Source organism: Camelus dromedarius, chromosome 7 (assembly GCF_036321535.1).
Source record: "Camelus dromedarius isolate mCamDro1 chromosome 7, mCamDro1.pat, whole genome shotgun sequence".
Taxonomy (NCBI): Eukaryota; Metazoa; Chordata; class Mammalia; order Artiodactyla; family Camelidae; genus Camelus; species Camelus dromedarius.
The window spans coordinates 28,536,345-28,824,702 of NC_087442.1; the positions used below are offsets into that span (position 1 = coordinate 28,536,345).

A 288,358-nucleotide genomic window follows, 5' to 3' on the forward strand; every position below is an offset into this window, starting at 1 on the left:
GAGACTGGATATAATTTTGCATTTTATTTAGTATGAAAAAAAGTTGCCTTTAAAGTATTTTCTTGAGAATACAAATTACTGGTTTGAATTTTTTTTTACTTCTGTCTTTATTGAGGTATAACTTACCTATGGTAAAAAGCACAGATCTCATGTTTGTTCAATGCGTTTTGACAGATGTATGTGCCGGACTGAAATAATCCCAAATCAAAATATAGGACACTTCCTACACCCCCCAAAATTTCTTCATGGTCTTTTCCAAGCAGTCCCCCATCCATATCCCTGTCCAGAGACAACCATGGTTCAGATTTCTAGTTAAGTGTCATAAATTAATTGTGCCTCTTAAACTTCAGTTAAATGGAACCATAGAGTATGAATTCTTTTTCTCAACATAATGTCTAGGAGATTCAACAATCTTACTGTTTGTATCATTAATTCCTTTTTAATGCTGAGTCATGTTCTATCATATGAATATATTCCTAATATCCATTCTCCTGTTGATGGGCATTTGAGTTGTTTCCAATTTGGAGCTGTTATGAATAAGGCAGACATGAACATTCTCATCATACAAGTCTTTTTGTAGAATTTATGTTTCCATTTCTTTTGGATATGCACCCTGGGAATAGAATTGCTGGGTCAAATGTGGTTTAAATAAAGGTATTGCTGATAATATTATCATACAGCTAGCTCTCAATTAGCTGTGTTAATACGCTTATATATACCAAAGAGTACTACAGATAGTCCAAAGCAGCCCCCCAAAATTCTAGATTTAAATATGGAATTTTCTCATTGTATTTGTGTTCTCTAACCACACCCATGACTGGATATCATTTTGCATTTTATTTAGTATGAAAAAAAGTTGGCCCAAGATCAAAATTTGTCAAGATGAATGTATATAGATGCATGAGAGTTGGCCACCATTTCATTTATCCCAAATAGCAAATAGCTATCCACTACGTTACCTAAATTTTGTGTTTGTGCACTAGAAAAGAGAAGTTACCAGATTTTAATTTAGCTAAAGTGGAAAGCTTTATCCCAATCACTTGTAACAGAGGGTACCCATCATTTTTCCCTCCCAAGGAGAGAAACAGTGTTTTTCGCTTGAAATATTTATCTACTTGTTTCTATCCTTTTCTATATTTTATCTGTAGACAAATCCTGTGTTTTCCAATGCAAATTAATCCTTTCATCCTTTAGTCAGCAAACAATTTTTGAGAATTTACTATGAGTACTGTAGAACATCCTGAATAAAGCATTGAGAAAAGATGGGTCAAGTCTCTTCCATCATGTAGCTTGCAGTTTAATAGAAATAGATAGTAAATAGCTAATTACACAATCACTTATCAAAATAAAGTTGTAATGGGCTGTATAAAGTATGGGGTATAAAAGAGCATGTAATAAGGCTGTGAAATAAGACCTGAGAGGTGGGTGGGAGTCACCTTTCATGTCTTCATCCTCACGTGATGATGAGAACTCTCTGGAGTCATTGGAGGAATGGTGTAACTGGAGTTGGATTTTAAAAGTTTACTTTGACTGAAGAGCAAAAAACTATGAAGTAGAGGGTGACTCTCAATCCCTTTCTGGGCATCACCTTTTCATTGCCACATTCCACCACACCCAAGACCAGGCACCATTACCTTCATGCTGCCCCAGCCCCCTACCTGGGCTTGCCCTTCCAGACCTGCCCTGATCCTTCTGCATTAGAGCCCATCCAGAAGGGACCGAAAGTCATAAGCAGCTTTCAGCTAAGGCTCCAATGGCAGAGAGTGTACTGAAGTGCTACCACTATCCTCCCTCTTTCCTCTGCCCCAGATATAATAGGAACCTTTTTGTCTAAGTACAAAGGAGAAGAAATAGGAAGTTTTAGTCATCCAACTTATCCCAGGTGGAAAGATACTTTGAATACAGGTGGTTAGGATGTTCATCATGCCATATTCTATCAAAATAAGCAGATAGGTTATTTAATCTGCATACTATGGTCCTGGAATAGGTTTCGTTATCATTTCAGGAAGGTTCTAGTGGCAGGATCAGTTTCCACAGTGGATTCTCATCATAACAGCTGGCCACCCACTCTTTTCACCATGTCCAAGGCACATGGGATGTTTCAGAGCATGTCCAAATTCCATTTGTCATGCAGCATGAGGGTCTGTTTTCCCTGATTCTGCAGTGGGGTGAGCAGAGCCCATGAGTTTATTTGTGATCTCATTTTCTGTCTGGGTCTTTTTTTCCTTCAAGAATTTTGCAATGATTTATCTATTAGCTAAACTAATCCTCAGTAATCTTGGAAAGGTGAAGACCAAGTAAGCAGAGAGGGAGATGATCAGGAAGGAATCTACCCAGGGAGTGCCGTACTCCTGTGTTTTAAAGGAATGACAGTGGCTGAGAATTTCAGCCACGAAGGACCAGGAGGGAGAGGGGAGGGCATCTTTGTTGAGTAAGTCCTTGTGCCGCCCTTCAAAGCTGCTGCTGCCGCCCCTACAGGAAAGCCATTGAAAATACACACCAATTAGGCCCCTGTGATCTGGGAGGAAAGCTCTCCAGGGCACCCCTGCAGGAGAGGATATTGCAGGCATAGCCCTTTAGGCCAACATACAGCAGTAGCATTATTTCCCCCCGGGGTGTGGGAGAGTGATGCATTATAGAGAATAATGCCAGAAACAAGCCTGAGCCACAGAATTAGCATCCACCTCCAGCAGCAGCTTTTGGCTTATTTGTTAGAGATGCTATCCGAGGGGAGGTATAATTCACTTCTGAGCAGCTTGAACTAATATCATTGTTTCTCTCTAGCTTATATATCAACTTCACACTAGAATGAGAGTAGATAATCTTCTCCCCTTTCTCTAGCAAGCCAATTGCAACAGTCCTGCCTGTGCCTGGGCATTCTCAGCATGATAAAATGTCTAAGAACAGAGAGGATGCACCTTGCATCCTGAGAATGTTGAGGTGTCCAGATGGTGCTGGGGAGGAGGTGCAGATAATCGCAGTGCTGGGTTTCTAGCGGAAGAGTGTTCACATGCAACACGAGAAAGCTCCTCCTGGAAAATGCAGGCATCCCCTAATTGGATTGGGCAGGCCATTAGTGACCCACTCACTGGGAAATTAAAGGAAAATAAATGTGTGTGCTAATCTGTTACCAATGAAATCTAATAAATAGCCTCTCCACTTTACCACCTTTGACTTAGAGGTGAAAGTCAGAGAAGTGAAAATAGCACATTTGTCAAAACACCCAATGCTTTAGCGTTCGGAGTAATATAAATGAGGCTGAGAAAGGAAATTGCTAGGGCAGCAGTTCAGAAAAATCACGCTTTTTGCTGCTCTTCTATCTCTGACATAACATACTTTCTTAGCGAGGGATAGGAGAATAAATTTATCCTTAGGTCTTAGTAGAGAGAAGTATGTTGGCATCAAATCACCTGCATACAATTATGCAAGAGAAAGTCATTCATATATAATTTATTACATAATTTATTCACTTATTGATTATTCATTTGTTGATTTAAGTATCTATTATGCCTACTAGGCCAAAGACACTATGCAGTACATCTGAATACAAGAAATAACCCTCAGGGCCTTTGTTCTTTTTAGCAGTTCTTAAGCTTTAACATGCATCAGACTCTCTTGGAGAAATTCTAACTCGATAGGCCTGGGGTGGGGCCTGAGAGGATCTGCATTTCTAACAGGTTCACAAGTGATGCTTATGCTGTTGCTTGGGAATCACACTTTGAGAAGCACTAGTCTAGAGTCCTTGGCTGCCCATTAAAATTGCCCAGGGAGCTATTAAAAATCTTGATACTCAGTTTTCACCCCAGATTACACAAACCAAAACATCTCGAGTGGGACCGAGGCATCCAACTATAAAAGCTCCATTAACCAATAGCCTTGTGGGAAAAACAAACAAACCAGAAAACCAACCATAAGTTATAGAGGAATCAAAGAGAAGGCAGTGGTAGAGAATGGAATGGGCACCCCAGTGACTGGGAAAGACCATTCTAATGACCTGACGAAAAGACAAAAGTGCAATGAACCATGGGAATGAATATTTCAGGTGACAGAACCAGCCTGTGCAGAGGCCCTACGTCTGGAGAAAATTTGTACATTTAAGGAATTAAGAAAGGGCTAGCATGAGGATGAGTTATAGTGAATGAATGGCAGAGTTGTCAAGTTGTAGTTGTAAAAGTAAGCAGTAGTGTGGAGACTTGTAGGCCAAGACCAAGCTTTGAGGAAGAGTAAGAAGCCATTGTTCAATCAGATTTGCATTTGAAAGTTCACTCTAGCTACTGAAAATAGATTGAAAGGGGATGAGAGGGAAGAGGGGGACTAGTTAGGGACTTTATGAGAGCTCACCAGGCCCAACATGGTGCTGGCCTGGATGGGGTGGCAGCAGAGATGGAGGATGGGTGGATTTTAATTATGTTAGAGGTAGAATTGATAGAACTTGCTAAGGGGCAGAATGTGGAGAAGGGAAGACAAAATCATCAGGAATGATTCACAGATTTCTTGCTTTGGCAGCTGAAAAAATGTTGATAGCATTTGCTTGTACTGGGATGGAATAGATTTTTAGAGGGAAAAAAATCAAAATTTCTGCTTTGAACATATGAAATATGTTTCCTGAGAGAAAACCAACTGGAAGTGTTAAATAAGCATTCTTCTATTTGAGCCTGGAGCAGAAAGGGGAGTTTGAAAATGGAAAATAATAATTTGGGAGCCTTCTGTATAGCCACGAGATTGGGTGATATTACATAGGAAGAGAATAGAGAAGGTGGGTGAAGCTAAACTCTGTGGCATCCATTTCATTAGTGGTCAAACAGAGTAAAAGGAGCCAGTCAAGGAGACTGAAAAAGAGAAGCTTGAAGGCTAAGAGGTAAGCCAGGCAAACACGGAGTCAGAAACCAAGATGAGACATGAGTCCAGAAAGAAGAAAATGATCAGCTTGTCAGATGCTGGTAGGTAGTCAGGGAAAAGGAGGAGAGACACGTGTCCATTGGATTTTACAACACGGAGAGCACTGGTACTTTTGATAAATTTTTTCAGTGGAAGGATGAAGGGAAAAGGTGGATTGTAATGGGTTGAAACGTTACTTGAAGGTGGGGAAATGGAGACAGCATAAACAGACCTTAAAAAAATTCTGTCTGTAAAGGATTGGGATAGAAGCTAGGGAGGAACAAAAGTTAATTTACAATTCTGCTTAAGATGGGCGATAGAAGAAAATTTATATATTGATGAGGAAGATCCAGTTGACCAGAAAAAATTAGTGATGCTGGAGAGAGGAATAACTGAATAAAAAGTTTCAGAAAGTAAAAGAGGGAAGACCCAGAGAACATGATGAACTTTTAGCTTTTGTGAGGAAGGAGAAACTTTTTCGTCTTTTTCATAATAGGAAAAAAGAGGGCAAAGATCAATGCCAATGCGGGTAAGTGTATAAAACTGGTTGTGGAAGACAAGGGAACTTCCTTGTGATGGCTTCTGTTTTCCTTAATGGAAGTATGCGAAAAGTGAGATGTTAGAGAAAGATATGAAATAATAAACTCTGAGTATGGGAAAGAAACTTGAGGGTGAACAAAATTCCTACTGTAAGGAGAAAAACATTATCAGCAAATTCTTCTTAGAATACTGTATTTGGTAAAAAACAAAAACAAAAACAAAAACAAACCTTAGGGAACAGAGTGAGTTCTTCAAAAACTGAATGCTACAATGCTGCACATTAGACAAAGGGAGAATTTTATGCGGTTCCAGAGAAGCAAATGAGAGAAGGGGAAAAATGGAAGGAGAGGATGCAGGCACACTGAGGGCAGGAGGCAGTTCTCTGTGCTGTATGAGCTGTTCCTGTGATTTCTATTCCCCTGCCCTACCCTAAATCTCTAGTAAAGACTGTTGAGCTGACAAAATCCTTCCTGTGTGTGGGTACCTCCTGGAGACAGAGGAGCCTGGGTGGTCAACTTCTTAAAAAAAAAATATGGGTCCCCAGGGATGAACATAAATTGTGAAGAGAATTTGGACATCTATGGGACTAGAAGAGGGTTAAGGCAATCTTTTCTAGATCTCTATTTTGATACCCAGATGATCGTTGCATTTCAAACCAAAGATGCAAGAAGGAAAGATAAGTGAAAGTCATACCTCAGATGGAGGAAAGTAAAGTTCATCTCCCACACCTGGTCTTGGGAGTACTTCCAACCTTCTCTCCTACCTCTGAGCTCTGAAGTCCGCAGTGGAGTGCCTCTTCTGCCTTCACCTTTAATGTGGGGAGATTTCTGCCAAGTTCTGAAGGAAGCATTATGACCTAAAAAACTTCTTTTCATTTTGTGGGATTCTGAACCTCTCATACTAAATTTATTGAAGAAGACTCAAAGAATAGAAAAGATAGTTATTAGGATGAGAAACTTATAAGGAGAAAACCAAAGGAATGCAAACTTTCAACCACCAGAAAGTCACACCCAAATCAATGGTGTGAATGGGTCCCATTCCACGTTTCCTCTTGGACAGCCAAGCAAAACCAGTGTATATACATCCTAAGTGAAATGGGTCAAATGAGTTATTCAGTATGAGTGCTTGCCTGTTTACTTGCCCTTTGCTGGCAATGTAATACCTAGAATTTTCTACCGCTGTGAACACTCCCATTTTTTTTTCCCCATCTGAGCTTTGTACTACTCCACTCTGCTGGTGTGATAAATATTCCTTTCAGATTTGCAGTTAAGACCTAAATTTGATCCCAGCTCTTTGTTGTATTCAGTTGCTTGACCCATGAGGAATAAAGCTCTGCAAATGACTCCAGTAATCACACAGCTTTATCCACATCCTCACGCAAGCCCCATATTCCAGCCATACTGAAACACTGGCTGTTGCCTAAACATAAAGGGAGGGGGCCATGAAAGGGATTCCTCCTCCTCTCCCCCTGCCACCTTCCAGGATCACTCTTATTTGTCCCTTAGACGTGGTTCATGGCTCCGATTCTCCTGGTAGCCTTCCTTTGCACCGTTATACCCCTTCCAGTTAGATAGCTTACTTCTCAGAGTCTCCTTGCATTTCTATAATATCTTATAATATTTTTGATAGCATTTCTTCCACTTTTATTGTGTTATTTTCCATATCTCCTGCTAAACAATGTACTCTTTGAAAGTAGATACTATGGATTGTTCTTTTTTTTTTTTTTAATCTACTCCCTGGTATATACTATGTATTGTAAGCATCACAATAAATAAATAAGAAGAATCATGAATTGGCTAGGGTAGTAAATAATGGAAACTGATTTGTATATTATTAGAACATGCTATATAAAATTTCACAATAGGTTTATCATGGAAGGCAAACTTTTTCAGTATGTTCTTAATCTAGAATTAAATGCACCAATACTATAAGTAATTTTGGTATTGTTCTTCAAGAGAAGAAGGGGCATAGTTACTTTCATGGGAAAATATTCCTGGTATATAAACGTAACAGATGTCCTCTACAAACAGACCCTCATGGTCCTCCAGGTAAAGATTCTCAGTGGGGCAGTCAATGACACCTGAAATCTGGTTCTTACTTGTTTCTCTATTTTCTTATTACTCTTTTATTTTCTCTGCCTGAACAGCTCTTCCTTCACTCTCCAACTAACTGCTGCTTGTCCTTCAAGACAGCTCAGGCATCGCCTCCCCAGGAAATCTTCCTGGAGAGCCTGAGCTTGGTGACCCCTGGTCTGTGCTCCGCGTGAGCTACGAGTGGACCTCTGCCATAACACTTATGACACTCACTTAGGGGTAATATTAAACCCAACGATAATTCTCAGAGCCAATTTCAGTACTTGTGCTGAAGGCAACATGTAAACTCGATCTCCTGAGCAAAACAGAGTATTAGCTATTTTTCTAAGCCTTGTTTCCATGGAAATAACCATCAACATGGCAGGAGGGATTCATTAAGACTGTATTTGATATAGTTCAACAAACTGGTATTTCTCCCCTATTCTTTCTCTAAAAAGATTCAGGAGTCATTTAGCAAATTGGCTCCTTAATGATAACTGATAGAATTATTACCTGACCTTGATGGAACTGGAAACTAATGTGGCCCTTGGATACAATAGCTTTCATTTTCTGCCATGACCCATAGACACAATTGCTATTTACTTCAGAATATAATTTAACAACAACAACAACAACAACAACAAAACATTCTAATGTTAATATTAAGGTGCTAATTAGATATTATGTCAGTCAGCTCTGCTTACAACAGGAGACTATCTTAGGTCAGAAAAGGGATGTTTCAGGTCTTGTTCCTATTTCCTAATATAAATTGATCTGCTTCATGTCAATAAATCCTCCTGACAGTTTACAGTCATGGCAGTAAATCACGAAAGCATCCATGTCAAATGAAAAAGCTGCTGAAAGTAATACCATTAAATGATGATTTTTAGGTCCTGTCACTAACTTTAAAATGTGTTCTTGATAAGGCATTGGATTTATATGCTAATGGCTGTATTGCAGCAGTCCCACCTAATATATCTGCTACAGTCTATAGCAGAAAGTTATTAAACCTCCAAGGACCCTCTGACTGAGAGAAGTTCTGAAATAAATCAGTGACAATGTGCACAGCCCATTTTCTGAGCGTGGCCCGTCACGGCCAGCTGACAGAATGAGCACAGTGTTTGCTTGTTTTTAATCCAATAATATCCCTTAATTTTTTGCAAGTTGTGGAAAGCAGTTTGATAGACTGCAGGAAATCTACCTCGTTATTTCCTGCACAGAATTAGGCATGGAGAGCTAAAACGGGTCGAGGAGCATCTTCAGGAGTCAGTTGCCCTCCTTTTTCAAAAATGAGGCTTTCCTTTTTCCCCTTTTACCATCAAATCTAGATTTCTCTAAGGAGTGTTACATAACACCAGTGCCAGTGAGTCTGATGTGCTGTCCTTGTGTATATTTGTTCCATATTATTATTATTATTTAACTCGTGAATCAAAAAAAAAGTTTAAAATTCAAGGTTGTGAATGAATAAGGAGCTATATTTTATCCTGCTAGTTCTGAAATTCTTCTAAAAAGCACAAGTAATTCTTTAGAAAGTTACTCACTGCTGGGACCTAGAAGAGCTTAAGACTATTCCCCTTCGATTACGGTGCCCTGCCTTTTCTCCCGCTCCCGAGCTGGGCCTCCATGCTCTGCTCAGCTACTGCACCTCTCTGCCCTGTACTGCTGCTTCCAGAGAGAACAGCTTGACCTGGGCTGTGGTACAACTTCTTCAGCCTCTTGATAAGGATTGTGATGTGGAAACGCTTTATAAAGTCAAAAAGGAAGGGTTTCACAAGGGTTTTTTTCTGTGCCGATTTCAGTGCAAAGTGAAAAAAACGATTACCCCATGGGACCGTTTGTGTGGTTCCTTGCCTGAGGAAGGAGGGACTGAAACACAGATGCATACATTTTATTTTTGCAATTTCTGACACTTCTAGTGGTACATGGATACAAACTTTGTAACACTTGCTTATTTAATCCAGAGAAATCCTGCTAGAAACTCACACTCTCACCATTATTTATAAATTGTCTCAAAATGCATAGCAACGTTCCATTTGATGTCAAGAAGGAACTCTTCCCCAGGTAAGGGGATTAGTTTAGATTCAGGGTCAGGGTATTCTCACAAGCAGTAACCCCATTAAATTCATTATTCTTATTCCTCATAACATGATAGAAAATATACTTAATTCTTGGTATAGAGTTTACATGTCTGAGTTCAGAGACTTTCAATGCCTTATGTAGATTTTTATTTCAAAAGTAGTTTACGCCATGGTCAGTTTTCCTGAGGTTACAACACAGACACTATTAAAAATGAAGGAAACCAATTTGGCAAAAGCATGAGCATTGTTTGAGGCATAGTTTATGAAAGCAGCTTTGCTGGAGAGTTCTGCCTGGTGTGGGTAGAAGCTAGACACCTGTAAACATGTGGCTGGAAGTCTCTATGGATGATCTACATGACCCAGGAGGGATCACAGTGGGGAGGCTAGTCTGGAAAGGGAGACAAGCAGCTCAGAAAGGACTGGACTTGGCTAGGGAGCTCCAAGTCAAGGTAGGACTCAGAAAGCTGTAGGAGAGGTTATCTTAGGAGCAAACAAGACTCAGTTATTTGGAAACAGGCAGAGTCTCCTCCAACTGAAAGGGCCACGCTTGAGACATCCATTGCTGCCCTCAGTGGCATAGCTGTAACCTCCTCCCAGGACTCTTTGCCCCCCAAAAGGGTGGGGACTTCCAGGGGCCATGGCAGGTTACAGTTTATTCAGTTCCACCCACCTGGAGTTCCATAGTCCTTAAGCTCTGGGTTTAAATACAGAAACTCTAGTTCAGGCGGAGAGTGAAGTATGAATAAAGCTCTGGTAGCCGGTATGACCTGGGAGTCCTGGAGATGTCTGGGAAGTCAGGATCCAGGGGCCATGATGCGAGGAGAGCCTAGAGACAGAGATGGGGGTCATGCCCTGTAGGTAGGGTTGACAGAGAAAATACAGGACACCCAGTTAAATTTGAATTTTAGAGAAATAATGAATAATTGTAAAGTATAAGTATGTTCCAAATACTAGACACAACATACTTATATCTTGAAAAAGTCCATTGTTTCAAGTTAACATTTAATTGAGAGTCCTGTACATATTTTTATTTGCTAAATCTGGTAACCCTACCCCCATGCCCTGCTAAGGGAAGGGACTTCTCCTGCAGGTTGTGAAGCACTAGTGGATTTTAAACATGGGGATATTGTGATCAAATCCATGTCATATCCAGAGCTTTCTGTCACCAGGGTGGACGGTGGACTCATGTTAATGTGGAGGGTCTTGGAGTGGGGCAGAAGGAGGGAAGAAGGACCCTGTCCCAAAGACATAAACCCCAAAAATATGCCATTTTGGATTGGACATGTTCTCTATTCAGTGCAACATTCTGTCTGTCAGTAGCACCAAGCAATGGTTTGTAGATAAAGAATGACATGGTAAGAAAAACATTGGTCTCCAGTCTGGAGAACCAGCTCTCACCCTTTACAGAGGTCACTCGAACTTGTACAAATCACTTAACCTCCAAGCTTATGAGCAGCCTCAATAAACACAGGCTTCCATACGCAAGTTTCTATTCTGTTCTCAAATATTAGGGACATTTCCCCACAGCCCCTCGTACATTAAGGTTTCATGATCTAACCGTACAAATGAGATAAGGCTAGAAGAAAGTTAGTTATCTTCACCCTCAGAATCCTCTTAGTCTTCCAAATCAAATGTCTTCACTTTTGTTCTGACTCTGCAGCAGGTGTCTGTCTCCCCTCTCTGCTTCATAATTGATTCCTTCCTCTTTGCACCTGGCTAGTAAGTCCATTTGCCCTTTACTTCATGGAACTTTAAGATTCTGCATATGCTTTTCCCTACCTGGAAATCTCATTTTACTTCCCCCTCTCCACTTAAGTTGGTTCATCTTTTTGTTCTGTTTAAAACTCCCTTTTTGCATGGAGTGTTTCCCAACCATGCTCACCTGGTTATAATACTGGTCTATTCGCATACTTATCTCAGGATGTGATGCCTCACACAGCATTTAAGTGTGAATCCCTCTATGTGACTGTGTTCTCTTCAACAGCCATTACTCGTGTCTTGCTGTATCTCTGTCCCTCATAAGCCAACTGTTCCTCCTCTCCCCAGTCACCAGGTAGAGGCTCATGCGTTCCTTTGTGTTTTCCTTCCCATAATATGTATTGCAGAGCTGTAGACCATGAGCACCAAATAGACACGGCTAAGCTGCTAAGAGGGATGTTTCATTTATTGAATAGAAAGTGTACTTGCTCGAATGAGTTAACCAAAGCCTAACGTAGTCCGGAGCACTGTTTTTCTTCAAGACTGACTTGGGGAAAGAGGGCATATTAGCAAAACGAGAAGGGGAAGCTTAGGCCAAAGATGAGATGGCCATGAATAAAAGCATGACAATAAGGGAAAACTTTGGAAAACTACAGTGGCAATTTTTATACCTCCTAAAGAGTAGTAAAAAAGCTAACATAAAATTTCAATGTTGTGGACACAGTGAGAGACAGCTATACCAGAAACATTAAACCATAGATGGAAAAGTGGAAATGTTTTGAGGTAATTTTTATTTCAAATTCAAGAGATTAAACAAACAAATGATTTTGGTATTTTTTTAAACTGGTACACTTAGAATTTTTTTTTCCTCTGTGCATAAGTAATATATCTGGAAGAAACAGAAGAAGTCTTTGCATTATTTGGGTTTTTCTGAATATCCAGAATGTCTACTATGAGCCAACCAGGAAGAGAGAAAGCACTTTGAATATTTAGAAAAGATGAAATTAAATACAGGGAACTGGTCACACTGAGGATAAGATTGAAAGGGACCTGTGAGGCAACACAGGGGTTAACACCCTCAGGAAGCCTCCAGGCTGAAGGGACAAAGGGAAGCCCAGGTGTTAGCAGAGCCCAGGGGCTGGGACCATCCAGAGAATGCTAGGACATGGGGGCCTGTCCAGTGGGAACCAGAGCCATAAATGAAAGTGGCATCTGTCCAACCTGTATTCCCAACAGAGTGGGGAGGGCAGAGAAATGCTCTGGCTTCTTCCTTCCTCTTGCCTTCCAACCTCCTGCCGGGGTCTCCCATTGCCCTAACCCATCCACAAGCCACAGACACAGAAGCCTAGCTAACGTTTCCATAGCTGCAACACAGCTGAGCCGGAAATGGTGGAAAACTGATCTGAGCACAAACAGCCCTCCAACTGCATACAGATTTTTATGTAGATAATCTCTCTTAATCCGTAACTACTTATTTTTTTGTTTATTTACTTACCTAATTTCTTATTTCTCAGAGGATTAGAGATAGAATCAACTAATGTTTTTTCCCTTATTTTCATATGGCATCAGAGGCATAACTTAAAATCATAAAATAACAAACAAAAAAGCAGTCATTTATAGGTAAAGTTCACTGACCTTGAAAGTAATGCTTCTTTGCATAAATATGTGAGGTTGAGTATAGGCAGTTACTTCCATTTAAAAATGTATCTGTAGCTCTTTTATCCTCTAGTGGTTTCTATACAGGATGTTTAGAATGTTTCATTTCTCTGACTTTGTGTGTATGCACATTTGTCAGGAGAGGGGCTTTGATGGGGTAGAAATGCATCTAGCTTTTAAAAACAAGGGAAAAAAAGAATTTCTAGGGCAATATAAGCAATTCGATGTAAGTGTGCCTTTGTTGAAGATAAGATTTTTAAATTCTGTTTTCATCAAGGATCAATAAAACATGAAGTTCTGAAAAGAAAACCTTTTGGTTAAGTACTTTTACATTTTATGCTGGAGAAAAGAGAGCCTGTCATGTGTGAGACTTGAGACTTCACATATGACAGGAGACCTCTGTAATCAGGACACACAACAGCCTGTTCACATCATGTCATGGTTTATAATGGTGCCTTCAACCACTCTGCACACATTATTACAGAAAGTCACATTTCCAAATGAGGGTGTGCTGTTGAGCAGGAAAGCCTCCCTAAGTGCCACAGAACTCAGTTCCCGTGTACAGAGTAGCACACAGCGGGAAGCAAAAAGAAACAGAGCAGAAGCTAAAGCCACATTATAAGCACTTGTTGGACCCATTTTCTTGAGGAATCCCACACTAAAAATGTACACTTATTCCTAAGATGGTGAAAAGTTGATACTATTGGGGAAAAATATTCTGCAAATTTTCATTAAACTAGGACATTGTTTAATGCACAATAGCTGCTTAATCAATGGTGGTGATTAATACTGCGGAGAGATACCAAGAATAATGGAAACTAACAGTATATCATTAAATGTATTGATGAGGACGCCAAACACTTCACCCGTGTAGGTAGGGAGGAGGAACAGGCCACAGTCTAAGATTTCAAGGAGGGAATAGATGGTAAGAAATGCTAGACAGCTGCTGGAGGCCATGTGTTCTCAAAGTTTATTTACGTAAGGAAGGAAAAACCAGAACAGTAGTCAAGTGCCTGCAGCAGAATCAAGAGATGTTTTCATTTTCCCTTAAGCCTGAGAAACCAGCACATATTTGAAGGCAGAGTTGAAAGATCCCACAGGAAAAAGGGAGAATGACAGAGTGAATAATTGAGAGATTCAAACCCTGGGTAAATTAAAGAGGTAGGATCAGAGAGGATTAAAGACACAGCCTTCAGGTTTTCTAAGAGCTGGCCTTGGAAAGATGTGAAAGTACTTTTTTTCTTTTTTTCTTTTTGGATTGTGATGAAAAGGAAAAAGAATGAGCTTATAGCAAATCATGTTTCAGAACAGAGCTCATCACCTTGGTGAGACTTGGGCTCATCAAGAGATTAGATATTGGACACAGTGATCAAGGTATGGCAGGACTGTGAACTGGAACCAGAAACAGATAGAGGAACAAAGTGGACACAGGACAGTAGAGCATGGTACCCAACTTATGGTGACGAGAAGGTGATGGTCTAGCACATGGCTACTATCAGGAATCCAGCAAGGGAGAGAAGACTGGAGTTCAGGTATAGGGGGAACCCTAGAGGAGGGTCTGGGGGCAGGTGCACACAGCATTGTACTTGCCAGCCTGGGGGCATCTAGATGAGGTTTTAGCAGTGGGATGGTGGTTTAGACAGAACTTTAATTATGAAGGCTAATAGAGAGGAGAAGTGGTTGCCCAGTAAGACAATGTCCACCATGGATCAAAAGAACAAAGCAGAACCTCAATTAGTAAAACTAGCCACAAAGTCAGAGTGAGATCAACAGCACATTCTTTTACTTTGGTGCACTGTTGCTTGAGCTACAGCCTCTGACTTGAAGTAGGATCTATTCCAGAGCCTCAGGTAGGGCTGAGCTGGGATCACATGACCCTTCATGATCACAGAGGGGAAGACAGACAAAGTCAGAAGCAGCAGGAGTAGAAGGCTTATATCTGGTCAGAAAAGCAAGAGGAGATGCCAGTTGTCAAGACCTGGAGAGGTAGGTGGCATTCAGGTTTGAGACCAGGAAAGATCTAAAAGAGCTCTTTCGGCCAGAGAGCACAGGAATTCTCTGAGTGGCCTGGAAGGACTGTCAAACAGCAGAGACAGCCCAGTTGACACAAGATGGGTGAATTTGTAGTGAGCCAAATTCACCATCCTTCCACAGAATAAAATGAGTCATTTTATCCTCATAAAGCCTCCCCTCATAATCTTTTTAAGAATTTATTGGCTTCAGTTGAAGCCCTTTAGTTAGCTTTGCATCTACTTTGACTCAGTATTAAGAAATATTTCAGTCCTTAAACGATTCTTCTAATATTCTTAGTACAATGAGTCATCACTGAACAACAAAAACCAAACTGTTTAGATTTACATTTTGTTGACAAATGAATGTATCCTTATTTCCTTATATACAGGTTCCCAGCCTAACTTTTTTTTTTTTTTTCTTTTGAAAACTAAATTCCGTTTGGGAAAGGGCAAGAGCGTGATGCCTAAAAACAAAGCTTAGAGAGTAACATGCGAACATGGAAATAGAGTAGAAAGAAATTAGTGAAAAAGAAATCAGATGTTAAATAAGAGAAGAACGCTAAGTGCTCCCAGCCTCACAGTTTGAGAAATAGCTGGCTAGATTATGTCTTCTAACTGATTGATTTGAATGTCACAGGAATGGAATTAAATTATTTGTAGTCTCAATGGCTCATCACTCGGTTGTAGCAAGAAATAAAATTAGTTGGGTATGAATTCTTCACCAGGTTGTGCCAATTATTACACAGGACATGATCTTATGGTCATTTCCTTTCCTGCAAATGATGGAATGGTGCTCAGCCAGTTTGGTCCTCACGAAAATCAAGCAATGTAATTTGATCTTATTATTTTAGTTAATTGATGACAAAAACTAGTGACTGCTGTGTCACTAATGGGCTAATATTTATTAAAAACAAAACCAAAGCTGACAGGAAAATAGCTAACTCAGTCATGTTGAATGTTACATACATCCATCCTACATCTTAATTTCCTTGTCATTAAATAAGTGAATTGACACTTTGTCAAAACAGCAGTGAAGTCTTTTGAAATCTTTTTGTAAAAAGCATATGTAAAAATGCCAGAAGTTGTGATTAGAAGAAACTCACAATTTTGACTCTCCTTCAAAGTTTTCAGTAACAACACTTTGTACTTAGGTCAAAATGTTCTTCTAGGGAATTGAAGAGCTAATGAGTAGCAATTTGCCTATTTCACAAAGAGGAATCTGCATATAAAATTACTTCTAATTTCTTATATTAACCTAATTAAATTTATTGTTTGAGGAAAAAACCCAAGGGAATATTAAGAATAAAGATGAGTGTTAAATTGAATTTAAGCTATCATTCTGTGGTAGATGTCAGGTATTCCCTTTCAAGGGATATCAACCTACAGATAACCAAAATTAGTATGTCACCAAAGGTCGTTTTTGTCCCTCTTGCTAAATGCTCTAAAAGTATTTTCCAGACTGCAAGTTTTAGTGATATGTTTACATTAAAAACAGGTCTATTTCAATGCAGAAGTGATATATACATCATAGAAAGACTGAACATGTAAGCAAGAAACATAAACGAATATACTTCTGACAATTTCAAATTGTTTTTGGAATTGCTCCTATCTCTGACTTCTCTGAAAGGTGGTTGTAGTTTATTTTTTTCATATGACATAAACGTTCTGTTCCATGGCTTAAACACCTCCATGGTTTCCTCTTACCTATCAGACAAAGGCTAAAATACTTAACATTAGATTCTTCATGATCTGTTCACAATCTACATATCCGGCATGCATTCATGCCACTACCCTCCGCAGAGGCTGTGGTTGTTTCCAATAGCCATCCTCCCCTTCTCCATTAGTAATATAATCTTCAGTTCTAGCTGGTACCACTCAGCGGTCTTCCAATCATCGCAGCTAAACCTGTGTCTTAACTAATACAGATGGCACATTTTTAAGACAAAGAAAGAAGTGTACATAGGGAAAAGAGCCCTGAGTTTTTAACCCAAAGCTTACCTGAATTCAGCACCCTTGCTACATTGCCCCAGGATCAGATCATGGTCTTCTTTCTTTCCCATCAAAACCCAAGAAGCTCTCAGACTTCTTCTTGCTGTAACAATACATGGGTGGTATTTCAAATAGAGTGATTCATGAGTGTGAGGCAGCTGCCAGTTAGTTCCCCTCAAGCCCATGCACAGTACGTGAAGTAACAGAAGCAACAGAATAGCTCGAGCTTTGGCCTACCGTCAGTGGAGACTAAAACTGGATCCACCGCAGACCTAAAGACTGCAGGTCCTTAGACTGAAATATCCACTAGTGTGGATCAGCTCTATTAAAAGGGAAAAATCAGTGGGCACAATTCTTACCCCAGCACTGAGTGCACACATGCTGCAGGGTCAAGTCGGTGGCCTGAGAGATAGAGCAGAGACCCAGGAAGGACTATATCCTCCAGAAAAGTGTGACGTAGGCATGAGAAGTCCTGCCCATGAGGACTTGTCAGCCTTGGCCTTTAGAGGAAGGGAAAATAAATCTCCCCTAAGAATTCATATCCAGGGTCCAGCACTTTTGGGGCTTAGGGCCTGATATTTCACTGTTTGTCCTCTAAAACCTGAATCCAACTATCATAACAAAGTGCACCAGAGTTTGCAGTACCTCCATATGCCTAGTAGAAGCAAGGAAATTCTTTCTAGAAGACTGCCTCCTCCATCCAGACCTTAAAGTATTCCCATGTATAAATTCCAATAAATAGAACTCAGAGTGAAAAAGAAAGTTCTAAAACACACCAGATCATGATTAAACATCATGATTAAGAATCAGCAAAAATGACCATCAGAACTAGACATTTTTAGACTTCAGATACTGAAGTTATTGGACGAAGCACATAAAATGAGTGTATTTAATATGCTTGTAACATAGAATAGAGAATTGAAACTATAAGGAGCAAGAATTATTTTTTTAAAAACAGTCATTTGAAAAACATAGAACTTTTCAAAATGAAATATAAAACCATTGAAATTGTAAAGCTTGATGGACAATTATGGTAAGTCAGACTTAGCTAAACTACAAAGGAGAAGTTGAAACATGGAGGATAAATGCCTAAAATATCTCCCACTGGAGCTCCCATAGGAAAGAATAAAAAAGGAGGGAGACAAAATATTTTTAAAAGATGATGATTGAGCACTTTCTGGAATGGAAAATACATCTATCTTCAGATTGAGTAAACCTAGTGAATTCAAAACAGGACAAATGAAAAGAAATCCCAATTCAAAACATAGCACAGTGAAATCCAAAGAGAAAATAAAAGAGCTGAAGAGCAGTCAGAGAGAAAATATAGGATAGCTAAAAAGGAGAAATAATTAGTCTACCGCCTGCCTTCTCAGTAGCAAAATGGAAGGTAGATGACAAGGGAATTAGTAGCATCAATCTTCTGAGAGAAAATAACTCTCAGTTTAGAATTGTATACTCCAACACTCAAAAAGGAGAGTAAAAGAAAGACATTTTTAGAAAAACAAAAACTGAGCATTTACTACCAATAGAGTTTCAGCAAAGGAAAACCTAACAGATGGATTTTATAAAAATAAAAATATTTTCCCAGAAAGAAGATCTCAGATACAGGGACCAGTGAATAAAGAAAATGTTAAATATGAGAATAAATCTAAACAAATATTGAACAAAGAAAAATAATTATGTTCAATTTGGGGAATAAAAATAATTAAAAGTTTCAGAGAACTATAACGATCAAAATATCATGAATCCTAAAAGGTAGTGTATGTAGTGTAAGCCTTATTGTGTAAGCATGTTAATATTTTAAGGGTTTTGGCTAAGAATAAAAATAGAACAAAAAAAAATCCAAACAAGTAGAGGGGGGAAGAGCTGAATGATAATAAAAGTATGTCAGCTTAAAAAAGACAAGAAGGGAGAAAAAGGAAGAAATAAAAAGCAGGGCAAAGAGAAAGCCCAACCTATTTGTAGAGATTAACCAAAATATATGTAAGTGAACTAATTCCTCTCCTGTTAAAATACAGAGATTGTCAGATTGGATTAAAAAAAAATTCTAGCTTTAATTGTGTATAAGAGCTATATCTAAAACATAAAGGCACAGAAAGGTTGGAAAGGAAGGAAAGAAGATATATCTGAAAAGTGCCAATTAAAAGAAAGCTGATTAAGTTAATTTGTAATACACAGATAAAATTTAAGACAAAAAGCATTACTTGAAATAAAGTTCACCACATAATGATCAAACTTCTAGTTTACCAGAAAGATATAATAATTCTAAGCTTTTAGGAACTAATAATAATATAACTTGAATTGTATTATGCAACAAATAAAATAATTATATTACTACCACCAATAAAATAAAATTAAAATAACTTGTCACTCAAATATGAGTGGACTTTTTTGCACCTAAGTGCCTTTTCACAGATTATCCTTATCTGCTTTGGTTCTCAAAGTTATTTAGCCTCATGAGATGAGTTGTAGAATGTTCTCTCTTTTTTTACGCCAGGATTAGATTAGAATGATCTGCCTCAACTGTTTAGTAGAATTTATCTCTAAAATCTTCTGTGCAAAGCATCTTCCTTCCATGAACATTTTTTAAACTACTTATTTAATGGTTTTAATAGTTACAGAGCTACTCACAATTTGTATTTTGTCTTGAGTCAATTTTGATGGATTGTATTATTATATGAAAATATCCATTTCTTCAGAGTTTTCAAAATTTGGAGAATCAGAACATTTTTTGAAAAATCTCTGCAGTATTTGCAGTTTTCATTCTTTAAAGTGTTTCTTTGAACTTTGCCACTGGTTTTCTTGATCAGACTGCCTGGAGATTTGTCAACTCTTTTTTATCTCTTAGAAAAACAATTTTTAGCTTTCATGTCTTTTTCTAGTTCATTATTTTCTGCGTTTACTCTTTTCTTCTACTTTCTTTGAGTTTATTCTTTCTTTACCAGCTTTTTAAGATAGTTACCTAGTTCATCAATCTTCAGACTTTGCTCTTTTCTCATAAAACATCTCAATCTAAAAATTTCCCACTACGTATCACTCAACAACATTTCCAGACTTTTGAGTTATAGTATTTTCTTTACTGTATAATTCTAAGTATTTTTTAATTTCCAATTTGTTTTTTCCCTTTAAACCATGAGTTACTAAAAATGTATTTTTAAATTTCCAAAAGTATCTTTGTTCTTCATGTGTATACAAGTGTGAAATTTATTTTTACTTTTTATTTCAATTTAATTGTGATCAGAGATGGAATTCCATGTGAAACCAATTCTTTGTAATTTATTCTAACTTCCAATATGGCCAAAGCATTGTCGTATTTTGGTAAATGTTCCTTGCAACTTGAGAATAACTGGGTACAGGACTTTCTCTGCATTCACTAGGTGAGTGTTTACTAAACTTCTTATATGACAAGAATCATCTGAGGTTCTTTTTTTAAAATACAGCTTTCTGAGTCTCTCTTCTGGAAATTCTCATTCAGTAGGTCAGATACTGGGGCATCGGGGAGGTTTTGGAAATCCTGCAGTAAACTAAGCAATTTTGTCACTCCATTCAAATTGTTCTTATTTGTACTGATGATCTATGTCAATTTGATTTTTCATGATCTATCACTTATTGAGAGAGTTGTGTTCAAATGTTCCAGTATGATGGTGGATTTTTTATTTTTCCTTTTAATTTTGTCAATTTAAAATATATATGTTACACATGCAGAGACACCCCTTTGGCAGGTCTATTAAATTCTCTTCAGTTTCTATGTTCTTATTTTCTAAAATACAGAAGAGGAAATGGTAATTATTTAAAAGAATCTTAGGACAAATAAATGGAAATGCATGTAAATAAAGTGCCTGGTCCATAGTAACTGCATAATAGGTCATGGCTATTACTTTCTATCAGGTCACTTTCAACACTAGAATTATCTGCAGGTATGTTCATGCAGTCCATCTACTTAACTACGGGCATAGTATGTTTTATCCTGAGATCAAACCATCCATCAAAAGTCCATGTGCATGGATTATATTACCTTCCCTCTGCATGGGCATGTCACGGAGAACTGTTTTCCCTGAGTTGAAAGGAGAGATTATGCTGTTGGCTTTCCTGAGGGCACACTACCAGGCATGGCTTCATGGTATTTGTTCCTGAGATTGTTGTCCATGTCTTCCGTCAGTGCCCCTGATCCTAAGATCCATGAGAGAATACTTTAGGAGTTGACTGCTAAGCAGAAGCTGTGATCCTCCTGAAGACCTTTGGTGCCTTTTTCTTGACCTTCATATATAATGAAGACAATTTAACTCTGTTTAGATTATTATTTTGTCATTCCTAGAGCTCAGAACTAAGTTCATGGCTCAGGGATAGCAACAAAGTAGAAATGTATAGCCTGCTTAAGCTTAATACATTCTTCCTTGCACTTCCCCTGGTCCCTTTACATCTCTTAGTCTGATTGAGATTTTCCGTGTGTTACTGTCTTATTTTTTTAATTTTTGCTTTGCAAATGTATTGCATGTATTTACCGTTAGCACCTAAAGTCTTCAAGGAGTAAGTTGAGATATAAGCATGTACATAGGTACATAAATGATAAATATAGATGATATATAAGTAGATGTACAACTGCCTACGTATGAATGAATTTAATTTATTGACCAAATGGAGAAGATGGCTGAACCGGAGGCTTTCATGCCAATATCAGAACTCTCTATTGGAAAGACAAACCATAGAGCTATTGCATAAAATATCTGTATTATTCAAAGTGATAGAAAAGAAGTGCCTCCCTTAATCCAGTGATGTATTAATAGAACTATAGTTTGTACAACAAGGTTAAACATTTACAGGATTTATGGGTTTTCTGCTTCTATAGGTATTGCTTCTAGAATCAAAGGAGGGTTATGTCACTCTTTGTATTGAAGACTTACTTATGGGTCTGTGTTTAGCCAAAATGTCATTTAAAGAAAAAAAAACGGACTGATTTTCAGAATAGTATCTTGTTTGCATAAGTTCACCTACTGGGAAAAAGAGGAAACCTTGTGTGCTTCGCTAGAGTCTGCATTTTTCTGTCAGTTTCTCTAAATGCATTGTGGGAGGACCGTGCAGCCTGCTTCTCTTGTTCCACGTCTAAGGTCCTCTCCTCTGAAACGTCCTATTGGTGATTATGTAGGCCCAGCTGTTTAGAGTGGTTTACTGGATATGTTTGTAAAACAATTAAAACTTTCATCATGCTTCCTAACCTCCTGTCTTCTTAACATTAAAACCACCCTTTGTAATTTCTTTGTTTTTCTCACATTGACTGGATCTGAAGGGAACATTTATTTATGCCACAGCAAACACAGCTTAACTGGTATTTTGGCTGACAGAACAGCTTTGTTTCTGTGCTTGTCTAACCTCCTCTTTTGACAGCAGAAGAAGTTAGGGAGTTAGTCTTCTTAGCAAACTGCCTTCACAATGCCTGGGGAGGACAGAACCATCCTGTTATTATAGGTATACAATTGGTTGAGGGTTACTTCATTTTTCATGTCTTGACTTAAGAGAAAAGAGCCCAATGTTGAAACCTGAATATTCAGAAATCAATAGAGATCACACTGTAGTCAGCTTTCAAAATTAAAAATTTTAAAATAACAATTCTTTTGTCTGGTAGTGGTGGCTTTAGCACATTATAAATTGTCTTCCAGGATCTTCATATTGTCCACAAAGATTGAGAAGGCTAATGAAGTCTGTTTGCCAGAGGGAGGCTAGCTAAACATGGTTTAAGATTAAATTGTTTCCTAGCAAAACAAGAGTTATTAGATCACCACTTACAAAATCAATCATTTTTATAAAAACATATACAAAACAAACAAAGTGTTGGATATTCTTCTTCCATGGGAAACAGTGTGGTTTCCAATTTCTCTTGAAAAAGGTCTTGTTTTTAAAATAAATGAAAAATAAAAACCCTAACAACCAAATGAAAACTGTGAAGGCTCTTCTTCAATTAGATAAATCTGTTTCAGATACTTCCAGAATATTTATGGGAAACAGTATTCTGTTTTGAAAGGCCATCGTCAGGCTATTTTTCATCTTGTTTATAACTCCCTCGTGGCATTGTTCAGATTACTGTCCCCAGAACAAAAGGGAAGATGTAACACCACTTTTAAAATGACAATATCTCCCTAATTCCCTGTTGTGCCCTGAACAATACACATCATTCTCTGTTTTCTATATTTTGAGCAGAAAATTATTAAAAAGGAGTTAATAGTCTTTGTAGCACCTGATGAATTTAAGTCTTAGGTGGCCCTTGTAGCCAGTTAAGCCCCCTTTGGTAGCAGTCTTCTTTGTAAGCTGTACTGTCCTGGCAAAATGTAGGGGGGAGGGGAATAGGAGGATGCCCCTGGGTCCTTCTAGAGAGTATATGAATTAAACTTACAGCCAGAGAGCAGAGCTAAGGGTCCATTTAGTCCCTCTGGTTTTCCATAACTACACTGCAAGCTTGTTATCGCATTTGTAGTGTGGCTGATGAGTGTCTGTCTTTATACCAGAGGCACTTAATAGGTTTCCATAGGAAGACAAATGACTCAGGAGATGAACTACATTAATTTAAGAGTTTGCAAGCTTGGTACTGTCCTGACTCTATCACCATGTCATCTTGAGCCTCAAATTCTCCAAAGATAGGGAAAGTAATCCTTACCAGCTGCTTACAAGGAGGAGATCAAATGTACAAAGTAGTTTGAGCTCCTTGTGAACAAAAATCATCTATCAATGCATGTTACTGATTATGAAAAAGAATTAGCCTATCCACAATTTTCTTTCATTTTGCTTTTGGTTAATTGTATCATGTATTGTCAACGAGGGCTCCACAAGGAAGTGCAATTAGCATTATCGATGTTAATGATGACTGAGGGTTGAGAGGGAGCCAGATGTCTATACAGAATTTAGAAAAAAACCTCACCAACTCTCATAAATGTATGATCTAATTTCAAGAAAGTAACAATGGCTCAATTTCAATGAAATTTTAAACTTTAAAGAGCTGACTTATAAAGCAATCAACAACAAGAAGTAAAGATAATAAAGGAGTAAAAGATGTATGAAGCTAAAGAAATAAAATATCTGACAGGAAAAGTGAAGACTTGAGACCAACCTAGTAATAATGGTTTGCAGGCTTACAATGAGTCCATGTTTTGGGGCCAAGTTAAGGGATTCTGCGCTTGTTTTCTCTTGGTTACTCTTTTCCTGTGCTCACTCTTTTGAAAAGGCCCAAACACTGCTTTCATTTATTCATTTATGTACCTGTTTCATATTTTTTTATTTCATACTGTATATAAAAACTCTGCTAAATGTGTGGGTGATAGAAAAATACACATGACATAGTCCCTGTTCTCAAAGAATAACAGTGTCTCAGTAGGAAAAAGCAAGACATAAACACGAATCACTGCTATGTAAGGAAGTATGATAAAGACTAACACAAGGGAGAAGGCAAACAAAAAAAGAAGTTCATTTCCAGCTACTATGATCAGGGAAGCCTTTTGAAGAAAGTTGTTTCCATCTGACTCATGCTCATATTTCCCATCACCACTGAAAAACTCATTACCTCTTATACAGATAAATTGAGTAATGCCAAAATTGAGATAAACTGGTATGACAACACCAAGTGTCAGATTATCTCTGCTTCTTCCAAGCAGCAAAAACATTCTGTCCTCTTGGCTGGTCTCTCTTTTGTGAAGTCACTCTTCAGTTCCCCTAGACATGCCCTAGTAAACAAAAGTCACTCTGGCACACTGGCCTGGGTTGCTGTCCTCATAGACCTGGATACTTCAATGACTTCTTGATCCCTACTGGATCTTGTTTGAAAATTAACATAAAAGTTAACATAAAATGTTACTTGCCATCTGCGTTCACCATTACTCAAGGTTGCATTGGAAGCCTGAATGACTGAATCATATTATGCCTCTGATGGTCTGAGGGATGAAGGAAATTATTTAGCCAATAAGCCTCTGGATGAAAGCAAAATTGATCCAATGAAGACCCCCAAAGGATGACGACAGACTGCATATCAAGCATCTAGTGATTACAATGCTTTTCCTTTAAAAAAAAAAGTCTTTCTTACTCCTTTTTAACAGGAAGAAATGGCAAGAGAAATAAACCAGTGCAATGATTTTTCCAGAATAACCATAACATGGTTTCTTTGAACCCTGTTCATGACCTCACTGAACAGTCATGTCAATAAACTGAGAGACAAAGCCTTCTCATAGAAAAATATTCAGAGTGCCCAGAAATAAACCCACGCATATGTAGTCAACGAATCTTTGACAAGTGTGCCAAGAGTACACAATGAAGAAAGTATAGTTTCCTCAATAAATGGTGTTGGGAAACCTGGATATCGTCATGGCAAAAGAATGGAATTGGACCTTTACCTTACATTATACACAATAATCAACTCCAAATGAATTAAACCTTAAGTGTAAGACCTGAAACCATGAAACTATTAGAAGAAAACATAAGTTTCCTTGATAATGATTGTCTTGGCTATGATTTTTTTGGATATACAGAAGTGCAGACAACATAAGCAAAAATAAACAAATGGGACTACATCAAACTAAAAAGCTTCTGTACAGCAAAGGAAACAATCAGCAAAATGAAAAGGCAATCTATGAAATAGGAGAAAACATTTATACACCATGTATCTGATAGAGGGTTAATATCTGAAACATTAAAAATACATACAGTTCAATAGCAAAAAACAAAAACAAAATCTGATTTAAAAATGGGAAAAGAACTTAAATAGACATTTTTTCCAAAGAAGATATACAAATAGCCAACAGATATATGAAAAGATGCTCAACATTGCTAATCATGAGGGAAATATAAATCTAAACCACAAAGAGATATCACCTTACACCTGTTAAGATGGCTGTTATCGTAAGACAAAAGATGAATGTTTGTTGGTGGTGATGTGGACAAGAGAAGTAACTTGTACATTGTTGGTGAGAATGTAAGTTGGTAGAGTCCTTATGAAAAACACTGTGGAAACTCCTCACAAAATTAAAAATAGTACTATCATATGATCCAGAAATTTCACTTCTGGGTATATATCTGAAGAAAATGATATCACTATCTCAAAGAGATATCTACACTCCTGTGTTCATTGCAGGATTATTTGTAATAGCCAAGACATGGACACAACCTAAGTGAGTCAACAGATGAAAGGATAAAGAAAATATACATGTAATGGAATATTACTCAACCATTAAAAAGGCGAGAATCCTGCCATTTGTGATAACATGTATGAACTTGGAGGGCATTCAGTTAAAAGAAATGGACCAGACACAAAAGGACAAATACTATATGATCTCACTTATATGTAGAATCTAAAAAAGTTGAACTCATGGAACTAGGGCGTAAAATGTTGGCTACCAAGGCCAGGGGTGGGAAAAACAGGGAAATGTTGGTCAAAGGGTACAAACTTTCAGTTATAAGATGAATAAGTTCTGAAGATCTAATGTATAATATGGTGACTATAGTTAATAAGACTATATTCTAGACTTGAAGTTTGCTGAGAATAAATCTTGTATTCTCACCACACAAAAAATCTTAAATGACAGCCATGTGAGGTGATGGATGAGTTTATTAACTTGACCGTAGTAATCATTTCACAATGTATATGCATATTAAATAATCTTGTTGTATGCCTTAAAATAAAGAACATTGTACAACCTAAATTTATATAATTTTTATTTGCCAATCATACCTCAGTAGAGCTGGAAACAAAAAGAAAAAACATACATTGTGATGTAAAAGGTGCCACCAAAAAAAAAAAAAAATGACAGAAAGGCAGAGAAAAACATGAAACAAGGCAAATCACTCCATTCAAACAAGGTTTTTTTCCATGGTAGAGTCATTCCTCCTTTCTGAAGTTGGTATTCCTTCTCTTTGAGGAAAATAAGAAACTTTTGGTGTATTGACACTAAAGAGTTACTATTTAGTGAGTGCCGACTTCATACTAAGCACTTTATACACTTCATTTAATCCTTACACCTACTGTGCAATATTATCCTCCTTTTACAGGAGAAGAAATAGAGGCTTGGGGAATGAATGTCTTGATTCAAGGTATTTGATTAGTAAATGCTAGAAGCACGATTCACACCCAGGACTATCTCACCTGAAATTTGTACGTGTTCCTGTACGTCACAATGCCACAGAATCCCTTCAGGATAATGGCTGTATCTTAATACTCAGGAGTTAGATGTGATCACAGAAGATAAATTTGAAAGTCAAAGAAAATCATACAGTTCTCCAAAAGAGAAAACCAGGAGAATGGCTTGCTAGCATACAATTAAAATCTGGTGCTTATTAATATATTGGACATCATTTTCCTAAACGCTGCTGAAAATGTTGAAGTGTTGAGTTCACGTCCTCCTCTGCTTTTTTGTGGCCTTATGTATTTATTCTGGAGTCCTTCCAGGAACAGCCACAAAAAGAGCTCTGATGTTTGTGATGTTTCTGAGGAGTTTGCCAAGGCTAGACTTCATGAGCTGCCTGTGTTTTAGCTGTCCTTGCTCTGCTGATCTGTTCTCACTGGCTTTCCACATTCCTGCCTTGAGTTCCATCTTTTCCATGACATATCCTTGACTTTATACAAATCACTCAGCCTTTTACCATTTCTGCTTCAAAATTGTGAGAGTGGAAATCCTCTTTAAAGTTTCTGCTTCTCTAACATTTGGTAAATTGTAGCTTAAAGTTCTCTTTATATTTTTATAGAACAATATTTGTGTATTAATTTTGCTTGCATAACTAGATATTTTGAAAATTATTAGAGAAATTCCAGCAACCATGGAGCAATTATAAACATTCTCAAATTGGTTATTCATCTATTGTGGAAAAAAATGGCTATTCAATGGCTGAAAACTCGGTTTATTATTTAAAAACTAACTCACATAACTATGAAATATTTAATATTGGGTTAAGGTCAAGCCACTGTCTTTTAAGTCCATAGAGATTTAACTGAACACAAATCTATTTTTTTTTTTTGAGGATTAAAGACAACACACTCTAAACTACAATATTATATAATCTAAATATAAAATCAAGCAGTTAAGAAAAATAATATGGGAAAATCTTTATGTAAGGTTTCTGTTAGTTTTTCTTCCTTTTTTTTAATTTCAATTGTCCTCAATGAAAAAATATTAATAACATCTTATACCTGTATGGTCTTTATGATTTGCAAAACACTTCCATATTGCAGTGGAGTTACATCTTATGTGAGGATTACATTCTGAAATCATTTCATAAAGTGAAAGTCACATATGGATAAAATTACCCGTGAAAATCTCTTAACCCATAAAGAATAGCATGCTCAATTTTATACACTTAAAATAAACATATGTATGAAGGTAATATCTATGGTGCAAAGTATACAATAAAGAATAGTACATACAATTCATTTCTCAAAGTATTAATTGCATATAAGAGGCACATAGTTATGTATTTTAATTTCTTGGGAGAATGTACATTACTTGTAAAACATAAATGCAAACCTGATACTCAATCCACTATATGAATTTCACAACATCCCTTGTGAGCTACAGATTATTATATACCTGTATAGTGAAAAATAAGACTTGGAGTAGTTTTAAAGCTTGTCTGAAACTTCAAAGCTAATAAATGGCAAAGCTACAAGTCAAATCTATGAAGTTTCAGGTCCAGTTCTGTTTCTACCATCTCATAACTGGCTCTGCATTAATTTTACTGAATTTTTACTGAATTTGCTGAAATATATAAACTTGTTTTTTCAACTTCACTGAGTTTTGAAGTTTTTTTCTCACTACAATGTATTTTCTCAGACATAATTCTCTTCTTGCAAAATCATCTATTTCACTGATAATTCAGAATGAGAAAAGGTCAAAAAATGCTGTTATGATTGATATGAAAAGCCTGTTAATTGGCTTTAATCTGACTCACTCATGAAAGAGCATTCTAAATTTGCTACCAGGCTACTTTAAATGTGTGAGACTTTATTAGGGAAAAACTTTGATCAGTTATATCCCTACTTCTGATGCAAGAGTGGGTAAAGCAGATATTTAATTGCAAATAAAGAGGTCACTGTTTTCTCTCCTTGGGTCTGGACCAAAAATGAATTTTAAAATTTCCAAGAGAATGTAGATCTGCTGATATATGTATATAAAATGGTGATGAACATCTTGATGCTTATCTGTTGATGCATGAAGCCTCTTTTCAAGAGAAACTTTGTGTTTATGCTCTATACTGAATCCTGTGTAATGCATTTGCTTTCTTAGTTATTTGCTTACTTCCACTGCTCTTTTCTTGGAAATAACAGCAGTTTGTATGCTTCGGAGGTGCACATTGTACTTAAAGAGATGGTTCAACCAGCTTTGGACAACCAGCTTTGGTCTGTCCAAAGACCAAGACATAGCGTTGTACACTTTGACCTCAATTCCTACCCAATTAATAGTCTGGATTCACAGCTAGATAAAGTCACAGCCTGACCTCTCTAGCCATACCTCTCCCATAGGAAATAGCATAGTGGCAGATTCGAAATGGAGACTAAATAAATAATGCAGTTGTGAATTTATTAATGTAGAAGTTATAAATACATATTATTAATTGACCACGCATTGGAAATCAAGAAATTGTGTTTGTAGAATTTTTCCTGCTCCAACAGCTTATATGTTGCTTTTCCAAAGCAGAGAAAACACTTGCTGGAAGTAAGCCCTTGCCGTCCTTTCAGCCCTTCCTCTTTTCAAGTGTATCTTCCTACACATGGAACCACGCAGACGTTTTCAGACCTGATAATTATCTCAACCTATTATTCTTCAGAGGAGGAGCTGAGTCCTCTCAATGTTAAGTTACTTCCCTAGGAACATTCAGAATTGGGACTACAATGAAGTTGTTACTAATTTATTGACTCATGAAGAGATCATGAGAACCTACCGCGTGCCAGGAATTTCTGCCCTTTATACCACACTGCTCCTATGGCCATTAGGTAGGATTGCAGTTTTATTGGAAATGTGAAATAATAACTGAGTGGTGTAACTTGAATCTAGTATAAAAGAGATTTCAGGTCATGGTCAATGTGGAGACGTACTAACAGGTAATTCCCAAGCCTAATTCTCTTTGCAGGATCTGTCCTGCCTCACTCCTGCACATCTCTGATTTCCCTCACCCTCTCTTGCCCTCTTTGCGTGTGGGCGCCACTGCCAGGACGTGCTTCTTGTACCCAAACTCATCCTTACTGGGGATCAGGCTTGCCTAATAAGTTCTCCCTCTAGAGTTCAACTTCAAGTAGACTGATGTGGAAAAATGGAATGCTGTTATGCAGCTTGCTTTTTCTATTTAATAGTATTTTGAGGACCAGTAAATATGTCTGCCCTGTTCTTTTTTTATACCAGTAAAATCTGTATGTAACCCAGATGCTATGCCCATTGGGGGCTCCCCAACCCCTAGAGTTCTGGTTAAATTTAGTCCACACCCCAGTTCTACAGTTTTGTGAGAGAAAACCCATGGGTTCTCCTAGGTCCTGTGCACACTTCTTCAGGATCCTCATCTGCATGTCTTTGTGCTGTGTTAGTCCTGGATGAGGGCCCAGCTGCTTCCCCAGTTTCACGGCATGTCTGATAATGTACATTTTGTGATTTGTATGTGCATTTCACTAAAGACTTGAGGAGACTGGGGTTGAGGGGCAAAGTTCTTGGAATAACCAGTTGTCTGCCATCTAGCTGATCTTTGTTCTCTTTCTCTCTCATCTTCCTTCTTTCTGAAGTATGTCCAAAGTAACAGGAACACTTTTGCTCTTGTTTTACATAAAAATATTCATCAGTGTCATTATTCTACTTGAAACACCTTCCCAATCAAACACAGTTCCCATCCTAAGTGAAACACTGGTTGAAAACATTTTATAACAACAGTTTAAATTGTTAGCAGTAGTTCTTCCAGAAAGGTGGAAATACAGAGACTTTTTCTAATGATTTACATTTTATGATTTTAGGAATTTTTATACAAAACTGGCATCAAAATGGCCTACATTTTTCAAACCAGGCATGAATATGTATTCTAGATATTATTGCCTCATTCTGAAGTCCTTTGTTTTCTTTTTTTTTTCCATTTCTTCTATAAAAATATGTGTTAGTTATGAAAGAAGCTTCATTTTTCTGGGTCACAGAGAAACTTTCCCTTAAAAGTATAAATGAATTTCTGCATTTTTCAATACTAGAAGCTTGCTGGGAAAATATATTACAGTTCAAAACAATATTAGAAAACCCTTAGCCCATCAGTTCTCATCATAACCTGTATTTGTGAAATATTTTTCATAAATACTGTATTTTGGAGAGATGCTTTCATGAGCTGACAACGTATTTTCAATTCATTGATCACCTCTGCAGTGATTTATGTATACCTCATTGATGCATGCTACTTAATTACAAATATGCATTTGATAGTGTATGGGTTTGATCTCATTATGCAAATAACTTTCCCAGTGCAGTTATTTATGAGAGTCAGTCTGTTGAGAGTCAGGAAGAATGATTTACATACTGCTCTGCACTAATCAGTACTTCACGCATGGCCAGTCATTTCCTTCTCTTAATTGGAAACCAGCCAGTTAGCCTATATATAATTAATTTGCACATCAAGCAAATGAGCTATTGAATAAAAATATCATATAATGTAATACCAATTAAGGGTCAATCTACTGGAGTAAACAAGCTCATAACCAGGCCCCTCAGCATCAAAGGAAAAAGAGAAATAAAAATTCTTCTTAATATAGTTAAAATACATAGTAACTTTACACCATATCTAAAAACTAACCTAAAATAAATCATAGACTTAAAATTACAAAAATTACAAAGCTTTTTAAAAAACAAGAGAAAATCTTTGCAAACATGGGCTAGGAAAAGATTTTGTAGCTACAATACCAGAAAACACAGTCCACAAAAGAAAAATTTATGAATTGGACTATGTCAAATATTTTTATGTTCTGCTCTTTGAGAGACATTATTAGACAGTGAAAGATAAGCCATTGGTTAAGTGAAAATATTTGCAAATCATATCATTGATAATAGACCAGCATCTAGAATGTATAAAGAACTTTAAAACCCTAACAATAAGAAAACAACCCAAATTTTAAATAATGGACAGAAGATTGGAGCAGATACTTTACCAAAAAAAAAAAAGAAAATACACAGAATGCAAATAAGCACGTGAAAAGATGCTCATCATCATTAGTCATTAGGAAATGCAAATTAAAACCACAATGAGTTACTACTACACAGTTATAGAATGGCTAATATTAAAATGCATCTCCTATCTATGACCTAAGCAAAAACTTTCAAGATAATTGTAACTAGTGCTCTACTGCGAGAATGCTAACCACATAGAATTTTTCTACCCACATGAAACAGAAACTCCTAAAGTTTAATCCATGTTCTTAACCATAGATCTAAATATCCCTACAGGATGAATGACTGGACTTTGAGGAGCCTATAAACTTCCTGAAGATATAGTACGTGCATACCTGTCTATGCATTTGGAGCAGAAAGGAAATAGAGATATCACCAAGTTGTCAATGAGGTTGTTTTAATAAAAACAGCAACAACCATCAAAAGCTTAAGAACTCACCCTTACCAATAGCCTAATTGAGCCAAATAACACAGAGAGCTGAATGAGGCAACCATGAAACCCCTGAAGAGGGATAGTAGCAATAAAAATAAGTTCCCATGGAAGATAAACTCACAATTGAAAATTATAAAGCACACAAGGAAACCCCTGCCATGTCAACTAGTCAAAAGATGCATACACTGAAAGAATTCACAAGTAATAAAATATAAATAAGGTAGCATTCTGCATTTAATATAAGTATGTTCAAATTTCCGAAAGAGATACAGGAATGAATAGCATCCTGGAAACAAGAACATAAAGTTATCAAACAAAAGTAGGAATATATGAAAAAAAAAAAAAGACCAACTGTAGATAATAGAAATGAAAAAAAAAATGTTACTGAAAGTAAAACAGGGTCTTAGATAAAATAAACCAGACATAGAAAAGTAAAAGTAGTCATTAGAAAGATGGAATAGGAGGAATCACCCAGAATACAGCACAGGAAGAGAAGGTGAAGAAAAATGTGAAAGAAACATTAAAGAATATGGAGAATAGATTGAGAAGTTCCAAAATATAAGGAAGAATACAAGAGTAGAAATAATGGAGTAAGAAAATATTTGCAAAAATACTATCCAAAAATTTTTCAAGAATTGAGGAAAGGCATGATTTTAAAAATCCTACCAAATATTGAACAAGGTAAATAATTTTTTAAAAAATACACTGCTAGACATATTAGATGAAGTTTCAGACAATCAAGTATAAAATACAAATATGAAATATAAATATGAAAATCTGCTAGAGAAACTATAGATTACCTACAATCCAATGACACTAGACTGAACACAGGGCTTCTTGTTAGCAGAAATAAATAAATGCCCCAAAATAATGAAATAATAATATATGGTCAAAGTGCTAAGAGACAGGGCAAAAGAAATACATTTTCACGCACATAGGACTAAGACTTCTCACTGGAAGAATTAGTAACAAAAATAACAACAACAACAAAATGAATTCAAAAAGAAGATGCAAGGAGCAACAGTGAACAAAGAAATTATTTCAAGATGTAAAGTCAAATAAGTACTGACTAGAAAAAAATAAGCTAACAATAATTTATGAAGGGTGAAAATGGGCCTTAACTACAATTCCAGGTTATTCTTATGTGAGTTGTGAGAAAGCAGTTTTGTAGGACTCTGGAATTCCTTGTCTTGTTTCAGAGAAGGCTAGAGATAGTTACTAACTTTAGGCTTTTTATAAAACAAGAGAGTAGCTCACGTCACACTCATCTAATTTGTGAATGATTGATTTGAAGAAGAATTTTTTGTACACTCATTTCTAAAAAATGCCTTTATTTTTTTCCTTTAGAAAATAGTCTTCTGTTTCCAAATGAAAGAAACAGTTGATTTGTGGAAAGTGAGGTTTCAGTTGAGGTGCACACACAGAGTATGTCATTTCAATTATCTTCTGGATTTTCCAGATTCGTAAGTTGGTATTAATGTTTTAAGTATTAAATGAGCTGCCTCCTAACATTGCATAGAAATTAATCAATCAGAATATGTATAGATTAAGCACCAAATTGCTATTAAAAATCATTTCCAAATACAAAAACTAGTTGTGATGGCTTGTTTACATAAACAGGAAACAATAATTCTGCATGAAAGTTCTGCACTATAAATTATTGCAGTACTCTATGGTCAGTGTTTCTAGGTATAGAAAGAATGCTATGGCAGCAGAGCCCCAGGGGGCAGGAGTGGGAAGCTTCCAGGATATGAAGACATTTGAACCTGATGTTGAACCATATAGGAAAGCAGAAGCCAGGCCTGGGGAGATGGGAGTTGTTCTGGGAGAGAGGAAAAGCATATTGAAATAGACTGAAGTGTGAATTCCCATGGCATTACTGGGGAGAGGGAGCAATTGTCTTCCACCATTTTACTCTTAACAGAAGGGAAGTGGACCCTTTCTGGAACTTGTTTGTGTCCCAGGGAAGTATTACTACTAATTTTTTTTTTTATAACTTTAGTCTCTTGTATTCCTTTGTCATGATTTTGTAGGTAAGAGGATGTCTTGAAATAAGAAATTTAACTTTTGTGCCTATTTTTTAGATTGATACAATCCAGACACCATAAAATTCACCCTTTTAAATGGTACACTTCAGTGGCTTTTAGTATATTCACTGTGTAGTACAACCAGCACCAATACCTAATTCCAGAATACTTTTCATCATCCCCCAAAAGAAACCCGTATCCATTAGCAGTCACTCACCATCTCCCTTCTCCCCTCAGCCCTTGGCAACTGCTAATCTACTATCTGTCTCAATGAATTTGCCTGTTCTGCATATTTCATATACATGGAATTATACAACACGTGACCTTTTGTGTATGGCTTCTTTCATTTAGTACGATGTTTTCCAGGTTCATCCTGTTGTAACAGGTATCAGAACTTCCCTTCTCTTCATGCCTGAGTACTAATCTTTTACTTTTAACCCTACTTTGCTCCAAATGGTTTCCTGTTTTCCTATCCTTATCCCCACCTAAAACAACTTAACCAACTTTTGATTTATAACTTACATTCCACAACTTATCTGCTATGTGTAAACCACTGAACTAATTAATTGGATAGGAAGAAGAAAGGAAAAAATAAAAATACAACTGTGATTCCTAGTAATGTTAGGTAGTTAGATAAGTGGAAGCACCAGGCAGATAGGTGGAGGAGAGGGAGCATGGTCCAGAAGATGGTATTATACCCACTTCCTGTATAAAGGGACTTCTTCTAAATGAGTGCCAGCAAGGAACTGGTTAGAACCTGACAGGCATGACTGCATGGTAGCAGAAAGGACTTAACCAGTGGACTTAACTGGACATGACCCAATGTTTATTTTATTGTAATTAACATTGCAATTTAGGCTCCCACTTTGGGTTTTTCTTTGTACACCACGGGTCAGGACTTACACAAAGGGATTAAACATGACTAAGCATTCCAATGACAAGGGCCATCGATCAGTCAAAAGACCACCTCTAAGCCAGGGTGTAAGAGAAAGAGGAGACAAAGAACATGCGATTTCTCCTTGAATCAGCCCGTCTTCTGCTCCTGGAGGCATACTCTTATTTTCCTAAATAAATCTTTAAAAATCTTTTTGCTACACACAACACTTTCCATCCCCCATCTGTAAATCTTATCTTTCGGGTAAGACAAGAATCAGGTTTTGTTTTGTTTTTTTTTTCCATTTCACTTTTGGGTAACAGTATAACTACCAGGAAAAATATCTATCTGTCTTTGTCTTGGATTGATTATCTATCAAAGAGAGCTATGCCTGACCAGAGTCTAAAACTGTCTGTCTATGAGAACCTCCTTAACTTTTATACCACATGTTCTACCCCTTGAATTCATTGGTTGGAGTGAAAAATGCAAATAGCCACTACTCTCTTTTAACCTTTATCGGATAGAATGGATACCAGATATAAAAAAGGATAAATTTTTAATAAACCAGGATGACTTTAGCAATTAAAAAATGGAAAATCAAATCTTTATCCATGTGAATTAAAAAGCATGATGATAAACTTCCCTGTTCTATTTTGGAATCCAATAAGAAATTTAGCACTTTTTTCATGTGCCCACAATAGAGGATAAGTCATTAAGCTGATAGTTGTTTGCCACTGGAAATGAATTTTGGTCTCTGTGATGTCGACTGGAAAAAATGCACAACCTAAAAGTTGAGAATTATACGTTATTTGGTGGACTTTCTGAGGATTTTAAGCCCAGGAGACAGCCTCTCAAAAAGTTCTAAAGGACTGCTCTGAAGAGGTAAGAGAGGAGCCAGGATATATAGGAATTTTTGCAACAAAGGCCAGATAGTCAGAGCAGCAAAAGATCACTGTTAAAGAAAACCAGACATTTCAGGTTAAGGAATTTAGCACTTTTCTATGTATGGGAAAATGCAAGAGTCTGGGCTCATTGAAATCATTCCTTTGATATGTCCCTTAGCTATCTAGGGCCAGTGTCCTGTTCTTTCACATCCCGAGTTCCCTCTGGGTGTACCACTGGGTGTGGCTGCAGTGGCTGATTGCTTGATGGCGGGCATCCTGTTTCCATCCTGAGTCCCCTCAGGGCTCACCACCAGGGTTGGTTGCATTGTGATGGCTTAAAGGCCACAACATCCTTTGTTCACTGATATGGCAGGCAATGTTACTCATTCACAGTGAATTGACAATAATACTGGCATCCAGGGAAGTGTTGTTATCTGTTTACAAATCCATAGTCTAATACGGTGAAGCCCGAGGATCCGGATGTGTTTTGGAGTGTGGAGTCAACATTAGAAAGGTGAAATGGGCAGAGAGCAGACACTGTTACTGAATAGTACTTGGGCCTGCTTGCCCACCATGCAACAGAGCCAATCTACTGACACCACGTTGTGGTAAAGGAAAGTACGGCGTTTATTTACAGGGTGTCAAGCAAGGAGAGTGGACAGCTCATGCTCAAAAGACTCAAATTCCTCAGTGTTTTTTTGTGTGAGGGTAGGTTTTAGGGGCAACATTTGTGTTGAAGGTTGCAGCACGTGGACTTTCTTCTGATTGATTGGTCGTAGGTAACAGTGTGACATTTGGAGAATCTAAACCATCAACCTTCTGGTTCCAGCCAGTCTGAGGTCTACCTACTAGTGGTCAGCCTGAAGTCACCATCCTCCTCCTGGGTGGTAGGTTTTAGTCACTACAGAACAACTCAAAGATATGTGTCAGATTGTTATGTGTATCCCTTGAGGAGGAAACTAGGGCTCTGCGTTATCACTGAACTATTGTTTAAGGTATCATTATTTTTATTGCTTAACTACTTTCCCTTTGTTTCTGCATTCCCTTACTTCCCTAATTAATAACTGCTTGAGTCTACTCTTTGGAACTCAGGAAAGGTGTAGGAGACTAAAGTCTTTTTCTACAAACAAGAAAAGGGGGCTATGGAGGGGCTTTTATACCCAAGCCCAGGGGTTCCTCACAGGGTCTTGCTCAGCTTCAATCCCCCTTTTCTTTGATACTTCTCAATCCTGAGGAGGACAAGGGTGGGACAAGAAAGGGAATAAAGTTTTGGATAAAGAGGTTAATCATAAACTCAACAGAGGAACTCAATTTTAGGGGGACTCATTTGCAATATCTTCTTCCAAATCTGGGGAAGCTCCCCCACATTACGCACATTCTTATTTCTGCTAAGAAATATATACATAATGCACACTGAGTGGGATAAGTTAAGAATATAAACAATTTAGTATCCATTCAGATCTGATTTTGCTGCCAAGAGAGTTCAGATCATATATTGCCACCAAATGAGTTACAAAAAAATGGTTTTCAAAATTGTGGATAAAGAATTGTGAACCTATACTGCCTTCAAGGAAGCAGGGACGTGAGTAGCGTTTACACATTCTTCAATTTCAGAAAAGTCAGTCATTGAATTTCCTATCATGGAGTATTCGCTTCTTATCCTAAAATAGTCCCCTCAGTGTAATTTGGGTGGAATTTAGTGGAAGTCTAAAAGTCAACCAATAGTTTAATGATGATATTTTTTGTCTACTTTATTATTATTATTATTTAGCCATGAATCATATGTTCTATTCTTACTGGTTTTTAATAAAATAAAACAAAATTAAATTAAATGTTGGTATCAATCTGCATTTTTCACTAGGCTACAGATTCAATTGTCCACATTGTTTGCGTGTGCTCTTCTGGCCTGCTCTCCGTGTTGGTTTTCCTCTAATAGGTGAGGGGGAGAACATCAAGGAGCATGTCCCTTCCCAGCCAGATTCCACTGGACCTTCATCCCATACTTCTCTGGGCACAACGAAATGTCAGATAAACATGGCTGTAGCATACAATGTTCAGGTCTCTGCTCTCAGTTTTCAGTGCAAGTACTCCAGCCAGACCTCCCTCCACCCGGTCCTACCTGAGTGGAGGGATATTCCGTAGAACAAGCTTTTCTCTTGAGAAGAGCATGAGGGCAAGTGGGTCCTTTTCACGGGGCAAGTTTTGAGTCATCTCCCGGTGGCCCTCCCTTAGATCCTAGATAAGCTTATGCCACCTTGTACCGTGAACACCCTTAAATTCCAAAGCTCTTATAGCAGGCAACATACATCTCTTCTAGCTAAGCACTGTACTTACAGAAGGGAATGACCATGAGGTACTTGACAGTTTGTGACAAGTCACATTGGGCTACACACAATAACATAAGGTTATTTTTATCGTGAAATTTTTTTGTTGTATCGCCTTTATATATATTTTTTTCCTTTCTGGTTGATTGACGGTCTTAGAGTAAAAAAGAGGATTAAGAGTCGTCAGGTCAGGACAACCTTCCCCTAAAAAGAATTATGAATGTTTTAAATACCAGATACACTTCCAACGTTTTCCTCACATACCAGTTTTTCTTGGTAAAATATTTATAATGTAACTGAATGTCTTTATTGTATTAAGTCTTATAGGACATGACACATAGAAGAATAAAACATTGTTATATTCCTTGGGGACAGTTTAATCTAGAAGGGGCAAAGGATACATTAGTAAGTTATTAGAATGTTCCCACTGAAGGGCTAGAATGGTAGGGTTAGTAGGATAGGATGCATTACCCAGGTACAAGAGAGAAGGAAGGGCATTACAGGCAGTGGAAGAGTGTGGGCAAAGCACAGAGGCAGGAAAGTGTAGCAGGACCTCGGGTGTGGCTGGGACGTGGAGTGTTGGAAGGCCAAAGATGAGCTTGAAGCTGCAGATGAAGAATACATGAGTCAATAAAATGGGCACACAAGTAACCCCCAGCAGTCCAACGTGAAGGAGTTATTAGGACCAGCAACTTCACTGCAAATGTCTTTCAGACTTGGAAATGATCTAAAAGCTGATAAAGGTGCTTTGGGTTGAGCCAAGCATTTTTAGTGATCTTCACAGACAAATAAGCATGTGGTTAACCAAGACTGGCAAGTGGGACATATGTGCAGTTTATGACTTTAACTGATAACTGAATACATTGCGGTTAGATGTGAGGACTCGAGCCAGGCTGCTTGAGTTTAAGCCCTAGCCCCCAAAAGGACTTACTGTGAAAAGTTATTTATTTTACTTTTTTTTTTTTTTGCATATGCCTGTTCATCTATAAAATGAAGATAGCAAATATACCATTCTCAGGGTTGTTAAGAGGATTAATTTAGTTAAAATATGTAAAGTACTCAGACTGTGCCTGGTACATACTAAGTATGAGAAGGGGAGGAGTGGAAGAGGGAAAGGGGGGAAGGAAAAACCAATGACTTAGTTAAGAGAAAAATTGAATATTCCCTCTGAGTGATCAGGTCATTGGGCCTAAGGGATAACTTCTTTCTTTTTTTAAGTACTACCTGAATTACGACTATGCTATAAAACAGCATCCAGGCTCCTCATAGGCTATGCATCCAGCCGGCAGCCAGCGTAAACCACTTAATCTCACCCACAGCAGGGAGAGAGCTCAGGGTGCTGACTGTGACCTGCTCCCATTGCCTGGAGCAGCTGCACTGCCTGTGTTTGCACCAGTCAGCATTTCAGTGAGTCTGCCCCCTCCCCACTGGTGTTCCTATTTTTGGAAGTTTTATAGATTTGCATTCAAAAGAAAAAGAAAAGAACTGTGCAGGTCTGTAGTGGTTGTTTTTGTTTGCTTGCTTGTTTTGTTTTTAGAGCTAGAAGGAACCTTGAAGACCCAGGAGTAGAATGCCGTCATTTTACCCTGGGGGATCCTGGGGTGGGAGGACTATGATGCTTCTGACCCAGGGGGTGAGGAGATTCAGAAATGTGTCCTTCCTGAAGGTTTCTTCTCCTATTCATGTCAATGTTGTATTGATTCTAAAAGAAAGTTAAGCTTTTATGAACTTGGGGCAAGCCATTGTTCTATAATCTTTGATGTCTTCAACTCACTTACCATAAAAAGGAAGTGGAAACAGCATATTAACATGAAAATACGATTTCATTGTTCTTGGCTTAGGTCATCTTTAACTGCTTCACTTCTGGAGTCAGTGCGATGCTGTTGTAGGAGTGTGATATTGAGGGTCAGAAATCAGGGTTTGATTCCAGGAGCTACTGTATTAATCTGGCCTCGTACAGGCTGCAGAACTTCTTAATTAATAGATGTAATGATGTCTACCTCCTAGGCTTTTGTGAAGATGAATCAGTTAATTAGAGGAAATAATAAGTGTGAAATCTATGGAGCATAATAGGAATTCAGTAAAGGTAAGTCTCCACCCGAGCCGGTTCCTTCCTAAGAGACAAAGTTTTAATGAGGACACCACTTAATTTGAACACAAGTACAATCACTTTGTTAATCATTTTCTCCTAAATCAAAAGCTGACACAGAGCTCATTTTCTTCCACTAGATCTGCTTCCTGATTTGCAAAGCAAGGTGGTTGGATTAGGTTTTGCCCCCAGTGTCCTTCACTATCTGGACTTGTAGGGCTTCTTCATGGCTTTCCTCTGGCCTGGGAGAATCCACTGAGCTCAGCCATCAGATTCTCTCGTTTGCTGTAAGAGAGAGTAAGTTGAAATGCTGTGGGTGACCAGAGAGAAAATGGCTCACACTTTCTCCTCTGTGAAAGCATATTTTTCCATTTTTGTTAGCTATAAAGCACTATCCAATCACACAATTTATTATTATTAATATACTACTGTTAGTATTATTTTGGCTACTCTCACTATTCTGCTTTCTTCCATTCCCACAATAAGATGAGAGAAGTAAACACTTCATAATAAACATATAACTCGGTCCATATATGTGTGTATTTACATCCCCACCAATGGGACTGATCACAGTTTGTGTTCCATCACACTTCCATTCAGCTCTGTCTGCTCAGTTCCTTGCTCTCCCTCCTGGCTGGAGTGACACTATTGATGGCTCAAGACATGCCTGTGGTCAGAAATCCTAGCTGCTGTTGCTACCACCACTACAAATTTGGGAGACCCCTGTGAACTGACAAGGAGAACTCTGCCCCTAGGCATGGGCTGGATTAAACAGGAGAAGGATCTAGATTCCCCAGTAGTCACCTGGAGTGGCTAAGTGAGTCAACTTAGAAGTATGGAGGGAGCCAGGGGATACAGTGCTCTGACTTCCTCGCCTCACCCCATGGACAGTTCTGGGAGGGATTCCCTTCATATAGTCTTCCTGGAGATGTCCTATGAAAGTTGAGCAACCAGAAGTGTTTGGTGATTGATGTAGTTGCCTTGGTAACTTACCCCCTTGTACTTACTCTCTGTCATACTTTGGTTTTCCTGAGAAGCAGACTATAGGACAAAGTTTGGTGAGCTGCAGTAAGGAATACTCTTGAGATAGATGTCTGTAGAAAGGAAGGAAGAAGCAGAGAAAGAAGTTGAGTTGTGATGCAGACATCAGCTACACCAAAAGATAGCTTTGAAGCTTTGAAGCTTTGATGACCCTCCAGAATTATCTCAAATTGGTGCAAGGGGACTGGGCACTTTGACTCCTACATCAAGCAGTCATTGGATGTGGGCTATCCTGGGAAAACAGTGTGACCTTGAGAGAGGCAAATGCTGACAAGGGTGGGGAGTTGAGGTCTCTCTGCTGATAGCAGTCCCAGCAGCTAAGGGGTTGAGTCCACCATTCCTGAAGGAGGATCTGGGGACACATCTCAGTATCTGCTTCAATGTACCCTGCACTGCTTAGATCCAGTTCTTTGTGTAAGTACTGGGAACAGCTCCTTTAGTACTCTGGGAGCCTCTTTTCCTGGTACAAACTTACAAGAGGAAGTTAATGGGGTCAACTATGAGCCACTACTGCTGCAGGGTCTCAAATGATACTGATCATCTCCCTCATCTGTCATCCATCCTGGGTTCCCATCAGCCTCCGCGCACGCCTCTGCTGGTCCCAGTGGCTAACTCAAGTGGCATGATTCAGTCTCTCATCCCTGGGGATTCTGAGTCCCTTGAGCACCGTGCCCTTTGCAGACTGTGGTTACTATCCAGGGAGACATCCACGTGAATCACCTGGAAGCCAAGCATTCCTTCCTGTCCTCCTTGTGTAGCACTGGCCTGACCTCAGTTCCATCCTCCTAACAGGATGGTGACTCCACAGTGCCCAGGCAGCAACCATCACTTAAAGTTCAGTGTGGTTCTTGACGTGTCTTCTGGTAGAAGTATTTCTTCTTTGGAACTCAAGGCACATGAAGTTCAGAGCTGTGCGGATGGGAAACACAAAATTCCTCCAGTGGGTCCTTGGGCGTGAATGATAAACAAACCACTCCTGCTTCCACCCCTTGGATCTTGGAGCCATGTGTTCTACCTACTGGGGACATGACAGCATAAACAGTTGTTGATTTAGAGTGTGTGCTGTATCCTGGAGGAAAGTTTTCCATCCCGGCAAGATATCATCTCTTAGCTGGTGCTTCCCCTGGGCCTTTGTCAGGACGAGCCATTGCTCTACCAGGTCAGCACCTTCTGAGTGGTGAAGGACATGAGTCATAATCTTTTTGCAGTCATAACAACACAGATCACTGATCACAGATCAACAAGACAAATACAATAATAATGGAAATTTTTAAAGTATTGAGAAGATTACCAAAATGTGAGAAAGTGCTCTTGGAAAAATGGCACCGATAGACTTTCTGGATGCGGGGTTGCCACAAACCCCCAATTTGTAAGAAAAGCAGTTATCTGCAAAGTGCAATAAAGCAAAGTACAATAAAATGAGGTATGCCTGTGATGTATGTTAGAGCACTTTGCAGATGTCACGAGATCTCTGATAGTGAAGTCTCATCCTTCCCCATCATGTTCTCTAGAAAATGTGCTGAGCAGTACACCAGTGATGCCATCCTTCAGGGTCCATCGCCAGGGCCATATGGTGCACAGTCCCTTACCAATGCGGTGATACTAGAATACTAGGAAGCTACCAGTTCAAATGTCTCCCTTGTCCACTGCCAGGGTTCTTCATGCTCCAGCACCAGAAGGTGAGGTTCTTTTGCCTTAAGGCTTTTAGATCTTCCAGTGAAAGCACCAGGGCCATGGTATTGCCCAACCCCAGTCACCATTGCCAGTTGAACCTGTAAATGGGGCCTCCTGGGGTTATGCTCTGTCATGGCTTTGTTGATAGGGACCTGAGAGCAAGAAAGCCCCCTCTCGGTGGAGAGAAGAGAATGGAAGGGAAGACACTGGGAGTCAGGACAATGAAAGGAGGAACTGAAATATAAAGTCAAGGAGAGAAGATTCTCCTACTTCTTTATTTCAGTAAGGTCTAGCCTGGGTTGAATATGTGGCCTAGGTCTCCACCAAGGACTGCAGGAGGTAACACACCACATGCCACAGGATAGCTCATACCTGAGCTGTGTCACTCCTGCCATGACCTCTTGCCATTCCACTTGCCTTTCCAACTTCTTCCCTCTGAAATCATCAGTGGCTTCCCTTGGTGGGATTTGTACAAGTTTCTCTTCTGACCTATGTGTGAGAGGGTGACGTTCATAATCATTAGAATAAATATTTTAGTCCCTTAACTTAAGCCTCACAATTAAAAAAAGGCGTTCATTCTGACTGAGAATGGGAAATTAGAACATGACCCACTCTTACTTAATTAGCCCCCTCTTTTTCTGCCAAGATTCGATTCTCCAAGTCTTTTGAAATGCAACGTGTTAGAAGTGAAATAACAGAATCCTCAATCACTCTCAGGGGAGGGATGGGTAAAAGTCTTTTAAAAAAAAAAAAAGCCAAAAGTAATGGGAAAATAATTAAAGGAAACATCTCTGACATATTAAAACTAAAACAAACCATATGCTGTGGCAGAAAATTATTTCCTGTAGCCCTGCTGAAGGCTGAATGGAGCGATCTTCCTTTCCCTTTTGAAGACTGCGCTCTGGCCAGCCCCTCTCCAAATCACAAGGCCTCCTCCCCGCTGACCCCAGGGCTCTGGGTCACTGTCCCGCCCCTCAGTGTCTGCTGCCGAGCCTGCTGCAGGGCCAGCACCAATTACTGGAATGTCAGGGATGACCTACTTTCCAGTTTTGTGAACCAGTAAAACTCATTTCGTGCTCTCTTTTCCAAAGCACAGACTTCATTGATTTTTTTTTTATCAGATCAATGCCAGCCACCCTAGATGGAGGCAGTGCTGAACAGTCCCTAAGCAGCTCTCCTACAGTGAGCTGAATTGCATAGACAATGAAATATGTACATCTACGGTGTTTTCTTTATTGGATCTATACAATCAGTCTGAAATAAAATACCTGTAGGTAAATCAACAGAGTGGGCCATTTTTAATTCATCAATTGAAAGGAAATGGCAGGTTGCCAAGGAGCCAGCCTGGGGATTGTCATTGCTGGCCGAATAGGTGGCTGCAGATTTGAGGTAAATTGAAGAACACCCAAATATTTTAGTTCTACATGAAATAGAGAATCATAAACTGTCCTAGATGGAAGGAGCCATAGAAATGATCTAGTTCGGTGATCTTCAGCTGGTGGGGAGGCTGCAGAGTTGGGGGTGGGGAGGCTATTCATTGGAATCAGTGGGGAGATTTTTCAAAATATATACGCAAGTTACGTAGAAACTTCCAACTCAGTGTGAGAGTCTGTCGGACCTGGGGGCGTTGTGAGATGGTCTCACAAATATTTTAGAACTCTGATAAACGACTCCCTGTCTCCCTAAAAAACCCACTGTTTTACAGAAAAAGAAACCAAGTCCCAGAGAGGTATCATCATTTAGCAGAAACCACAGGCTAATAAAATGTAGAACTGAGGCTACCAACCCAGATGTTCTGTTTCCAAATTCAGAACACTATACTTTACTTCATTCTTCTTAGAATATAATCAGTCTCTTGTGAGGTTTAGAGACTACATGCTGTGGTCCTTGGTATCCCTTCGTGTCAGCGCCTAGGTGAGCTCCTCACAGGTGGCATGCCTTGACCAACTATTCATTTGAAAACACAGATTATGAAGTTTCTTCACATGTTCAGATTTTATATGCACAAATCATCAGTGGATTTCCTCAGTGGATTTGTACAAGTATCTCTTTTGACCTATGATGAGAGGGTTGCCTATGTATGAGGGGAGTTTCTTGAAACAGCATATAGCTGGATATTTTTAAGGCAGTCTGACAATGTTTACCTTGTAATTGGAATGGTTAGAGTATTTACATTTTATGTCATAATCAGTGTGGTTGGGCTGCGGCTTTCTATTTGCCCTACCTATTTTGTTTTTTGTTTTTCCTTTTCTCCCTACCTTTTTGGGGGAACAAGTTGATGAATGAAGTAACTTATGTTTAATTCTGTTTTTCTCTCCATTATTATTTCACCAGGTAGGAAAAGATCGAACCCTTCATCCCACAAACATGTGTTGAATACCTACCATGTGCCAGGCACTGGACTAGGGGCTGGGACAGTGCATGGGGTGGACAGGGTCCTAGACCTCCCAGAGCTAATCTAACCATTAAGAGAATGGGAACAGTTGATCATTTTAGCAGCTAAGGTTTAGGCTCGCGATTGCTTACGACTGGAGCTAACTGCTTCATCCGTCACATTCTGCCTTCTGCTGTGATTTTCTTCTTAAGAGTCTCTCCCCTAGCTGGTTATAATTCCTAGAGGGCAAAGATCACATATTTCTATAACCACTGTGTCACAGCTCAAGGGAGGGAAAGGGAGGACCATGTGTGAAAAATTCCAGGGATACCTCTCTGCAAAGGGAGTTGATGGCCCATCAGTTACATTGTTAGTTTTGGCCTCCCTAAGTCACTCCATCAGGCCCCACTAGGGTCATATGTTTGCTTTCCATAAAAAGATTTACCCACAAAAATGTTGGGAGGTGGGCATTCAAAATGTGTTTTGGGTCTCTGGAAATTGCTTGAACAAAATATTTGTGTTACTCGTCCTGTGTGGGCAAAACCACAGACACCTGGCAGCTACTATCATCTAAAGATATCTGTATGCTGCCCTGTGGCCACACATGGTATAAACACCTGCAGGTGCAGGGCGACTTTCCTTTCTCTGGAAGCAGGTGAGAGCATTCAGCCTCCAGGTGCACAATTGTGAGGCAGGGCTCGCTCGCCTTCTGCGTCTTTTTCGTCCTATGATGAAACAGAAAGTAATTTGATAGGCATATTTTACACTTCAGTGTTTAAATTCAGCAAACATTTATGCGTATCTCCTGTGTGCCAGCAGACATGGTACTAATCATGTTTCATAAAGAGCTTCTAATCTGTGAGAGATAAGAGACCTCCACAGAAAGGTGCAGTTTCTAAGTGACTGGCAAAGTGGCAGACATGCATATAGGAAACAGATAAAAAAGATATTAGAGGCAAGTAAATTGAGTAATCAATAGATCATTGATTAGTTTGTTTGTTCAACCAATATATATTTATCCTATGTTTCAGAAACTTTGGTAGTTACTGGAGAAACAGAAGGAAATAAAACAAGTTAAATCCTTGCCCTGGTGCAATTTAAATTCCCGTGGGAGAAATAGGCAATAATAAATAAATAATGGAGTGATGTCATAATATACTGTATTTCCCAACCAACCTCATGTGTTCTCCATGTTGCATCCTTCCCGAACACCAGCTCTTCTATATTTGAGCCATCTTCTTTCATTTCACTCATGTTGTTTCCTTACTTACAAAAATTTCCTCCACTTTCTGATCTGGTTAATAAGATTCTCTCTCATCTTTCAAGGCTCAGTTTAAAATTTAGCTCTCTCTCTAAACCTTCCCTGCTAATCCCAGGAATAGTAACATTCTCCTCTCTGGGTCACCATAACACTCTATACATTGGCCTCAATTTCTGCACATATAACAATGAAGTGCAGTTAAATGTTTCTATGCCTTTTCCCCCGTTAGACAAGGAGTTTCTCAAGAGAAGGGATGATGGCTGATTTATTCTTACCATACCCTGTGCCTAGGAGATCACCCATCCATGGAGCTATAATAATATTATCAACCACAGTGATAACAATGACACAAGTTCAAAGTACCAACAATGTAGCAGGCACTCTGCTAAGTGAGTTAATTTCACACAATCCTTTGAGTTATATATTTTATTATTATCTTCATTTTATAAATGAGAAAACTGAGACCCAGAGAGTTTGCATGATTTACCCAAAGTCAGAAAGCTAGTAAAGGATAAATATCTGATCAACAGATAAATAAGTTGATTTTAATTTATTGTAACAAAGAACTCTGTGTACACAGACTCATCCTTAAAAATCGGATACTCATAGGGCATAAGCATCTGCTCCAACTTTTTTGAAAATTAATGAATATTGATCATTAGCATCATCATAAATCATAGCAGCAAAATCTGGCTGCATATCAAGTTTCATGGTTCTGAATGATGTTCTGTATATGGTTTTAAAACTAAAGAAGAAATGATCTGCATGAAGGAACTCATGCATACAGTTCCCAGAGGAACATCTGAAAGCCTTGGCCTTTATTTTCTCTTGGACACACACTTTCTCCAATTTAAAAGACAGCTGTTAGAAGGAAATGAGGTGAGGGATTTAGGGGCAATCATGAGACTTAAAAATAGAAAGTGGCATTTTTTTCCACCACGCAGTGTCTCCTTTCCTTTGTCAACACAGTATACCACATCTGTGACTGCGTAGTTGATACCCACTCTCTTGGAAATCATAATAGACACAGTAGCTCATTTTTAGAGTGAAGACATAAAAGTTGGATCAGGAGTATTCACTTTTGGATGACTTAACCCATTTGTCTGTATCACAAAATCTCAGGATTCATCAGCTTATTGTGCACTCTTTTCTTGTTGAGCTTGAGTAGGGAAACACAAAATGTGAACGTGTTCATTCCTATTGGTCTGAAGTACATTGATGCTAAATGTGTCCCAAACAGTAAAGATATCATGAAAAGTAAGAATCCTGCCACGTTTCTGTTTAGTAAAGTCTTTGTAGTAGCCATTTCTTTGCGATAAAATTATCTTTCTTGATATCAAGTTAGGAAATAAAGCAGATTCTGGCCATTCTCTCTAAGGTCATTTTCATCAGCCTACTGCCTTAGCATTCATGATATCAACAGTATTCATTCTGAAAAGTTCTTTTGGTCATTCCAAATAAATGAACCGTTAGAAATCCAATCAGTGATGATGAGCTTGGGTATTATAAACAGTCATGCTTTGAATCTTGATATTTTTTAAAATATTCATGTTATCAGACTAGATATAACATTACTTATTAGCAGTATTAAGGTAGTTATAATTTAAAATCCATATAATTTTGCCTGTCAGCTAAAGATATGAGAGATAGTTAGGGATTCAGTCATCTCTCAGCAGAGAAGGGGGCTGGCCATCCAAGACAAAAAGGAGTCTGCTTCTCTACCTCTGGTCAACCTTAAAATTAGTAAGAAAGGCCTTAGAGGAAAATGAAAAGATTAAAAGAAGGTGTGTTTAGTGAGCCCCTCCCTCAGATAAATAAAAACCTTGAAGAATCCTATTTCTTGTTTCAGAAAGAGCTAAGAATTGTAAGTCAAGGACCGTGATGGCTAAGATTCTGCAGCCTCTGAAATGTTTGTAAAATCTCTATGTTGGGTACACTTGTATCCTCTGTTCATTTTTTATTCTGAATTGTACTAAAACTCCTAAAACTAGGTTAGAGGCATAGGGGAAGGTGGAGGGTTATAGAAGAGCTTCAAAGAGAGAGCAAGTGGGGGCAGCTACTTTGATGTTGAGTGGGGAACATAAACCAAAATCCATAAGGCTGGCTATTGCAAACTCCGAAGTAGGGGTGGATGCTGCTTATGGAGGCAGGATTTCTTCTACCTCTGGGAAGCTTCACTTCTGCTCTTGAGGCAACTGACTGGGTCAGGCCCAACCCAAATGTCTATCAATAGGCGACTTTTTGAAACCGTTGTATAAGCAGAAGCACGGCCAGCTTGGACTGAAAGTGGGAGATTGGACAAGTGAGAGAGGGCTGTTAAACTTCCAAAATTCTGTACATAGGAAATGAGTTGATAAAGCTATTCAGCTGCAAGCATGTGCTTCCCTTCAAGAAAAATGAGAAGTGACTCTGAGGATAACAGCATGGGCTCAGAGACAGGAGCCAGAGGCTGAGTAAGGGGCAGGAGCTGCAGACACAGAGGTGCCCAGAGCTGCCTTGAACCACAGAAACTGAATGGAATTTGCTCTGCTGGATTTTGAACTTGTTGGAAGCTGGCTATTCTTTTATTCCTTCCCTTTTCTCTCTTTTGAAATGGGAATGTCTCTCGTATGCCTATCCCACCATTGTATTTTAGAAGCAGAACACTTGTGTTCTAGTTTCTTAGGTCTGTAGATAAAGGGGTATTTTGCCTCAAGGTCAATAATACCTAGAGTCTCACCCATATCAGATTGGGTTGATTTAGATCATGAGATTTGGAACCTTATGAACTCATGATAACTAGATGACAAATTTTAACTTAGACTTAATGCTGTAATTGGTTGAGGTGTTTGGGGGTGTTGGGATGGGGTGAACGTATTTTGCACATAGGACAGATGTGAATTTCAGGAGGCCAGAGAGTGGACTATAGTGGATTGAATGGCTGCACCCCCCAAATATGCTCATATCCTAACACCTGGAACCTGTGAGTGTTACCTTGTTTAGAAAAGGGGTCTTTGTCGATATAATTAAGGATTTTGAGATAAGTTCATTCTGGATTATCCACAGAGGCCCTAAATTCATTGACAAGCATCCTTATAAAACAAAGATGTAGGAGAGACACCCAGAAAAGAGGAGAAGGGCATGTGAAAATAGAGACAGAATGATATAGTCACAAGACCAGAAGTGTTAGTAGCCACCAGAACCATGAAAAGGCAAGAAATGGAATTTCCCGTAGAGCCTCCAGAGGGATCACAGCCCTGCTGACACTTTGATTTTAGAATTCTACAACTGTAAGAGAATATATTTCTGTTGTCTTTGGTAATTTGCTACAGCAGCCTTAGGAAATTAACATAGTCTGCATGCAGTATAAAATGTGTTTGGGGTTCTCTGATGGAATTTTTCAATAATGTGCCAGAGTGTGCACAAAAGAGTGATGTCCTCTTTTTAAAAGTCACCTTGGAAACCTCAAAAACACTATGCAAAGTAAAAGAATCCAGGCTCACTCATGACATACGATATAATTCCATTCATATAACATCATACACTTACCCTGGAGAAATCTGGCAAATTCTAATGCCAGAAAACAGATCAGTGGTTGTCAGGGGCTTGGGGAGAGGATGGAGGATTCTCCAGTGGGGCACAGGGAACTACTGAGGGTGATGAGTGTAATCAGTGTCTTGATTACTGTGGTAGTCACACAACTGTAAAAGTTTCTCAAAACTTAAGCTCCACACCTAAAAAGGGGATGTTGTACTGGATGTAAATTACATCTCAATAACCTTGACTTTAAAAGTTGTACTTCTGGTGCTATAGGTTTAATAACTCTGCTTTAAAATGTTTGGGGCAAATGTTTTGAAACGATGTGAATATCAGCCTCACATTGATATTTATCTACAACTGACTTGGTTTTCCTTGAATGTTTTACTGCTTTCTGATATCAATTCATTCTCAAAGGACAGTTATTTTTCCACCATTGAAGATACACATAAACAAACAAACAAACCACTATAATTCTGCCTTTAGTTCCTAAAGAAGAGTTGAAAAGGTATTTTGCTTATTGAAATAAGTAGATAATATCCAAAAGTGACTGCTTTGTTTAGTTTAACTTAATGAGTACTTTGTATCTTATGTGGAAGACATATGCTAAGCACAGGGCTGGACCTAGGAGTGGTTACAGAGAAGATTAAGAAACAATTCTTCTATGGTTAGAAGTATAAAATAGGAAGCAAGTGACTCTAATACAAAACAGATTCAAACCAAATGCTTAGGGATCTTAGAAGAGAAAGTAGTCACACCCAAAGGGGAGGATCTCTTTCAAGTAGATGAGCTGGAACTGAAAAGAGAAAATGGATGATTGTGGGTTTCAGCAAAAAGGGGAATTCCAGGTGAAAGAAACTAGATGGGCAAAGGTGCATATTGTGGACTAAATGTTTGTGTCCCAGCCCCCGTGCCCCAATTTGAATGTTGAAACCTACTCCTCAACGTGATGATATTTGGAGATGAGGCCTTTGGAAGGTAATTAAGTCAAGAGGGTGGAGCCATCATGAATGGGATTAGTGCCCTTATAAAAAGAGAAGGGCAGGATCTCCCTCTCTGCTCTCCACCATATGAGGCTACAATGAGAGGACCACCGTCTGCAAACCAGAAAGTTATCTCACCAGACAGCTGGGTCTACCTGTCTCTTGATCTTAGACTTCCCAGCCTTTGAAACTGTGAGAAATTAATGTTTTGTTGTGTAAGCCACCAATCTATGAGAATTTGCTGAAGATGCCAGAACTGACGAAGACAGTGCAGAAATAGGAACAAACTTAGGGAACAGTCAGTAGTCTCTTTGACTAGTTAGAGTACATGCAGAGGAGTGGGAAAAAAACTAGAAGTAGAATTTAGAGTAGTTTTCTATATGCCTTAAATGCCAAGTTGAGGGATTTGTACTTAATTTAGTGGTCAATGGGGAGCTATTAATGCAGTGCTTGAGAATTTTGGCAATCTGGCAAAAACTATAGATGCATTTCTCCAGAAAAGTGCACATGTGTACAAAATGCTTCATACCATCTCAAGAGCTTCATAGACACCTGCAGCTCCTCCAGGACCTCCCTACCCTGGGTACCCCTAGACTAAAGAAGTTTTGAGAAGGATAATTATAGGAAGGGAATTACTATTTCATATTATTTTACTTAATTCCTCCATATATGATTAGAATGGAGAATTCATTGGTATAACTTATGAAATACAGTACTTTTTCTTAAAGTATGATCTATATTAGAATCACCTGCAGGGCTTATAAAACATCCATAATCCTAAATCCTACCCAGATATACTCAGAGTCTCTATTGATGGGGCCAGGTGACATATATTTTTAACCGGCACCTAGTGGATGGGGTTGCACACTTCGCTTAGAGAACAGCTTATCTGGTGATGAAGAGGGTAAGTCATTCCTCCAGTATCAAGCAATGGGGGATTGATTCCTGGGCCCCTGCAGATACTGAAATCCACTGATACTCAAGTCACTTGTATAAAATGGCACAGTACAGTCAGCTCTCCATATCCACAGGTTCTGCATACTTCGATCTGGAGAGCCGGAGAGCTGTGTTGTAGTGAACATTCTTTGCTTTTGACTTCCCAACAGAGCATGAAAGAGACAGAAAGAACTCAAGGGAAAAAAATATGAAGGATGTTTTTTCCAACTCCACAAATTCTCAAGACATTCTGTGTAGTCAGTACCAATTTAAACTAAGCATAAGAACATCTTCAGCTACAGTGGGTTAGGCAGGACAGCATTTACCCTAGAGAAAGCTGGCTCCTTTATATTAGTCAGAACACTTAAGGGGAACATTAGCATCGCATAGTCATAGTGTTGGAAGTGACTGACAGGTCCCAGTGGATGAAAATAAACAGTCATCATCTGTAACCTTAAAACAATCACCTCCCACAGCAGCCAGAGTGGTTTCTGTTCTGTGTCTTGATCCAAGGTTTCACTATGTCTCAGCCAGTCCTTTCAGGAAGGAGTTTTCAAAATGACAGTTATTGGCAAGTTTCTGGAATCAGTGAGGTCTGTTGCTTATCAGAATTTTATGGTTTACTGATATCTTTTTCTTTTTCTGTTAAACAATCTCCATGACTGTATTAAAAAAATGCTATTGATCTCAAATTTATTTAATTTTTTTGATTCAGACATTCCACACATTCATTTCTAGTTGGGTAGAGAACATTTTAGGATTTAATATTAAACTACTGAATTAATGTATTACACTTCCTGATTATTTTTTAGTAAAAATAAAAAAGGAGAGAGAATAATAGGTTTGAAGAGTTAGCTGTTAAATGAAGCTATTATTTTCAGTTTCCTGACATACCAAGCCTGTTCATGGAATAGTTACATAGCAAGCACACATACTACTATCTTCACTCAAGTGTTCAGCTCATCCAAGAATAAAGACTCATACCACTTGCATAAACAGCCACTTTTATTCTTCCTTAGGCATAGCAGTATGTGTTTATTGTTTTTGACTTCCCAGCACCTCTTTTCCTCTTCATCCAGTTATAGCAACCCCTTCTCTTTTGGACAGCTCTTCCTTCCCTGCTCTAGTCATAAGGTTTTATTGGAAGCTGTCAATCTCAGAACTCCACCCCCATCCTAAGCTGGACCAATCACATTACCTAACCTCAGTGAGGGGCCAGCTGATTGTCCTGGGAATGGGCACAGTCAGAGTTCTTCCCAAAGATTTTTTGAACTAGAGCTGGAGTAAAGAGAATAGCAATAGGGAAGTAAAAAGGAGCTCTCTCCTCTCTGCTGGTGAGGCTATGAGTGTATGAAACCAGAGAGGCTGATAGCCATGGTCCCAGGCACACTGAGAAAGCCTATCAGAAGCAGACAAAAATGAAGCCGTCATCCAAAGGAGAGGTGGCTTTAAGCAACTCTTTCAACTCTTAACAGCCACATTAAATTGCTTCAATGCTGTGCTATCTAACGTGATAGCCACTGTACTAAGCAACAGAACAGGCTAGTTCAAATTGAATCATTCTATTGGAACAATAGAACTGAATTTTGAAGACTGGCATGAAAACAAATGTAAAATATCTCATTAATGACTTTTTATAATGGATATATGTGAAATTATAATATATTGGATATGTAAGTTTAAATAAATTAGATTTTTTAATTAAATTTTTTATTTTTATTTTTTAATGTGGCTTCTAGAAACTTTTGTAATGCATATGAGACTCAAATGATCTCTCTGTTGAAACAGCACTGCTCTCTAGTGAATCTGCTTTTTTGATTTGTTTAGCTACTTTGGGTGGGGTTTGTTCCACTGGCAACAAATAGAGCCCTAACTGATACTGAAATCCGTAACTGGAAGAGAGGCATTGAGAGGGACAGATCCAGAATGTGGAACTGGCAACATTCAGGTGCAGAGAGGGCAAGGAGGTTAGGAAAGGCCACAGCAAAGCAGTTAGTTCATCATTACAGGTTAATTTATTGTTGTTCAGATCACATTCCTGTCCTCACTGAGTTAGTGCATTACTGGACCAACTCCTGAATTGCACATGAGAAAGGCAGACCCAAACAGTCTACAAAAGTCCTTGACAACTGAACCGATATTAGAATCACCACACACAGTTGTCAAGACACAGCTTTCAATCTGGACCTTTGCTGGTTTGATTGCCTTTCAAAACAAAACAAAACAAAACAAAACAAAACAAAATCAGTATTCTCCAGAGGATTTTAATAAGGCCCAGAGTGTTGCAGCATAGCATTCAAAATGTCTAGGACACAATAAAAAAAAAAAATTTGCTCAAAAATTCCCCAAACAGGAAAACCCAATCACTTCTTTGGGGAAAACACAATCAACAGATGTTAATCTGGAGATGACCCAGATACTGGAATTGTAAGAAAAGGACTTTAAAATAGCAATCATAACCATGTTCCATTAGGTAAAAGTGAGTGATCTTGAAACAAATGGAAAGATATAAATTCTAAGAAGAGAAAAAGGAACTATAAAAAAGAACCAAATGAAATCTGAGACCTGAAAATTAGAATATCTGAAATGAAAAATTCACTTGGGCTCAACAGCAGAATGAAGATGACAGAGGAAAGAGTAAGGAAACTCAAAGATAATATTAATAAAAAGTCAACAATCTGAAGAAGATAGATGAAAAATATTGTTGCACCCCCTTGATATATGTATACCAAGGATAATACATATGTCCTTAATATATGTATTGTACCAGTCCCTGTGGATCAGATAATTTTATTTCAGCAATATGAGTGGAATCCCTGGGGAAAGAGATTATTGCAGAAGACCATTCAAAGAAAAATGACTAAAAACTTCTCAAATTTGGTGAAAGCCATAATTTTACAGATTCAAGAAGTTGAACAAGCTCAAAGCAAGTTAAAGTCAATAAAGGCATACTCAAATGCACCATGAAGTAACTATTGAAAACCAAAGATAAAAGAAGAAAATCTCTAAAACAGCCAGAGAAAATAGACACATGACATTTAGAACAACAATTTAAATGCCTGAAGATTGCTCTTTATAGACACTTGGCTAAAAGACAGAGGAACAATGTCTTTAAACTGTAAAATGAAAAATAACTCTCAACCAAGCATTTGATAACCAGCAAAAATATCCTTCAGGAAGGAAGGCTAAATAAAGACTTCTCAGATGAAATTAAGAGAATCTAGTGCAAGCAGATCTGTACTAAAAGAATTGTTAAAGTCCTACAAGATGAGGGTAAAATAATGAAGGAAACCTGAGCCTTCAGGAGTAAGGGAAGAGTAACAGAAATAGTAAATAGAATAGACTATGTTTCTTGTCTTAGTTTCTTTAAAATATTTAAGACTGTTGAAAGTAGAAATTACAATATTACCTAGAGAGGTTTCAGTATGTGTAAATGTAACATATATGGCAATTATAACTTAGAGCAGGATAAACAGATCTATATGATGGCAAATCTTCTGTATTTTATTTAGAATGAAAAAATATTAATTATATCATTAACAGTTTTTTGTTAACAAAGTATTAACTCTGTGTAGACAATGAAAATTAAAATTTCTAGAGGAATCACTAAATGAATGCACGTAAAAATAGCCAAAAAACAAAAAAGTTACTAGAACACTAAAAATATAAATAAATAAATACACAATCCAAAAGGAGGTAGGTAATGGAAAACAAGGAAGAATGTTTAAATGTTATACAAAAATTTTTTTTTAAATAGTAGACCTAAGTTTAGCCTTGTCAATAATTACATTAATTGTTAATGCCATTTATATGCTAAAGGACAAAGTATGTCAGATGGATTAAAAAAAAAAAACAAGTATATGCTATCTATAAAAAATCTGCTTTAAATATAATAATATAAATAAGTTAAAAGTAAAATGATGGGGAAAACATACCACATAAACAGTAATCAAAAGACATCAGGAGTCAGACAAACCAGGCTTCAGTATAAGAAAAATTACAAGAAACTAGAGGGCATGATGATACATAATGATAAAAGGGTTAATTCACCAAGATACTACAACCATCCTACATATATGTGTACTTAGCAATAGGTTACAAGATATAAAAAGCAAATATTGATTGTACTGAAAGGAGAAATAGATCATTCCAAAAATTGCACTTGGAAACTTGAACACTCATCGCTAAGTAACTGGTAAAACAAATAGACAGAAAATTGGAAAGGATATGGATAACCTGAACACTATCATCAACCAACTTGACTTAATCAACAATGAATATCACTTGGGCCAACAATAGCATAATGTGCATTATTTTCAAGTACATATGAACTATTTAATAACAAAGACCATATTTGGACCATAATACAAACCATAAAAAATTTAAAATAATTGAAATCATACAAAGTATGAAACTAGAAATCAATTACAGTGAGATACCTGGAAAATCTCAAAATATTCAGAAACTAAACAACATACTTATAAATAACCCGTGGGTTAAAGAGAAACTCTCAAGATAAATTTTAAAACATTTTGAACTGAATTAAAATAAAATAAAAATACAACCCATCAAAATCTTTGGGTTTTAGATACTTAAAGGAAATTTTATGGCAATAAAAGCTTGTATTAAAAAACAGAAAAGATGCAAATCAATAATCTAAGCTTTCATCTTAGAAGACCCCAAACACAAAGTAAACAAAATGAAGGAAATAATAAAAATAAAAGCAGAAATCAATGAAATTGAAAAAATAAAAACTACAGAGAAATGTGAATTAAACCAAAAGCTGTTTCTTTGACAAGATATAATCGATAGACCTCTAGCCAAACTGACCAAGAAAAGAGAGAAGACACGAATTACTAGTAACAGGAATAAATGAGAGGCAATCACTATAAACCTTGAAAACATTCTAAAGAATAATAAGGGAATACAAGAACAACCCTATGTGCCTTAAATTTGACAACTTAGATGAAATGTACCATTTCCTTGAAAGACAAATTACCAAAGCTCACTCAAGAAGAATCTCTTCCAGAAAACAGAAAGAGGAAACACTTTCCAGATCATTTTATAGAACCAATATTCCCTTTTCTATACAACCCAGACATCTCACTCTTGGCTATTTACCCAAGTGAGGTAAAAACCAGTGTCCACTTAAAAACCTGTACATGAATGTTTATAGCAGCTTCTTTTGTGATTGCCAAAATTAGAGACAACACAAATGTTCCTCAACCCGGGAATAGATAAATAAACTGTTACATTCATACAATGGAATTCTACTGAACAATTAAAAGAAAGGGAATATTGATACATGAAATCATGTGGATGAGTCACAAATGCAATATGTGAAGCAAAACAAGCCAGACTCAAAAAGGCTAGTTACTGTATGATTTCATTTATATGACACTTTGGAAAAGTAGGGGACAGAGTACAGATCAGTGGTTTCCCCTGGATAAGGATGAGATTGGAGATGACTATAAAGGGTTACCACAAGAGAAATCGGGGATGAGGGGTGGGTGGGATGTGTAATTGTTCTGTGCCTTAATTGCGATAGTTATACAATTCTAGGCATTTGTCAAAACTAATACACAGAAAAAAAAAAAATCTTACTATCTGTAAATTGCATAATTCACACCAAAAGTGTGAAATTTGCTATATGCAAATTTAAAATACATGTAAATGAAAATCTAAAAAGATCAATCAATGTAATTCACCACATATAGCTTAGAGAAGACAAACCATATGGTCATGCAGAAAAAAATTATTAAAATTCAAATTCAGTAAACTTTGCAAACTGGAAATAGAATAGGAACTCTCTAAGAAATGACATTTACAAACACCATAGCACAAAAATCTCACTTAATGATGAAGTCAAAATAGTTCCTTTTAACATCAGGAAAAATACAGAGATGCTCACTAGCACTTAGTTAACATTGCAGCAGAGGTCTTGGCCAGTATAGACAGAGAAAAATGAAAATTTATAAGAAACAAAAGGTGTATGACAATAAAAATCCAAAGAGAATCACAAGTATATTATTAAAATTAGTATAGTTAAGCAAAATTTGCTACATAAATAAAAATGAATGTGTGACAATCAAATGCATTTCTTTCTTTCTTTCCTTCTTTTTTAATGGAAGTAATGGAGATTGAACCCAGGACCTCATGCATGCTAAGTACATACCCTTCCCACCCAGACACATTTCTATACATTAGCAGCAATCAGTAAGGAAACATAATTTAAAAACCACACCCTTTAAAAAAAGGTACTTAGGAAAAAAATGTAGTAAGAACTGCAAAAGAAGGAGAACCCTTCTTTGGAGAAATTATAAAACTCTATTGAAAATGTAAAATAGCTTAAATAGATGGGGAAATGAATACTATTCACTTAGGAAAACTCAACATAATAAAAATATCAGTTGTTGTTAAATTTAGATCCAATGCAATTCTAATCCAAAACTGAATAGGATTTTTCATAGAAATTGATAAGCCTTATTTTAACATGGATTTGAAAGGGCGAAGAATGAAGAATGCCTAAACATTCTTTAAGGAGAAAAAAAAGAGCAAAATGAGAAGCCTTACCCTATCAAATATAAAGACTTAGTATAAAGCTTTACTAGTTTTTAATGTTTTAGTAGTTCTTAATGTGATACTGCAACATGGTTGGAAAAGAATAGAATGGCCATTTGACACAACATTGTAAAATGACTATAACTCAGTAAAAAAAAGTTAAAAAAAAAAAAAAAAAGGAATGGCCAGAAACAAACCAGAAATACATAAACCATTGATTTGTGACAGATGAGGCTTTGCAGGTTAGTGGGAAGAACTGATTATTTAATATGATAGCAATGGAACAACTAATTATCCAAATGAAAAAATGAGATTGGATCCTCACCTTATACTATACTCAAAAATTAATTTAGAGTGTACTAAAAACTTACATACAAATAAAAAGGAAAAAACTTTTAGGAAATCACTTAAAAATAATTTTTGACCTTAAAGTAGAAGAAAATTTCTCAAATAAGACCCAAAAAAGTGCAAATCAATATGAAAAATGAGTGACAAATTTGACTACCTCATAATTAACAACTCAGTTCATCAAAGAACACCAAAAAGAATGAAAAGACAAATCACAAACCACAAAAGATATTTTAATACCTATAATCTGAAAAGGATTGCGATCTGTAATATATTAAAAAAAAAAAAAAAAAAAAAAACCTCTCACAGAACAATGAGTAAAACACTAAAAGGCAAGTAATCCACTGGAAAAAAAATGAGCAAAATACTTCCCCAGGTCTCAACAGAAGGAATACAACTGTCTTACAATATATAAGATGTCTGTATTATGTTATATATAAGACATTTGTATTATATTTGTGTATAATGCAGAAGACACATAGACCTCATTAGGGAATTAGGGGAAAGCAAATTAAAACTACAATGAGAATCCATTTTAACCCCACTAGATAGGAAAAAAATTTTTTAATTTAATAATTTCAAATGTTAGTAAGGATGGAGAGCCAGAAAAATTCTCATCCACTGCTAATGGTATACAACTCATTGAAAATAGTATGCCATTACCTAGTGAATTTGTGCACAAGTCCTGTATACTTTTACCAAAAGTAATATTGTAAATGTGCACCTGAAATATATACATAAATACAACATTTGTTCATATTAAAGGAAAACAACAAACTACACAAAAGTTTATCAAAAGTAAAAGGAACATACTATGATTTTTTAAATAAAAAAAAGAATAAAATGATGCCATTTGCAGCAACATGGATGGACCTGGAGTGTGTCATACTACGTGAAGTAAGTCAGAAAGAAAGAAGAACACCGTATGATATCACTTATATGTAGAACCTGAAAAAGGGGGAAAAAAGGGCACAAATGAACTTATTTACAAAACAGAAGCAGACTCACAGACATAGAAAACAAACTTATGGTTACTAGGAGGAAAGGGGGTGGGTAGGGATAAATTAGGAGTTCAGGATTTGTAGACGTTGATACTGTATACAAAACAGATAAACAACACGGTTCTACTGTATAGCACAGGGAACTATATTCAGTACCTTGTAATGACCTATAAAGAAAAAGTATGAAAAGGAACATATATATATATATATATGAATCACTATGCTGTACACCAGAAATTAATACATTGTAAATCGACTATACTTCAATAAATAAATACATCAAAATTTTTTTAAAGAAGTAGAAGGAATACATAATCTGAGATATATTCATATGTGTAACAAGGTCTTAGAGTCTGGGAAGGCATCAAACTTCGCATTAACTATCCTGCCCGAAACTTTGAGAGCTTCCCCAGTCCACGGGCGTTGTCCACGCCTGCCCAGTGGGAGAATGAGTGCTCCAGTCTGTTGGAGATGATTGCACCTTGCAGGCATTGATTTCACAGCCTTTCTCATTGTTTTTCCCTTAGTCATCTAAATATCCATCTAGTTTGAGGAGAGCATCTTCTAACTGCTCAGATCTCATTCTTCTACACTGTATAATTGAAACCTCATCCTTCTAGGCAACACTTTAACATCTCTGCCTGTACTCCTTCCTACAATGTGCTGTTTATCTCTAGGAGAAATGGGAGACATTGTAGCAGCCCTGGTTAGTGCCAGCTAAAGTCTCGTTTTGCCGTCTGGTTGTCTAATTACCTGAGAAGGTCAGATTTCTACCTTCTTTTTATAGAAGTATTTTGATGAGAATTATATTTAAGTTTTAAGAAACAATCCTGAAAACGGCTTCTATTATTTAAAGTGTTGCCTTTGCATAATTTTTCTATAGACTGGGATTTCTGTTTTTTGCAATGATGCCCATATATGGAAGGGTCTAATTTTATATTAGGAATGTTGGGGGGTAGGGGGTGGAACATTCACTGTAAATAAGTTCCATGGGCTACACATGAAAATACTATAGTGTTTAAAGTTTTATGTCTATATGTATAGCTATCTATATATCTATGTTATGTGCATAGTCTATGTACATGTAGGCATGCACTTAAATGTACGTACACTCACATAGAAATATAAATTGTCATAGACTGAAGGTCTTACAATTATGGATTCTGGGACCCACATTTGAATGGGAATGATTGCATTGGAAAAAATGAAAAATGTGATTTCTTTGTTCACTGCAGCTTCTCTTTCTGATGTTATTGTATGAAGAGTTAACTCTTAGAACATTATTCACATCAGAATTAGTTTATACAGAGTACTGTTCAGATTGGTTGATGATGTAGAAAATGGGACCTCATTGCTTTCTGATAAGGACAGATCTGTGTGGACTTCAGTGTTTTAGAACATGATTTAGTCTCTAAAATAAACATGACATTAGAAGAATTGATGGGGAGAAAAGTTTGAAACAATTGAATGCAGCAAAATAATCTAAAGAGTGGGGATACAGAATGAAATTCCAAATATTTTGCCCATATTAGGCCTCCTTCAAAATATTCCTTATATCAGTCAAGAACATAGCAGAAAACAGAATTTACTTCCAAATAGTTCAAATGAAGAGACTTTACAGAAAGGGCTCCTTCTAGAAGTGGGAGCAAGATTAAAGGAACAGGTGTGATTTAGTGAAGTACCCAAAGCTGCCCTTCCCGCCTTTCCGAGGAGGATGGGGAGGAAAGTGTTCCCTGAGCCCCATGAGAACTGGGGCTGTGGGGAGGGGCTGCCTGCTGGAAACTGCAGGGATGCACACAGTCTCAGGGCCAAAGCAGGAAGAATTGGGGAATAAAATACCCTCTTTCTTCCCACCCTCCCATTTTCTGCCGGTGCCTCCCATTGACTGAACCCAACCCAAAACCAGACAGCAAGAGAAAGGCAGAGATTGGATTCGGGTTGGGGTGGCAAACAGAGTAACAGATATGTTCCCTATCATATCAGCCTATTTCTGAACAGCTCTTTTATGACGTTTTTAGTTTTGGTTGTCTTTTGTGCATTATTCTTCTCTCCCTCAATCCTATAGAATTTAGACATGGGATATAAAGGTTTGGAAACTTCTGCCCCCAGTCCTAAGACAGAGGTAAAGTAAACAAGATGTGCACAGGTTTCTGCTGTGCATCGGTATTTCCTGCTCCTGAAGTATTGGTAAAGTGGGCAAATTTTAGCTTGCTCTTCCCCATCCCTGCTTCTGCACTGTATACATTACCCAGGGGAAGCACATTAGCCAAGTACACTGAAGGTCAACATGTGTCCTTTATTCAGAATATTAAATGCATACAACAGGTTTACATTACAAATTATTTTTTAATGATACTGAAAAGCCACAAGAAGACAATTTCATTTTCTATCACTGAAAAGCTGAGGGAGAAGACTAACTGGTAATGAGTGACTGTAAAGCTGTTTGTAGACTAGGATCAGTCATTTAAAATAGTTGCAAGCCTTTCACCTTAGTGTTCGAGCCAGTGTTAGAATTCAACATCTAGATTCAGTTTTCCCTTTTATTTCTAGTGAAACAGAGATCCTCACCTTGAGGCAGGAGAAATCAAGGAGAAGAGACAGAGCATCATTTTTTGCGAACAGTTGTTGAGAAGCTAGCGTGTGCCAGGTGTGTGCTATGTGTGTGCTTTATGCACAGGCTCAGAAAGCTTTAAGAACTGTGCACACAGCTAAGAAGTGACAAAGTGGAACTCCCAACTCATTCTGCGCTCATAGACTTACCTGCCATTCCACATCCATCTGAAAATAACAATAACAACGACATTAAAGTAGGCTTGCCATTTCAAAAATAAAGCAGAACTTTAAAAGAGCCATAAAACTGAAATTTGTATACAGGGCTCTGACTTTCCTTGTTTCTAGTGTTTTGGGAGGAAAAAACTTGCCATTTATCTGTTTGGATAATGAAACTTCTGTGTGCAGCTTTGCTTGACAATTTCAATGCAAGGATTTATAGCACCTTTTTGCATTATCTATATTTGAGTCTGGATTTCAATCCTCCCAGCTAAGAGTGCAATTCCAAATTGTACAAACGCAGTTCCATAGCTGTCAAAAGCTTTTCTGAGCCTTCACAGTTTGATGCCACAAATTGCCAGACAGCCTGCTACTAGAGTTTAAATAGATCACCTCCCTTTGAACTCTTATCACATACAGTTAAACAGTGGGGCTATAGCTAAGCGGTACAAAAATAATCTTGATAGGACTAAAATGCTATCAGTCTCCATCACTTACCTACATTCTAATCATCTAGGTATTTCCAAATATCTGGTTTGAAAACAGAAGGTAAGAAATATATCTGGACACTTTGAAACAGAGGTCAACAAACTATGGTCAGTGGACCATTTTCTGACCCACCACTTGTTTCTGTAAAATAAAATTTTATTAGAACACAGCCACACCCTTTCATTTATGTCTTGCCTGTGGCTGCTCTCACATTATAACAGCAGAGTCAAATAATCGTGACAGAGACTGAAAAGCTTCTGCAACATCCAAAATATTTACCATCTTGTCCTCTGAAAAAAAAGTTTGCCAGTGCCGCTTTACCTGAAATTTCTCCATTTTCTTGAGTTTGGTTTGGTTTTGTTGTTTCTCAGTAATGTGACCAGGAAGTAGAAAAGTTCCCTCCTAACTCCCTTTATTTTCTTTGGAGAATATGCTTTTAATTGAAGTATAGTTGATTTACAGTGTTATGTTACTTTCTGATGTACAGCAGAGTGATTCAGTTATGCATACATTGATTCTTTTTCATATTCTTTTTCATTTTAGATTATTACAAGTTACTGAATCTAGTTCCCTGTGCTTCTATAGTAGGATCTTGTTGTTTATCTATTCTGTGTTTGCAGTTTATATCTCCTAATCCTAGACTCTTTGGAGCATTTAACTGAGCCAGTTCCTACATCTCACAAATCAGAATCAGCACGACTAACTGTAAACCTGCGTATTTTATAAAGTACACATTGTCATGTGATAATAAGAGAATGTGTTCAATTCCTGGTGAGCAGAGTGAGAGGAGGTTGAAGAGGAGGTGGAATAATTTTCCATCTCACAAGTTTTAACCATGCTTTGGATGAGGTGGGCCACAAACGGTTACATGCCATGTTTTGGAATCAGACCTGGATTCCAGCCCTGGTTTTACAGGCTGTGTGACTTTCTTCTGCCTGGGTCAGTTCCCCTCTCTGTTACATGGAGATGATAATAGTATCCATCTCCTTGGGCTTTTAAAAGGATTAAATATTGTTAAAATGACTATTTAGTCTAGTGCGAGCATGTAGTAAATTCGCACATCCTGCTGTTGGTGGCTCAAGAAAGGAATTGAAGAGATTAAGGAGGGCATGAATGAAAAAGGAAAGAAAAAAAAATTAAAACCACCAAAAGAATGAGGGCATTTTTCTGCTTTTTTTTTTTTTTTTTTTTTGCTTTATACTTCAGTTTCTAGAATTAAATAGTTCTCTCTTTAGAGACAAGAGCAAATGCTTCTAATGAGAGATACCCTCATAACTCAAATTATCTGGAAACTTAAGGGTTTGCTTGTTAACTTGAACAAACAGAATTTGTGGAACCTACAGATGTCGTGCTTATACTCAGGGCTTATTTCAAACCTCATGGACCCTGAATGAGAAGTGAATTCATCCTCAATGCATGTGTGCACATAAGCAATAGCTGATTTCATAAGCTTGAGAAGCATATTTACTTTCAACAAGAAATGAGCTCTTGCTTGGAAAATTGGCCTGAAAACCCATTACTGCAGTGGATTCATTTTCATTTATTTCCCAACAGGTAATGGAGTTTATCTGGTGTATTGAGAGTGCTTTTCAGAGGCCGGGTATTGTCTCATTTACATGCAAATATTTTTATCTTCATCTTAGATAGCGATAGAAATATAATCCTGTTCTATAAGGCTTGCCATGCACCTAGAATTTAATTAATGATGTGTCTGCACAGAGTCAAGATAAAAAGTTGAAATGGAAAAAGATGTGGCATCACATAACTTCAAAACCCCTGACTGTTTTAGTAATTTCGCTCATTTATTCATTCAGTTATTCATTGATTTAACACATTTATTGGGTTCCTACTCTGTGTTGGACACTTGTATGTACAAATATGTAGATGGAAACATATAACCTTGCCTCCAGGAAGGTTACAATCTAATAGAGAGACAGAAGCAAACAGAAAGGATCCTTGCAGTTATAATGAAATAAGGCCAAAGTACATGGAGATATGTGATTCCAAAGGGGAAAAAATATAAACTTTACAGGAGGGCAGTGTCTAACTTAGCCTTGAAAAATGGGCAGAGTAATGTGGAGGGCATGCCAGGCAAGAAACAGCATGCCCAAGTGTCAGCAAAAACCAAAAATGGCTCAGGATTCCCAGAATGTAAAGTGTTAGGTGAGCAGAGTGGGTGAATTTCAGGACAGGTAGGAGCGGAGGTTGGATAGGGTCCTAATCATGTAAGACTTTACTGAGCCAAACACTGCAGGTTTTATCTGCAGGTCACCAGACGCCACGGCAGAATTTTGAGCTGTGGAGGCAGGGATCAGATTTTCACACTAGAAATGTCACCTCAGCAGCTTTGTGAAGGATAGTGAGGTACAACTGTAAGTGGGGCAATCAGAAAATGACCTATAAAGACAAATGGGCAAGTGATGCCAAGGTCATGGACTATACAGGTAAGCACAGTAATAGAGATGGAGCCTAACATGAAAATTATTTTGGAGGCAGGATCAGCAGAATATAGAGCCTGACAAAATGTGGGCTTTAAAGAAGAAATAGTGATCTGAGATGATACCCTGATCTCTGGCTTGGCAGCTAAGTTAAGAAAGTGTCATTTATGAGATAAATCCAAAAGAGGAGTCATGGGGGCAAAGTGTAGGATCGATATAGAAGTTGATGAATTCTCTTTGGGACACCATCGCTGTGGCATGTCTAAACAGAGATGTCTGACGGGCAAATGCAAATGAAATCTGGGGACTCAAAAAAGAGATCTGGACCAAAGCAATGAATCTGGGAGTCACAGCCATTTAGATGATATTTGATCATTAAGTTTATGTCACCTTAACTGGGCTCAGGGATCCCAGCTGGCTGGTAATACATTATTTCCAGGTTTGTCTGTGAGGGCATTTCTGGAAGAGGTTAGCATTTGAATCTGCAGTCTGAGTAAAGTAGGTCTAGGAAGATGGCTCTCACCAATGTGAAAGGGCATCATCCGATCGTTGAGAGCCTGAGGAGGATCAGGCGGCAGAAGAAGAGTGGATTCTCTCTGATTGAGCTGAGACACGCATTCCCTCCTCCTCTTGGACCCTGGCGCTCCTGGTTAGGGGATTTTGGGACTCAGACTGGGACTTACACCATTGCCACTCCCCATCCACAGAACCAGTTCTCAGGTCTTCAGACTCAGACGGGATTAATTACACACCACCTTTCCCGCTCCCCAGCTTGCGTTTGGCAGATCGCGGGCCTTCTTGGCCTCCATAGCCATGTGATCTAATTCCTATAGTAGATCTTCTTATATTATCTCTGTCTATCTATCTACCTACCTACCCTGTCAGTTTTGTTTCTCTGGAGAACCCTGACTGATTACAGATGTGGGTCTGAATAAAAACACACAAGGAAATGTAGCCTAAGGACAGTAGAGGAACGAAAATGGAACCTGAGATGCTTCAGAAGAAAAAAAAATAAGGGGATTGAAAGTCACACAAAGGATAGCATCTGGGAGACCATTCGGTTTGTTTTTTGTTTTTTGTTTTTTCCAGAGGAAGGTTTTAATGGGAGGTTAAGTCAGAACGCCATTGGTGGGGTGTGGTTGCTGGATGGAGCTGTGAGAGCAAGGAGCCTGACTGTAATGAGAAGATCAAAGGATGAGCAGAGGGCTGTTTTGGATGGGAGAGAAAAGGCCAGTGAAGAGGGAGAGGTCGAAAGCTTAGAAAAAGTAAATAGCCATTTATTAGGTCAAGAAGTATGCATTTTATTTAATGTTTTAGAGAAATAAGTAAGTCCAGTTTTAAAATGAACAATTTCATGGGAAGAATGGTGGGTGATTCTGTTGACCTTAAGTAGTCACACTGGTTATATTCTCACTTTTAACTGGAAGGTTTTCCTCATATAGGCAGGCTCTTGAAGTTAATTTTGGTGTGATGAGAATGAGAGTGGGTTTGCAGAACATAAGGAGCATCTGAATAGTGGAGTCCCTCTGAGTTGAGACAGAAGCAGATGTGTTCTTTCTGGAGCTTGTAAACACTTTTTATGTCACAGATCCATCATGACCTTGCCAGTGCATGAAGAAGTTTTTGAGTAACGAGTTGCCCTTTCATGAAGCGTGTTGTAGAGTAGGCGGTGGGATGCTCAGCTAACGCTGGAGGCAGGGTCTTCAATGAGCAGCTCTACAAGCCTCAGAACTATGAGAAAAGATGCTCGGGGAACCTGGTTTCTCAGATCTGCTGCTAATGCTGCTGCTTCACCCAGCTCAGCACTGATCTCAGAGCAGAAGTGCTGATGGGTCCACGGCAGGACGGAGAGGCATGGCTGGGGCCTCCCCTCGCTCAGGGGAGTTTCAAGTCCCTGAGGCAAGTTTGAGCCAGCACTGACTGGTCTGTGGTAGGTGCTAGAAGAAGAGGGACAGCAGAGAGAGGAAAATCTCTCCTAGGATTCCTCGGAATCGGGAAGAGGACGGAGTAGGAGGCTGTAGCTGAAAGACAGGGGAGGAAGAAAGATCAAGTGGAGCCCATTTCACTGTCCAGCAGTTATCAGAACCCTACTGAGTGAGGTATTTTGCCTGGTACCAAACAAATACAAACACCCAAGACACAGTTTCTAGCCTAGAAGATATAAACAATCTATGCTAGAAAAATGAGGTTATCTAAAATTTTAAGTACTTACCCATTTGTTGATCAATATGTGAAATATAATTTTGATCAACCCAACGAAAACAGACTTTTCCTAATAAAGGACTATGTGTATTTTAAAATGGTCTTTATGAACCTAATATTTCTGTCAACACTTGTCTGCATTACCTAATGCCTTCTATTAGTCATTTCAAAAAACATTTACCTTAAATAATGAAATCTACTTTTGTTTTAAACCAGAGCGAATAAACATTTTCTACTAAAATTCATTTATATGTATGTTATTTATGGTAAATTCAAAAAAGATTAAAAAGTATCCCCAAATTGCAACCAGTTGATATTATACTTCATGGCAGGCAAAAAAGGATTTTTTTTTTAATTGCAGCAGCACAAAGTAAAATATCAACCAAAGTGAAAATTCTACTCTGTTTCTTTTCAAGGCTGATGAATTCAATCTGTTTTTTTAAATTGAATTCAAGGATATGATAAGAATATGAAAAATCCTTAGATATTAAGGCTGGGTCCCAAACAATATAAGAACCAAATTTATACTCCAGTTCTGTATTTTGGGCATGTATTATTTCAGGGATAGAAATGAAGAAGCCACTAAAATGGCAACTGAGGTTTCCTGGTCCTAGGATGTGAATTGTTCACAACTAATTTTTCTGACAACTTGGTTATGAAAACAGAAAAAAGCATAAAAGGTCTTTACTATCTACCTCTGAACATCCTGTGCTGCTGTAATAAATCATATCATTAAGACATTTTCTCTTATTCATACTCTGACAATTTGAGCATGTGGAGAAAATAACTCTAATTAATGAGAAAACTCAGAAAATCACAATAATATTAGGGGCAAATATGTAGGTTACATATGTTTCTGTCTTCTCACAGATTTATCAGACTAAGAAGACAAAATGAAAAATAATCCATTAGAGCTATGTGTAGCATTTTAATTCTCATCAAAGGTCACTCAACCAATTTATAATGCCAGCACATTTTGTTTGCTAGATAACCTGGGCGTATTTCTAGTGTGTCAAACAGCCTTCCTGTCCTTCCCTGATTAATTCAGAGTGTGTTGAATGGATAACCACACTTGCCACATTTTTTCTTAGCATGGATGGCTGCTTTTTTTCCAAACACACCTGCATGTACCTCTCCCTCTACAGCAGTGGCCTAATAGTGTATTCCACATCTGTCATCAGAGAATCTCCCTTATTGGAGATTGGGATTTCAAAAGCAAGGAATTCAGCCAAAGTTTGATCTGATACCTGACAAAAGCAGTCTATCTGATTGAATGTGACCAATTGTAAGTTTTTCTTGGTTTTGGAAAGACAAAGAGCTGAATAGAAAAAAAAAGGAAGAGAGGGGAAAATAGCAAGCAGAAGAAAAAGAATGGGAACAAGAGAATGGATAAATGAGGCCAAGAGGAAGGTCATGATCACAGAACCGCAGTGCCTGAAAATACTGAAAGTAAGTTTATAGCATGCATACCTGCAGGTATCATTATGCAACACAAAATGCTTTAGGGTATTACTCATGCCGTGCACCGTATCTTATGCTACCTTTAAAAATAATGTCTAGCGAAGAATTACATGGTTGTCATAGTCTAAGAGAAATTAGCTTCCATGTGAAGAAAACAGCCCTTTTACAGGCAGAAATACCTAACTCTGATTATGACGAGAAGATACTAGCTCAACTTCAGCCAATCTTCCTCCTTGGTCAGCTGCCCAAAATAGTCCCATGGTTTTTAAACCTTATAACTATTTCAAGTAGGTTCTTTTTTTTTTTTTATTATACCTAATGCAATTCTGCATGATTACATTATTATCAGTCAGTTAAAAATAATATTGACAAGTTGATTTCTAATGATGCCAATAATTGACAAAATATCTGAACCTCATTTGCAAAGAGGTTACATTTAAACAGTACAAAAAAACTGGATGGGTGCAAAGCCAGTGCATTGATTTTTTTTTCTCATTATCAATACTGATTGATTACATTTGTGTAGCGTTTTTCAGCTTACAAAGTAATTTCCTATGCATGACCTTACTTGTGCCTCACAGCCACCCAGTAAGAGAAATGTTATTATGCCCGTTTTCCTTATGTGGAGGTTCAGAAAGGAATGCAAACTGCCCAAGTTCATGGAGTTAGTAAGTGGGAAAACGTAAGCACACATCTGCTGCTTCCCAGTTCTCTTCTCAGTCCTTCCTCCCTCCTGGCAGGGCAGGCTCCGCTGAAGGCTGAAGCCAGGTAACCAGATGAGGTGTGGACCAACGTTACAGGAGTCCTTGAAGTCACAGGAGCATGTGCTGCGTACTTCAGGGACCCTCAGTGTCTAAAAGTTGAGATGTTGTACTTACAGTAACTGCATCATTTAGTATCTTTAAATGTGGGAAGTCCACACCTAGATATCTTTCCACTTTCACAAAAGGCCATTTTCCTCTGGGTCCTTCATTGTGGTGTTTTCCTGCCCCACTGAGCAATGTCACAACAGAGGCTGTGAGGCAAAATTTTCCCTGTGGGACCCTTCTCAGGCCCCCTGTGGACTCGTCCTGGCTGTTCAGGGCTGTTCTTTAGTGGCGGCGGTACAGCTCCAAGAACACTCACCAGGGGTGGGTTGGCGTTGGAGCAAGAGAGACGAGACGTGAGAGGCAGGAATCATGATGGGGTGATGTGGGCTTCCATCCCCGCAGAGCTACCATAGGTGTAAAGAAAAAAGGGGTGGCGGGGGTGGCAGGAGTGCGGGGGAAGCACTGCAGGGCAGAGTAGGAGGCGGTGATATGGCTCACATTAAGGGGGATCTTGACGATTTCTGACACTGTACCGTGTATTGTTTCTGCACGGCTGCATGAACAACACAGGGCCCTCTAGGATCCCTGACTCCCGATGTGATGACAAAACGTTAACAGTCACGGGGGCCCATTGTTTTCTTAATGTATATCATTTAAGTTTCGCAGTTTGACTACCGTAAGTAGATACCATAAAGGCATTTTCAAAGATGTGAGTGGGAGCTGTGAATGCTGGAAACGAAAAGAATCAGTTCACCTGCTTAACAATTCTATTCTAAACAACCAAGGAGGTGTTTGGAAAGGGAGCACACAGCTCTGCTTTGAAATTGCCCCATTTTCTATAAACATGTAATTTTAATAATAGTCCACATGGCTGGACTGTTCTAGCAGCAATGCCAGCCACACTGGGCCTTTCTCCCCGAAGTGTGCTGCATTCACTGGGCACGCGACTCCAGGAAGAAGAAAAAACGACTTCTCTTGACTAAGAAGTCTCCAGAAACCTTTTATGCTTTCCATGAGCCCTATAGGGACACACCTGCAAAATCATCCCAAGACGCCTTGTCTTTTACCAGGGAGTGGGGCAAAACCTCTGAGCTACAGGGAAAGAACTAATATATGTAATGCAAAATAAAGGCACTTCCAGTAATCAGTGCCTCTCTATAAGAAGCTGTCAATCAAATATCAGAAAATTCATGTGCACGCGCATGTGTGTGTGTGTGTCTGTGTGTATATACGCACATGCACACGTGTATCAAAATAGCTCACTATTATGGAGAGGCTTTAGGTAATCTTTTGTTAATACAGTGTCTTCTGATGATCCAATGCATGAAGGGTACTTAAATGAGGTGCAAAATGTTAATCTGTTGGCAACCTTCTAGCCAAGGCAGATTATTCTCGTGCTCATTTGAGGGTAATACAGAGTGTGTGGAATCACTGGCAAAGAGCACCATGGTGAATGAGCAGTGGGCTTAAGGTTGACCAAAGAATAGATATTTATTGAGCACTACTGTGTGCATGGCTATAAGCTTGGCAGCTAGAAACTGAAAACAGGAGACTTTCTCCTATTGATTATCTCTAGCTGGAATAGACTCATACCCCTGGTTAGCTCTATCTGTGCTTCAGAATCCAAGACAGATAACATCTCTTCCATACGCCCTTCTCTGAGCAAGCCTCCCCAACTAAAAAGACTTGTTGCTCCCACATGTATGCTGCATTCCAGGCACCTACTCACTTGCAGTTTTGTTCTTACCACCATGAATGATAACTATTTGGGTACATGTCTCCTGGCAGCGAGAGGCTATGTCTTGTTCCTCTGGATCATCTATGCCTTACCGAGTTTTTCCCAAAGTTCCTTGACGATAATGAGAATTACCTGGGGGCCCTTGTCAAAGTAGCTAGGTTGCCTGGCCTCTCCCTGGAAAATCTGATTCGGTGGTTCTGGGTTCGGGCCTAGGAATCTGGTGGTTGAATAAGCATCCCAGGTGATCCTTATCATCAGGCAAGACTGGGAAATACTGGCCCAGCTGGTAGTGACACTAAGAAAATGTAATCGAGTGAATTAATAACTGCAGATGAACAGAACCTTTTTTAGGTGAGATATTCATCAAACAAATACAGTATTCCAAAAATGTTTGTCCAGTTTGGCTCCTAATTTTGATGAAATTGGGAAAAGACAAATATGATGAATTATTCCACCTCCCTGATATGAGTAAATTAAGTAATTAACAAACTGACAGTTGCTGCTGATAATGTAGCTATGTATCAGTAATCCATTCGTAACTTTATACATGAAGCAGTGCTTCTCAACCAGGTGATCTTGCCCCCCACTCCCACCCCCGGGACTATTTGGCAGTGTCTGGAGACATTTAGTTGTCACAGCTGGAGAGGTGCTACTAACATCTAAAGGGTATAGGCCAGGGACGCTGCTAAACATCCTACAATGCCCAGGACAGCCCTCCTCACCAGTAATTATCCTCAAATGTCAATAACATTGAGGTTGAGAAATCCTGCATTAGACGCGGTTGGAAGCTTTAAAAATCCCTATAGCCAGGCCACTCCCTAGACCAGTTACCTGTGAATGTCTGAGGGTGGGACCTGAGCATCAGCATGGCCAAAGTTTGCCATCTATTAGCTGGGAAATTAGGCCCAGAACCTCCCAGTTTCTGTTTCTTCATCTGTAAAATAAGACTAACACCTACCTCAGAGGGTTATTATCAGGATTAAAGAGATAATGCATGTGGCAGTGCCCTGCAACTAAATACACAAAAGCAAGGTGTCATTACTGCTCCCTGTTTGGGCATCAGTCCAAGTGGCAGAACTGGGTAAGTTACAAGCTGTTAACACCACAAATACATTCTTGCATGCAAATTCAGCCTTGTATTTTGGCCTAAAATATGTTCTACATGTGCCAAAGAAGTCAGAAAACTTATATACTTAGGTGAATTTTTTTTTAACATTATGAACTGTCTTCTCCTACTTTCTCTACTTGTTCTATTTGTATGTTTGAATTTCTTTAAGATTTTAATAAAGCAGTCCCTATGTTGTTTGAAAATAATGCAAATGATCCCATGTTATGTATATGGCTACCTACCTATATCTAATGACAGTACACCTCTGGGAAGGCCACCACCAGTCTTGTAGAGCTAAGGCTGGGGCTGAGGGTAAGAGAGGCTATAGAAATGCAGAGAACACCCTCCCCCCAACATGACTAATGTGAGGGAATGAAGGTTCCAGCATTGCTTTGGAGCATGGGTTAAGGCTGATGAGTTAAGGCTTAGAGTCCTCTAGCACCACGTTGCTTCACAGCTGTTTCACAATGTGGTCCACAGAGCAACAGCAGCCACGTAAACTGGGTGATGGCTGGACATGCAGGGTCCCAGGACTCATCCAGATGCAGTGAATCAACATCGGTAGTTTAATAAGCTCCCAGGTGATTTGTGGGCACACTAAGGTGGTAGAAGCATTACTCTATAAAATCGTACATGAGAAATTAAACAACTCAGTTCTCCCAAACATCCATCATATGATAGCATTCTGTGAATCTAGGTCTATTCTGTTTCCTTTCATGTTTTGAATGGATTCAGACTGCTGCTGACTGCAAGCACAGGAATGTTCCAGTCTGTTAATTCTCACATCCCTTGCCACCTCTGGGTTTTTAGCAACCATTCTAGGATGTTAGGTAATGAGCTTAAATCTTATTTAATAAATCTATTTAATAAACTTAGCATAAGTTTAGCTAGAAGATAATCACCATGTATTTTTGCCGGCCTATCCTTTGAAACATGTTATTTCGTTGTTTTCATTATCCTGAAAAATAGTTTACCTGGCAATTGAAGGGTTAATTCATGAGCTGCAAAACTGGTTTCTTTTGTGCTAAGTGAACTAGCTGGCTCATCCTTCTTGCTGAGAGAGGCAGTTAATCAGTATATAAAGACCTGTGATTGAAGTCGCATAACTTCAAAAGGTGCATGGTTTCTTTCTCAGTGCAAGGGCCTACTCCCTGAGAAGCAGGCCAAGACTGGGGCCAGCCACATCCTCAAATCTCTTCCTGTGGCCTGCCTGCTTCTTTTACTGTCAAATTATCTGAACTCTAAGAGCGTGTTTGTGTTGATGGGGGCCTTGATCTAAAATGACATGGTTACCCAATACTTCAGTTCACTTTAAATCAGCTATGAATTCCCTCCACTAATTCCTGTTTTCATCTTTTTTTCAAAAGTGTCCGTACATTTGCAATCACCTGCAGATTATGTTTTTTATAATTATATGCAGCCATTCAAATCTCCACCCAGGAGAGTAAAACAATTTCCAGGTTATTTGGTAGTTTGGAGAAAGAATTATTCCGATGTGAGGAAAAAGCATGTATTTCACAGGGCAATGCAAATCTAAAAACACTTAATTCAGAAAGGAAAACACAAAGCGCTAAAGAAGAGTGGGGGAATAAACAAGATTTACCTTATAGGGAATGAAGTGCTAAAAAACAGACTAGAGCTTTTTAAAAGTTGCTTAGGGGGCCCAGAGAAGAGGTATTTTTTTGTTTTAAGTTTTAAGTTACTTAAAAACCCAAACACTTGCTTAAATTCCTGGCTATTTCACATTTTTAGAAAGTTATCAGTAAGGTGGCCTCATATGTAGTGTACATGAATAGAATTCTCACAGTCCCGTAAGCAAGTAATCAGTCTCCAGATAGTCAAAATAATTTTAATGATGTAAAAAATGCATTGCATTTTAAAGTTGGTATCTTTGTCTTATTAACCATGTTAAATGTATCAATATGTATAAGATGTAACCTTAAAGTCACGTTTGTATTGATTTAAGGGCTCAGTCTTATTATTGTAAAGTCAAAATTCATGTAATAGTTAAAAAAAAACACAATCATTAATAAACTCCTTGAGGTCTTTTGAAACATAATCTCGCAGTTAAATAAAAAGGATATATATTTTATAGACTATCTGATTTTACCTGAAAGAGACTGACTTTTGTGGAAGTTACTGAAGACAGTCTTGCCATCAAGAACTAAGTATCCTATCAGGACAATGATGAATGAGTGTGACATACATAGAGCATACTTTGGTTTTTAAAAACAGATTTTTTAATGTGTCTGTGTGGAAAATGTGTTCAGAGAAAGGAGAGATCGTAGAGGTTACAAGTTTCAGAATATACCTAATGAAGGAGATGAAGTGTTAAGCTGGACATTGAAAAGAAAAGAAAAAAACGAGTTGAGTTTGGATTAAGGAGAGATCGAGGGAGTATTGTATGTAGGGGAGGAATATGTGCCACAACATGAAGGAAGCAATGACAGTATATACATGGCAGACTCTGTTGGAAGGCTTCCCCAACATACTTTTCTAGCCCCTTTGTCCTTTCCTGCCTCCACTCAGAATCCAGAAAAGCTACATATTCTCCCAGCCTCCTTTGCAGCCAGGGGTGGTCATGTGACCCTGAGACTTAGTCCTGGATGTTAAGTCACGTGAATAGAATTCTGCTTGGGAGTTTCTGGCAAAGTTGTTGCTTTCTTGATAAGAGGGACAACTATAGTTTACACTAACCTTTCCCCTTTCTCTTTTCTTTCTGGCTTGAATATGAATTTGATGACTGTGCTTCAGTAGCCGTTTTGTGACCATGAGAAAAAAGCCCAAGGAATTCAAGAAATACAAGCCCCAAATTGTTGAATTGCTTAGTTAACACCAGCAGCCTCTCACCTCCCAGTTTCTTATTATATGGGAGGAAAACATTAACCCTTATTTAAGCCAGTGTAATCATGCTTTCTTGTCACTTACAGGCAAATGCAGTTTTCTCTGATATGGTATATGGAAAGGAATGAAAATTTTTTATCTGAATGACACAGAAAGAACTTCATGGAGTGAAATAAAATAAGATTGTGGGGAGCAGAAAAGTCTGTTTGATACCATGGACATTAGGAAGCCACTGAATATTAATTATCAAAGGAGAGGAAATAAAGAAGAGCTATTTATTGGACATCTTACCAGTAATTAGATTATTCTGATAGAAATGTGCAAGATAATTTGGAGGAAGAATTAAAAGCAACCCAGTAATATATTGAAGATGAACCTTATATATGGTAAACTTTAAAATACCTTTTACTCTCATCCAGAATTTGAGATAAACAGACCAGGTGTTGTGATTTCCCATCCTATGACATGTCTTAGTTCAAGCTGCTAGAACAAAGTACCATAGACTGGGTGACTGATGAAGAACAGAAATGTACTTCTCACAGTTCTGGAGGATGGAAGCTGAAGATCAGAGAGTGATCATGGTCGGGTTCTTGGAGAGTGCCCTCTTTCCGATTTATGGATGCCTGTTTTATCTCTGTGTGCTTACAAGGCAGAGAGTTAACTAGCTCCCCAACCTCTTCTCACAATTGTATGAGCAGTAATATCATTCATGAGGGCTCCACCCTCATGACCCAATTCCCTCCCAAAGGCCCCACCTCCAAATACCATCCTACTGGGCCAAGGGTTTCAACATCTGAATCTGAGGGGAACGCAAATATTCCGTCCATCATAGGTATAGGTTCTGAAGTCAGTGTTGAGGTGAAAATGGCATATAATTAAAAATGCCATGGAGAATCCCCTAGAACACAAAGGACCAAATTTTGTGTTTGTTCTTGCATTTTTGCTGTGGTTTTCCTTTCTTTAGTGTAGTGATCAGCAAACTTTTTCTATAAAGGGCCAGAGAGTGAAGATTTCAGGCTTTGCAGACTGCACAGCCTCCATGCCACTGCTCGGTTCAGCCGTAGCAGAGTGAAAGCGGCCAGAGACAGAACAACATGAGTTACTGTGGCTGTGTTCCTCTAAAAGTTTGTTATAAAAACAGGCAGCAGGCTAGATTTAGGCTGCAGGTCATAGTTTGACAACCCGTGACCTACAGCATTGGAAACTAGTCATCTTTAAAGTGGAGAAAGGCCATGATGGGCAGAGGCAAGTTAGTCCAATTTGTATAATACAAATGTATATGAAAATCAACTCTGCTGTTTGCAGCAAAAGTGGTTTTATGTATTTTCTGTAATTTTTAGAGTCTTACTGATGAATAAAATTAATTTTACCTAGGATCAGTAACTTTTTAAATCAAAAGGCCTTAAACAGTAATGATTCATTAAGTTCACCCTCATGTTCTCCAAATTTATTGTTTGTATAATTTTCATGCAGTCTAGGATGGTCATTTTCCTCATTAACATAGTTCATTATCCACAGGTAATAAGCATCACAGAATGTTGCAGAACTGTATTTCTTTTAAAATATTTTCTTTCTGCTTTTTTAATTGAAGTATAACTGGTTTATAATGTTGCATCAATTTCTGGTGTACAGCATAATGTTTCAGTCATACATATACATACATATATTCCTTTTCATATTCTTTTTCATTATAGGTTACTACAAGATATTAATATAGTTCCCTGTGCTACACAGTATAAACTAGTTTATCTATTTTACATATAGTGTTAGTATCTGCAATAATTAACTTTTTTTGAAGGGGGAGGTTTATTTTTTAAATGGAGATACTGGGGATTGATAAAATATTTTCCAATTCAAACTTTTAATTGTATTTTATTTTTATATTTTCCCCAGTAATTTAAATATCAAATTAATTACTTTCTTTTTTTTTTTCTCAATTTCCTTATTCGTCAGGATAGGCTTAGGTGACGCTGTGGTAAAACATGAGTTTCCACATCTCAGGGCTATAACACAATGAGCATTTTTCTCCCTCCCAGCAGGTCTCTGAGGCAGCCCTCATCCAAGCCACCCAAGTGGTAACGCAAGAACGTAACTTGTAGCTACGCCAGGTGGAACTGCTGACTTCTAGATCCCTGAGTAACAGTAAGAGATCATAGCTGTTCTCTATACTTTGGTTTGAAAGTTATATGTGCCAGTTCTGTTTATGGCTGAGTTATCAGAACTAGTCACTTGACCCAGTGGAACTACCTGGCAGGCTGGGAAATGCCATCTTCCTGTGGGACTGAGTGGGATTTAGAGAACACGTAGCATTGCCTCTGCCACACTGTGGTTCTGTTGGATAAAAGGCCATACCAGAACCAATGCATACTGATTTGGTTGCGGTTTAAAAAATACAAAGTAGGCTAAATAACCAACATAACGTATAACAGCACGTGGAGACATAATATAAACCCTGTAAAAGGTCGAAGGTTCTTACCCAGTTTTATTCCCCAGTTTAGATACTTAAGTTAAAACACCTTGATGAATTATTAAAAGGATTAGTTGAGAATTAGGGAACTCGTACTGTCGAAGGAGAAATTCTATTCCGATGTCACATTACTTGACAAACATAAATGATATGTGGTGGGACATTGATATTTATTCCGTTTCATTCCCTCTGAGTATTTATTGACCATCCTTAGCCAGGCAGAGTTAAATGAATACCCTTTGTTCTAGGCCATCCTTTTGTTTTACCCCTTCATCCATTATTGTTTCCACTAATCTGCACTGTGGTGCAGTTTCTTGAGATCAGAGCCCTTACAGCTATTTGCTGGATATATTAAGTCTTTGATTATGCACATGCCCTGAGATCACGTTAAGCATCAAATCTTTGTCAGTAGGGGTGCTAAGGATGCTTTACTTCCCGCTAATGAACTGTGTAAAATTGGCTGCTTGCTTTGCTTATGCCTCCAAAAGTAGCAGGATGTTACCATAATCTGTTCTCTCAAATCTGAGCCTTGTTGCTCCGTACATTTACCCTGTATTTTCTGCCAGGGTTGGAGCTGTAGCCATTTCCTTTAGGCACAGTGATTCTCACCAGGAAAGCATGGATTTCTGGGTTTGGACTTGGAAATTGAATCTCTGGAGATACAAGCCATGTGTGTAGTAAGAAAAGGCATATTTAGCAAAACAGTGCAATTTCATATTTTGAAAAACAATTGTGTTTATGATTTAAACTCCTGAAACTGAAATTTAACCATCTTTTGGGCTGCTGGAAATATACAGATGTTGGTGACTTTCAGCTGTGTTGGGAGGATGCACTTCTGAATCAGCAGGGAATTGGATTTTTACATTTATTAAAAGGTGCATTAGGTTAAAAATGTGAAGTTTTTTTATGATGGAAAACTCTAAAAATAGGTCCTTCACTGTGCAGAAAAAAGAACCATGGCATGATTGGAAGATCTGAGGGCAAGAGGGTCAAAAAGTAAGAATTCAAAGCAGCCAGTAAGGGAAGAGCATCACAGGGACTGAAAACCCCTCTAGGAAAGCCTTAGCAGTATCAAGGAGGGCACAATATGCACCTGGTTTGTGTGGGGTAAGAGCTTACTTTATTTCATTCGGATGATGAAAGAAGGCTGTAATCATTAGAATTGCATTTATGCTGGAAGCATAACATGTAACCTACTCTAGGGCTAAAATCACACATCCATCTGGGCCTTGGTTCCATCCATAAAGTAAGAGGACGGATAACAGCCAAGGTCTTTTCCATTAAAAAAAGGCCATCGTTTTCTGAGACTCTCCCCACCCCCAACACACAGAAATCAAACAATAAGCCAATAGTCAATGACTGAACATTGATCAAGCCCATTTAATGATCCAAACACTGTAGGCCAAAGTCCTACAGGTGTTGCAAAACAGGATATAGACTTTCCTGCCTGCAGGGAACTTATAATCTATTTAGGAAGACAAGATATAATTGTAAATAATGCAAAAAGTACCTAATTTTCTATTAGAATGGGGTAAGCAAAATAGGGCTTGCAGGACAACTCTGGCCCAACAGCAGTGGCTGCTCTCCCATGGCATGGGGCAGAGTTGAGCTGTTGCTCCAATGTATGGCTCACAAGCCTAAAATACTTACTACCTAACACTTTATAGAAAAGTTTGCCAACACTTACAGTAATCAAATAATCTCCCAAGGCAAAACGAGATAGATTCCATGTGGTAATAGAGAGGATGGAGCTATTGGAGATGAGATAAGGCCCTGCCTGTGAAAGCTTCAAGGGGTCTCAGCAGTCAGAGAGAACAGGGAGACTCCAGTTTCTGTAGAAAATAGAAGGTGGGGAACAGAGAGCCTTATAATTAGTAAGAAAATGATGAACGTAGCTGCATATTGTTTTTATTCTATATTTTTCTTATTGTTTTTACTACATTGGCCTTCAAAATAATTAATTTGGAAAAATCTAAGCCTTTGAGATATTCTTCACAGTGTTGTTCCAAAATGAACATTGGTTAGAAACTTCCCAACCCCTCTCCTGAGAAGCAGGACATATTCCTGCATAGCTATTTTTAATATGTGAAAATTTGTGATTTACTCTAATTAGAGACATATCCAAATGAATTTCAAGGGATATTAAGATAGGAAAATCCAGAGTTTGAAATAAAGTATCAATATTTATAGTATTTTGATTGAGATATTTCTATTACTATCTGTCCTTAATTTATAGATGTATTTTATTAGCCACCATAATTTTGACAAATGAAGACACCTGAAAAGAAGTGGTAACTGCTAGAGATTCAGTGTCTAGTTACTTTCCAGTGTGTCAAACTTTGCTATCATGGTAAAACAGAAAAATTTACTTTGGTGCCTTTAAATATTTCTCAGTGCCTCTGAGTTATTTAGATGCTAAGGGGACACATACTGAAGGCCACTCCCCCAGGCTTGCCCAACCCAGAAAATGCCTCCATTCCGGAATTTTCCTTACTTTTCTTCCCTGCCCCAATCCAAATTTATTTCCCTGAATTCGCTCAGTATCTTGTGTCTGGGCCTGGCCAGCTACTTGAAGACTGCTGGATGAACATGAATCAGTACCGCTTTTAGTGAACACCTGCTAGTGTTACGGTACAGCACTAAGAGGTGGAGGAATTCATTCATTCCTGAAACTTCCAGTGCTCAGCAATGTGTAGGCCCAGGGGACACAAAACTGGTGTTAGCTTGTGAGTAGCTTCCTGGCTTCCCGTCTTCAGCAGTGTCTTCCAAAAAGCAGTCCCTGAGTGATCGCCACGTGAATCCCTGGTCTGCTGCTTAAACTATAAAGCTGTTAAACCTCCAAAGGGGGCTTATTCAGTGGGGATACCTGGGGAGGCCACTCACAATGCACGTGGGTAGCATGCTTCCGTGTTTCTGTACTTTAAGGCTCAGGGAGATGATTCCTGAATTCAGGGCACCCATCAATCAGAACACTGGCCGCCATGGCCAGACTTGACTTGCAAGTATGTTTTTAAAATTGGGAAATATCACATAAACATTTTATTTCTTCCTTCTCTTGAAAAATTAGAAGCTGTGACAGCACTGGGCTTGTGTTTCTTGACTCAACTCAAGGAAGGTTTTCCGCTTTATAGGTGGACAGAGCCTGTGTGTTCCTGCTGGCCCAAATCCCTTCAGTTCTCTATTGTCCGACCTACCTGGCCATTTTTATTCAGATGTCCTACATACCTGGCCCTTGTAATCATTTGATTTAATGACCATTGATCTAGATTCAAGTGGATAATTATATATTTTTAAAAATTTAAAAAGACAACTCGATAAATGTTATCCGAGTTTATCTATGTCCCAGGTAAGGCTGGGACTTAATTTTATGCACAAACTCTGAAAGGCCGTGGGAAGTGGGAGTTTTAGGTTGTAGGGCAGAGAATGGTCAAGATATTTGGGGCAGGTGGCCACTTTCAGTCATCTGACCAGCAAGAGGTTGGTTTAGGCTGTTGAACATGGGTAAGAGGCAAGAGAATTGAAATCACCTTGTTTCTTTCTAAATTTAGCATTTCTATAGCAATTGTCACCATGGTATCTTGATGTGTTCTGACAGGGGAAATTTCACTTATTAAAAAAATGTGGTAATGAGGGAAAGAGAATGCTTTAACCCCAGAGGCATTTCCTCAATGAAGAGCTCAAAATATGTGTGTACACAGGACAGAAGTTCCACCAGGGTCTGACCTAACCAGGGGCTGGTTATGTTTCTTCATGATGAGGCTGCAGATGTCCCACTGAAAGAATCTTTGAACCTGAGAGCTGAAGGCTAACTCAAGGTCCTAATATCCTTGTGTAGCTCTATTCAGCATTTGAGGCACTGGTACATTTTAATCTCATTTAATCCTCATAATAAGCTGGTAAAATAAGTATCGAAATGCTTATTCCCATTTTATAGCATCAAAAAGAGAGTCCCTGAAGATGAGTCACTTGCTTCAAGTCAAACAGGTCTTCTAATACCAATTCCCCGGAATTTTAAATTACAACCAATGTTTTAAGATCTTATTCAGCCTTCACAGCTTCTGTGGAGCATGGGGCTTCCATTTACATAGACCACCGGATGAGTGGAGCCCCCTGGAGTTGTGCAGTGTGGACAGTTTTGAGCCCTGGTACATTGATGGGAAAGGTTTGGGTATAGGATGCACTGCAGGCATAAATAAGACATCTGACAAGCTTGGTGAAATTCTTAGTGGGTTAGTCAGTCTCATTAATGCATACTCAAAAATCAAGTGAATGAGATGATACAGAAATAACCTTGAATCTGATCTCATTTTTATTACCAAAAAGAAAGAAAGCAAGAGCAAGCAAGCAAGCAAACTTAAGGACTGTGCCTATTATTAGGGACAAATTGCTTGTGACAAACTTTGGGATTGCAGGTAACAAGCCTGTGTTGGAACACTTGGACTGAGAAGCACCGAGGCACCCACACTGCTTCAAGTCCATCCATAACTTCTTCCCATGGAGATGCGCGCTTACCCTGGAGATGTGAGCTTACCCTAGAGATGAGCTGGTTGATATAAAAGTCACTTGTAGGAGACCAGAGGAAGAATGGTTTCATTCAGAAGAGATGCTGTGTTCGTTTGTTAGGGCTGCCGTAACAAAGTGCCACAGACTGGGTGGCTTAAACAACAGAAATTTGTTTTCTCACAGTTTAGAAGGCTGGACGTCCAAGATCAAGGTGTTGGCAGGGTTAGTGTCTCCTGAGGCCTTTCTCTGTTGTTTGTAGGTGACTTCTCCTTGGTTTGCAGATTGATCTCTTTGAAGGCCTCTTCTCCTCTTACAGACAGTCTTCCCTCTGTGTTTTTGTCGTAATCTCTTCTCATAAGGACACGAGTCGTATTGGATTAGAGCCCACCCTGTTGACCTCGTTTTACCTTAATTACCTCTATAAAGACTTTTCCCAAATAGTCACTGAGATACTAGGGGGTTGGTTAGGACTTTAAGAAATGGATTTTGAGGAGGACATAATTCAGCCCATAACAGATGCTCATACTGGCCTTTTTCAGAGGATTTATGAATTGCTAGCGTGCATTTTCATGGTGGATGCCAAGATACTTGCATCACCAGGTCTTAAAGATGCTTTTAAGTCCAAGTTTCCTTCACCCTTTTCATTGAAATAAATAAAATGCATAAAATCTTATTGGAATCCGTAAAGTACAGTATCTTGCATGAAAGACTATGAAGTTAAAACTCTATAGAAGACAAACAGGTAATGTAAAGGAAGTAGTACAAAGCAAGTAAAGGAAAATAAGAGAGGGTAGGAAGTGATTCTAGACAGCTGGAGAGGGTACGCCTCAGGCTCAAAGGAATTCAGTGCGAGCCCAGCAGTGTCATAGCCTCTGATTTTTTGAGTTTGGAAAGCTGAATTTTTAAATAAAATTCCCTAATTTTTTTCTTGTTTTTTCCTGTCTTTTTTAAATTGATGTATAGTCAGTTTACAATGTTGTGTCAATTCTATAGCTTAATGTTTCAATCACACATATATGAACATACATTCCTTTTCATATTCTTTTTCATTATAGGTTACTATAAAATATTGAATATAGTCCCCTGTGCTATACAGTATAAACTTGTTTATCATCCCTCTGTGCTTCCCTCTTTCTCTTTCCACTTGAAGAAGATCTTTCTTTGGTAAATTCCAGTCTTTTTTTTAATCAATGGTTGTTTAGCAGTCAGTTGTAGTTTTGTTGTGATCATGAGAGGAGGCGAGCTTATGGTCCTACTACTCCACTATCTTGACCAGTATTCCCAGGAAGCACCTAAAATACCCCAATTTTTAAGTGTTGGCATTTATTCCTTTTTTAAAAAAGAAAACATTGTATGCATCAAACAAAACATGTCTGCTTACTGGATTTAGCTCATTGGCTTGGATTTGGCTGGTTTGGGTCTAATGGCCTGTACTTGATCAGTTTTTTCAACCCCTGCTCTACGTAACCCCTTAGGATTATTCTTGAACCATTACTATGTAGTATTTGATTAAAATATTTCTTCATTGGACAAGAGAGGCATGCTGTAATTGTAGCAATAATCAATTTGGCCAAAACTGACTTACAAGACCCATCCACAATTACCTATTATGACTTTTGCAAGCACTTATGGAGAATTTTTACTATTTAACCTAAAATCTTAGAATATTTGGTTTAAAAGTAAAACTTTATACAGACTCGCAGACATAGAAAACAATCTTATAGTTACCAGGGGGAAAGGGGACAGGAAGGGATAAATTGGGAGTTCGAGATTTGTAAGTATTAACTACTATATATAAAAATAGATTAAAGCAAATTTCTTCTGTATGGCACAGAGAACTATATTCAATATCTTGTAGTAACCTTTAATGAAAAAATATGAAAACAAATATATGGATGTATATGCATGACTGAAACAATATGCTGTACATCAGAAATAGACACCTTGTAACTGACTGTATTTCAAAAAGAAAAAAGAAAAAAATTTATACAAATAGCCTTGTTAGGACTGTTGTGTAGTTACAGAATCATTTTATTAAATTCAATAATTTATTTCTTTCTGAAATTCTGTGTGTATTAGGATGACTCTTCATCCTGTGATGGTTATATGCAGAACATGAAAACAGTAATGAGTAGAAACTTACTAGGAGTTTACTGGGGGCCGGACACTGTTTTAAGTGCTTTAAATGAATTAATCAATCGATTTAGTCTTCTCAGTCACCCTGTAGAGGCAAGATCCATTATGACTGCCACTTAACTGGTGAGATGACTGAGGGAAGCCTTTGCCCAAGGTCATACAGCTACAAAGAGGTTCTTAATCATGTAACCCTGCCCTTAACCACTACTCTACAGTATGTGACCTGAGTTGTTTTGTTTGTTTTGGGCAGTGGGGACATTTGGGAATCTTTAATTTCTCTCTTTAGAATACCCTACTTGGCTTATCATGTCTAAATTTTAATCTCCCCATCCCAAATATCATTAAATGTCTCAAATTGGGCAGAAATTTTCATTTTAGGACATATGAACTCTGCCTAATATCTGTAAAGTGAGCTTATTAAACCATAGTGTTCATGGGTAGAATTCCACAGGAAGTCCATAAAAATAAAAATTTGTATTTTCACGTTCACTAATCTCTCACTGATAGTATTTACTTCAGTTATGAATTTAGGCAACAGGCCACAAGAGACCTGGCCATGCCTTTGACTTTGTCACAACAGAAATCACCGATACTTTAAAAGCTCAGTATGTAAAATTGTTGCAGAGTTTTCAAAGTGTTATTTACATTCATGGAATCTTCAAAATTGCATTAATTATGGGCCCGCTACTATGTCATCTTATTTGCTATGGAAGAAAGAAGCTTATCTATTACTTACTGAATTCCAAATTTGTTTTTTTATATGCAGAATTTTGATCACTGAATTTGGATATAACGGATTTTTCTTTATGATCTTATGTTTTGTTTTATGCATTTAAAAGTTTTTTCTGAGAAGGAATCTGTAAGTTTCACCACAACACCAAAGGGGCCAAGGACATGAAAAAGTAAGGAAGCAATAATATTTACTTCACCCATTTATTCATCATCTGTCTTTCCATCTACCCACCCAATGGTTCCATTGAATTAATTTGATTAAATACCACTGACTGCTTGTCATGTGTTGGACTCAGTGTTAGGTACTACAGACTTGGAGTTATTGTTCTTACAGACTCACCAAACTTCATTTGAACTTGATCCCTAGAAACTCTGCCAGAGGTTCTTAGAAAGTACCAGAACTTTCACATTTGAGATGCCTGTGTTCTTTGAAAGACATCCACTTGCTATCAGTCTTCCTAACTGATGGAAACTGAAGCCCCACCCCCCACTTAATTCTTCCTCTCTTCCTTTCAATCTCTAATTTTTCTCTTATTTTCTGAAATTCATGCAGGCATGCTACTCCTTAGAAATAAAAGGAGCATTGCTCCATTTTTAAGAGTAGCAATAGAGTTTATACGGCATGGTATTAGTACTGCTGCAGCGTCATCCTTTGTTGCCAACGTGGTTTTCACGTCTGACTGTAGATGAGGTAGCAGATCAGTGCCTGGATTCTGCTTGTCAGTGGTGACTGGAGAGTCTAAGCAGTGTTCACCCCCGTTCCTAGAATGAGAAAACAAATAATACAGTCCTGGATCGATCTAATTAGACAAGGGAATATTAGGAAGTTTTGTTAATTATGAACACTCCCTCTGAAAGTATGTACATGTGGTTTTCAGTTCGAGTCACGACAGAGTACTAGCATTCAGTACCTCCTACTGAAAGTTAAAAAAAGTAAAACAACATATATAAAACAACGGTTAGAAGGCATTGGCAAGTAGTGACTGCAGGCAGAACTTGAGAAGCAATGATTCTTGAGTGAAGGGCTAGGAATGGGGTGGGGGTCAGATGGGGAATAAGGATGAGTATTATTGGGCTAAGGATGCAGAGGTCAAGTTTGTGAGTTGCCAAAGTGTCTGGGATTTGAAGGACAAAGCCCCAGAGAGGAATAAACCTAAGAGAAAGAGTCCAAAATATCTGTATATAATTTCCTTTCACATTTTAGGCTGAATTCTAAGTGGGGCATGTGCAGGATGAGACTCCAGGAGGAAACAGCATCTGGGAGGGGAAGGAGCTGAGCAAAGATTTAATAAACAGGACACAAAGCACTAAACCATAGGAAAAAAAGACTGATACATTGGATTGCATTAAAAGTAAGGACTTACGTTCTGTTTCACAAGTTCACAAAAATATTTTCCTTTTAGCAGCTTTATTGCTTTACCTCTGATGTTTGAATCTATGATTCCATTTTTGTTGGCTTCTATGGCTCTAAAAATGATTCCTTAGAGGAAATAGAACCATACAATGTGGTATTTGTAATAGGGGGTCTTTACCCACCACTCAAGCTTTTGAGCAGATTCAGTTCAACACTTCCCTGCTACCACCTCATATTTTAAATTCTTGGAACTGGGTTCCCCACCACTGTTCTGATGGGTATCTATGGCTGTGCTGGGTGAGGGTGGAGGGCTGATCCCATCAGAAAGTGTCAAGCAAACGTGTCTTGTGACCCGATGGCAACATGCCTTTTGGAGAATCAATGGTCAAGAGTTAGAGGCTGAAAGCTGAAAAAGTGAGGTCCTTACTATAGTGATTCTGAGGGGAGGATGAATAGTAATAAAACATACCTCGAATGAATTGATTCTTAACAAAGATGATATTAATGCTCAAAGCGATAAATCATGAGAATTAAGTGATGACGTAAGGATGAGGGAATGTTGACTCTGATAGGAATAGTCAGTAGGTGGCTGTTTCTGTTTTACATAAGGAAAAAATATTGTATTGCTAGCATAAAACTGCTTCCATGCTTAAATGTTTCTTTAATTGTCAGAATAAAATTTCAGACTACTTAAACCTTAATAGTGATTTGTCAGAAGTATTTTTCTTTATTATTCCACAAGGGATTTCACCTTCCCTAGAATGAGAATAGCAATACCAATGCTTTTTTTTCATTCAATTCTTGAATCATAAATATAACTAAGCCTTCCAGTCTAGCCATGACATTGTTTTATTCATGTTATGAATTAACTTTTACTTTGTATTTATTGGTTAATTGAATAACTTCTGCTCTATATATTTATAGTATTTCTTTACAAATAATGACATCACATTTCTAGACAATTTCAAATAAGCCTAAATGATTTTCATCAATCAAAAAATGTAGACCAAAAAATTACTGTCTTCAAGTGAGATTTCAGGCAGTATAAGGTAGAATTTATGTCTCAAAAGTTTCAAAGGTATTTGAAACTCCATTAACTTGGTGTATGGCTAATGATTATAGTTGTCTGGGAAATGTGGATGTATCAGTTTATTCTAACTTTACATTGGGGTACTATACTTTTATGGCTTTTTTCCTGCATTTTGTATCATAAGTAAATCATCACTGAGTCAGTCAAAAATGCCATCTGCCTAGTTATTAAAATTTAAGGGCATCATCTTTAGTTTCCTTATTAATTCTTCAAATACTACATTTCCTTTTGAATTGAACAATACATACCCCATAGTGAAAAGAAAATCTCTTCTTTGATTTTATAACTAGCTCCACACTCCTCATCAGAGGAGAAAAGGGTTTGATCTCACAACCTATTTATATAGTTTTTAAACTTTCTAAGAAAAAGAAAGCTCTCTATAATTAATGCCTAATGTTATAAACACCCCTGCTTTAGTGGTTGCCTAGTAACTACGTACTGCAGGCTTGTGGGGTTGTTAAAGAGGCTGAAGAAACGGAAATATTCAGATCCATTTCCAATTCAGGTGGATGAGGGGCAGCAATGGACTAGATTCCTGTGTTAAAATTGTTTTTCCATAATGGTTTTGCACTAAAACATCCTTCTGCACTAAAACTTACTCTTGTAAATGACTTCTGCAGATAAGAGTCCAACCAACAAGTAACAGTTTAAGATTTTAAAAACATTAAGGAGGACTGAACCCTCACTGCTTCATTGTTCTGTATTAGCCCCAGGTTCTGTTCTTAGAGTGACCAAACTGGGGAAAAATGTTCTTACTGAACCTTTAATTCTTCAACAAAATTTTATATTTGCACATTCCTTTAGCACTGAATGACCAAATGTAGTTCCCAGCTAGAGGTGATGTTAAAAAGGGCTGGGAGTGAGTATGATGATATATTTATGTTTAGCTTTGGCTTGCTTTCTACCTAGCAGATTTAATTTCCTAATTATGTTTTGCTTTAGTTTGGTAAAATTAGCTTGCATTCCCTTGGCACACACCAACTGCAGTTGGTGAAGCAGACCTACCAAAACCATAGGTTGTTGACAAGAGTGGCTAACTAGATTAGGATTAAATTTACTGAGTGAAATCCACAAAGAGCCTAAGCACATGTAGATAATGACAAGTTGACTATGAGGGAATGTTGTTAGGTCATATGAAAACTCATTTCTGGCAATGTCTTGGTTTCAAAAACTTGATAGATCCAGGGCACTCAAAGTCTATCTGTGCTCTTTTGTTAGAGTTCCTGATGTCAAGATTTGGGGCTTCCCAGGTCGGTCACTGCGGTGTAGACAGGGATAAGCATGGTCTGGAGTATATAAATTGTATAACTATAGCCTTGTGGATGGAGTCAGAAATGGTTTGCTCCTCAGTAATTTTGTCATTTGGCAATACTAAGACATGACAACATATGGTTTGCTCTTTGGAGTTAACATAAATGTTGTCATTGACAGAAATAAAGAATTCTCTTATTCCACGAGGGAAGCTGTTTTAGGATATCTTTTCACATGGAAGGAAGCATCCCATTGCATCATTATGTATAACTCTCTGGGTTTTTGGTTTAGTGGGTTGGAGGATGTGGCCGGTGAGGTCAAGATCATGGTTTAAGCAGAAAACCACTGGGCTCCCCAAGCAGTCTGCATTCCTAGCTGCAAAAACCCATTTCATTGGTCTCAAAAGAGAATCTTGAAGAGTGTGCTATGGCTCAGCAAAAACACGTCTCTTCCAAGATTCAAAAAACAATTTGTCTAAATTCATTTGTCAGTGGGTCATCCCTTATGTTCAAAGGAGAAGACAATGTAGCCAGTGGTTTTCTGTTTGTAAAATATTGTCTCTCTCCTTCCATTTTAATGCTGAAAGAAATTTACTGCTTAAAAATCATGATTGATTTTGTTTTATATATATATACACACACACATACACATATACTCATTTCTTCCTGTTTATACTTCCATCCCTCTTCTTTTCCCCTGCCTTCCAGAAATTTTCACTCTAGCCCTAGGGTGTCTGTCTGTCTATCTGTCTGTCTGAGTTTCTGTCTTTATTTATTTATTTATTTATTTACTTACTTACTTACTGTTTAATGGAGCTTTAAAAGATTTAATTTCTAGGGCCATCAAGTCACTACCCTTTCAGATCTATTTGGCTTGACTCTAATAGAGCCTGTCTTTGTGCAAAGAAAGTCTTTCAGAAAGAGTTAATCTGCAATCTCAACAGAGGCAGGAGAGAGTTTAAACCAGCAAGTGTCCATCTGGTAGAGAAGCAGCCCAGGTCCAGGCAACTGCTGAGGGAGTAGACTCTTGGTGTGCGACTTCTATAGGTGGGACATTCCTTCAGCTCTCAGTAGTGGTCAGTGGCAGCTTTAAGGTAGAGGCAAAATGCTGTTAATTTTCGTTCTGAAGCCCTGGATTTTGGCAGTTAGAAAAATGTGCTGTCCTGTGATTTTTTTTTTAATCTTTTTTTTTCATTAAAAATAAAAAAAAGTGAAAGGGAAGAAACCACTCAGAGACTGATTCCTTTGTGATGTGATTCTGCTTTAATTTTGTTTAGACCAATAGAAGCTATTTCTTCCCAATAATGATTTTTTAAAAAAATTGAACTGCATGTAAAAAGTAAATGGGATTTTCTTTCTAGAGATATTATCATGTCATATTCCTAGTTCTTAACTCCCAAGTGAAGTTTCTTATTTTATTCTTTTATTTTTTTCTGGCCAATTTCTTGGGTAGTAATTCAACATCAGTATCAAGTACATTTTGTCAGTATCAGTACATTTTTGTATTATCTTGTGATGTGAAAATGCATTTTGAAAAGAACAAGGAATGCTTTTGGTTCCAACTTAAAATTTTTACCATCAGCTCAGCATCTAAGTTTTACTGTCAAATGCTTTTCTTTTATCTTATGAGTCTAGTTATTTCAATATTGAGCAGTTTCAGAGAGAATATTTGGTAAAAGAAAGTGGTATGACTAACAGGGATGGAAACCAAAGGGCTAAGAGAGGGAGTAGCTATCAGAGTAAAGTCAAAGAAAATAAATAAATGAGCACTGTTGCTTACAGGATACCCTGGAGGTGATTTCTGAACCTTTGACCCTTAACCCAAGGGTTCCAGGTGTAAGTCCTTTCTTGATGTAGACCTCTTCTGGGAGGGAACATTTTGCAACTTATCAATCACACCTTTTCAGGTCCTTTGCAGAAAAGATTTTTCTCTGTCCTGTTTGGTGTCATATTTAGATTCAATTTGGAAAGTGAAGCAGTTAAATTACCAAAAACCTTTCATTAGGAGTCTGCCATTGTTTAAAATGAACTTTGATCTGTAACCCTTGGACTGAACATTTCATATTACAGAATTTCAAGTCCAGGATTTGGTTGTGGTTTGTTTTACTTCTTTGAGACACAGTTTGAATGCTTCCATTTGATTTTGTGCTTTCAACACATTTTTGGGATCTGATGATTTGGGGGGGCCTATACCATATGGGCTTGATAAGGTGATAGATTTTCACGTCCTAGGAATTGGCAGGAAAGGGTAGGAAATGAATCAGATTTGGGACGGGAAAAGTAAGAGCTTGGGCCTAACTCACTCATCTCATGAAATATCTTCAGAGGCCTATAATTCCCATATATTTTTTAGGAAAGTTTTAGTTTTGTTTGTGTGTGTGTCCCCATCACATGGGAGTAATTCTTACAAATTCTCTTAAAAGTAGAGCACTTTCTTTTACAAATAATAACACCTAATATTTCTTGGTTAGCCCTTCACAAAATCACTCGTGTTTGGGGTAAAGAACAAAAAAAGGGGCCCTGCTTCACCTTTATTGAAAAAGAGATTGTGTAGAAAAGGTATGGCCGAGGGGCTGGGTGTCAACATAATAAAGGGTAGCAGTACACATTTTGATCTGGAAGTTGATGGTTTTTGGAGGAGAATCAAACGCAGGCACATACACCAGGAGAGTAAAAATGCACTGGCGGCAGTCATGCAAAAAAAAGAAGAAGAAAAAGGAGAAAAAGAAAAGAAAAAAGAAAGAAAGAAAAAGAAAAAAAGAAAAGGATGCCTTATATGATTTCTAGCGGTGGGCTCGAGGCGGCTGAAGTGAAGGACTTCCCTTGATGTAACAGAGGATTGGGATTCAGGCGGCCTGACATTTAATTCGGTCCGTCTGTGCGCCGCCGGCTTGGTGGGGGCCATGCTGGGCGCATCAGCTCTTGGACTCTTTCTTTCCTTCTCCTCGCCTGAAGACTTTGATTTCTCCATCTGCGCGCCGCGTCTCCACCTGGCCTGGGCACGTGCCCATTTCTCGTACCTCGAGGAGCCGGATGAGAGCTGGCAGCCGGGCGCGGGGCGCGCGGCGGGGCGGGGAACAGGAGGCGGCGGGCGGCGCGCCGGCGCGCAGCGGGTTAAGGCGGCGGGGGCGGCGGCGAGGGGCGGAGGGAGCGCGGCGGCGGCTGCGGCGGCGGCGGCCGGGCTGCGAGAGCCCGCGTCTCCGGACCGCCGCGGGTTAAGCGCCGCCCGCGCCGAAAGGGCTGAACCGGGAGCCACCGCTCCGAGCTCGCATTCGGATCCGCTAGAGCAGGAAGATGGCGACGGACGGCGCGAGCTGCGAGCCCGACTTCTCCCGCGCCCCGGAGGACGCGGCGGGGGCCCCGGCGGAGGCGGCGGTAACTGAGGTCCAAGGGTGGGCGCGGGGCGCGGGGCCCGGGGGTGGGCGTCCCTGGGACGCTCCGCAAGCCCGGGCTCTTCCGGGTGTCCTCTCCTTGGGGTGCCCCCTCCTCGGGGTACCTCATCCCGGGAGGCCAGGGGGAGTGGGGCGAGGCGGCCGCCGGGGCTGGGGAATCCCTCTGTCCTTTCCGAGCCCCGCGAGAGGCAGTCTTGATCCGTCGGTCCCTTGCGTGCCTTGCACTCACTCCCTCGGCTGCGGTGGGGTTTGGCCAGGGCTGGGTGTATTTTCTGGCGAACTTGACCCCCTATTGTTCGCCTCTCGCTGTGCGGAAGGTTGTGGGCGCGTGTCTCAGGGGTGCCTGGCATCTCTCAGTGGACCCGGAAAGCAGCGTGGGTTGGCGATTCAGTGCCGAGCAGGTGTGGGGATGCCCATTTTGTTTGTGTGTGTGTGCGCGTGTGCCTAACGTCCCTTGGGAGAGGCCCCTAGACCAGCTGTGGGCGCTGCTGCCGCTGAGCACCGGCGCTTTGGGTCCTAGCAGCCTGCTGCCCCATCACCTGGCGATGGGGGTTGCTGTTGGGGCGGGGGAGATGTCCTCCTTCTTCCCGAAACGGTGCCCGGGTTAGGTGGAGGTTCAGCAGCAGGTATCAACACATTGTTCTCCTTCGCTGGGGTCTAGAAGCCAAATGAGCTTCCATCAATCGCTGGTCTCTACTTTCACCCCCAGAATATCCCCGAGCACAGAGGCTCAATGGTGGTTTCCAGCCCCTGCCTTGAAGGAAGACTGGACCCACATTTCCTGGGTGGAAACGTTCTTGGGGTTTGGGAAGCAGCTTGGCAGGAGCTGCAAGGATCTGCAAAGAAAGGCAGCTCTGGGAGCGCCTCCCACCCTTGGCGCGATCTGGCTGCTGCTGCTGGAGGTTCGGAGTGGGATGGAGTGAGCCGAGCGTAGACGCCCCTCGGTTCTTCCCACCCATGATCTCAGCAGAGTCGGTGAAGCAGCAGCTGAAGGCAGGGCCAGGTGTGAGTAGTCAGGGCAGTTTTAACTTCCTCCCTCGCTGCTTAAAGGTAGGGCTTTCTGAAGAGGGAGAGGAGAGATGTGGAGGAAAGCAACTTGGGCGGGAGAGGAGCTGAGCCTGGGAAGGAAAAGAGAACCAGGAAGAGAAGGATACGCGGAGGTGGAGGGCTGCTGATTTCCACTTGTGAAATTGGCAAGTTTTGATTAGAAACTTTTAGGAAAATTGATGTTTTACTCTTTATGTAAAAAATGTGATCTTAAGATTTAAAATAAAACTAGCCTACTTGTAATGCAGTAAATCAGATCCCCTGTGTAAGGTACAGTAAGGAAGCTAGCTATTAAGACAACAAACCTCTCGAGAAGTTGTTATGATTGGGTACATTCATCCCCAAGAGATGGTAAGGGGAGGGGGGTGAGAAGAAAAAGAGGGATGTGTTTCTTGTTCCCCAGGAAGGTTGAATTTGTTTGCTTAATTGACTGGAAATGGGTTTCTTTCTACTACCCTCAGTATTTTAATCACCTGACAATTACCCAAACACACATCTGAGTTACAGCCTGTAGCTGGTCTGTAGTTTTATTTGATTGAATTATAAACAGAGCCTTAGATGCTAGGTAGATTTTTGTGTTAATAAGGTCAGTGTTCCCTTTCTGCTGTTTAAAATTTTCAGGAGTCTGATTTTCACTGCTTCTAGGTAGAGGTTTGATCATTTCACCCAGCTGATTCGAATAGCCATGGAAAATCTCTGAAAGTGAAACTCCTTTGTTATTTCCGTGGACTCTTAGGATTCTGAGGAGATGCAGTAAGAATCTTAATCTAATATTTTTTCAAAATGTTTGACATTTTAGTAAAATTTTAATGATGGCTTTTTACACAGTAAGCTGAGCATTTTACTTTTCACTTAATAAAATATGGTCCGCCCATATCAGCCAATTGGCCTGTAGGCTGATTTTTTTAATTAAAGGAAAGCTAGGTTGAAGAATATGTCATTGTAACTGCCTCAAATCTAATAATTAAAATTCAAAAACATGTTTATGAGTTTTGGGTTTATGGCAACTGAGGACTTAATTTTTTTAGTGGATGATTCTTATTTGAATTTTAGAGATGTATCTCATTTCAAGTTGGTTTACATATTATGCATTTTTATATGTATATTTGGTAGTAATGAGCCAGTGGAGACCTGAAGTGGTAGGCTATTTTTGAAAGTGAGTGTTTTCACAAAGTTTTGACTATTTATATTGTTGCTTAGAGACAGTTTTAATTTACAGTTTTCAGCTTAATATGATTTTCAGTGGAGTGTTTTAAAATTAGTTTGTGATTCTTGTTCTTAGCTGTTTAAATCCTGAAAGCATCCAAGTGTAAGGCTAGGTAACAGCTACTTTGTTTAAGTAGGATCATATTAATAGTCTTTGCTGTGAACCATGCCCGAGACCTGGGTTATTTTCAACACCTTAGCCAAATGTGATGATTCTTATAGACTATATTGCTATTTCTACTCTGAAATAACTCCTAATAGATAAAGCAGTATGGAAAACAGAAATCTTTTTATTGTCACCAAAGAATTAAGAGTGAAAGGAAAATGTAGATCTTTTTAGAGCTATGTTTGGGAAGTTGACCAACATTCTTGTCATTCTGGGCTTTTCTGGAGCAGCTAATATGTAAAAAGTAGATATAAATTTTGTTGCCATGGTGATAGTGACGCGAAAAAACTTGGACAGTGACTTTGTTTAAAATGGACAACGGTAATGTTAAACAAATGACTAGCTGGCATCTTAAATTTGTTTCCAGGTGACTAGTATTGAACATAAATGCAATAAAAAGAAACTTCTTAGCCAATTTTGCCGAGCTTTCTTTTTAAAAATTAGTTACATGGCAGCTATAGAATATTGAAAGTTTCACAGAATTATTTAGGTAAGAAATATTTGAGATCTAACACACGTTATCAGACACAAACTGAGATGGAGGTGTCATGAGAAACATCTTTGCTGTCCTAAAGTAACATGCTCCAGTGGTGGAAACTCACATACACCAGGAAATCAAATCAAAGACCATGGTGTTATGAGAGGCACAAAAATTTTGCATGAGGAGTAGGGGGAAGAAGAGTCATGGGGAAGGTTCCTAGTGGAAAGATCTAGAAACATTCCACAGAAGGATGGAGGACTTGGGCAGGGAGACTGCTGGTAGCTGTGTGCAAAAGTGGCTGTTTCCTAGGAATCCTGGAGAGGTGGCCTGGGGCACATGTGAGGGGCTTTCAGAGATGAGCATTGAGGTTTCCAACTCAACTCTGTGCCCCTAGCAAAATAGCTTAGAAGTTGAGGAAATAGACTAAAATATTCTCAAGATTAGAATATAACTGATTTCTACATGATGCTTTTCCCTGTTTCCTTTTTTTAAAATCTTAAATAGGTTATATATTTCTGTCTGCACCTATTTTTGGACTTTATTGTTGTTGCTATCATTGTTACTATGCTACTCACAGGAACAATTTGTTTGTCCTCTTCTGTGATTGAATCCATGCCTAGGCTAGATTGCCAGTTGGTTTTATCCTCTTGTGTTTCACATAACTTTATGAGGTGAGAAAATGTTTCACAGGCTTCGTACTTAGCCATTTACAGATTATCTGCCATTGATTGTATGGACAGCAAAGTTCTGGCTGGAGGGAGCAGCCTCCTCTTTCAAGAAGAGCAGTGTGGTTTTTGTTTGTTAAAGGAAAAGTTTCTTAGCACAGTTCCAGGCACATAGTGAATGTTCCACCAATATTTACTAAATGAAGAAAATGAACACTCAACAAGAAGCTGTGTTATAATCCTTAAGTTAATTGGCTAATTGGAACTTTTACTTCATTTGATACCCAGTTGTGATAAACTATTGGCCTATGATTTGTAGTAATTAACATTATAGATGTTATAGATCTTTTCTTGTTTCAGAAAGATGACCCTGATTCTTATCTTTTTTGGTTTTCAATGTAATATATTCCCTTTCTAAGCTGCTTTGCTCAATGACATTTCAGATACTTTACAGATTTTTTAAAAAATGAGTTTCCAACATGGTGGTTTTCCCTTCAGATTTTCCCTTTTAAATAATGATTGAAGCTGGGGATGTGGAGGTGGTGGGATGGAAATTGCACCCCTCCCATCCTAAATTCTTCCAATAATAAGAGTCAAGGCTAAATCACCCACTGGGGTGTAGGAGAGGGGATCAAGAGAGAAATGCAGGGAGGTTTGGAAATGGGAAAAGGGAATAAAAGGAAAAATTGGGCAGGAGAGTGTGAAATAGTCTGCAGGTGTCAAAAAATGTTGGACTAGAATTCAACTTTGAGTGTGCCCAGGCAGGATGGAGCCAGTGTCTCTCCCTTCTGCCCGCACATAGTTTACCACCTAAGCATGTCTGAGTATTGCTTTAGAAGACTTTATTTGGATGCACCTGATTATATTCTTCTCTGTTGGTGCTCCTTTGCAAGACTTATATAATGTGGAAAAGGAAACTTGTCTTTGACTGTTAGGTAAAGAAATGGAGAACAGTTATAAGAGAGATGACATTGATGGCAAAGGGTTTTTTTTTTTTTAATCTGTTAAAAATAACTTGTACAAAAGTAACAAGATCATATTAGTAGTGCCGTGCACAATGTGATGCCATTCATGTAGAAATCCTGATTTTAGAAAAAACTACTGCTGACTTGGAATAAATTGTTAGTAAATGACCAAGTAGGTTGAAGATGGATTTAAAAGGTTAGTATAGTAAGTATGGTGTGGCCAAGTTAACATTGCTGCGTGAAACGGACACTTGTTTGCAGATGATTTGGTTTTGATATTTTTAAATATCATTGAAAGGGGGACAAGATGATTCCAAAGGCCTGAGTTCTCCAGAAGGGCTTTGTAACTGTAGGAAGATTGTTTAGCTGCCCAGGTCTCAGCCCTTTACTTGAAAATCAGCATGCTGACATTTGCCACCTGCAGATCATCGAGGGGCTATTCTTCAATGTTATTAAAGGACAATTAGTGGATCTGGGTGTCAGCTCACATGTGAAATTGATCCATGTCCCACGTAGGGCTCTTGTAACATGGACAGGCTGAGTTAGGATGGGAATAGACATTTGTTTTATCTGAGATGTGGTCCTTTTTCCCTCCCCAAGGTGAAAATGGAGATTGAGAGGAGATCTGAAAGAGGAAAAGGGAAGTAGCTGTGCTGAATTAGCAGAGGCTGCCGCCCCTGACTCAGCCACTTTTGTGGTTTTCATTCCAGTTTTCTCATACCTAAAATTAATTACATCCAGGACCAGGTTGCCTTCCTGACATTCTATTTACTTCCTTCTAATACACTGAGCTGCTCATCCTCCATGAAAGGCCTCAGGCAGTGTGGGTGCTCTGAGGTGCACGACCATGGGGTGTTGACCCCAAGTTCTCAGTATTTTTCCTTAGTCGCCCTACTTGAGGTTACTAGAAATGGTTTCTTGAAAAATGAGTGGAAATGATCGATCAGTTACTTCGTTGCCCCTACAGTGGGCTGTGACATTGTATCTTACACTGGGATATCTGCTTACACATCATTTACATACTTCTTGATTTTATACTGAATGAAATAGGCATTTTTATACTGCAAATGGGAGGCATATATGTTAGGTAAAACCATGTAAAATGTGTAATACTCTTTCTGTCCTGACATATGTAGCAGAGATGAGAAAATAGTTAATATGGATAAATAAGTTAATAGAATGAGGAAATACACAAGGCAGGGCATAATTAATTGCAAATAAATGAACAGAACAGTCTCTAAGACAGAATTGAGAGAACGAGGGATTTCTGAGTCTGGCAAGACATAGGGAAGTGGGATTTGAGCTATGTTCTAAAGAAAATGGGGTCCAGGGGAATTAGAGGAGAAAGAAGGATTAGGAAGAACGAAATCAGAGGCATGCAAACCCAGTCAGAAACCCTCTTCCCTCCCCTTAGAGAGACGTTAGGAGGAGTAATCTCAAAGCAAGACATAACTGCAGAGATTTGAAATAGTTTTAGAGCATGAAAACACACACTTTTCATCATGAAAATCCTTATAATTGGCTAAATTCACATTTTCTTAATACTGTTCTGTGTACCTGGAAAGTTAGATTTAGTTTTTTCATGTTAATGGTAGTCTTCAAATTTTTATTTTTATTTTTGAAATCTCAAGATGAGTTTCATTGCTTTCTTTTATTTATAGCCTTTTTTGAACATTTTTTATTGATTTATAATCATTTTACAATGTTGTATCAAATTCCAGTGTAGAGCACAATTTTTCAGTTATACATGGACATATATATATTCATTGTCACATTTTTTCTCTGAGCTACCATGAGATCTTGTGTATATTTCCCTGTGCTATACAGTATACTCTTGCTTATCTATTCTGCAATTTTGAAATCCCGTCTATCCCTTCCCCCCCTCCACCCCATTGGCAACCACAAGTTTGTATTCTATGTCTATGAGTCTGTTTCTGTTTTGTATTTATGCTTTGTTTGTTTTTGTGGTTTTTTTTTTTTTTTAGATTCCACATACAAGTGATCTCATATGGTATTTTTCTTTCTCTTTCTGGCTTACTTCACTTAGAATGACATTCTCCAGGAGCATCCATGTTGCTGCAAATGGTGTTATGTTGTCGGCTTTTATGGCTGAGTAGTATTCCATTGTATAAATATACCACATCTTCTTTATCGAGTCATCTGTTGATGGACATTTAGGCTGTCTCCATGTCTTGGCTATTGTAAATAGTGCTGCTATGAACATTGGGGTGCAGGTGTCATCCTGAAGTAGGGTTCCTTATGGATATATGCCCAGGAGCAGGATTCCTGGGTCATATGGTAAGTCTATTCCTAGTCTTTTGAGGAATCTCCATACTGTTTTCCACAGCAGCTGCACCAAACTGCATTCCCACTAGCAGTGTAGGAGGGTTCCCTTTTCTCCACAACCTCTCCAGCATTTGTCATTTGTGGACTTTTGAATGATGGCCATTCTGACTGGTGTGAGGTGATACCTCATTGTAGTTTTGATTTGCATTTCTCTGATAATTAGCAATATTGAGCGTTTTTTCATTTGCCTATTGATCATTTATTTGTATGTCTTCCTTGGAGAATTGCTTGTTTAGATCTTTTGCCCATTTTTGGATTGGGTTGTTTGGTTGTTTCTTAATAAGTTATATGAGCTGCTTATGTATTCTGGAGATCAAGCCTTTGTCGGTTTCATTTGCAAAAATTTTCTCCCATTCTGTAGGTTGTCTTTTTGTTTTACTTATGGTTTCCTTTGCTGTGCAGAAGCTTGTAAGTTTCATTAGGTCCCATTTGTTTATTGTTGCTTTTATTTCTATTGCTTGAGTAGACTGTTCTAGGAGAACATTTTTGAGATGTAAGTCAGATAATGTTTTGCCTGTATTTTCTTCAAGGAGGTTTATTGTATCTTGTCTTATGTTGAAGTCTTTGATCCATTTTGAGTATAGCCTTTTTTGATTCATTCCCAAAGCATAAATCCTGTTTACCCAGAAAGTTCTAAGTGCATTATTAATTATTGGTACCCACTATTAAACTGGGGCGAAAATACATTTCTGTGCCTTCTGAGCAGAGGCAAAATCAATTTTCCTCAAATGTTTCTCAGAGGCTTTAGGGAATGACCTAAATTTCCTGAGTCCAGTAATCCGGTTACCCTGATGGTATGTGAAATCAGGACACTTGGGGCTGGAAGAGAATTTAGAGATGACTTAGTACAACATTCTCATCTTACTGCTGAGAAACCTGAGATCTAAGGAGGTGAAATCACTTATTTTCCCTTTCAGTCCATCAGCTTTCTCCCCTGTAAATTCATCTATCAAAGGTAGACACAACCCACTAAATTTGAAACTGGAGGAGATGCTCTTGGTGTCTGCAAAGAGTGAGAGAACACGCTTGGCTCTATCTGGTCCCTAGATTATCACCTTAGCTGATGTGTTTGGGCAAAGATCTGAGGGCGCTGTGGCTCATAATAGGTCTTAGAGGCTTTTTCGGTACCCAGCAATGTGCCGACCCCATTAATTCCTAAAGGGTATAGGTAAGGGTCTTCTGACCTTTTTTGGCTGTGACTGTTGAATTCCCTACAGAAACCAAATATTGTAGTTTGTTGGGTTTTGTTTTTTTTTTTGTTTTTTTTTTCCTCAGGAAGACTTGGGGGAGAGTGGTAGTGGAGGAAACTTCGTACTGGCCTATGTTTAGTTCTGGCAATTTCAGATGACAGTTCAGCCAGGTTCTATTTTGTTGTCCTCCCCTCTCTCCCAGCCTCCCTCTCTAGCCTGCATGAGAATATCTGGAAGAATGCCCTCCCCACACCTACACCTAAATAATTCAGAGCTTTTGCAAACTGCTGTGTTGAATAATAAGAGTCTGAGGTAGTGTCTTCTCTTTCGTGTGTATGTTTGTGTCCCGGAGAAGGCTTTCTGTTTGATGACCAGACTCTGGATTAGTTTAAGTCGCCTGTACCAGATTTTTACAACTAGGTGTTAAGGAGTGCTTTTCCTAGAGTACTTTTCCTGGCAAACACCAAACACGACAGGCAGAGGAGTGGCTTGTAGAGCTGAAATCTACCAGTTTTTCTTTCTTTCCTTTTTAAATGCCTTACCGTCGCTAAAAAGTGAGGTCTGGTTTTTCGTTGTTAATTAGGAAAAGCTATTGCAGTAGTAATAAAGGTTAGTCTTTGAACATGTCGATTCTGGGTTTTGTTTTTTTTTTTTTTTTTTTTGGTGGGGGAGTGCATGAGTATCATGTTTCCTTGGGTGCCTTTATGGAGATCCTAATTTTTTATGTGAATATGGCATTTAGATCTGTCTTATATCTTCTTTTGAAAATGAGGTTATCAAGTTAATGTTTTAAAATATTATCAGATCTATCACAAAATAAGAGGATGGGAGGAAGCTAGCTGGTGGTGGATTTGTTTCTGGCATAGATTATGCTGAAGTTTTCATGGGTGTATACTTAATCTTCAAACTCATCAAATTGTGTACTTTAAAAATGTACAGCATTTTTATGTCACTCATACATCAGAAAAATTATACAATTTAGAACAGTTATTTTGCTCTTAAAGCAAGAAGGTTTAATAATTGCTTTTTCTGTATCTCAATACTTTTGTACCATAATTGTGTCAAGTCAGATAAATGACACTTAGTATGAAAATAATACAGTTTTTTAGTGGGACTTCTGCTTCTAAGGGCTTCTTTATTTTTATAAAAATACCAAAATGCTTGGAATTTATTTTTAAAATTCCCAGAGTCTTAAGATCTCTGACATGATTTCATATACCTTTTTTTTTTTTTACCCTATTCTGCTAGACTAGGGGATGGAAACATCAAGTAATGGAGAATGACCATTTGAAAATATTCTTAGAATATTTTTATTATTAAAGGCTGGGAATTAGAAGTGTCTTTAGTGAGGAAGCAGTGGTTGAGAGGTAGGGGAGAGAAAGGCAGGCAGACAGATACACTGTGTATCTAAAATAATACATCACTTAATACATTTGGTGTGTTAAGTGGGATGACAATAGATGGAGACAGATTTTCTTTTTTAACATTCTGTGTAACATAATTTATGATTTAGCAAGAACCCTGGTAGCAGTGTTTTTCACTTGAATGAATTTTCCTTTTTATTGATGTGTTGGTTGCAGGTCACATGTTGTGCTGGTGATGGTGATGGAAGCAGGGCAAGCTCTCCCAACTCTAATGTGAATCAGAATCTTGGCAATGTCTTTCATAATTTATTAGTTTTTAAAACGGAGAGCTTTGCTTATGAAGCTTCGGGGAAACAAGGACAATAAAATATACAATTAATTAAAATCTTTAGAACCACCAGCAGCAGCATTAATAAAACATTACCCTCTAAAGTGCGTAAGACTTGCAGCTTACTCTCGCATCTCAGTGGGAAAAACCAGGATAAAAGAGTCTGTCTTTCGTCATAGTTAGTAAACTGAGTTTATTGAACTTGGGCTGGTAGATTTTTCAAAGAAATAAGCTTGTAGCCAATATCCCACTCCTATATAAAAACATCTGGGTGCTCTCAGCTTTAATAATAACAATCACCCACCTTTATTTAACACTTACTTCATTGATACTTGTTTGATCCTCACAAGAACTTTGTGGGATAGATGCTGGGATTTCTGTTCTATAGATGAGAAAACAGTGACTCACATAAGTTATAGAAATGCTTCTCCAAGTGTAGTTCTTGGACCAGAAGCAGCAGCAGCAGCAGCAGGAACACATGGAAAGGCAGATTCACAGCCCCGCCGTGGACCTTCTGAATCAGACTTCCGGGGTGGAGCCCAGTCTGTGTTAACAAGGTCTCCAGATGATTCTTAAGCCTGAATTTCAGAGCAACTGGCTTTGAAGGTTTATGTAACACCGCTGTGTAAGGGGAGCAGAATTTGAGCTCTAGTATACTGGATTCTGCTGTTTACAGGGAACGTCTCCAAGTTAACGTTGTAAGCAGGGGCATCCCAGAACTACCCATCCTGTAGGTTTGCTCTAGGCTTTTTCCTTTCTCTTTTTGCATCCTGAGCCCCTGCCTTTCCAAATAACTGCTTTGTTTACTGTATGTGCAAGAAGAAACCATTTTAAGAGGAAGATTAAAAAAATAATTCTTTGGAGAACCAGCTAGCTCTGGTCTCTTTCTTCTCTATACCATTATCTCCTTCCAGAAGGTTGTTTTGAAACTGAGGAGTGACCAGGTCTGGTCATACCTGTTTGAAAGTCCCTAGAATCCTTTATAGGCTTTGCTATGTTTACATCCATGTCATCACACTGGTAGTATGTCATCAGATACATAGGTGCTAAATTAGTTCTTCTTGGCTCATTGATAGAATAGCACTGTTTTCACCTCTCGAATGTTGGCACCGAGCTGATATAGCGTGCAGACAAGTCACAGCGCTTGGTTGCATTTTGGTCGTTTCCTGGTTGTGTGATCTGGGTATATGATCTGACTCTTGAATTACGGTTTTCTAATCTGAAAAATAAAGGTGATGCTATCTTATAGGTAGATTTGATTCCTTGAGAATTCTTTGGAAATCATGTGTGCTAGGCGAATGTTCTGAAGACTGGCTTCTGAGGTTGGGTGTTCTGAGACATTTGGGGACGAACATGTGTTTGTCAAACAAGTCTCTCCACAGAAGGGAGCAGTGGAGTGTGTGTTGTGGAGGGAGCCCGGGCGGTGGGCTCACCCTGGCCCGGCTATGAGCCTGCTTGCAGACCCTGTCTCCTCTTCAGCCATACAGGTGGCTGTCAGAAGACCTACTTGTTAAAGTTGTGAGGAAAGAGGGCAGAGTTGGAGACAAAAAAATTGGGAACCAGTGGTGAATCAGTGAGATTTAAAGCTGTGGGGTTGGATGCAGTCACTAGGGAGGGAATGTGGAGAAGATGGTGGGGCTGGAAGAGCAGTGGGTGAGGATTATGCCCCCCAGTGCCATGGGGTTGAGGCCTCGTCATAGAACTGGTCTCTGGAAGGCTCACTCATCCCAGCCTCAGCTCCCTCTCAAGCCTGCGTAATGGGATGACAAGAGGCCACGGAGGCATTGCATGAGGAAGTATTTGATAACCACATAGCAGGAGTTCCAGACTCACCGGACCCCAGGCCCAAATGACTATATGTGAGTGTCAGGCCAGGCCTCTTAAAAGGACATTGCTTTTGCTGTGTGTGTGTGTGTGTGTGGTTTGGGGTTGCAAAGAGCATGCTCTTTCTAAAGGGGCCTTTGCTACTTGACTCTGTGAATTATTACCCTGTGGGAATGAGAATCTGGGGTTACTCAGTCATCTGAATTTTGAGGAGAAGCCAGCAATCTGGATCTGGATTTTTTTGGTGACAGCTTTTAGTTTCTTTTAGTACAGCTGAATGAAAAAATGAAACACTTTGTGGCCCAAGGAACACACATCTGTGGGCCAGATTTGGCTGCCGGCTGCTCGCTGGTGGCCTCTGCTGCACAGTGTTCTGTAAACATGACCTGTTATTACTGGATGTCCTGGAATTCGTAATAACCTCCCAGGAGCCTTTATGTTGGGGCCCTTCTAGGAATACGTTCATGCTTTCTCTGCTACCCTCGCAACTTCTCCCCAGCACACACTGGGCCCGTTTTGATACAAACTCCAGGGACTTTAAATTTGTGCTGTAAGATCTGAAGAGATCCTGGAGCCAGGTGGGCAGGCAGGCCGGGAAGAGAGCTCCTCCGTGGAGAGACTTGGGATACCCGCACTGTGGTCTTTCCCTCTCCTCCCAGAAGGTCAGGGCAGAGTGTTTGCTGCTGACCAGTGCCCCAGAGCCCCTTGGGTTTGCTGAGCCGCTGGGATGAACATGATCCATTGCTTTCCCTTAGGAAGATTTCTCATTCTTTAAAATTTGTGTTACAGAAAAAAGAGTTTGACGTGGACACCCTCAGTAAACCAGAGCTGCGCATGCTCCTCAGCGTGATGGAGGGGGAGCTGGAGGCCAGAGACCTGGTCATCGAGGCGCTGCGGGTAAGAGCCTTCCCGGGCCACACCCCGTTTCTGTGTCGTTTCTTGTTCTCACATGGCCAATGGCAAAGCTGCTTTTTTGTTGATTTTTAAATCATACAGTTTGCATCAGGTTAAATAAAATAGGCCCCTCCCTCCAAACACCAGCCTATAACCTTGATAAACTCAAACAAACCCTGAAGTCCAATGGTCACTGAAAGGAAGGGAAATGATTCTAAGCTGTTTTGTTTGAGAAACTTAAGAATTAAGCTGTATTGGTTCTGAAATCTCTTTTTACGTTTTACCTATTTATTTAGTGAAAGACATAAGTTTTCAGAAAATGGGTACTTTGTTATACTTCACATATGTTGAGGCCAGTGTGGAAAAATTGAGAATCATTTGTAGAAGAAATCGCTGGTAATAGAAGTTTTTCCTTGATAAATGAATTAAAAATGATTCCTTATTTTCAGAAACTCTTGAGTTAGAAAATCTTTATATATGTGTATCTTTGAATAGTTTTATTACTTTTCTTCAAATTTTACAGTGATTTTTAAGTTTTCATAATTTGCAAAGGGTTATCTATTTTCTAAATACTTCCATAAAGAAAACTTTGTTTTCTTAAAAATAATAAACTTTCTCAGTGTAGAATTTTCTGATTGGTTATTCTCAAGATTGTACTTGGTTTGGTATGTGAGCCAAACTTGAGGATTTTTTTTTCTTTTTTATATTTAATACTTCGTATAGAGTGAGGTGTTTTCCAACTGGTGGTCATTTGGCCAAAAGGGACATACTTATTACATAGAAAGTATGAATTTATCTTTCACCAGCGAGTATTCCTCAAACTTTTGGCTTATTTTAACATGTGAAACTGTAGAATGTCAAAAAAAAAAAAAAACCCAAAACAAACTGTTGTCCCCTTCACGAGCACTAATATGGTGGGGAAAGCAATACTAACAGTGGATGGTCAGACACACTGGAGAGGTAGATGTGCTGAGAATCCAGTTTTGTGGGAGAAGGGGCAATCATTCCTGAAATAACGACTTCAGTACATTTTCACAACCTAGAAATGGGTATAGTGCTGATAATGATGATTCTTCAACCTGATGACAGAGAACAATGGCTTGCGAAAAAGCGGAGTGTGGTTATACCAACCACAAGCCTCTACTGATGAGTTGAGGGTGTTGCTTTTTGAATGATACAGTTTGCTAAGGAGACTTGTGCACAGTTGGGTAGTGAGAGGTCTTCATCCTGTTGCACATTTGGAACGTTTGTGTTGCTTGCCAGTGTGAGTTTTCTTGAATGAACTTTGTGGAGAAATGCTCAGGCAGTGAAGCACTAAAATGTGTGACCTTCAGCCCAGGGAGAGAACAAGGAACAGTCACCTGTGAGACCGCACGTGTAGCCTCTTGAGATGGAGTAGATGCGGGGACTTCAGTTGTCCCTTAGGTACTTCTCTGTCCCTCGCTGTTAACCTGTGAAAGGCATCAGCACTGTGGCACTGCCGTCTGCTCACACAGATGTTGGAGTGGTTAGCAGAGTCTGTGTTTTTATGTATCACCATGGCAACCACATGCATTTCTCTCTTTAACTTAATTGCAGTACTTTCAAATCTAAGAGTTAGAGGTAAAGGCTTGCTAATGATCAGGGCTTGCCAAACTGAAAGTTTTTCATAGAATCAAAGAATGTTGGAGTTGCGAGAAGCCTTATGTGATATTCTAGGTCAGGGTTTGAATCCCTATCAGATCTAGTTTTTCATTTTCTTAAAATAGTTTGCATTCTCTTTTACTGTGCTGCAGTGAAATTTATGAAAAATTGCGTGTATAAGTAGGTAATGTTAAAAATAACCAGTACATTGCCCTAATTGTGGTACAAAGTAACAGGAGAGTAATGTCTAACCAAATAGCATGTGTTTCCAGTACATAAATGCTCAGGCATGACTCCAGTGGAAGACACGATGAAGTAGGTGGCTGTCTCCACCTATTCATAACATTGCTGTGAGTGCAGTCGTGGGAAAAGAATCCCGATGCAGGCATGCCGTGTCATTGACTGGATACAGGGAGCAGATATGCCACGGGTGAGGTGATTTTTCTGAAATGGCAAAGGACACTCGGTATAGCTCCAAACAAAAGCACACATGGACATAGGAGCTGAATCCCTGAAAAACTTAGTGTTGGTTAAAACTGAATTAAAGCAGCTTGTTTATGTGTGAAAAGAAGTTACTCTTTAGGCTGAGATAGTCACCCTGAAGGTTCTAGTGAACGGAATGAACAGAGGGACGGTTGAAAGTTGTGGGGTGCTTGGGACAGTTCCTGGTTGTATGGCGAACCCCTAGCCCTGCCCCCTAATTGCCAATGACTGTGAAAACTAAAATTGTCCTCACCTGTTTCCAGAATGCCTCCTAGGATACAGCTCCTGTGGAGGACCACTGTGATACCCGTCTTTTATTTATAGATTCAAATCAAAGAAACAAAAAGGAAGCCCTGCGAGACTGGTCCTTATCTCAGGTTGACAATGCAGCATGCATGAGCTCGGTGTATTTGGAGATTCTCAACTTTTTGTCATTTTTTTTAAAATTAGGAATTGTCACTGATTTGTTTAGATGATTGGGCTTCTAGCAGTAGATAATAATGTCATTTTCATAAACCTGTTGTAGCTGTCATAGACTCATAGTGGTGCTTTACTGATTGACTGTTTCCTTGGGGACATTCACTGAAACTCATGAAACTAGTGAAATATTTACTTGGGTCCACATGTGTCCTTTAGTTACCTTTTCCTTTAACAGTAGAATATAATTTAGTGACTGACCAATGCCTCAAAAAGAAATTGGAAAGGAAAGAGAATACAAAACTTCTATTTTTACTTCATATTGTGAGATAAACTTACTTCTAAATTAAAAGCCAATATCTACTGAATCACTAGTCAGTAAGCTGCTGTTCAATTGGAAGAAATACATCTTGTTTAAAAAAAGTCAAAAGTAATATTTCTGTGAATATAGTAAATAATTTTACTATATGTACATTGTGATTTTTTACCCTAAACGTTATTAAAATTAAGAGGTGATTTTGTTCTGAGGCATTCAGATTCCGTAGAATTTTAGAAACGTAAAAAGTGTATTTCAGACCAAGCTATTTTACTTTTTAAATCACATTATCCTGATGCTTTTGATTTTAAAGTCATAAAAATCTGCTGAGATCATTGAATTAATGGCCATAGACTTGTCAGGACAGTCCATAAATATGATTTAGGGAAAAGGTGTTATGAAATTACAAATTTTGGTACTTTTACCATTTTCATATGTTTAAGGTAAAAATATTTCCCAGTAAGTCCATGGCTTTCTAATTGATGTAATAGTCAAGACATTAATTTTTATGGGAGGGATTTTATCTTTAAAAAGAGCAATATTGATGGAAAATCTGAATTAGATCAAGCAGCTTAACTGAAACGTTTTAATTTCATAAGCATAACAAACAGTTTGTTTCTCAGTGACTTCCTTCTCATTCACATAAAGTAGGAATAAATCTTTGGATAAATATATTCTGTATCAAATGAAATCTAGAGGGAAATACTTTGGAGTTTAATGCAGAATATGCCCAAGGAGAAGCAGCTACATTTTCTGAAAACCAAGATGGATACAGAGCCTTTTGAATCAAATTTAATTGAGTATTCAAGGTTTGAATAAACAGTTTAATCCAGAAGTCACTTACTCAATGCTCAGTGTTTAGTTTGTGGAATCCTCTGGCCCTCACTTCCTTTCCCCTCTTGTTGTTGGTATTTTTATCAGTATCTTAGTCAAAGGGAGTCAAGGGCAGGAAGACGAAAATGCTGCAGTTAGGAAATTTTAAGAGTTAAAATTGCTTTAGCCTCCATTTTTATAAGGTCCAGCCTGCTATCATTGGCATGCGCTTATGTAAATTTTAAGTCGCTGGAGCAGTGAACTCCTTGGGTAGTCAGCTCCAGATTTACTTTCTTTTTCCATTTAGTTTGGATAAATGAGAATGAACATTGTTAACAGGCGTGGCAGTTCTTCCTCCTAACCTATCATCACTATGGAGCGACCATATAATCATGATTTTCAAGTATTATTTGCACTTAAACTTTAAAAAAATTAGCCAGTTTAACATTTCTTCGGATAGAGTGCATTTATGGCCCTTATATCATAGGAGATATCAAATTACAGAATTGACTTGTGTAAGTGGCTGCAACAAAGAGACCCAAAGTTTAATAGATTAAATTAAGTAGCTCATTTCTCGTATACCATTCTGGAGGCAAGTGATCTCTGCTGGAGAGGCAGCTCTGTGCCAAGTGGTCAGCCAGCCACCCAGGGAATTTCTAGCTTACTGCTCTCCTCAGGGAATTAGCCTTAGCTGCATGGTTGAAACTGGGTCAATGCTACCTCCCTACCCCAACTTATGGTGGGGGGTAGGGACAAGGTAGGAAATGAATAAGAAACTTCTTCCAATCAGTGCACACAAGTGCATTGGTGAGAACTTTTGTAGATGTGCCTGGCTGTGTAGGAAACTGGGAAGTGGAGCTGGCCGGCGGGCTTGATGCCCAGTGCTATGAAGCAAAGGAGGACGCTGCAAGACATCTAACGTAATGCAGTCCATTATTAAATGTCACTGTATACAGTGCTGGGGTGTGGTACAAGAAGATAGATCCTTCTCTTTCACCTTCCCTCAGTAAATACTCGTGGAGTGTCTACTTTATACCAGGCCCAAAAATGAAAGTTTGAACTGAATGTAAGTGGAGCTTTATTATAATGTCAAAATTGTGCCCACTTAGAAAATTCTTATGTCTTGACTTCATATATTTAAAATTAATTGTTCTGAGAAGTGTAATTTGCACCTAAGCTTTACTTGTCTCAAACTGTGGCTTTATGTGTTTTGCCCCGAATACTTTTCTTTTTGAAAACCTGACCTTCCATTGGGTTCAAAACTCAATTTAAAAAAAAAAAATTTTTTTTTTTAAACAGGTTTTGCTTTAAAGCAGGTTTTCTCAACTTCAGTACGAATGACATTTGGGAACCAGATATTTGTTGTTGCTGTTGTGGGGAGGGGGCTGTTTTCTGCTTTATGGGAAGCTTAGCAACCTCCCTGGGCGGTCTGCCCACTGGATGCCAGAAGCACTTCCACATGTGACGGCCAGAAAGGTCTCTTCATGGGTTTACAATCATGCCCACTTGGAAAACACTGCTATAAAGCAATACTGGTTAATGCCACTTTTAAAGCTATATTCATTTGCTGAAACAAATGTAAGAACACTAATGATTCAGATATTTTTGTTACGATACAGTGATTTTTTTTCCTGTGATAGTTTTTTTCTCAAAGCTAAAAATTAATCTGAAAATGGCCATTTTTAGCAAATTTCATGACTCTTTCAAAACAATGCCATATTAGAAAATTGCATTATAGTTTCTTAGAGCTTACATGTTTTATTTTTCAGATTAAAAAACCTTTATGGTTGTATGGCCCAGTGCTAGAATCTTTACATAGAACGAAGTCACTCTCTTTAAATAAAATAAAAGCATTAGGTAGGTTAATGTTTCCACTGATTTTTTTAAAGCTGCTGCTAGTACACTACAGAGTGTTGTGAGAGTTCTCTTTATGTGACAGGTCTGCTAATAACACTAGAGGAATAACATTCTGGTTTCAGCTAAAGAAAACATGCAGCCTTTTGTGTTTCAAAATGCTCTTATGATGGCAGGCAGTTGATTGACCAAAACATACTCTTTTTCGTGCTATTTACTTTAAAGAATGAATGAATGAATTTGCTGAGCAGAGCTGAATTCATGAAAACGTAAATTGTTTCCTTCCCTGTCTGCTGAGATAACGCCTTTGTTCCATTTCTAGAGAAAGGAGGAGGAGATTTGACCAGGCACTGTTTGTTCTGCAAGCAAATCAGTTTTCGTAATATGCAATAGCTGATGATTTTTAAATAGCACTCTATTTTGTTTAGTAGGACAAACAGGAAATAGCAATTTTGATTCTTTACTTCTGAGAAACTTTATTTTCCCTGATGAACACTTACTATTAATGAAGGAAGAAAATAGAAGATAAATTAGGCAATATAATGCTTTTTTAAAAATGTATTAAGAAAGAAAGGTAATGATGCCATGAAAGCAAAGTGTTTATTACTACCATTTAATAAGCAACTGAAGTCATTTGAGCAGCATTTTCTTGCAGATCATTAATAGTAAATCATCAGGATATCTCTGAGAAAGCTGGAAATCTGGGAAAGAAGAAGCTTTCCCAACTCAGTGATGTACCATTAGATCCACACTGGGCACAGGATAGATTCAGGGTTACAGATGGTACACAAACCAAGAATATATTTTTGTACACTTTGAAGATTATCATCTGTGGGGCTGTCCATTCAATTAGCAGTTCCTTTCTAGAATTAGTTCCTTGTGATTTGAAAATAGAGGGTGTTCCTCTGAGGCATTCTGTTAACATTTCAGCTATCTCATCTTAACACTCGGTGGTTAAGCAATAAGTCATGGGTTCTTGTGGGAATTTCCTTTGCCATGTATATGATTAATTCTGTGTCTTGATTATAAGACACAATGGTCTAAAGCAGTACTCACAACTCTACCTGCCTTCTCTCTGGTTATAGTTATTTTGGGAAGAAAAATTAAGGGGTTTCAATTTCTACCTTCCAACCTTTGGAGTCAAAATGTAAATAGTTGCTGAACGGGTGAAATAAGAAAGACAGAAAGGCGTGGCTATATCCTGTATTTCAGATGTACTTGGACGGTGTGTGGGAAGGTGAGCAGACCCATGCATCCGTTCAGCAGATGCTCATTGTCTTCAGGCATGTTCTGGGCTTCAAGGGTGGGGAACAAGGGATATGAGTTCTTGCTCGTGGATCTTTGAGTCAAGTGGGAGGAATTGATACTAAACCAATAAACAAAATATCTAAGTAAAAAATTATGATTCTGAAAGAAAAGGAAAGAATACTATGAGATAGATTAAGGGTATCTTATATTGGGTCGGAAAAGGCTTCTCTGAGGAAGTGATCGTCCCTGAGACCTGAAGGTGGGCTATCGTGAACGCAGTTGAAAGAAGAGTGTCCAGGCAAAGGGAGCAGCACAGGCAGAGGCCCTTGGAGAGGAAGGAGCTTTATAATTGACAGGAAGTACAAGAAATCGGAGAGCAAGAAAGAGTGGCCCAAGATCAGAAGCAGAGCAAGGCAGGAGCCAGACCATCTGGACAGGGAGGGCCCGGGGAAAGGCTGGATTTCATCCTACATCAAGTGGTCAGCCGTTGACGTGTTTAAGCTTGAGAATGCCAGTGATCAGGTTTGCATTTTCTAAAAAGATGACATTAATAACCTGATTACAGTGTATTCTATTTTTTTGCATTTGAAGTTTATTAAATGTAAGTATTTAATGTAAATATTTTAAAAATTTATTACCATTTTCAAGGGGTAAAAAATGACAAAGATCACCCCTAGCTTCTGGGCAGTCAGAGTTTGTAGGAGAACCATAAAGGCAGAATGTCATGGAGTGGTTTTCTGAGACATGGGAATGTCTCAGATGCTTGTGATTATTGCCCTTTAAGAGGGCACAGAAAACGTGCATTCTCATCGCTTTTGTCACTTAGCAGTGAACAGTGCTTTTCAAACTGCTAAGATGAGCTGGTAATGATTTTAGTTAAGGTGTTGTGCACTTAAAATAAGATTGGTAAGGTAAATTCTCCATTTGAATTTTTCTGGAAAGGCAAAATTCTATTTTTGGTTTTATTTTTTCGAATCCAGTTCAGTTAGTTCAGTTAGTTCAGTTTAGGTTTTTAAATGGATTTTATTGCTAAAAGCCCCCTTCTTTCATAACTTAAGATTACTATAAATCTCTAAAGGCATGTGATGAAAAATCAAATTCCTTTTTAATTTTTTCACAGAGGCTTGGGTAAAGTAGCAGAAGATGGCTTCACATAGTGCTAAGAGTGACCCAGCAAGAATGCAAAAGACATTTCAGTGTGATCCAGATTTGCTCTGCTCCAGTATATCTGTGTTGGCCTATTTTAAGTGGCCCATTGCAGGGCTTATGCTCCCATAGTTACCCTCTCCAGAAGTCAAATGCTACAGCTGACAAGCTCTCCCACAGCCCCGAACCTTCTCATGACATTGTTCTTTGGCAAATGGACTGTGGACAGAATCTGCTCTCAGTGTCAGGCACTGACTAGGCACCTTACCTGTATCAGGGTGGAGTTGCAGCTCCGCTGGGCATTAGGCTTTAATGGTCAAAATCCTGCATAGAGTAAACCCTTAAAAGCTCTTAGCAATAAAGTACATCAGATGTGGTTTTGTATATGCAAGCCAGAGCAGCAGTCCTTATGTACAGGGTAGGTTGAGAAGGGGCCATCCAGGTGCTGGTGTCTGGGCATTGCAGCTCTTCGGCCTCGAAGAAAGACTTTAAATTCCTAGGTAAATGGGGTTGGGTAGTGCTTTAACATCACACCTCTCTGGCCTTAATGCACAGTCATACATTTGTTTGAATTGCAAGGATTAAACAAGATAATATGCTCCAGCACCTAGCAAAGGATCTGGCCCCTAGTAGGTGCTTGAAAAAAGATGTGCGCTTGAATCTCAGTCTATCTTGGTAGAAAAATTTCCCCTGCACTCTCTCCCCCTCCTCACACTTTGAAAGTTATAGATAGATCTTGGTCACCTGCTTCCTGTATCATAACATGGGTGTTGCTTCTTATTTCTTAGGGTAGAACTCCACCCCTTAAGTTAGAAGGTGCCAGATGGAAACTAAGGCTAATCTACACTATTAATTTATCCTCGCAGCAAGCCTAAGGCAAGATGGAAAATAAGCAGTAACATGAGGCCACATGGATATTTTGGACAATCAGACCACAGGCTGAAAAGAGCTGGGGTCACCATCGTTGCTCAGGGCTCCTGTGGTGGCTGTAGGGGTCCTGAGTGGAGAGAAGTGACTTGTCTGGTGGTGTCGGGACAATGTTTTCTAAAGTAAAATCACTACCTCCACCCACCACCACCAAAGGAGGGCTAAAGAATTTTGGAAACTTCCAAAGTGTATTGGGAATAAGATAATATGCATTGTTAATTATTTTTAAAAGTGACTTTTTAAGTGTATAGGAACAACATAATAGCAGTTAGCCCAATGAATTATTATACTTACCCTACAGCTTGTCAGTCTGCTCCCCACGTCTCTGTATTTAGGCAGCATACTCTTTTTCTATGTTAAATGTTTGATTTTCAGTGGCATTGTTTTAAACTGTGCAGGAATAAATGTTTACAGCAACCTCTGTTCACAGCCATCTAAAAGTGAAGAGGAAGGAGGTGGTTCAATCCTTTCAAACTAAAACAGTTTCTTCTCTGCAACCTCCTTCCTTCACCCATGATTATAGGTTAGGCAGTAGGCGAATAGAAACCAAGAACAGGGTCAATTCCATTTGTCTTATGCTTCACGGGAATCCTGAGGCTTGCTGCTGTTTGCCGCAGGCTGAATTTAGAGCAGGACATAGAGATGGAATGGGACTTAACGTTACTGAGTTTTCATTATGTGATGGGCACTTCACATGCATTGTCATCTTGATGAAATCCCTTGATTAGTTATAGTTGCCCACTTTAGGAATGGAGAAAACAGCCTCCAAAAATAAATAAGCTATTTTCTGTCTGACTCCTATCCTTGACTCTCACCATGCCTCTGCTTCAAAGATAACATTAATGACACTGATCATTTTCCTAGAGCTGGAGGTTGTCATTCATGGAATCTTTATTTTACTTTAAGTGCTGTGAATTCCCAGAACATTTCCAACACACCTGTAATCAGTTGTAAATGTCAGAAGCTGCACAGAAACTGAAGCTACACAGAAACTGTTTGTTGTTAAGTCTTCTGTTTAATCATTTGCTGTTCCCTCCCAACTGACTGCAGGTAATTATAAACAGAAGTAAATCCTGCAAGACTTCTAAGATCTTATTGAATAGCAATTAGGATAATGTAGAAGAGCATCGTTGATTTTTAAAATGTTTTCTTCTTCTCACTAATTATCACACCCAGTACAGAAAAGTTCTGTAATTAGAATATGCTCATCTTCTGGATGAGAACATGCTGGAGCATGTATGAGTGCTGCATGACCCAAATTTAAGGAAAAGATGGAGATTTCTGAAACGGACAAGGATGCAATAGCTGAGGAACTGCTGTTTCTATCCTGATCATCTTCCCATCTTTTAGTCACTGTTAAATCTGTCTCTTGTAGTTACATTTAATTTTTTAATTTTTTTTTTTTTTGTATTTGATGAACTTTTTTTTTTTTCTTTTGCATCTGAAGAAAATGGCAGGCAGGAATTTAGTTTGATTTCCATGAAAGGCTATTGTACTGATTTCCTTGAGTTTATATAATCCTTTGATTTTTGTTTTCCCACCAGTCAGTAGAAGTTGCAGGAAATAGGCGAAGGTGGATTATGCAGCCAGGGTAATGATAGATTTACCACCAATGAAGAGTGTAATATTCTTAATAATTAATATACTAAAATGCAGATATCGTTGGCCTTGTTAGAAAGTTCAGGTTTCCTTTCACAAAGGCTAAGTCGACAGAACCTGATAGTAGTTTTAGATTAGATTATTTCAAGCAGACCTCTAAAAATCCTCCAAAATTAGAGTTGACAATGATTTTTTACTGATGGGTCTCTTTCCATGAGTGATTGGTGATAGATCTCTCATAGACACTCAGAAAAGTGCATTGGGCTTCTTCTGTAGTGTCTTGACAAAATAATGAGACCTCAGTGGTGAAATTGAGAAAAAACTTTCCATCACCTCTGCTTGGCTATATTGGAGGTTTCACACATTTTGTGCCTGTTTGGGGATTGGTAATACAATGTGAGTTTGGGTTGGAGGGACAATTAATGGAAGAGCTTTTGAAACCCTTAATGGGAATTAATATGTTAAATTCTTAATAAGTTTAAATGTCAAACCGTTGCCGATTGAGAGTCACTGTAGGCTCTGAGGCAGGAAAGGATATGATAAAAACAGTGTTTAAGGGACATTATGTTAACCACTCTTGAAAGTAGATTGACAGAACGAGGGAGAGAAGTGATCTGAGGAAGCAATTACAATTGACATTTTTCAAAGTATGGGTTCCATAAAACTCTGAATTCCGGGTGATGGCTCTAAATGTAGGTGATAGGCTGTTGAGGAGTATTAAAAGGATTTGAATAGATGGAGAAGTGATGGTGAATAAAAATAATTCTCCCAGCATAATAGAGCATTATTTTCTAACTTGTGACAGCAACCAGTTATTTCTAAGGCAATTTCAGTGTCAAGGTATAAACCTTTTTTTTTTTTTTTTAAGGATGTTGTGTTTATGCCCCATGTGAATTCATACTTGAGTCATTCAGGCATCAACTCCAGTTCTCCCAACAGGCCTTTTAGTGCTGGTTGTTCAACATTCACCCAGCAAATACTCATCGAGTATATTCTCTCATGCCTTGTGCTGGGCCCTGGGAAGAGGGCATAAACTAGGCAGCCCCTGTACTCAGAGAACTTACCGCCCAGGAAAGGAGACTAACTATGACTAACAAGTCCCATTTGTGGTATGTGCAGCCAAGGAGGAGTACTGGGCACTAAGATTATGTGCCATAACTGATGCTGTTCAAAGACCTGTTAGGGCCATGTAAAAATAGGGTCAAAGAAAGCGTACTAGTAACTTAGCAAAATATTAGCATTTGTAATATATTTAATAAAAGGAAAATAACCATGTTTCTTTGGTTTGGTCCCTACCTACTGTGTGTCCCTAGATTCTGTGCAGCTTCCCCCCAAAAACTGTTTCTCTTTGTGTGTCAGCTGCTACGCTCTGTCTCCTTCTGCTTTTTTCTTAGATGCAGATGGTGGCCTCACGGATTTCTTGCTTTTCAGAGTAGATGTTCGTCTACCCTTTTTAGCATGCATCGGGTTGCTTGAGATTACAGAGCAGTACTGCTATTTGCATCACTGACTTTATAGAGTTTTTTTTTTTTTTAAGCTCCCTTTAAATTTGTTGAAGCCTCAATTCCTTAGGGTTCTGCCACAACTCTGGTGGGGGTTAGGGGAGATGAGGACGAAGGCTGTGCTTTTCTTAGGTTAAAGTGAATTCTTTCCAAGGGAGTTGTGTGTTTACTCATAAAGAGAGATCCTCTGGGATGATTTTCCCTCTGGAAATGTCTGAATCTTGTGATGAACACTCTGAAAGGTCTCAACCTGCGCTCCTCTCTGCTGGAGAGGAGAAAGGATGCAAAGATAACATGTTCTTGCTTTGTCACTGATCCTATGTTACAAACCGCCCAGAGACTTAATGGTCTTAAAGAACAACAGTCATTTGTTTTGCTCACATGTCTGCAGTTTGGGCTGGGTGTGCTGGGGACAGCTCACCACCTGCAGCTCTTGTAGTATGGTGCTGGGGGTCCACTTCTAAGAGGCTCGCTCGCGTGCCAGCTGCTTGCCAGGAGGTCAGTGGGGACTGTGGGCGGGGGGGCCTGGGTTCCTCTCCATAGCCTGCTTGGGCTTTTTTGTCCCAAGGTGGCTGGGAGCCATCAAGGAGCATCGTGGGAGACAGGAAATAGAATGTGCCAGTGCCTTAAAGTCTGGCTCACAAAGTGACTTTCCATTATATATTGTCAAGCAGTCACAGGGATCAGATCCAAGGGAAGGAGACATAGACCTGACCACCTGGGAGGAATGTCAAACAATTTGGGGAACATGTTTTTAAAACTCCAGAAAAAATGATGCTTACTGAGCCCTGTCTGCCAGGAGTGCTATTTAGGACTTCATGTAGATTATCTCATTTAATCCCTTGAAGGAGATACTATTGTTATCTGACTTCAAGGCCTGTGGTGAAGTAGTGTGTTCTGTGTCACACAGCTGACAAGTGTGGAGCCAGAACTTGGACCCAGGCCTTTCTGACTCTAAGTGCATCTTCTTAACCATTCTCTCATGTAATTTGGTGGAAGATAGCTGTGCATAGCTATTAATTATAACATAAGGCAGGCTTATATCTTGGAGTAAAGCACATGAAAGAGTTTTACTGAAGATGAATTATGGATGGCTTCTGGGAAGAGGTGGCATTCCAGGAGTCTTTTGAAGAATGTTTAGTTTCTAGAGCAATTAATAATTAGAGCAATGAGAAGTGAATATGAGAAAGACAATGTGAGCACTGGATTTGTGTGTGCTCTGGTTTGAGTGAGGAGCTAAGTGGGTCTAGACTGAAGGAGCAGACCTCGGACAGGCTCCATCAGGGAGGTTTTGAATGCCAAGCTGAAACATCAGTGTGACTAATGTGATAGGCAGGGCAGAGTGCCTGCAGAAGTTAAGAAGGGAAATGGACTGACCCTGAGGCATTGGTTCTTGTAGTGTGGTTTCCAGGCCAACAGCATCAGCATTACCTACAAACTTGTTAGAAAAGATACTCAGTTAATTTTTAAAAGTCAGAGGGAAAAAAATATCAAAGGATTTCACTCATAATGTGGAATCTGAAAAACCACAGCAAATGAATAAACAAAAGAAAAACTTCATAGATACAGAGACCAGATTAGTGGTTACCAGAGGGGAAGACGAAGGGCATTGAGTGGTAGACAGAATGGGTAAAGGAGGTCAGCTGTATGGCGATGGGTGACAACCAGATGTGTGTTGGTGATCACACTGTAGCATATACAGACGTTGACTTATAATGCTGTACACCTGAGACTTACATTAAAAAGATGAAAAATTTTAGACCTGCACCTTAAACCAAGTGACTTAAAAGCTTTGAGGGTGGAACAAAGTATCCTGTGGTTTCACAAGCCTTCCAGGTGATTCTGAGTAGTGCTTGAGGTATAGAACCACTGATCTGAGGGTTGGTCACTCATTGCAAAGCAAGTATGTTTTGTGTAACAGAAAATCAGGGTGCACTTAAATCCTTGATGCTGCTTCAAATCCCTGAAAGCTGGAAAGGCTTTCTGCTCAGTAAGCAGAATGGCCAGCAAATTAGTGGCGGATGCTGGTTCTAGTTGTAAAGAAATTTTGGTGAGAAAAAGACAGCCAATGACTGGTCTCAGGACAGCTTCTCCAAAAGCCATCATTAAGTGACTCAGCCCAGACATGTTCTCAGAGATGCTGTGGGAATTGTGCTAAAGGAGCTTTATTGAATCATTGAACTAAAATAGAATACATTATCAAGACATTAAGAACTGTGTGTAATAACTGAATATTCTTATATTGTTGATGTGTTTGTTTTTATTTACTTCTTATTCCCCTGATTGTTCCCCAGAGGATTTGAGGTGGCTTACAAGAATCAAAACAGCAAAAGGGGAAAATACAAGTATATACAAATCAAGATTAGGAGCTAAAATAGTGGCTTACAAATCTTGTCATCATAAGATCTTGTCTTCTAATGAAATCTTGCTTGGGGTCAGTACATAAGGCAGAAGCTGAGCCATTGAGTTGAAGCAAAAATTGGGACTCTAAGCTTCCTGATGAGGAAAATCAAACAAGAATGGGCAAGCCACAAGATTTGTGTTTTTTGTAAGGAAGGAAACCATAACAGTTACTTCCTCAGGGAAGGCAAACTCCTGGTTACTGAAATTGAAAATTTCTGTGGTGCCTCTTGAAATGAAGGTGTGTGCAACAGTGTCCACATAAAATATAATAGCTGGGTGTACATGATTGCATTTGCCTACCATCTGAGGATGTAAGGGAGAGGCAGGATGCTGAGGGGAAGTAGCCAGGGTGGAAGTGAAGGTGGTGGGGTGGTGAGAGGTGGACACGGTAGTGGGGGGATTAACGCACAGCTTCCTCAGGGTCTGCTGTGAAGGAGGCAGTCAGTAGATCCTTTGAATAAACAGATGGGCTGTGTAACCTTCAAAACATTTGCCAGTATGAGCTCATATCATTTGCTAATGTTCCTTGTTTAATCAGTTTATGTGCATGTTTTTTTGACTGCACAAGTCATTTATATTCAAATATGGTTAGGCAAAGCAGTAGCTATGAAAGTCTGAACATGGGACACAAGCATGAAAACAGTTCTATCAGTGTTTCCAAAAGAACATATGAATGCCGATGTTAAATAAGTTTGGCTTATAACACAGTTTTTCTAAGCTGTGACAAATATTTTTATGTTATGAGTTTATGTATACTTTGTAGTTTAAATGCTGTTAGTTGACATTAAACGCTGAGCATAACGCATTATAGCACTATAATAATTTTGCTAAATATTTCCTCTAATCAACTGACTTCAATTTGGAAGTTCATCAGTTTGAAAGCTTGTCAATTTTCCACATGCTTGGTTTTGGACTTTCCAGTTCCCTTGATTGTCGTACTTTTCATGCCTGGGAAACCAGTTTGTGCCAGATTTTTTTTTCTGGCACACCTCAAGTGGTTTAAAATGTTACAAGCACTTTGGTTGCCCTGCAGCCTAGAATTTTGTTACTCATATGTTTCTTGCTGCCAGTGAATTGGGTATTGATTTTTATAGGACCTTGTTGCTACTCTGGGGTGTCGCTAAATGGGTAGTTTGTTTTCAAATTGTAACTATCAAGTACAACCTTTGGGAAATATTCACTATCATTTTTGCTTCATAGCAACTTAGGCTACCTTACCTAAACTGAACTACCCTACCCTAACTAAAAATGAGTGTTTTTAGTGAGACAAAGAAGCTAACATTTAAATCTTCACATGCTTAACAAAGAAGTGAAGATTCCTCCTCAGGAATAATAATGGAGCAGCTTTGTAATCTTTTTATTAGTAAAAATAATTATTAGAATTGAAAGCTTATATCAGCCTTGTAAAATGTAACAATTTGCTGTACAGGCTGTTGAAATGTCTCTTTGTTTATTATTGTCCTTACTGTATAGATGATCTGTGGTATTTTAAAGCCAGTTTTGTTGTTTTGTTTTGTACGTGACCTATAGGATCCATATGGGATTGGTCTTTCTCCATGACAGTTTTCCTCACTAGCAACTGCATTTTAATTCTTCATGCACTAGAAAGTTATATTATTTTTTAATAGAAACATCACTTGATAAATTCTGACTTAAAAATTCACCCATAATCTTACCCCCATAACATAGCTTTAACTAAATTATTCAACGCAATTTTATATACTCCATTTTTAACAAGCATTTTCAACATATTTAGTGTTCCTAGTGCTCATAAATTATAGCCTTGCTGACTGTACTGTATTCCGTAGGGTTGAAGAAGTAAAACCTAATTATTCCTCTGTGTTCTCTCATCTGCTGTTTTTCTTTTAGCTGTGGGCAGGGATGATTTTCAAAATGTTTAATAGCAGCACACAAGCACGAGTGAATCAACAAGGATGCTTAACTAACCAGGACATGTGACATCTGTTACACCATCTCATGCACACTGGCTGAGTAAGAGCCTTTGCAGTGGGTATCTTTTAGAAATGTTTTAGCTTGAAAAGTCTTCCAAGGATAATGCACAGTCCAGTCAAATGAGTTTGCTTGTAAAAATCTGTCATCTTAATGCGTGTTGGTAACACCTGTTAATGATTTTAGGATGACCTATTCATATGAACCATAACCTGTAATTTAAGTGCGTGTAGTTTTAAATGACATGATTTGCAAGGAATTTTAAGTTATACTTAAAGTAACATGTATATTTTCCCTAATTATTAAAGCAATAAATGTTCTTTGTAGAATATCTTAAAAAGGCACAAAAAAGGAAACTTTACCATCATTCAGAAGTAACCATTTTTTTTTCTGCATTAATGAGCAAATGCAGTATATGTATCTCTCAAAATGGGATCAGGCTCTACGCACTAATTTGTGTAACCTGTTTGTTTTCTCAGTAGACTGTGAATATGTCACTAGATAATTTGTCAACATTGCTGTTTTTAACCACTACATACCGTTTATTAAATAAACTCCACTGCAGGAAAGCTCATTACCCACCTTAGATTACATGGGGTATCACTGCAATTCCTTCTTAGCAGATCCCCCCAATTTCCTTGGTTCTCTGAGCCTGCCCCATTCACTTGGCAAAAACCTGATGCTTCTTAAATTCAACTCTCTGCCTACCTCGTGTCCATGCCTCTAGGGTTATGAAGGCTGGAGAAAAACCATCCAGCCTTGCTGACTAGACTCACTGTATTTATTTATTTTTAATGAAGTATAGTCAGTTACAGTGTCAATTTCTGGCATACAGCACAATATCCCAGTCGTGTGTGTGTGTGTGTGTGTGTGTGTGTGTATATATATATATATATATATATATATATATATATATATATATATATATGTTCATTTTCATTTTCGTTTCCATTAAAGTTTATTATAAGATATGGAATGTATTTCCCTGTGCTATGCAGAAGAAATTTGGTGGTTTTTTAAATCTATTTTTATATACAGTAACTAACATTTGCAAATCTCGAACTCCCAAATTTATCCCTTCCCACCCCCTTTCCCTTGGTAACCATAAGATTGTTTACTATGTCTGTGAGTCTGTTTTTGTTTTGTAGATGAGTTCATTAGTGTCCTCTTTTTTTCTTTTCTTAGATTTTACATATGAGTGATAGCATATGGTACTTTTCTTTCTCTTTCTGGCTTCATTTAGAATAACGATCTCTAGGTCCATCCATGTTACTGCAAATGGCATTATTTTATTCTTTTTATGGCTAAGTAGTATTCCATTGTATAAATATACCACGACTTCTTTATCCAGTCATCTGTCAATGGACATTTAGGTTGTTTCCATGTCCTGGCTGTTGTATATAGTGCTGCTATGAACATTGGGGTTCATAAATCTTTTTGAATTGGAGTTCCCTCCAGATATGTACCCAGAAGTGGGATTGCTGGATCATATGGTAAGTCTATTTTCTCTGACATAAATCTTAGCAATGTTCTAGGGTAGTCTACCCAGGCAATAGAAATAAAAGCAAAAATAAGCAAATGGGACCCAATTAAACTTACAAGCTTTTGCACAGCAAAGGAAACCATAAGTAAAACAAAATGACAACCTAGGGAATGGGAGAAAATATTTGCAAATGATGTGACTGATTGACTCATTTTAAATTCACCATTGTCTGTGCCTCTTGTAGGCTCTTCGTGCTAGTTGGCAGTGATAGCACGTTTCTTAGTGTCTTACTCGCCTGTTCCCCTAGATTCCTTTACACTTCTTCTGAGACCTTCCTTCAGCACCACCTCCCTTTGCTGTTTTGGATCTCACCTAGAGCATAGCAGCAATCAGAAAGAGCTCCCGTCCTCTCTCACCATCACATCAACCAGCTCATGGGCATCTGTACCCACATACTCATTTTTCCTCCTCTCACTGTGGGAGGACAGTCCATGTTCCCAGCTCAGTCTCAGCCGGCCAGTGTGCACTCAGTTCTGTGCCTTCTCACATATTCAGGGACACCTTTTCAGCCATCCTCCCCTCTTCTGTGTCAGTAAATTTTTCCTCAGATTGCCCTGCCTCCCACTGTTGATGCATTTCCTTCCAACTTGTTACACAAAACTCCTTGAAATAGTCGTCTGCTAGCTGATGCCAGTCCTTTTCTTCGACTCGCCCTTGGACTCACTCTAATCAGGCTTTTCCGAACACTATCCCTTCCAAAAGTCAACCTGTTTTTGTAGTTGGCAGCAAAAGCAAACAAACAAATAAACCTCAGAGTAAGGCTTGGTTCTTCTTTTTCTCTCACACTCCATGTCCAATCTCTCTGTAAATCTGGTTGGCTCTAACTGTAAGATGCGTGCGCAATCTACTGCTTCTCCCAGCTCCACTGACACTTCTCTGTATCCATTTCCTGTTGTTTATCTATAGTCCATAGACTAACAAAAAATGTCTTAGACTGGGTGGCTTTAACAACATTGTTTTCGCACAGTCTGGAGGCTGGGAAGTCCAAGATCAAGATTCAGCATCTGGTGAGAGCCCACTTCCTGGTTCATGTGCTCAGATGGTGGAAGGGACAAGGGAACTCTCTGTAGTCTCTTTTGTAGGGCACGAATCCATCCCATCCATGAAGGTTCTACCCTGATGACCTAACCACCTCCAAATGCCATCACACTGGGGATTAGGTTTCAACATACGAATTTTGGGGGGAGCACGGACATTGAGTCTGTAGCGCTTCTAGAACAAATTACCACAAATGTAGAGGCTTAAAAATGCCACAGACTTACACATTTCCACATAAATTTTGAAATTGTTCTGGTTCTGTGAAAAATGTCATGAGTATTTTGACAGATTGTGTTGGATCTGTAGATTGCTTTGGGTAGTATGGCCATTTAGAAAATGTTGATTCTTCCAATCCAAGAGCACAAGGTGTCTCTCCATTGCTTTGTATCATCTTCAGTCTCCTTCATCAGTGTTTTATGGTTTTCAGAGTATAGGTGGCCTCCTTGGTTAAGTTTATTTCTAGGTATTTTGTTGTTTTTGATAACAGTGGAAATATTTGTAGTAGTTATAAAATTCTTATTTTTGAAGTAGGAGAAAAAAAGTGAGTGAAGGGCTGCAAATGGTAAGATACCCTTTTTATGGGTGAGTTGTATTCCACTGCATGTGTATGCTACATCTTCTTTATCCATTCATCTATTGATGTGTACTTGGGATGCTCCCATATCTTGGCAGTTGTAAATAATGATGCTGTTAGTAGCAGGGTGTATGTCTTTTTGAATTAATGTTTTTGTTTTTCTCAGATATATGCCCAGGAGTGGAATTGCTGGGGCATGTGGTAGTTGTATTTTTAGGTTTTTGGGAAACCTCCATATTATTTTCCATAGTGGCTGCACCAATTTACATTCCCACCAGCAGTGTACAAGGGTTCCCTTTTATCCACATCCTTGCCAACATTTGTTATTTGTTTTCTTTTTGATGATGGCCATTCTGACAGGTATGAGATGATATCTCATTGTGATTTTGATTTGCATTTCCCTGATATTAGTGATGTTGAGCAACTTTTCATGTTCCTGTTGGCCCTCTGAATTTCCTGTTTTGGAGAAATATTCAGCTCTTCTGCCCATATTTTAAGTGAGTTGTTTGTTTGCTTTTTAATTTAAGTACATTTGACTTAAAATGTATTAGTTTCTGGTGTGCAGCATGGATAGACTTGGGCATTATGCTAAGTGAAATAAATCAGAGAAAGACAAATACTGTAAGATATCACTTACATGTGGAATCTGAAAAAATACAACAAACTAGTAAATAGAAAAAAAAACAGACAGATGTAGAGAAGACACTAGTGGTTACCAATGGGAAGAGGGGAGGGGCAAGATGGAGGTGGAGGATGAAGAGGTACAAACTATCAGGTATAAAGTAAGCTACAAGGATGTACTATACATCATGGGAAATATAGCCAGTATTTTGTAATAACTGTAAATGGAGTATAACCTTTAAAGATTGTGAGTCACTATATTGTATACCTGTAACATGTATATATCACCTATACTTCAACTTAAAAAATATGATACTGTAAAATAAATATATAAATAATTTTTTTTAAAAACCACCACAGACTTATTGTCTTAGAGTTTTGGAAGCCAGGAGTCTGAAATGGGTGGACAGAGTTCCGTTCCCTCTGGAGGGTCTATCAGCATATTTCCTTGTCTTTTACAGCTTCTAGAGGCTTCCTGAATGCCTTAGCTTGTGGTCCCTTCTTCCATTTTGAAAGTTAGCTGTGTAATAGATTCTCCTCCCTCCTTTGCTTTGCTCATTCCCCTTCCCTCCCCCCTACCTCCTCCCCCCATCTTTTTCATTCCTTCCCTCTTCTTCCCCAGTGGCATCTCCTTCTCTGACACTTCTGCTTCTCCCTTACAAGGACCCATGTAATCATCCCCTTTGCTAGATAAGGTAATGAATTCACAGTTTCCAGAGATGAGAATATGGACATCTTTGGGGGATGTTATTCTGCCCACCAAAACCCTCTTGCCAGGATTGTTTTAATAGCCTTGTAATTGGTCCCTAGCTTTTGCAGTTGCCCCACTGTAGTTACAATCTCCAAGCAGCCAGAGTGCTCCTGTTACAACAGGAGTCAGGTCATGTCATCCTTCACATCACGTTCGTTTTCTGGCCACCATGTCTGCACAGAAGTCAAAGGCCTTTCAGTGGCCTTAGGACTGCACAGTCTGCAACTCCCCTTGCCTGTCCCACCCTTGGGGCTTTTGCATTTGTTTTCTCTGTGTGGTGAGCTCTTCTGAATGGACCTGTTGCTCCTTCCCTCACCTTTGAAGGTCTTTGCTGAAGTATCACCAATCCTGCTTGTATTGTCACCCTGTTAACATCACATGTGGTCCCCATCCTCCTTTTTATTTAGGTCTGTTGCACATATTACCATTGGATATGCTATATATTTTTACATCCTTAACATATTTACATGTTTGTTTCCATTTTTCGATTAGAACATAAGCTTCTTGAGGGCAGGGATTTTATTTTGTTCAGTGCTTTATTGTGCCTGGCTCAGTCAATATTTGTTGAATGAGTGGATTTAGATGGACTCTAAACTTCCCCTGTGAAATATAGACGTGCTTTTAAATCAAGGAAGTTAGATTAATGAACATTGTATAGACCTAGACACACTGTACCCTGTTTTTACCTTTTTCATGTCAGACAGAAGTACCCAGTTTTTGATTTTAGGTTGATCCATTTCTTTTCCCTTAGGTGACAGAGCCGTTGGGAAGGCGGTTTTATGTGTTACTTTGTTCTGGGGTGTTACTTGAGTTCACATTTCTAGGGAGCCTAGAGTGCTTTTCTATACTTCATTGTGCCGCTTTGTTTTTTCTTTCTCTCCCCTTCAGTCTGTGGTGTATTTAGGTTAGTTAGTGGTTAGTGTGGTGCCATGAAGCCTGGGAGAATGCTTCAGAACTTGTGCTGTGATCAGGTGTCCCTCTTCCCCTGCCCTCCCCCAAGCCAGGGAAACTGTTGGTTCTTTGGTTTCTACCCTGCTCATAGCATTCCTGCCATTTGCTGTCCTGGTGGTGGATTTTAGTGACATCTACTTCTAATTGTTACTGTTCTGTTTATGTCTTTTATGCTTCAGTTTTCTATTCTTGTGTACCCCATTGTCTTTCAACAGTCATGGGAGAAAAAGTGATCTTTTCTCTGACCACATCAGTTAGTGTCTCTAACTTTCTGCATGTGGCATACAACCATGTATTCATCAGTCTTTTTTTTTTTTTTTTTTTTTGCATTTTTACACATGTCATTCCTGGTGGAAAGAAGGGGTTCCACCAAAAGGCTGTATTTTTGTATTTGAGACCTCCTTTATCCTTGGAGAGGTAAGGGGCAGAGTACTGTCGGGTCCTCAGGCTCCCACCACACGGACATCTGATGTTTGGAAGTTGCTGTTCTCTAAGTCTCTGTCACAAGTGTTTATAGAGGACTCTCCATACTCTGTAGCAAAACTGATACAGATCTGAAATACTTCAGAGGTTGGATGAGAGGAGAATAAAGACAGCAGAGTAGAAGTGTCTGAATCAGCAGCCCTCAGAGTGTGGGCCAGTGTCCTCAGAGTCCCTGAGACCCTTCCAATTAGTCCAGGAGATCAAAACAGTTTTCTTAATAATAGCAGACGCTTTCTGTTTTATTTTTTTCACTCTCATCCTATCATGAGTGTACATGAGAGTTTTCCAGGGGCTTTAAGATGCATGGTTTTGCAACAGATCAAATGAAAAAGCAGGTAAGAGAATCTGGCCATTCCCTAGTAAGCCAGACATTAAATAAATTTGTAGAAATAGTAAACAATGCCATTTTCCCTTGGTTTGGGAAATACAGTGATTTTTTTCATAAAAATTTATTGACATTCAATGGATTTATTGTTTCAAAGTAAATAGACTTTAATTTTCTCAGTCTTAGTTTCTAATAAGGTAAATAGCAATAACTATAACCCATGTAAACAAAAGCTCTTTGGGTCTGTAATAATTTTAAGAGTATAAAGGGGCCCTGAGATCAGAATGTTGGGAAAACCACTGGTCAGATAATTTGGGTTTTGAAATAGAGCTTGCTCTTGTTCAGCTGTGTCCTACTTAGACCCAGTCTTCCTCTGGAGCCCATGCTGAGCAGTCTTTCTGGATTACTTGGGGTTTGCCCTGACAGTTCAGGTTGCCTGCTGGAAAACAGAGCTTTGCCCAATGATACTGGAAATAATTGCCCACAGAAGAAAACCAGACTCTTTTCCAAAGAGAGAGAACCATGCTCTTTGCAGCCACAGCAAGCTGTAACTGTAGGAGAGGACTGTGGAGCATCCGTAGTGTGTGCTTAAAAATGACGCACCTGTGTGATAAGTTCACATGTGTCGGGAAGACCTGAGTTATAGGGAGAGGGCAGGGAAAGAATTTTTTTTCATCTTGTGATGTGCTTGACCTCAACTTGAAACTGGGGAAGCTGATAGGAATCTGAAATATCCCCTCCCCCTTGAGTCTTTGACAGAGGGGTTGGTTATTGCTGAGTGTTCTGCTTTTCACAAAAGAAAAAATTTTCCCCTTCTAGGCTATTTCTGGAATGAGAAGTGTTTCAGAAGCCCATGGGTTCAATAAAGCTGTGAAGCTTAGTTATGGTTCTGTACTTTACAGTCTTCAGAAACTTTTAAGATATGCACTAAGTATTTATGGAATGTGTAAACAGGTGTTTGTGTCTATACTTGTGTGTGTATGTACATATATGAACATAAGCATATGTGGTTATTTATTTTTATACCCTACATGTATTACGAGTGGCTCTTTCAGAGTTGGGAAAATAATTTGAGTCATAACTTCAGAAGTTAAGACTAACTGGATTTGATTATTTGGTAATTTATTATTATTACAGTAATTAATGGTCATAAAAATATGTTATGGATAAAGCCTGGTTTTCAAGCTATTTTAGAGTAATTTTGTAGACGTGAAGATGGCTTACTCGTGCCGTGGAGTCCTGAGGCGATCGTGCTGTAGCTGATAAAGCAGAGGTGTAGGGAGGGGGGACCATGTGACCAGGCTCCTGCAGGTGGCAGGACTGGAGCCAGGAGTAGAACCCAGACCAGGCTATAGGTTCCTGCCCTCTATCTGTGGCTCCTAAAGTCAGAGGTTTGACCTTATTTCTTTATTAGATAGAAGTAGCATTTTTATTAAATTACCATGTGGCTGAAATTCTCATAAGAAGACATTAGCGAGAGTAAAGTGCTTGGATCCCATTCAAGTGAATAATTTACTACCTATTAAATATAATGATTTGTCACATTATAAGTTTGTTGAAAGTTTTTCATTTATTGTAATCCCTTTAGCTGTTAAGAGAGGATTTTACTAAATGACAACATGCGTTGTTAAGGCAGTTCCATGGTATTAATGCAGACTTTGCCTTTATTAGCTCTGTGACTTTAGGAAATGTATGCCCATACTTTCAATCTCAGTTTACCACTCTGACAAATGGGATATAAATAGCTCTGTTAATGTGCTTGTCAGGATTTAATGAGGCTACATACGTAAGCTGTAACAGTAATGGCCCTTGTGATGTGCCAGACAGGGAGATGGGAACAGACTGTGGGGAAAAAATTACTAATTGTGACCAGATTTTGTACCAGGAGAATAATAGATGGGTTCTCATTTCAGATAGGGTGGTTAGAGAAGGCCTCAAAATGAACTGTAGTTTTTCTCTGGGAAATGACCATGAACTGGTAGAAATTGCTTTTTGGAGGATTTTTTTTTTAAAGCTCCCATTTGGAACATTTATATACATTATTAAACAAGAATGTGGAAAACACTTTAAAGAAATGAAGAAATTCTAAATAATAAAGTGGTACAATGGTTCCCAGCTGTTTCATAAATGCTTGTTATTAAAAAGATTTATATAAACATGCCTAGAGAAACTATAGTAGGTCCTGAAATCTTTATTCTAGTGCAGGCTTCTTTCGATATTTCATACGCCACTGTTCTCATTAGCATTTTTGTGAAAGCAGAATCGCACGTGATATGTAAGAGTTGAACTCCGTAAATGAAAGAGTAGATTTTGGAGAATTCCTGCTTCAAATCTTCTGAGCTGGATCACTTGTTAAATAGCTGGTCATTTGTTTAAAAAAAAAAAGTCTGAGTTCAGATACATAAATCCTTTTAATAGCTAGGATCGTTTTCAAAGATTGGGTCTGTGATTAACGCAGAGTTAATATATGTTCGTGAATTTTTAAAATTCTTCTTTCTATTCTTTTTGTAATGATTAAATAGTGTCTGAAGAGAAAAGATTGGCCGTAGTCTTTCTAAGTTATACCCCCAAACAAAATGTCAGACACGACATTAAACTCTTTAGTCGTGTTAGCATCAGAGACGACGCTCCTGCTTTGTGCTGTCTGTTCTTTATAACATGCTCCATTTTACTAAACGGGAAACTGCAGCTCAGCGGGTCAGCTCTCTGCTGGTCTTAGTGACGGAACTCTGATCTTTGGGCTCCGAGTCTAGTTTTTGTCTGTTTCACCATGGTGGTTGCTGACACTGAAGATGGGCTCTGACGCTAGGTAGGGTTTACAGAAAGCAGGAAACTAAACATCACGTTCCATGGTGCTTACCTCTAGGTGGAGTCTATGTCTCTCCCCTCAGATTGTGTCCCTTAGGCCAGTATTTCAGTTACCTATTGCCACATAACAAACTAGACCAAAATTTTTGTGATTTTAAACAATGCTTTGTTCCTGTCTGGTCTCCATGGGCTAGCTGGGTTCACCCGAGCTAGTGTGTGGGAGATGGGACTGGGAAAGCGGACAGAGGTCAGATGATGAGGGACCTTGTGGGCCACAGCTTCGGATAGATGTCCCTTTTGGGATCTTTTAGGCTCTCCTATATATACAGGTAGTTGGTATTTCCTTAACTTGGAGAGATGGTTGGGGCCAATGACAGGAAAAGTATAACAGCAAAGAAGGAGGCCGGGGTATACTAAGAGAGGAGAAACCAAAGAATCTGGAAAGGATGCTGTGGGAGAGGATTTGTGGTGGTGAGAAAGCAGTTCATGTTTGTTAAGCTTGCAGATGTTAACATGTGAACATCTTGCTGTTATTGGTGGTAGTGGTGTTAGAGAGTCTGGAATTCAGTGCCTTGTTACTGAGAAATGTTTTTGGTTACAAGTGACAGAAACTAAATACCTCTCAAGAAATAGATTGACTCATGTAACTAAAAATTTACAAGAGTGAGTCTGGCTTTCACGTATGGCTAGACCCAAGGACTCACATGATGTCAACCAGAACTCAGTCTCACTCTCCTCATTTCTTAACTGTAATTTATTTCTTAGGGTTAACTCTGCTCAGGCAAAAGACTGCCTCTGGTTTCTCTGAAAAGTACAACATTGGCAGAATTGGAGGATTGGGGTATCTTCTACAAGAGTTACGTTTATTAACCCTCTCAGTCACATTATTAAAGATCACTTTCTTCAGTTTTATAAAGAGAAATGTGAGGGGGGAAAACACATGAAATGGCAAAAATTTAGCAGCATCACACACCTATTAGAATGGCCAAAATCCAAACACTGACAATACCAAATGCCGGTGAGGATGTGGAACAACAGGAATTCTCACTTACTGGTGATGGGAATACAAAATGGGACAGCCGCTTTCGGTACTCCAGTTTGGAGGTTTCTTACAAAACTGAACATACACATAGCATACATTCCAATAATTTTACTCCTTGGTATTTACCCAAAGGAGTTGAAAAGTTACATTCACATAGATATTTATAGCAGTTTTACTCATAATTGGGAAAACTTGGAAGCAACCAAGATGCCCTTCAGTAGGCGAATGGATGTGCTGGGGTACACCCAGACAGTGGAGTATTACTCAGTACCAAAAGGAAATGAGCTGTTAAGCCACGAAAAGACATGGAGGAACCTTGAATGCATATTACTAAGTGTAAGAAGCCAATCTGAAAAGGCTACACATGATTCCAACTATGTGACATTCTGGAAAAGGCGAAAACAGACAGTCAAAAGATCAGTGGTTATGGCAGGAGTGAGGAGGGGGAGAGGGCTGCATAGATGTAACAGAGAATTTCTAGGGCAGTGACTCTCCTCTGTATGGCACTATAATGATGGATTTATGCCATGCATTTGTCCAAACCCATAGAATGTACAAGACCAAGAGTGACCCCTTAGGTAAACTGTGTACTCGGGGCGATGCTGTGTCAGTGTAGGTTTATCAGCTGTACGAAATATGCCACTGTGGTGGGCATTGTTGATAATGGGGGGAGGCTATGCATGTGTAGGGGCAGGAGGTGTTGGGAAATCACCGTACCTTCCTCTCAATTTTGCTGTGAATCTAAAACTACTCTTTAAAAAGTCCTTTAAAAAAAGATAGCAGTAGTTTGTTGCTTGCTAATCCAAGAGCATTGTGTTTAGAAGTTGCAGGAGGAAGTAGGAACATCACCTGGGTAATGAAGCCTCCTGTAATCAACCCTCTGGCCCAGACTTCACCTGCATAGTTTATAAGTGGTATATAAATTATCCTCTTTTATGGAGAGCAGCAGAACTGAACACTTGTCATTGTGTCCGGCAGCATGCTATGCACCACGCAGCACATTAATTATGTCTTTAAGCCATACAACAGTCCTGTGACTTAGGTATTACAAATGAGAAACTGAGGCTTGGAGTGGTTAGCAACTTGACAGAGGTCACAGAGCTAGGAAATAGAGCCAAAATTCAAATCCAGACAGTTGGAAACCAGAGCCTCCATTCTGGACTGAATTATGTGGTTTTGCATCCCTAGAATCTTGGATCTCTTTCCAAATGCTCCATCAGACCCTCTAGCTTTAAGCAAGAAGAGCCCTGTGAGTTAGTGTGCCCATCTTTCATGTGGACAGGACACCCGGATAACTCACCATGCTGCCCCTGGGGCTCAGAGGGAGAATCGCTCTTGCAAACACTATTCAGTGCATCAGCCGTCCCTTGTGGGAGGCTTGGCGAGTAGAGCATCTGTCCACTCATGGCAGCTGGCCCTTGTGGGTTCAGAATTTTACCTTAGGATGTGAGCATTGTAAGCTGTTTTTCCTTTTATGAATGCTGACAATTATCTGAAGAGAGTAGGAGAATTGGGACACTGTGGTATAACTTTGAGGTTATTTCCAAGAGGCATCTCTAAACAGATAAAACTGGGACCTTTTGCTTGTATAGCTTTTGAAAGCCCAGGATTACTTTGTTTGGAGAAGATAAGTAAACCAACCTAACACCTCCCACATGGACTGAAGAATTCGAGTATCCTGTTCCTGTGTTGAAAAGAAAATAGAAAAATTATAAAAGCTCATCGCTTCTTGAAAGCAACAGGTATGAATGCTCTTAATGAGATTGCTCCAAATGTTAAGATGGAGAAATTTATGATCATCACTTTAAAAAGTCATGCTTGTGCATTTAAAATGTTAATTTTATACTTTAATCAGTTGACGTGGGTAAATATTCTTCCTTCAAACAATATACTTATCTTGTATCCTAATAACTTAACATTGAAGTTTTTAATTGCCTCTGATGAAGAAGAGAGATCAGTTTGTTTAGCTCTGTGCTTTCTATCATTTCCTAGCTGGAGTGGATTATAAGAATCTTAGGGAGATAAAAAGGAAATGAGCGTAAGTTCCCAGTTCAACATCAGATTGCTTTCCCTGTTATTTGGAGGTATTATATTGTGGGTTCTAAAGTTACATTACACGTCTGAGCCAAATACATGTATTTGAAAATACATTCTAAAGTCATATTTGGTTGAGCCAGCACGAAGATGTTATCTGTCTGTCTATCTGTATATTTTTGGGGTAGTTTAAATGGCTGGTTGTAAACCACGTGCAAGGTGATTACTGATTAACTTTTTTCTTCTAGCCAGAATTCTTCATCAGAAAGCTTTGTTTCAAAGCAGCAAAGCTAGTGACTAGCACTATTTAATACTAACACTTTTGGTGGACATTTAAATTTATAAAGAATTTGTTGAGTATTTATTGTGTACTAAGCTCAGGACTCATGATAAACATGAGTAGGGCCTGGTTTCTGTCTTGCGTTTTACAGACTAGCCTAGGAGGTGAAAGGCGGGAGGTGGACTTTCAAGCGAATCACTGTGTTGTGAATGTTCAGCCAGGAGCTGTATCTAAGATATGTTGGTGGCACAGAGAGGAGTTCAGCATTGGGGTGGTCAGGAAGGGCTTTACTGGGAAAGTCATACTGGAAAATACTCAGTCTCATTGGAAAAATACAACTTACCAGCAGTACACACAGAGGCATGAAACAGCCTGGTGAACTTAAGGCCTTGTAAATTGTTTAGTAGTTGAAGCTTGTTTTAAAATACACCCAGGATTTGTTTCAATCAGATATGGTAAAGATGCAGAAATGGCATTGATTGTCATCACTGAAGAAGTTTTTATACTCAGATCCCTAGAAATAGAAGACACAGCACTGCCTCACGGGGCCACATGGGGAAGCACCAGGGTCAGTCTGGAGGCTGAAGGAATAAGGAGCAAGGATGGGCAGAAAGCCTTTATTATGGTTTCTGTGGGAAGGAATGGGTAAGGCAAGGGTACCAGGCTTAGTATTGACCAGTTTGAATAATTTCAGAAAGTTCCAGAATGTGGGGACTACCCCTCTCCATCTGATACCTGGTCCTGGAGTGATGGGGCCAGGGGATAGAGGCTTAATGAGAGAGTTCGATAAAGGAGGGGGAAGGGTGGGGCATGGCTATAGATTGGTTGATTTGCATGTGAAAGTCACATTTGCAGAAGAGTAATTGCCCGCCATCTCTAAGAACTGCCCTGAAAGGGACAGTCTCCCCCTAGTCAGTGAGGCCTCAGATGCTGGAACAGCAGGAATACAGAAAATAAGAAAATATAGTTGATGCAAAGCTTAGGAGGTGAAGAGGAGTGGGATGGGTGGTTGTGTGGGAAGACAACGAGAGCAGAGAGAGGATTAGGGGTCAGCTCAGGGCAGACCTTGGTGAGGGTTTGTTGTTACAGCGTAAAGAGCTCTTGACAGGGTTGAGCTCTGCAGTAACACCTCAGACCTGCATTTCAGGGCAATACTGCTTGTCAGCAGAAAGGACGGTTGGCGAGGGATCAGGTCTGGAGACGTGGAGACCAAGCAGGAGACGTGCAACTGGGAGCAAGAAGGATGATGAGTGGCTAGGGTAAGACGGTGGTGGTGGGCTGGGGAGGAGGCCCAGACAGGGCAGTGTCTAGGCTGTGGGGAGTCTTGACTGTTGGGCTGTGGGAAGGAGAGGGTGACAGTGGTAGTGTGGACACTTAGGTTTCAGGCGAGGAGCCAGTGGTGGTGGTGCTACAACCAAGGCAGGAGTGTGTGAGGTAAGAGGTGTCTGGTGGAGAAGATGAGGACTCGAGGTTGGCACCTGCTGGTGTTTCTGGGCTTGACAGACCCGGCATACATTATTCAGCAGCAGTTGAATTTAAGGGTGTGTAGGAAGTAGTTTTGATCCCAGAGTACTGTTTATAGTAGCTTAGAGATGAAAGAAATTAGAGAGAATGCATAACCCCAGAGAGGTAGAAGAAATGGGGTCATTTGAGAAAAATAAGAAGGGTTGGAACAGAATTTTGAGAATATGGGAGGAAACAAAAAAAAAGTTGAGCTGGCATGATGGGGAAAGCAAGGCTGAATGCAATGAAGGGGAGGAGGCCGTGTTGGGAGCGCAGAGAAGACCTGGAATGTCCACCCTGGAGCCAGGGACACGTGGGGGAATAGGTCTCATTCAAACCCATGTCGTTCACTGAGCCTGCAGTCATCTCAGCAACTTGGGCCTCAAGTGAGTTTGGAGACTTCAAATGTGTATTGGCTTTTAGATAAACTGTTGTGTGCTTCAGCACCTCTCAGCCTCCTGAGAGGCACAGATGGCCTGTTCTGGGTGGGTCCGAGTTTATGGTCCTGAGAAATAATGGTTTGAAAAAACAGAAGCATCTGGAGAAACATGAGCTGTATGCTGGGTGGAGAGAGAGTGGTTGGGTTGTGGGAGATGAATGGAAGGGAAAGGAAGGCTCTGAGATCTTGGCGTATTTATGATGAAGTCCAAGGGCTTGAGGGCGTTGAGGGAGGGTTCTGGTGGATGCTGTTGGAGCCACGGATATCAGGAAGTCATGAGCTCCAGTCCTGCTTATCCACACGATTCAGGGTCTTCTGGACAGTGGCAAGGTTCTCAGTGAATACAGAGCACTAAGTCTTAGAGAAGGCATTTTTATGTTTTATGTTTGAATTTAAAATGAAAGTGTCCTGATAGATATTTTGTCTATGGTTAGAATTATACCTTATCTCACCTTAGGGCTGATTACTTTAAAAAAAAAAGAAAGAAAGAAAGAGAAGCTTACATGTGGAAACATCATTAGCCTTTTCCTAGCCAATAGGATTCTTGGACCATTTGGTCATCTAAGCTGTTCATCCCCAAGGGTAGTTCAAATACAAGTTCCTGTTAGCATCTCGTGAAACAAAAACAATGATTACTCTTTCGGTTAATTCCGACCGAGAGGTGTTTATTTCCTGAGAGGAGCAGGCAGCCTCCGGGGCCATGGAGCCAGGGAAAAGTGGTGCTGATGCGAGGTGACGAGGCCTTTGTGATGAGGGGAGAATGAGCCGGTGCTGTTGGAAAACCATCAGCAGTTTAGTGGCTCTAACGCCTCCCTGGGCCCCTTCTCCCTCCAAAGAATGTAGCAGCTCTGAGGACAGCGTTCCTCCCAGTCACTGTGTGTTTTGAGTTCTGATTCGTTACTCCCATTTTCACATCTAGTTCTTGGCACTTGAAGAAGGGGAAGAAAAGATTAGGAATACCAGATGCATAGTGTTTCTGGCCCTTTCACGCAGATGTGGACTCACGGGTTTATTAATCCTGTGGCATATTCTTAGTATATCCTGGTGCTAATGATTTCTCGGCCTTAGAAGACATCCACGGAGCACGTGCTGTTTGCCGCTTACAGTGACTTTGTGGCTCAATAGAATCGTAGCAAGAGCACTGGAACAGGTCACTTTTACAGGTGCATTTATTCCATTGTTACCTTCCTGGACATAAAGAGAACTTGATTGCCTGTTATATACTCCAAATGTGTTTGTGAAAACAAAACAACAATAACAACAAAAACTGTTGGTTGGGGAGGTCATTTTAATGTTGAGAAATAGTAATAAAATTAAGACCAGTACTAAATCAGCCTCAGAAAGAATTATTTTGGAGATGGGCCATTAAGATCTTTCCTTGCATAGATTTTTTGTGGTCATTTTGGCGGACTCTTCTGTTGATACTATTATTTATATGTAATGGAGTAGGAATCATTTTCTGTGGATGCCAGGCTTAATCTCAAGTGCATGTTATCCTTTACTTCTGGAACACAGCTGCAGTCTCCATGTGCCTGGTACCAAGATTTAAAAATAGACCACACAGGCAGAACCGTCTGTGCCTTCACTGGCAGGCATGATGTTCTGCTAGAGGGATCTCCTAAATGCATAGCTGTACAGAGTCAGCTCAGACAAGTATCATGCCTCGTATGGACAGCTTCTCTTTTATAAATTCTGGTGTGCAGTAAGGTCAGTCAGTTTGAGCGTAGGGCTGCTGCGACCAGGGGGGCTGTGGACGTGATTCGTGTTTGGGGCTTTTACTGTAGCACAGAGGCAGTGAAATTATACCCACGTCCTCTCCTGCTGGCTGGGCAGGTGCGGAGACCGCCGCGTGCGTCAGTCAAGTGTGTGTGGATGCCTGTTCCTGTCCAGTTTGCTCTGAGGGACGTGTGTCTTCCGGGAAGTTTCGTACCATCAGCAGATCTTGTATTCATCATCAGATGAGAAGGAAATGACTGCCTTTAATATGAATGATAGTGTTGTCTACTCTGACGAGGGACTGTGACCACAGGCTTTATTTCTACTGAAACACCGCTTCTGTCTGACTGACCAGAGTTTTAAGAACTGATGTGTTCTGGGCCAAGGGGTACCTTAGTTCCATCCTAAGTAACTCTATTACTATCCTTGTGTTCTCCAGGAATACTAATGGGAGACTAAGGATATTAAAGGACAGAAGCAGATGCTCTCAGTAGCAGCTCCGGGATAGAGGGGGTGGGAACGGCAGGGTCCTGATCTCCTTCCTGCAGCAAATTCCAGCGAGCGCTATAACTTGCCGCCTACACAGAAGAGTGGTGTCATCTGGTCTGGGGCTACCGAAGCTCTCAGACTCGCACTCTGCTTTCAGTGAGAAAGTGGGTGGCATAGATTGGAGAAGAGAAAATGGATTCTTATAAGAATAGACTTTAAAAATGCAGTCCAGGTTTACTCTATTCAGAAATTGATCACAGTCTGTCATAAATCATGTTGGAGACTCAGGAAATGAATACCATTCGTCTCGGCCGAAATGCCTTTGGAGGAGATGACACATTTTCACTGTTTCATAATGTGTAGCACATGTTTACAGTGTTCCATCATTTATTCTCTACTACAGACTATTTAAGATATACTATCCACCCCCTACTCCGCCCGCAAAGAGGAATAACAAGGGCAGCTGGTTGCTGGAGAAAAATGGCCCGTGCGTAGACGTGGCTTGATGAATTCTCATTGAATAAATGATGTAATGCAAAAAGAAAAGTCTAGCAGAAACATAAATAGTTGAACATTTTCACCGACATGAACCAACACAAACAGGTCTGTGGTAAATGACTTACTCAATTTTATATTAATGATACCAAACAGCCTGTGCACTGCAGTTGACAGTTTATAAGGTGTTTTCACAGTTGTTCTTGCATCAGATATAATGAAGGAAGACATGATTGCGTGGTCTGAAATGAATTCTCACCCTGTTCCTGCAAATGACGCTTTGTCCTCCTGAGATCTGCCTGTCCCTTGAATAAGATGAGCTCCTCCCCTCCCCCTCTACCAACTAGATCCCCGAACCTTGACTTGAGCGAGAGTAGCTAGGAGTGTCCAAGCCGAGGTTGGCACATCTGCCTCCACCCGAGGGGTGCACACACCATCCTTTATTGCAGGCAGATGGTAAGTTACCCTCCAGGGACTTTGCTTTCCCCCATGGCTGCCCAGTGATCGATCTGTGTAGCCATCCTTCTCCAGCAGCAGCAGTGGTTTCCTGGTTGGCTGCAGGGAGTAGCTGAAGGTCCTTTTTTCCTTTTTTTTAAAGTACTGGAGAACATTTAATGGTGGTCAGATTACTGTCAGGGTTCGAATAAAGACGGCTTTCAGGCTGTTGACATTCCTTTCCCTTTGATTGTTGTTGATACAGAGTGAGTCATCTTCAGCTGGTAGAAGGTGAGAATGTTAAGGACTTGCAGTGTCTGTTTTCCAGATGCTCAGCAGTCCTTGTGACTGGTGGGTTCCTCCTCAGTGACCGAGCCTGGGTCCGTAGGGAGGTGGGAGGGGGCGCAGCACCGGGAGCGAAACCAGCATCCCCGTTCTCTCTTTATGTCCTGGGGAATTTTATTTTTAACCAGGCCAACTTATGTTTCCTGCAGCTATAAAAGGGACCATATTTTAAATTTTTAATCACAGCCTCTGCCCACAGAAATTATCTGTTACAGTGTCCCCAGGAGACAACACTGTCTTTTATTTCTTTGTTTTTCACATACAAATTTTTTTTTTGCTTGGGGATGCTTATGTTAACACTGTTCCCACACCCACTACTGTTGCCACATGTCTTCATTAGAGTCACAAATGAGTAGGCATTTCCGCAATTATCGTGTTGGTGAACTACATTGTTGCTTAGATGTTGATGTCTTTGAAGGAGGCTACCTTGCTTTCTCTTGAGGTTGGTAGGTTGGTTTGGATAACTGCTGGTACGTTCATTTTAGGCAAGGCATTTACTGCAGGTTTTGTTTTTCTTGTTACAAGTCAGACTTTCTAAATGATTAGAACCAAATCAGAAAATGTTTCTGTGCAGTCATGACGATGTGAGTAATATGCAAGTGAGGGAAAAACCTGTTTGAGAATTTTCAGAACTGGAATTTAGTCTGGCAAACATGGATGGGATGTTGGCCCAATCCCTGCCAGGGTGCTTGGTACAGGAATGTTCAGTCCCCAGAAGTGGTAATTGCTTCTCTGGTAATATCCGATCACTCTACAGAAGCCATATTTTTCAAATACTGATTTTAAAATCAATGGTCAAGTGAAGTTTTTACTTTCCTTTTAATCATGGGAAGTATATTTTCTTTCAGATGTTCTAAGTCATCTCTTCCTCAGGAGCTGTTATTTTGCTAGTTCTCTATCATGTCACAAACTTGATTAGGTTTTTTTGATGAGGTGATATATTTTCTTGGGAAATTTTACCAATTATTCAGTAACTAGAAGTTTTTAAAAACTTAAAGAATGTGATTTAGAGCTTCAGCAAATGAATAGGTTGTGTACATTTGCTATGTTAGGGCTACAAATAGAATATTTACATATCAACATCTAAATTGACTTCAGACAATACTATAGAGCTACAGTCATCAAGACAGCATGGTATTGGTAGCAAAACAGACGTATAGACCAATGGAACAGAATAGAGAGCCCAGAAATGAACCTACAAACTTTTGGCCAACTAAACTTTGACAAAGGAGGCAAGAATATACAATGGAATAAAGACAGTCTCTTCAGCAAATGGTGTTGGGAAAACTGGACAGCAGCAGCATGTAAAACAATGAAGCTCGAACACTCCATTACACCATATACAAAAATCAACTCAAAATGGATCAAAGACTTAAACATAAGACAAGATACAATAAACCTCCTAGAGGAAAACATAGCCAAAACATTATCTGACATACATCTCAAAAATGTTCTCCTAGAAGAAATAAAAGCAAGAATAAACAAATGGGACCTAATGAAACTTGCAAGCTTCTGCACAGCAAAGGAAACCAGAAGTAAAACAAGAAGACAACCTACGGAATGAGAAAAAATTTTTGCAAATGAAACCGACAAAGGCTTGATCTCCAGAATATATAAGCAACTCATACGACTTAATAAGAAAAAAATAAACAACCCAATCCAAAAATGGGCAGATCTAAACAAGCAATTCTCCAAGGAAGACATACAAATGATCAAAAGGCACATGAAAAAATACTCCATATCACTAATTATCAGAGAAATGCAAATCAAAACTACAGTGAGGTATCACCTCACACCAGTCAGAATGGCCATCGTTCAAAAATCCACAAATGACAAATGCTGGAGAGGCTGTGGAGAAAGGGGAACCCTCCTACCCTGCTGGTGGGAATGCAGTTTGGTGCAGCCACTATGGAAAACAGTGTGGAGATTCCTCAAAAGACTAGGAATAGACTTACCATATGACCCAGGAATCCCACTCCTGGGCTTGTATCCAGAAGGAACCCTACTTCAGGATGACACCTGCACCCCAATGTTCATAGCAGCACTATTTACAATAGCCAAAACATGGAGACAGCCTAAATGTCCATCAACAGATGACTCGATAAAGAAGATGTGGTATATTTATACAATGGAATACTACTCAGCCATAAAAACTGACAACATAATGCCATTTGCAGCAACATGGATGCTCCTGGAGAATGTCATTCTAAGTGAAGTAAGCCAGAAAGAAAGAAAAATACCATATGAGATCGCTCATATGTGGAATCTAAAAAACAAAAACAAACTAACAAACAAACAAAAACAAAGCATAAATACAGGACAGAAATAGACTCATAGACAGAGAATACAGACTTGTGGTTGCCAGGGGGGTGGAGGGTGGGAAGGGATAGACTGGAATTTCAAAATTGTAGAATAGATAAACAAGATTACACTGTGTAACACAGGGAAATATACACAAAATGTTATGATAACTCACAGAAAAAAATGTGACAGTGTGTATATGTCCATGAATGACTGAAAAATTGTGCTGAACACTGGAATTTGACACAACATTGTAAAATGATTATAAATCAATAAAAAGTGTTAAAAAAAAATAAAGACATGATCACTTAAAAAAAAAATCTAAATTTACCCTGAAACCTGATCCATTAATAAGGGCAAAGCTTATAAAGTTAATGGCATAACATCATCTCCTTTCTCTAAATGCAGTGCTTCAGAAAGCACCATGTGACTTACATTAGAACTGATTCCATGTATTAAAGAGTGGCACTGAAACAGGATTCTGTCATATTTTGCTCTAAGTCTTTGTTTTTTGCTCTGTAATCTTTTACAAAATCTCTCAAAGGAATGTATTGTCTATATTTTCTCTATCCATGGAGTGTCCTCACGTGTTTCTGTAAGTGTTGGAGGATGATGAATTCATTTCCATCCATGGGCGCGTTCATTCTGTTTTACTTGACGTGTAGCACTGCACAAGTGCGCCCTCGGTGCTTGGACTTCCACTGCACTGCGGGGTCTCGGGAAGAGCAGACTGTTAGGGGCACAGGGCTCTTCCCTCAGGGCATATGATGCAATTGAAGAGGCGGAACAGTTCTCGGTGTGAGGACGCACACAGGCACACGATCACCCAGCATACTAGATGCCTGACTTCTCCGGGGGGCTCTAGGTAACATGGTGGCTTTGGTACTGGCCTCTGACTCCCAACTTCTCCTTTCTTTAATGAGATAGCCTAAAGGATGGAAAAATAGACAAAACCTTACAATCTAGAAAGAGTGTTGTCATGAGTAAAGTGATAGCTATCATTTATTCCATGGTTCCAGGCACCCAGTTAAGTGCCTTACATGCATCGTTTCATTAATCCTTCAACACAGCAGCAGTGAGTTCCTGTTTAGGTAGTCTGTGACCTTCGTGTAACTGAAAAAGACCCAGGGGAGTAAAGTTACCAGCCCAAGGTACATTCTTGGCAGCGGCAGAGTCACTATTCAAATCTATTTTGTTTGATTTCTGAGCCTACTCTCTCCACGGTTGTAATTCCCATGTCCTGGAAAATAAAGGAATATCTGCTGGATACAATGCTTACGTGACCGGACTGAGGGATGAATGAGAACTGACTCACTTCCTGGGCCCCTGTGGTGCTCTCTCAGGAGATGGACCTGTAATTTGGGAAGACCCAGCAACTCCTACCTCCCTGGATTTGGAGAGGTGAGGGCAGCCTGAGGGACAGGTAGAGAGGTGTTTGAAATCCCTTCTATGACTGCAGAAGAGAAGCATCAGAAAACAGCATTGCTGCAACAACCATAGATCTGTGTGGGCATCGAGGCCACTCCCTGGTACTCTGCAAGGATGGGGATCACACACACATGCCCTCAGGAGCATCTCGTGGGCGAGCTCAGCCAACGAGACTCGTTGTCCTTAATACACAGGGTGGGGAGCACTGAGCAAGAGCCCAGTTCGCTCTCAGGGGCTGTGGCTATGGATTCCTGCCACTTCTCTCAGCTGAAAGGAACACTGCATTATAAATTTGTACCAGTCTGTTCACTGACTCCCAGTATTAGAGAAGCATTTTAATGGCAACCAGATGGAGAGTAAAGATACTGAGGGAGATTCTACCTGCCTGCTTATGGGTAAACACTAGATCTGGGTTGACTCCTACTGTCCCAAAGATTGAGTAAACAAACAAACAAACAAAAAAAAGAAAGAAAGAAAGAAAGAAATCCATAAGGCCTATAAAAGATTTTGCCGCATAGAACAATTAAGATAATAACTTAACACTTAAAATGCAAAGGAACAGCCTCTATCTGACAAAAATTATGAGAAACAAGTAAATTTTAGAAAATAGTTTTTAGATAGCATCTGCTTTGTGTCTTAAAATTTAAGAAAACATAGGCTTTGAAGTGAGACTGAATGGTGGGTAAGTCAGACTGTGATGGAGGGAAGGCTGGCTGCAAAGCTGGGGGAAAGAAGGCAAGGAATGGGGCGTGGGACTTGGAGGCACAACGCTGGAGTGAGCCCTGGCTCCACCACTTCTAGCCCTATGACCTTGCACAAGCCTCCTGCCCTCTCAGTGCCTCCGTGTTCCTATCTTTAAAGTGAGGATAACAGTACCTACCTCCTATGATCATGAAAAGAATTTAAAATGAACAAGGAGAATTAAAGTATAAGAAGTAAGAGTGAAAAAAACCCAACACTATAAAAAAAAAAAGACTGGATCCATGACAAATATAAGATTTCCCAGAACCCAGAGGAAGGGATTAAAGTAAGAAAATAGAAACAAAGATACAAACATGTGGGAGACGGAGAATGGAGAGCCACCAGGAGAAAAGTGGATGGTCCTCAAAGATACCAGAGCAAATAAAACGAATACTGCAACCAAGATGTAGCAGAGTCTTTAGATGAGAAGACTACATGTCAAGAAAATACCAGGCCCTACACCAGGAATAATCTTAAGTGTCATTTAAGGTTAGGAAAAGAATTGATTTAATCAGGCAGAAAAGCAGGCGGCTTCCCTGAAAGGGAGAGAAAGCCACCTGGCCTTGTACTTGCCCCTGTGCGCTATTGAATACAGGAGTGTCAGGATATCTTCTGAGAATGTTTTCACCCAGACAAGGTACATGTACAAAGGAAATAGAAAGCATCTTCAGATTAGCAAAGATATAAAATATTCCCATCCCAAAGCTGCTTGAAAAATAAGTGACCTAAAGATTTACCTAGTTGATAGGAAGCATAAAGATAATAAGTGTGAAAATAATGATAGAAAAGTATAAATAAGGAGCAGGAAATTGGTTATTCATATCCTTGGCTGGGACATCAGAATACATAAGAGAAACTTGATAGACCAACTGATTGTGTTGGGCCAAAGCTGAGTGTTTGCAGAGTTCTGTAGGTGATTATGATGAGTACTGATGAGAACTACTGCCTTAGCAATTTCTTTTTTTTTTTAATTTTTTATTGATTTATAATCATTTTACAATGTGTCAAATTCCAGCGTAGAGCACAATTTTTCAGTTACACATGGACATATATATTCATTGTCACATTTTTTTCTCTGAGCTACCATAAGATCTTGTATGTATTTCCCTGTGCTATACAGTATAATCTTGTTTATCTATTCTACAATTTTGAAATCCTGTCTACCCGTTCCCACCCTCTGCCCCTTTGGCAACCACAAGTTTGTATTCTATGTCTATGAGTCTGTTTCTGTTTTGTATTTATGCTTTGTTTTTGTTTTTGTTTTTAAGATTCCACATATGAGCGATCTCATATGGTATTTTTCTTTCTTTCTGGCTTACTTCACTTAGAATGACGTTCTCCAGGAGCATCCATGTTGCTGCAAATGGCGTTACGTTGTTGGTTTTTATGGCTGAGTAGTATTCCATTGTATAAATATACCACATCTTCTTTATCGAGTCATCTGTTGATGGACATTTAGGCTGTCTCCATGTCTTGGCTATTGTAAATAGTGCTGCTATGAACATTGGGGTGCAGGTGTCATCCTGAAGTAGGGTACCTTCTGGATATATGCCCAGGAGCGGGATTCCTGGTCATATTATAAGTCTATTCCTAGTCTTTTGAGGAATCTCCATACTGTTTTCCACAGTAGCTGCACCAAACTGCATTCCCACCAGCAGTGTAGGAGGGTTCCCTTTTCTCCACAACCTCTCCAGCATTTGTCATTTGTGGATTTTTAAATGATGGCCATTCTGACTGGTGTGAGGTGATACCTCATTGTAGTTTTGATTTGCATTTCTCTGATAATTAGCAATATTGAGCATTTTTTCATGTGCCTATTGATCATTTGTATGTCTTCCTTGGAGAATTGCTTGTTTAGGTCTTTTGCCCATTTTTGGATTGGGTTGTTTGCTTGTTTCTTATTAAGTCGTATGAGTTGCTTATATATTCTGGAGATCAAGCCTTTGTCGGTTTCATTTGCAAAAATTTTCTCCCATTCCGTAGGTTGTCTTTTTGTTTTATTTCTGGTTTCCTTTGCTGTGCAGAAGCTTGCAAGTTTCATTAGGTCCCATTTGTTTATTGTTGCTTTTATTTCTATTGCTTGAGTAGACTGTTCTAGGAGAACGTTTTTGAGATGCATGTCAGATAGTGTTTTGCCTATATTTTCTTCAAGGAGGCTTACCGTATCTTGTCTTATGTTTAAGTCTTTGATCCATTTGGAGTTTATTTTTGTGTATGGTGTAAGGGAGTGTTCTAGCTTCATGCCTTAGCAATTTCAATCAAGATAAAGTATGTACTGTATGCAGATAATTAGGAAAGTGGGAATATTTCCAAAGATACGTGAAAAAGATTCCTTTATTCTCAGATTTATGCTGATTGATTTGAAAATAGAAATCTTCTGCAAGATAAAAAAGCAATTTTTAATAAATTAAGATTATTTTCCAATGGCAGGGGTTAATCTTATGAAAAAGTTCTCTTTCCTCAAATGTGTGTGTAATTTATACATAATTTTAATTAAAATTATCGTTGCTTAATTTTTATAAGTTGATAAATTTAAATTTCATCAGAAGAATAAGCTGGTAGCATAGCAAAGAAACTTAGAAGCTGATATTGTGAAGGAGGCTTGTCCTTCTGGTGAGTAACATTTACTAATACAAATGAAGCCATTTGTGCTGGTGAATTGTGAATAGAAGGATAAGGGTGAATTGTGAATAGAAAGATAGATAGAATAAAAGATACAAAAAAGATCCAGAATTATAGAGATGTTGCAATTCATATTAAAAGGACAGTCATCACAAAGACATTATAAATGTGTACACAACGATTAACAGCCTGAAAATATATGAAGCAGAAATTGACAGAATTAAAAGGAAAAATGAATAATTCCATAATCATGGTAGATTTTAATATCTTTTAGTAGTTGATAGAGCAATTAGTAGTTGCTACAAGAAAACAAAACATAGAAAATATGATTTAACACTTTGAACCACTTATATTAATTGTCATTTGTAGAATATATCAATGACCTCAATAGAATTAAACGAGAAACCAATAACAATAAGCTATTCAGGAAAACTCCAAGTATCTGGAAATTAAAGGAAAAAACTGTGTCAAAGACAAAATAACAAATTTAGAAAATATTTGAATTGAATGACAGCAAAATGATATCACAGTATTTGAGATACAGCTAAGATGTTGTTTAAAGGGAAATCAAGAGCCTTAAATGCTTGTATTAAAAAGGGAACCAATCTAAAAATCAATGACCTAAGATTCCACTTGAAGGAACTACAAAGAGGAGAGCAAAGTAAACACTAAGTAGAAGGAAAAAATTTTTTTCTTGTTAAAGAGCAGTAATCAACAAAATGTGAAATAGACAATGGAGAAAATTAATGAAGCAAAAAAGCTGGCTCACTGAAAAAAAAAAACCAAAATTGACATATTCTTGGATAAAGTGAGCAAGAACAAAAGAACACAAATCACCACCATTAGGAATGAAAAAAGAGATTGTCACTACAGATCCTACAAATACTAAAGTGATACTGTGTGAACTCTATGAACAACTTCAACAACCTCTAGATGAAGTGGGCACATTTCTTGAAAAAGACAACTTACAAAATTGACACAAGAAGAAATGAAATATCCAAATGGCTCTTTATCTATTTTAAAAATTCATTATCAGGCTGTCGAGAAAAAGGCTCCTGCACTGCTGGTGGGAATGCAGTTTGGTGCTTCCACTGTGGAAAACAGTATGGAGATTCCTCAAAAGACTAGGAACAGACTTACCATATGACCCAGGAATCCTGCTCCTGGGCATATATCCAGAAGGAACCCTACTTCAGGATGACACCTGTGCCCCAGTATTCATAGCAACACAATTTACAATAGCCAAGACATGGAAACAGCCTAAATGTCCATTGACAGATGACTGGGTAAAAAAGATGTGGTATCTTTATACAATGGAATACTATTCAGCCATAAAAACTGACAACATAACACCATTTGCAGCAACATGGATGCTCCTGGAGAATGTCATTCTAAGTGAAGTAAGCCAGAAAGAGAAAGAAAAATACCATATGAGATCGCTCATATGTGGAATCTAAAAAAAAAAACAAAAACAAAACACATAAATACAAAACAGAAACAGACTCATAGACATAGAATACAAACTTGTGGTTACCAAGGGGGCAGCGGGGTGGGAAAGGACAGACTGGGATTTCAAAATGTAGAATAGATAAACAAGATTATACTATACTGTACAGCACAGGAAAATATATACAAGATCTTATAGCTCACAGTGAAAAAAAATGTGTCAATATTTGTAAGTTCATGTATAACTGAAAAATCATGCTCTACACTGGAATTTGACACAGCATTGTAAAATGACTATAACTCAATTAAAAAATGTTAAAAAATTAAAATTATTATCAAAACCATCCCCCCAAAGGAAATTCGAGGCCCAGATGGTTTCACTGGAAAATTCTATGAGACGTTCAAAAAATAAATAATACTAATGTACACAAAACTTTCCAGAAAATAAAGGAGAGGGCTCATGGCCTGGCTGAGGTGAGCAGTATTCTAACCTCCAAACTGACAAAAGATAGTAAACAAATAAGAAAATAGAGACCAATCTCCCTCATAATTATAGATGTAAAGAAGCTACTACTGGTGGGAATGAAATAGGCAAGCTCTCTCTGAAGAGGAATTTGGTAGTGTATTTCAAAAGTCTTCAAAATATTTTTATTTTTAATCAGGTAATACCACCCCTGTGAATTTCATAAATGTTCCCACAGGTTTACCTCTAGGTATATTAGAAAAATTGAAAGCAAACTAAGTGATGAAAGTGAAATTTTTTAATATATTAGGATTCATTTATAGAATACTGTTAAAAATATTGGTATAGATGATTGAAATGGGAAATACTTAGTGAATTAAATGGGAAAGGCTACTTAAATCATATTCCCTTAAGCCCTTGATAACTATATTTAATACATGCTTGGGAAAAATAATTTGTAGAATACAAAGCAAATGTAGTCATGACTACTTTCTGATGATTGTATTATGGTTTTTTCTTTTTTCTTACATCAGTATTTTCCCAAGTTCAGGGAACATATATTATTTTAAATAAAAACATAAAATAGTCAAATGTGCTTATAGATTTGGATAAATACATTTAGTTTTTTATTGCTGTTGAGTAATAATGCCTCTTTCATGAAATTTAAAACTACTCTTTTTTGATATTAAAAGTTCACTTATAATTAACAATCATAGGAAATGACTGATGCCAGTAATAGAAACCATTACTTCTACCAGGCCTAAATAAGTTGATGTGTGTGGGGTATTCTGTTAAGTTATAGAGATGTAAAAGGTGTGGTTTTACTTGTCTAGTTGAGGTAAGGATATAGCTAATTGTAGCAGTTAACTGCCCGGGGCAGAGTTGGTAGGTAGGTTCATATGTGATCCAGTTCAGATTGTTGGGTGGTGACTGCCTGGAGAGATGTATTAAGACAAATTGTGAGGCCGCCCCTGGATTCAGCATAAAGTGTGCTGGTAGTTTAATAATGTCTATTCTGCAAGAGAGCAGAACAGCGTGGCACCATGTGCCATTCTCAATCTAGTTAGGGAATAAAGGTATAAAGGTAATCTTATTTTTACAGATGAGTGTGGGCCACATATCTGGCTGAGACAAGCACTGATGGGTGTGCAAGATGGTAAGTGGCAGACAGGTCAAAGTAAATGGTTGGGAGATTACTTCTGGCCCTGGCTTCTGTGAAATCAAGCCATTTTTCACAGATTCTGCTAGAATGGTCTGCATTTCGATGAGAAAATTGGTGGTTTATTGAAGTATGACTTTCAGATTTTAGCCTCAGTAACTAAACAAATCTAAGTCACTCTTGATGTATGAGTCACGGTAATTCATCATGCATATTCTTGGCATGACAGTTTCTGCACGTCCAGATTACTGTGTCCATGAGCAGGTAGGACGTTGTGGCAGCAAGGTTGGGGCATGAAGGTGGGAGGAGAGAGCAGGGAAAACTTTTCTCCTCTTTGACCCACTTCTCCTGCCCTGCAGGGCAGGTCATGATGCCATGACATGCCTTCAATTCTGTGTTCCATGTACGTCTTGCCACATATAAGCAATGTCCGAAGTGTGTCCCCACAGCTGAACCATTCAGACATTGTGGCATTTCATTCATATTCCAGGAAGTTACATTTCGTTCCTGGTTAGTGAATTTCTAAGCCTTTGTGATCATTGTAGAGCAGTAATGGTCCTTCTCCAAAAGACGGTGTAAACTTTTACATAGCTGTTCCCACCCTCTGTGGTCCATTCAACCACTGTGTGTGTGTGGTGTATGAATGTGTAAACCTACTCCTACAGTATTCTGCCTGTCTTAGAGTGAGAATGAGCTCTGAGGTCCACCGCTTACATCTGCTTTACCATTCCTTTTTATTTGCAAGTAGGATATTTTCCTCCTTTCTTCTTAGAAGAGCTCTTAATCTTAGTTTTTTTGGTTTTTTTGTTTGTTTTGTTTAGTAGATCTTGGTCTACTTGAACTCCTTACCACTGAGACAGATATTTAGAGTTAGACAAATTTTTATCTTGACTGTTGGGGGGAAAAAATCTCTATGGATTTTCCATCCCTCTTGATTTTGAATAATAGTATTTCAGGGCTGGGAGGAATGTAGCGGTTGAGAAGCCAACAGCCTTCTCTGTTTTTGAAACCTCTGCACCCCATTTTTACTATTTCAGCTGATGTTTGAAACACAGCCAGAGAACGTATTTCACTCCAGTCCAGTGCAGCCTGTTGTATCTTTGGAATAGTTTTGACCCTTAATTCCTTATTATAAAGGCCATAATTTTATTCCTTGGGATTCATATAAATAGATACCTCTTTAAACATAAAATGACGTCAGGTATTGCAAGAGTGCAGTCGTGCTGCTGTAAGTCTTTTAAGTGTTCCTATTTTCTTCTGCTCTTTCTATTCAGTTCTGTCTTCAGGTCCTTTTTCTGTTGATCATGCTTTAAATATTTTACCCAGAAGAGAGCCCAGTAGTCCAGGGATTGTCTCTGATCATTCTTTTCTATTAATTTATGAAACCTCATGTTGAGTTGCTGGTTTGAGGTGTGGGGAGGGAACAGATTTCATTTCATGGTTTACTCCTTGAATGTAGTATTGATTGCAGCCCCAAAGCATTTTTCATACTCTCTTCTGTGTTTGTACTCAAGAAGCAACTCATGGTTTTTCCTGCAAAAGTCCGTCTTGTCAAATTGGGCTCATCTATTTACCCATCCCTTGTGGTTTGGTATCATTGGCACGCACAGTGGTGGCCGCTGTGTTGAGTGGGCCAGAGTGGAGGACAGAATTCCTCTGTCGTCTTCTTGCAGTTAGCACTGTATTAATGGTAGTGCTTTGGGGCTTTGGTTTTCTTTTAATTTTTAGGTAGTCAGTGATTTTGATGATATACTTTTGGGGAAAAGCATATTTAGAAGCCATTTTTCTTATTGAACTGTGTTTTGCACTTGAATGTTATTCTCTGAAGAATCTTGGGGGGAAAAATGCTTCGATTTGATTAAATTATCTTAATATATGGTTAGTAACAGTAAAAGTACATATAGCCCGTATAGAAAACTGTTAACTCCTCAGAATACTGTCACATTTTTGTCTTTATTTTAAACTGTATTTCTTTGTATATTGGCTTGAATGGTATTGTAAACACTACTTATTTTTGAAGTCTTTCCTGGTGTTCCAAAGTACTTTAGTCATAATTACAAAATGCCTCAAAGTGTAGGCTTTGGAGTAAGACTACCTGGGTCGAATACCAGCTCCCATTGAAGTGACCCCGGGAGAGTAAATTAATCTGTCTAAGCCTCAGTCTGCTTATCAGAAAAATGCGAATTTAAAAAATGGCTATCTCCTGGACTTATTTTAGGAGGAAATGAATATGAAACACCTAGCAATAAAAAATAAGCTCAGTTATTAGTATGGTTTAGTCTTACAGAATCATTTCAGTTTTTCATAAGACAAAATAATTTTAACCATGAGTTTCTCAGTATGTTTTAAAATCAATTGATGATATGTTTTAATTGTGACCCACAATGTGAGTTTTAGAGTTTTTTTTCCTAAGAGGATTTTGAAATCCTTTTAGATTTCAAAGGATATCTAAGAAAAATTTGAATAGCTAAGATACTTTCTGTTTTATTATTATTACTCAGGTCCAACCTAGTTCAGTTGGTCTTACAGAACAATAAAAGCCAAAAGTAGGAACTCAGTATCTGTCCAATCCTCTGTTAGTAATGGCCGTGTTTTTATTTCTCACTTGTGACTTTTTCAGGATTCTGTAAACTTTCGGATTCTGTAATCTTTCAGATTCTGATGAAATTTTATCAGTGTAACTAGGTTTAAGAGTATTTTTAAGTGTCTGTTTTCATAATTATAGTTAGCCTGTGTCTTCATAGTGACTCATTTCTCTGAAAGGCATTTCATTCTCAAGTAATTCTGATGCATAAACCAAGAAATTATCTGCACATTCCGCTCTTCCCTTTTTAAGGGAAAGACCTCTTCAAACCCAGTATGATAAACGATTCAGGACCTTTTTTGTTACATGGTCTCCTTAAATATTAATACTTGCATGTATTGTTGATCTGCCCTTAATAAAAGTAATGCGGTAAATCCAAAATTAAGTACTATGTTACAAAGAAAGTTGTGCTAAGAAAGGTATACTTCTTACAAGAATATTAAAAGAAATAAGCATTAATAGTTGTTGAAAAATGAGAACCCCAGCTTTGAACTTCTAAGACAGAGATATAAAAAAATACACATTGAATATATGTAACAAGTATAAACAAATTTCTATACGGTTATCGAATAAAATTATTACCTGCTATTTCTGAAAACAATAAACACAGGATCGGATCAGTTTAATGTTAATGGACCGCATGCAATCTTTGACATTCATTTTACCTGAGGTTTCCAGGCTTTTAAGAACTTAAAAAAGATGAAATCGTATTTGTTGTGTACATGCAAGGTGTCTTAGACACGCATGAGGCTGCTTCATTGATCTTGATTTGAAAATGGAAGATACCAGGGACAAAGGTGCCTAGCTTGTTAGCACTGCTTCTGCCCTTAAAATTCTAGCGTATGTGTCTTGTACTTCATCATAAAGGTGAAGTGTTAGTCCATTTTGGCCAAATCAGTTGGCAGTTTTGTGGTTACCGTCTTGTACACATATCATTAAACAACGTTTACAGCAGAAAAAAATAATGCCCACGTTTAACAATGTCACAGTGACTCTCAGTTGAAGCTAGTAATTTTGAAACAACACCAAACACAATAAACATGCAAAACTTTCACAACAGTTAAAAAAAATGCATTAAAATTTTTCAGACCATAGAATTTGTTTAAACTAGAAATAGGCCCATGATATGTGTATTTACTGCTTATGTAAAAATTAATTTTAACTCATTTATCAAAAGTTCACTCTGATTTAAGAATAACCTGTGTGGTTAAGAAATGGCTTGAGTTAGTGTTACAAGTACTGGACAACATAAAATATGTTGGATGTGTAAGGAGACATCAGGCAATTACAATTGATTGTTAAAATGTTAAGTTTCAGGAGGGTACCCATAGTGATAAATTTTGGATACTAAAATGAGGTCCAAGATGCACAATTTTCAGAAATTTTGAAATCCACCTTTACCTTTTAAATTCCTTACACACATTGAGGATATATAAAAATCTTTTATCAAAGAGCATTTCTCTGGAGAGAATACTGCATCCTGTCCCATCCAGTTGCTTTTCCCTTCATCTTAAGAGGAAAGGACTTTAAGGAGGCTATTTAAGGACTTAATAGGCTTCTCATGCAGGTCTTGGTGCTCTGAGTGGAAGTGGGGCTGAAAAAGCAGGTGATCTGCGGAAATGACAGAAAGGTGGTTGCAGTGGTCATCTTGCATTCCCAGATTTTACTTAGATGAAGAATCACCAGTATTTCCCATAGACGAGACTGGGCCATGGGCATCAGAGTGGGAATGAAATTGATTCAGGTCCTGTTCAGCAGAGAAGTCTTGAGAGCATAAGAAAGACCTCTGCCGACAAAAGACTCTAGATGCTTCACTGAGATGTGTATGCAGAGCTGGCTTCACAGGGGTTCAGGCTGTGAGTCACGGGGGGCCGTGTGCTTAGAAGGGCCCCACCCTTGGGTAAATGGTGTGCTGTTGCCATCTTGAAATTCTTAGTAATTTTTGAACAAAGAGCATGTGTTTTCATTTTGCAGTGGGCCTTGCAGATGGTGTAGTCTGTCCTACATGTATGCCTTACGTTGGGGAAACTGCAGATGAAGGGTCCCCAGTGGTGGGAAAGGGGGATGGCTCTCTAAAGTCACCAGGTACTTCACGGGAAAAGAGTAGGCTTTAAGTATTTGCCACACCCAGGTGGTAAGACTAGTCTGCCAGCTGAACCAGTCAGGTACAATGCTGCCATTCCCCTTACCTCCATCTTCATCTGCCTCCAGTTCCTTCCTACCCAGAGAAGGCGGAGGGGGAGAAGGAGGGGGAGAAGACTGGATGAAAGAAGAGAGGTTTTCATAAACACTTCCCAGGTGATGCAGATCCTAGCTGGGGAAGGGAAGCGATCATACCTCTGAGGTTGGATATCTTAATAACCAAACTGAGACTGTTTTATATTTTAAAGTGACGATATAACTTGTATTAGATGGAACTAATTAGAAAAACCATGGGGCTATCCCAAATTTTCATCCAGGGGTTGGGGATGACTACAACATGGAATAAAAACTAACAGAAATGTGAAGGACAAAATGAAATTGTTTTTGAAATTGCATCTCTGAAGTGATACTTAAGTGCATTGATTGCATAATTGAATTTTTGAAGAATCTAGAAATACCAAATGCTTTTTGACTCATAAATTACTCTGAGTTTTAAGTTTAAAATAATCCTCTGAAAGCTAGTTTAAATTTAATAGTGAAATTGGACTTTTCCTAAATTGTATTTCCTAATCTAATTTGGTAATAGGAAAAGAAATGTTAGATTTTTCCACTCGTCTTTCGCCCTTGTGTTTGCTTGTTGGCTTGCTAATAGTGGGCTAAAAATGGAAAAGTTGAGTTGGTTGATGAAGTTGCTTTTCAATTAAGGAAATGTATGTAGTATTTCTTTAGAAAAGATGTTTAACATTTTGGACAATTAAGCTTGATTTATTGTGAAGTGATTTAGTTTTTCCACTGGCAGTGATATAGAATAATTTTTTTCTGGTAGCTATTCCAAATGACCTGAGTTAGGAAAATGTTGCTCGTTTTCAATATATTTCTACTGCTATTTTCCATTTTATGCAAAGGCCATTGTAGGCTAATTATAGAAAATTGCATTTAGTGCCAAGTGGATGTGAAATTAACTTTGACGCTGATGGACTGACATTTAAAGTAAAATGAGGTTACATTCTTTCCTGGGATTCTGTGAACTATATTTTAATGCCCTTCAATGATGAGAAGACATTTGCATCATCCTAATTTCCTGGAGGTTTTTTTTCTAGTTGGTCAGACTTCACGAAATGTGAATGCTGTGATTTTTGGCATAAAAAATTACAGGAAATATTTTCTTCTTCAGAAAACATTTTCATACATTCTTTCTGGCTGTACAAAACTTGTGGGAGACTTATATTTTGTGACTCACCTTGATGAGGATTATCTGAAATATAGATTCTGTCAACATGTACTTTTATTTTTGAATTTTTGCTGAAAATTATTTTAATTGTTGATATTTTTTATTTTACTTTAAATGAGAAATTCAGATCCTTGAAGCAGCACACATCATGGTGGAGAAAACTCTTTGCATCATTTGTAATTAAAAGACAATATTCTTAAAGGAAGAAAATTTGGAAGGAGACTGAATGGCATGGCAGGCTAGTCAGGGTTTGGGGTCACATTCCCCTTGCCTCTCACTCACCACCTGACGTCACATGTAAGCCATTACTCACAACAGTTGTGAATGCCATTTGGAACGGTAATCACAAAGCCTTTGTATAAATATCTTACTGTATATTTTCATTTCTGTCTTCAGCACATTCCTCTGATTTTGTTCTAGGCTCGCAGGAAGGAGGTATTTATCCAGGAACGTTATGGGAGATTTAATTTAAATGACCCATTCCTGGCACTGCAGAGAGACTATGAAGCAGGTGCCGGCGACAAAGAGAAGAAGCCAGTCTGTACCAACCCCCTGTCCATCCTTGAAGCAGTCATGGCCCACTGCAGAAAAATGCAAGAAAGGATGTCCACACAGCTGGCTGCCGCTGAGAGCAGACAAAAGAAGGTATTGAGACTTTGAAACAGCCCTTTTCTCCCACATCACAATGTAGAATGAAAAGATAATCTCCATGGTTATTGTTTTGTTCTTAAATATTATATTTTCAAGGAGAGTCAGGATAAGGACTTAGAAATGCAAAATACCGACACATTCTGGTGGCCCTTCTCAAACGTAACTCAGAAATAACACTAAATCATAAAAGAAGTATGACGAATTATGTTTCCCATAATGGTTACTATGATACCTCCATTAAATACAGATTTTTATCAGGGTGGGGGGCTTCCCTTTCCTAGTGCCATAAGACCTGCTTCACTGCTGGATGGGTGATCGAGTAATGCGACCAGGACTGATCATCTGGTGGCATCCTCAACTTGTCCAGCTTCTGTCTCCAGCATTTCTTTGCAATCAGAAATTATATTTTTAATTCTTTTTTTTTTTTTTTTTTGGAAAATGAAAATAGCATGAGGAGAATAGAATGAAAGTTTGCATGGTATATGCAATCTCACAGCATGTCATCTTGGAGTCCTGGTTGGTCTCAAACTCGCCTCTGGGGCTGATGGCTGTCTCTGCTGCAGACCGCCAGACTCCTGCTCACATGTGTTTCATTTAAACCAACCTCCTGCCCCCTTCTTACCTCCCCCACCAACACACACATTTACTGCACATGAGCAGATGCTTCAAAGAGTCCTAAATGATAAAAGCTTGCTGCGGTCAGCCATAAGGAAATAGAAGTTTAAATTTTGTCCTTTCGGTACGTGGTGGAGACTACTGATTCCCTTTATTAGAAAAGAGAGAGGAAGTCAGAGAAGGTAATGATGTCTGATATGATGAGAATTAAAAGTAATGCATTCTTCCAACCATTATTAAAGCATAAATTAAAATGTTTCTTCTATTTGTTCTTCTCAGAGACATTGTTATAGCACACATTTAACACCTGGTTAGCAGTTCACCTGAATGCAGTATACTATGTAAATATTTATTGATACTGTCATGAAATGTGTGGCTTTCTCCCTGTAATTATATCTTTGCATTAACATATATATGCTAGTGTTCTGGTATACATGTTGAATAAAATCAAACCTTTTGCTCGGTATATCACATAGTAGAAAACTAAAAACACTGGGTAAAACAGTAGAGAACAAAAGGCCTTCCATGCACGTGAGACTGAATCGAACAGTTTTAGTCTGGACTCTGCAAACCCTCGACAAAGCCCTGCAGACAACCACTGAGGTCTCCGGAGCCTTTCAAACATTCCCACGAACCACATAAGCAAGAGCCAGTGTATTTCAGCTGATGTCACTAAAGCTCATTTGTGTTTCTTGGACAAGACACATTTCAATTATGTGCTTAACGTGTCAAATGAGCTATTTCATAATAAAGTATTTCTGCTGGGTTTTATGCTGCGTTACCAAAAATCAAGAAAATATTTTTTTATTGTAGTTTCCATTCAATATATAAAAGTGCTTGCTCTCCTAAACTTTACTGCAGTTTTGCATTTTTATCGGCCATTTCTCTTGTAAGAGGAGAAAAAGAAATTCATTTCAAGTTGAATCAAAGATTTAATTATCTAGTTGATTTTTTTTTTTTTTCTAATCAGCTTACATCCTGTTTGTTTCTGAATGACTGGGTCATTTCCAACCTGGCTGGAAGTGAAAGGAAATTGTTTCTGTCCTATGGGCCCTGAGAGGCTAATATGAAATGAGCCAGTGATCTCTCTCCCACGTATAACAGGAATACAGGAGTCCTTTATGGCCAAATTCACTGGCTGTGCAGTCTCAGTGAAGGGTCTCTCCGATAGGCAGTGCTAGCCTTTGTCCCTAAAGGATGCTGTATTCCGGTAGATTGTAACCGTGGGAAGAGTTACAGTTTCTACTCTTATCCCGTGTCTTTATGAAAAAAACAAAGTATCACAGCAGCTGTTAAGATGAGAGACATCAAAGTCATTTTGGCAACAAAATTACCTGTCATTTTTATCCTTGAAAGTAAATATGTTAACCAGACATCTTTAATTCCCTTGCATGTAGAATAAATCGCAGCTCTGGAAATCTAAAAGCATTAAGACACAGAAATCCATTAATTTAAATGAATCCAGGTCTTTAAATCACTGCCAGAGCAGAAGTCAGGAAAAGCAAAGGTCCCATTATCTACAATTCAAGTATTTATTATCTGACACTGCGCATTGCTCTTTGCTAATTCTAAGACATTTGGCCTGAAGGCTGCTCTAGTTGGCCTCTCAAGGCGGGAGAAGAGGCTTCGTGTTCATTCATGCGTTGGTTCCTGCTGAGACTACTAATAGGAGGGTTAACTGTTTGGTAATTTGCGTGCCAGGGAAATTTGGGCAAGAGTCAATTTGGCAAGTGGACTGAGCCTCAGGCCACTTTGAATAAGCTAATGAGTAATCATTATGGGGAACTTTGCCTCTGGTAATATGCTCCCCCTTTTCGAGCCAGTAACCTAGGGTGGTGGTTATTTGGGTTTTTTAATGATTTATTTTGTGCATCATCTGTTAATAGATTTTCTATTCTAATTCATGTTCAGTCATTTTATTCATACTTAGTATAATTTCTAGCCCTAAAATGGGTAAAAAATTTTAATTTGAGCAGAGCCTTTAAAAGTAAGAAGCCAAAGTAACAACTAGGAAATTCAGAAGGGAGCAATTTTTTTTTTTAACCAGAGAAAAAAACTAAAAGTAGCTCTGTATATTAGATAGAGCTCTTTTTCTAGGTGGCAGCTCAGAATAATGAGGTCAGTTGCATGACATTAGATGCATCAGGCAGAATTCTTAGTTGCAAGCAAGTGAAGTTAGGATTCATTGAGTTGAGCAGAAACAGCATTTATTCTTTGGCTTACAGCATGGTGGAGCATGGCTGGGAGAGCTAGGGGACCAGCTCTTAGCAGCCAGCATCACTGACAAAAATGCTCACCATAGATCAGGTCTGCAGTGGCTGCTGCTTCTGCCGAGAGCTGGATACTGAAGCGTACTGACACCGGACAGCACCACTGCCATCACTGCTCTGGGGCTTGAGTGGCACCTCCCCCGGCCCTGCCTCTATACATCACTCATTTCCTAGTTGAAGTCTAGCAGCAGGTGCATTTAATTGGCCAAGCTTGGGCCCATGCTCTTCCTTGGCTACAGGGAAGACCAGGAGAGCAACTGTTGGGCACGTTTAGCTCCTATAGGAAGGAATCATAGGTGGGGAGTTCTCTTAACATAAGAAGGAGTTTCAGGTGCTGGACAACCAAAGACATGACAAATGGGCCAGAAAAGAACATCAAATGATTTATTTTGTTTAATTTATTTCATGTGCCCTTTACTTCCTATTATAAATAATTGTACTTTGTTTCACCATTTGCATTCATTGTTTTCTACCTCATTATATAATGGTTATACCATACAAATATAATTTTAAATTGCTTTCTAGACTTTCAAGGATAACACAGTAGAAAAACACCTAAAATAACATTTTAGGAAGAGTATTCAGGATGTTTTGTACATGGATGGTTGTTTTTAGTTCATTCTTGAGTCTTTGCTGTGTAACTCATTATTACACATCAGAATGCATTTTGACTCCCCAGGAGCATTGCAGAGTGTTACGGGGGACCTGGAGGTTGAGGTCTGCCGCTCTGAGGAGGGATTTAGAGGAGAGGGCTGTTGGCCTCATACATGTCTTCCCTTCTCTCTCTCTCAAGACTCTCAGTCGGGAGGAAGGGGCAGATGAGAACTGTAGAGCCCAAACTACTGACTGGTAGCTACAGCCCCTCTAAAGGAAAAAAAAAAAAAAGACCTCTTAAAATATATCATTGTTATGTATTTGTTTGCCAGGATTGGGCAGGTGCAGGTAGGGGTGACCATGTGAAGGTACACGGGGGCGGTGAGTGTTACAAGATAGGAAGGAGCAATAAGAGTATAATTAAATGTCATAAGAGTGTTTTGTGGTTGTGACAGACATCCACTCTGCTTTCTTATTTTACAAATGACCGTAATTGCTTTCCTCTCCCGTTTCCACTTTGAATTAGAACTAATTGCCTTTACACTGCTGCTCTGCTCCCACCTACATAGTTTTCCCTTTCGTTCCGTATAAACAGTTGTTTGGTGCCTCTCCATTCATGGCTCCCCGTCTGGGTGCTATTCTTGGAGCAGCCACCCACTTCCTCACTACCAGTGAAGCTGTGTTAGTTCTCCTCAGCTCTTCCACGCAATACACTGCTTTTAGCAAAAGAGTTTGATGATACTGCTTCGTGCAGAATTCCCCCTCCCTCAGCCACTACTTGAAAGTAGTTGTGAGTAGATGTAAGTTGGACAATAATTGAACAAAGTCAAGTGGAACTCAGTCACCTATGTCCAGAGGCTGTGGTTCTTTTATAATCAGTGTGTGGTTGAGTTGCCGGGAGATGTCTGTTCCTACCCGTATCTGTCGGATCCATAACCCCTCGATCACTTCTCAGAATTGTCCCAGAATTGGCCAGTGAGGCCCTTTTAAGCTGCTCCTTTTGATATATTCCCATCATTCCTTGAGCACTTCTTTACTTTCTTGCAGTAAGATACTCCAGACTCATGTATTTTCCCCCACCCCAACCCCTGGAATTAGCTGTTTCTCCTGGGAACACGAGTTTCCTTTTTAATGGAAAATGTTGTTTAGAAACAAATCTAGCGCTGGGAAATTGTGTATAATTATCTATTCATGTCTATATTTAATATACACACATATATCTATATATCTCTCTCTGAATAAAACATGAGTTCATACTTACAGTGATACCTTTGATTCTAATCCAGAACCATAGGGTACCTTCTTGTCCTTTATTTAAAACTAACTTCTTCAGTACTGAGAAACCTGGCTCCCATTAAACTTCAGTATGTTACTGATTTACTCAAGCCTAGAACGCAGAGTAGTGTCAGAATTGCTAATGCATAGCACTGTAAAAAAGCAAACATGCAAACCTGGAATTCACTGTTGTTTACAGCTTTTAAGGAGATATTTACAGGAAGTGAAATTTACATCTTAAGTGTACAAAGTGATGTTTTAAAAATGCGTACTTCTGTAATCTGTGCCCCTTGTAAGACAGAAAATATTTCCATCACTACAGAAAGTTTCCTGAAGTACCTTCCCAGTAAATCTCTCCCCCAGTTCAGGCCACCACTGAACAGAACGCTTCTGATCGTCTCCTCATGGATTAGTCTTACCTGTATGTTAGAATGTCAGGTAAATGACGACTGTAGCTAAATAGTAATCCTTACATGTACAAACTCTAAGTCTGTCAGCTTGTTTTTCTCTGTAAAAATTGTTTTGGCTCTTCTAGATCATCTGCATTTCTATAAAAACTTAAGTCAGTTTGTTGGTTTCTTGGAAAGATTGCAGGGATTGAAATTTTGTTGCATCTTTGGACTGATTTGTTGAGAATTTTTATCTTAACAAAATTGAGTCTTCCAACGCATGATCATAGTATTTTTCTCCATTTTGTCCAGATCTTCATAGTTTCTTTTAGCATTGCTTTATTGTTTTTAGTTCAGTAGTCTCAAGTGTCTTTTGTTGAGTTTATTTCTAAGTATTTTTTGTTTTTGATGCCATTGTAAACACATTGTTCAAAATTTTTTTCAACCATTTGTTGCTAGGTATACAAGTATTCAGTTGATTTTTGTATGCTGTCATTGTATCCTGTGATCTTGCTAAACTTGCTTATTAGTGTTAGCAGTTGTTCTGTGTATTATATTGTATACGATTTTGTAGGTAAACAAACATGTTATCTGTGAATACAGCACATTTTACTTCTTCCTTTCCAAATTATCTGCCTGCCTGCCTTCCTTCCTCCCCGCCTCCCTTCTCCCTTCCTTCCTCATTTCCTTTTTTTTCCCCATCGTTGCGCTGACTAGAACCTCCAGTACAACGTCGAATAGAAGTAGTGAGAGCAGACATCAGAGGCTTTTCTTTTACTTAGGGAGAAAACAGTCTTTTTCACCATTAAGTATGATGTTAGGTGTGCTTTCTTTTTTATAGATGTTCCTTATCTCATTGAGGTTCATTCTACTCTTTGTTGAGTGATTTTTGTCATGAATGGGTTTTGAATTTTGTAAAATGGTTTATCTGCATCTATTGCTGTGGTCATAGTTTTTTTTCTTTATTTTTTTATTTCTTTTTATTTCTTTTTTCTTTTAATGTAATGAATTGTACCAATTGATTTTCAAATATTAACCCATCTTGCATTCCTGAGGTAAACTTCAGATTAGTCACCTTTTATTACGCTTTTAAAATATTGCTAGATTCGGTTTACCTGTATTTTGCTAAGGAGTTTTGTGTCTGTGTTCATGAGTGATAGTATTTTAAAATTTACAGAAAGACTAACTTGACTGTTAGTAATGAAAGTAATTCTAGATTCATAAAATGAATTGGAAGCGTTTCCTTCTCTATTTTCTGAAAGGATATATATAAATTTGGCTTTCTTTTTTTAATGTTTGGTAGAAATCACTAGAAATCCATATGAATTAGGAGTTTTCTTTGGGGGAAAGTTATTTGTGAATTCAGTTCCTTTTAAAGATGTAAAGCTATTTTAATCTTTTATTCCATTTTATGTCAATTCTAAAAGTTGTGCGTTACAGAGGAATTTGAATTGCTGAATTTATTGGCACAAAGTCTTTCATTATTATCCTTTTAATATTTATTCTGCAGTGATATCCCATCTTCTATTCCTGTTATTTATGTGTTTTTCTATATTTCTTAATCTGTATTTCTAATGTTTAACAATATTAGTGATCTTTTAGAGATGAAAAACAACTTTTGCCTGTTAATTTCTCTATTTCTTCTATTTCATTACCTTTGTTTCTTACCCTTGTTACTTCTTTCCTTCTACTTCCCTTGTAATTCATTTACTTCACATTTCCTAGCTTCTTAAGGTGAATGGTTTAGATGAATGGTTTGAGACAATCCTTCTTTTCTAATGTAAGCAAGAAAAGATCCAACTTTCTCTTTATCCTCTGCCTTGTCTTCCCATTAAATACTCCCTTTTCACTGCATCCTACAAGTTTTGATATGTTGTGTTTTTATTTTCAATCAGCCCAAAATATATTCTGATTTCCTTCTTGATTTCTTCTTAAATGTTTGTACTACTTAGAAGTATATTTTATTTTTAAATTTTAGAGTGTTCTTGACATCTTGTGATTTATCTATTATTTAATTCTGCTGTGGTCAGAGAACATATTCTGTGAGATTTTAGTCTTGTAATTTTTTAGTGACTTTTAATAGCTCAGCAAAGCAAGTGCTTCTGAAAAGACAGTCTCTTCTGGGGTTCTAGGGTATTCTGTTCCATAGTGCCAGTTAGGCCAGGTGAGTCTCACAGTGTTATTTAGAGCTACTATATTCTTCCTCATGTTTTATCTAGATTTTTTTTTATGAGAGTAGATCATTATTACAGATTTATCTATTTCTCCCTTTCTTTCTTTCAGTTTGTGCTTCATATATTTTAGAGATAATGATTCAGCCATCATTTAAGTTGTAGTTTCTCTGTGTCTGTGTCTTTTTCTCTGGTTGCTTTCAAGATTATTTCTTACCTTTGTTTTCAGCACTTTTACTATGACGTACCTAGGTGTGATTCTCTTTATATTTATTCTGCTTTGGGATTTCTGAGCTTCCTGAGTTGGTAGGTTTGTTTTTTAACCAAATTTGTGGATTTTTTGGCCTTTTTTTCTTTTAATATTTAATATATATATATTTTTTGATTTTTCTTCCCCAGTCTCTCTTTCTTCTCTTTTTTTTCTTTGTAATTCATTCACTTAACTTCTAGCATCTTAAAGTAACACGTAGATGAATGATTTGAGACAACCCTGAAATCCAGCTACATGGTGTTTAGACCATTTATATCATCCTACAGGTCACTGAGGTGCTCTTCATTTTTCAATCACTTTTTCTGTGTTCCTGAAATCAGATCCTTTCTTTTGCTTTATTTTCAAATTCATTTTTTTATTTATCCTCTCTCAAATCTTCTATTACACCCATTCAGTGAACTTTTTTTTTCTCGCTTTAGATAATATACTTTTCAATTCTAGATTTTCCATTTATTTCTAGTTTCCATTCATCTGCCAAAGTTCCTGTTTTGTTTAATCATTGTGACCAAATTTTCTTTGAAAATGGCTGCTTTAAGGTCCTGTCTGCTAATTCCAGTATTGATCATCTTAAGCTCAGTTTCTATTTGAGTACATTTCTCTTGACAATGGATCACTTAAAAACTATTTTTTGCATGCCTAGCAAGCAAAAAATCACCCTTTGAGTTCTACAGACAACTTTTTTCCCACCTTCAGAAGTAAATTATGAAACTCATTTTAAAAATAAGCTAAAAATTGCCTAGTTTGTGCTTTTCCTATGTTGCTATAAGGATTTAGCAATTACGTTTTATTGCATGCCAGACATAATAGATGATATGGTTCAGAGACGGTGGATTCTGTTACCTTCTGACGAATGTATTCTGTTTTAGTAAGCAGTTAACCTGGGTAGATTCATACTCCAAACTCTTTGCAGTTGGCAGTAGCGGAAATGTTCTCTCAATTCTCGCAGCCATTCAGCTGCCTCCTCTGTCCTTCAGTGTAGAGTCTCTCCTACGAATGTGTAATTCAGGACTCAGCCAGTGATGCTGATGGGGTTAATGGTGGCAGCCCCAGTTCCATCCTCTGACTCCTCAAGCTGGTATGAGGGGGGCTTTGTGCTACAGCTCCTGCTGCCAGTGCTGTCAGGACAGGGAATTGCCCTCACTTGAAATACGAGGGCAAATACCCTCCAGTGTTGTTGGCTTCTTTCTAATGAAAGGGTGTACTGCTCTCTTATTTCTACCACTTTTATTGCTTTCCAAAGCCTTCAAATAGTTATATTTTTAAAAAACTTTTTTTTTCAAGGGTTCATCATTATTATCTGCAGGAGAAGACAGTCTGATTTGTTTCACCATTACTGGTAGCACAGCTTTATCTGATGTACTTTGTATTGTTGAATTACAATTGCTGTGTAACTTATAAAAACATCATCTATGTGTTTAGTATGGTCAGTTCTCGAGAGCCGTGTTTGTTTCTAAATGTGTTTTCAGAGGAAAAACACTGTAAAACCAGCACACTGTAAAATAGTGCAAATAGTTATTACGAGTTGAAAATTTAACATTTTTTAGTACCAGAGACAATGGTATATATGCTTTATGTGTGTTGCCTCATGTAATCCTATACAGTAATCACTGCTATTACTCTATTGTGCAGATGAGGGAACCAAACAGAATGGATCTTTAGAGAGAAAACTTAACCAAGCTCACACAGCCAAGAAATTGGGATTAGAATTAGTACTGTATGTCTTACTCTTTCATGCACAAGAATGTTGTCTCTGGACCAGAATAGTCAAGGAATTTTTTTTTGATATAAAAATTATTTTTTAAGGATGGGAGTAAGTCTATATACTGATTGGAAGGAGCTGACAGAGAGGAGGATGTTTAATATTTATAAAGAGCAGTGTCATCACTGATGGAGCAAGTCTCAGAGGTGACAGGAGATAATGAAGTTAATTGTTGAAGAAAGTCTGGCCTTCAACAGATGGATACCTCTCTCCCTTAGAGTGAAGGAGAGGAGAGTTGGATTGGTGAGGCTCTAAAAAGGCTTAAGGGAGGAGACAGGATGTAGAGGGAATGAGTTAGTCTGAATTTTCTTGATAAAAGAGTCTGTTAGGGTAGACTGAGAGTCAGTTGTGTGAAGTATTAGGGAGAGTGGCAGAGGTTTAAATATCCCCTGAAGTAGTAAATGGGTGAGGAAGCTAAACAGAGTTAGGTAGAGTGATTGATGATTGAGGCTCAGAGCTTAGTTGAGTTTGGAGCCGTGTGTTTGTAGGTGCACCAATTATGTGGTTTCCTCTGTGCTCTGCTATCTGTAGTGAGATTAAGAAGACTCATGTTAGTCTGAGATAGGATTTATAAGCCATAAGTGATGGAAAAACAAAGATGCAGAAGAATTATGGGAGCTTTTTATCATAGTATAGTTCTCTGTATAAATAATTTGGGATTAGTTGAGTTGATCTCCTATTAGAAGCCTTTCTTTAATTTGATTCTAAAGTGTAAGATGAAAGTTACCATTTCAGAGATAAAGTGTGATGACCATAGTGAAGAAATACCGTGGACAGCATATGTGAAGTGGTGAGAAAAGCTTGAGATGAGTGGCGCCCTGAGTGTGTGCCAGGCTCGGACACTGATAAACAGGGCGGCGTCAGGGAAATCACTAACTTGGCCTCTAGCTACTTGTTATGTGAAGTGCAGGTAGCCCCTCAAGTTCTACAGACAACTTTTTTCCCACCTTCAGAAGTAAATTAATGAAACTCATTTTAAAAATAAGCTGAAAATTGACCTAGTTTGTACTTTTTCCTATATTGCTATAAGAATGGGGGGGGTGGTAATACAAAACATATTTAACATATTTAATGTTTTCTTAATAGTTCTAACTTTCTGTATGCCTTCTATAGCAACCTATTATTTGATGCATTTAGAAGAGTTAAATGTGCTTCAACTATAAATAAGCTCAGTTTTCTGTGAGGCACCCAGATGAATAAAATGTACACATAAATCTAGTATGTGACAGCACTATTGTTCCCCAAATCTTACCTAATCTACTTATGACGTCACCTCCAAAATTTCGTAGAATAGAGTGTATGTAGATGAACAATCTGTCTCTAATTATTCTCGAGGAATTACCTGTATTCCTGATCACCTCTTTATAGAATCCATTGCAATGCTATTCAGCAGCTTCTTCAAAGCAGGGAGAATCCCAAAGTAAATAAGTACTATCTCTGACTGCTCCTTGGGCAGTGAGCCAGTCTGTCCTTCTAACCCTGTGACTGATGATGAGGGGAATGGAGAAATGGAGTTCCTCAGCAGGGTGAGAAACAGGAGAATATCCTTAACTGATGGATCATACAAGCATCTCCTTCCTCTGTTACTGATGACTTAAAACTGAGAATATAATTGTATGTAACATCTGGGAGCCAGATGGTGGGGGAGTCCTTTCCATGTCTTTAATCAGGTAAGTCTACCTTAACCTTGATGAACCTTAAGGCCCTTTGTGGACCACCAGTGGAACACTTCTCTAGCGGGGAAAGTAAGGCATGTGGACCAGCCTGACTACTGCAGCCCTGCTTGGGCTGTGTCCCTCGAGAGCATCTCATGTCAGACATTGCCTGGAGGGAAGTGAGAAACCTGGGCAAACCTCTGTGAGGCCTGTGTACCCAGAAAGGCCATCAGTGTTTGGAAGTTTGATGTTTCTGTGTTAATTTCATTCATTCAGTCAACAATTTGTTGAGCACCACTGTGTACCAGAGACCGCTCTAGGTCTTGGGGACACAGCAACAAAGAAGACACAGCCCCCTGCCCTCATGGAGTCACATTCTAGTGGGAGTAGGCAGGTACTAACCAAAGTACAAGGGTGGGAGGGACTGTTTTTCCCACAGAGTGGTGAGGGCAGGCTCACTGTGAAGGTGACAGCTGGGCAGAGGCCTGAAGGAAATAAGGAGCCAGCCTTTTGTGCTGCTGGGTGTTTTTGTGCATATTAGAAAGCCCCATCTGGTGGTACAAAGGTTTTTAAAAGCTCCTTCTCTCCATTGATCAATTAGGCAAATGTTGCTTTGGAAAGGCTAAATCCTGGGGCCTGTGGCTTGGTGAGCAGACAGAGCCCTTTTGTGAAGGAAAAGGCGCCATTCTTTCTAGGCAGGTGCAGCCCCAGGCCGGGGCAGACGGCATGGTAAGTAGGCAGGGCTGGATTTTGGCCCCATCCATCCCCAGAGCTGGTCACCCTGGTGCGGTGCACAGGCTGCTCAGTGCAGAGGCCCTACATGGCAGGTCGTGTTGGAAGTTCTAGACAGAGCATCAAGATCAAAGACCCTGAAGCAAGATGCCGTTCAAGAAACACCAGGGGACCAGAGTGATGGGAGCTAAGTGAGCGATTAAAGGAGTAGATGAGGTCAGTCTTGAGGTTCACTGACAATTGACTCTATGTCTATGAAGATATTTCTTATAAGTTCAGAAAACTTTCACATATGATTTACATGATGTTTACAGCAACCCATCATAAGTGCAAAGAAGTTTTTAAAAAGCTAAGTATTAAAATTAGCAAGTATACTTGCTTAGAGTTTTAACTGAAGTCCTGTTTTTGACGCTTTTCATTATGCCGTACCTCAAAGATTGGTCATTTTAAGGCATTAAACCTAAAAAAAGGATTAAAGAACATCAGTTTCTTCAAAGTTCTGTTTTTACAAAAGCAGACCTTTCTGAACTGTAATTAGAAGCATCAGATTACTGTTCCCCTTTTCTGTAGTTCCCTATAATACATTTGTCTCTAATACAATTCTCTACTGCTGAAATGTAAACATTTTTTTCTTAAAACCATTTACATCTTTTTTAATTTTAGTGAGTCTTTAAAATATCTGTCATAGCACAACACATTTCAGAAATGTGGCATTTTTTAGCTAACCCAAACCACGTAATTGTTAGAAAGTTAATAAAAATCTCTCCACTTCTTTGGCTGAAAGAATCCTCTGCCTATTAATCGGGGTTGTCCTGTGAATTTCTTTCAGCTGGAGATGGAGAAGCTTCAGCTCCAAGCCCTTGAGCAAGAGCACAAGAAGCTGGCCTCCCGCCTGGAGGAGGAGCGGGGCAAGAACAAGCACGTGGTCCTGATGCTGGTCAAGGAGTGCAAGCAGCTCTCGGGCAAAGTCATAGAGGAGGCCCAGAAGCTGGAAGAGGTGATGGCCAAACTGGAAGAGGAGAAGAAAAAGACGAGTGCGTTAGAAGAGGAGCTCTCCGCTGAGAAACGAAGAAGCACAGAAATGGAAGCGCAGATGGAAAAACAGCTCTCTGAGTTTGACACCGAGCGGGAACAGCTCCGTGCCAAGCTGCACCGAGAAGAAGCACACACCACTGACCTCAAAGAGGAGATAGACAAGATGAAGAAGATGATTGAGCAACTGAAAAGGGGAAATGACAGCAAGCCCAGCCTCTCTCTCCCCCGGAAGGCAAAAGATAGGCGTTTGGTCTCCATATCCGTGGGAACGGAAGGACCGATGACAAGATCTGTTGCGTGCCAGACGGACCTAGTGATAGAGAGCGCAGACCCCGTGAAGAAGCTGCCTTTGACCGTGCCTGTAAAGCCCGCCGCGGGGACCCCCCTAGTTTCCGCCACCACGAAAGGGAATGTGGGCGCCGGGGCCGCCTTGGTCAGACCGGGTATCGACAGGCAGGCTTCCCACGGTGACTTGATGGGCTCCTCCCTGCCCACCGCCCCGCCTCCAAGTGCAAAAAGAATTGAGGAAAATGGCCCCAGCACAGGCTCAACCGCAGATGTAACCAGCGGCACAGCCCCGCTCCCCGGGCCCGCCGCCCCGCCCGCCGTGCACGCGCCCGGCCAGGCTCCCCAGGGCGGCGCGCCCGCCCCGCCGCTGCCGCCGCACAGTTTACATTCACCGTGTGCCAACGCCTCTCTGCACCCTGGCCTGAACCCGCGAATCCAGGCGGCTCGATTTCGATTCCAGGGCAACGCTAATGACCCAGACCAAAATGGAAACACTACCCAAAGTCCTCCGTCCCGGGACGTGTCTCCTACAAGTCGTGACAACCTAGTGGCCAAACAGCTAGCTCGGAATACTGTGACCCAAGCCCTGTCGAGATTCACGAGCCCTCCAGCGGGAGCGCCCCCGAGGCCCGGAGTGTCCCCCACGGGGGACGTTGGCACCTACCCCCCGGTTGGTCGGACCAGCTTAAAGACTCCCGGGGTAGCACGAGTTGACAGAGGAAACCCTCCTCCCATCCCTCCAAAAAAGCCAGGGCTCTCCCAAACTCCTTCTCCACCACACCCCCAACTCAAGGTTATCATGGATAGCAGCAGGGCCTCCAGTGCAGGGGCCAAAGCTGATAACAAAACTGTGGCTTCGCCTCCTGCCAGTTTGCCACAAGGGAACAGGGTAATAAGTGAGGAGACTCTCCCTAAATCTTCCTCCCCTCAGCTGCCACCAAAACCGTCCATAGATTTAACTATGGCACCTGCAGGCTGTGCCGTTTCAGCCCTGGCCACGTCTCAGGTGGGTGCCTGGCCTGCTGAAACCCCTGGACTGAACCAACCTGCATGTTCAGAAAGTTCCCTTGTCATTCCCACCACCATTGCCTTTTGTTCTTCCATAAACCCTGTTAGTCCCTCCACCTGTAGAGCAGGTGCCTCAGACAGCCTCCTGGTAACAGCATCAGGTAAAGGGCTTGAAATATTATACCCTTCTTTAAGAATGTGGCCTGTCTGTCACTTGCCTTTGTTTCCTTCACTTGCCTTGAAACTTTTTTTTAATTTGATACTTTTTCCCCCTATTTGTTTCTTCTCTCTCTCTCTTTTTTTTCCTTTGTATTTTTCTTTAAAGGCTCCGGGGTATGGTGATTCATCTTGCTATATGAATTGCGGTTTTGTTATGCTAAGTGCTTTCTTCTTTTAAAATAACCTGAAAGTAGTGGTTTGGAGCACATGGAGACCGTTAATTTAGAGAGACTGAAGCATTTCCATGGGAGGAAAGACTCTTCCTTCTTATTAAATATTTATCTCACAGGACTTCGCTATAAGTGAGCCATCACCAAACGGTGTATGTTCAGTTCTGTCCCTCCTGAGATAACATTTGAGAGAATGCTTTAATGTAGCTATTAACACTACAGTTTCCCTCGGATTATCAAATTGATTATATGCATCCTGTAATTGTTACATCCTAAGTTTCGTATCAGTTTGGTGTTAACTTTCTTTAACCTCAAAAATAGAGTGTGTATGTTTGTACATCTCTGTTCTAAATTTAGTTTATCTCAAAAGCTGTCGGTTTACTGTGTTTAGACCTGCCATCTTCTAACACTTAAGCACAGATGTATAACATAGCATGTGGGCTGTATTAGAGAAGGTTTCCATTGCATATGTGGTTTATGAAGTCACTTAATCTGGACTCTTGAACAAAGAGTCGATAAAGAACTGAATTTTTCCCTTTTGTTTTACAGTGTTAGAGGAAGCTTTGCTTTTAACTGACATGGCTGGGTTCATTTTCCACTGAGTAAATGTAGCTCTAAAATAATGTTACAGTCTCATAGTTCTGTTGAAACTTTGCAAGAGTCTCTCCTACCACAGGATCTTAGTGATTAGCAGAGATGGTTGTTGAGAAATAAAGGAAGATTTGAACAGTGTTATATTTAAAATTAGGAAGAAGAGTGGGCATAAAAAAAACTGCACTTGACTTGGTAATCACCAGGTAATGGGAGCAGTGAAACAGGACTTATTTGTCCAATTCGAAGTTGTCTCTTTGAAATCAAGCTCCTCGAGAAGCTGTATTTGTATTTTAAGGGGCAGACTTGGGAAATGGAAGCATCATGGGCTTTGCTGGCAGTCGGATCTGCATTGGAATCTAGGCTATGCCATTTACAGCTGTGTGTTTTGGGTGATTTTTCTTGAACTGAGCAGGTTTTCTCATCCTTAATATGGAGCTTACGCTACTCATACAGGGGAAGGGTGGCTATTGGGAGGACTGAATATCAAAACATGTGCAAAGAGCATGGTGTTGAGTTTCGAGCAGCATGCATGATGAGTAAATAGAGGTGATATTACTGCTTCAATGATACTGTTGCTTAAAGAATATTGAAAATTTGCTTTAGAATTGACTTCAGTAGTACTTTGTGAAGTCTTTACAACCATTCAGCGTTCCATAGTTTTTATCCAAAATGGTATTACTGAGCTGAGCAGCCTTTCTCATGCCCTAAAATGATGTTAGCTGTTTCTCACAAGTTAAATACATCCTCAAAGGAGGAATTTTTGCTACCGTTCAGGAGAATCCAAGAACGTGTTATAAAGTTTCAGGGCAGTTGCAAAACACAAGTTCCAAAAATGTTTGGAGCCCTGGCAGTGCTATTGACATAAATGCATAGGCTATAAAACAGAAAACACTTCCTGGATATATAAACTTTGTCAGTTTTTAAAAAATATGAAGCCATCTTGGCTTTGTACCCTTATGCTTTGTCGGTAGTTGCCTCGGTCATCACTGTGCTCCAGGGTTCAGCTACACGAGCCCTTTGGTCTCAGTGGAAAAGCTTTAAAACCAGGATCCATGGCTGAAGACTGGTTCATCAGCAGGACTTTAAGTTAACCTTTAAAGTCCGAGAATTCCTAGTCAATTATATATTCACCAGGAAGACCTGCCTAGGATACAGTGGAATTTGGGATAAAAGAGCTATAACTCCTCTGAAAATGGCTCTTGCTTGTGTCTAGAGGACAAGAGAGAATAAATAGTGGCAGCAGAGAAATAGCAGTCACTGAAGATCTGTGAAACTGGTCCTCGTTTTCTGTCCTCTGATTTTGCACTTCGGCCAAAATATTCCCAGAACTGCAGGATTACCTGTGGTAGGACAACAAGCTTCTGTCATTTGATTAGAAGATGGAGTTTATGAGGGGGAAATGGAGACAGCGGAGGTTGTTAGTCATTCAGCAAGTGTTTACCGAACATCCAGTCTATTTGGGGATGGAGGTGTTATTACAGTTACATAATTGGGGTGTACAGCTCAACCAGGGAAGTGGGTCAACCTAAACTTTCCAAATGAGATAGAAGATCTCAACTCTATTTTCGATTTAGATGCCCTGTTGCAAATAGGAAGCACCAGAGTGCCCTCCATCCTGATTCTTGACCTACCTGTGCCTGGGTGAGCTTGTGCCTCTCCAGATCATAGGCTCATTGATGGGCATTAATCTTGTGAACTACCGCTATTGCCATTGTGGTTGGTAAGGGCAGGACACAGGGACAGAGCACATCTGCCAAATACCTGGTGGATGTCTGTTCCAATTTCAGTGCTGAAAAAAGCACTGGACTGAATGGAAAAAGGCAGTGCTAGTCCATTTCTGCCCCTTTCTAGGTATTACCCTTGAGAGCGAATTCTCTCTGAGCCATTAGCTTTTCCATCTAAAAATGAAAGCACAGAACCAAAAAAGTAGTAGGGGCCAAACGAGAAAGATTTATTAACCTTGCCTGTTGAATTTTCCAATTAGCAGTTTACTACCTCTCCCTCCTTAGAAAACCATTAGATCCCATGATCTTTCAGACTCTCAAAATCTGTTTCTATGTCTGCCTAAATCTATGATAAACGATTATGATTACATTAAAGCACCAAGGAGAACTGTGATGACAAAAGATAGCATTGTAATAATTGTGTTGTAAATTACTCTCACTCATAAAATTGAAAACAATTTTATGGCCAAATGTTAAATTTTTGAACAACATTTAAAATTCTAAACGAATTAGAATTTCTTGTTCCTCCTGAACTTGTCCAATGAACACATTTTAATTGTTAGGTGAACAGAGGCCTAAACCAGAAATCACCCCACGCAGCTGAGTTTCCATACCCTTGGAAATGTTTTTCTGTTTTGTTTTGTTTTGTTTTAATTATTATTTGACACATTTTATTTAATTTGATTGAGATTTTTTTCCTTAGGTAAGCATACATTTAAAAAATTATCCTCCATGTTTTATTGGCTTAAAGGCTAAATCAGAAAACGAAATTGAACTGAGCTATGACATTAACCTTCTCCACACTCTGAAGCTGATGCCAGAAGCTGTTCTCAACTCCTCTGCCATTGCATGTTCTGTCTGTTCCCTTCATCACTGCATGTTCTGCAAGATGCTCACCTTTACTAATGTTTGCACTTGACAATGCAAAGCTGAATGACCTTTTTCTAACATCATTAAAGTAGCTGTATGACTGCAGGTCTGGTCTTTCATCACTTAACTGTTACTTAACCAGTTAACTAAATATTATCACTGTTATTGTTGTTGGGGGTTTCAAATGAACAATTAAAGTCTCATGATGAAGTTTTATTTTATTTTTCCCATCGTTATAGCAGGATGTATTATAACAACTTCAGCTTGCCTGTGCTGGAGAAAATTGGAAATGATAGTGGAGATTAAAAAAATATATTTAAACTTTAAGAATGCTTGGTATTTACAAAGCATTTCTCTTTTGTTAAAGATTTTAAATGTATTTAAAAGAAGAAAATAAAATTCATATGTATTCTTCTAGAGTTTTGTATAATAGAACTATAAGACTCTTGCATGGTCTAAAGATTGAGAAAAAAATTTGAATAAAATATTTGTTTTTTCAGATAGCTTAGCATTAAAAATAGGGTTTCCCAGGAAATTATATCCCTAATTGAATATTTCCATTAAAACAGTTAAAGTATATTTATATTTATAATTTATATTTTATTATATTTAGTCCCCCAAATTGTATTGAAAAAAGAGGAATGAAAACAAAACTCAAAAGAATCGCAAACTATTTAATATACGCCTATTGATACTCTTAAAAGGATATCAAGAATTGGTGCCCCTGGGGTGAGACAGAGGTGGGGTGGGAAAGAGAGAGGAAGAGAGAGGGGGAAGGGAGGATGGATTAGAGATGGGGAGGAAGGAAGGCAGGTGAGACAGACAGATTGAGCGTGAGCCACATTGCCATCTACTCCATAGAGGACTGCAGTGCAATGCCTTCAAATTGCTTTTGTGTTTGCTTTGCAATCAAGGTTTCATACCTTGGTGTTTATAATTTCTCTGTTTATCATCCATTTCTAATAAGTACTGATTTAATTTTTGTGGGCTTTTTTTGTTTGTTTGTTTTTAAGAAAATACAAAAGGTAAAATGTACCAGAGAGGAGCCTTCTTGTAAGTATGAAGTAAAAATCCTACTTTTGTAAGAAGAACTAATGAATATCAATGGGAAAATATAATAAAATTTAGATTAAATATTTAATTTCATAAGCATTTGAATTTTACATCATTGCAGTCTAACAGAATAAATATAATAAATAACTCATGGATCCAAATAATTGATTTTGAAGATTTAATATCCAGTTTTTAGTAAGAAACTAGTTTCATTTGTATAAACTGCTTTGTTTTTTTCAAAGAATTTTTTAAATGCTGAGAAATACTTTGATATGCACCTTTTTAATATTTATGGAACTAATTTAAGGCCAATAACTTAAGATTCGATTATAAGAATTTATTACATGTTATAACACCCATGTACTTAGAATATTATCCTGATACCAAGGTGCAGTGAACAGAAAAGATCCACCTGTTGTATCTTACTACAGAGACTGTTACCAAATGGAAAATGTACCTCAGGAGTGATGTTGGGCACGTGTACCCCCATAGACACACCAACTTTATTCTGAGGTTTTGGGGGCTCCATAAAGAAGAAAGAAAAAGGACTTATTTTGAAGCTTAATTGTATTTAAGCCTAAAATACACCAAGTACCTATATATCATGTTAAATAAACATTTTTACTTTACTGTTTTTACAGCCTTTTGATCAAGGAAGAATTCAGAAAATTTTCCATGCTATATGCAGCCGACTTCATACACTTAACAGATTCTCTTCTAAAGCTGCTAAATACTGATGAGAAATCTCTAACTATGATAACTCATATGACTTTTGTTAAAATTTTATGGTAGAGTGTCCTGTTTTGTTGGCTGATTAAAAGTTTTTGGTACAAAATGTTGTGAAGATGGCCAGATGATACAGTCTTCAAAATTTGTATTGAGTATTTGTGCTGGTATCTTCTATATATGTTGTACTTCTGTTAGCTCCTGATACTGAATAATAGTTAGTTGCCCATTAATTTTCTTCCCAAATAAGGGAATTCAAGGAATGTAAATAGATTCCTTGACAGTATTTGGTCCATCTCAATGATTTATGTTAAATTTATAATTAAGTACCTCCAAAACATTGTAGAAAAAGGAAAATGTCTGTTTCTTAGAATTATTTCTATCTTATTCCTAAAGATAATCAGTTGATACTGAAACTGAGGAAATTTGTATGTAACTTTTAAATTCAAGTTGTTTTGAAATCCTGAAGAGGAAATTGAGCTTTTAAAATGAGATAGCTGTCTTAGTTTCCTAAAACCCATCATTTTTTAACACTTAATCTGTGCAAGACTGACAACTAAAAATAATTTGTTACTGTGTATGTTAAATTAACTAGCAGCAGATACAAGATGGAAATAACTGTACCGATTTGTGCTAAGTAAATATTAACAGATGGATAATGTTAGAAACCACATAATCCTCTAGGGATACGTGTTGATATGTCTGTGTGTGTGTAATTCAGAAGGGAGTGGGTAATAGCTGTCTCTCTTCCTTGCTCCTACTCTCTAACTAGGGTCACTTTAACCCACAGGCTGGTCACCCTCCCTAACCCCTTTGCTAATGAGTGGTGGTCCTGCCCCCCTGGCTGGCAGGCCCACCCTTCTTCAGCAAGCTGCTGCCCAGGGAAATGTCACTTTATTATCAATGCTGCTTAATGAAGAAGGACTGGACATTAATAACTCCTGTGAAGATGGCCATTCTGCCTTGTATTCTGCTGCTAAGAATGGACATACAGGTAAAGACGGTGCGATCTTACCTCATTGTATCGGCCTCTTGAAGAAGAGTGGAGAGTTTAAGTACTTGGAACCATTGTTATGATCAAAAGGTTCATTTAGGTTTCAGTTTTCTCTTACAGGTAGAATAAATAATTTTTCACATGATTTAAAGATTTTATAAACATTTAAAAAATCCAAATTGTACCGTTCTGTAATAATGTAAAATTTTGCGAGTAGCAAGAAGTTATTTTTATTTTATGATAATGAAATGTATTGTGTATGTAGAATTGGGGGTCTAGTAACTGTAAAGCACATTTGGGATAAAGCCCTCCATCTGTGATCACTTTGCCCAGGATGAAATAGCTCTAATTTGTCTGTTAGAAATGCCTGATGTCTGTGAAAGCAAAGCCTTGGGGCTTTAGCGCATGCTGCAGTGAGGGAAAGTGTTAGTGGTTAGGAAGGTCCTGGGTCTGAAATTGTTCTTTAGTTGGAACAATTTATAGTTATTTGAATTTTTTAAGAGAGCTAAGAAGTTATACAACTATAAACAACATATCGATAAAGTCAGGGAATTAATCTTGTTCCTTAAAAAGCAAATCTTATAGTCCAATATACTAAAACACATGGTGGTGCAGGTAGAGAGATGATTTGATGGCAAATTCAAAGTCAAACAGTATTGCTTATGTAGGCTCTGTGATCATCAGTTAATTCAGATAATGTGGCTTTCTTGGAAGTTTTCAGAGCTTCACTATGTCTGAGTGGACTACATGGAAGATTCTAGTGAACTAGGAAGATAGCTCATTATTTTAAAAGTATTTTTGAATGCTTCATCAAAAGTACTGTGGCAATTTTCTCCAATGTAGAGAAATTTCAGTGGAGTAAATAACATGTGGAACATGAGGTCTGGGTGATATTTATGCTAGAATCTGGTGACTGTCTGTGGGTTCTCTTTGATCCTCATTCATAGAGTTAAGTGTAGGGTGGCCACTACACAAAAGCATTTTAAAGATTAAATTAAGCACCATAAAATAAGAATTTAACTATTTAAATACAAAGAATGATATATCAGTTGGGTAAATGGATTTAGTTCTCCATCCAGTAATGTTATTTTCTGGGATTGGCTAATGGAAAAATCTGGCAAAACATTTCCTGACATGTGACAATCCCTTCACTTGTCAGCAACTCTTTACAAAGCAGCTCTTCCTGTGTGCACCCCATCCCCCCCGAAAAAAAAAAGAAATCGTGTTTTAGTTGGTGAGTCTAGGGTGTTACAATCCTGGGGAAAAGAGACTGCTTTCTCTGTAAAATACGTTGTGAAGTCTCACATGAGCCCCGAAAGAATTGTCAGATGAGTTGTGCATGGGAGAGGTCCCTTGGGGTTAGTGTCTGCCTACAACTTGTATAGAGTTTGGCTCATCATAACTCTAAGCAAGGAATTAAAATGGCTTTCTATTCAAATCCATAGACTGTGTGAGATTGCTGCTGAATGCAGAAGCCCAAGTCAATGCTGCTGATAAAAATGGCTTCACACCCTTGTGTGCTGCAGCTGCTCAGGGACATTTCAAGTAAGTGATGCTCTTAATTCTTTTTTTTCCCTCCCCTGTGAGAAGAGACTCTTTATAATTTGCACACATATTTTAGTTCTGGCTGAATGTGTAAACTAGTGCTTAAGAGTCGTCAGCAGTTATGTTCAGCTAAACGTATTTGAGGATTTAAATGCAAAGCAGGATCCTAAATTTGCTCTTCTTAATAATAGTTGTATGTGAAGGAAGTGAAGAAGAGAAATAACGCTGTTTCCAAACCTTATGTGAATGAACTTGCTTCTGAAGGAGATTATTTTCAGTATGTCAGCGTGAAGTCGTTCCTCCTACCCATGGGGGATTGATTCCAGGACCTCCTACGGATACCAAATTCCGAGGACACTCAAATCCCTTATGTAAAATGGTGCAGTATCTGCATGTAACCTACGCACATCCTCCGATATACTTTAAATCACCTCTAGATTACTTATAATACCTCGTACCATGTAAATGCTATGTAAATAGTTGTGAGCATGCAACAAATTCGTTTCACTTTTTAGAACTTCTGAGAATTCTTTTCCAGACATTTTCCACCCGGGGTTGGTTGAATCTGTAGGTGTGAAACCTGCAGCTTGGGACGGCGACTGTATGCGTGATTATATAATAGCCTTGAACACGTCATTGTTCACTATTCTCTACCACCGCAACACAAAAAAAAGCCTTTTTATGTGTGATGGCCTTAATGTATTATTTGTAATAACCTTAACTTCCTACTGGCAATTTATTCAGTATTAAATCCCAGTTATTCACCTTGTTTTATCATTTTTTAAAAAACTGAAGCAAGGACTTTCATACTGAAAGAAATTAGAGCACAAAACTGAAAAGAGCCTGTCAATTAAAATATGCGTAAGTTTAGCAGTGATTTCTTCAGTAGCTTAATAAGTCAGTTGAATGTAGACAACGTTTTAAAATCAAGTCATATTATAATAATAAGCTGGAATATAGCAAAATTGCTTTCTCTGCCTGTGCTGAGATGACAGGCTGTGGGGAATGAAAGCTGTTTCAGCCTTTTTTCTTACCATCCCAATAGAAATATTTCCTTTAACAAATCTCAGAATTCTTGAAATATGGGTTTTAAGTTTTACAATAATGTTGTTAGTCATAAATGTAAATTTTTAAAAATTCGAAGTACATCCTTAAAGTAGACTTTTTTTTTTTTCTGCATGTCTAACACATATCTCATCACATTGAATTTATTATTGAGGACCTGAGCTACTGATCTTGCTTACTTTTTGCATGTATCCTAAGTCCTCCAAGAGAGATTCTCCTTCTGGGCTCGACTTTAACTTTTATTTTTACTTCATCAGGCAATCTGTAGGGCCACTTGCTTGGATAGTGTAACAGTCATGGGAATGGAGGCCTGGATGGCCTTGCAAAAAGGGAGAGCTCTGGGGAAAGCCATAGGCTTGATTAATTTAAACAGGATTAGGTATGCACATTAGTATGCAACTTAGTTTTAAAATATGTATAAAAAAACCAAATATCGCCAAGGAAAGCCAAGAAAAAACATGCATCCAAGCAGAAAAACGAAGATGTGAATTTTCTTAATCTGATTGATTTAAGCCCTCTTTTCTAAGTTTATTTTATCTCATTTTGCAAAAAATGAAGCTAGCTCCTAAGTGCCATGAAGTCTTGAATTTACCTCCTTTCTGTCCTTCTTGATTCTCAGGGCAATGTGTTTCTGCTTAGCTGTGTCTTTTTCCTTGTAAACTAGCCCCACTTGAGACAGGACAGCCTCTGCTGTCTTTTCTCCCCAAAACAGCCCTTTTCTCTCTCTCTCTGCGCTGCCTTTTATAGTGGAGGCACATGGTGCCCTGCTGTCTGAGCTATTTATAATTATTTTCTCAAGTGAAAATCGCAGAATGACTCAGCAGCCTGACTTTTTTTTCAAGGTTCAAACTATTTTGAACCACAAATAATGTATATGTCAAGCACAGTTAAACATATTCCAAAGACTGCACTTTTATAAGCTGGTTACAGAGAAGTGTCATAAGCCAGGTATTCACACTTGATCAGAGCTGCTGTGTTAAATTTTCATGGGAGTGATTAAAATACATCTTCTAGGCTTGTTAAAAATAGTATCCATATAATAAGACCAACAATTGGTATTTGTGTGTGTATACATGTCTATAGTAAGTGCTGTAAATATGCGACATAGCTCTAGCATTTTCTCTGTGTAATATCTTGGTCAGGTGGTACTTTAGAAATCAAACCCAGTTTGTATGTAATCAGTCATAATCTTGTGTTTAGGTGTGTAGAATTACTAATTGCATATGATGCTAATATTAATCATGCTGCTGATGGAGGACAGACACCTCTATACCTGGCCTGTAAAAATGGAAATAAAGAATGTATTAAACTCTTGTTGGAAGCTGGAACTGACCGAAGTGTAAAAACCAGAGTGAGTACCTGTCTTGGGTTTTGTCCTATAACTTACAATGTGTTCACGAACTCTACTGCTAGAAAAATGAAATAGGTTAAAATAGAGGTTGCTTTGTTTTGTCCTGCTATGAGGATATTGGGTAAGGACATTGTTTGGCCTCTGAGTATCTGATCATGTAAAGCTTGTTCATTAGCCTATCTTTTTAAGATAGTTGGTGCAGGGCCTGGAATTGTAAGCAGTCAGCAAAGGTCAGCTGTCACCGAGGTCATCATCATCGTCCACCGTCACTTATAACATGTGGAAACAGAAGCAAATTTTGTGACAAGAGCTTACCCATTGCCAGCACTTAGAGGAGGGTTGCTGGTGATCACTTTTCCTCTGAGAACTGATGTTTGTTGTTGCTCAGATTGTGCAGCACCTCACAGAGTTCAGGGTCATTGTCTAACGTGCCTCAGGACTTGAAGCACTGCATGTGAAAATCCATGTGAAACCTGACAGGCAGAGGTAGCTGTTGGCTCTGTCCCACACAGTTCTGATAGCACCTGTGCAGGATGCAGAGTGAAGTCAAAGACTTAGCAGAGGAAGAAATTTCGAGTCTGATCCTCAGAAGAGTCTTTGGATAATACCTCCGGCTCAGCCACGCAGAAATGAATTTGAAACAAGCTTTTCAATTAACCCCCCCAAATCTGTCTTCATCAGTCTGTCGTGATAGACCTGAGGATGGAGAAATCAGCCCTTCGCACACTGAGATGCCTTCTCCAGTGGGGACCCATCCAAGGGCTGGAGGAGTTAAGGAGCTTCCATCATAATCTGCTCTTCACTGGGCTGGGCTCAGGAATTTTTTTTTTTTCTTGCAGATTCCCAGAATGTTAGAAGTGTAATAATTACTACCCTTCAACATATTCCTGATAAAATACAAGTATAGACATTTTAATCTCCAAAGGTTATCAGAACCTTGAATCTCTTCTATGAATAGAGAGTTGACTATACTGTGCATCCATTTCACAGGAAACACCCTTAAAATTTCCTAGGATAAAAAGGTGCATTATCTATTTTAAGGTCACTCTTAGATCCTGGGTTTTCTTAAGTAATTTCTCAAAAGAAAACCAACAATTAGTAGTATAACCAGAGGTGTATTATAAGCTAGATATAAACACTGTCCATTGAGTCCTATTGCTAAAGGGTTTTTTTTTTAATTTCCTATTTATTTTTGAAAATCTGAGAAAATGGTCCAGTGTTATATTTATTCCTGTTGCTTTATATATTTTATTTAAGAAATCTATGGTGTTGTATATGTTCATTACAAAATTCTACCTTACATATGAAAAAGGAATGAATTTTACATCATTATCTGAATGAAAAATAAGAAGTGAAACATAGAAATTTGGGTCACATCCTATAAGTTAGAAGACACAGAAATCTGTGCTCTCAAGCTAGTTGTTGATAAGCTTGAATGAAGTTGTTAGACGTACAGAGATAAAGAGCATAACTGATGAAGGGTCTTGAGGGAATAATTAATTATTTCTCATGGCTTTTAATAAGAAATCAAAGGAAAATGAAAGACTTCAAGTTTTTCAGAACTGACTGCATGGCCTTTGTCATATAAATTAGGGGAGGTCGGGGGCACTCACACCCGAGTGCCCAAGTAAGGCTGATATGATACCCAAGTAAAAGTATCCACAGCCCAACAAAGAACCAAAGAACAAGGTGTGAAACATTCAGCCTGACTGGGGCGTGCCTTGGGACTATATGGTCTTCCAGTTACTGCCCAGCCTTGGTCTTGTCTTAAGCCAAGTCAACTCCCTTGGTAGGAGGTAAAGAGCCAGACAGAATCCCCATCATTCAGGGACAGCTTTAGCAATAATCGTATGACTAGTCTAAATGTAGATTGTTGCCATTTATTGTCTGTTTTTCTCACTGTCTTCTACCCCGTTATTTTTTTAGAGTGTACTGTATTTGTAACTCACTGGAAAATATTTAGTATAGCAATATGAAATGCCAAATAAAAAATATGCCAAAGGGAAAATAAAACAAAGCCAAAATACATATCACCTAAATAATTGTCAGTTCTTGTATGAAAGTCTTAAAAATCTGAGGAAGACGGATACCTGAGTAGAAGGCAGACCTATCTCGAGATAAAAATGACAGACTACACAGGGCATCAAGGTTTTTCCTGGAATAGTGTTTGTCAAACTTCAGTGCATCAGATTCACCCAGAGGGCTACTAAAACAGATTGCCGGACCTCACCTCCGTGCCTGAGTTTCTGATTCAGTAGGTTTGGAACGAGGCTCAACAATTTGCATTTCTAACAGCTTACAGGTGACTTACTGCTGCCGGTTAGTGGATCACACTTTGAGAAGCACTGCCCTTGAAGAGTCCTGAGTCTGCTCTAAGTGGATGATTGAGGCTTCACAGTAATAAATTCTAGAGAATGGGGCCAGTCATTTCAGCTGGAACATGTTTGAAGCTTGATTTATCAATATCCAGTTGGCAATCAGAGAGCACTCCATAGAGGGCCCCATATATTTCATGAAGTTATTTGTGTTTTTTCTATATGTCTTCATTTTCCCTGTCATCTAAAATCTTTCCTTCTGGAATGAGTGGCATAAAATTTTAAGATCACTAGAGTTAGGACTCTGCCCTGTAAGTAAAACTGGCTTATAACAGCATTCATTTAGTACCATACTAATAACATTATTCTTGAACATAAATTTAAAAAAATTTTTATGCTAAAGTTCACTCTCTTTCATAATATTAATTTGAGATTTTGTTTTACCATAGATAATACTTAGTTACTAGCCTGGGCAGTATCTGTTTCCTCCAAATGGTCAACTCTTAAGAGGAAATTCTTACAAAGTAGCGAACATGAGTCATAGCAGTGGAAAATACAATAATTGACAGAGGTCTGAGAACTTAGTTGATCAGTGACACTCAGGGTCAGAATGCCTGCTTTCCTCAGCTCAGTGGTCCATGCCCAAGAACATTTAGAGGTGAACTTTCAATAACACTGTTCTCAGCATTAATGTTGTAATCAACCCTTTCCCCCTTGGTTGTTTTATTTTCAGGATGGCTGGACACCAGTTCATGCAGCTGTGGATGCTGGTAACGTGGACAGCCTCAAGCTTCTTATGTACCATGGGGTACCCACCCGTGGAAACGTGTTGCACAAGGAGCCTGAATCAGGCGTCTTTGACTTGGATCGGGGAGAAGAGAGTGGTGGCGGCACATCCATGCCTGTTGTTTCTGCAGACCTCATCAACCACGCCGACAGCGAAGGCTGGACTGCTGCCCATATTGCTGCTTCGAAAGGTTTTAAGGTGCGTCCAGCAGCAGCAGGCCGCATTACACAGTGGTAATGTGATGAATGGCAAAGTTGTCTGCTATTGACTGAGTGTATTTCACTTGAATAATTGGAGACTGAGCAATACCATTGCTACCAATACGAACAGGCTTTTCTCTGTCCAGCAGGTATTTGTGTTCAAGCGTATATGAAACTTACTGTAAAAATCAGTTTGGAGTTTGTTGACAAACGTGGGAGTAATTCCAGACACTGTATCTCATGTGAAGTTAGGAGGAGAAAGTGGGTCTTGAGTCCCCTGGATTGTTGGACTCAGTACCAAGGCCGTGCTATTAGAGGGAAGGCCAGGATTCCAGCACACGTGCCCTGGACCGGGAACTCCCTCTGTCAGCACCGCCTGGGCTGTCTCACCGATGTGGACGAGGGAGCTCTAAATTTCACTCATCAGTTCGAGGAGAGAAAGATTCTGATTATTAAGGAAATAATATGAAATAGTAAGCCATTCATTCTTGCTTCTTTTTCTATTTAAATCTCTTTAGCAGTAATACTGCTTCAGCTGTGAACAGCTATCAGGAAGCTCCTGAGTACCAGGCACTGTGTAAACTAATATTCACAGGAATCATTTATGCGACTAGGTAACTGTTAGTTCAAGGCAAGGGTTTAGGATGCAAGACAAGTGGTGGGTAGAGAGGCACAAAAAATTAAAACAAGGGTAATAGACATGTGGTCGGTATGGTACAAAAATGTAAATTTTGGGTTTTTTTGCGGGGAAGAGAGAATGCACTTATTTCAGAGAGCAGTGTTGTGCAATACTAGGCTCAGAAATGGCTCGTTCCAGAGGAGATGGAAATGATTTGGGCCCTGCAGGACAGGTTACATTGGCCACTTATCACTGAGAGGGGAGAGTGGTTGAGATGGTGCAGGAGGAACAGAGACTGGGAGTCGGGAGGGGCAACAGCTGCGGCTGAGCTGGTGAAGAGGAGTGAGAGGTGAGACCAGACAGGGGGTCCCCAGCTCGGCCTGGGCTTTTGGTGACATGTGCAGAAGTTTGAGCTTTACTTATTAGTCAGAATAAAGCCATCAAAAGCTTCTGCACAAAGGAGCAGAATCATCAGCTCTCTAGTTTAAATTGGTTGGTTTAGCAATAATATTTAGAAGACTTGGGGTTATGAAAACATCGGTGGCAGGGGAAGAGACTAGGTGAGAGATGATGAGAGTCGTAGCAATAACTGGAGAGGAGAGGTCACAGACAGCCGCGTCTGAGAATTGAAGGCAGATCCGATGCAGGAAATGAGGGAGCCTAAGAGAAGGATCATTGTGACGTTTCCAGAAGGAGGAGAGGAGAGGTGTCCTTGTGACCAAGAAGACAGAATGTGGGCTCAGGCATGCGGAGTTTACTGCTGGGATGCGCTCATCCAGATGGAGATATATGGGAATAGCTAGAAATAGGCGTTTGGAGCTCCTGGTTGGGTAACTTCCTGTTATATTCTAGAGCAGAAGCTGTTCATTTTGGACTTTGGTTTTTTTTTTTTTCTTTTAAACAAGTGAGAAAAAGGCATGATGCAATTCAGCGTGGAGGAACTGCTTGTTAGTAGTAGTTTGCTCCCATTTTACCCTTAAAAAAAAATACAGAAATTCTGTGGACTTGATATATATATGTGTACTGATTTGATTGGGATGCAGTGACATTTGACATAAAAGTGTTTGGGAGACAAGGATGGGAAATATGAAAAGCTTAAATTTGAAAACACATCCTTAATCTAAGACAGTGAATCTCATTTGATGGTGGAAAGGTACATAGAAGGGGTAGTTTTCAACCTACCTCCCCGCTGCCCAAGAAAATCTGAGTATAATGCAAGATATTACTGACAGGAGTGGGCTGTGCGTGCACTCATCCTGAAGATTAAAAAATATACATTAAAAAAGGCAAAACAAAAAACAAAACCTGAGCATCACTGATCTGAATGTTTAGCTGCTCACCCTCTGGTGCTAGGCAGGGAGAGGAACCCGCTCTCCACGAGGAGCTACCCAGCAGGGGGCGGGGGGGGGTTGTGTTGCTACTCAGCTCCATAATTATGCTTTTTTTGTTTTGTTTGTTTTGGGGAGGGTTAATTATGTTTATTTCTTTTTGGAGGAGGTATTGGGGATTGAACCCAGGACCTTATGCATATTAAGCATGCACTCTACCACTCGAGCTATACCTTCCTCCCTTTAATTATGAACTTCTCATTAGTCCTAATGTTTTTTATAATCAAGAATGGGATCTTCGTGGCTTCCTAGGACCCTGGCTTTGTGGATGCTCTTTTGTTGAGTAAAGGGAAATAGGACCTCTTTGTCACATGTAATCTGACTCTCCCAGTATTCTCTTAAGAAGCATAAGATGAATTTTGAAAAAGAAGAGAGATTTTAAAAAGTGGGAGTGACTCACAACATCCACACGCTTCAAAATAAAATAAAAGATTAAAATAATAGATTTGTTTTGCCCTGGAGTTGGATACTTCATCTTTTAATCTAACCTCATCATTTTATGATTGGGACATTTAAACCCTGGAGGGATTAATAGATAGAAGCTGGGAATGAAGCCCAGATTGCCTGGTTTCATTAGTCTTCAAATGATCCCACACGGCCTGCCTTCCTAGTCAAGGGCACTGGAAAATATTTTTGCATCCTTTGTTTAATACAGTGCTTATATCCTGGCTGAGATAGTTCTCCAAGAGGTAATCTGTTCACAACTAAGTCACTAAGACCAGATTTCTGAAAAAATTAATTACAATTCTGAATTAATCATTGTGTGGGTGAAAAGATTCTATACAGACCACAAGCAGAGCTGAAAAGATGACGTTTTTTTCTCTCTACAGTAGTGTGTATGGGTCCAATTTACATAAGGTCCTAGTACCATTGTTACCCAATAAGACGACTTCAGTTTCCACATGTTTTTCAATTTAAAAAAGTGAGATTTCAAGAGCTTGAATACACATAAGTCATCTAGTCCAACCCTCTTGTCTTACAGATGAAACGATTAAGTTTGGGGAAATAGCGTAACTGATTTCCCAAGGTCAATTCATAGAAGATCGGATTCCCAAATCAGTGCCTTTTCCACTTAGTTCTTGGTCTTTTTCCCAATGGTTAAGCAATATATGCAAATTACCATTTAGCATTTGGTAATAGGAGTAGCCCTCTCTAAAACTGGTCAGTTACTGCTTCGCAGCTGAGCTAATCACCGAGGATAAACTTTTTTTCATCACTTGGTGTGACTAGACAGAAGAGTTTCTTAAGTGAAACTCTGTGTTCTGTCATGAGACCTTTGACATGTCAAGTTTCTGCCACAGAAACATACTAGGGAGAGTGTCTGGACTGGAGCATCTTGTTGTTGAAGCTCTCCTACAAAGAGATCCTTTATTTGGGAAACTGTGTGTGTTTTTTAGCACAGCAGCAGAAGATAGTTCTCAGCGGCTCCCCGGCACTCGTGCTCTCACTCTTGCCTCTGGGTTGTTGAGCATGTTGGCTCTAACGTGAACCCTCAGTGTCCAGAACACTGCCCCTTCCTTGCGTCCCCTTTGAATTTGATGACTTGGCTTTCTCTTTGTTTTTCTGGCTTTTCCCCCCTTTTTTTTTTTTTTTTTTTTTTTAAGCCTAAGCAACTCCTAAGCTCCATTCCCAGCTGCCTTGTCCTATCTTTTAGAGCTTATCCAGTCTTTCAGCTTTAACTATGGCTTCTACAATCACTAATCCTAAACGCAGATCTCACGCCTGGCTTTTTACCTGTCTTCCAGCCCTTTATTTCCACCACCCTGGAGGTCCTCTCTAGGCAGACCCACTGTCCCCTGGTCAGTCTCGTCATCATCTTCAAGCTATTGTTGGCATTGTGTTAGGATTGTGGACTGACTGATGCATTCTTAGCTTTGAGCCGAGTGAATGTGGTTTTGGCCCTCTCTCTCCTCTCGTTCAATACTCTCCCCCTTGAATAATCTTGTTGGCCCCAGAATATAATCTTTAGAGATTCCAAAAATCTTCTCTCTTGTCCACCTAACCATGTCCTGAATCCAGCCAGGAAGGCCTTATCCAGGAGACCCACAGTTTACAGGACATCTCCTTGGTAAACTGAGGAACAAATTTCTCAGTTGGCCCAGTGCAGTCCTTGTGTATGCCTGTCATTTTAATATAATTATCAATACTACTCCTTTTACTCTTTAAAATGTCCCAGTTTAGACAATCCTATAGTAACCCTGTTGATGGCTATATTCATTTCTGCTTCCACCAGACAACTCCATGAGGGGCATCTTGGACTCTCAGATTTATGTCCCCTTGGCCCATCTGCCCATCTCTAGTTCCTCCTCTCTTAACCCAGTAACATCGCTGACATTTGCGTTTACTTGTTCCATCTTACTAACTTAATCCAAATGACTGATAGAACTCCAGATTTTATTCCCTTGTCAATGAGTGTGTGAACAAAGGGAAGGCTAGTTTTTTTAAAACACTCATTCCAGAATGTCCCTTAGGGAGGCCTTATCATCTGCTGTCTGGACTCGTGTCGGCCCTGCCAAGGGCTCCTCATCTTCAGTCTCTCCAGCTCCTTCGCGGTGACTTGAGAAGGGCCTTTCTAACAGAGGAAGTTGCTCGTGTAATTTACCTTCGTCTTTCCAAGGCTCTGTCACTTCCAGGATAAGTGCCAGACCTTTATCGTGACAGAGAAGGCCCTTCCAGCTCAGGCCTCAGTCCGCCTGCACAGGCTCTCTTCCTGTCTCCTTCCCTCATGCCGTCTGTGCTCTGGCTGTGCCCTGCTGGCTCCTGTGCTCTCTCTCCTCTCCCTGCCTTTGCAGATGCTGTTCCCATCACCTCCGTGGCCTCTTCTGTCCTGACCCTTCCCTGCCTGGAAGACACCTCCGCTTAAGTCTGGCTTCCAGGAGTTAGTTGATCCCAGGGCACCTCTCCACACTGCACTTAGGGAACTTGCTCTTTACAGTGATGATTTGCAGGCCTCTCTCCCTTTCCACCTCCTCCAAAATAGCACTTTTCATCATTGTATATATTGTGCTTAGCAGTGTCTCTGGCCCACAGGCACTAAATGTTGGCTGAATCAGCAAGTGAATGGACTATTATTACCATTCTTCCTTAATTGGTCTCATTTCTGTCGCCCACTTTTTCAGTATGTCTTCCAAACACACCAGTTGGTTTTCAGAACTGAGATGCTCGTGGTACTTACCTACCTAAATGTGTCCTCCTGCCTGTGGAGAAGCACCCGTGCTCCCTAGCAGCCAGCCCTTCACAGCTGACTCTGGTTGTCTTCATCTTTGGCCACACCCACCAAAGTCTCCCTGCTCTCTTATGCTGCCATTTCCCATTGTGATAGCCGCCATCTCCCCTGCTCTGCAAAGCAGCGGGCACCCTGGCACCCCCAGGTTGTTTGTAGCACCTGTGCTGGACCTGAGCCGTGCATCTGCAGTCTGCCTTCTCTCTCACCCCCTCTGCCAGTGTCAGGCTCTCAGCTCCCTGCCCTGACTTGGAGCTTATCTCGAGCTCTTTGGACTTGAGGTTTCTGCTTACTCTCTCTGGGACTGGTACCTTGCTTCCCTGCTCTCCTTAAAGGCCCATGGCAGAGGTGGCTGCTTGTCCCTCAACATCTCTCTACCCATCCTCTGTGGGGTTCAGCTGGGGGGCTCAGGACCACCCTAAATAGAGACGACCTCCTCCAGCCTCCACCGCGGGTAACCGTGGCCATCCCCCCAAGTTCTGGCAATGGGGATGTGAATGAAAGTGGAACCTGGAGCCTAAACCACTGCTGTCTGAAGTCTCTGCTCTGGCAGATGTATCTGGATCATAGTGAATAGCAGTTTGAATTAAACTCATTCGTCTAGACCGCTTGCTCAGAAACGTATTCTACTTAATGCTTTCATGAGTTACTTTTTTTTAACCATCTTCTGAATTTACTGGTTTTATGCAAATGAGGTAATAACAATTTGATAAGAACTGTTATTTGTGTATTTGACTTAGTTTTCAGTTCATTTCTTTGCTTAGTGACATTTTTAAACCTGAACGCCAGGCCTTGATTGCAATTATTAGAGGAGAGCCCTCCAACCAACCAGGAGAGCAGGGGCAGTGAGAAGCCAGTGTCCTAACCAGCTCCTTTGCAGGCAGACAAATTTTTCTTCATTCAGGGGTCCTCTGGCTTAACTCCTCCATTTTGCAGGTCTGAAGGCCTAGCCTCCCATCCCCCCAGCAGCCAAAAATATTCCCTAGATTGGCTTTGCTCTCAAACCAGCAGTAGCTTCCTGTTCAAATTTCACTTAATTGGTGGTTTCAGCTTGCTCTTTGTTTTTCTTTCTGACCCTCAGGGATTTCCTGTGTTTCCTTGTGAACTCATAATTCATTTAAAGTACATTTTGGGGGCAATATGAAGCAACCGGAACTCATGTGTACTCCTGGTGGGAGTGGAAATTGGTATAGCCACTTTTGAAAGCTCTTTGGAGTCTATACTGATGTAGAACATGTGTGTAACCTGTGGCCCTGCAGACCAACTCTGTCCGTAAACCCAATAGAAGTGTGTGCGTGTGTCCATCACAGGACACATACCAAGATGTCCGTAGTAGAACCCAGATGTCCACCAACAAGAGAGTACAGATAAGGTACACTGGTTAACTGGTTATTTGATGAAATATCACACAGTAATTTTTAAAAAGGATGAATTGAACTATAACTCTTCCCAACACATGGATGATTTTACAGATACTATGAATGAAAAGAAGCCAGATATAAAAATGTTCCTCTAGTATGATTCCTATTTATATAAAATCCATGAACAGGCTAAACCGGTCTCTGATCTTAGAAATCATAATAGTAGCTAGTTTGGGGGGAGGAGAGAGTGGCTAGTGATTGAGATGGAACATAAAGGAGGTTTCCACAGTGCTCCCTGCGCAAGTGTGTTCACTCGGTGAGAATTCAAGCTGCACACTTACTTGTGTACTCTTCTTATGTAGATGTTATATGTCTATAAAATATTTACATTAAAAAATGTATGTTTTACAGAACAGAAAAAGGTGTCTTACAGCAAGCTTAGCAAAAGCTATTCAGACTGCCTGGTTTACTGTGTTGTCAGAAGTGGAAGTCAGCTCCAAGCCTCTGTGTGTGTAGGAGAAAGATGTTGCTTGCTTGCTTGTTTCTCTTCATGATTTCAAATGGTTTGTTCAGTTTTGCACTTACTCTGGTGGGAAATCAGTAGACAAATCATGAAGTGGTAAAAGTTGAAATAGCAGAGTTCCTTGATAAATATCCTCATGTAATACCCTGCCGTGCCATGACTTACTTGAAAATGTTTGCATATGTAATGTCTGTCACTTTGAAGTGAAGAATTTGGGAAAACTAGACCTTTCAGTTCATAGGTTAGTGATATTTTTTGAATGGAGATTTCCTGAAGCAACACAGAAGAAAAAACTGAAAAAGAGAAGGCATGTAGCTTCAATATCTCTCGAGAATATTTTTCTAAAACCTCGGTCAACATGGTGTTCATACATACTTTTCAAATTAAAAAAATAGGACAGCATAAGATCTTAAATATAAATGTGTTTACAAAAACTCTGGGGCAGAATTGTTGAAACTGGAGCCCTGCGCTTGCATTTCTAGGAGAGCAGTGCATCGTCTAGAAGACAGCAAGGGACGTCCGGGTGCAGCAGAAATCTTTTTGCTGTATGTTGCCAAATTACCATAAAAGGATACTGTCTGCTGAAGTCCTTTTTCCCCCTTAATTTCACTCTGCAAACTGAGTGATTAGTAAACTAACTTTTTTTTTTTCCCTTGAAACCTAAGAGGCTGTTCTGTGGAGTGACGTTTTGAGTCTGTGAATCACATTTGAATGAAGTACTTTTTGCTTTTCATTTGGAGACACTGTTTAATCTGTATATTTGGAAGAGAAGTAAGATTTCTAGCTGAGAATTCCTGATTTGCTTGCTGCAGGCAACTAAATGTTCCCTTGGATTTTTCACTTGAGATATTCACTTGGACATGGGGTAATAGAGCTCTTGTCTTTACAGAACTGCCTAGAAGTCCTGTGTAGGCATGGAGGGCTCGAGCCAGAAAGAAGAGATAAGTGTAACCGGACTGCGCACGATGTCGCCACCGATGACTGCAAGCATCTGCTGGAGAATCTGAGTGAGTGCCGTCTGCAGCCTCTTGTTCATCCTGCGTCCACGCTGCTAGGGCTTCCAGGACTGTGAGGAAAATAGTAATGTGACTCCAGTGTTTTCATTCTCTTCTTAACCTTCTTTGAACCCTAACTACTGGAAAACACTTAATGTGGTAATTATATTTTTCCATGTAAAATGGCTTTTTACAGAATTAGTTATTCAAATGGTGATAGATCTTCCTTGTATTTTACTGACCTTGGACAGTATTTAAAGAACTATTAGTCTTTTCTTCTGATTTACTTTGTCTTTCTAGACATGAGACTAGGAGGGTGTGAGAAATCATGGCTGAGTAGTTTGCTGTTAGCTGATCGTATGAATGTAGGCAAGTCAGTTATCTCTCAATGTCTGATTGCCTACCTGTCTATAAAGATAACTGATAATATTTTGGGTACCTTCCAGCTTTAAGAGTGTATATTACTCAGCACATTTTATGAAAGATTCACTTGTGGGTTTATGAATATAGAGTGCTGATCACATGAAATATTATGACCTCTTGTATCAAGGTTATTGCTCAATGCATTCAATCAGCTAGCTCTATCAGTAGTTTGGAGTTCGCATTCTAACGTTAAGAGGCAGAAAGTGAACAATAACCATAGTAATTCATTATATGATATGTGAGCTGGTAGGATGTGCTGAGGAAAAGACTAAGTGGGAATTGGGTTTCAGTTTTTTAAATGATAGACAGGGTAGCCTTACTGGTAAGACATCTGAGCAAACACTTGAAGGAGGCAAGGAGGACATCTATGTAGATACCACAGGTAAGAACCTTCCAGGCAGAGCATCAAGTGGACAGAGGCCCTGCCAGGTAGAGATATACCTGTTGTGTCTGAGGAAGCACGTGCAAGTCGGAGTGACTGGGTTAGAATGAGCAAGGGGCAAAAACTAGGAAACAGGTCTGAGAAGTTATAGGAGGGGTGAGGAGTGGAGGCCGGATCTTACTGGAATTTGTAGGCCATCGTAGGGACTGCAGGTCGCTGTTTCAGTGATTGAGCTTAGGAGTGACAGGATCTGATGAACATTTTACAAGTACCTCTGGCTGCTTTGTCAGAAATAGACTGGGAAGTCACAGGTAGAATCTGGGAGACTTGGTACACCGTCAATGTAGAGTTCCAGGTGAGAGACAATAGTGACGGCTCAATCCGGATTGCAGTAGACTTGGAAGTCTGGGTTCTGGATATAGCTGAAGGATAGAGCCAACAGAACCTACTGGAGGGCCGGTTATGAGGTCTGGAGGAGAGAGGGATTCGTGGGTAACTCCGAGGTTTTCAGCCCAAGCAACTGGCAGGATGGAGTGGCCGTCACCTGTCAAGGGGAGGCTGTTGGGGAGGCATATTTCACTAAGGAAGATCAGGAGTTATGTTTTGAATCTGTGAATTTGAGATGTCTGTTAGGATGTCTAGGTTGATGTCAAGTCAGCAAGAATTCTGGAGATGAGTATGAGCTGGATATATAAATCTGACAGTCAGCAATCTATAGATGATATTTAAAGTCGTGGGACTGGATGAGGTCATGACAGAAGTGAACACAGATAGAAAAAATGAGAGAAATGAGCCTTGCAATACTCTATCATCATGAAATCTGGAAAGAGGGGAGGGACCAGCAAAGGAACAGCATGAGAGAGTGACCACTGGGGTACGAGGAAATCCAGGCATGTGTCAGAGAGCAGAGAGAGATCGGTTGTGTCAGGAGTTGCTGGTAGGTAACATGAAGACTGAAAATAAAATAATCTAGTAGCAAGTCAGTTAATGGGGAAAAAAGTCAGTTTAAGGAAGGAATCATAAAAATAACAGATTTTCAAACGTTTTATTTTAAAACACACCCGCTTCTGCTTTCATCCACTTTTAGGTGAAGGTCTTTCTATTAGTATGGTTCTGCTCATTGAAGCTCTTCATGTTCTTGTTTGAACAAACCACACCTTTAATGCTTTGTCTGCGGTTTCTAGTGTTCGGAGATTTAAACATATTTATGAAGCAAACTAAAGGCAGTATCTGTCTAGAGATAATTCAGCTTTTTTTTTCTAATTTTATCTACTTGTCTCATCCATATCTCATTAGATGACTTTTTATAGCAGCTCCTTTGTTCAGTGACTCTCAAGTGTTCAACTTAATTTTCATGGGAATAGTAACTCATTTCATCAGTGTCTGGAACATTTAATTTACTAATTATTGTCATGAGTTCCACAGACATAGAAGATTTGGGGCTAAACTCAAGTGGCTCTTGGTAAGCATACAGTTCGGTTCATGAGAACAGAAATACATGGGGTGCTGCCCACCTGGGTGGGGCCTCAGTCAGTTGGTGTCACAGAGAGATTGGAAGGATTGTTGTAAAAGTTTCTACTGCACTGTTGACATTTATCAAGTACTTACTAGTACTTGTAAGATAGTGTGTGAACAGATGTGTTAAACAAAGAGCGTGTTAAGTCCCTTATAAACATGAGTTCATTTACTCTGCCTAACAGCTCAGTTGTACATTTCTTCCATTTTTTAGAAGAAATTGTGATATAGAGAGATTGAGGAAATTTACCAAGTACTTAAGAGATGGCTAACCCTGAGGCCCAGACCAAGGTCTGTATGAGTCTGAAGCCACTATCCTAAGTGCACAGACCTATACAGCTGTTTCTTGCCTGTATTATGTTATCAAAGAAGGTGAGGAGGAAGGGGCAGTATAGAGAGTTGAGGCCAAGAGAGGGTTCTGGTTTTCCCAGATTTGAGGGGAAAGAATTTGAGAATCTTGCCGAAGGGAAAGAATCAATGAAGTAGAATACAGAGAAACAAGGAAAGACGAACAGTTCAAACAATGTGGTTCCAAAAAAAAAAAAACTGAAGAGATTGGGAGACCAAGCTTTACTCCAGTGGAAGAATATGCAATTGACATCATTTAAAGAAATAGAATGGCTGCCCTTTGGTTTGTTTTTTTTAATGTTTATATCTGTTTATTTTATGTAAGATTTTTGCTGGTTTCATTTTTTGTCAAAGATTTTTTTTTCCCTAACTCTTATATTGTTCCAACAGATGCTCTTAAAATACCCTTAAGGATTTCAGTGGGTGAGATTCAATCAGGCAACTATGGTTCCGATGACTTTGAATGTGAAAACACAATATGTGCTTTAAATATCCGCAAACAGACATCATGGGATGATTTTTCAAAAGCAGTGAGTCAAGCTCTGACAAATCATTTCCAAGCAATCTCTTCTGATGGATGGTGGAGTCTGGAAGACGTGACGTTTAATAGCACCGCCGACTCCAGCATTGGCCTCGGTGCAAGCAGTGTGCGATCCATCACGTTAGGTATCAGCCATCCTGCAATGAAGGGAAAGTTAACATTTCTGGGTTTATTTATGTTTATGGGTTCCATAACCTGATACTTAGTTCATTGATTAAATACATTTCAGAGCTCACTTGTGGCAGCTGCTGGTGCTGAAAACCTTGAGCATTCATAATGCAGCCATTACATAATGTTGCCTGTTAGTATAAAAATGCTTTTATGCTTCAAATAATGCCCAGAGAGTAAAGAACATGAAAGCCCTTGATGAGGCTTTGTGATTGCACTTGCTATTTTGATAAATGCAAGAAACTCACCACATTGCAGCTGCTTGCTAATGCACAAGCTCTGAAGACAGCTCCAGATTTGAACTTGAGCTGTGCCAGAGATGTGTTAGTACATTAACACTCACCCTCACCTTCGGACGGGAGGCCTAATGAAGTCTAGAGTCAGAAGAAGCACTTTAATGAAGATGTAGTGAAAGCTCCCACTTGGGATGAGTTAAAATGATAATTGGTTAATTCTGTTTGGTAGGACTCCAAAGAACTTAAAAAGATAAGGTTTGCTTTCTTGTGAGCATAGTAAGTGTACTATAAATGTTAGCTGTCCCTGGTTAGTTTCTTTCCTGTTGAACTAGGAGAACTGACATCGATGGGGAACCTCCTGTGATGTCAGAACTGGGCAGGGTGTTGTATATACAGACCTCAGTATGTCCTGAGAACAGGCTCATTTCACAGATAACTAGTTACAGGATGACTTGCCTGAGGTCACACAGCTAAAGGGAAAAGCAGATAGGATTCATATCCTATCTGTCTGATCAGAAAGCCTGTACATTGTCACCAGCACCATGTTGCAAGAGAATGGTCAAGATTGAGGGAAGGGCAAAGTTTCACCATGCGATTAATGTATCAGTCTATTATATTAGAGAGCATTTTATTTTGTTCATGTGTATAAGGTAAATGTTAAATCACTTTCAGAACATATATTACCACCAATTTTTAAAGCGAATTATTCACAACTTATGGATCATTGTTGTGATCTTTAATTATAATTATTATAAAAGAATTATTATATAATGAAATAAGTGCATTAAGTAAATAAGTCATAAGTGATTCTCAGGAACACATATGCCAATGTGCAAAAAATGCAGTGTTATTTAAGGTGTGGTTCTGCCCAGGGGTCTGATAAACGAAATCAGCACAGCCACGTTTTGAAGGAAATGGCCCTCCATCAGCAGCCCTCATCCAGCTAATCTGGAAACTGACAAAGGCAAGTGGGTCTTCACCACCATCAGATAGATTGGATTCTGTGAGCAATGGATGCTAAGGCCCAATAGTTCCAGTGTTCATTCATGTCCCTGAAGTGTGGGGCACCCGAGTAGCATTTCAGATCTAAAAATCATTGAGTTTTATGGGTAAAGGTATCTGGCTGTGGACACTTGATAACTGGTAGTTACAAGCATACTTCAGATATTGCAGGTTCATTTCAACACCATGGCAATAAAGGGAACATCATAGTAAAGTAAGTCACATGAATTTTTTGGTTTCTCAGTGCATATAAAAGTTATCTATAATATATTGCAGTCTATAGTGTACAACTGCATTGTGTCTAAAAAAAAACACTATGTACATACCTTAATTAAAAAGTACTTCTGCTAAAAAATGCTAACCATCATTTGAGCCATCAGTGAGTTGTAATCTTTTTGCAATTGTAACATCAAAAAAGATCACAGATCACTATAACACTATACTGCTCACAGATCACTATAAGATATAATAATAATGAAAACGTTTGAAATATTGCAAGAATTACCAAAATGTGACACAGGCACAAAGTGAGCAAATACTGTTGGGAAAAATGGCACTGATAGACTTGCTCGATCCAGGGCCAGGAACCTTCAGTTGGTAAATAAGACAGTATCTGTGATGTACAATAAAACAAAACACAATAAAACAAGGCAAACGTGTAACATTGTTATTTATGTATGAATATGAGTAATGTTACTGTATCAATAACCTAAACTAGGTTAAGGGGACCAAGGGCAACAGAGGAGCAGTGAGTTACAGGTAGTACGCATGTGTGTTGGGGACATGCTGAGAAGAGGTATTTAAGAGTTGATCCGTGGAAGGGAAGAGATGGAAACACATACTTGTCGCTAATCCCTCCCTAGAGTGGACACTTATAAAGTGGGACCCTTTTTGAGCAAGAGTGAGCAGAGACCCTGGACTGTGAAAAGGTTTGCTTTATTCTGAGTCCATGAAGTGACGTGTTTTTACTGGGATCCAAAAACTTGTTGGAAAGGGAGACAGAGACCAGATCATTCAGGACCTGTTATCTCATCCAGCGCGCTTGGGTTTTGTGAAGCGGGCATTGGAAGAACCATGAATGGTTATAATCTGCTTTGTTCTTTAAAACTTCACCCTAGGCATATTTGGTTGTATTTTCACTTCCCAGATTTATTTCAATCCCATGTAAGGACAGCTTTGGAAAAGGCTGTGGTTTGAAGGGCTCCTCTTGATCTTCTACAAAAATTGTACTAGAAAGTTAACCCCTTGTGTGACCCTTTCCATAGCCCATGTGTGCCTCTGACAGTCTAAGCTCTGGAGTCCTTAGGGTTCTCACACAGGAGATCATACATTGACCCTTATAAGAGTCATTACTTTTTAAGCTTCTCTTGACATTGTATTTTATTCTTTTGAACTAGGAAATGTGCCGTGGTCAGCAGGTCAGAGCTTTACCCAGTCCCCGTGGGACTTTATGAGAACGAATAAAATAGAGCAGGTCACTGTGCTTTTAACAGGTAAGGATATTCCAGACTGAGGTTTGCACCGTGACTATTTGACAGCAGCTCAGAATCTGCATGTTTTTGTCCCATGGCCTCAGGCCGTGCATGTGACTCTGACTGCTAAATAATTAGGTATTTTTTTAAACGTGTGATTGAGAGGAAAAACCAAATGCCATGTTTCTGACACGTGTGGTGATGTCTGTCCTGATCATTGGTTGCTGTGATTCTGATTGCATATCTCATTAGGAACAAACTGACGTGCTGATAAGAGAGTGGCAGACACCCTGTGAAGAGAAATGTCTTGTATTGCTGTCAAGTGCAGTGTGTGATCAGTATGATTATTATGCACAAGCTGATCCTCTGTGAGTGTATATGTCCTAGGCTCTGTTGTTTACAGAACAAGCATAAATTCATGGAATCCTTATAAGAGCCCAGTTAGATAGGTATTTCTGTTTATCCTCATTGTACATACAAAGAAATTGAGACTCAGAGAATCTCTTCTCTAAGCTCATACAGCCAGTAAGTAGTATAGGAATTCTCAGTTTCTCAATCTTTAATTCTAAAAGGCTACTGATTTCATTCATGTCTTTCCCAAACTGGGGAATGGAGCCTTTAAAAATTCAGTTTCAACTAAGAAAATTTTATTTTATTTTTTGAATGGTATTTAAGTTTTTAAAGAGTGTGAGACCATTCCAGAAAATTCTTTCAGGCTCAAATGCCATATTGAGAGAGTGGCAGAACACAGAAGGGGTTTGGGGGAGGGGGGCAGAGTTTGGGAATGGACCTGTGCATTAATGCTGGCCAGGCTAGAACTGGGATTATCTCTGATGACATTTGCTCGTGAACAGTAAAATATTGAATCCAGCAATGAGAATGGATACCAGCTAAAGTGCTGGAGCCCGGATCTGAAGGCCCTGGTCATGACTGACAGGAGATGGGTGGGCTCTCCAGGGGAGGGAGGGGGCTGCTGGGAGCTCTCTGGCAGCCGGCAGCAGGGGCTGTTTCTCAGCCTGTGCAAAGTATTGCAGTGTATTCACAATGGCAAAGGTACACGGGTGCCTTTTGGCCAAATGTCAGCTCGGCCTACATAAGTCAACGTATTGTGTTTTTTTATGCTAGGTTCTGTTATGTTTTGACCATTTGTATTTAACAAGAACCAATTTTCCTCCTGTGTATTTCTTTCACACAGGTCCTCAAGAAGGCTGCCTCAGTAGTGTGACTTACGCAACTATGATCCCTCTTCAGATGCTGCAGAACTACCTCAGGCTGGTAGGTGGACGCCGTCAACTGGAGTCTTACACTCCTATCCCTGACACTGGGTTATATGGGAGCCCATTTTTGTGCTGAGAACAGTGTGAGCCCCCACCCACCCTGTGCCCGGACCTCCCGAACAGCCCCCTCGTTGGAATACTGCTGGTACCTTTGTTGTGGATATCTGTCTGTCACAGCCATCCAGGTGTCCACTGCCCGACCCAGAGGCCACCTGTGACTTGTGAAGTGTTACAATCTGGGCAGGAGGAGGTTGTCCTCCCCTAACAAGGACTTGACATCAAGTAATCGATCGTCAATATGAAAGAGAATAACTATAGACATGAAGATGCCTGGCTGTGAACTTTCACAATTTAAATTTGAGTAAATACGCTAGCATTACTTAGCGTATTGATTTGGCCACCTGAACAGAGACCAGTCGTAGCTTAAACAGTACAAAAGTTTATTTTTCTCAAAGACAGAAGTCCCCACAGATGAGAGACCCAGTACAGACTACAGTATAGTGAAAACATACACATAACTTATATGTACTGGAAAACTAAAAATTCACGTGACTTGCTTTATTGCAATATTTATTTTATTGCGTTAGTACTAGAACCAGTGACAATGTCTCTGAGATATGCCTGAACATGCCAACCTCTGCTCTAAGTATATAGATAATCTCATTTAATCATCCTGTGAGGTAGGTACTTGACCAATTACTCCTATTTTAGAGGTAAATAAACCAAGACTCAAATTGCCCATGATCCTCAGGGAGTAGTAGGTGGTAAAATCCAAAGAGTTGAACTAGGCTGTCTTCCATTCTCATGCATGTTATTAGAGTTTATGCTAGTTATTAACCTCTTGGTTAAGAAAGAATTGCAGTAACCAGTTTTCACTATGTGTGTAAATGTGCTACAGAAAATGCATGTACTAAAATCCTTATGCAGAAAATCAAATGGAGTGAAACCTTTAAATCAGGCTTTTTTTTTTTAATGATGTTAGTTTTAAATACTTTCATAGACTAGTTGAGTAATACAAGTGAATTTTAAATCTCCATCCTTGAGTGAATAAGGAGATATTTAACTTAATTTTGAATCACTAATTACTTACTACAATAGTTGAACTTTTTCATTAATTCAAACTTTCCTCAGCCAGTTTGCAATTTTTTAGCTTATTCGTAACCTTGTATTTTAGTAATTCAGTGACTGAATAATTATTAGGAAAATACTTAAATAGATCACCCTCATCTGAGCCCTATTTGAAAATGTAGGACTCTTGACTCCCCATGAGCATAATTCTTGAGAATTCTGTCTGCTGTCCACTCCAGTGTGCTAGTCATCACTAGGAGATTCTGCTTATTATACCTTCCCCAAACACGTTTGCTGTGTTTGCATAAAAATAATGTTGTCAATGATGGCTACGTATCTAAGATGGCCCACAAAAGCTCATCAACCCTTTAGCAGGTGACCGGCTTCATCCTGATCTTTTTCAGGGCATGGAGGCCAGTGTAGTTAAGGTCCTAGGGGAAGGAGGAAGCCAGTTCCCTGGTCTGAGGAAGAAGTGGTTCCAGCACCTAGAGTGGCAGTGAGGTCTGAGACATGGATCCTTTGTCTTCCGTGGCTATAGTGGAAGAAGATTCTGGCCAGTAGGGCGAGTGTCAGTCCAGAGGAGATGTGGGTCAGGAAGAGTTCATGAGTGCCAGAGGCTAGGTGACAAGGGAGAAGTTATACCCAAGAGTTGTATCTTACAGTTTTATTTTTTTAAACAGCTATAATACCCAAGTTATTATATCTACATTAATAAGTGAGGGCCTATCTTTATTTGAAGTTAGGAACCAAGTGTGAGATTGGCTTTTATACTTTCAGTAAGCTAATTTTTTAAAACATTATGTGTGTCTGTGTCTGCGTATGTGAACTCTAATTTTTCTTGAATTCTTTTATTCTCTTATGCCTATTCTGTAAAGAGAGACCTCAGCAAATAGATAAAACCTCTGACATGAAAGACTGCAGCTTTGTGTATACACGATGCTGGATGTGCCAGAGTTTGGGGAGATTTCACATGAATAAGTGAACAATTACTGGGTCATTTGTGGCTCTAAAGTCATATATAAATTAGTTATTTAAAAGTGTATGTCAGAGAAGTTGGAATTAAAATCTTAGCTATAAAACATGACACCAGGCTATAGCCATCCCAATTTTATTAGCTCTCTAAAGGTCTTTTATTTTTCATCCTTCTCTGAGTTCAGCGTCTCAGCATAGCTTGGCCTAAAGCTGTCTCAGGATAGTAGAAGCTTTTCCTCAGAGTCTGACAAGTGAAACTCCAAACAAAATTGAAGTTTATTGCTTTCAAATAATGCCACAAGTCTGAAAGCACATTACAGGTGCCACATTGACCCTAGTGGAGACCTCAGCTCCTCTTGTAAACTCCACTCTGCAAAAAAAAAAACACTGTGAGAGGGAAAAAAAGAAAGGAATGGATGGGCCTTTGTGAAGGTCATTGTTTCCCTTTAATCCAGAATTCATTTGCCTCACAAAACACTAATTGACATGTGATAAGAGCTTCCTGAATAGGCTGTGAAGACACAAGAATAAAGGGGATTGGCACCAATTGTGAGAACAAGGCCAGTGTCCCTCTACGAATAAGCAAAACTGTCGCACTGCGAGCGTGCGCTTCAAAGATACATCTGGCGACACCAGTTCACCTTGTAGAAGTTGAGTTTGATTTTGTTTTTCAAAAAATAGATCTTTCAACGTAATTTAAATATTTACCTTCCCTCCACCTCCCCCCAAAATTCCTGCCTGTCCATCTACCTACCTATCTACCTGTCTATCTTTAGAGCCCTCTGCTGGAAGCATGGAGCATGTACATTTATTATACCTCAAATCTTGTTATTTGGAGACATAATATGTTAACTCTGGAACAGACAGATATGTTTTCTTGGCATAGTTTTGCACGTTTGCAAAGTGTCAGTAAAGCAATAGGCTTTCGTAATTAAATTTTTTGTTCAGATCTTAAACGGCAACCCACACAACTATATCATTTGATGAGATAGAACAAAATACCATTAACAAAAAATTAATACCTGAAAAGAGGAGAAATGTACTACTAGGAGGCATGCATTAGAATGTATGAATGATCTGGAAGTCTGTACATTCGTTTTTACCTTTTCTTGCTTACTGGATTCACTTATTTATATTTTACTTATTCCAGAAAGGATATTAGGTGATGTGAACAAAAATTTCTTACTGCTAGTGAATGGCCTTTCAATGAAATTTTAAATTGAATGTTTCCAGTCTTTCATAAGAACCTACAATCTGAGAACAAATGAGGTTGAAATTGAAGACAGCTTATCTTTGAAGTTGGGTCTCTTGCTGTTACATGACTGCAAAATCAATCTTAAGAAAACATAAGCAGTTGGACAGGATGGCTGTATTGAATAGAGCACTCTTGTTTTCAAAAGTGAGACAAGATTAAAAAGCAATGCTGGTTGAAAATCTCAGGGGTAGACTATTCAGTAAATCTTGAAAATCTGTATCCTGTTTCACTAGTGTGAAACAACACATTCCTTGTGGGAGAATTTCTACCCAGTAAGTCATAGCAGTTTGGGAGTAATTTGGAGAGCTCAAGATTTCTGGTTGAAAAGTGCACCTGGCCAGCAGTACCTAACACACAATTTCCCACTAAAGTACTTTTTGAAAAGTGACAAAATTTTACAGTAACAGAGGAAAATAGAACTTTGAAGTCTTCCTTTGGCAAGAATCTAGAAAAAATTTTCACTACCTTCAGGGGCAAGAGAGTGTTGTGTTCACTTATTTAAGGCCTGCCTGAAAGAAGGTAACCATCTTACTAATGGTTCAAAAAAGCAAGATCTACACCAGTTAGAAAATTAGAAAATTGGGCATCTGTCCTTTACTCTGCTTTTTGCAGCACCACAATATTATCCTCCAGCCCTGTTAATACAGGTCCTTCCTCGTCCGTTCGGAGCTTAAAGCTCCTAGAAATCCCTGAGCAGGAAGTCAGAGGGCCTTGATGAGCCCGTGCTGCATCCAGGAAGTGAGTTATTGAGCACTCTGGTGGGATGGGTACAGGAGCATCCTGCTTCCTAGGACTGCAGTTCATCCCATGCATTTGTCCACTGAGGGGAACAGCAGGAGTTCAGCCCACTGCAGCGACTGCTGGATCCTGGAGTTTAACTAAAAATTATAGACACCAGCCCACCTTCCATCTAGTGACCTAAGGCAGGCATTCAGCTGGAAAATCAGTGGACAGCGAGTGAAACCAGTGATGGCCCACACGTCCTTCTTTGCTGCAGAATTCTTCCTGTGGTTTCACAGTATATAAATACTAATGGCAAGTTACCTTTTATCTATGGAGGGATGAATACTGCAGAACAGAACAGGGTTGTCATTCTGGAAACTCAGAAGGACACAGCTTAAAAATAACTAGGGGGAAAAGAGCAGAGAAAAGTTGGAAAACTATGTTCACTCTCTAAAGAATGCGAGGAGATAGACTATAAAACCAGGACAAGGAAGCCATGGTCGAGTGCCGGCTGAGAGGAGAAGGAAGAGGGTTGGAAAGGAGATGGGTGAGGCAGGGAGCTGTAAGAACAACGGAAACTGTGGTGGTGGCACCGAAGCTGTGCTTGATCACAAAGAGCAGTCGCGAGATGGTGAACACTCCGTTCAGGGCTGTGAGAGACTGGCTGGAGGACCCCTCTCCCACAATGGGGGGGAGAGGGGAGCAGAGTTAGGGTAATGATGAGATAAGGGGACGGATACTCTCACAGAGCACAGAAAGGGAACTTTAGCATCATAGGTATTCCTTAGAAATAAAGAGAACTATATACATATATTTGTTTTCATATTCTTTTTCATTAAAGGTTATTACAAGATATTAAATATAGTTTCCTGTGCTCTTCAGAAGAAATTTGTTTTTTTATCTTTTTTTTTAACATTTTTTTTATTGAGTTATGTCATTTTACAATGTTGTGTCAAATTCCAGTGTATGCATGACTGGGACATTGTGCTTGTCACTAGAAATTGACACATTGTAACTGACTATATGTCAGTAAAAAAGGAAGCATAAAGAAAAAAAAAAGAAAGAAAAGTAGAAGTGGAGAAATTAACAGAAGTATAATGGAAGAAAGATTTCACAAGCCAGAAAAGGTTTGACTACGTATACCGAAAGGATTTACCATGTTCCATTTAAAATTGGTAGAAAGAGGCCATAACTAGATAAATCTGGGCAGCATTTTTAAAGGACAAGTGTAATCTGTATATCCCCAGGCTTGTCCATCACCTAGGGACAAATAAGAGATTATTCTGTAATTCTTCCTTAGTAACAACCTAACCCTGAAGTCTTGTGGCCTTGCTGCATAGAAGCAGAACCTCAGCTGAACTTACAGGATTTTCTCTCTCCTCCCATGTCTCTGGGGGAGGCCCTGTCCCTGTCTCGGGCCCTGCCGGCACCTCTACCGTTGCTTGGCTCACAGACCCCCATAGCACAGAAGACATCCCAGGCTGGCCTGTGCTGAGGTCATCCCGTGGCTTTAAGATCCTGACGTTCCTTACGCAGCTGTGGCTGCTGTCACGTTTCTTCCTGTCACACCACTCTCCCTGCTGCCCCAGCCTCTGTTGTCTCCCTTTTTACTGAAGACTTAGCAATGGTGGAATGGTGTTTAAACTCAGAGAAAACCACTGGTGGCTACCAGGTAAATTGTCTTTCAGAGCTTAAAACCCCGACCCAAGTGCAACATCCAGGGGCCCCTTTAAGGATCTTCTCTCCTTAGCTCATGGCCTGACACCCAGTGGTCAAGCCTAGTTTCTCTCCACTTTCCAGGAGTTCCTCTAAGCATGTCCTGGTCTCCTTGGAGGCCACCGCTCAAGTCTTAAAGGCCCCAGGTAAGGAAGGAGTTTCTTCCTTCCATGCTAAGGACTTTCCCTCAAGCCTTGCCTGTCTCAGAACCTGTCTCTTCCTGTGATGAGCCAGGGGCAGTCACTGTCTTGGCAGAAGTCCACTCCAGCCACCCTAAAGGATGTGGCCTTCCCCTCTGATCTAAATGGAGCAAACTCATCAGGAGCACAGTAGAGCAGCAATAGCACAAACGTAGACACACATGCCCTGACATTGTCCCATCTCGCATTATGAAGAGAGACAAACACTTCTACGCCTGACACTTCTCTAAGTTTGGGTGGCTCAGCCTTCATACACGAGCTATGTCCCCTGTACTGGTAAGGTGGCGTTTCATCAGCCCAGTTACTTTTCTACAAGACCTTTCCAAGAAGAAAGCTTCTCTGCATCATATTGGCTGGGAGTGGGAGCTCAGCCGCAGGATGGCAGAGATCGGGGGATGGCTTCCCTCTCCACATCTGGCTCCAAATGTCACTGCCTTTGCCCTACATAAAAGGTCATTGGCTTTCTGTCCCAACATCCCCTACATCGCCACATGTTCTCAGGCAAGGTATCCTTATACATGAGGGTCAAGATTTCATTTAAAAATTCTATAGGCTTTCAGGCAGATTTTCCTTTTTACAAAGTAAAATTGATCGATCAGTCTCTATCTAGATTTCTGGAATTCAGTGCTTCAAAAAATGGAATCATATAGACAGTTGATTCAAGAATTTTTTTTTTACAATTTTGTTATTGAGTTATAGTCATTTTACAATGCTGTATGAAATTCCAGTGTAGAGGAAATTTTTCAGTTATACATGAACATACATATACTCATTGTCACTTTTTTTTTCACTGTGAGCTATTGCAAGATCTTGTATATATTTCCCTGTTCTATACAGTATAATCTTGTTCATTTGTTCTACATATGCCTGTCAGTATCTACAAATTTTGAAATCCCATTCTGTCCCTTCCCACCCCCTACCCCTTTGGCAACCACAAGTTTGTATTCTATGTCTATGAGTCTGTTTCTGTTTTGTATTTATGTGTTTTTTTTAGATTCCACATATGAGCGATCTCATATGGTATTTTTCTTTCTCTTTCTGGCTTACTTCACTTAGAATGACATTCTCCAGGAGCATCCATGTTGCTGCAAATGGCGTTATGTTGTCGGTTTTTATGGCTGAGTAGTATTCCATTGTATAAATATACCGCATCTTCTTTACCCAGTCATCTGTTGATGGACATTTAGGCTGTTTCCATGTTTTGGCTATTGTAAATAGTGCTGCTATGAACATTGGGGTGCAGGTGTCATCCTGAAGTAGGGTTCCTTCTGGATACAAGCCCAGGAGCGGGATTCCTGGGTCATATGGTAAGTCTATTCCTAGTCTTTTGAGGAATCTCCATACTGTTTTCCACAGCGGCTGCACCAAACTGCACTCTCACCAGCAGTGTAGGAGGGTTCTCTTTTCTCCACAGCCTCTCCAGCATTTGTCATTTGTGGACTTTTGAATGATGGCCATTCTGACTGGTGTGAGGTGATATACCTCATTGTAGTTTTGATTTGCATTTCTCTGATAATTAGCAATATGGAGCATTTTTTCATGTGCCTATTGATCATCTGTATGTCTTCCTTGGAGAATTGCTTGTTTAGATCTTTTGCCCATTTTTGGATTGGGTTTGCTTTTTTCTTATTAAGTTGTACAAGCTGCTTATATATTCTGGAGATCAAGCCTTTGTCGGTTTCATTTGCAAAAATTTTCTCCCATTCCGTAGGTTGTCTTTTTGTTGTACTTACGGTTTCCTTTGCTGTGCAGAAGCTTGTAAGTTTCATTAGGTCCCATTTGTTTATTCTTGCTTTTATTTCTATTGCTTGGGTAGACTGTTCTAGGAGAACATTTTTGAGATGTAAGTCAGATAATGTTTTGCCTGTATTTTCTTCAAGGAGGTTCATTGTATCCTGTCTTATGTTTAAGTCTTTGATCCATTTCGAGTTGATTTTTGTATATGGTGTAAGGGAGTGTTGAAGCTTCATTTGTTTACATGCTGCTGTCCAGTTTTCCCAACACCATTGCTGAAGAGACTGACTTTCTTCCATTGTATATTCTTGCCTCCTTTATCAAAGATTAGTTGACCAAAAGTTTGTGGGTTTATTTCTGGGCTCTCTATTCTGTTCCATTGGTCTATATGTCTGTTTTTGTACCAATACCATGCTGTCTTGATGACTGTAGCTCTGTACTACTGTCTGAAGTCTGGGAGAGTTATTCCTCCAGCCTCTTTTTCTTCAGTAATGCTTTGGCAATTCTAGGTCTTTTGTGGTTCCATATAAATTTTATTCTGATTTGTTCTAGTTCTGTGAAATGTGTCCTGGGTAATTGGATAGGGATTGCATTAAACCTGTAGATTGCCTTGGGCAGTGTGACCATTTTAACAATATTGATTCTTCCAATCCAAGAGCATGGGATATCTTTCCATTTTTTAAAGTCTTCTTTAATTTCCTTCATCAGTGGTTTATAGTTTTCTGTGTATAATTCTTTCACCTCCTTGGTTAGATTTACTCCTAGGTATTTTATTACTTTAGGTGCTATTTTAAAGGGGAGTGTTTCTTTACTTTATTTTTCTGTTGATTCATCATTAGTGTAAAGAAATGCAACTGATTTTTGAAAGTTAATCTTATAACATGCTACCTTACTGAATTCTTTGGTTATTTCTAGTAGTTTTTGTGTGGACCTTTTAGGGTTTTCTAAATGTCATCTGCATATAGTGACGCTTTTCACCTCTTCTTTTCCAGTTTGGATCCCTTTTATTTCTCTCTCTTGCCTGATTGCTGTGGCTAGGACTTCCAAAACTATGTTGAATAGGGGTGGTGATAGTGGGCAGCCTTGTCTTGTCCCAGATTTTAGTGGGAAGCTTTTGAGTTTTTCACCGTTGAGTACTATGCTGGCTGTAGGTTTGTCATATATAGCTTTTATTATGTTGAGATATGTTCCCTCTATAACCACTTTGGTGAGAGTTTTTATCTTAGATGGGTCTTGAATTTTATCAAATGCTTTTGCTACATCTATTGAGATGATCCTGTGGTTTTTGTCCTTTCTCTTGTTGATGTGATGTATTACACTGATTGATTTGCATATGTTGAACCACCCTTGTGTCCCTGGGATGAACCCCACTTAATCATGATGTATAATCTTTTTTATGTGCTGTTGGATTCTATTAGCTCATATTTTGGTAAGGATTTTTGCATCTATGTTCATCAGTGATATTGGTCTGTAATTCTCTTTTTTGGTGGTGTCTGCCTGGTTTTGGTATCAGGGTGATGGTGGCTTCATAGAATGAGTTTGGGAGTATTCCATTCTTTTTGATTCAAGAATTTTATACTCATGAAAATGTCTTCTATGTAAAAAGTCAACACAAATGTATCATCTGGTATACAACAGCTGTAAAAAGATTACACTCATATATTGTTCTTAAAAAACAAATACACATACATCAACTATGCGAAGAAAAAAGCTGAAAGGAAACAGATATTTACAGTGATTGCTTCAGTGATGTCTATTCTGCTACTTTATGTGTCTTTGTATTTTCCAAAATTGATAACATTCGTTATTATTTTACTCTGAAAAGTAAAATAAGCATTGGGAGAATTCAGACTAAGGAGCATCTGCAAGGGATAATAAAGACAAAAACTAACATCTGCAAGGGACAGGATATTCTAGGAACTGTGTTCCCAGCTAATACACTGACCCTCCCTGTAGAAAACAGAGGGAAGAAGGAGCGTGCTGTTTCATAAAATGTCGTCTCTTGCTATAAATGTGTAAATGCTATATAAAATATGCCACATGAATACTATATTTGCAAGTGTTTCACATTGACATGAAAGACTTGACATGCCCAATGAATACAGCTAATCCCTAGAATAATGTGTTTAATCTTTTGAAAGGCTGAGGACAGTCAGAAAGGAAATTCCACACTGGTGTACCACATTTTTTTCTGCTTAGCAAAATGCTAAGCAAAAGCCTAAAAAATACCTGAGGTCTCTTCTTGGTTCATTAACAGGTCGAGCAATATCATAATGTCATTTTCCACGGCCCAGAAGGAAGCTTGCAGGACTACATAGCACATCAGCTGGCGCTCTGCATGAAGGTACCGAATACTTGCACACCATCTCCTTTTCTCTGAAAACTTGAAAGTCTGTAGAACTAATGACTCTGTCTTCTTATCACAGCACAGACAGACGGCTGCAGGGTTCTCCTGTGAGATAGTGAGAGCCGAAGTGGACGCTGGTTTCTCCAAGGAACAGCTAGCAGATCTGTTCATCAGTAGCGGTAAGCCCGTTTCAGCAAACTGAGTTGTGGTAACCAAAACTCATCTTGTCAGTGATGCCATTACAAGGAAATAAATGTTGTTGCTTGGGGATGAATTTAAGTGGACTTTTAACTTACTCAGCAGCTGAAGGATGAAAACTAGAATCCAGGTGAACACTTGCAAAAAAATATTTTCATGTACATATCATTGCATTTATTGCATATCCTATGTTTTTTCTTTTTCTTCATCTTTTGTTTATAAATTATTATCTGTTCTGAGCATACTATGTAACTGGCACCAGAAGATGCTAAAGGAGGTGGTGGTAGGAGAAGTCCACCTGGTGGAACTGAGTGTATTGTGTCTTTGGTGCGGTTTAGAATTGCACAGTGATAATAAGCAGATCAATTTTGGGTAAATTTTATTCTTATTCATAAATTCTCTGCAACCAAAGAACCCCTTATTGCTGCACCTGGGTTGAACTGCTTTCACTGCCTCACTCTTAATGTGCTGTTGACTGGTACTTTGTTAAACACATTACATGTATTAGCTCATGTAATCTCCACAGCAGCCCTGTGCAAGTCAGTATTATTTTCTCCATTTCAAAGGTGAGGAAACAGGCACAGAGAGGTTCAGTAACTTGCCACAACTATACGGTGGCAGAACCACGATTAAACATGTTTATTAATAGAACATTTTCATGAATTTTCTATCCTTAGGCTCTAGAGATTAACACCCCAACCTTCCCACAGGTGGGGTTAGTGTAACCCTGTGTAGCATAGTGTGACTAGTGGCTGTGAAACAAAACTGAAATGGACCAGCCTCCAGTCTCCAAGACCTCAAAGCCACAGCGACGCTGGGGGCGGAGGGGAGGGAAGGAGGGAGGCAGTTTGTGCGCTGGGTGAAGGGGGGTTTGAAATGCGAATTCAGGTCTCTTTTTTAGGGGGAGGGGTGATTCTCATCTTTGGAGCTATGATCAAGGAATATACCTTGTCGCTGGGGTAGCTGTTGACCAGGTTGAGGACGAAAGAGATTACCAGGAGTTCCTAAATCAAGAAGTAAAATTGAGGCAGGTTTAGAGAGGGACGGAGGAGTCCACAAACCCAGAGGCACACATTTTGGGGACAGGAAAATCCCACCAGAATCTGAATGTTGCTCTGGTACTCGGGTCAGTCTTTGACCAGAAACTAGTGAAAGTTAGCTACAGAGAGCTGTTTTTTCTCTGACCATGATGCTAATAATAGCCAACACTTATTAAGCTTTGACTGTGGTAGGCTTTATTCTAAACACCCTGATTTATAAACACTTGAGCCAGAGGTTAAGTGCCCTACCCACGGATCCCATGGCGAGGACACAGAAGAGCAGGGCTCAGACCAAGCGGTCTGGCTCCTGAATCACTGCCAGCCGCTGCTCCTTAAAAACTCACCTGTGCCAAATGTTTATTTCTGCTTAGTTTTATAACAAAAGCCCCTATGTTTTTTCAAGGTTCAGTCTTGTTTCATCTCAAAGTAAGAAGCTAAAATATTCTGTTCTCACCCTATCATTGTGGATAAGCAATTAGACTAGATTCTGCTCTAAACTTAGAGAGCTAAAAAAATCTGAGAGCAGTGAATTAGGTCAAGAAGGTTGCAAAGGTGACCAACTCAGCGTTTCTTAACTTTTGGGAGCATCTTGTTAAAAAAAAAAAAACCTCTTCTTCCTAATTGCACAATTTGGAGAGTAGCACAAGTCTCTTGGCCCCCACACTTGGAATTCAGGTCGTACTGACAGACTTGAAAAACCTAAATGCCCACAAGTGCCAGAAAGCTGCATTAAGGGGTGAAGCCGGCTGGTTGGGGCTGGGGGAGGGGAGGCACGTCTTGGTCTCCCCAGGGCAGCAGCTCTCAGCTTGAGCAGCTTGTTGGTGGCGGAAGTGTAGACCTAGGGTCCTGAGGTCTTGTGACTTGGAGGAAGAAGCCAGAAATGCAGGTTTTTCTGTGAAAATCTGGGAGTTTGTTCTTTCCATATTTTCAACTATCTCCATTTTTAAAGCAGTATGAAGACTGTCTAGAACCCCCAGGTTCTCTCATTCATGGACCCCTCACTCCTTCCACACAGCCAGTCCCTGGTCATGTCCTGCCAAGTGGGGCTCAGTGTGCCTTTTTCATCCACCCTCATGGTACCATCCTACTGTGTGCCCCCTTTCCCTGGGTCTTGTCTGCTCTCCTGGCAGTGTTTGCTCTGCCTGCATCTTCTCCCTGAACATCCTTCACAGACCACCAGACCCCTGATTGAAAGTTCTCTGTGACTCCTGCCTCCCACATTCTTCCATCATTCACTGATGCTATTCAAGGCTTTCCATTCAAGGACATTGATCCATCTGATTTACTTATCTGTCCCTTTTTAATTTATTTATTTTTTGAGAAACAGTGTAAGTTCAAGATATACAAAGCATTGATTAGATACACGTACATATTGCAAAATGATTACCACTGGAGCATTAGCTAACATCTCCATTACTTCACATAATTACCATCTCTTTCTCACAATGAGAACATTTAATATTTACTCTCTTAGCAACTTACAAGTATATAATATAGTATTGTTAACTATAGCCTCCATGTTTACATTAGCTATCCAAAACATATTATCTTCTAGCTGAAAATTGGCACCCTCTGACTGTCACCTCCCCATTTCCCTCATTCTCCAGCCCCTGACAACCACCACTCTACTGTGTATCATCAGACTGGCATTTTTAGATTCCACATGCACATGATGTCATGCTGTCTTGTAGTATTTGTCTCTCTGACTTACCTCACCTAACATAATGCCCTCAAGATCCATCTGTGTTGTTACAAATGGCAGTATCCCTTTCTTTATCATGGCTGAATAATATTCTGTTGTGTATGTATGCCACATTTTCTTTATCCATTCCTCTGTTGATGAATAGTTAGGTGTTCCCATGTCTTGGCTATTGTGGATTAAGTGGTGAGCATGGGAGTGCAGATATCTCTTCAAGATCTCTGCAAGATTTCATTTCCTTGGGATATTTGGTAGTTCTGTTTTTGGTTTTTTGAAGACCCTCCATACTGCTTTCCATAGTGGTTGTACCAATTTTCATTCCCACCGACAGTATACGAGAATTCCCTCTTCTGCACATCCTCACCAGCACGTGTTAACTCTTTGGTGATAGCCGTCCTGACAGGTGTTGATATCTCATTGTGGTTTTGGTTGGCATTTCCCTGACGGTTACTGATGTTGATGTACCTGCTGGCCATTTGTGTATCTTCTTTAGAATATCTGACCCTTTTTTAAAATAGATACCTAAGTTCCAGTAGAATATAGTATTTCTCCTCACATGTCCTTTGCTTTTCCATTCTCCACTCTTTGTTTATGCTGCATTTTCCACCTAGAATTACTCCAAAATTTCATCTAGAATAAACACACGAACTCCCCCGCTCCCACACACACGCACACACACTCTAACCGCGGCATGGCAGGTACTGTGCCAGCACTGTGTCGTACAGCGCCGATCACAGTGCACCTGGAAGCCCCTGTTTAAGGGCTCTAAGGACGCCTCAGATGAAAACCTCCCTGATCCCTGCAGATGCAGCCACCACCCCTGATGAACAGCAGTGGGCTGTGTTTACCTCCGTGCCCTGCCTGGCTCTAGGTCAAGGCAGTGAGGGTGTTACTTGGGCTTTTGGCCCACACACATGTTGTGAGCTCCCTGAAGGCTAATAATGTAGCTTATTCTTCTGTTTCCCCTTGTACACTGACTGCCAATAATTGCTTGTTGAATGAGGGGATAGCATGGGCAAAGAAAAAGGAGTTGGTCATACTCAGTTGTCAGCAGGTAGAACTTGCTTACGGTGGAGGTAGAAAGAAGTAAGATTAGAGTGTGCAGGAGTTGTGAAGGCAGTAGCTGATAATAGGGCATAAGGGTAACAGTGAGTTGAGTTTGAAAAAGGAAGTTTTGGAACTATAGACTGAGGCCAAAAGTCTCCACTGTAACTCCTTTCTCGTGTAGGAATTAGTGTAGCATCTCCAAGTATTAAAGGATTTTATTCTGTATTTGGCTTAGCAATTTATAAGTATCAAATATCCTCTTTCTTTTTTTTAATAACAAAAGTAAGACACAAACACAAGATTCATCTGCCAAGACTGTGAAGGCATTTGCCCTAGTTCGCCCTCCTGAGTGTATCATAGGTCCTCATCTGCCTGCACGCCCACGTCCGCTCAGCCCTGAGTTCTTCTGACACTGCTTCCTACATCTTGTCTCCACCTCCTGCTCTCCTGTCCCCCTGCCACCTATCATTTCTTGCTCAAGGGACAGTGGGGGACCTTCTTATTTCCTCTAGTCTCATTCCTTCCACAGGCCCCCTACAGGCTTCCAGAGGGCTCACCCTAGAAAAGAAAACTGCTCAGGACAGTTCTCTGCTATTATACTGCGATGGCTCGAGAACAAACGCTGAAGGTCTCTGAATGTTGTGTTAAATTATAGTCTGGCTTCAGATCTCTTCCTTTCTGCTGTCCATCCTCGTCTCGTAAAACTCCATCCACTGTCACCATCATTTTCTCTGTAAGACCAGCTGCTGTTGACTGGTGAGCAATGAGGAGGTCATGGAGAACGTACACTTTGAGCAGACGGGGGCACCAGAGGCTTCTGAGCAGTGCGAGAGAATCTCGTGTGAGCCAGTGGGAAGGGTCTGTGGACGGTGTGGTGCCTCTTCTTTTGTCGTGCAGAAAGCATCTAGCAGGGAATGTTCTTTTGGTCAAAGGGTGATGGAAAAGGACAGAGAATAGAGCAAACAGAGATCTGGATGAGAGAAAAGGGGTCTCCTCGGCTATTCCACATAAACTATTAGAATATTGGGGATGGGAATTATCTTTCAGCTATTCTCTTGCATTTTTGCCAAGAAATTAAATTGATCAAATTACATGACTTCCAAGTGAGGGATACACTGATTTGTGAGGTATTCTAAACTTACTCCTGGTTTTTAACCTTATTTTCTCTAAAGAAAGAGATTTAAGCTACTTGAATTGGGCTGGGGTTAGAAAGCTGAACTTTTATCTTCCAGTGGGCATCATACATGCATTACTGTATATGTTCCTGTCTACAGCTCTGCAGAAAAAAGCCAGTAAAAAGAGACACAGAGAAGGAATTTAAAAAATGTACGAATGAAAAAATACAAGAAGGAAGAGTAGCAGATTTTTAAAAAAAAAATAGCTTCAAGAATATAAAACTTATATGGATATTAAAATGGTGCCAGTGAAGAAAATAATGTGGAACAGAACACGTCAACAAGGGTGACATAGCATGTAGGCTAGCAAGGGTTATCTTGTGTTTATTTTAAAGTAACATCTTCCTTCTCACATTGACGTGTGAGAGACAGTCACACCACATGGCTCCGTTATTTGCTAAGGAGGATGTGAATGTGTATTAGAAGTGGGTCAAATTTCACCTCAGTGTAAAGTATTGGATTGGGTTAGCAAGACAGACACTTTTTAAAATTGCATGTGACAGTAGTAGTAAAAAAAAAAATTAAGCACTAAATTGCTATTTCAAAGTAATACTTAGAATTCCTGAGAGAAATTTCTACTTCAAAAGTAATAAGGATGGAATGACTGTAATAATAGGAGGAGGCTGTGTAAATTGAAGTCTACATAAATGAGTTTTCCTCCTTAGACCGTGTGTTCATGAAGGCTCTTAAAGGTTGTTTGTCCCTTGCTTCTCATCGGGACTCAAAGCATCACCCTGCAGAGCTTTGTTTTAAGCGAACAACGTAAAAGATGTGCTGCCGTCCATCCCAAAGGGGAGATTTTGGACTGGGGGTCACGTTAGATGTGAAGGAGTTTGGATTTAACCGTAAACATGGTAATGTTAATTATTTTTAAACCCATGAGTCTTGCTCTAGAACTGCTATCCATAAGACAAGATACAATAAACCTCCTAGAAGAAAATATAGGCAAAACATTATCTGACAAACATCTCAAAAATGTTCTAGAACAGTATCCTCAAGCAATAGAAATAAAAGCAAGAATAAACCAATGGGACCTAATGAAACTTACAAGCTTCTGCACAGCAAAGGAAACCATAAGTAAAACAAAAAGACAACCTACGGAATGGGAGAAAATTTTTGCAAATGAAACCGACAAAGGCTTGATCTCCAGAATATATAAGCAGCTCATACGACTTAATTAAGAAACAACCAAACAACCCAATCCAAAAATGGGCAAAAGACCTAAACAAGCAATTCTCCAAGGAAGACATACAAATGATCAATAGGCACATGAAAACATGCTCCATATCACTAATTATCAGAGAAATGCAAATCAAATCTACAATGAGGTATCACCTCACACCAGTCAGAATGGCCATCATTCAAAAATCCAGAACTGTTAATACAATGGTGTGCAACACTGGGCAATAGCCCTGAGCCTACCCAAGGGGGGTCTGACTAAGATGACCAGCCTCTGGAGAGGAGCAGGACGGACATAGCCTATAAAGTTGGAAGAAAGAAGGACAAAAAGAGCAGATTTGTTTAATAAATAGGGCTTTGAATTATCACAGGGCAAAGGGAATCTGAACAGCTTTCCAGCAACTGGCCAAAAGGAATCTCCAGCTGTGGCGTGGAGTGGGTGGCCGTCTTATGCCTACACGAACCCTGATCAGGGGCTGATAAATCCTTCAAGCCCGAAGGTGTAATAAGTTTCTGCTTCTGTGGTTGGTTAATATATTAGAACTGAAACTATGTTAACCTGAACTAGACACATGCTATTTCTGAACTAAAATGAAATCTACCTTCGGACAAACTTGCTTCAGGATGTTGAACTTAAGTGGTCCTATAGAGGAATAGATGTTACTGAAAAATACGAGGCCAGCAGTGTTGAAGACCAAGCTTTTCGGCAAAGAAACCCAGTCTATTTGGCCTTTGATCAGTCTCTCAGGGAAGATCAAAGTGAACAACGATGAGATGGAAACAACCCAACAGTCATGAACAGCACCCCACCCTCCTTTTGTCATGGGCACAAGCTGTCCATTCAGTGTGGGATTAACAAGAAATACGGTCCTTGTTTGTGGACCCAGGAGGATGAGTTTGTGTCTCCTGTATTCCTATAAACTCAGTTTATTTCCAGCCTGAATCCTCCCTTGCTGCTCCCATCCTTCTGTTCCAGCCCCTGCTGGACGCTCAGGAGAGATGCCTGACTCAGCAAACACTCAGGCCTGAAACAGCCCATCCCCGTCTCCCCTGCCTCACGTGTGCTCTTCCTCGTGTGCCCTCTGCTTCCATCACCTGCATGACCTCTTCTCTGCCGCTCTGTTGGGACAGTCAACCACTGAGCGTTACCGACTACATCTCAGAACACCTTTTTGTTCTGTGCCTTGGCCCTGGATGCGGCTCCTGCCCTCGTGTCCTCACCTCAGCAGTAAGAGCCTGGAGGTGTGTTTTCCTGGTTTTCTTTCCTCTCCTGTCAGTTCTAAACAACAACATGAGATCTCAAAGCAGGATTTACATCATGTTTATCCCCCTCCTTAAAGACTTTCACCCCTTCCCAGAGCTGGTAGTTTCTCCCTCCCGACTTGACATTCTGGATTCTGAGACTTCATATCAGCAAGTCTCACCCTGGCTGCTCATAAAATGCCAACACCCTGGGCCCAGCACGGACCAGTTAAATCAGAGCCCCTGGGGATGGATCATCGGTGATCGTAACGTGTAGCCTGCCGCCTGGCTGCCGACAGATGGGCCTCCTGGATTCTGTTCCACTGATTCCATTTCTGTGCCCCGAGCTCCCAACCAGCCCTGCCTGAGGCCTGTATCGGCCTTGAGCTCACCCACATGCCCCTCTTGCAACTATTCTGACCTTGGTTTGAGGCCCCCGTCCCCTCTAGGCCTGAGCCCTGCCCAGCCTCCGTTCTTCTGCCTGTGCCATTTTTTTTTTAACATTTTTTATTGATTTATAATTATTTTACAATGTTGTGTCAAATTCCAGTGTTCAGCACAATTTTTCAGTCATTCATGGACATATACACACTCATTGTCACATTTTTTTCTCTGTGAGTTATCATAACATTTTGTGTATATTTCCCTGTGCTATACAGTGTAATCTTGTTTATCTATTCTACAATTTTGAAATCCCAGTCTATCCCTTCCCACCCTCCACCCCCCTGGTAACCACAAGTCTGTATTCTCTCTCTGTGAGTCTATTTCTGTCCTGCCTGTGCCATTTCTTAAACCTAGAAAGCCCTCTTCTGACCTGTCTGTCAAGATGCCCTTCCTTTTATAGGTCCAGTTTAAAATGCCACACACCCCCGGTTAGAATTGGTCACCTCCAGCGTGCCATGGAGCTTAGCATGGTACATCCAGCAAGGAGGCACTGGAAGATGTCTGTTGAGATGTAGTTCCTTGTTCCTGCAGACACGTTGTCTCTGGACTCAGCAGCTGCAGGGCTACTGGAGCTAGTCAGACACTGAGCACACGGCAGGGAAAAGCTGGAGACCTGCAGGCCTTAGTTACAGAGAAGCAGACACATCGACCATTCAGCCTGGCCTATTTTTTTTTTTATCACTGGGTGTAAAAGATTAGCTTATCATTGTTGTTTTTAAAGTATCCATAGGTTTCTCAGACTTCCATATCTCTGGAATAACATTTGAACCTGAGAAGCGTAGGATTTTAGCACTATTGACTCGATCGCTGTGTTGAAGAGGACCCAGCCCTCCCACCCCACCCCCCCCAGGTACAGCTAAATTGAGACATGGTGGTTATTGTTTCTACTCTTCTAGTTTTTAAAGCTTCAGAAGAGATTCATTTACAGTGCTCAGGGAGCACTATTGAAAGTGAAAATGCATTTGTGTCTATAGCAACAAGGAGGCGGAAAGGGAGTATGATACGCTATCAGAAGTGTTTGTGAAAAGTGGAAGCCTTGACAGAACTACTCTCAAGTATCTTAAATTGATCTTTTTTCAAGGTTAATTTAGCTATCACTAGGGCATTTTAGAATCTTCTAAAACATTAAAAACTGATTTTAATATTTTTATTCATTGGTATATAGGAAGAATTACATATATTTTAACTACAATTTTAATGGCATTTGAGTGCTTAGCAGGTGCCAGACACTGTTTCAGTTACATTTTGTCCACTGACTTATTTGTCTTCTACATATAATAATCTTCCATTTACTTTCCATCTTTCATTTGGGTAGTTCACGTAGTTCAGCCCCCGTGTCTTTAGTGTGAGGACCCCTAAAATAAGAATCAGAAGTCCCAGACTGTAGTCCTTCCTTAACCACTGTTTCTGAAACCTTAGATCACTGTAACCTTTCAGAGATCTGTAAAATGAAAGGAGAGTTCTGCTTGTCTCTGAGGTCCTATCTCCATAATTTTATGAATACTTTATATATGTGTCATTTAAAGGTCACTTAAGGATTTTGGCTTTCTGTATTGTGAAATATCCATCTATAAAATACATACTACCTATATTTACAGATCAGTGAATAATTTAAAATAACGATTTAACCACCGACCAGGTCACGAAATAGAACATCCCCAGCTTCCAGAGTGTAGCCATGTGCCCCACCCCGTTCACAAACCCTTCCTTCTAGAGGTGTCCACTAGTCTCTCTTTTTGTAGTAACCATTTTCTTTGCTTTTTAGAAAAGTATTACTACTATCTATGAATCCCTGAATTATATGTTTAGTGTTGCCCTTGTTTGAATTTTAAATGTTCCAATTATATTGTATGTATCCTTGTGTGATTTCTTTATATATGTATTTTTTCACTTGAAGTATAGTCCAGATTGTATCGTGTCAATTTCTGGTGTACAGTGCTTCAGTCACACATGAACATACATATATTCGTTTTCATATTCTTTTTCATCATAAGTTACTACAAGATATTGAATATAGTTCCCTGTGCTCTACAGTATAAACTTGTTATCTATTTTATATGTATTAGTTAGAATCTGCAAATCTAGGATTCCCAATTTATCCCTTCTTCCCCTCTGCCGGTAGCCGTAAGTTTGTTTTCTATGTCTGTGAGTCTGTTTCTGTTTTGTAAATAAGTTCATTCGTCGTTTTTTGTTTTTGTTTTTGTTTTTAAGATTCCACATGAGTGATTTCATATGGCATATTTCTTTCTCTTTCTGGCGTACTTTACTTAGAATGACGATCTCCAGGTCCATCCATGTTGCTGCAAATGGCATTATTTTATTCTTTTTTATGGCTGAGTGGTTGTTTCTTAATATATCATTTGTAACAGTCCTCCACGTGGTTACTTGTAGTTGCGATTTGTTCCCTTTCATATCTGTTGTATGAATACACTCCTGTTGTTGGTGGACATTTGGGTTGATTCCATTTGGGATTTGTTAAGGAACTGGTGTTGGACCATTTGTGTGTGTGTGTGTGTCTGTGTGTGTGTGTCTGTGTCTGTCTTCACCTGTATTCAGTAATGCCAAACTGTTTTCCAGAATCTTTATACTCCCGCAGCAATTTAAGAGCATTCCCATTGTGTCACATCTTTGCACATTTAACTTTTTGCCAGTTTATATAGGTTTTTGCAAAACCTTTAATCACCGAATTTCTTTTTTGACCGCAGCATGTCTGATCCCAGTGAAACAATCCCCTGCTAACAAGAAAATCATCATCATCTTAGAGAATTTGGAAAAATCTTCATTGTCTGAGTTGCTGGGGGACTTTTTGGGACCTCTGGAAAATCGCAGCACTGAGAGCCCCTGTACTTTCCAGAAAGGTAAAGATAGCGGAGAGGGCTCGCTGAGAAGCAAGCTTCTTCGGGATCCTTCCAATCTTTCTGTTCCCCGGAGTGCACGTTAGGCTTCCTGGTCTTCTTTCCTTCACGTACGTGCATTTGGATTTGTCCCCTGATACGGCTTGCCAAGGTTGGAGCGTTGCTCTTGGTTTGTTTTAGGAAACGGAACATCCGAATGTTACTACTTTCATGAGAACTGCTTTCTGATGGGAACCATCGCCAAGGCCTGCCTCCAGGGCTCCGACTTGCTGGTGCAGCAGCATTTCCGCTGGGTTCAGCTGCGGTGGGACGGGGAGCCCATGCACGGGCTGCTGCAGAGGTTCCTGAGAAAGAAAGTTGTGAACAAGGTAACAGCCCACGGGCACAGGCTGCTGCCAGGAGAGGGGCCTTGAGTGTCAGGCAGCCTGGGCCTGGGCTCTGCTGCTTACGTGTGGTCCGCAGCAGTCAAGGGTTAAATAAGCTAACATGCACAATATCCACAGTAGCTTCTGGACTATATTAAGTCCTAAAAAAAAAAAGCAAATATTCATTGTTCTCAAGGAGTCTCTCCAAGTTTTAAATGCTGTGGGAAACTAGATTAGAAAATCAATCACTCTTCTGAAGGAAGAGCTACTGCTTGCTTGGAGCCTTCACTGTCCACCCCCTCGAGCTAGTCTCAATATTTGACTGTTACACTGTGCTGTCGTAAATGTTAAGAAGTCACATGAAAAAATCAGAACTCTCTGTTGACACATTTTCAAGAGTAATCATCACTGTTAGTGATTTTTTCAGAATAACAAAATATTCTATATTCTACCAAATAACAAAATTAATTAGTGCCGACCAAAGTTAGTACATTACTGTTTAATTTAATATTCTTAAATGAGGCCAGTAGCCCAGTGTCAGGATAGATCTGAAGTAAAAGAGCTCGATTTAGCAGGGTTTTATCGTGTAATCCTGCACAGTGGGCCACACTTGGAGGACAGGATCTTCATTGTGTCAGCACAGTATTTTAAGCTGTATCCCAACACCCCACTGCTAGCCGCTTCACAAAGAGAGGCTTCTCTCCTTACATAACCAGACGTCTTCCGGAAGGTGTTGCTGCCGTCCATTCACACCTCCATGATGGCAGGAGCTCAGATCTGGGTGAGTCTCTTGACCGCCGTTCAGGAGTGCAGGATGTCTGCAGGGCTTCGGGTACCACACCCTCACACATATGTGCCCCCCGCCCCCGGACCCCCAGCAGGAAGCAGGATGCTGTGCAGAGAGGAAGCTCAGCATCCTCCATCTCCTCCTTATTGGGGAGGAAAGCAGCTTTTTCTGAAACTCCCAGAAACCTAACACTTGCCCTTAATGGCTCATTAACTAGAATACTTTCATGCCCACCCCTCCACCCCATACCATGGCTACAATGACCTTCCCAAGAGCAAAGTGCACCACCAAATTCCTGAACAAAACTCTGTGTCTGTTGTGTGAGAGCATGTGACTGTACGTGCACATGTGGGGTGGGGCAGGGGAGGCAGGCTGAGGGAGAAGAGTCGGGCGGGAACCCCTTCAGTGATTTTGTGAACAGTGCCTGCCTGCCACTAGGGATTTGAATTAGTTTCTGAAATTTCTAATTTAATCAGAAGTCTTCTGCCCCAAGCTCTGCTAAAGTCAGTTGCCTGGTCATAAATACATGCTTTTGACCAAAGCACGTATAATGTACAACCTCAACCAGTAGGAGGGAAGGTAAGGGAAAGACAGTCACAGGTCTGCAGCTTTCCTAATTACAGAGATTTCCGTTAACTTCATCACTTTAAATATTTAAATCTTATTGCCAAAAATATTGCATAAATAATTGCAAAATTGCCAGTTTTTCTTAAAGACTTTACTTTTTAAGAGCAGTTTTAGATTTACAATAAAATTGAAAGGAAGGTACAGAGATTTCTGATATACCCCTTGCTCCCCAAACATGCATAGCTTCCCCTGTTATCACCAGAATGGTACATTTTCTTATCAAGGAGGAACCTACATGACACATCAAAGTCCCTAGTTTACCTAAGAGAAAAACAGAATGCGTCACAAATTTGCATGTCTTCCTTACGCAGGGGCCATGCTTCTCTGAAAGGTACCAGTTTACCAGTTTGGTTCTGTAGATACAGCACTGTTTCAGATAAAATGTCCCTCCTTTTCCCCTTCTCCAGCTCTCTGGTGAACATACTTTGAGAAGGATTGATTGTACTTATTTTGAAAGGAAAATTCCAAGCTTCAAGCTACACACTTTTCCTCCGTTGTGTTTGAGAACAGGCACTTGGGGTGTGCTGTGAAGAATAGAAGGGAGGGGAAAGGGTAATGGCTTTGACTTACCAGGAATCACTCAGGTAGGTTAATAAAATGGGCTCCTGGTGTGAGTGCACAATGGGAATGAATGCCTCCTGCAAAACTTTAGAAATCTTGTAACTGCAGGATAGAACCAAATCTTTGGGGCTCTCAGAAGCACACTGGCACTTGTTCACAATTTCTTCTTCCAGTTCCTCACAGGGATACAGGTAAACTTATCTTTTAGGACAGTATCAGGCTTCTAGTATTTAAAAAATAATAATTGTGCTCTTTAGTAGGAAGTTAATAATATTCAACTTACTAACTGTAGCAAATGATCTCATTATTCTTGCTAGAAGAATACTGGAGAAAGTGGGAGAAATATGATTGTTCCTTTTTTTGAAGAAAAGGGAAATTCTAACAGATCCCTAAGCCTCATGTAGCACACTGATGTCACTTTAGTGGAGCTGCTAGTCACTGAGCCCCTCTTTAATTTTTTTTCTATACCAAATTCTACCCCTTCATGTAGGACATACAAATATTCATATATTATCCTCAGTCTTAATATCATAATTATTTGGTAAAGGTTTACATGAATCTGCTTTCTTACAAAATACAGTTAACTGTGAAATAATTCTAAATTATTGAGATTTCTCCTCATAGTAAATAAATCTTCATCCTTTTATGAACCTTCTGTGCTACCAAAAAAGGATTCTATTTTATAGAATATAATTCTAAAGAGAATTGCTCCCATTAAACTATGTGTACTATACAGTATTACTTAAAATATACACATTTTAAAATTTGAAAACAAATGAATTTCCTTATGCCAGCAGAACTCTGTACATTTTAACAAAGTTAGCGTTTTAGCTGACTTGCATTCTAGGGAAATTAAAATACAAGGTGAACATGCCACAGATACCATGCCATGGTACATCTTATCACTTACCCAAATTATTGAACTATTTCATATCATCTTTATTCATGTATTCAGAATCCTTTCTTGAACACCTACTGTTTGCAAGACCTTGTGAGGTACTCTCTGTACGTGTGAAGACTGGTTTCTTCCAGAAGTGATGTGTAAGAATTCATCCGAGGTGTCTTACTGCACTGTTGTATCTGCGTCCTTGCATTTCATGTAACAGGCTACAGAGGTCTCTGCAGCTCACGCTTACACACGTAATAGAGCGTGCTGTTACCTATCCCTCCTTCAGCCACCCCAGGTGGGGGTAAAATCAAAATCGGCTACATTTTTGTTCTACAATTGTAAATGTTTTATCTTTTTAATTTTGGAGTGATAGAAACAAAAGGAAAAGCATCCCTGTTCTAAACTGAGCCCCTGCCTTCCTCCTCCCTGTGTCTCTAGTTCCGAGGGCAGGTGCCCTCTCCCTGCGATCCCGTGTGCAAGACGGTCGACTGGGCCCTGGCTGTCTGGCACCAGCTCAACGCGTGCCTGGCCCGCTTGGGCACACCGGAAGCGCTTCTTGGGCCAAAGTACTTCCTGTCTTGTCCTGTAATCCCAGGGCATGCGCAAGCAACAGTGAAGTAAGTGTCATTTCTCCTTCTTTGCCCATGTAAAGTAGAGCCCAGGCCAGTTTGGGAGCGAGTGGGAAAGCTGCAGGGGCAGCTCCTGTCATCAGCAGGGACACCATGACTTGTCTGTTGAGTAGTTCCTAGGGAAACTTTTTGCTAAGACTAGATCGATAGCAGTTTCCCTCTGTTTACAAAACTCTTATCTGAGTTGGGTGCGACTTGCTGTGCAGTGTCTCCTGAGGGAGGTCCACGTGACACGTTCGGTCAAGGATCCTATAACCAAAAAGAAAAAAGACACAACTTCATTCTGTTGATGAAGTGAAAAGCTTCCTCTTTTATTATTGGGACTTACGTACTTACTAGGTTTTCCTTTGGTGCAGCTTATGAGAACAGACTATATATATATATATATATATAATAAGGTTAATGAGATAGAAAATCAGAAGGAAATTGAAAAGAGGAAAAACCTCTCCATCCAGCTTACTTAGTAAGGGTTCTGAGATTAGCTATTAGATTTGATTCTGTGCTTTCTGGCATCCTGGGCAGAAATCCATTTTGGAAAGCAGGGGCTACAAATAATGTATCTTCTCTTTTGTAAGACAAACTGTCAATTTAGTAATAGCTCACTGGGGGAAAAGAAGAAGTGCTATATTAAAAAATACACAGCATTTTCTTGTTAAAAAGCAGAAATACATTTATTCATATAATTACCCCTTTATTAGTATCATGATTAAATTTAAGCCTTTTCAGAGTCTCAAGATTCTTAGATTCTCAGGAGCCAATTTTGGCCTTTCCCGTTTGGAGCAGTCTTTGTCAAGAAGTAGAAGCTTTGAGGTTTTTACACTGTTTGTAAGCTGACAGGTTTACCTGCCGCTGGGTCAGAAGCCAGCACTTCACCACTCACAGCACAGCCACAGCCTAGGTTTCATGTGTGCATCAGTTCCCCCAGCTTCTCAGTCCCACAGGGTGATGCCTAGTGGCCCAGGTGGACGCTGGCTTTGCACCAAAGCTGTGGAACTTCGAGCTTGGGTGGGAATCACCCTGTCTTCTAACAGGAGATGCTGGCAAAGCTATGTGTCTTTTGTCCTGGAAGGAAAAATTTTCATTATCCTGCTCAGGAAACAAGTCTGCCCTCTGCTCCAGAAGGAGGCAGTGTCTCTCTTTTCCCAGTCTGTCTGTTGTACTAACATCCTTGAAAAGCTAGTCCAGAACAGCAGCTGACACAGGAGGTACAGAGATGCTGTGGATAGCTGTCTCCCAACATTTATGGGAGTTAAGAAATTTTTTTTGCCAAAGCTTATGATCTTTACCCCTCTAGCAACTTTAGGAGTAATTGTGTACTTTTTTTTTTTTTCTGAATTATGTATCACTAGACATGAACAAAGAAGCTGACCATAGACAGATGCTTGATGTCTGGGGAACAGTGTTTACAGTCTTGAAAGGCCAATAACCTAATAGCTTTGACAAGTTTCCCATTCTGGGAGAAGCAGTTTTAGCTACAGCCTTTAATTGTATTAACTGGTTTTTTGTTTTTTTTTTTTAATGCTACAACAAAGTGTCATCTTTTTTGAAAGAATCTTAATTGGCATTGAGGGCTTCAAATTTGGGCTCAAGTCCCACAGCTACAGCTCTTAATGTGAGAGTCCAGCTGAGGTGATGGCTGGTTGACTATCCCCTCTATGGTCTAACCCTCCACACGTAGCCGCTGACACCCACCCCCGCCTTGGGGTAGGCAGATTTAATTTGCCACTGATTATAAAGTGAATCCCCACTGCAGAAATATTAAAATACAATATATGTGTCTTACTAAGGAAAATGGCAAATAAGTTTAAGGTGTTTAGACACAGACTTTCAGGCAATCTTTTTTTCCCAGACTGCTTCAGTCTGTAAAGTCATCCCCTTTCCTCCTTACAATAAATAAATACTTATTTGTGCATTCATCTGTTCAAAACTCAAGCACTGATTCCTGATCTCCAAGATCTTATAAAGAAAAAGGAAAGAGATATGTGAATAGTTTCATTTGAAATAACTGCATTTTTAAGGAAAATTCAAACTACTTTGGTATTGGATAATTTCACTTACTCCAAAACTACCTGGGAAACATAGGATATACATAGAACACTTAGGTTTTGTTTCATGGTCCTCAAACCTGTCCCTCATAATGTGATTTACGAGAGGTCTGGTCCTAACGGTGAACCCGCCCCTCTCTCACAAGGTGGATGTCTAAGCTGTGGAATGCTGTCATTGCACCCCGAGTTCAAGAAGCAATACTGTCCAGAGCCTCTGTGAAAAGACAGCCGGGCCTTGGGCACACAACCAAAAACCCCAGCCAAGGGCAGCAGGCTGTGGTGAGAGCTGCTCTCAGCATCTTGCTTAATAAAGCTGTTCTGCATGGCTGTCCCCTCCAGAGAGCAGGTATGTGGGTTCATGCTGGGAGGAGAGGAAATTCACACACTATGTAAGACTTGTTTGAATTAGGTTTTAGGGAGCTCTCTATTCTCTTTGTAACTAGAGAAATTATCTCATCATAATGGATGTTTCACAACATTGCTCGAGAACTCACCTGTTTTTTAATTACTGGCTCACCTTTACCAGACTTCAAAGTAAAGTTTGCTGGTTGACAAAACCTCTGAATGAGTATGAAGCAGGCCCATGATTCTGAAGAGGCTATTTCTTTGGGAACTGGAAATGGATTTTGCTTGACTCCATGAAACCGCATTATCACCGCTCTCCTTTGTGTCGTTTCAGAGCTGGACCAGCATACAGCTGATTTCAAAGGAGGAAGTTTCCCTTTATCCCTAGTTTCAAGTTACAACAGTTGTAGCAAAAAGAAAGCAAGCGGTGCCTGGAGAAAGGTGAGCACCAGTCCTCGCAAGAAGTCTGGCCGTTTCTCTTCACCCACCTGGAACAAGCCGGACCTGAGTGAGGAAGGTAAGGGGGCCAGTCATGTCACCTACACATATGTGGGCACCCATAGGTGGTTTCTGAATGCAGATGTGCTTTTATTTTTATCATTATGCATTTAGCAAAACAAAACTATTTCAATGCATATTTTCATGGAATAAAGTACATCTAGTAGGTACATTTTAAAAACACTGAGAGCACCCTACATGAAAAAATAACCTTTTATACTAGAATTCTGAAATTAATTTTTTCTTTAGCCTGTTAATGATCATCTGGTTTTGATTAATTTGACTTTCTTAGGATCCACACAATTACAGATGTCTATAATAAGAATTGACCCATAAAAGGAAAGAAATATGCCAAAGTGCATTCCTAAGCCAACCTTAAACGCTTAGGAGTGTGCTAAGGTCTTTCACATGCTGCTCTTTTACACATGGGATGTACCTTGTCCCAAGTCTTATTCTAAGCACTGGAAACACAGAAGTGAAAACAGGAGAGAAAAACCCCTCCCCTCATGTAGCTGACATTCTAGTAAGTCACTGAGCAGATTCTGTAATAGGTATCATATACAGAAAAGAAATGTGTAAGTTTTCATTCTAACAAAGAATAATTTATCTCTGGTGTTGGCTTTGACAATAGGATAATCAGCAATTGTACAGATTACAAATGTCCTCCCTAAAGATCATGTTTGAGGAAGAATGATGTTCCAACCTCACATGCATTGAGGATTTCTAATATATGTAATTAATTTTAGGTCTTTAGGGTATAAGGGGGCTCCTGAAGTAGTCTGTTTTATGCAATTTTATGGCAGCTTTACAGCAGAGGGGTTGCTAAATAATAAGATACGATGCCTGAAATCTTATATTTCTTATAACAGAAAAAGTTGCTTTGTTAATATATTTCCATATTTAAGTTTGTATTGATTTTTAATAAAAATTTATGGCTTTTGACCATATCAATACATTCCAGAGCTTTGTAATTACCCCAAGTATGTGATGATAAATTGTGACCACTTTTTAAAAAATGATTAAATAGACAGTCACTAGAAAAAAGTATATAAACTCTCACTGTAAAATAAGTGTTATATATTTATAGTAGGATACATTCTGATCCCAAAAGCTTGCCATTACTTCCTAAAGTTAGAAGTAATGATGTTTGATTCATGGAATAAAGTCATTAGACTCCAGTCCCCCAAGAGACTCCCCTACATGAACTTCTGTAGCGAGGATTATACCTTCCACCTTTCTATCCCTTGCTAGTATTCAAAAGAGCTCTGTGATGAGGATTACCACCTCTGTTTTTACAGATACCAAAACTGAGGCTACGAAACCCGTGGCTGCCTGCTCCAAATGCCCTCTACAACCACGGGGTTCTGTAATCCGTGTTTTTGTGTCTTGCAAGTCCAATGCTGTTTTCTTCCATCTGTGCCCCTCTAATCCTGCGGCACATGGAACAACCCATGGCAGTCATACCTGCACACCATGCAGGCTCTTCACTGTAGCATTTCCAAGGGCGTTAGGATTTTTTGAGGGTTCAGGATCAGCCTCTTTCCTGAGCTAAGTAATTACCTAAACAATAAGCTTTGTCAGTATACTTTAGAGTTGACAAACAAAACCCATTAAATGAATATGAACTTAATATTACGGAAATAAGTCTAACTTGGCAGACTATTATGCAAAATACTAAACACTAAAAAATTAAGATTTTAAATTCATTTATATGTTCAGTAATTAGTTTTAGAACTACTGGATATATTGGATATTCTTGGAAGTATGAAAACTTACTTGAAAGATGAATGAAATTGTGTGCAACTATAGGTTTACAATGACTTAAACACTGGCCAACGAATTTTATAAATCTGTGTTAAGGTGAATAAACCACTGGTTAAGAACCAAGATGGACATGCCTCTAGGTATTTTTTAGAATAGTAATTTTTCCAACAATTACATTTGATACAAAGTCATTACAACAAGGCTTGGGTTGAATTTTGTTTTTTTAAAATCATTGTTTAAAAAAATACCAGAATAGGAAATGCAAAAGGTGCCGTCCCTGCAGACCACTGTGGAAGCTCATGGAATGTGGTAAAGACACCGCCTCTTTGCTGACCTGAATTACAGAGATGCAGGTCACAGGCTTCTGGAGCACAGGGCCCAAGCCTGTGCGCTTATCATCTGGTAATTAGGGCAAAACTGCTGGTTTATGCTTTCGGACAATGATGACAGAAGTATCGATGACGAAACTAGTACAGAGATTCTCTGATGATCTGCCTTTGGTCAGGAAATTTCAGAATCATTCTTTAGAGATAATCTGTGCTAGCACCATTCATACAATTTTAGAATTCACTCAGAAGCAAATGCAGACTGTATTACAGAAACAGACATCTTGATTTGGAAGTGGCTTTCTCGTACTCTGACTATAACCCACAGTGAGAAATAACTGAAAGCATGACTAGTTACACACAAATTGATACGTTTACTGCAGGCATTATAGTCTGATATTATTTCCTATTCTGTTTCTTGGGGTTTTTTTTAATGAAATCTGCAGTTTGAAATATTGGTATGATATGCAGTATTTCTTAATGGTGTGACTTTTTTATACTGTTTCTACTTTGAATTGCTTTGCATTTTACAGAAAACAAAGTTAAATTTCTACACTGTTAACGCCACCTGCACTGTAATACATCATGGGGCCCTCACATCAAAAGCTCTGCTTAACCTATAGTCAGTAGTGTTAGAAAAAGTAGAGAAAGGGAAATTACCATCTCAAAAGGCAGGTATTAACTCCTTTTTAGGTACTCTGAGAACAAAGGCCTAAGGGCATGGGGAATGGACCAGGAAGAATAGGGTCCATTGATGAAAGCAGAGTTCAGGATTCCCGGATTCAACCTCAGGCAGTATGAGTTGTACTGACTTTAGTTATAAATATACATGAGGTCGTCATTCCCTGACCTTTCCACAGTGTCTTAAGAGATGGATTTAATCCAAAAACAATTACTCTGTACTAAGAAACTGATACAACACTGTAAACTGACTGTACTTCATTAAAAAATGCGCAGGGACATTCTTTTAAAATGCTTACAATTTTTCTTTAAACAGGTATCAAAAATAAGACTATATTACAGCTGAATTGTAACAGGAATGCTTCTCTGTCAAAACAAAAGTAAGTTTACCTTGCAGATTTAACTCGTGACAAACAATACATTCTTATTAGTTTGTGCACCATTTATGCTGTTAATATAATTTCTTAAAAAGCATAGAGGTCATTCAACTGCTAGTATTAAACTGAAATCTAACAAATGAATGAAATCTAAAGAAAAAAAGTTCCTTAAGCTTAATAGAACAATAATAGCCTAGTTTGCTTTTAGTTTGTTAAAAGGTTAGAAATATCATTGACTTCATTTTGTATCAAATTTGATTATTCTTCTTAATGCATTTGCAAAGATAGGGTAAAACCCTGTATTTGTGAACTTTTAAACAGGCTTTAAATGCTATCATTTTTTTTTTTTAATGGTAAGAGTTACACAAACATAGCACGACTTATTCTCTTATGTTGCTCCTAGGGAATTGAGTATAGCTCCAAATTGGTTAAGCTAAAATATTTGTAAATAGGTCCCCCGTGTGGTTGAGTAAATTGTGTGCCCTCTCACTTGGCAGGTAACGTTTAAGCTCCTGTGGCCAGAATTACAGAAGGGGAGAGGGTGAAGGGAGGTAAAGGAATGTCTCACATGCTTGTTTCTGCCAGGCCCACTGTTAGATCTGCTGTAGTCAACAACCTATATAATTTTTTGTGCTAACTCTATGATGCAGTATAAGGAACTTGTTAAGGTAAGGGAGCCCAGGAGCTGAGGTGTTGAGTCCAAAAAAGAAATCTGACCCAGGCCATAGTGCTAAGTGGTAGATTCATATTTTCTCCACTATCCCACTGCCCCCTACACCAGAGTGTTCAGTGTCTTAGCCTTGGAGACAGAAGAAAAGGGAAGTGTATGGAGACTGGAATGTTACAAGACAACGTGGATTTCTTTGTGTAATATAATTTTATCCTATAGAGAATTTTGAGTGGGAGTTACAAAATCCAATGGGAGTGGGTTGTTGCCTTAAATGACGCTTATGAATGCCTTTAAAGGATATTAAATTTTTTCTTCCTACCCTCCACCAAATCCCCCAAAAAAGCTGTGGTGTCTAGGTTCCATATTGGGAATTGGACTGTTGCTCTCCATTTGAAAAACTCTTTTCTGAACTTTGTGGTAGGTCTTTAGAGAATGATCTATCACTGACGTTGAATTTGGATCAAAGACTATCTCTGGGTTCAGACGATGAAGCAGACCTTGTGAAGGAACTTCAGAGCATGTGTTCCAGCAAATCTGAATCTGATATAAGCAAGGTAAGCAGGACACATCAGGGCACATCAGGGAGGACACTGGCTCCACCCAGCAGCAGAGACTTCTTGGAGCCACATCATAACATTCACTCCCTGATAGTAATTCCTTATAGTTAATGCTCCAAATCAAAACACCCCTTACCTTGCTTAGAATAGCGCTTCCTTCCAAAATATCATTTATACAAGACGAAAGCCCTACTTAGCACAGCTAGTCTGAAAACCTTGAAGTTAAAATTGCATATGTTAATCGTCTTACCACGAGTTACACCAACACATCCTTTTCCTTTCCATATTCTTAACTTTGGCCTATAAGTCATCTATCTGTAAGAGAACATTACAGCAGACTTGTGTTCTGGATAAAGCAACAACTCTCCTTAACAAATAAGAAAAATGAGTGGCCTGTATAATTTGTTGAGTCAGAGTCTTTAAACTATGAAATGTGAGATCCAAATATGGACATCAATGGCCCACAGTCTCAAAGAAAGCATTATTACAGCAGCGAGCTCAGCCTGTTCTGGCGCTCTGCTATCTGCAGCAACGCTGACCTAACTTCCTTGATAAATGCCTTTTACTTCAAAGGGAGAAGGAAGGTAGTTATAACTTGTACAGGTTCCACTGAAAGACTCCCCTTTTATATTTAGGACTAAGTAGAATTGAATTCCTTATTTAGCCTTGCTGGAAATGAGTTGAAATACTTAGCCACTGGAAAAATAAGAATATAAAATTTGCAAAACTTTGGTGGTTATCTTTTTTCTTAGACTATTTCTTACGCATTTGCTGTTAGTTTCCCATGAAGGCTTCACGTATACAGTATAGGATTTGAGGGTCTGTTCGGTAGAACTTCAGACAGACAACAGAAGGATCACACTTCTGGCCTTCCACAGTGACTTTGTCTTACCTTGAATATGTCACAGTGTAACTGAAAACACAACTTGATAAACTGTGTATTTTCCAGATTGCAGATTCCAGGGATGACTTGAGGAGGTTTGATAGTTCAGGAAACAATCCTGTATTTTCAGCAACTGTTAATAATTCAAGAATGCCAGTGTCACAAAAGGTAAGTGCCCCTCTCCCTCCAGAATGGGACAAAGAATTGACTTCACAAATGTGCATCACCAGGTTACTTTTAAGCAAGTGTTCATTAAGTAATCAAGGTTAGAAAGATCGCTGTTGGGGTAATAGCTTGAAAGAATCACATAGAAAAAGCATTACATTTTTTTCCCCCTTCTATTTGATGCCAAAATTTGGTTTCATTACTTTATGCCAAAACTAGAACTAATGTAACTTCTGTCTTCTTTGTTCTACTTTAAAAGGAAACATTGATTTTCATCTGAGAACTATTTTGGAAAATTGGAGTTAATTTACAGCAAAGGGCCAAGTGATAACCTAAAGGTCTTCTACACACAGTCTCATTTCTGGCTTGCTTTAACTTGCTATATCACGCATGATGTTTCAGTGAGAGTCTTTCCTTTAAAAACAAATCGGAATGTCAGATAGAGGAGCCCAGATTCCTACAGAGTTCATTAACCTCTTGAAATAATTTAAAAGATTTGTTAATAAATGCCAAGAGATGGCCCAGCCTGATCCTCCTGGTGAACGGAAACAGTAAAACTGCTCCTTACCCAGCAGTGATTTTGTGAGGCTGCACATTTTGCAAGAGGCGTTTAATAATGTGTGGTTTGCTCACCAAGCCATGTCAGTCGTGGTTCACATCCTGTTCTCGTCCCCTCCGATGGCAGCGGACACAACCCTGTGTGGGGGAGCACAGAGGGCAGATTCTCAAATGAGTGTGGTGAGACCTCTGAATTATTCCTCCTCCTCAGCTCCCCTGCCCTCTCACTGCTTCACTGGGTTTCAGCCCTGATGAGTTACATGTGAAACTGTGGGGCTGTGGGTGTCAGGGGGAACAGTGACGAGGCTGTGGTCCCGTGTAAGAAATATATAACTTGACCGTTGGTGAAGAAGAGCACGACCTCCCTGGCTCACTCTCTAGAGTGTCTGCTTTGCTTTTTCCCAAGTGGGAACAGTTTAGAAGCACAGTAAAAGCATAACTTGCAGAGCAGGTAAGGGAGGATGACTAAGGAGGTGACCTGGGGTCTCTAGTGAGAATTCGGTCTGGAGAATACTTTGGTCAGGAGCTGTCCCTGAGCTGTGGTTCAGAATACTTTCCTTAAGCCTCCAGGAATCTGCTTTAGGATTCCTCGTGGGACAGTCAGTGGGAAGAGGAGCCCTAAGCCGCCCTGTCTCCACTGGCCCAGTCACTTTCTGGTATAAAAAACGTCCACTGCTGGTAACTGGCTGCTGTTGACCAGTGTTAAGGGAGACAGTTTTGTACCTGTTGCTGTGACATGACCATATTATTAAGGTTGGCACAGTAAGGTACTGTCCATTAAAAGAACATACTGAAAGTAAGATAAGCTCTGGACACCTTAAAAGGGACCTTAAAAATAGGTCCTTTTATACTTTCCGGGCTCTTAAAAAGAACCATGGAGTCGTTTAAAGGTGTGTTTGATGTGGGTGTTAGGCCAGCTGCCTGCCGTTCTTCCTTTGCCCACTGAACCCGTTCCAGGGACTATTCCCCCCCAAGGTTACATGTTTTTATCTGAACCTACCAGCAGAGGGCGAAGTAATATTCGTTTGGGTTTGGCGGCGTCCTGAAATCTTCGCAGGCTTCTGCCTTTTCTAGCCTGATAAACTCAGCGAGTATTTCTTGGTTAGATGCCCAGTTTCTTCTGTTATCAGGAAGTAATTCCCTTTAGAACGAATAGCTTCTGTGTTAGTTGAAATCAGTTTCTCCTGTTTGGTCAGAGAAGGGCCTATTAATCAGGTGGCATGTTAGTCCGCCTTCTAAATTAAAAAAAAACCAACAGAAATACACATTTAAATCACTAGAAAGAACAGGTACTTATAAATGTTTTCTTCTCATGAAAATGCACATTAAACCTCCTAAAGCAAAGTTCTCATCTTTGGTTGCATAATGAAATCCACTTGATTTTTTTTTCTAATCCCTGGTGCCTGGACCACAGGCCCTAGACTCTTCTGATGTAACTGGCCTGAGGTGCAGGCTGGACACTGGGGTTTCTGTAAGCTCCTTGTTGAGGCTCAGGTACACCTGGGCTGAGACCCACTCTAACACACACCTCTTGCTCTATTCTTCTTCTTACTTTCCACCCCATTTCTTTCTTTGATCTTCATGTAACTTATTTTTACATGTTATTCCCTCTTTCCACACCACACCCTACACTCCCCCGTCTTTCCCCTTCCTCCTCACCTGTCACAGTCCCATACATCCTTAAAGATCCATCACAGTTTTCCTTTACTTCTTCCTGCTCTCCCATCTAGAGAACTGGGATTATAGTGTCTCTTAGCTTCCACCAGATTCTCAGGATTGAATGAATTACTCTGATTTAACAATATTTCTTTACAGTTAAACAATTAAAACTTCTTTTAGGGTCAGTGCTTTTTCTATACAAACAAGAGGTTTTCTTTGAGCTTTATATGCACAATATGCGTATCCTTATGTTTAATAAAGAGAACTTTCGGGTTTTAGCCCAGGAAGGGTTACACACCCAGCCTCAAGATCAAACCAGTTTTAGCTGTTGTGGGTGCTTCCTGGTACTTTGTATCACATGGGCATTTCCTGCCATGGGCCATCCTGATGCCGACAGAGGGGCGGATTAGCAAAGAACACACTGTGTCACCTTTCCTCCCTCTGGGCCTTGACAGCACTACCCCTGTGGATGCCCAGAGTTAGGTCCGCCTCCCCTCCTCATAAGTACGTATCAGCAATGTCTGCTGGCATTTTAACCCAAATTACAAGTTGGGCTTGCCTTACTAGGCCTATGGCTCAGTCCCATTGCACAGATTTAAGAAGACACACAGGAGAATTCAGCTGCCAGCGGAGGCCATCCAGTTACTACTGTCCATTAAAAGCCGTATTATTTTGCCTGTTAAATTCTAGGGTGTCTACATTGCTGTATGGTTGCATTGTTTTAAATTTAAAAAGAAGGGAAGTAATCAGTATCAACTGCTGGAAATGCACTTGGTAGGCCTCGCTTCTTGTTTGCTGGTTGGCAGAACTGAACACAAGATAAGGGAGAAAGCATGCAGGGAAGGTCTCGTCCCAGCATCATCTACTTACCTGTCCATGTGTTCCTTCGTGGGTTCTCTCGAGAGGCCCACACCAGATGAGCAGAGGAGTTCTGAAACCCTGGGAAAGCGGGAGCATGCAGCTGCCTCATCCTAGAACTGCTGCAGAGGAACCTTAATTCTCTAGAACGTGAGCTCCACTAGAGCAAGGATGCTGCTCTTTAAGGGTCTCTACCGCCTGCCAAGCACTACGAACAGTTTTGTTTTGTAGTTAAACACTCAGAGTATCTGTTGAATAATTGTCCAATTTTTAGTTTACAGCTTTGAAGTAAGTAAACTAAGTAAGTAACTTACTTAAGGTGCTAGAGTTGATCTGTAGAACTGCTTACAACTAGTTGGTCGGACTAGTCCCCTTTGATTTATTTCCTCAGACCTAGGACTTCATGAAGCTCCTGTTGGTGGAAAGATAGCAGAAAGGGCCTAATGAAAACCAGGCAGTGGGTCTATGGGATGTTAAGCACTCAGCTTTTCCTCTCCCTTGTCTCTTGTTTTTAAGGGAAAAAACCTCCTACAAGCTTGTTCAGGGCCAGAGAGGAAGTTAGGACTGATCACAGAAGCTGGTCACAATGTCAAACGTGGCATGCTATTGTTTCCCTTTCTTACAGGAGGTCGGTCCTCTCAGCAGCCATCAAACGACTGAATGCAGCAACAGTAAATCAAAGACTGAGATGGGTGTTTCTAGAGTTAAATCTTTTCTTCCTGTTCCTAGAAGTAAAGTCACCCAGTGTTCCCAGAACACTAAAAGAAGCAGCAGCAGCAGCAGTAATACAAGGCAAACAGAAATAAACAACAACTCAAAAGAAGAGATTTGGAACTTACGCAAAAATGAACAAGTAGAAAAACCTAACAAATAGGCCTGCCTACAATAGTCTCATTCTTAACTTCTATATATTTCACACACAAACCAAGGACAAGATGTAAATACCTTCAAATGAATCATGTTTTCAGTGTAATATGAAGTATGAGTGCGGGACCACTATTCAAGTTTTTGTAAAGAATGTATTTATAACCAACATTTTCTTTTTCAATTCTGTAGGACTGAACTGCAATACTAAGACATAATACCCACTTTTCAAGTAGTTTTATAATAGAACAATTGTAATAGTTTTAATCAAGATGTTCAGGGGTATTAAAACTGTGTACTGTATATCTATATATATGTACATATGTACATTTAAGAAAACCATGAATTATTGCATACTACATGTTAAAAATGTGTACAACATTGGCTTAGATAACATGTACCATTTTAAATGGAGATCATACTTTTTATGCTCACTTGAGGAATGAGTAGAACGGGGCAATAACAAATCATTTCTAAACAGTTACTTTTCTTAAAAGCCATATTAAGTATTTTGCCTGTTAAATTCTAGTTTTTAGTTTTAAATGTTTTAATGGTTGCATCATGTATTTATGCTCATGAGTTTGCATTATGCCTCCTGTAAAATAGGAAATTATATAATGCAATAAAGAAAAGTGTTATCTTTCTTACAAAAGTTTTGTACTTAAGTGGATATAAAAAACCTGTAAATGCTTCAAATAAATTAATTCAAAGTTAACGCCCTCTTCAAATATAGGGGCACAAAGGATAATATTTTCTAGAATGGGATCTTCTAAAATTACTAATCAAATGACTTATACAACCTCAAAGTTAATGCCTTGACACCAAATAAAATACTGAATTAGTGAAACAATTTTGCTCTAGTTTCTATCTATTGCTCTTAAGAGTTTATTGGTGCAAAATACGTTTGTGTTCAATTTAGGGACATTTATAAAACTGGTCCTCCGTGTTGGTATTTCACTAGCTATTCAGAGAAAGACCCACTGTTACTAGAAAGTGTTTGTTAGTTGGTTTAAACTAAAATAAAGCCAACATTTCAGTGGAGCTAGAGGAATTAGGTGCTTATCAAAAAAAAAGTTTTTCATACATATAAAAAGTATGATTTTATACCAAGAATAATTTGCTTTGAGTATTGAAAGTCCTTTCTTGGACAGAATGGTTATTTACATATAGGTACACATGTGTGTTGGAAGGATATTACACTTTGCAAGTAAATTTTTTAAAATTGTAGTGAAGATTATGCTACATGGGGAGAAGTAGAGGAGGAAGTATCAGGGAAGAAATCAATTCCAGCACATGTCAGTCAGCCTAGGCTTCATCTCTGCAATCCTTGGGGTGTACAGTTTTGAGTTCACAGACAGGGAGGTAGAACTAAAGCAAAGGACAGAGCGTCGGCTAAGGCTTGAACACAGTAATGCCTTTGAGCTAGACTCAAATTCTTGGTACCCTGGTGGTATTTGATACTCTCAAGTGTTTTCATAAAAAGATACTAATCTTGGGAACAAAACTGAATGCTCTGGAAATCATAGATCAACACATCTAGATTGAGGTGGCTCTCATGTACTTCCTCTTGCTTACATACACCTTCTTAGATTACATCAAATTTGATTTCTTAGTGATAAGGCATTGTTTTATATTAGCAGCTTTTCTGAAGATAAAAATCTCTTTAGTGTATTCAAGGACCAGAGAAGAAACAAAGGTACATTTGGAATACATTATTAAGATAACCTATAGTAACATCCATACAGTTTTGATTTGTTAGTAAAATTCAACATGTACTTTTTTATGATTGGATGGCAGGTTGCAAGGTGTCTAAAGGGGGCATTTAGATCAGGAGCTTTTAAAATACAGTTAGAACACACACCTATGGTCAATCTTTGACAAAGGAGGCAAGAATATGCAATGGAGAAAAGACAGTCACTTTGACAAGTGGTGGGAAAGCTGGACAGCCTCATGTAAATCAATGAAGTTAGAACACTCCCTCATACCATACACAAAAATAAACTCAAAATGGCTTAAAGACTTAAATGTAAGACAGGACACCATAAATCTAGAAGAAAACATACGCAAAACATTTTCTGATGTAAATTGTAGCAGTGTTTTCCTAGGTCAGTCTCCCAAGGCAATAGAAGTAAAAGCAAAAATAAATAAAATGGGACCTAATCTAACTCATAAGCTTTTGCACAACAAAGGAAACCATAAAGGAAAAGACAGACAACCTACAAACTGGGAGAAAATATTTGCAAACAATGTGACTGACAAGGACTTACTTTCCAGAATATACAAACAGTTCATACAACAGCTCAATAATAGAAAAACCCAATCAAAAAAAAAAATGGGCAGAAGACCTAAATAGACATTTCTCCAAAGAAGACAACCAGATGGCTAATAGGCACATGAAAAGATGCTCAACATCGCTAGTTATCAGAAAAATGCAAATCAAAACTACAATGAGGTATCACCTAACATCAGTCAGAATGGCCATCATTAAAAAGTCCCCAAACGATAAATGCTAGAGAGGGTGTGGAGAAGAGGGAACACTTCTGTGCTATTGGTGGGAATGTGTATTGGTGCAGCCACTATGGAAAGCAGTATGGAGGTTTTTTAAAAAACTGAAAATAGACTTACATTTGATTCAGCAATCCCACTCCTGGGCATATATATATACAGAGGAAACTAATTCGAAAAGACACCTGCACACCAGTGTTCATAACAGCACTATTTCTATTAGCCAAGACATGGAAACAACCTAAATGTCCATCAAAAGATGAATGGATAAAGAAGATGTGTTATATGTATACAATGGAATATTACTTAGCAGCCATAAAAAAGAATGAAATGCCATTTGCAGCAACATGGGTGGACCTAGAGATTATCATATTAAGTGATGTAAGTCAGAGAAAGACAAATATCACATGATACCACTTTTACGTGGAATCTGTAAAAAAAAAAATGATACAAATGAACTTATGGTTACCGAAGGGGAAAGGGAGGAGAAATGAATTAGGAGTTTGGGATTAGCAGATACAAACTACTATATATAAAATAGATAAACAACAAAGTCCTACTGCATAGCACAAGAACTACACTCAATATCTTCTATAACCTATAATGAAAAAAACACGTATAACTGAATACTGTACACCAGAAACCAACACAACACAGTAAATCATTATACTTCAATTAAGAAAATACAGACAGACCCAATAATGTGTTACTACATCAATTTAGTGAGTTACAACTACATTTCTTGAAAACAGAATAGGATAAAATAGAAAATGTCAGAGTACATCACTTATCATCAATAAAAGAACTGTTTGTGAAGCTTTTGTTTCTATTATGTGTATATATGAATGTATGCACTGGATTGTGATGTAAAGCATAACTTTTCCTGTGAGTCATGGCCAAAAATCTCTGAAAGTCATTAATATATAATGGGACCTAGTGGTGAGGGTCGGGGTACTCCAGGGGTAAAAAGGTCTTTTGGTGATAAACAGCCTTGGGGCTGAATTAAGCACTAACATTTATTGGCCGTGTGACCTAAGACAAGTTACCTAATCTCTTTGACCCAGGTTTCACAGTAGTTAAGATCGTGACAACCCTATAAGTTGTCCATGAGCATGAAATGAGGTAACAATAAAGTATTCCTAGTTACCTCCCTCATACATAAAAAGTAATGAATCATATCCCAGAAGTCTTTGTGGCATTCCAACATCTTTTCAAGTTGTAATCAATTTATAAGTAGATATTAGCAGCTGTATTATGAGCATCAGATTTTACTAGCATTGTATGTAACATCTAATTGACAGAAATATTTAATTGTGAATTAATAAATAAAACATATTAGCAATCTTCTTTTTCCTTTTATGTTTGAAGCTTGAAGATGAGGTTCTAAACAGATGAACATTTTGTGGTTGCTTAGGTAAAAGAAAACAAGTAGATACTTCATAAAATCTGATTATTAATGACAAAAAGCCAATTTTGACAGACAAGGCCAAATTCTCACAATTTTTTTTTCTGTGTAGTTAATACTTAATGCAAGTTCAGTTCCGTTGACTAGAACTAGTCACCACCTGATTTAGGCACCTGGTCTTAACAACTATGACTCATTACAGAAAATTTACTCTAAGAAGTTATGTGATGCTTCTGAATTCCGTCTGACCCCTTTTGTAACATTTTTCTCAGAGAACATCCCCCAAATATCAAAGGAATAAATTAGTGAATAGATGGCCCCTTAGTTTGGTTTTTTACTATGAATAAATTGTTTAGTTGTAAACCAAGATGTTACTGTTAATTTGAGAGCGAGGACTGGCTATGGAAATATACTGAGAAGCAACTTATCTGTTCTGTCTTCAATAGTGGAGATAACATTTGAATATCAAGACTCATGAGCTGAAGTTCTGGCACAAAGCCAAGACAACACGTAACATCTCTGGGCTTCCATGTCTTCACTGGAAAAAACAAAGGTTTTTTTCTTGTCCCCAGAAAGAAAAGCACAATGGGAAAACCAGAAGTCCTGATAGTTGTTCCTATACATTCTGATACCTTAGTAAGAGTGTCACCTAAACATACCAAAAAAGTTATTTGGGTTACATCTTAAGAAAATAAATAATATATCAGAAACAAATTAAGAAAACAATCCTGTTTACAGTTGCATCAAAAAGGATAAAATACTAAGGAGTAAATTTAATCAAGGAGTGAAAGACCTCCACACTGAACACTAAGACACTAATGAAAGAAACAGAAGAGGGCACAAATAAATGGACAGATATTCTGGATTCATGAATTAGAAAAAATATTGTTAAAACATCCCTTCTACCCAAAGCAATCTACAGATTCAATGCAATCCATATAAAAATTCCAATGACATGTTTCAGAGTCCTAAAATTTGTATGGAACCACAGAAGACCCCAAATAGCCAAAGTAATCTTGAGCAAGAACAAAGCTGGAGGTGTCACGCTTCCTGGTTTCAAACCATACTAGCTATAACAATAGAAACAGACACAGAATAACAGAGACCCAGAAATAAACCCATGCATATATGGACAATTAAGGGAGCCAAGAATGTACAATGAGGAAAGGAGTCTCTTCAAAACATGGTGTTGGGAAAGCTGGATAGGTAACATGCAAAAGAATGAAACTTAACTCGTTATCTTACACTGTACCAAAAAAAATTAACTCAAAATATATTAAAGACTTGAATATAAGATCTAAAAATGTAAAACTCCTAGAAGAAAACATAGATGGTAAACTCCTTGACAGTGATTTTTGTGATTTTTTTTCATCTGACACCAACAGGAAAGGTAACGAGAGCAAAAATCAGCAAGTGGGACTATGTCACACCAAAAAACTTCTTCACACAAAAGGAAACCAACACAAGGAAAAGGTAACCTATAGAACAGAAGAAAATATTTGTGAATCATATACATAAGGGAATAATATCCAAAATATATTTTAAAAAAACTCATACAACTTAATAGAAAAAACCCCAAAGAATCCAATTTAAAAATGGGCAGATGATCTGAATAGACATTTTTCCAAAGAAGACCTTATACAGATGGCCAACAGGTCCATGAGAAGGTGCTCAACATCACTAATCATCAGGAAAATGAAAATAAAACCACAGTGGGATATCACCTTATACCTGTTAGAACAGCTATCATCAAAAAGATAAAGAGAGAAGTGTCGGCAAGGAAATGGAGAAAAGGGAACCCTCGATGCACTGCTGGTAGGAATGTAAATTGGTGCAGTCACTATGGAAAACAGTGTAGAGGTTCCTCAAAAAATTAAAAATAGAACTATCATATGATCCAGCAATTCTACTTCTTGGTATTTATCTGAAAGAATGAAAAGACTAACTCAAAAAGATATCTGCACCTCCCTGTTCCTTGCAGCATTATTTACAACAGCCAAGACGTGGAAGCAGCCTAAGTGTCCACTGATGGATGAATGGATCAAGAGGATGTAATATATATAAACAATGGAATATCATCCAGCCATAAAAAGAAAGAGATCTTGCCATTTGTGACAACATGGATGGAACTTAAGGGCACTATGCTAAGTGAAGTAAGCCAGAGAAAGGTGAATACTGTACACTCTCATTTATATGTGGAATCTAAAAAAAAAAAAAAAAACTCATAGAAACAGACAAAAGATTGGTAGTTGCCAGAGACAAGGGGTAGGGACTGAGGGAAATGAGTCAAGGGCAACAAAAAGTACAAACTTCCAGTTATAATACAAATATACACACAAAACCACACACACAATGTAACTATGTGAGGAATATGTTAGCTAAACTTACTGTGGTAATTATTTCACAATATATACATATTATCAAATCATTGTGTTGACAATAAACTTATACAACATTACTTGTAAATTACATCTCAAGAAAGCTGGGAAAAAATCAATTCAATCAACATATTTACTGAATGTAGAAGAAACAATCATAGGATTATCTTAATAGATTTTAGAAAAGCACCTGATAAAATAAAACACCTATTCATGACAGAAACTCGCAGGAGACAAGAAATAGAAGGGAACTACCTCAACCTGTTAAAGGTCATCCAGGTCAAACTACAGCCAACCTCGTATTTACCGGTGAAAGACTTCATGCATTCCCCTAAATTCAAGACAAGGCAAGGATACTCTTACCACTTTTACTGAAAACAGGCACACACAAAACAATGAAAGTCTGCATATTGAGATGGAAGAAGTTAAACTGTCATTATTTGCAAATGACATGACTATATACATAGACAATCCTAAGGAATCCACAAAAGAGCTTCTAGAACATTAATAAGTGGATTTAGTAAGGTCCATGATATAAGGTCAGTGTACAAAATTAAACTGTCTTTTTATATTCTACAATAAACAATTGGAAAGCAATGTCATTTACTACAGCATCAAATATATGAAATATTCAGGAATAAACATAACAAAACAAGTGTACTTCTTGTGCACTGAATAATACAAAATACTGCTGACAAATTAAGACCTAAATAAGTGTAGAGACCTTTATAAGTGCAGCCTCTGGTGGCTAGGAAGACTTAATGTTGAATCAGTTTGTCCCAAATCTACAGGCTTAAAGCAATTCTATCAAAAGTTCCAACAACAACAAAAAAATTTTTTAAGAAAGTGACAAGCTCTTTTAAACACATATTTTCAATTTAATCCAGAGAGTTCTGGTGTATCTGCCTGAAAACAGCACAATCAATGTTCTATTTTCTTCCTGACAAATCCTTCAAGAGCTGTTTAAGTCAAAATATAGTAATATTTTAGCAAAAATATTTTTTAAAAGCAAAAGCAGCATGAGTTGGTCTTGTCAAACCAGTTTGTTGTTCAGACCTTTCTGACAATTCATTCACTTCACCCTGGAATCTTCAAGACTGGCCATATGGGTAACGAAATAGGAACTAGTGTAATATGTAGCAGCTGTATGGTCTGATCTGAGGTGAAACAAGCTGTTCCTGCCCCACTCTTCCTCTTCCTTGTTTCTAAACTGTCTTATTAAGATGTGATATGTATTGTGGTATTTTGTGCTTACAAGAGAGCACAGGAACTGAAGTAATAAAATTCCCTGTTCTGCCCTTGAGTGATCTGTGTTATTGACCTAGTGCCACTTAACTTTCTGGGGCCTAGGTTTCTGATTTGGAATGAAAATACCCTGTAACTCTAGAAATCTTTGCTTCTATAATTTATCAAGTACCTCTACTAATCTCAAATTTGCTTTTCTTTTATTCCTCTCAGCTGAACACTGAGGGATGGCACCAGAATCTCTCCATTTAGTCAGAAGGAAGCCATCAGACTGGATAGAGGAAATGGGTCCCTCAACATTAAGTAATGCCCCAGGTACATGGTGTTGGGAGGGGACCAGTGAACGACATTACACTGGTACAGGAAGTGAGTGAAGAGCAACAAAGTCCAGGGGAACATGGACCAAAAGTCAGAAAAATGGGTAACAAAAAAAGAAATACAGGCTGAAGACTGGAGTTTTGGTGGAGAGATATTTCATCCAGCTAATCCTAGCTGAGTCCAGGAACCCTAAGGGAAAATGTTGTGCCAAATATTTAATACCAACTAAACAGACAGCACACTATTAGCTATTCATGCCTTACTCATTTCTGTTTAAATCCAATACCTAGTATTACTATATAGTGTAACTCTAACAGATATATAAATGTTTGACAAGAACTGATAAAAATGTGATGATGATACGATGGTGGTGTCCTAGACTAACCAGGAACCCAAGTTGAGTTCAAGTTCCTCTCAAGAAAAGTTTTAAGGGCTTCCTATCCTCACCCACACCACCACCACCACCACAATAGGTATCTACATGTTTTTCATTTAGGATTTTAGATATCCTGAAGTCAATGTAAGGAGTGGGTTGATAATAGCAGGGCAAAAACCAACGAAACTAAACTGGCAGGTGGAAAGGGTACAATCAGCTTGCAAACACTCTGTCCATCCAGGTTCCTGAGCACCCACATAGGGCCTCCTGCAGTGGCTTTTCTCTTTGGCCACCTGCCAGCACCCACATAATGGCTTCTCTTTCAAACCGTCTTTCCTAATGAACCCCCATTTTTTTGGACTCTGGGGTTCCCCAACCCCTTCTTAAGTCTGTCTTTCCTACTTCCATCGATTCTTGCCCACCCAAGTTCTCTTTCCTTGTAGAAGAAAAATTTTTTTGTTTATTTCACAGAACTTTCATGGCCAATCAGTTTAAATTTCAAAAGCTAAAAAGTATCCATCTAAAGTGAAGGAAAAAAGATTAGTTCTCTACTAAATTAGACAATGTTTATTGTATTCATGCCAGGTACTATGTTCAGTGTTATCTCATGCATTATCCCACTTAATCTATTGAGAACAGTATCAGAGTTTTGTATCATATAGTTTATCCAAGAGTTTGAGCTCTATAGACAGACTTGGGTTTGAGTAACAGCTCCTTCATTTACTAGCTGAGAGGGACTCTGGGGAAATTACTTACATTTCTGACTCCAAGTTCCTTATCTCAATAATGGAGATAATATTAGCACCTACTTCATAGGGTTTTTATAAAGACCAAATGAACTGGTGAAAAGATGAATACCACTGAGAATCTATTATATGGTCAACACATTAGAAAGTGTGATCTCTAAAATGTAGACAACTGCAGATGGGCAAACAAAAGTCTGTGGTCAATAGATAAAATTTTATTTGCACAGATAAAATTTTTAATTATTAAACCTTCAAGCTCAATGGAGAGAACAGGGATTCATCAGAACTGGAGAGAGATTTCATGGAGGACCTCGACTAATCCCTGGAACAATTAAATCAAGTCTCTAGGGAAGGCTAGTGAAAAATGAAAGGGCTATACTAGATGACACTGAAAGTTTCTTTCAACCCTGACCTAGCAGACTCTGTGACTCAAGACTGTGCTTTTAAGTTTTTTGGTACCTTTGAAGATGGATATTGTGGACAGAAAAAAAAAGCTACTTGGGTGACTTCATATTTACAGTATTATTTTCTATTTATACATCTAGTATATTTTAATAATCATCTTTATAAAGACCTTTAATTTAGGGCCTGTTATAAATTGGTCAGGTACAACTCTTACGTTCTTTCTGGTAAATACTGATTGCCACCTATGATTAAGGAGGGTAAGGGATAATTACTTCCCTCAACCTCACTATCAGGTGGTTATGTAAGCAAGAACCTTAGATCAAATTTTTCCTCACATTCACATGTTTTTAAAAAACCAACATTCAAAAGCAGACACCCAGCAGTTCATATAACTCTTTTTTAGAAGGTCAATGAAGTCTCAGCTTTCAGAAGGTCTAACATCTGGCATGAAAAGTTCACTTGAGACAGATATAACTACATTCTTAAGGCAAACTGATTTACTTTATAGTCAGAATTGGTCAGCCAGAAACAGTCTTAACCAATGACTGGATCTGGGACCACTTAAGAGATCAAGCACCATCCTTGAGAAGCTGGTATTCCCAAGATACCTATAATTTATTCTCTCTCAAGAATGTCTCCAAAATATTTTAGCCATGCCATACAACTTGAATACTCATTTAACCAAAAAGATCATATTTCTAACATTCATTGAGCTGACTGACAAGTTGCTAATTTCACCAATGAAAACTTATTTGACATGTATTACACTAATTAGCCAAGGCTCTAATGTGGATCAACAGTGAAGCTGTCAAGGTGCTTTGTAGTATCTGCCTCTGTTGCCTGAGCTTCCTCTTTAGAATGCTGGCTGACTAACCCTGGGGCGTGGGTTTCTGAGTAGGATAACCTGCCTGAACTAGAAGCGCTCCATGATAAAGAGAAAATCTTAAAAGTGTGAGTGGATGGAGGGACCCCTAAATTAGGAAGCCCGCCAGAGTGTGGGTTCTTGCCACTGGCTGTGAAAGAATTCGCACAGCAGAGGGACAAAGTTAACAGCCGCTTTATTGCTCAGCAGGAGAAACAGAAGGAAAGTGCTCGAGCAGGGAGAAGGGAAGAAAAGTGCTTGAGTGAGGAAAAGGTGCTCGAGCAGGGAGCTGTCAGCCAAGATGGCCAACAGAGATGGCTATGGCCCAGGTGGGCCAAGTGAACTTTTATGAGAGGGTTGTGCCATCATGCCCCGCTTCCGGGTGTGATGGAGCCAATCAGTCCTTGTATGAGCTTTTCTGGGTGTTGTCATGGCAACTGCCAACAGTCATGGCGCTAGTGGCTATGTCATTTAGCATGTTAATACATTACAATAAGCGTATAATGAGTGGGTTCTAACCAGCTCTTGTTCCTTCTCTGCAGCTGCCTCCTGAGACTTAGATAAGAGTAATTGGTTTCTAGTTGAGGGAGGGGCAGGGGTATCATTCTGGGGGCAACAGCTTTGGTAACAAAATGGAAAGTTGCTTTAACCAGAATGCCTGCATTCTGGTAGACTCAGCATCCCTCCTACACACACAAGAAAATCTCCAAAGATTCCGTTCAGCCATTAAAGTTTTAAAGTGAAATGAAGGGATAATCTCAGTTAATCATTGAGATAGGTGGTTAGAGTCATTGCCATCCCCCAATGCCTGTAGGCTTGTCCTAATCAACTGCTTGTGCCTGCTCTTCTAGGCCTCAGGGAGGCCTGGGAAATGCCAGCTTTTCTATAAACAAGAGGCAGGGGTTGAGGAGGGGGGTGCCCACAGGGTCCTACTCCCTTTCAGGTACACACATATAGACCTCCACTTTTGCCCAGATTACCTTAGCTCTGACAGCCAAAGGGGTTTCCACTCAGGAGTCCCACAGGAAAGCAGGAAACAAAAACAATGTTTTTAACAGGCTCACCTTGCCCTAGCGATACACCCTGGTCCCAGCACAGAGGAAGAAAATCAAAATCACAATGGGATAATACAGCCATTCTAACAGATAGGAGATGTTATCAAAAAGTCAAGAAATAACAAGTGTTGGTGAGGTTGTGGAGAAGAGGGAACCCTTATGCACTGCTGGTGGGAATGTAAATTGGTGTAGCCACTATGGAAAAAAGCATGAAGTTTCCTCAAAAATTAAAAATAGAACTATCACATCACCCAGAAACTCCACTTTGGGACTCTTAAACAAATAAAATTCATGGATATAGCAAACAGATTAGTGGTTGCCAGAGATAGGGGGTAGGGGAGGGGTGCGTGAACTGGATGAAGGTGGTCAAAAGGTACAAACTTCCAGTTATAAAATAAGTCAGTCCTGGGATGTAATGTACAGCATGGTTACTATAATAATACTCTATTATACATTTGAAAGTTGGTAATAGAATAGTTCTTAAAAGTTATCACTGGAGGGTTTGAGCCCAGATGGCAGAGTAGAGAGACTCACAGCTCGTCCTCTCCCACAAATACACCAAGAATTACATCTACAAACTCACTGAGTTGCACAGAACACCTATTGAACTCTGGTAAGAGTGTCTCTCACTTCAAAATACTGGAGGATTCTCACAAAATCCGGTAAGAAAAAAAAGAAATTAAAAAAGGTGCAGGATCAGTCCTGCAGGGAGGAAATGGCATAGAAAGAAAGGCACTCTCACGCTGGGACACCCCCTCTCCAGCCAGGAGGTCAGTGGGGACAGAAGCAGAGATTCTGAGGCTCAGAGGAGAAAGTGGCAACCGCCTGGCAGACAGAACTAAGGGAAACTGACATGGAGGGTCCCTGCGATCCCTGGCCTTGGATGTGAGCCAGCAGGGACAAGCTGGGACTGGCTGCTGGAGATCAGTGAGGAGCCTGGTAGAGGGCTGGGGTCCACGGCACAGAGGCAGCCTCAGGGTGGTGTGAGGTCTGGCGGGGGGTGTGTGCAGAACAGAACAGCCGGGGACCCTCATAAAAAAAAGCACCACTATTGGTGTGGTTAGGGAGAGGGGTACAATGCAGCCACACCATAGCCACTTTCTCCTCTTGGATCCACTGTTGGTGTGTTCTCAGAAGACAGGTGGGGCCTGGTCATAGCCATCACTGCTGCGCGGAGGTGGGGCTGAAAGCTGAATGCATACCCAGCAGCCCTGCAACTTCACAGGCAGGACTGAGATCTGTTTACAGCCCCATACAGACAAGGTGGACCTATTCTCTCTGGACCCTTTGTGGAACCATGCCTCTGGGACAAACAGGCCATGAGCAGAGTTCTGACACACAGTGGGGGCGAGTATGGGTATTTACAATAAGCCAGTACACCACACTGTACGTGGAGGCGGAGATGGGGTCTGCACAGACCCTGTGGCGTACCACAGATTCAGGTGTGTGACTGCATGCTTGCTATAGTGGGTTCTAGCACCTGACGTTGGCTGATCTGCACTGGTGGTCCCTGGTGCTCAGAACCTGGGGGACACCAGAGTAGGTGGCTGACATTCCCACAGCTAACGTGGGGACAAAGGCAGTGTCAACAAAGAGTACTTTGTAAGCCCGCATAACAAGTGACAGACAACATCACAGAGGGCTCTTTCCTGGAGGACATCTCCTGCCTTCTCTTCTTCCCAGCTGAAGCGCTCCAACCCTGCCTACTACACACCACACCTCAGGAATGGGTCTAGAAGCCTCTATTCCAGAGACAGGGGAGCAAACCAGGCCCCTATCAAGGCTGTGACAACCACAGAACAAAAAAGGAGGCCCAGCTCAACAACAATCAGGGCAGGCTCTGAACACCACAACACAAACCACACCCCCAATCAAAGGGATAACAGCCAATATTTATGGAAGAAAATAAAGATCAAGGAGAAAATAAACAAAATAGAGGTTAAAAAATAATAGAAAAAATCAATCAAACCAAGAGCTATTTTTTTGAAAGAGTAAACAAAATTAACAAACCTCTGGCCAGGCTCACGAAGAAGACAGCACGTGAATAAACAAAATAAGAAATGAAAATGGAGAGACTACAACCAACACCACAGAAATACAAAATATCATAAGAGAATACTATGAACAACTATATGGCAATAAATTGGACAACTTAGAAGAAATGGAAAAGTTTCTAGAAACATACAGTCCACCAAAACTAAATCAAGAAGAAATATATCACTTGAACAGACCAATCCCTAGAAGTGAAATAGAATCAGCAATAAAAAACCTCCCTGCAAACATAAGTCCAGGACCAGATGGCTTCACTGGCGAATTTTACTAAACATATAAAGAACAGCAGCATGTAAATCAATGAAGCTAGAACACTCCCTTACACCATATACAAAAATCAACTCAAAACGGATCAAAGACCTAAACATAAAGACAAGATACAATAAACCTCCTAGAAGAAAATATAGGCAAAATATTATCTGACATACACCTCAAAAATGTTCTCCTAGGGCAGTCTACCCAAGCAATAGAAATAAAAGCAAGAATAAACAAATGGGAACTAATTAAACTTACAAGCTTCTGCACAGCAAAGGAAACCACAGGTAAAACAAAGAGACAACCTACAGAATGGGAAAAAATTTTTGCAAATGATAAAACCAACAAAGGCTTGATCTCCAGAATATACAAGCAGCTCATATGACATAATAAGAAAAAAAAACAAACAACCCAATCCAAACATGGGAAGAAGACCTAAACAAGCAATTCTCCAAGGAAGAAATACAAATGATCAACAGGCACATGAAAAAATGCTCAATATCACTAATTATCAGAGAAATGCAAATCAAAAGTACTGTGAGGTATCACCTCACACGAGCCAGAATGGTCATCATCAAAAGTCCACAAATGACAAATGCTGGAGAGGCTGTGGAGAAAAGGGAACCCTCCTACACTGCTGGTGGGAATGCAGTTTGGTGCAGCCACTGTGAAAAACAGTATGGAGATTCCTCAAAAGACTAGGAATAGACTTACCATATGACCCAGGAATCCCACTCCTGGGCATATATCCAGAAGGTACCCTATTTCAAAATGACACCTGCACCCCAATGTTCATAGCAGCACTATTTACAATAGCCAAGACATGGAGACAGCCTAAATGTCCATCAACAGTTGACTAGATAAAGAAGAGGTGGTATATTTATACAATGGAATACTATTCAGCCATAAAAACCAACAACATATTGCCATTTGCAGCAACATGGATGCTCCTGGAGACTGTCATTCTAAGTGACGTAAGCCAGAAAGAGAAAAATACCATATGAGATTGCTCATATGTGGAATCTAAAATAAAAAACAAACAAATAAACAAAACAGAAATACAAAACAGAAATAGACTCATAGACATAGAATACAAACTTGTGGTTGCCAAGGGGGTTGGGGGCGGGAAGGGATAGACTGGGATTTCAAAATGTAGAATACATAAACAAGATTATACTGTATAGCACAGGGAAATATATACAAGATCTTATGGTAGCTCACAGAGGAAAAAAAAGTGACAATGAATATATGTAAGTTCATGTATAACTGAAAAATTGTGCTCTACACTGGAATTTGACACAGCAGTGTAAAATGATTATAAATCAATAAAAAATGTTTAAAAAAAATAGATGTGGTATATTTATGCAATGGAATACTATTCGACCATAAAAACGACAACATAACGCCATTTGCAGCAACATAGATGTTCCTGGAGAATGTCATTCTAAGTGAAGTAAGCCAGAAAGAGAAAGAAAAATACCATATGAGATTGCTCACATGTGCAATCTAAAAAAAAAAAAAACCATAAATACAAAACAGACTCATAGACATATAAAATACAAACTTGTGGTTGTCAAGGGGGCAGGGGGTAGGAAGAAACAGACTGGGATTTCAAAATTTGTAGATACTGATAGGCATATGCAGAATAGATAAACAAGAATATACTGTATAGCACAGGGAAATAAATATATACAAGATCTTGTGGTAGCTCACAGTGAAAAAAAAAAGTGACAATGAATATATGTAAGTTCATACGTAACTGAAAATTGTCCTCTACACTGGAATTTGACACAACATTGTAAAATGACTATAAATCGATTTTTAAAAGTTAAAAAAATAAAAATAAAAAATAAACACACAAAGAAGAGTTTATACCAATCCTTCTCAAACTCTTCCAAAAGACTGGAGGAGAGAATACTTCAAAACTCATTCTACGAAGCCACCACCACCCTGATAACAAAGATAAAGACACTACCAAAAAAGAAAGCTATAGGCCAATATCGTTGATGAACACAGATTCAAAAATCCAACAAAAACAAAATTCAACAGCACATTAAAAAAAACCATACACCATGATCAAGATGGGTTCATTCCAGGGACAAGGATAGTTCAACATATGCAAATCAATCAACATGATACACCACATCAACAAGAGAAAGGACAAAAATCACATGAGCATCTCAACAGATGCAGAAAAAGCATTTGATAAAATTCAACATCCATTTATGATAAACTCTTACCAAAGTGGGTATAGAGGGAACATATCTCAACATAATAGGAGTTATTTATGACAAACCTACAGCCAGCATAATACTTAATAGTGAAAAGCTGAAAGCCTTTCCACTAAAATCTGGAACAAGACAGGATGTCCACTCTCACCACTTCTATTCAATATAGTATTGGAAGTTTTAGCTATAACAATTAGTGCAAGAAAAAAGAAATAAAAGGGATCCAAATTGGAAGAGAAGAGGTAAAATTGTCATTATATGCAGATGACATGATACTATATATAGAAAACCCTAAAGGATCCACACAAAAACTACTAGAGCTATCAAAAGAATTCGGCAAGGTAGCAGGATACAAGATTAACATACAGAAATCACCGGCATTTCTTTACACTAACAATGAAGTTATCAGAAAAGGAAAATAAATAAACAATCCCTTTTAAAATTGTATCCAAAAAATAAAATACTTAGGAATAAATCTGACCAAGGAAGTGAAAGACTTGTATGCAGAAAACTACAAAACACTGACTAAGGAAATTAAAGATGACCTAAAGAAATGGAAAGATATCCCATGTTCTTGGACTGGAAGAATTAACATTGTTAAAATGGCCATACTACCCAAAACAATCTACAGATTTAATGCTATCCCTATCAAATTACCCAGGACATTTTTCACAGAACTAGAACAAATAATCCTAAAATTTATATGGAATCCCCAAAGACTAAGAATTGCCAAAGCATAATTGAAGAAAAAGAATGAAGCTGGAGGAATAATCCTCCCAGAGTTCAGAGAATACTACAGAGCTACAGTAAGCCAAACAGCATGGTATTGGTACAAAAAAAGACATATGGATCAATGGAACAGAATAAAGAGCCCAGAAATAAACCCACGAACTTTTGATCAATTAATCTTTGACAAAGGAGTCAAGAACATACAATGGAGTAAAGACAGTCTCTTCAGCAAATGATGTTGGGAAAACTGGACAGCTGCATGTAAATCAACGAAGTTAGAATAATCCCTCACACCATACACAAAAACTTAAAATAGCTTAAAGACTTAAATGTAAGACAAGACACTATAAAACTCTTAGAAGAAAATATAGGCAAAACATTATCCAACATAAATCTTAGCAATGTTCTCCTAGGGCAATCTACCCAGGCTATGGAAATAAAAGCAAAAATAAACAAATAGGACCTAATCAAACTGATAAGGTTTTGCACAGCAAAGAAAACCTTAAGCAAAACAAAGACAACTTACAGAATGGGAGAAAATATTTTCAAATGATGAGACTGACAAGGGCTTAATTTCCAGAATATTTAAACAGTTCATACAACTTGATAATAAAAAACAACCCAATCCAAAAATGTGCAGAAGACCTAAACAAGCAATTCTCCAGTGAAGACATACAGACAGCCAACAGGCACATGAAAAAACGCTAAATATCGCTAATTATCAGAGAAATGTAAATCAAAACTACAATCAGGTATCATCTCACACCAGTCAGAATGGCCATCATTCAAACGTCCACAAATGACAAATGCTGGAGAGGCTGTGGAGAAAAGAGAACCCTTCTACATTGTTGGTGGGAATGTAGTTTGGTGCAGCCGTTATGGAAAACAGTATGCAGATTCCTCAAAAGACTAGGAATAGACTTACCATATGATCCAGCAATCCCATTCCTGGGCATATATCCAGAGGGAATCTTAAAAATATATGCACCCCAATTTCACAGCAGCACTATTTACATGGAAACAACCTAAATATCCATTGACAGATGACTGGATAAAGCTGTGGTATATTTATACAATGGAATACTATTCAGCCATAAAAAGAATAAAATAATGCTATTTGCAGCAATATAGATGGACCTGGAGTATGTCATTCTAAGTGAAGTGAGCCAGAAAGAGAAAGAAAAATACCGTATGATATCACTTACATGTGGAATCTAAAAAAAAAAAAAAAAAAAAAAAAAGACAAACGAACTTATTTACAAAACAGAAACAGACTCACAGACATAGAAAACAAACTTATGGTTACCAAGGGGATGGGAAGTCATAAAATGGTAGTTCGAGATTTGCAGATACTGACTGGTATATATAAAATAGATAAACAAGAAGTTTATAGTGTATAGCACAGGGAACTACATTCAATAGCTTGTAGTAACTTATGGTGAAAAAATATGAAAATGAATATACGTATGCTCTCATATAACTGAAACATTGTGCTGTACACCAGAAATTGACATAAAATTGTAAACTGACCATACTTCAGTAAAAATGTTTTTTTAAAAGTTATCACTGAAGGAAGAGAAATCACCATCTCAAAAAGTTATATGTACTCCATGTTCATTGCAGCATTATTTACAATAGCTAAGACAGGGAAAGAACCTAAGTGTCCATCAGTGAATGAATGGATAAAGAAAATGTGGCATATATACACAATGGAATATTATTCATCCATAAAAAACAAATCTGCCATTTGTGACAGTGAAGGGATTTGCTAAATGGAAAAAGTTGAACAGAGAAAGACAAATACTGTATGATCTTATGTATATGTAGGATCTTAAAAACGAGAAAAAAAAAAAACCAAAAAACCTCTCATCAATATAGAACACAGATTGGTGGTTGCCAGAAGCAGGGCTGGGGAGTGAAATGGGTGAAGGTGGCCAAAAGGCACAAAATCCCAGTTACAAATTAAGTAAATCCTGATATGTAATGTACAGCATGGTGACTATAATTAATAATAATCTATTAAATATTTGACAGTTGCTAATACAGTAGTTCTTAAAAGTTCTCATTACAAGAAAAAATGTAATTATGTGTGGTAATGTGTGTTACCTAAACTTGTGGTAAGCATTTCACAATATAGACATGTATCAAATCATTATGTTGTATACCTAAAAACTAATACAATGTTACATGACAATTATATCTCAATTCCAAAGAGAAAAAATCAATAGGAATTCTATATAGTAGCAAGTGGAAATTTTAAGATACCTTATTTACAGTATCATCAAAATCAAGAAAAAGTTAGAAATACGTTTAATAAAATAATGTATGTAAATACATGCACTGAAAACTGCAAAACATGAAGAAAAAAAAAAGGCTCAGAAAAACAGACTATCCACTGTGTCAGTGAATGAGAAGAGTTAGTATTTTTCAGATATCCATTCTCCTCAAAATGACCCATAGATTCAAAGCAATCCCCATCAAAATCCCTGCAGTTTTTTTAAAGTAATTTACAAGCTGAATCTACAGTTTATATAGAAACAGAAAAGATATACAATAGCCAAACCGATTTTGAAAAGTAATTCACTGGGGAAAGGAAAATCCTTATAATAAATGGTCCTGAAACAATTTTATATCAGTATGTAAAAAAACAAAAAGAAAAAGAAAAAACTCTCAACCCTTACCTTACATTGTATATAAAAATCAACTCAAATGGGTTATAGACCTAAATCTAAGAGCTGAAAGTCTCTAAACTTCCCTTTAAACTTCTAAAGGAAACCATAGGAAAAACCCTTAACTTTAGATTAGGCACAGATTTCTTAGGGTATAAAAATCACTAACCATTGAATTTGACTGCTGATCACTTTCAAGCTCCACCACTCCCCTTTCTCCTTACCCACATCAGGGCAAGCTGAAAAGAAAGCTTTAGATTTTCACTCCTTTAGCACTGGTAAGAAGTTCAGATCATGCAAGGAATCATTTCACCTATGCAAAGGAATCATCACCTCAGCCCCACTACTTAACCACCATAAAACCCCAAGCTCTCCCAGCTTTCAGTCCACTTCTGGACTTGCTTGGGAGCCCACTCTGCTTTCCCCAGAAGACCTCATTATATGAGTGACAAACCTTGCATACCTTCTTGATTGTATGTGGGCATTCATCAGTTTTGATATCTGAATGAAATTTTGGGTGGAGGATTCTAATTCCCTCTGTGGGGTAACCACAACACTATCTTCTTTCCCTCCCTTTCAGGTGTTAAATATTTACACCTCACTTACTCCTATAAATACTTATACATTAAGTTCCTTTATCTGTAAACCTAATGTTTACCCAGTGTACTTGAAGAGTATTACTGTACCAACGAAACCTCCATGCAGTGTTCATGACTGGGCAGTCATATCAGTCACAGAAATCATGTGGTATGTATGTAGGCAGGTAGGTAGGTACGTATGTATGTATTAGCCTACACCTTCTTAAGCTCATATTTACCAACTACTCCATTCACTGGAGAATCTGCATTGCCAAGATGGATCATTATTGTGCTCCTGAAATGCAAATCAAAACTACAATGAGGTATCACTTCACACCAGACAGAATGACCATTATCCAAAAGTCCATGAACAATAAATGCGGGAGAGGGTGTGGAGAAAAGGAAACCCTCCTACACTATTGATGGGAATGTAGTTTGGTGCAGCCATTATGGAAAACAGTGTGGAGATTCCTCAAAAGACTAAAAATAGACCGACAATATGATCCAGCAATCCGACTTCTGGGTATACATCCAGAGGGAAGTCTAATTCAAAAAGATACATGCACCCCAATGTTCATAGCAAGCACAATAGCCAAGACATGGAAGCAACCTAAATGTCCATTGACAGATGACTGGATAAAGAAGTTGCAGTATATTTATACAATGGAATACCGTTCAGCCATAAAAAAGAATAAAATAATGCCGCAACATGGGTGGACTTAAAGATCATCATTCTAAGTGAAGTAAGACAGATAGAGAAAGAAAAATACCATAACACTCATATGTGGAATCTTAAAAAAAAAAAAAAAGAACACTATGAACTCATCTATAAAACAGAAACAGACTCACAGACATAGTAAACAATCTAATGGTTACCAGGGAAAGGGGATGGGAAGGGATAAATTTGTGGGTTTGAGATTTACAAATATTAGCCATTATATATATATATATAATAGATTTTTTAAAAGTTTCTTCTATATAGCACAGGGAACTATGTTCAGTATCTTCTAATAACCTTTAATGAAAAAAATATGAAAATGAATATATGTATGTATATGCATGACTGGGACATTGTGCTGTACACCAGAAACTGAAACATTGTAATTGACTGTACTTCAATAAAATATTTTAAATAAATAAATAAACAAATAAATAAAAATTATTGTGCTCCTTCTCACATCTTCCTTGACAGATGTACTTCATATCCACTTCAGACTTTTCAAAAATGTGGCCCAGATTCATGGAAGCATGTAGTACTTTGTGGTAGACCTGAGGTGGAATATCTGCTTTTTAATTTCAAATCAAGCCACATTTCTCCTTGGGAATAGCCAACCTGTATATTATTATAGAATCTGACTAGTATGGTCAGTATGTCTCTTTCAAGAGACATCAACAGACTTATGCTTCAGGGGACACAATTTACACTGAAATCCATGTGAATAGCCTCCTTTGGATTGTGAAAAATGTCCACCTGCCCAGAGTACCTGTCATTTACATCCAAGCTGAGAAAGAGCCTGCCCTAAATTAAAGACATGTTGCTTTGAAACCCCAGATGAATGACTCATCTGTATCAAATCAAAAGCCAAGATGTTTGTCTTTAAGCCATTTTTGTATATGGTGTGAAGAAGTATTCTAACTTCACTGGTTTACATGCAGCTGTCCAGCTTTCCCAACACCATTTGCTGAAGAGGCTGTCTTTACTCCATTGTATGTTCTTGACTCCTTGGTCAAAGATTAATTGATCAAAAGTTTGTGGGTTTATTTCTGGGCTTTCTATTCTGTTCCATTGATCCAACGTCTGGTTTTTTTTTTTTTTTTTACCAACACAAAATGGCTTAAAGACTTAAACATAAGACAAGACACTATAAACCTCTTTGAAGAAAACATAGGCAAAACATTACCTGACATATATCTTAGCAACATTCTCCTAGGGCAGTCTACCCAACCAATAGAAATAAAAGCAAAAATAAACAAATGGGGCCTAATTAAACTTATAAGTTTCGCACACCAAAGGAAACCATAAGCAAAACAAAAAGACAACCTACAGAATGGGAAAAATATTTGCAAAAGATGAGACTGACAAGGGCTTTATTTCCAGAATATATAGACAGCTCGCACAACTTAAAAAGAAAAAAAAAAAATCCAAACATGGGCAGAAGACCTAAACAATTCTCCAATGAAGCCCATGAAAAAATGCTCAATATCACTAATTATCAGAGAAATGTAAATCAAAACTACAATCAGGTATCACCTCACACCAGTCAGAATGGCCATCATTCAAACGTCCACAAATGACAAATGCTGGAGAGGCTGTGGAGAAAAGAGAACCCTTCTACATTGTTGGTGGGAATGTAGTTTGGTGCAGCCATTATGGAAAACAGTATGCAGATTCCTCAAAAGACTAGGAATAGACTTACCATATGATCCAGCAATCCCATTCCTGGGCATATATCCAGAAGGAATCTTAATTCAAAAAAATATATGCACCCCAATGTTCACAGCAGCACTATTTACAACAGCCAACACATGGAAATAACCTAAAGTCCATCAACAGATGACTGGATAAAGAAGCTGTGGTATATTTATACAACGAAACACTACTCAGCCATAAAAAAAGAATAAAATAATGCCATTTTCAGCAACATAGATGGACCTGGAGATTGTCATTCTAAGTGAAGTAAGCCAGAAAGAGAAAGAAAAATACCATATGATATCACTCGTATGTGGAATCTAAAGAAAAGAAACTTTTTTATAAAACAGACAGACTCACAGACATAGAAAACAAACTTATGGTTACCAGGGGGAAAGAGGATGGGAAGGGATAAATTGGGAGTTTGAGATTTGCAGATACTAACTACTATATACAAAATAGATACACAACAAGTTTCTGCTGTATAGCATAGGGAACTAGATTCAATATCTTGTAGTAACTTATGGTGAAAAAGCATATGAAAATGAATATAGGTATGCTTATATATGACTGAAGCATTGTGCTGTACACCAGAAACTGGCACACCGTAAAGTGACTATACTTCAATAAAAAATATATGTATGCAAAAAAAAAAGCCAAGATGTACGCTGCCATATCACAGATAGATGAAGCATATAGGTTTCGATGGAGTTTCTAAACAGTCATGATTCTTGACTTCTAATTGATATCTGAGCCTCGGTCACCTGTGGGGCACTCAAGAATTTACATTTTTATTGAAAACTTATTTTTAAAAGGCTTTTAACACCAAAGCAAGAAACTCTAGTTGAGAAAATCAATTTGTGTGCCACACCCAAACAAGAACATTTTCCCCTCCTCGCGGAGGTCTTTCCCAGCTCCTCTCATCACACAAGAGCTATCCCAGCTGCCTGCATCGATGACTAGTCATGGCATTCATCAAATATCTTAAGATCTTTCTTATTCCTCATTCTCTTCTCCAGCTCAATTCTGCAGTTCCTAACATGTAACGATAGCTCCTTTTTAAAAAGCATATCAGAAGGCTCATTTATGTTAGCAATTTGATTCCATCTCATTTTTTCTAACTGATCCTTGCTACTTCCAATAATTCATTGGTTCTTTCAAGTAACACCACAAGGGTTGGTATAAATATACAGAGGGTACTGGAAGCAACTTGATATCCAGGATGACTTCTAAAAAGTAAAGATATTGGCCTTCCTTAAACAGACTGAAGAGTTCAAAAATGAGTTAGAAACCTTGTATTCTTCTAGTTAACATTCAGTATCAAAGACAGTATGCAACCTCATGACTCCAGACAGAAGCACACTTGAAGGACATATTGCTATTCCATGAAAGACATTGTATTGACTTTATCAAAGAAAATCAGGTTTAGTCATGCTTATTTAATACCAAAATGTCTAGCCAATTCATCACTGAATTAGAATTTTACACAGAGACCGTTGAGGACTATTTATGCAACTCTGTAATTTTACAGAACTGGGAACCAAGGCCTACAAAGATTAAGTGATTTGCTCCAGGTAATAAAACTACTTAGTGGCAAATTAGACTAAAACCCAGATTTTATGACTCATACTGCAGCAGTCTTTAATCATGACCCTTTCTTTTTACCTGTCCCAAGTCTATCCCCTTGACCACTTCTTCTGGTAACACACCCAGTTTTCCTTGGGAAACAATTCCTTTCCTTCTTTGTCCAGTGAACCAGGCAAAGCTGACTTTCTCTCCAGCTGCAAGAGTTGGCAGTCCAGCCCAAACAGGGCCAAAGATGCTCAATTCTAGGATTGTGTTTCAGGTTCACATAGAGGTAATCTCCCTATCAAGATTATTGAAAGGATAGATTATAAGCCTGGAGCTGCTGGCAGCCACCTTAAGGAGCAAGCCCGCCTTAGAATGGAGTCAACAAAGAAAAGCAGAGACAGTAAGACTGAGCCTTTGAGCACCTCATGTGCAGTACCTAAGAACCCCAGGCTCACAGGAGCCAATAAATTCCCATTTTGCTTAAGCCAGTCTGAGTCAGACTTCTGTCTCTCGTGACTGGAAGTTCTAAGTAATATAATTTCCAGTAATACCACACCACGTATGATCAGATTTTGTAAAAAGCAAAGAAAGCTTATCTAGTACTAATCAAGACATTCTCTAATCATAGAGCAGATCTCTTTTCCTTTTCAATGTTATGTATTGATATGATACAAAGTGTTTAAATTATATTTTGTTCTGCCTTAATTTCAAAGTAAATGGTATGTTTAGTCATGGGCTCCAGGCCAATTGGAGTGCAGAGAACAGAACCCAGTGTCTGTTTCTCCACACCAAGGAATTGAAATGGGAAATCCAAGCCAGAGAAAACATTAAGAAACCATTTTTAAATCCTCTTACAGAGCATTATATATTTAAAAAGAACAATAACTATGTAGAGACAGAGTAGACTGGCAGTTGTTTAGGCCTATGGGAGCTTGAGGGATTGAAGGAGGTGACAGCTAAAGGGTGTGGGGTTTCTTTTTTGAGGTGTTAAAAGTATCTCATATTGTTTTTGGTTATGGTTGCACAATTCTGAATATACTAAAAATCAGTCAATTGTAATGGCTTTAAATGGAAGAATTGTATGATATCCTATCTATATGTGAATTATACCTCAGTAAAGTCGTTATCTAAAAAATAAAATAAAAAGTTGCAATCTAAGGACTGTATTCTTTCATGGGCCACACACAATTGTTTTCCTTTTAATGTGGCAATAGTATCGTAAAATCTTCTACAGGAAAAAAAAGAAAGATAATTGAGTCTGGACTCTAGCAGTTTTTCAAATTTTATTTTGATTATTGATAATATAAAGCAAAAAGCTTTTAGCTTCACTGATAATGCCACATGTGCAAACTTCTTGCTAAGGTGGTGCTTCTAGCTATGGGCAGGATGGACCAGAGAGGCAAGCAGGCCAAGTTACAGTGGTCTGGATCAGAGAGCAAAGCAGCGACTCATTCAGACTCTCCTTATTGGGGCAAAACGGGATTTGATCCTGGATGAGCACTACCAGGGTCACATTTCAAAGGTGTAGAGTAGGACTGGTCTAGGGTCATCAGTGCTTCTGATTAAGTACCCTGTATCTCGTATGATGTGCTGTGACCACTATATTATTCTGCAACCATTGAAGAGAACGTTTGGAGGTTTGAAATGGGTCAGTATAAGTGAACATCCACGAGCTTAAGCTTCATGGTAAATTCCTTTGGCATATTTCTAACCCCAGGCCAGAGAACTAGCCATTTACCTAAATTAATTACAAAAGTCTCCAAGAGTGAGTCAGAGGAACGGGAGAGGAAGAGGATTCAGCTATCCAGGTTTATGAGGGAGGGTATAGCTCAGTGGTAGAGCGCGTGCTTAGCACGCACGATGTCCTGGGTTCAATCCCCAGTCCCTCCATTAAAATAAATATATAAATAAATAAGCCTAATTATCTACACCCCCTGAAAAAAAAAAAACACTCAACACAGCTATCCAGGTTTACGTATGAGGACAGGGATAGAGTTGGACGTGGCAAACCAACGGGTTTCAGTGGTCTGTAAATTGGTCATTTTGAGGCATTGATCAAGTAATCCTTTTACCGTGTTACAGGTGAGAATAAGGAAGTCTAAAAGTAGGATGTCAGCCCAATGTCTTAAGTACCCTAGCAGTCACAAGCAAACTTGAGAGGTAGTTGAATATTATGTGAACTTCCTACAACCATGAGTCAATCAGTTATCCATTTCTTAGTGTTTCCTTGCCAAAGCAGCATGGGAAGTGTTTGGCCATGCTTGTCTACCTGGCACTGAACCTAATGAGAAAGATGGATGTAAGCACTGTTTGGAAAAGATTTTGAGAAGGACTGCCAAATCCTGGTTCTAGAGGCTCACTGGATCAAAGATGCAATCACTCAGTGAGATGGAGCTCTGAACGGCCTCTGTGCGCAGACCCAGACAGCCAGAGACTCTGCGAACTGAGAGCTAAAAGAATGAGAACATTAAATCAAAGAAGGGGTTAACTCATGCCCCTGACTCTTGAAGAATAAAATAAAGTACAAAGAAAGAGCTTAGAGTTAGACAATGGAGAATAAAAAAGTTTTCATATGGGTTGGAGAAGAATCTCCCATGGAAGTTCTACCACATCTAAGGTAGAAGAGTGAACCTCCCTCAGTGTCATTTCCTCAGCTGCTCCTATTCAGCTCCTATTCATCTGTGTCTTCCTTATCTTTATGACATTAAGTTTCCAGCCCTTTCTCCAACACTAACAAATTCCTTTTTTTTTTCTGAAGTGGAAACAATCTAGCTTGCTACCTGGGAGGAAAATACATCTTAGTAATCCTAAAAGTAAATACTGTTAATATAAAAGGATTATTAAAATAAATTGACTCTGTGTTCTGTTGACCTTGACAAAGTTTCCTAAAAGATGATGTCCTTTCCTCTGAAGAAAAGGAACCTTCCTAGACCGATGGTAGCTACATAACAGGTAAAAATTAGAGCTGATATCCCTGTCAAAGTTCACCTCTAAATGGAGAATGGCATAATTAATCTTGAGGAAGGATGCAAAATCACTAATTATGAAACATCTATGCGCTAGTTGTCTGAGCAAACTTGATCAGAACAGTCTCTTGGAGGGGCTTGTCATGTTGGCAGACTTCTGTGACTTTAATTTCATTCACAATTATTTACTGATCTCTCTGTGACATTGTAAAACTGGGAGTGAATTAATCAAGTGTGAAAAGTCTTAAACATGTTTTCCTGACTGGGGTCTACTGTGTAGTGTTAACGGTGAAGACGATGATGCAAGGCACAGCTAATTGATGGACTGGATTAAACTTCATCTGAAGAATTTAGCAATAGTACTGAATAACCCTCCATTCTGTACAGCAAGTACACTTTCCAGAAAAAGTGGCAATTCACTTTTACTTTATAAGACAGAGGCCCTGACTATACAATGTTAAACTTCCTATACCTTCCAGTAGCTTTTATCCCAAGTTACTGGAAAAGCAGAAGAGGAACTCATTATAGGTTTATTACTGAGGGATGAAAACTTCAAATGGTTCGACATATTATAACTAGCTGGAGTCTCAAACATTTGGAAACAAACCCAAGGACCCAAGTGGAGAAATGCTATAGACTGAATCTGTTTCCCCTACAATTCTTACATTGAAATCTAATCCCCAAAGTGATGGTTTTAGGAGGTGGGGCCTTTGGGAAGTGATTAGGTCATGAGGGTGGAGCCCTTCTGAATGCGATTAGGGCCCATCTAAAAGAAACCCCTGGAGAGCTCCTTGGTCCCTGCTGCCATGTGAGGTCACAGGGTCAAAAAACAGCTGAACCAAGAAGCAGGCCCTCACCAGATAGGATTCTGCCAGTGACTTGATCTGGGACTCCCTGGGCTCCAGAACTGTGAGAAATAAGTTCCTGTTGTTTGTAAACCACCCAGTCTATGGTATTTTTGTTTTAGCAGCCCAGATGGACTAAGATAAGAATTAACATTCAAGATTAGTTTATTTACTGGTTAAGGTCAATTAGTTAACATGGCAAGGCTACCTCTCTCCCTCTTTCTCCAAACCCAGACCTTGACCACGATTTATGACTCATTGGCAGGTAAGAAAACTGAGTGAGTAACTAAGACTCTGCACCAAGACTGCTATGTACCAAGGATGTGCAGTTTCCTGCCCTCAAAGTTATCACTGCCTACTGGAGGGAAACACCTTGGTGCAATAAGGTGCTGTGCAAATGTGCAAAATTTGAAAATGTGCAGAAAGTACAAAATGCAGTAGCATCTATTATGCTTTGGAAAAATCGGAGAGTCCCCAAAAGCTTCCGGAGTCTATGAACAACAAATTTACCCAATTATGTTTGAAATGGAATATATGAGACAGTAGATTTGATTAGCCATCTAGGCATGAGGTGGTCACCATTCAGCCCAGATCAAGGCCCTGGATTAGAACATTTAAAATGGAAGGAAAAGGGTTGATGCCTGGTGTTATTTTAGATACTGAAGATAACAACCCTGTCACAACTATACCCAACTACATCCATTCTATGAGTTCTAATCCAAAGCCACCTCCACAAAGGCTTTCTTGATCTATCCCCCACCCCCATCTCCTACTCAGTGGGCCCTATACCTCTTCTGAAATCCCATAGCCTTTATTTGTGCCTCTTTTATACCACCTATCATAGTCTCCCTTGTTCAAAGTTATGCATTTCTTGAGAGCAGAAACCCACTTTTACATCTCACTCTGTGCTTTATACATAGTAAGTGCTTAATATATATTTTTGCATTTAATTAAATGGAGGATAACCTACTAATAAGTCTAAATTTAAGGCAGCCTTGGAACCAAGGGTAGCATTAACAGTCAAGGGATCAGTCATAAGATCTCTCTCTATTCTTACTACATCCCCCTGGAGGAAAACACATTTATGCCTTGTTAGTTCCACTACACATCACAGTCTATTAAGTTTCCATTCTCAGTGATACCTTGTGTGGCACAAAATCATTTATCTTCTCTCAGTTCTCACTATTGCAAACCTTCATCACATGAGTCCCTTCCCCAATTCTCTCCTCTTTTCTCATTTTAGCCAGACTAACCCATCACGCTCCTTACTTCAAAGAAAAATGAGGCTGCCAGCTGAAAATCCTCTTATCTTTCTGTTCTCATTTCTTGACATCCAAACACAGCCACAGTTGTAGCAATGTTTTACCATGAAAAATGCACTGTCTAGCTTTCCTGCTGCAGCAAGCAGAACCCCTGAGGACCCCAGCTGCTGCCCCTAGGGGTCCACTCATGCAACTGCTTTGAGGTCACAGCTGCCCACATGCTGCCCCCAGCCAGTGAGTGAGTATGTAAGGGATACTGACAGGCCCAGGCCCATGAGACCGAGGACTTCTTGAACTTGAGATCAGCACTCCGTAGGCCTGGCCAAGACTTCCTTGGACCTGTATTACAGTTGAGATACTTCCTGCCTAATCCTGCTTTCTCCCCTTTTCACATGTGTCAGACCTCCCCTGAGCTGTGAAGATTATCCCTACTTTCTCTTGCTCCTTCTTATCCTCCCCAACTGTTTTCCCCAATGAATCTTACACACCTGATCACATCTTGACGTCTGCTTTGGAGAGAACCCAAACTAAGATACTTCTTAACGCAAAATGAAGTTTGCCCTTTCATCTGTACAATCACTACGGGACTTAGCTCCTTCCATGACCCGCTTGGTGTCCTTCATCTTCCCTCATTGTGGTTCCTTCCCTTAAGCCCACGTGGAAGCTCAAAGAGCCCCATTAAAAAATAAAAAGGACCGCCTCTAGCAACTGAGATCTCTTTCCATGTCTTCTCAGCCAGACTTCTCCTCCTGCTTCCTCGTCTATCAACTAAAATGTGCTCTGTGCTCATTCTATTAGTGGAAGTGCTATTCCTAAAAGCACTGATGACCTTCTAGCTTCCAGAATCAATGGGAAGTCTTTAAGCCCTAAATTACTATATTTCCATGCTGTATTTGGCAATGTTGATCATGCCTCTCTCTACACCACCATCATAAAGGCTTTATCCTTCCATGGTCCCCCAAGGACATCAAGCTCTTTCAGTCTTCTTTCTACTCGAGTGGTTGCTTCTCACATTCCCTCACTGGAACCTCTATCTGTTCAACTCAAAAGTTCAAGCACAACCTGCCTTTGCACTTGCTCTTCTACTCACTGCACTTTTCCTGAAGGATCTTATCCATTCTCAGGGCTTTCACAGCCTGTAGGCTGACATTTACCAAAAATTCCTATCTGTACGGTGGGTGGTAAATACTTAGATCTACTTGTGAAATGGATGGCAGACAACTGCCTCAAAGTTGACGTGGCCACACCTGAACCCATTCCTTCTTTATCGTCATGGGCTCTTATCCTTGGTTCCTTCTCTCAGTTGGCAGGAACATCAAGACATAAACCTGCAAGACACCTTTATTTCTTCCCCCAATTTAGAAACTGCATGGTTGACAGTTTCTAGCATAAAAAGCTAAGCTCATTTCTCTACATCTCAATCTGTCAGGTATAATAGGATATCCACAGTGTCCTGTATATAAAAGATAAGACAACCAGAAAGATGACAAGAGAAAAGCAGAAAAATATGGTTGAATATAATAAAACTTAAAATTGGAAGCACTACCTGCTCACCTCTCTACCTTTAGACAGATAGGGAAATAGTAGTCTTATCCCCAACTTACTGATGAATAGCTTAAACTCAGAGTGATTAATTCAAGGTCACCCAGCAAGTCTGTTGTAAAAAGGAAGCAAAGATGCAGGATTCTGGTGTATTTGTACAATGTACCTCATGCTACCAGATAGTGGCTGAAGGTGACAGTGGGTAAATGTAAGGGAGGCCGGGTCTTTGAGCAGAGTCTGCCCAACAACAATGGGACACAGAGATCTCTCAGGGCTCCCACTCCTCACTCCACAGATCTCTGAACATGGGGCTTAATCTCAAACACCATCTGGCAAACAGCATAGCATTTGTAGAAACAGATCAAAAGGCAACTTAATCTCCTCTGCTTGTTACCAGAAAAAAATCATTGTCGTCTCCCTGGATAACCCACCCAATTACCACCAAGTCTGAGAGACCACCTGGGTGAGTCATTCTCCTAAAATCCATGAACATCTGAGAACATCATTTCACTACAGCAATTTCATTGGCTGCAAGAAGATCATGGTGGAGAGAGTTCTGGCTGCCCTGAACTTGACAAAACAAATCTCAGATAGTTCCACACTATCTAACCAAACATGATCAAGACTTCATTGAGCTATTGGAGAACATGCTGAAGTTACTCTAAATTTGATTTTTAAAAGCTTACAAACCACAATGTTACTACAGAGTGGGCTTGTAGCAGAGTCAAGAATTACGACTTTTTAATGAACAACATTTTTGCCAGCCATGCAAATAAGAACACTAAATTAACCAATCCTTAGAAAGAGAACTTTCTACACAGTGGGTAATATCAGGTACTGACATTCTTCAACATAGAAGGCCCTGTGAACATTTTATCTGATTTAATTCTCACTACAGTCCTATGGTGGTTATTTTTTGCATTTGAGAAAAACACCAGATAGATTTTCTAAAGCCACAGAAAACTTAATGTACCAGAAAGAAGCAACACTGGAATTACAATTCAGGTATTTCTAACCTCAAAGATCTTGCTCTTCCACTATGTTTGAAGATCTGCTATAAAATATGATATTCTGGTCAATGATCCAATCTGTGGCTTAGGTTTAAATGAAGCTAACCAACACCAAGCTGTGGTAGAATGTTCTGTTCATCTCTCCCCTCCTTACACATGCACAAAAAGTGCAGAACTGACATGGAAACTACTTTCTTTACATAGCAGCCCAAATATTTACCTAGCTCAGCTCTATTGGCAAATCTGTATCTTCACATTAAGACACTTTGGCTAGACAGGGGCTAGGGCTAAGGCTATTATAGGGTTATAGTTTAGGTACCATCTTCTCTAAATTCATCCCTATGTAAACAATGTCTCTTTCTATATTTTCTTCCTTTGTTTATACAAACCTACTCAAATATAGGCAGATTTTTTCAGAGGTGGAACATTTTCTCACCTTCATTGAGAAATAATTTGTGTAAAATGAACTGCATTTATTTAAGGTAAAATTTCATTGAGTTTTAACGGTTGTAGACACTCACAAAACCCTCATTACAATTAAGATACAAAACATTTTCATCATCAGTGTTTTTTTTTCAATTCTTTTAGATCTTTACATAGTATTATAATTTCTATTTACAAATTATTTCTGTAGACCAGTCTACTGCTCAAAATAATGTATTGTGTTTATTTTTGTGTATGGTGTGAGGAATACTCTAACTTCATTGATTTACATGCAGCTGTCTAGCTTTCCCAACACCATTTGCTGAAAAGACTGTCTTTACTCCATTGTATGTTCTTGACTCCTTTGTCAAAGATTAATTGACCAAAAGTTTGTAGGTTTATTTCCAGGCTTTCTATTCTGTTCCATTGATCTAATGTCTGTTTTTATACCAATACAAAATGGCTTAAAGATTTAAACATAAGACAAGACACTATAAACCTCTTAGAAGAAAACACAGGCAAAACATTATCTGACATACATCTTAGTAACATTCTCCTAGGGCAGTCTACCCAAGCAATAGAAATAAAAGCAAAAATAAACAAATGGGACCTAACTTACAAGCTTTGCACAGCAAAGGAAACCATAAGTAAAACAAAAAGACAACTTACAGAATGGGAGAAAATATTTGCAAAGATGAGACTGACAAGGGCTTAATTTCCAGAATATATAGACAGCTCATACAAATTAATAGTAAAAAAACAAACAACCCAATCCAAAAATGGACAGAAGACCTAACTAAGCAATTCTCCAATGAAGACACACAAATGGCCAATAGGCATATGAAAAAAATACTCAATATCACTAATTATCAGAGAAATGCAAGTCAAAACTACAACGATAAATGCTGGAGAGGCTGTGGAGAAAAGGGAAACCTCCTACACTGTTGGTGGGAATGCAGTTTGGTGCAGCTGTTATGGAAAACAGTATGGAGATTCCTCAAAAAACTAAAAATAGATTTACAATATGATACAGCAATCCCATTCCTGGGCATATATCCAGAGGGAATCTTAATTCAAAAAATACATGCACCCCAATGTTCATAGCAGCACTATTTTTTTAACATTTTATTGAGTTATAATCATTTTACAATGTGTCAAATTCCAGTGTAGAGCACAATTTTTCAGTTATACATGAACATATGTATATTCATTGTCACATTTTTTCCTCTGTGAGCTACCATAAGATCTTGTATATATTTCCCTGTGCTATACAGTATAATCTTGTTTATCCATTCTACATTTTGAAATCCCAGTCTATCCCTTCCCACCTCCCACCCCCTTGGCAACCACAAGTTTGTATTCTATGTCTATGAGTCTGTTTCTGTTTTGTATTTATGTTTTTTTTTTTTTAGAGTCCACATATGAGCGATCTCATATGGTATTTTTCTTTCTCTTTCTGGCTTACTTCACTTAGAATGACATTCTCCAGGGACATCCATGTTGCTGCAAATGGCATTATGTTGTCATTTTTATGGCTAAGTAGTATTCCATTGTATAAAGATACCACATCTTCTTTATCCAGTCATCTGTTGATGGACATTTAGGCTGTTTCCATGTCTTGGCTATTGTAAATAGTGCCATAGCTGTGGTATCTATGATACTAACTACTATATATAAAGTAGATAAACAAAAAGTTTCTACTGTAGACCACAGGGAACTATATTCAATAGCTTGTAGTAACTTACGGTGAAAAAGAATATGAAAATGAATATATGCCTGTTTCTATATGAAGAATTGTGCTGTACACCAGAAATTGATACAACACTGTAAACTGACTGTATTTCAATAAAAATATATTAAATTTTTTTTTAATTTAAGAAAATGTCCACAATACATTATTTTTTAAGTCAGCAAATACCGACCCTACACATTCTTTTTAATGGCTGCGTAGACATCCATCTTATAGATGTACCATAATTTATTCATCCATTTTCCTATTGACAGGCTTTATTCAGATTACTTTAGGTTTTTTTCCCCTCATATTAAATTCTCTATTTTATCTCCTGCTGTTTGGACCAAAATCAATGGTAAGATTTGACTTCTTTTTCCTTACAAAAAACTTGGGGTTTGAGTCATGAGTATATTTTCTTTCCACTTAGTTTCTTGGGTTGCATACAGGAAAGCATTACCATTCAAATGTTCTTTTAATCATCTAGTCCACAATTTACCAGCAATCAGAACTATTTGTAATTCATGAACTAAGTGCAGAGAAGAGATATCTCACTTCACTGAAAAAATACACAGTTTTGTGAAACATTGGCTATTTATGTGTCAAAGTGGGCCACTGTACACTGAACCACACTGAGAAACCACAACACACCTTCAATTGTTTTCATTTATGCTTTAATAATGGGGTTTTTTTTTGTATCTTAGTGTAAGGTTGATCCAAATTTTGCTACATTTCAATTCACTTTTGACAAAACTGTCCATGAAAATATCAATCAGGAAAACTAGAAGAATAAAGTTAGAATGTGTAGTCAGCCCAAATGTTTCTCTTTTAATTAAAAAAATCAATCATTGAGAAAATAATGAAGGAGACTGTTTCAGTTTTTTTTTTTAATGTTGTTTCTGCTATTATAATCTATGGCACAGTAAAATCTTTACACACTGTATTTAAGTATTGGTAATTTTGTTTCTGTAGGACAGATTCCTGAAAATGGTTTTGCTGTGTGAAAAGGCACAGGCATTAGAGAATGGTTAGTTGTAATGCACTGCAGAGGCACATTCCTCTAAATGAATGCATCTCAGAGAGCAGTCACTTCTCTTACACCGAGGAATGTTGTCCCTTACAACACAACAGGAGCCCGTGGGCCACAAACAGTGACGCCAGGGGCTCAAGTGAAATACTCTGTTCCTAGTAGGCAGCTGCAGAGCCTCATGTCCCTTCTGGGACTCTAAAGAGGCTCAGGGAAAAAACACAGGGCTCCTAGGGGCACACCTGACGCTGCTCTGCATCTTTTCCCTCAGTCCCCACGGTGCATCTGCTTACTTTCTAGGCTGGAATCATCTAGGTTCCAGCTGCCCCTTCTTGCCTTCAACACACCAGACTTAGGACTTTACAATTTCTGTTCCCTCAAGATCTTGAGAAATCTAGTCACTTCCAGTCACTCGTGTATGAGCTAAAATGTCACCTCCTCAGGGAGGCCTTCCCTGGCTACTAGCCACCCACTTTTCACCTTGTGGTCAAGGTCCCAGCCTCCCCTGCCGCCAAATCTGACCCTTTACTACCCATTAATCACCCAATAGCCAAGGGGATTTCCCTATCAAATCCAAGTAAATCCAAATTCCTCTCCATGCTCACAACCCTTAGACTGCTTTCCAAAGCGTTTAGAGTGATAGTATCTCATGGTGGTTTACTGAGCTCTACCTGAGCCCAGGCTACTGCTCAATCCCTTTCTTTCCATTCCGTCCTGGTTGGCTCCCAGAGACTACACTGGCCTTCAGATCTTCCTCAAGGTGCCAGGAACTTGCCTTTACCACCCGTTCCCCCAGCTAGAACACTAAACAGAGAGTCAGAGTTCTCATACCCTGGTTTCCTTCAATCTCAGATCAAAAGAGCACCCTGTTCTGCTTTGCCCTTTTACTTTCTTCATAGCATTATCACCGACTAAAATTATTTCGTTTACTCATTTACTTATTTATGCATTGTCCATCTACCAGTAGAAAGTAAGTTCCATGAGGGCATGGACTCTGCTCTTGCTTCCTTTTCCTCATCCTCAGTGACCGGCACATGGTCAGTTCTTGACAAATACTGCCTGTGAGTACAAATGAATTATACAGTGTATCTCTCCCCCAACTAGAATGTAAGCTCCTTGAAAACAGGGACCTCGTCTCTCTGGTTCATTACTTTCTCCCTGGTGCCCATCACTGTCCCTGGTGTGTGATGGACTCTCAGTAATTATTTGTTAAATGAATACAAGTGTGCCATTAATGGAGCTTGGGATGTGATGGTGATTATTTCTGTAGGGGTATTTGTTTGAACCACATTTAGTTTAAAGGGATTTAGAATATTTAGAAGAATAGTCTCAAGACTACCTGTATAAGCTGAATAGTATCTAGCAAAAACGTATGTCCACTTGAACTTGAGTGTGACCTTATTTGGAAATGGGGTTGTGGCAGATGTGATCACATTAAGTTGAGGAAGAAGGTGGGCTTTAGTGCCCTTATAAGAGGGAAATTTCAACACACACAGATACGGAGGGAGAATACCATGTGATAACAGAGGCAGAGACTGGAGTGATGAATTTACAAGCCAAGGAACACCAAGGATTGCCGGCACCTCGGAGAAGCCAGAAAGAAGCAAGGAAGACTTCTTCCCTAGAGCCTTCAAGAGAGCATGGCCCTGCCAACGCCTTGACTTTGGGCTTCTAGAACTTCCAGAACTGTAAGAGAGTAAATTTCCACTGTTTTCACCCACCCAGTTTATGTTACTGTTTTAGAATTCCCAGGAAACTTCTAATACATCATCCCTCTTTTTTTTTAATGCTATTCATCAAAAGATACAATGGTTATCAGTATTTAAAAAGATATGAAAAGAATTTGATAGTGATCTAGACATTCCTCCATTTTAAATATTGGAGACTCTATAAAAGACAAGATGGTTCAAGGTGAGAAACTGACTACAAACTGGCTTAGCCTGTTAGTCATTTGCCTGAAGAAATGAGAAGTGCTTCCCCATGCCAGGGAATCAGTGTTCAGTTTAACAGCTGGTGAGGTGAGCAAGCACACATCGCCATTACCTCCACTGACAGAAAAGCCAAGAACACAGAAGGAGTTGAGTTATATGAGTATATCCTGAGACAACCTCTAGGAAAACCAAAATGTACACAGCATGTAACACACCTCATAGGTACACAGTCGTTAAGCAGCACATTATGTAAAGAATGATGCTTACTTGGCCTACACTCATTGGGTAAAACAACCTTAACTTCCACACTGAGTCCAAAGTGAGGATTTTCCCAGCGTGCATAACACTATTTAACAAGCCCCCCCTCCCGGTGTAGAGCCTGACGGTTTCACTCTTTCACCTTTCCATGCCACCTTAGCAAAGCTCAATAATCTCTAATTTCAGGAAAAAGGTTAGATTCTTTATTCTCTCTGAGCTCTTCTCCAACTAAAGCAAATCTGAAGAGGTGTCACTGTCCACCTGGGGCTGCACGCTAAAGAGGGAGAGCCTACCCAGGACAGCTGACTGTCTGACACATGTATGAACTGTGCTGCCCTCGTGCAGTGATTCAGTCACACTGGCCAGCACTGCTCATTAGAGGAAGGAAAACTGGTCACTGAAATAAGGTAGTTGGCAGAGCTGATTTTATTATTTTTGTCTTCACAGCAAAAAAGCTTGAAAGCGGTAACACATTTGTCCAGAGGGAGAAAAGGAGGCAACTTCCTAAGACTCTAAGAGGAGGCACTGAACAGCCCCAGGTGGAAATCATGGCTAAATACCATCTAAGAAGTACCTTCAGAGGGTTGCTTATTTCACATTTATTAATAACATTCTGCCAAACCCTCATCTTGGTATAAGTCAGTCCCTGAGGCACCACTACTTTATGTGGCAATTCTTAAGAAAAACTCATCCACTAAGAAAGACTGCACAGGCCAACCTACCTTCTTCCCGCTACTTCCTGGAGGCAAAGACCTCACCGGATCTGGGCAACGCGTTTCAAGAAGATCCAACACACATTCCTTTGGGGCCTCTCATGTTTGCCGTGGGTTCTTATAACCTAGACAGCAAGAGCCATGAAAAGAGAGTGTGATGGGAGCTGACAAGGTAATTTAATGGAAGTTCTTCCAACAAGTAGGATGTGTGTTCAAATACAAGGAAGATAACCAAGCTCTCTGAAAATGAAATGCACTATAAAAGGTAAGGTCAGAAGCAGAGCCAAAAAGAAGTTTTTTTTAAAAAAGTGCTGAGAAGATAAACAAAATGCCAGCTGGTTCTGTTGACGTGGCTTCCTTCGTAAGGGTTTTCTCTCTTCCTGATTCAATATAAGCATTGTTTCAACCCTTTCCAACTCCAAATAGAAAAGTAAAATATTATACCATGCTTTGTATGCCTTTCCTGGAGCTGTTGTCAAGATTTGTATAGAGCACGTTATTGAAATACTGGCTTTTTTCTTTACCTTAAAGAATATTGTAATAAAAGATCTGATATTGATAAAACAAAAAATCCTTCAAAAGAAAAGGAGAAAATACAAATGACAGCCCTTGATGCCCTTTGGATTGAAATGAATTTTCACTCCCTTTTCAAAAAGAGTTCAACTTTCTCAAAGGATGAAAAATAAGAGTATTTCTTACAGTTACACTGGTCTTCGCATGAGAAGTTTCTGCAAAAATTGGCAATGATATTTGATGCTAAGGGAACTGAATAGTGATCATCTTTGTTCTCAACAGATTTGCCTAAAAAATTTGTAAGGCCCTTATGATATATTCACATTATCAAGTCTCTAAATGTTTTCAAGTTCAGCTAACTGAAAACTTTGGTGAAAGAAATTTTTTCTCTTGGCTTTGATTAGCTTTGGTAGGTGCTGTTGATAATTCACTCAGAGTTAATGACATCTTTGAACCATGTACAGCATTGTTCCAAAGCCAAACAGTACTCAAAGCTTTCCAGTTTCTCTAACTCAGGGCCCTGAAGCCCAAGCAGAGCCCTGGCCAACAAAAGGATCGCTTATATTAAGAGGTAAAGTGGATTTGACTTAGAAGAACTGATTGAAAAAGCTACATGAGTTCATGTCACCTTCAGTCTTTGTGATTGAATAACAGCATCTGGACTTTCTTCTTCGCTTTGCTATTCATTTGTTTTGATAATGCAGTTGATTGGGTCTGAGTCAACACTGGATATACTGAAAACCCTCTCCAAGGTAGTTAAAAATTTACCTCCGTAAAGAGGCATGGGCCACAAAAACCTTTGGGATTGCTTGCAACTCTCTGTACATCCAGCTGTAGAATCATTGCTACTGAAGAGTGGGAGACAAATCTAAACTGTCTGCTTTCTAAAAAGTGAAAATCCTGGAACAGCTTTCACTTATTCAGCCTTGATCACTGAGGAGGAAAACAGAACTGTGTGCAGCAACTAGGGGACCCATTGTTAAGGTCTATTTGAATAGCGTAAAAGAAACTCATTTGGCCACAGAACCACTCGAAAAAACCTTTCTACATCTGTCGCTAAGTAAGGGGGTGGTGTATGAGCAACTGCAGAGAGATGAGGGAATTTCTCTGACTAATGGAAAGACCAGAGGAGGTATCAGAATTCAGTCTGGGGAAGTGAGAGAATTACCTCACACAACATTTTGAGAGGAAGCTTCTCGTTGCCACCGGGTCATGGATCCCCACTGAGGGTGGTGATTCAAAAGAACTCATTCCTGCCTACATTGTCATGGGCCATGAGTAAAGCCCAAATATGTTACTCTAGCCATGGTTACCTGAAGCAAAGATTAAGACTCCTTTGGAAATGGGTTATCATTTCCCAAGAAAATGCAGACGGATAAACCTTCACTTGGGCATGTAATCCAAGGGGGTTTATGGATCCTCAAAGCCTCAGGTCAAAAATCACCAATGCAAGAGAAGCTGACCATAAAAGAGGTGAATTTGGGACACCATTTCTACTTGGGGAGCCTCATAGTGAGAAGCTGAACCCTGACCCTACTGTGTGAGGGGAACAATGAGAAGACACATTGCCTCTCTGCCCTTTGATTATAGGTAAGAAGTCCACTGTGCCTCATCACCCCCACTCCCAGGCTGGGGACCCAGGAGGGACTGCACAGCTGATGAGGAAATTTCCCATCGTATCCCTAGCTCTCATATTCTGACAATAAAATCGCATTACTGAAGGTGATATGTATAGGATTCCTTTTTGTGACCTTGAAAAGCCCAAATACACCTACCAAGACGTGAGGTGGGATGTTCCACTGCGGTTACCCGAATGCCTGCTGGAAAGCTGGCTTCTCTCCTCCCTCCCTCTTCCCTGTAGCTTCACAGCAAAGATGGGGCCACCCCACACGCCAGCCCTTATCCTAGAGACCAACTGTCTTGATTGTTCGCCTCCTATTGTGGGCCTAGAAGAAAGTAGTTTCTGGGCAGCTGAACTCTAAAGTGAGTAATCTGGTAACTTGGAAAACAAGTGCTAACAAATGTTGCCCAATGAAAGGCTGTGAGGGTGGGGAATTGCTCCTCAATTAGAACTTGGACAGAATCCTAGAATTTTCTAGCTGTCCTTCAACGCACAGTGTTTTTGAAAAGGTATTAGTCAAGATGGGTCACAGCCAAAGTCACCAGGTCACAGGAAATGGAAATACCACTGAAGTCCATAAAGGTCAGGCTTAAAGAGCATTCAGGACACCATCACTCTTACCCTGGCTACATACACAGGTTTACACACCCGGGAATACACCCCTCCTCATATCCTAGCAAAGGCTCGTGTCCTCATTTGTTATACTAAGATGGAGGAGTGAGGGCTGCTGAACATTTGGATCAATGTTCCAATCAGAAAGGAGACTCAATAAAATTTAAAGAGTCTTCTGTCTGTGAGTCTGTTTCTATTTTATAAACAAGTTCGTCTTTTTTTTTTTTTAGATTCCACATATGAGTGATAATATATATATTCATATATGACTGAAGCACTGTGCTGTACACCAGAAATTGATACAACATTGTAGACTACAATTAAAGGAAAAAAAAGAGAGTCTTGAAGAAAATAGATAATCACTTTTTTAGAATGGATCATCTTAAGTCAGGGAATTAGACAAGATTCTGTCTCTCATTTCTCATTTCTGGAATGACCATTTTGAGGAAATTTTCAAGCGTTAAGGAAGGGCCAAGCTGTTTTCTCAAATAGATTATAACAAAATATTTTGTCTTAGAAAAAGTATGCTATCTGAAAAGTGACATTAGGTAACCTATAGCTGCTTAGGTAGAAAATTCTGAACAATCTGGAGTAGTTGCTCACCATAAGAGCAGTAGTCATATGTGACCAGAAGCCCACACTCCACACATCCCCCAGCCTGATCCCATCTCTCAGACCTCCCCAACTCCCCACAGCCTCCCACTGTACCCTCAGGAATCACAGCAAAATCTTCTGCATCTTCAAACATTTGGTCCACTCTTTCTATTTCCATGTGGTTTTAATGAAAACCTGGCTCCCTCTGAGCACACTGTTTTTCATGGGACCCTCAAGGGGATTGCTTTCTTTTCCACACATCTTGTACCACCAGACCCAGAGGTGGAGGATGATGTCCTCCCCACCTCTTTGTCCCATCAACACATTGTATCTTCTTCTTCCACAAACGCCCTTCTTTGAAGTTCTGACATCAGATTTCACCAGTGGACAGTACTAGTCCTTTTTTTATGGTCATACGTATTTCTTTAGGGTTACTCTTTCTCATTTATTGAAGATTTTATCTCCAGGTTCACTAATTTTATTATCAATGTAAATTTTCCTCTGACACCCTGACCTCTCAGTTTATTAGCACCTTTTCTTCCACCTTATTTCAGCTACCCACTCTCATTAAGCACCCTGGCTTTGTTGCTACCAATATCTGCATCCCATCATGATTTCAATTTCCAGCATTCTATTCTCTGATCATCCTCTTCCCACTGAGATCCCAACTCCCAAAACTCAGACCCCACAAAATTCACAGTCCACTGAATCACCCACCTTTTCAATATTCCTCACCCATTCTGCATCCTAGTTTCTCTCCTCACCTAGTTTATACACCTGCTCCAAACTTAAGAGTCATTCCTTTCCATTCTCCTCAACTTCCTCATCCCCTCTCTCTTCCTGTTGTACTTACTTGGCATAACCCTGAACCCAGTTAAATTCAGTTCTCCACCTATTGTATGACTACACCTGTAGAGCTGAAGATGGTTAAAAAACACACAATCATCCTGACCTGTCTCTCTTCAAATTTGTGAACTCTATCACACATGGATCCTTTCATGATACCTGGCTATCTCTTTACTTTCCTCTGGTCCATTCATTCCCATAGCTTACTGAGAAGCCATGTGCCAAACAGAATCAGGATGCCAGAAGATATTACTTTTGTTAGCCATATGGACATCTAGGCAGGACTCTTTGTCAACCAGAACCCCTGATCCAGTTGCCTCCTACCCTAGTAAACTGGCCCAGGGCTCCAAATGCCCTACTATTTACCCAAGTATTCTCATGTTTTTATGTGTGCTGTGACTTTAAAAGACTGGGAAAACTGTCTTAGGTAGCAGTTCACACTTCCTTCTCCTTAAATCCCCAATATTTCCTTTCCAATCCTCATGTTCTTATGTCTATCTTGCTATTTAATTAATAAAAATTGAGTCAATCAAAAGAAAACCATCATAATTTCCATATCCACATTTATCAACGTGCTTTTTCTCTTGTTGCCATAAATAATGTCCATCCTCCTCACTAAAGATGATCCTTCCTCTTGTGCCCTAGGTCCCTTCGCTCTCACTCAAGGTACTCTGGGACAGTTCTCAACTCTTCCTGCAGCTCCATCAACTCCCCCTTCCCTTAACTGATTAGTCCATATCGAATATAATAAAAGGATTTTCTTTTTCTCATCTTAAAAAAAGTCTTGACTTCCCTTTCCCATCCACTTAAAATCCATTTCTCTCCTTTCCTATAAGTAAAACTCATAAAAATCTATACTCACTGTCTCTCATTTCTCTCTCTCTGGCCTCCTGAACCCCACTCAAAATGCTCTTGTAGAAGTTACCAATGGCATTTGTAATGCTGCTTCCAGTGGTCAATTCTCATTACTCGTCTTAACTGACCTACGACATTTACTAAGTTGACTACTCCCTTCTTAAAACACATTCTGAACTTGGATTTGGACACTATTCTCTCCGAATTCTCCTTCCTCATATCATCTCCATCTTTATCTCATTTCCATGGCCTCCAAAGTTAGATAGTCCTTAGTCTTTATTTTCTATATTCATTCAGACTCTAGGTCATCTAATCTGAAAGCATCCTCAAACTTTAAAGTCCCTTAAGGTCACTGGGGGATCATGATAAAAAGCCAATATCCACTCAGTAGTTCTGGGGAGAGTGAGATTCTGCAGCCCTAACAAGCTCCTAGGTAATGTTAATCCTCCAAGTAGCAAGGATCTAGGTTCACTCTTGTGGCATGAAACAATCTACATTCTGATGACTTTCATTATTTCTGTTTCTACTCTGTACCTCTCTCCTGAAATTCAGACTCATATATATTCAACTGCCCACTTGCTATTCCACTTGGACATCTCAAATTTAACATGTCTAAAACATGTCCTGACTCCTGCCCACCCCTCACCCCCCAAAACCAGCTTCTCCTTCAGTCTTCCCAGTCAATAACAATTTCATCCTCAAAATTCTCAGACCAAAAACTTTAGCATCATCCTCTCCTCCTCTCCTTTCCCACCCTATATCCAAATTATTATCACATTTTGTTGCTTCTATCTTCAAGATACATGCAGAATCCAACCACCTCTCAGCTACACCATTGTTGCCACCTTGGTCCAAGTTGCTGTGGTCTCTCACTGGGCCTACTGCAATAGACTCCTAACTGGTCTCTCTGCCTTTACACTCTTACCTCTCCCAGTCTAGTCTCAACACAGCAGCAGAATGACCCTGCTAGAATAACACCTAGCACTTCACCTCTCACTCAAAACACTCCAGTGGTTTCCCTCATCACTTGGAGTAAAAGCCAGTGTTCTTACAGAAGACCGTATCATCTCCCCTTCTCCCCGCCCCCTAATCCTCATGATTCTATTTTCCTCTCTGATCTGGACACAGCACCTCATTACTGTTCCTCCAACTTACCAAGTATGATTCTGCCTTTGCTTTAGCTCCTCCATTTCCTCAAACACTCTTCTTCAAGATACCCACATGACTTACTTCCTCACTTCATTCAGGTCTCTGCCCAGCTGTTACATTGAGGACTTCGCTGACTATGCTATGTAAAATAATCCCTCTAAATCTCTGCTTGATTTTTCTCCTTCATTATCATCTGCTATATTACATAGTGTAACCAATTGTTTATTTTTGCCCCCACCCACTAGAATATAAGCCCCATTAGACTGAGGACTTTGCCTTTTTCATTGCTGCTGTACCTGTAGCATGTAGGACACAGAGATGGCACCCAATAATCTGTTGAAATTCTGGTTAAGAATTCTTACTTGATGTTACCACCACTTTTTTTCATGTTTCACAACTTTAATAGAATATTCTAATTATTCTGTACAAATTGAAAACACTGTATTCAGTTACAAATATGTCGTAAGTAAGGCTTGGCACTCTGCAGGCCCAGGCAAGCGCCAGCCAAGAACAGGTCGCTCCCAGCCCAGGGCTATTAAGACAAGATGAATGTGGGGCCAAGAAATGGGAGCTGCTGAGAAAGCAAGACATTTACACACAATGAATGGAAATGCTGTTACTTCCCAGCCCGGCCCCCACCACAAATCCTGGGTCTGCCCACAACCATCATCCTCAGAGCCAAGTGTGGTCCGTTTGTCAGGGGACCAGATCCCGGCCAGCAGTTTCTTCCACGCGGGCCTCGCCGGGTGAGAGACGGACCACCACTGCCCGCTCAGGGTACCCGGTCTCTAGTCACAAACCTGGTTTCAGAAACTCTAAGGACAAGCGACAGCGTGCATCCCAAGCCCTCACCTGCGTGAAAGGGTAAACACATACCAGACGAACAAGAGCTTGCGCCTCAGGGTCTGCACCACCACTTTTTTGTAAGTGCCCCTGAAGTACCCTCGGGTGCCAGGCGCCACGCTACCGTTCCTGTCCTCAGGTGACAAGAGTCAGTCCCCCCGGACACTGCTGTGCTGCTCCCTCGTCTCCTCTCCTGAGCATCCCGGCTTTCAGCCACCTTGATGGCCCAACCCACCAGGCCAATGGGTCTCAGCTGGCTGCACATTAGAATCACCTGTGGAGCCTTTAAGCCGTCAATAACCTGACCGTTCTCCCAAGATTCTTCCTTAATTGGTTTGGGGTGGGGTCTTGCCTCAGAATTTTCTCAAGCTCTCCAGATTTTCCTAATGGCCATCCAGGTTTCACCCCCCTACCCCCCTCACCCCTCTTACCCTCCTCACCCCCACCCACACCCCCGATGATTATCATGGCTCTCTTAGTTTAAGCTGCTACAGAAAAATGCCACCAAAACAGATAATTTTTTTTCTCACATTTCTGGAGGCCTGAAGTCTGCGGTCAAGGTGCCGGCTGACTTGGGATCAGGCGAGAGCAGGCTTCCCGCTTCGCACGCGCCATCTTCGCGCCGTGTCCTCACGCGAGAAGGAGCGGAGCATTCTGGGATCCCTCTTATAACCTCGCTGATTGCAGGCTTGGCGGTGGGGGTGGGGGGCTCCACCCTCCTGACCTAATCACTTCCCAAAGACCCCACCTCCAATACTATCACACTGGGCTTAGAGGTTCATAGCAATCATTCTGACTTCAAAGTCATAGTCGAAGTCAGTGTGTTTTTTAAACTTCAATGTGAATAAGAGTCACCTGGAGGGTCTGTAAAAACAGTTTCCTGGACAAACTGCCAGTAATTCTAATCCAGTAGTTTGGGAGAGAGGAACGTAGGTTTCTATTTCTAACAAACCCATAGGTAATGCACGGTGCTGCAGGCGTCAGGGCCACACTGGGAGCGCTGCTGGTCTAGCGCTTAAAGGTTACTCTGTGTGGAGAAAGTGCCAGTAGCCTTCCAGGGGCTGGGTCTAGGAGTTTTCAGTGGATAGAACTTTCTGCAACCCTGACCACACCCTCCAAGCACCCACACCTGGGGACCAGCAGCAGCGACTCTCTGATTCTCCCTCCCCTCAGAATAAGCCCCAACGGTGAGGGCAGGGACAATTTTCCTTTATTCTTTTTTTTTTTTTTTTTTTTTTTTGCGGATGAGGAGGGGGAGCTTGACTCTGAATTATGCACTGATTTACTATTGATTTCAAGTATCTATACAAGTATTTATTAAATTCCTATCATGCACAGTTGCTGGCACCAAGCTTGGCATTAGAGGATACAACAGTGTGTTCTTGCTACAGCACAGTTAACCACCTGCCCCAAAGTGTTTTTCTGCATTTCTTCCAAGGATCAACAGATAGCCTATGCGATTATTGGAGAGTTCCCCAGATGGGAATGCTGATTAGGCTTCAACAGGAAGCTGGCTATGCCCTCACAGACCCTTGCAGCTACTGAAGGGTTTATCCATGGGCTCTCCCTTTAAGAGACAAAACTAGGTACTCTCCCTTTAAGAGACAAAAACTAGGCACTCTCCCTTTAAGAGACAAAAACTAGGTACTATCTTCCATACCAGACCCTAAAGGATGGCACATGGAAACACTGTTCATATGCAAATATTTTCCTGCCATTTGTAAGGATTTCCCCTGCCCTTTCCGTGCTGAATAAATGTTTTAGGCCAACCTCTCCCAAAACACAGAGTATTAAGTGGCACAAGGAAACTGGGTTGCACTGCCAAATAAGCTGGGAAATACTGTATATGATATTCCACACTTAGAGAGTCGAAAATGTACCTCTGCATATGAAAAGCCCTGAGAAGTCCTGAAGTAACTTACGACATCCCACTAAACAGACTGAGAAACTACTGATAGAGGTCAATCCAAGCCCTTTTTTAGTACACCTTTACAGACTTTGGGTTATATTAGACAGAATCACTTCAGCATTAACAAAGACTTAAAAATCAGCAACAGAGCCACAAGCCTGAATCTGGATAGTGCTGAAAACATGAGCTTTCCTTTGTTTCGTCCTGTTTTCCTGAAGAGATTTTCTGCTGTTTGAGACTCAGTGGGAGGGTCGAGTGGGGCTGGTAGGCTCTCTAAAGAGGACTGCATAACTAGAAAGTGGTTCTTTCTTTGTGTGGTAAACTGTCAGGTGACTTCCCTCTGATTAAAAATGAGTCTAAAGGAACTAATTCCCAAAATACACAAACAGCTCAGATAACTCAATAGCAAAAAATAAACAGCCCAGTCAAAAATTGGGCAGAAGACCTAAATAGACATTTCTCCAAAGAAGACATACAGATGGCCAACAAAACACATGAAAAGATGCTCCACATCACTAATTATCAGAGAAATGCAAATCAAAACTACAATGAGGTATCACTTCACACCAGTCAGAAAGGCCATCATTCAAAAGTCCACAAACGATAAATACTGGAGAGGGTGTGGAGAAAAGGTGGGAATGTCATTTGGTGCAGCCACTATGAAAAGTAGTATGGAGATTCCTTAAAAAAAAAAACAAGAAGAGTTACCGTGTGATCCAGCAATCCCACTCCTGAGCATATATCTGGAGGAAACTAAATCAAAATAATACATGCACCCCAATATTCATAGCACCACTATTTACGATAGCCAAGATATGAAAGCAACCTAAGTGTCCATAGACAGATGACTGGATAAAGATACACACATATATATATACACACAATGGACTACTATTCAGCCATAAAAAAGACTGAAGTAGTGCCATTTGTGGCAACATAGATCGACCTAGAGATTATCATACTAAGTGAAGTAAGTCAAAGACAAATATCATATGGTGTCACTTATATGTGGAATCTAAAAAATGATACAAATGAACTTATTTACAAAACAGAAACAGCTCACAGACACAGAAAATAAACTTAGACTTACCAAAAGGGAAAGAGGGAGAGGAATAAATTAAGAATTTGATTCCTCAAAAGACTAGGAATAGACTTACTGTATGACCCAGGAATCCCGCTCCTGGGCTTGTATCCAGAAGGAACCCTACTTCAGGATGACACCTGCACCCCAATGTTCATAGCAGCACTATTTACAATACCCAAAACATGGAAACTGCCTAAATGTCCATCAACAGGTGACTGGATAAAGAAAATGTCATATATTTATACAATGGAATACTACTCAGCCATAAAAACTGACAACATAACGCCATTTGCAGCAACATGGATGCTCCTGGAGAATGTCATTCTAAGTGAAGTAAGCCAGAAAGAGAAAGAAAAATACCATATGAGATCGCTCATATGTGGAATCTAAAAAACAAAAACAAAAACAAACAAACAAAAACAAAGCATAAACACAGGACAGAAATAGACTCATAGACAGAGAATACAGACTTGTGGTTGCCAGGGGGGCGGAGGGTGGGAAGGGATAGACTGGGATTTCAAAATTGTAGAATAGATAAACAAGATTATACTGTATAGCACAGGGAAATATACACAAAATCTTATGGTAGCTCACAGAGAAAAAAATGTGACAATGAGTGTGCATATGTCCATGTATGATTGAAAAATTGTGCTGAACACTGGAATTTGACACAACATTGTAAAATGATTATAAATCAATAAAAAATGTTAAAAAAAGAATTTGGGATTAGCAGACACAAACTACTATACGTAAAACAGACAAACAACAAGGACCCACTGTATAGCACAGGGAACTATATTCAATATGTTGTAATAACCTACAATGAAAAAGAATATGTATATGTATAACTGAATCACTCTGCTGTATACCAGAAACTAACACAACATTGTAAAACAACTATACTTTAATTAAAAAAAAAAAAAAGAAACGAGTTTAAACTTTCTAATGGCTTAAAATCCAGGAATGAGATGCAATTTCTGGAAAGATCTGTAACCCCTGAGCAACATAACTCTCAGAACCCCCTTCACAGGGATTATGTGAGAAACAAAATGTAAGCTATATATAAAAAGCACCTGGCACATACTCTGTGAAAAAGAAGAGTCACCCAGGAGGTGAAAGGTCAGAACAACTGAAACCCACAGGAGTCAGTAATAAGCTGGAGGGCACCTTCCATGACAGGAAGGTGAGGAACTCTGTGGACCTGCTCCCCAGTGGAACAACAATTACTGCTCAAATTATCAAACAACCATTTAAAGTTTCTGGAAATTGTCCTAATAGCATACAGCAAATGAAGAAACACTTATTCAAGAAAACATAGTAAGTCTTAGTAGAAACAGCAAAAGCCCATAGCAATTCAGCCATAACCTGCTCCCATTTTCCTTCCCTAGTTTGTTATGATTGAAGCTCTACTCTGGGATATTATGGCCAAGAGGGTGGGGAGGGGTTCCCTTTCCCCTAGTCCACAGTCTAGGACTACAGTATCTCCTTGGAGGTGCAGGCCAATGGCGTTTTGCATTCCCCCAGCTTGCAATTCTGTGTCACAGAGGCTAAATGCCAGATGAGTGCAATGGAGAGGTCAGGGCCCCTCCTCAGCAGTCATCCGAGACCTGATTGCAGGGCAGAGACTCATCCCAGGTATGGCAGCCAAGAACACTTGGGCTCTGATTGCCCTCATGCTAGCTCATTCACAGAGTGGAACTCCTACACTGGGAGAGGCAAACCTGGAAGGATAGAGTGTACCACCCCAACTCAATACCTTGCTATAAATCTGGGGTGTCCTCCAAGAGAAGTAGGAAACTGTATTTGCCCCCAATCCTGGAGCAGTGATTCAGAGATTTTGCCCATATGGAGACACATCATCGGAACAGAGAACTCTCCCCAAAGGAAGTGACTTTGTCTGGAACAGAGTGTAGGGCAAGCCTGAAGGCGCTCTCAGAAACCAGGGAGATTCAGGTGGGAAGCAACTGAGAGCAGGCTGGTAGCTATTTTATACATAGTATATTCAATATCTCGTAGTAACCTATAATGAAAAAGAATGAGAAAACGAATACATGCATGTATATGCATGACTGGGATAGTATGCTGTGCACTAGAAATTGACACATTGTAACTGACTATACTTCAATTTTAATAAAAAGAGCTGGCTGGTGGTGCCACAAGAACAAGCTGAACGATTAGGCCAGTGAGTTCACCAGAGAGGACCAGGGGAAAAGACAGCTAAGAAGAAGTAAAATAAAGCAAAGTTACCTAAATGTGTCTCCAGCGGGCAGCATAATCACACAGAGAGGCATTACTCCAAATGACTTTAAAGCACAGTAATTTGCCTGCATCTCTCTGGTGGAATATACCCTAAAGATGAAGGAAAAGAAGGAAAATGAAATTAAATATTTTTCAATAACTATAATATGGGTGTAGTGTAGTGTTGTGCTGTTATTTTGAAGTGGTGAGCAAGTGAATAATTACATACAATCCTATTTGTTACCACTGTTAGTGTTGAGAGCTGGGCTTCTTGGCAGAGGGAAAAGAATATACAGATAGAAGATAGACAAAGGTAAATAAAAACCCTGTAGTCTCAAATTTGGATTGGAAGTAATAGTGTGACCTTTTGACATATTTTCTTTATAGTAGATGTAGAAATAGGTAGCAATATAGACATAAAAATAAACATAGTAGATGCATTTCTTTGCTTGGTTAAAATCCACTATATAGTTTATCTATATCTGTTTCTTTGCTTGATGCACCGAAAAGACCAATCCAGTGACCTATTCAATTGCAAGGAGCAACTCTAGTGACCAGTTTGGTCTTCACATACCATTTCCCACTGAAAGGAACGAGGGGTACTTAGAGAAGTGGTAAATTCCATCTCTGCAAGTAAGCTTAGAATATGTACAAGTAAGCTGAGGATGTCTTATTCCAAAATTCAAAGAAATTATCAAAACATATTGGGGTATTTCAGAGGAACTCAGGAGCCAACTAGAAGCCTTGGGATCTAATGCCAGTTAATAGGAATTATGGGAGACAGAAACTTGTTAAACAACTCTATGGAGATGAAAATGGCAAAATCCAGACTGGTAGAAACTGCAAAGGATAAACAATCCAGTTTCTTCAACCAGTAAATTGCATGGGGGAAAAAAAAAGGGGAAAAGAAAAGAAAAGAAAAGGGAGGGAAAATCTATAAGGGACTTAAGAGATCTGTGAACCAATCACAATATGTGAATCTTAATTTGATCTTGATTTCAACAAACCATAGGCAGCCCTTGCTTTATATTGTTCAGAGATGAACAGATTTCTATTGCCAGTTTAGTTAAATAATACCAGTCCCCCAGCAACATGGTTCAAATCTCAGTTACCACAGTAGATTAACTATGAATAATTGCTAATTGCATAAAATGCAAATGTCACTACTTGGTCTTCAGTCCACAAATCACTATACAGTCATCCCTCAGTATCCACGGGGGATCGGTTCCAGACCCCCCAGGGACACCAAAGTAAAGGATGTTCAAGTCCCTTATATAAAATGGCTCAGTACAATGAACATAGTCGGTCCTCTGTATCCACGGGTTTTGCAACATGTTCGGGGACCAATCATGTCACTTCCTTCAAAGTCTGTTGGTGGTTGGTCATTGTGCAACTATTATTCAGGACACTCAAAAACAGTAAAGTGTGTGGAGTGTGTGGTTGTGTAGCCTCTTGGTCTCTCAATGATAAACCTGCATGCCATTTTACAGAAACAGAAAATTGAAGGAAGAAATTGATCAAGGAAGATGGAAATGCAGCAAAGAGACAAAAAGTGATATCGCTAGAAGTGAAATTCACACAGAATGTAAATGGAGTTATGAAAGAAACAGCCGACTATGGGGATGTTGACCCTGCAGCCATTTAAGAGACTCTAGATCTGCAGCCAGAGGAAATCAGTGAAGGCAAACAGCAACACAAATGGGGAAAGTGGTTGTGGCAAAGAGATAAAGACACAAAGACGTCCCAGAGGAAGTGATATCAGCAAAAATCTTTATGTTAAACAAACTCTTGGAGATATTTCACAACATTGGAGGCACTAAGGATAAAATGTTGGAAGCAGATCCAAAGTTAGAAAGAAGTATGAGAACTTGCGAAG

At 39.3% G+C, this 288,358-nt stretch overlaps 1 protein-coding gene and 1 pseudogene across 5 annotated transcripts; one reads left to right on the forward strand and one right to left on the reverse strand.

The window, feature by feature from the left end:
* The first annotated feature begins 78,316 nt into the window (after positions 1–78,316).
* Positions 78,317–237,574, forward strand: CTTNBP2 (cortactin binding protein 2). 5 transcript variants are annotated; one of them, XM_064487403.1, is made up of 23 exons: positions 78,317–78,395; positions 105,549–105,656; positions 156,344–156,568; positions 169,135–170,797; positions 176,783–176,986; positions 178,432–178,531; positions 180,797–180,947; positions 183,996–184,247; positions 192,253–192,370; positions 195,417–195,692; positions 198,371–198,466; positions 199,641–199,720; positions 209,648–209,734; positions 209,817–209,916; positions 220,467–220,619; positions 220,797–220,984; positions 224,284–224,462; positions 226,666–226,865; positions 227,199–227,381; positions 230,450–230,513; positions 231,602–231,734; positions 232,687–232,788; positions 236,486–237,574. In XM_064487403.1, the coding sequence occupies exons 2-23, from the start codon at positions 105,594–105,596 to the stop codon at positions 236,732–236,734; spliced, it is 4,866 nt and encodes a 1,621-aa protein (XP_064343473.1). In that variant the 5' UTR covers positions 78,317–78,395; positions 105,549–105,593; the 3' UTR covers positions 236,735–237,574. The 5 variants fall into 5 exon arrangements, with proteins under 5 accessions (XP_064343473.1, XP_064343472.1, XP_031311120.2 ...); XM_064487402.1 differs by lacking the exon at positions 78,317–78,395 and adding an exon at positions 92,980–93,169; XM_031455260.2 differs by lacking the exon at positions 78,317–78,395 and adding an exon at positions 92,980–93,160.
* Positions 222,662–222,759, reverse strand: LOC135321767 (U6 spliceosomal RNA; annotated as a pseudogene).
* Positions 237,575–288,358: the final 50,784 nt, after the last annotated feature.

Coding starts and splice junctions, on each gene's coding strand:
- CTTNBP2 (XM_064487402.1), top strand. CDS start 93,080: ATGGCGACGGACGGCGCGAGCTGCGAGCCCGACTTCTCCCGCGCCCCG. Junction 176,987..178,431: donor TGCTAAGAATGGACATACAG/GTAAAGACGGTG, acceptor TCAAATCCATAG/ACTGTGTGAGATTGCTGCTG. Junction 209,917..220,466: donor AGATCTGTTCATCAGTAGCG/GTAAGCCCGTTT, acceptor TTTTGACCGCAG/CATGTCTGATCCCAGTGAAA.